This window comes from Manihot esculenta, chromosome 14, assembly GCF_001659605.2.
Source record: "Manihot esculenta cultivar AM560-2 chromosome 14, M.esculenta_v8, whole genome shotgun sequence".
NCBI classification, from domain to species: Eukaryota; Viridiplantae; Streptophyta; class Magnoliopsida; order Malpighiales; family Euphorbiaceae; genus Manihot; species Manihot esculenta.
In genome coordinates, this window is record NC_035174.2 from 5,907,559 (window position 1) to 6,177,156 (window position 269,598).

The 269,598-nt window shown below is 39.4% G+C and overlaps 22 protein-coding genes, 2 long non-coding RNA genes and 2 pseudogenes across 35 annotated transcripts; 13 read left to right on the forward strand and 13 right to left on the reverse strand.

Annotated features, from left to right (window-relative positions):
- Window positions 1-14,015: 14,015 nt before the first annotated feature.
- LOC122721670 lies at window positions 14,016-14,687 on the reverse strand. The gene is made up of 2 exons (XR_006348370.1): window positions 14,319-14,687; window positions 14,016-14,225 (listed from the first exon to the last, which is right to left on the reverse strand). It is a non-coding gene; the product is annotated as an uncharacterized LOC122721670 (long non-coding RNA).
- A 5,486-nt stretch (window positions 14,688-20,173) lies between these two features.
- On the forward strand, window positions 20,174-21,565 carry LOC110630893 (two-component response regulator ARR6). The gene is made up of 5 exons (XM_021778532.2): window positions 20,174-20,624; window positions 20,712-20,788; window positions 20,889-20,966; window positions 21,061-21,131; window positions 21,222-21,565. Exons 1-5 carry the CDS (start codon window positions 20,462-20,464, stop codon window positions 21,487-21,489), a joined length of 657 nt encoding a protein of 218 aa, XP_021634224.1. The 5' UTR covers window positions 20,174-20,461; the 3' UTR covers window positions 21,490-21,565.
- Window positions 21,566-24,324: 2,759 nt separating this feature from the next.
- Window positions 24,325-27,171, forward strand: LOC110630889 (formin-like protein 8). Its single transcript, XM_021778527.2, has 2 exons — window positions 24,325-25,598; window positions 25,723-27,171. The coding sequence occupies exons 1-2, from the start codon at window positions 24,598-24,600 to the stop codon at window positions 27,008-27,010; spliced, it is 2,289 nt and encodes a 762-aa protein (XP_021634219.2). The 5' UTR covers window positions 24,325-24,597; the 3' UTR covers window positions 27,011-27,171.
- Window positions 27,172-28,016: 845 nt separating this feature from the next.
- LOC110630891 (protein EDS1) lies at window positions 28,017-30,557 on the forward strand. Its single transcript, XM_021778529.2, has 3 exons — window positions 28,017-28,620; window positions 28,804-29,574; window positions 29,734-30,557. Exons 1-3 carry the CDS (start codon window positions 28,291-28,293, stop codon window positions 30,397-30,399), a joined length of 1,767 nt encoding a protein of 588 aa, XP_021634221.1. The 5' UTR covers window positions 28,017-28,290; the 3' UTR covers window positions 30,400-30,557.
- Window positions 30,558-32,511: 1,954 nt separating this feature from the next.
- On the reverse strand, window positions 32,512-34,328 carry LOC110630892. The gene is made up of 3 exons (XM_021778530.2): window positions 34,068-34,328; window positions 33,863-33,929; window positions 32,512-33,740 (listed from the first exon to the last, which is right to left on the reverse strand). Exons 1-3 carry the CDS (start codon window positions 34,131-34,133, stop codon window positions 32,812-32,814), a joined length of 1,062 nt encoding a protein of 353 aa, XP_021634222.1. The 5' UTR covers window positions 34,134-34,328; the 3' UTR covers window positions 32,512-32,811.
- Window positions 34,329-55,810: 21,482 nt separating this feature from the next.
- LOC110630966 (TORTIFOLIA1-like protein 3) lies at window positions 55,811-60,396 on the forward strand. The gene is made up of 5 exons (XM_043950580.1): window positions 55,811-56,869; window positions 56,959-57,067; window positions 57,448-57,995; window positions 58,680-59,090; window positions 59,885-60,396. The coding sequence occupies exons 1-4, from the start codon at window positions 56,144-56,146 to the stop codon at window positions 59,073-59,075; spliced, it is 1,779 nt and encodes a 592-aa protein (XP_043806515.1). The 5' UTR covers window positions 55,811-56,143; the 3' UTR covers window positions 59,076-59,090; window positions 59,885-60,396.
- Window positions 60,397-61,661: 1,265 nt separating this feature from the next.
- LOC110631096 lies at window positions 61,662-64,182 on the reverse strand. Its single transcript, XR_002490458.2, has 2 exons — window positions 63,598-64,182; window positions 61,662-61,916 (listed from the first exon to the last, which is right to left on the reverse strand). It is a non-coding gene; the product is annotated as an uncharacterized LOC110631096 (long non-coding RNA).
- A 15,993-nt stretch (window positions 64,183-80,175) lies between these two features.
- On the forward strand, window positions 80,176-82,351 carry LOC110600211 (transcription factor MYB1R1). Its single transcript, XM_021737005.2, has 3 exons — window positions 80,176-80,657; window positions 80,924-81,132; window positions 81,681-82,351. The coding sequence occupies exons 1-3, from the start codon at window positions 80,345-80,347 to the stop codon at window positions 82,122-82,124; spliced, it is 966 nt and encodes a 321-aa protein (XP_021592697.1). The 5' UTR covers window positions 80,176-80,344; the 3' UTR covers window positions 82,125-82,351.
- Window positions 82,352-90,478: 8,127 nt separating this feature from the next.
- LOC110600134 (polynucleotide 5'-hydroxyl-kinase NOL9) lies at window positions 90,479-95,037 on the forward strand. The gene is made up of 9 exons (XM_021736887.2): window positions 90,479-90,966; window positions 91,462-91,559; window positions 91,696-91,729; window positions 92,093-92,262; window positions 92,401-92,584; window positions 93,008-93,188; window positions 93,414-93,513; window positions 94,224-94,351; window positions 94,804-95,037. The coding sequence occupies exons 1-9, from the start codon at window positions 90,779-90,781 to the stop codon at window positions 94,855-94,857; spliced, it is 1,137 nt and encodes a 378-aa protein (XP_021592579.1). The 5' UTR covers window positions 90,479-90,778; the 3' UTR covers window positions 94,858-95,037.
- A 2,830-nt stretch (window positions 95,038-97,867) lies between these two features.
- Window positions 97,868-101,952, forward strand: LOC110600133 (probable myosin-binding protein 5). The gene is made up of 6 exons (XM_043950500.1): window positions 97,868-98,958; window positions 99,037-99,038; window positions 99,437-100,372; window positions 100,718-100,940; window positions 101,243-101,354; window positions 101,549-101,952. The coding sequence occupies exons 1-4, from the start codon at window positions 98,219-98,221 to the stop codon at window positions 100,906-100,908; spliced, it is 1,869 nt and encodes a 622-aa protein (XP_043806435.1). The 5' UTR covers window positions 97,868-98,218; the 3' UTR covers window positions 100,909-100,940; window positions 101,243-101,354; window positions 101,549-101,952.
- Window positions 101,953-102,325: 373 nt separating this feature from the next.
- LOC110631242 (serine/threonine-protein phosphatase PP2A-2 catalytic subunit) lies at window positions 102,326-106,225 on the reverse strand. The gene is made up of 6 exons (XM_021778996.2): window positions 105,794-106,225; window positions 104,950-105,064; window positions 103,880-103,988; window positions 103,707-103,784; window positions 102,876-103,067; window positions 102,326-102,784 (listed from the first exon to the last, which is right to left on the reverse strand). Exons 1-6 carry the CDS (start codon window positions 106,044-106,046, stop codon window positions 102,611-102,613), a joined length of 921 nt encoding a protein of 306 aa, XP_021634688.1. The 5' UTR covers window positions 106,047-106,225; the 3' UTR covers window positions 102,326-102,610.
- A 357-nt stretch (window positions 106,226-106,582) lies between these two features.
- On the forward strand, window positions 106,583-109,331 carry LOC110631243 (5-formyltetrahydrofolate cyclo-ligase, mitochondrial-like). 3 transcript variants are annotated; one of them, XM_021778998.2, is made up of 7 exons: window positions 106,583-106,870; window positions 106,947-107,088; window positions 107,164-107,261; window positions 108,126-108,171; window positions 108,640-108,688; window positions 108,814-108,929; window positions 109,024-109,331. In XM_021778998.2, exons 3-7 carry the CDS (start codon window positions 107,240-107,242, stop codon window positions 109,040-109,042), a joined length of 252 nt encoding a protein of 83 aa, XP_021634690.1. In that variant the 5' UTR covers window positions 106,583-106,870; window positions 106,947-107,088; window positions 107,164-107,239; the 3' UTR covers window positions 109,043-109,331. The 3 variants fall into 3 exon arrangements, with proteins under 3 accessions (XP_021634690.1, XP_043806434.1, XP_021634689.1); XM_043950499.1 differs by having other exon boundaries at window positions 106,585-106,870; window positions 106,947-107,261; XM_021778997.2 differs by lacking the exons at window positions 106,583-106,870; window positions 106,947-107,088; window positions 107,164-107,261 and having other exon boundaries at window positions 107,268-108,171.
- A 2,099-nt stretch (window positions 109,332-111,430) lies between these two features.
- LOC110600435 (germin-like protein subfamily T member 2) lies at window positions 111,431-112,523 on the forward strand. The gene has a single exon (XM_021737298.2). It carries the CDS (start codon window positions 111,642-111,644, stop codon window positions 112,308-112,310), a length of 669 nt encoding a protein of 222 aa, XP_021592990.1. The 5' UTR covers window positions 111,431-111,641; the 3' UTR covers window positions 112,311-112,523.
- A 57-nt stretch (window positions 112,524-112,580) lies between these two features.
- On the reverse strand, window positions 112,581-115,552 carry LOC110600434 (transcription factor bHLH79). Of its 2 annotated transcripts, none has more exons than XM_021737296.2 (6): window positions 114,869-115,552; window positions 114,221-114,421; window positions 113,940-114,005; window positions 113,656-113,724; window positions 113,477-113,554; window positions 112,581-112,937 (listed from the first exon to the last, which is right to left on the reverse strand). In XM_021737296.2, exons 1-6 carry the CDS (start codon window positions 115,166-115,168, stop codon window positions 112,806-112,808), a joined length of 846 nt encoding a protein of 281 aa, XP_021592988.1. In that variant the 5' UTR covers window positions 115,169-115,552; the 3' UTR covers window positions 112,581-112,805. The 2 variants fall into 2 exon arrangements, with proteins under 2 accessions (XP_021592988.1, XP_021592987.1); XM_021737295.2 differs by having other exon boundaries at window positions 114,221-114,424; window positions 114,869-115,543.
- A 3,315-nt stretch (window positions 115,553-118,867) lies between these two features.
- LOC110630648 lies at window positions 118,868-122,151 on the reverse strand. 2 transcript variants are annotated; one of them, XM_021778160.2, is made up of 5 exons: window positions 121,822-122,151; window positions 121,567-121,779; window positions 121,030-121,140; window positions 120,600-120,887; window positions 118,868-119,287 (listed from the first exon to the last, which is right to left on the reverse strand). In XM_021778160.2, exons 1-5 carry the CDS (start codon window positions 122,059-122,061, stop codon window positions 119,087-119,089), a joined length of 1,053 nt encoding a protein of 350 aa, XP_021633852.1. In that variant the 5' UTR covers window positions 122,062-122,151; the 3' UTR covers window positions 118,868-119,086. The 2 variants fall into 2 exon arrangements, with proteins under 2 accessions (XP_021633852.1, XP_021633851.1); XM_021778159.2 differs by having other exon boundaries at window positions 121,567-122,151.
- A 951-nt stretch (window positions 122,152-123,102) lies between these two features.
- On the reverse strand, window positions 123,103-124,947 carry LOC110630771 (transcription factor MYB35). The gene is made up of 3 exons (XM_021778344.2): window positions 124,809-124,947; window positions 124,205-124,334; window positions 123,103-124,081 (listed from the first exon to the last, which is right to left on the reverse strand). The coding sequence occupies exons 1-3, from the start codon at window positions 124,939-124,941 to the stop codon at window positions 123,223-123,225; spliced, it is 1,122 nt and encodes a 373-aa protein (XP_021634036.1). The 5' UTR covers window positions 124,942-124,947; the 3' UTR covers window positions 123,103-123,222.
- Window positions 124,948-132,167: 7,220 nt separating this feature from the next.
- On the forward strand, window positions 132,168-136,683 carry LOC110599720 (hydroxyproline O-galactosyltransferase GALT6). Its single transcript, XM_021736273.2, has 7 exons — window positions 132,168-133,399; window positions 134,426-134,658; window positions 134,747-135,037; window positions 135,126-135,254; window positions 135,335-135,508; window positions 136,023-136,130; window positions 136,220-136,683. Exons 1-7 carry the CDS (start codon window positions 132,538-132,540, stop codon window positions 136,427-136,429), a joined length of 2,007 nt encoding a protein of 668 aa, XP_021591965.1. The 5' UTR covers window positions 132,168-132,537; the 3' UTR covers window positions 136,430-136,683.
- A 1,838-nt stretch (window positions 136,684-138,521) lies between these two features.
- Window positions 138,522-140,838, forward strand: LOC110600652 (annotated as a pseudogene).
- A 1,925-nt stretch (window positions 140,839-142,763) lies between these two features.
- LOC110599970 lies at window positions 142,764-145,555 on the forward strand (annotated as a pseudogene).
- A 275-nt stretch (window positions 145,556-145,830) lies between these two features.
- On the reverse strand, window positions 145,831-154,389 carry LOC110599969 (DDT domain-containing protein DDR4). 2 transcript variants are annotated; one of them, XM_021736622.2, is made up of 13 exons: window positions 153,615-154,389; window positions 153,399-153,509; window positions 151,727-151,813; window positions 151,588-151,625; window positions 151,288-151,369; window positions 149,533-149,639; window positions 149,194-149,350; window positions 147,866-147,958; window positions 147,576-147,699; window positions 147,388-147,430; window positions 147,061-147,249; window positions 146,214-146,986; window positions 145,831-145,893 (listed from the first exon to the last, which is right to left on the reverse strand). In XM_021736622.2, exons 1-12 carry the CDS (start codon window positions 154,026-154,028, stop codon window positions 146,239-146,241), a joined length of 2,193 nt encoding a protein of 730 aa, XP_021592314.1. In that variant the 5' UTR covers window positions 154,029-154,389; the 3' UTR covers window positions 145,831-145,893; window positions 146,214-146,238. The 2 variants fall into 2 exon arrangements, with proteins under 2 accessions (XP_021592314.1, XP_021592313.1); XM_021736621.2 differs by having other exon boundaries at window positions 145,888-146,986; window positions 153,615-154,387.
- A 1,089-nt stretch (window positions 154,390-155,478) lies between these two features.
- LOC110599935 (HIPL1 protein) lies at window positions 155,479-162,055 on the reverse strand. Of its 3 annotated transcripts, XM_021736569.2 has the most exons (8): window positions 162,037-162,055; window positions 161,826-161,950; window positions 160,618-160,775; window positions 158,354-159,151; window positions 158,048-158,273; window positions 157,716-157,894; window positions 156,304-156,545; window positions 155,479-156,116 (listed from the first exon to the last, which is right to left on the reverse strand). In XM_021736569.2, the coding sequence occupies exons 3-8, from the start codon at window positions 160,669-160,671 to the stop codon at window positions 155,714-155,716; spliced, it is 1,902 nt and encodes a 633-aa protein (XP_021592261.1). In that variant the 5' UTR covers window positions 160,672-160,775; window positions 161,826-161,950; window positions 162,037-162,055; the 3' UTR covers window positions 155,479-155,713. The 3 variants fall into 3 exon arrangements, with proteins under 3 accessions (XP_021592261.1, XP_021592260.1, XP_021592259.1); XM_021736568.2 differs by lacking the exon at window positions 162,037-162,055 and having other exon boundaries at window positions 161,826-162,030; XM_021736567.2 differs by lacking the exons at window positions 161,826-161,950; window positions 162,037-162,055 and adding an exon at window positions 160,899-161,530.
- Window positions 162,056-169,671: 7,616 nt separating this feature from the next.
- Window positions 169,672-174,931, reverse strand: LOC110600037 (protein EARLY FLOWERING 5). 3 transcript variants are annotated; one of them, XM_021736724.2, is made up of 9 exons: window positions 174,626-174,931; window positions 174,043-174,136; window positions 172,962-173,047; window positions 172,479-172,528; window positions 172,307-172,376; window positions 172,145-172,226; window positions 171,653-172,050; window positions 170,841-171,383; window positions 169,672-170,168 (listed from the first exon to the last, which is right to left on the reverse strand). In XM_021736724.2, exons 1-9 carry the CDS (start codon window positions 174,704-174,706, stop codon window positions 169,947-169,949), a joined length of 1,626 nt encoding a protein of 541 aa, XP_021592416.1. In that variant the 5' UTR covers window positions 174,707-174,931; the 3' UTR covers window positions 169,672-169,946. The 3 variants fall into 3 exon arrangements, with proteins under 3 accessions (XP_021592416.1, XP_021592417.1, XP_043806558.1); XM_021736725.2 differs by lacking the exon at window positions 174,043-174,136 and having other exon boundaries at window positions 174,626-174,926; XM_043950623.1 differs by lacking the exons at window positions 172,962-173,047; window positions 174,043-174,136; window positions 174,626-174,931 and adding an exon at window positions 172,771-172,955.
- On the forward strand, window positions 174,803-181,171 carry LOC122721750 (dynactin subunit 1-like). Its single transcript, XM_043950411.1, has 7 exons — window positions 174,803-174,893; window positions 178,890-178,897; window positions 179,021-179,354; window positions 179,457-179,650; window positions 179,784-180,312; window positions 180,907-181,001; window positions 181,139-181,171. Exons 1-7 carry the CDS (start codon window positions 174,803-174,805, stop codon window positions 181,169-181,171), a joined length of 1,284 nt encoding a protein of 427 aa, XP_043806346.1.
- Window positions 181,172-191,777: 10,606 nt separating this feature from the next.
- Window positions 191,778-193,875, reverse strand: LOC110630754 (protein NUCLEAR FUSION DEFECTIVE 4). The gene is made up of 3 exons (XM_021778320.2): window positions 193,381-193,875; window positions 192,072-193,245; window positions 191,778-191,999 (listed from the first exon to the last, which is right to left on the reverse strand). The coding sequence occupies exons 1-2, from the start codon at window positions 193,855-193,857 to the stop codon at window positions 192,094-192,096; spliced, it is 1,629 nt and encodes a 542-aa protein (XP_021634012.1). The 5' UTR covers window positions 193,858-193,875; the 3' UTR covers window positions 191,778-191,999; window positions 192,072-192,093.
- Window positions 193,876-194,098: 223 nt separating this feature from the next.
- LOC110630963 (LOB domain-containing protein 27) lies at window positions 194,099-197,273 on the reverse strand. Its single transcript, XM_021778629.2, has 2 exons — window positions 195,408-197,273; window positions 194,099-195,284 (listed from the first exon to the last, which is right to left on the reverse strand). Exons 1-2 carry the CDS (start codon window positions 196,175-196,177, stop codon window positions 195,182-195,184), a joined length of 873 nt encoding a protein of 290 aa, XP_021634321.1. The 5' UTR covers window positions 196,178-197,273; the 3' UTR covers window positions 194,099-195,181.
- Window positions 197,274-197,411: 138 nt separating this feature from the next.
- Window positions 197,412-207,022, reverse strand: LOC110600623. 3 transcript variants are annotated; one of them, XM_021737494.2, is made up of 15 exons: window positions 204,111-207,021; window positions 203,895-204,023; window positions 203,618-203,809; window positions 203,445-203,497; window positions 203,010-203,307; window positions 202,694-202,832; window positions 202,458-202,610; window positions 201,745-201,843; window positions 200,244-200,401; window positions 199,872-200,087; window positions 199,491-199,772; window positions 199,247-199,394; window positions 199,020-199,153; window positions 198,358-198,444; window positions 197,412-198,276 (listed from the first exon to the last, which is right to left on the reverse strand). In XM_021737494.2, the coding sequence occupies exons 1-15, from the start codon at window positions 206,733-206,735 to the stop codon at window positions 198,190-198,192; spliced, it is 4,800 nt and encodes a 1,599-aa protein (XP_021593186.1). In that variant the 5' UTR covers window positions 206,736-207,021; the 3' UTR covers window positions 197,412-198,189. The 3 variants fall into 3 exon arrangements, 2 of the variants coding, with proteins under 2 accessions (XP_021593186.1, XP_021593185.1); XM_021737493.2 differs by having other exon boundaries at window positions 200,205-200,401; XR_002485704.2 differs by lacking the exons at window positions 197,412-198,276; window positions 198,358-198,444; window positions 199,020-199,153; window positions 199,247-199,394 and having other exon boundaries at window positions 200,240-200,401; window positions 204,111-207,022.
- Between the last annotated feature and the right edge of the window lie 62,576 nt (window positions 207,023-269,598).

Here is a 269,598-nt window from a genome sequence, read left to right on the forward strand (position 1 = left end):
GCATTAGATTTTGTGCATAAAAATTAAGTTTAGTTCTACTCACCTCTGGCCGACGCTGACTGACTCGGCAACAGCTAGCACTACTGGCCTCCTCGGTCTCTCGGGTCCGATCCTACACAGGTGGACTCGAATGAGGTGCCAAACATACTCTAAACAACTCATAAACATACCCCCAAAAACCCCTCTAAACATCACTAAAACATGCATAGGAAACACCCAAGAAACGGCTGGACAGGGCACTTTCGGCGGCACCTTCGGCGGCCGAAAGTCCCTTCCAGAGACGAAACTCGGGTAAGTTCGGCGGCAGGTTCGGCGGCCGAAACCCTAGGACAGAAACGAAAGTCCCTCCTTCGGGGGCACATTCGGCAGCCTAAAGACTGCCTCCCATGCAGGTTCGGCGGCCGAAACTCCTTTCGGCGGCCGAACCTGGTCCCCTCTGGACGACAGGTCCGATTCTGCCAAGCCAAAAACCAAACTCAAAACACCCCCAAATCCTTACATACTCTCTCCCAAACATGCATACTCACTCCCATAAGCATAAAGGAGCATAAACTAACATAAACTCCTCAACACAAACATCACATAACATACATTGGGTATAAAACCCACATAAACCTAAACATGCATATCTACCCATACTCAACCATCAAAAACTTCATAAAACTTCATGAAAACACTAGGGAAGCAAGGATCTACACTTACCTCTTGAAGATCGAGGGTGGTGTGACCCCTAACTCGGAGGTGTGGAGAATCCAAGCTCCAAAAGCTCCAAGCTCCCAAAACTCCTTTTAAGCTTTAAATCTTCAAACACAAGGGTAGAAATCATGAAAAACTTGAGAGATGGGTAGAGAAAACACGAAAACAACCAAAGGAAGGCATAAACTCACCTGAGCTCAAGAATGGGGAGAAAACTCTCCCATTTCCGATCTGAGGGCCCTTTATAGGTGGCCTGGTCACAGACCTTCGGCAGCCTAACGTGCCCCCTAAACTCATGCATGTTCGGCGGCCGAACTTGACTTTCGGCGGCCGAACCTTGGCTCGTTTAAACAAGACTTTCGGAGGCCAAAGGCGCTCCCGAAGCCTTTCCATGTTCGGCGGCCGAACTTACTCATGCATGAAAACATAACATAAGAACATATCATCGTACACACACATCAAGCAAGCAATCAAGCAAGCAAGACCTCTAAACTTTCTCCTAAAAGAGACACGGCATTGCCGGAGTCAAAACTCCCGGTTCTCCTAAGAACACTCCTCAAACTGGGGTGATTCTACAGGACCTCTCCATCTGAATCTCCTTGTTCCAAAACTAACTAACTGATGTGTCCATGATCCACAATAGCCGCTCAACTCAGGTGAGATCCCTTGGGACCTCCACCTCTGGTTCCTCAAGAACCCTACTTGGATCTGACACGAACTTCATAAAGTGGAACGTGGAAATCCGAATGGATTCTCTCCCTTATGAATCGCCCTTCTCAAAGGAGACACCTCAAGCAATACCTCAACCTCCTCCTGAAACTCCTCCTGCTTTCACTGCGCTACTCTGATCTTCTCTATCTTCCTCCTTCTCTACACTTACTCTTCTCTTCTCATCTTTACTAACTGGCTTCTTCTCACTACTAACCCAAAACTAACTCTAACTCTCACAGGTAGTACCCGAATTTCAGATCTATCTTGGAAAAGCAAACAGCTTCTGACAGCTGTCCCAATAGATCATCCATCCTACATGGGAGTACCTGCCCTTGGTAGTGACCTTGTTTAACCGCTTACAGTCGTTACAAAGTCTCAAGGATTCATCCTTCGTTTCCCACAACCATACTGGAGCAATCCAGAGTGAGGTACTAGGTCGGACAAAACCCCTTGTCTACCAAGTCTCGCCTCTACTCTACTGCTACCTCTCTCCATGCAGGCGCCATCCTATAGGGAAGGGTAGAAATGGTTCTGCGTCCAGACACCACTCCTATTCCAAGCTCTAACTCCCTAACAGATGGTAAACCTGACAGCTCGCCTAGGCAGACATCTAAGAACTCTCTAACTACTGCTGGCACTGAGGCTGGTTCCCGACCCAACTACTAACTCTCCAGCAAGAACTAGAACCCTCTGACAACCCCTCCTACGCACCCTATGAGCCTGACAGGCTGACATCAAACTGCTAGGCAACCTACACCGTCCCCTCAAAAGACTACCTCTGACCCATCCTGTCCTCTGAACCTGGCCACCTAGTCTCTACGGACCAAGGTAGCACCACAAGTAGAAACCCAATCCATTCCGAGAGTGACGTCTGAACATTCAAGTTCAAGACCTCAAAAGCGGGTGGATGGATTCTACCCTCAGTTGACACCTGAACTGAACCGGCAGACTGACTCTGCCTCAGATGGATCACACTTGGGTCCACTGACCCTGAGAGAACACTCTAGCCTAGAAGTTATCAACCCAACCCCTCGACGACTCTTTAGAGTAACTAAGGAAAGAGAAACACCAGGGTTCACAAAAGCATGCACATCAGAACATCAAAGTGAGCGTACCTGACACCACCGTGTTCGATGTGTCTGCCTCCTGCTGAGCCTGGACGAAGATCCGAGCCGGAGCTGATGGACCTCCTCTAAGGGAACCTGCTGAAGAAGAGGCTGCCCCTCTCCCTCTGCCTCGACCATTAGCCTGAAACATGGTTTGAGCTGCTGGCTGAGTCGCTCCACCTGAAGCTGCCCGTTGAGACTGAGCCGACCGGAGCGCATTAGGACACTCACGTGCCATGTGCCCCTCCTGTCTGCATCTAAAACACACTGTCGTCCCAGCCAGACAAACTCCCTGGTGTGTCTTACCACACCTCCTGCAACGAGTTGCACCCGAACCAGAGCTCGAACCACCAAAACCCAGACTGGCCTTCAAATTCTGCCAAAACTTCTTCTGCGACTTCCTGAGACCTCTCTTCCATTTCTTACCTCTCGTGGCAGCTGTACTCAGAGTGGAGGGATTAATCCCTCCTGAACCCGAGATCCTGGAATCCTGGGTCTGAGCATCTTCCTGGGACTCTCCCATGCCTTCCTCTGGCACTCTGATTCCCAAACTAATATCCCTTCTCTGAACCTCCATCTCAACTTCCCTCATACTAGCTGACATCCTTCTTGGAGCCATTGCTTCTCTGCTTACATCAAAAGACCGTCCAGGGTCCCTTGATGTTCCCCATCTGCTAACTCCCCACGACTGCGCTCTAGGCAGAGCAGGGGGAAAGGTATCCATACCTTCCCTCTCAGATGGAACTCCAGTCGATTCCACAGATCGACGAGCACCTCGCATTCTGGCTCCTCTGAAGAACAACACACAAGCAATCAATCAATCATTAGCATCATACGGTTCATATGAAAACACATGAACCTGCATCATACATACATAGCATACATAACATGTCATACATCGTAGCAGTTATGCACATGCATGAAATCATGGCATATCACATCATCATAGCAAGACAGGACTCAACATCCTATCCTAGTGGACATGATCTTACTCTGAATCTTTCTTATTGTGCTTGCCCTTCTATGGCCTCTAAACTAACCTCTTTCCGATGTGGGATATCTCTAATCCTTGAGCATCTTTGCTCAACACACCGTACTCTTGAGGCCCTATGCTCTGATACCATTCTGTAACAGCCCGGAAACCGATACCCCGCTGTAACGGCCCGAACCATCACCGGCGCTAGGATCCAGATCGGCTTAAGGCCGCCGGGACCCGTAGCAAGCCAAACATACATACTATTACCTGGTAAAAGTCCCATGCATGATCAAAACTTTAACATAAAAACTTAAACATAAAACCTGTAATCTGAACATACACCAAGCTTGATCCGTATGCTACAACATAATTGTGAACATAAACTTCCCCATGCTAGAGCCCTCATCAAATGCTCTAGCTGGGTCAACAATACATACAACAAGCCTGGTTCTCAACTCAACATAAAAACATTTCATAATCATGCTTCAACAGGGATTAACCAGTCTATAGGGCCAAGCACACTCTAATCCATAAACATAAACTCTACTATCAGTTACATACATTATCTCAAATTACATTACATCAACTTATATTACATGTCCACTTCTAAAACTACTAAACTGATACATAAACATAAACTATTACATAAAACACACGTCTCTTAATCTTTACCCTGCTGACTTCTGAGCTCTGACTTAAACCTGTAACACTGGGGTTAGGGGAGAGGGGTGAGCTAAAAAGCCCAGTGAGTAGAAACAGAGAAAACAGTTCATTAATTATGATTTCATTTTACTAAAAACATTTGCTTTAATTCCTCCATTTTTAGGTATATTATTATTCATTTAACTTCTTCTTTCTTTTTCTTACTCATGCTCTCATGAAATGCGTCATAACACAGAGAAATCACATAATCTTGTCCGTCTCAGGGCTTATGCAAGATGTATTCCCCACGGACCCTGGTTTCTGAGAGTCTGACTTTTGCATGCATCTTTCCTCTCAGAGGATGGACATGACATCAAAAATCCCTCTGTCGGTGCCCGGCTCCCCCATAGGAGCTCACAAAGGCCTGTAACATACATGACATGGTGTCTGGTCCACAGAGAGCTCACATGGACTTTCCTACATGTACTTGTCCGGCTCTCAAAGGACTAAGACAAGACTCGTGACAGATATGGGCTATTGAAGTCGCCTCGGTCCACCCTACCTCAGCATCAACATGAAATAATGCAATGCAACATATTCGTGAACTAGTGCAATCAACCTACTATACATAATCATGATGCATGAACATGCTTTAGGCATTAGATTTTGTGCATAAAAATTAAGTTTAGTTCTACTCACCTCTGGCCGACGCTGACTGACTCGGCAACAGCTAGCACTACTGGCCTCCTCGGTCTCTCGGGTCCGATCCTACACAGGTGGACTCGAAGGAGGTGCCAAACAAACTCTAAACAACGCATAAACATACCCCCAAAAACCCCTCTAAACATCACTAAAACATGCATAGGAAACACCCAAGAAACGGCTGGACAGGGCACTTTCGGCGGCACCTTCGGCGGCCGAAAGTCCCTTCCAGAGACGAAACTCGGGTAAGTTCGGCGGCAGGTTCGGCGGCCGAAACCCTAGGACAGAAACGAAAGTCCCTCCTTCGGGGGCACATTCGGCAGCCTAAAGACTGCCTCCCATGCAGGTTCGGCGGCCGAAACTCCTTTCGGCGGCCGAACCTGGTCCCCTCTGGACGACAGGTCCGATTCTGCCAAGCCAAAAACCAAACTCAAAACACCCCCAAATCCTTACATACTCTCTCCCAAACATGCATACTCACTCCCATAAGCATAAAGGAGCATAAACTAACATAAACTCCTCAACACAAACATCACATAACATACATTGGGTATAAAACCCACATAAACCTAAACATGCATATCTACCCATACTCAACCATCAAAAACTTCATAAAACTTCATGAAAACACTAGGGAAGCAAGGATCTACACTTACCTCTTGAAGATCGAGGGTGGTGTGACCCCTAACTCGGAGGTGTGGAGAATCCAAGCTCCAAAAGCTCCAAGCTCCCAAAACTCCTTTTAAGCTTTAAATCTTCAAACACAAGGGTAGAAATCATGAAAAACTTGAGAGATGGGTAGAGAAAACACGAAAACAACCAAAGGAAGGCATAAACTCACCTGAGCTCAAGAATGGGGAGAAAACTCTCCCATTTCCGATCTGAGGGCCCTTTATAGGTGGCCTGGTCACAGACCTTCGGCAGCCTAACGTGCCCCCTAAACTCATGCATGTTCGGCGGCCGAACTTGACTTTCGGCGGCCGAACCTTGGCTCGTTTAAACAAGACTTTCGGAGGCCAAAGGCGCTCCCGAAGCCTTTCCATGTTCGGCGGCCGAACTTCACTTTCGGCGGCCGAACCTGGCACTTGCCTCCTTGGTCTTTTTCCTTTCAAAACTAAATTCATTTTCATTTAAAACCATGAAATCAGTAAAGACATTTGAGAAAACACATTTTACCCCTTCTAGAGAGATCCAACACCCTAGATTCCGCCGGAAGGCAGGAATTCCGATGCCGGATTCTAGCCGGGTATTACAGAGTCAGTCTGCCAGTACAGCCCAGTTTTCATAGAGGGAAGATGCCTATCCGCCGACCTAGTGGTTCTAGACTTGACAGATTTTGACGTCATTCTAGGGATGGATTGGCTATCTACCCATGGTGCTACCTTGGATTGCAGAGACAAGGTAGTTAAGTTCAGATGTCAGGATGGGTCAGAGGTTGTCTTTAGAGGAGACAGGGGGAGTACACCTAGAGGTTTGATATCAGCCCTACAGGCTCGTAGGCTGCTCAGGAGGGGTTGTCAGGGTTATCTAGCTCATGTGAGAGAGCTAGACAGAGATGTCAGAGAGCCCGCCTCGGTGCCTGTGGTTAGAGAGTTCTTAGATGTTTTCCCAGACGAGCTGCCAGGTTTACCGCCTCCTAGGGAGATAGAGTTCGAAATAGAATTGATGCCAGGAACCAGACCGATCTCTATCCCTCCCTACAGGATGGCGCCAGCAGAACTGAAAGAGCTTAAAGAACAGTTGCAAGAGCTGGTAGACAAGGGTTTCATCCGACCGAGTGCCTCACCTTGGGGTGCTCCAGTGTTGTTCGTGAAAAAGAAGGATGGATCCCTTAGACTTTGTATCGACTATAGACAGTTGAACAAGGTTACTACCAAGAACAAGTACCCGTTGCCTAGGATCGATGATCTATTCGACCAGCTAGCAGGAGCAGGTTGTTTCTCCAAAATAGATCTGAGATCTGGGTATCATCAGCTGAGGATCAGAGATGAAGATGTGCCAAAGACAGCATTCAGGACCAGATACGGGCATTTTGAGTTCCTAGTGATGCCGTTCGGGTTAACAAACGCCCCTGCAGCATTCATGGATCTCATGAACAGAGTATTTAGCCAATACCTGGATCACTTCGTTATTGTCTTCATAGATGATATCTTAGTGTATTCCAGGAATGCAGAAGAGCATGCCCATCATCTGCGGTTGGTCTTGCAGACTTTGAGGGAACATGGCTTGTATGCCAAGTTCTCTAAATGTGAGTTCTGGCTAAGGAGCATTTCGTTCTTGGGGCATGTAGTGTCAGAGAATGGGATAGAGGTAGACCCCAAGAAGACAGAAACTGTGGCTAACTGGCCTAGACCCACTTCAGTGACAGAGATTAGAAGTTTCTTGGGTTTGGCAGGTTACTACAGGAGGTTCGTTCAGGACTTCTCAAAGATAGCAGCTCCTCTGACCAGACTAACCAGGAAGAATCAGAAATTTCTGTGGACCGACCAGTGCGAAGAGAGTTTTGAAGAGCTTAAGAAGAGGTTGACTTCAGCACCAGTGTTAGCACTGCCATCTAGTGGAGAGGACTTTACAGTCTTTTGTGATGCGTCCCGTGTGGGACTGGGTTGTGTACTGATGCAGAATGAGAGGATGATTGCTTATGCTTCTAGGCAGCTGAAGAAGCATGAGTTGAATTACCCCACACACGACCTGGAGATGGCAGCAGTAATCTTTGCACTCAAGATGTGGAGGCACTACCTCTATGGGGTAAAATGTGAGATCTTTACAGATCATAAGAGCCTGCAGTACATCCTGAGTCAAAGAGATTTGAATTTGAGACAGAGAAGATGGGTAGAACTGCTAAGTGACTATGATTGCAAGATCCAGTATCATCCGGGTAAGGCTAATGTTGTAGCTGATGCCTTAAGCCGGAAATCACTCGGCAGTCTATCCCACATCACAGCAGAACGAAGACCAGTAGTAAAGGAGTTCTACAAGCTCATCGAAGAAGGGCTTCAGTTAGAGTTGTCGGGTACAGGTGCCTTGTTGGCTCAGATGAAAGTGACACCCGTGTTCCTTGAGCAAGTCGCTCAAAAACAGCATGAGGACCCCGAGTTAGCGAAGATTGCCAGGACCGTGCAGTCAGGCAAGAATGATGAGTTCAGATTTGACAACAAGGGGATCCTCCGCTATGGGAGTCGATTATGTGTACCAGATGACATAGGGCTAAAAGGAGACATTATGAGAGAGGCTCATAATGCAAGATACAGCATTCACCCCGGAGCCACCAAGATGTATCAAGATTTGAAGAAAGTTTATTGGTGGCTAGCGATGAAGAAAGAAGTGGCACAGTTCGTGTCAGCCTGCGAAGTGTGTCAGAGGGTGAAGCTGGAACATCAGAAGCCAGCTGGAATGCTTAACCCGCTACCGATTCCAGAATGGAAATGGGAAAACATAGCTATGGACTTCGTAGTAGGGTTACCGGCGACGTCCAACAGAGTGGACTCCATATGGGTGATTGTGGACAGACTCACCAAATCTGCTCACTTCATTCTTGTCAGGAGTGGCTACTCTGTGGACAAGTTGGCGCAGGTGTATGTGGATGAGATTGTCAGGCTGCATGGGGTTCCTGTTTCTATAGTGTCAGATAGAGGGCCCCAGTTCACTTCCAGGTTTTGGCGGAGTCTGCAGAGTGCTATGGGTACCAGGTTAGACTTCAGTACTGCCTTCCATCCCCAGACTGATGGGCAGTCAGAGAGGACCATCCAGACAATAGAAGATATGCTCAGAATGTGTGTGCTAGATTTTGGCGGTTCTTGGAGGCAACATCTACCCTTAGTAGAGTTCGCCTACAATAACAGCTATCATGCTAGCATCGGGATGGCTCCATATGAAGCTTTGTACGGAAGGAAGTGCAGGTCACCTGTTTGTTGGGAAGAAGTTGGAGAAAAGGCCTTGGCAGAGCCTGAGCTAGTAGAGATCACCAGCAGAGTGGTACCATTAATCAGAGAAAGAATCAAGACTGCTGCAAGCAGATAGAAGAGTTATGCAGACATCCGCAGAAGACTAGTAGAGTTTCAGGAGGGGGATCTGGTATTGCTTAAGGTGTCTCCAATGAAAGGAGTGGTTAGGTTCGGGAAGAAAGGTAAGCTAGCCCCACGATACATCGGACCCTTTGAAATCTTGCAAAAGATTGGGAATGTGTCGTACAAGCTGGACTTACCTGCTTCAATGACAAGAATCCATCCGGTTTTCCATGTTTCCATGTTGAGGAAGTTTGTGTCAGATCCGAGCAAGGTTCTTAGTGAGCCTGATGTGGAGATCCAAGAGGATCTCACCTATGTTGAGCAGCCAGTGCGGATCATAGACACCCAGATCAGAAAGCTAAGAAACAAGGAAATCCCGGTGGTGAAAGTCCTTTGGAACCACCACAATATAGAAGAATGTACATGGGAGACACGGGAGTCCATGCTCCAACAGTATCCCCATCTCTTTTAGAGGTTAGTATCTATGTGTTCTATGTATGTTATGTTTTATGTTATGCATGTACTAGTTGAGGAACATTCGGGGACGAATGTTCTTAAGGGGGGGAGAATGTAATACCCGGCTAGACTCCGGTATCGGAATTCCTACCGTCCGGTGGAATTTCGGATGTCGGGAACTTCTAGAAGGGTAAAGACATGTTTTATAAAATGTTTTCATGATTTTAATGGTTTTAAAGTATGAAACTAAATGAGTTTTGCATGAAAATAGCATTGGAGGAAAACCCAGGTTCGGCCGCCGAAAGTCAAGTTCGGCCGCCGAACATGCATGCGTTTTGGAGGCACGTTAGGCCCCCGAAAGCATGAGTTAGGGAAGTTCAGGTTCGGCCGCCGAAAGTCAAGTTCGGCCGCCGAACATTTGCATGGATGCGGAGGCACATTTGGCCCCCGAACGTGGCCTGGCCAGCCACCTATAAAAGAGTCCCTTAGCCGAAAATGGGCGAGCTTTTTCTCCCCATTTCGGCCAAGGTGAGCATTCCGCCATCCTTCCCCAATCTTGAGTTTTTCCTTCCTTTTTCCATGATCTTTACAAGTTTATAACTTTGGTTTTGAAGATCTTTGAGCTTAGAACGAGTTTTGGAGCTTGGAGACCAAAAGTTGAAACTTCTCCCATCTCTAAGTTTAGATCTCCTCAACCCTCGATCTTCAAGAGGTAAGAGCCGATCTTAAGCTCCTCATGTGTTTTAAGTAAGTTTTAAGTGATTTTATGGGGTAGAATGGCATGTATAGGGTTGTATGAGTTTTTAAGCAAATGTTAGGTTTTAAGTGATTTATGAACAATGTATGATGTTTGAGTATGCTTGAAGTGTTGTAGTTGGGGTATTTGATGTTTTGAGGCCCCTAGGAACTTGTATGCATGATTTGGGTGAAGTATATGCATGATGTGAGAGTTGGGAGGCAAATGTGCATTGAGGAGCCAAAGTTTCTGCCCTTTGGCAGAAACCAGGTTCGGCAGCCGAAGGCACTTTCGGCCGTCGAACATGGCTTGAGAGGCAGCTTTAGGCTGCCGAAGCTTGCCCCCGAAAGTTGGAGTTTCGGCTCTGTCCGAGACTTTCGGCCGCCGAAGGTGCCGCCGAACATGCATGAGTTTCGTCTCTGTCTGGGAGTTTCGGCCGCCGAAGGTGCCGCCGAACCTGCCTGACTTTCGTCTCTGGAGGGACTTTCGGCCGCCGAAGGCGCCGCCGAAAGTGCCCTGTCCAGCCTTTTCTTGCATGCTTCCTAGGAGTGTTTTGAGGTGTTTTTAGGAGGTTTTTGGGGGTATGTTTAGAGTTATGTTCTTGTTGTTTGGTGCCTCATTTGAGTCCACCTGTGTAGGTTCGGACCCGAGGAACCGAGACCCCCGGTTGTGAGATAGTCGTTCCGAGTTCGTTGTTACAGCTTCAGTCACCAGGTGAGTGGAACAACTCCTTAAGTTTTAAAGTAAATGAATAAATGAATGAATCATAAAGCATTGCCCATGCATCATTATGCCATGCAATATTTCAGGATGTTTGCATTAGACTTCACGAATATGTTGCATTGCATAAATTGATGTTGATGTGGATGGTTGTTGGGTGATCCATAGTCCTCTGAAGTTATGTTATGATGATATGTTATGGAAGACCAGCGAGGCCCATTCTACGCCCCTGGCACTATGTAAGAGAAAGACCAGCGAGGCCCATTCTACGCCCCTGGCACTTTGGAATGTTATGCTATGTAAGAGAAAGACCAGTGAGGCCCATTCTACGCCCCTGGCATTTGGTGATGTTGAGGACTAATGGTGACAATACCATCCTTTATGTGATTAGCTGTGATGTGTTGCATTCCATGAAAGCATGAATAAGAAAAAAAAAGTTATATAATAATGTACCTAAAAATGGAGGAATCATAATAATAATAAAATGAATAATAATATACCTAAAAAGGGTGGAATTAAAGCAAATATTTTTAGTTTCCGCTCATTGGGCTTTATAGCTCACCCCCTCTCCCCTAACCCCAGTCTTGCAGGTGCAGAGTAGCTAGAGGAGTCAACAGAGTAAGAGAAGTTTATGTAATAGCTTAGCTGTGGACATGGTTTGTAGCAATGTAAAAGTATGAGATGTAATGTAATGTAAGATTGATAATGTGCTTGACTAGAGTCTATTGTATTCCCTATACACATGGTCTTGTATGAGATATAATGTTTTTATGATGCCTATGTAATCCAAGCCTATGTTATGTTATGTTACCCCATTGGAGTATTTGATGAGGACTCCAATGAGGGGTTTATGTTATGTTTGTGCATGCACAGGCTAGGCTTGGCAAAGAAATGTTTGAATGAAAGAAAAGTTTTAAATTTTTATGTATGTTGTTGACCATGTATGGGATTAAACAGGTTCACAGGATGTATGTTTGGCTTGCTACGGGTTCTGGCGGCCTTAAGCCGACCTGAATCCTAGCGCCGGTAGCGGTCCGGTTTCCGGGTCGTTACACTAGTATATGCACAAAGGGGTCCAAAACTACCTAAAACCCCAACAAACAACACATATAACATATATAAACATGCTTGCACCCATAAACCATCAAAAACACACTTTTAAACCTAATCATGCAACTCTACCCAAAAACTCCATAAAACCTCTATAAATCATCAAAAGAAGTTCAGGATCTTCACTTACCTCTTGAAATCAAGAAGATGAACGATCTGAACGAAGAGATATGGAGCAACTCTCCTTCAAACTCTCCAAACCTCAAAACTTCTCTTTTTAGCTTAAAACCTTCAAAACAACATGAAAACCAATCAAACCTTTGCAAGATTTGATAAAACCATGAAAAATACCCATGGAGGACATGATCTTACCTTTGGAAGTGAAAAGACAAGCTATACTTATCCATTTCACCGACTGGAGGCGTTTTATAGGTGGCTGACCGACTCAGCTTCGGCAGCCTAACCGCATGCAAAACCATGTAACGTTCGGCGGTCGAACTTGGAGTTTCAGAAGCCGAATCTAAAGCACTTTCGGCGGCCGAACATTACCTTCGGCGGCCGAACCTGCATTTTACCTGCTGGGTCTTTTCTCTTCAAAACTCTCAATCCTATCTCATTTTAAACCTTTAAAAACTTAAAAACATTTAAGAAAACCTTTCTCTTACCCTTCTAGAAACCTCTGACATCCTCGAATTCCATCGGACGGTAGGAATTCTGATGCCTGATCTAGCCGGGTATTACATGCCTCCACTTACTTCTATCCACTCCAAAATATCTTGGTTGTTGCTTCAAAAAGTCTCCAGAAAATGATCCATCTAGAACCTTCGAGGAGAATCAGGAAACTCTAGGGTTTAGCACGCCTCACTCCGCATGCTCCAATTTGATTCTGCCTAGCAAGGTCTGCACTTCCGAGCTACACAATCAGCCTTGGGCATCTAGGCTCCTCTAGCCCTGCGAGCCTTCCCAACATTCGGGCTACTCTAGTCCTGCGAGTCTTCCAAGCTTCTGAGCTCTCTTGACTTTGGCGAGTCTTTGAGCCTCCAAGCTGTCCTTCCTACCTTTCCAACTTTCAAGCTTCTAGGCATCTTGAGCTTTCGTGTACTCCGAACTTTTGGACAACTCTGCTCCCTTATGATCATCTAGACTCCACCAGCCTTGCGAGTATCTTGGGCACACCAACCCTTTTTGAGCTCCTAGATATTCTTGGCCCCTCCAAACTCCAGACACTTCTCTGCACTCTTACCCACTCCAAGCTCTTGGACTTGTCTCAGCTTCACATCCAACTTGATGCTAACCACCTCAGCAGCTCATCCCACCATTAGCTCCTTCCACCTACAGATCTGCCTATTACACAGCTCGTCTCGCCTATCTTAACAGGTCTTACGCCTACAGCTCTTCAACAAGTTCTCGCCTACTTACTTCAGTCAGCTCGTCCGCCAAATTCCAAATTTTGGCTCGCTTATAAAATTGGCCAAACTTCTTAGTTCTTGCCCATTCTCAACCAAACACTTCGGCTTCCCTCCAATCTGCGGTAGCTCAAAATTAGAGGCGTCACACATGTCTTTGACTACTATTGCATCAGCTTCTATAGCCTGAGCTGCACTCTTTTTTTTTTTTAAATGATGCAGCTGCCCATTTATAAGGTCAGGATATACTATTAACCATACTTTTCACACAAAAAATTTGGTCGCTGCCCATATTATTTAATGTTACAAGTTGCGGTTCCCATATTTTCAGTCAATTTAATTACAGGTATATCTTCTATCATATTTAAATATTAATTTTTTAATAATATAATATAATTTTTTAAAATATTATCTTTACTTTAATTAGAAATCATATAATAAATGGTTAATATTACTGGTAATTAAAATAGTTATTTATTATAAAAATAATCTAATAAAATCTTTATTTATAGCTTGTTTGGTTTAGGAAAAATGAGGGAGAAATCAAAATAACCATGAAAAATAACAAAGAAAAAGATATTCTCCTTTTAGATACAAAAGAGTAAAATAGCAAGGGAAAAAGAAAGATACCAAAGGTAAATTTATAAATTTATAAACTATTTTTCTTTCCTCTATGTCCAAATAAAGATAATAATTTTATTTTTTTCTTTTCATTCACTTATATTGTCTAGGAGAAAATAACAAAAGGAATTTTTTTTTATTTTCCATTTCCATTTTATTTCCTCCTGTAATTGCTTTTCTTTTTTGTCCAACAAGAAATTTCTCAAACTAAGTATAATTAGAGCATAATTTAGGTTTTATTCTTTGAAAGACGAAAGCCCTGCGATCTACCAGTCCCGGATTCACTCGCTGAAATGAAAGGACGAAGCGAAAGAAAATCTATGCTTGATTTCCCATCTGATTCCATTTGGATTCCGACCACAAGGCGAATCGAGCCTTTCTTCGAACGAGGCCTGTCTGTCCATGCAACAAAATCAGAAATCAAGATGAAAAAAAGCATAAAATATCAAACCCCTTCACACACACACACAGACGGATTAGAGCTCTCACTTCAAAGCAAATCCCAAGCAGATTGTGCTCTCCTTCCTCCTTCCGTTTCTTTCTCCTTTAATTACCTGGCAAAGTGGATGTTTCTGATTCATTTGATTTTTGTTTAAAAGATCCGATCTGAAAGCACGCAAAGGGAGAAGATCAACAGACAAAGAGAGATACGTGGGTCCACCAATCCATTATAGTATCACATCTAAGATTTTGTGACCGTACCTAACAAATATTTATATTTATAGGGAGTTGACACAAAGGCACAACAACCACTTGCGCGGCAGCCCAAGCGGCGGCTTTCTAATTTTAACGCCGCCGATCCTGACATAGCTCCTTCTCAACTACTGGCCACCAGGTCAGCTCCATATCCAAATATGAAATATTTGACGCGATGGAGGAGTTGACTTGTAGTCAAAGGGACTTCCTTTTCTGTAAGTTTGGGTCAGACCAAAGCCTGCCCCTTCTTGGAAACTTGGCCACCGTCCCAGTCGTCTCTTTACGTGTTGAGTTCGTTTTCACTCTGGCGAGTTTTTATTTTGGAAATTTATTATTAAAAATATATAACCTGCATCGATATTGAAGACCGCTAGGCTTTTTTTGTAACGATCCGAAAATCGGACCGCTACCGGCGCTAGGATCCGAATCGGCTTAAGGCCGCCAAAATCCGTAGCAAGCCTGACTTGCAACCTGAAAACCTGTTTCTTTCATACATTCAACAACCTGAACATGCATTGCACAAAACCATAATCATAATCACGATCTCTCTGTGGGATCTCATCAATGCCCCAATGAGCAATACATCATAAGATGAGTTGGCTTTCATGACAAAATAAAACATTTTTGATCATGTAATAAAAGGGATACCTTACACATAGGTCAAGCACAACCTCTAATCCTCAATATCATTACATTACATAACTATTCATAACTTTACAATTTATCATGTCCACATTCTATCTATTACATATAAATGACTTCAATACTCTTGCTGACCTCCTGGTCTACCCTGTACCTGCAAACCTGGGGAATTTGGGAGAGGGGTGAGCTACTAGAGCCCAGTGAGCAGAATAATAAAAACATTTAAATCATATGGATCATAGAATGCATCACATCACAGCTAATCACATCAAGGATGAACTTGTCACCAATAGCCCTCTACATAGTCCAACTGTGCCAGAACGTAGAATGGGTCCTGGTCTTTCCCTTACATAGTGCCAGCGAACGTAGAATGGGTCCCACTGGTCTTACATTTTGTACCGTACATATCACATCGTCATATCATAGATCGAGGGCTATGGATCATCCAACATTCATCCACATCAACATAAAAATATGCAATGCAACATATTCGTGAATTATAATGCAAGCAACCTAATTCATCACATGGCATTCGTGATACGTGAAACATGCTGAAAAGTTCATTCTTTGCTTTAAAACATAATAAGTTATTCCACTCATCTCTGGATAGCTCTGACCAGACACTGGGGCAACAGACTCACTGCTGGGGTCCTCGGTTCCTCGGGTCCGAACCTACACAGGTGGACTCAAATGAGGGACCAAACAAACATGAACATAACTCTAAACTACTCCCCAAAAACCCCCTAAAACATCATGGAATAATCATAGAAAAACATGCAAGAAATGGCTGAACAGGGCACTTTCGGCGGCAGGTTCGGCGGCCGAAAGTCCCTCCAGAGCCGAAAGTCAGGCAGGTTCGGCGGCACCTTCGGCGGCCGAAACTCCCAGACAGAGGCGAAACTCATGCATGTTCGGCGGCACCTTCGGCGGCCGAAACTCCCAGACAGAGGCAAAACTCATGCATGTTTGGCGGCACCTTCGGCGGCCGAAAGTCCCAGACAGAGACGAAAGTCTCCTTTCGGGGGCAAACTTCGGCAGCCGAAGGCTGCTTCCACAAGCATGTTCGGGGCCGAAAGTTCCTTCGGCTGCCGAACCTGGTTTCGCCCAGAATGGCAGAAACTCAGCTCCCCTATGCATTTATGCCTCCAATCTCATCCAAACATGCATAAACCTATTCTACAACACTCATACACAAGCATACAAGTTCCTAGGGGCATCAACTAACTAAAACCCCATCTATAACACATCCAACATACATTTGCAAGCCACATTGTTCAAAATCACCTCAAAAACCCATAAGCTCAACACAAGCTACACATGCATTTTCTACCCCATGAACTTGCATAAAACTTGCTTAAAACATAAAGTAAGCTAGAGATCGACTCTTACCTCTTGAAGATCGAGGGTAGAGGCGATCTAACTTGGAGTTGGAAGATATTTGAGTTCTTGAACCTCAAAGCTCCAAAACTTGCTCAAAACTTGGAAATCTTCAAAACAAGATGAAAACTAGTGAAAAACTCGAAAGATCTGAAGGAAAAGACTCAAGATCGGTGAGGGGTGGCGGAGAACTCACCTTGGCCGGAAATGGGGAAAAAGCTCGCCCGTTTTCGGCTAAGGGACCCTTTTATAGTGGCTGGCCAGGCCACGTTCGGGGGCCGAACGTGCCTCCGCATGCATGCCATGTTTGGCGGCCGAACTTGAGGTTCGGCGGCCGAACCTGGACTTTCCTCACTTATGCTTTCGGGGGCCTAAAGGCGCTCCCGAAGGCATGCATGTTCGGCGGCCGAACTTGAGGTTCGGCGGCCGAACCTGAGTTTTCCTCCAAGGTTGTTTTAATGCAAAAACTCATTTCCATTTTACTTAAAACCATGAAATACCTTAAAACATTTTATGAAAACATGATTCTACCCTACTAGAGGCTTCCGACATCCGAGATTCCACCGGACGGTAGGAATTCCGATACCGGAGTCTAGCCGGGTATTACATTTTTCATCCCTGTCTAATCGACAATAGCAGCCCACGACTCGGAAGCTTCTAAGTCCTCGAATAAGCCGGACCCAATCCGTTCCTCCTCCAAGCTGAATCTCTATTTAAGTCATTTGATCAGATCGGTCCAGTCCAATTTAGCCTTAAAGCCAGACCTTTCTGAATTTCAATCCTTTTTCTTCAAATCCGGGCACAGAAAGAAATGATTGCGATACTAGTCATTTCGTAGCCCTGTCCACTCACGTGCCGAAAGGAATTAAATGCTAACCTAACACAGGAATGGTCCTGAGGTCACCTATACGTACGAACCTGCAATAAGAGGTAGGTGGTCCTATAACGGGATGGCCATCCCCCGTGGGAAGAGAAAAGAGTATAAAAGGGAGAAAATACCCTCCTCTTGGGCCAAGTTTTTTCTAAATTCAAAAATTCATTATAAAACTCTATTTTCTGAATATCAGATTATCAAATATGAAAAATAATGCATCGTCTACTATTATAATTTTATATATTTTATTTTTTTACATGTATTACAAAATTATATTCATTTTAATTAGAAGATAATTTTTTAATTATATTTATATATAATATAAAACTAATAATATTATATTAAATACTATTAAAATAATAATATTATCATTAATAATATATGAATAATATAGTTTTTTATCTCTACTTTTATTATAATTTAGAAAAATTATTTTTCTCTTTATTGATGTGTAAAAATTTAGAAAATCGGGGGAATACAATAATGTTTATTTTTTAAAAGGAGAATATAAAATTTATTTTTAATTTTAATGCGTCGTGTACTTTATTATTAAATATATTGTGTAATAATATTTTGTATATAAAAAATATTAGATGAATAGTTGAGTACCTATCTTTAATACTTCAGGTTAATAATTCAGATTCTAGTAATCATTTCTTTTAAAAGTTATTTGGATATATATATTTTTTTAAAAAAAGCATATATTTGGATGACGAACACGTGATTTTGTTGGAAAAAAAAAAAAAGCAATAATAATAGTAATAAAAGATTACAAAGATGATGTAGAGTTCTTTACTTTTGCCTTTTGTGTTTAAATCAAATATTGAAAAATTATTTATTCAATTTTAGTAAAATTAATAATTACAACTTAACTCATTTTTAATTAGTTATTAATTAAAGTATTGTTTTATTTTACTTGTTATCAAACCAACTTCACCTACAAAACTTAACAAGTTTAAATCCTAAAATCTCTTATTCAATTAATCTCATATACTTTCGTAATTAATAAAAAAATATTTATTTATTTAACTTTATTTTAAGTAAAATAAAAATTTCAGTATTATAATAATATCTTGATTTTATGTTATTTAATGTTTTGAGATTTAAAATTACAGTATGAGTGTAAGATAAAAACGTTTCTCCTCTTTTATTCCTTTCCTTTTATTTGTTAATGACGTCTAACGGTTTCTCTGTTATAGCGTCATCTCATATATACTAACGTGTCAAAGTTTCTCTCTACGCCAGACAACCATTTAATTCTTTCCGATGCGCATGCAGATAGAACTGTAAAGTGACTGGATCTACTGTCATTGCTCACGTCACATCACTGAATTGAACTTTTTTCCGCCGAATATGGGCTTGCAACCGACCCAGTCCGCCTAGTGTGTCTGAACCAAAACTTGATACATTGGACCGATCAATGAGTCGAAGGCTTGGGTCTCATTCAGAATAGATGAGATCCCGTGATTATCATTATCTATTATTATATTATGAAATTTTGTAGATTCTTGTTAAGTTATAATTTGAATAAGAAGTATTTTTTATGCATAAAATAGAATATAAAATAAAAGTAGAAAATAATATAATTTTTTTAAATTTAAATGGTAAATAAAATAAAATAAAATCTAAGTGTGGTAAAGCTCAATCAAGCAAGTGTAATCGAATCTTATAATAATATGAGGAATAGCAAAAAGGCAATCTCAAATACCAAAACTGATCTACATAAATCAAATCCAACAATCCCAATTTTTAAACTTTAATAGCTTTTGTAAAGCATATTCACATGCCAAATAAAAAACCATGATAGAAGACTTCAAGTTTGCATGTGCTCAAGTGCTATATGACCAAAGAATCAAGGCAAATTGAAAAATATTTTAAATAAATTTATATGAAATTTTAAAATGATAATAAAAATTATTTTATTAATATAATAAAATTTTAAAAATTAAATTATTGATTAGAAAAAATTACTTTTTAGTCCCTGAGGTTTAACGTAATTAACATTTCTGTCCCTCTATTTTGGCGACCCAACACTTAAGTCCCTCACTTTATTTTCTGTCCAAATTCGTAGTCCTTCTGTCTAAAATAGCCGTTTGGGACACGTGAATTGACAAAATTAATCCTCACTAAACCCAAACCCAAATGCCTCTCCTTCTTCTTCTCCTTTTTCTTCTTCTCCTTATTCTTCTTACCCCTTTCTGCAACTTCTTCTTCTTCTTCTTTTTCCTTATTCTTCTTCTTCTTCTTCTTCTTCCTACCCTTTTTGCAACTTCTTCTTTTTTTTTTTTCTTCTTTCTTCTTCTTTCTTCTTTTTCTTCTTTCTTCATCTTTCTTCTTTTTCTTCCTACCCTTTATGCAACTTCTTCTTCTTCTTCTTCTTCTGGAGAAAACATGAAAGAGAAAAAAAATAGGAATTTCACATTAAGAGAAGGGTATTTCTGAAAGAAATTATCACCTTACTTTTGACTCTTTGACCAAACGGTTTAAATGGACGGAAGGACTACGAATTTGGAAGGAAAAGAAAGTGAGGGACTTAAGCGTTGGGTCGCCAAAATAGAGGGACAGAAGTGTTAATTACGTTAAACCTCAGGGACTAAGAAGTAATTTTCTCTATTGATTATAAATGGTAAGGTAAAATAAAAAAAAATGAAATTTTTTTAAAAATTCAGAAACTATGTTATAAGTTACCTTTTAAAATTTGTGGTAAAAATGTTGAGTGGAGTCAAGTTGTTCGGCAATTAATGGAACCGAAAAATAGAAACGCAAGACGCGTTTTGTCTTTTGTAGGAAATCTTCAAATCCTGCCCTGGAATTTGCCTGAAAGATTTGCAAAGATATCAATAATATTAGATCCTCAGAATCTCGACTTTATCCTCCCCTTATTTAATAACGAATACCAAATCTTTCGCTTTCTCATTTCTATCCTTTGCTTGTATTTAAGCCACATTTCCCCGTTTCTGCTCGGATCCATCAAAGTTTGTATCTCTTCCTCTCTGCTGATACCGCCCGCGAAGCAAGAAAAATTACTCTGTTCTCCGGTTTCATGGCGACTGCCGGTGAGGTTTTGAGGCGGAGTTTGCCGGAGGAGGTTGGAGTTTCTAATGGGTCATCTTCGGTTTCTGATGAACTTCATGTTCTTGCTGTGGATGATAGCCATGTCGATCGGAAGGTTATTGAGCGGTTGCTTAAAATTTCATCCTGTAAAGGTACCGTCTTTTTCTTTTTCTTTTCTCGCGTTCAAGTGGTGATTTTTGTTTGGGTTATGAGAGCTTATTGGAATTGGGTTTATGCAGTTACGACTGTTGATAGTGGGACTAGAGCCCTGCAGTATCTTGGATTGGATGGAGAGAAGAAATCTGTTGGGTTCAATGTAAGTTTCTTTTATTAGGTTTCTGTTTGTTTCCCGGGAAATTATTTTAGCTAATATTCAGTGTTCTAATTATATGATGTGGTGTTGGGTTTGATTATAGGACTTGAAAGTGAATCTTATAATGACGGATTACTCCATGCCGGGAATGACAGGATATGAACTGCTCAAAAAGATCAAGGTGAGAATCTCCTCGTGTATAATTCGTTTCTTGCCATGATTTTGTCTGAAAAATTGTAAAGCTAAATGTGTTTGTAATTTGAATTTATGAGCAGGAATCATCAGCTTTCAGAGAGATCCCTGTAGTGATCATGTCATCTGAGAACATTTTAGCTCGAATTGACCGGTACCCTTCTGTCCTATTCTGGTTTATTATGGTCTGAGATAAAAATCAATCAGATTCTTCAGTTTATCTAATGGCAAACTTGATTTACAGGTGTTTGGAAGAAGGAGCAGAGGAATTCATAGTAAAACCAGTAAAACTATCAGATGTGAAACGGCTGAAAGATTTCATAATGAGAGGAGAGGGAGAGGAAAAGGGAAAGACAAAGATTCAGAAGAGAAAGATGGAAGACGATGATATCTTCTCATTTTCTTCTCAGTTGCCTTCTTCCGATTCAGAAGTGTCATCGGAACAACAGTCATCGACACAAACATCCACCTTGTACATGTCTAAAAGACTTAAATTTCTGAAGACAGACTAATTTGTCGTCATTCCTTGACAATTTTTGTTCATTTTTTTGTGAATACCAATGGATGGAGAAACAATTTTTGCCATTACTACTGGCTGACTTAACCGGCGTGAAGAAGAATAAAATAAAAGAGAGGACAAGACTAGACGAAATATGCTAAAGATCGAGAAGAACCTGTAAAATATTGTTGAGATGAGATAGGAGATTAGATTTGATGGTTTAGGGAGGATAAATCTCGTTGATTTTATAGATTTTGTTGTCTAATTACTAATTAAAGATCCATTGAGGGTGTGCATAATAAAGAATGAGAATCAAAATTAAATCTTTTAAAATATTATGTGAGAATTAAATCTATATCGATTGGCTGCCTTAAGACATCTTTAAAAAGGACTGCCACTTGTAATGGAATTCATTCTAAATTATATTGGCTCATTGTGAATTTAAGAAAATTATCAATAAAATAAATGATTTTCTTTCATTTTTCTTTTCAAAGATGTTGATTAACGATGAGGAGAAAACAGAAGCCCAGCAACTTTTTAAAATTCTAAACACTAGAGCCAATAATTCTCCTGTTATCGGGCTGTTTTACCGATTTAGGTGCGGAAGGTTTTAAATTTATAAATTAGGGGTTTGATAAAAAATATTTGTGAATTTATGGTTGAGAGTTTTTAAATTTATAAATTAGGAGTTTGAAAAAAAATACTTGTGAATTTAGAGTTAAAATATCAGATGATAGTTAAAAAATATATTTGACGTCTGTTTAATCGGTGCCCAGGACATATTCCATGGTGCGCAATGATTTAATTTTTTTATTTTTGTTAATTATTAATATATTATAATAAAATATTTATATTATATTAATTTAAAAATATTATTTATATTATATTTTTTATAATAATAAATATTTTTTATAATTTTAATATAATAATATTTAATAGATTTTATTATTAATATTTAAAAAAAAATTACTAATATTATATAATTTTAAAATTATAAAATTGATATTATGTTTCGATTAGATATATAAAAATAATTTAATTATATCGTATATATTTATCTAGTGATAAAATTTTTTATTAATTTAATAAATTAATACAGTAATTCTGCAATTAAATAATATCAGTATTTGTTTGTACACATTGAATGTTATTATATAACTTTATAAAATATTAAAATTAATTATAAATAATTGTTATATTTTATAAAAATATTTTTAATATATAAGAATATTATAAAAATTAATAGTAAAGCAACTGCACTAAAAAATATTTAGAATTATAATATTATTTTGTTATTAAAACTATACAAGATTTTCACTGAATTAATTACTTAATTTAATTATTTTTCCTTTTTAATAAATTATAATCGATTCATATAAAATATTTAAAATTATTATATTATCTTACTATTACATGTTATATGAAATCATTGAGTTGTTTATAACTTATTAAAAAGAAATAAATTAATTAATTAATCTAATCACAGAATAAATTAATAAAATCTATTATTTTTGATAAATTATAAACAATTAGGTAATTGTATACAACATTTAATCACAATATAATTTTATTCAATAATTTTAAATGGTAGTTTAATAAAAATAAATTTAATTTTTATAATTTTAAATATTTATATTAATTAATTTATTTATTTTTTATTAATTATTTAAATCACATCATAATTATATTTTATAATTCTAAATAGCAATTCAATAAAAATAAATTTAATTTTTATAATTTTAAATATTCATATTTATTTATTTATTTATTATTAATTATTTAAATCACAACATAATTTAATTTTAAATATTCATATTAATTAATCAACTTATTTATCTATTTTTTTATTAATTATTTAATTTAATACTCTTATACATATATTAATAATAATAAATAAATTTATAACTAATATTATTTAATTATAATATTATTATAATAATATATTATATTAATATAATATAAATATTTTATTACAATATATTAATAATTAAAAAAATAAAAAAAATTAAATTATTGCCTAACGCCACTTTAAGTGGGGCCAAACTAAAAATTTTTTTTAACACTAGGCACTCTGGCGTCAATTAAACAGACGTCAAACACATTTTTGAACTGTCATCCGGCACTCTAACCCCAAATTCATAAATATCTTTCTCCCGACCTCTAATTTATAAATTAAAAACCTTCCATCCCTAAATTGATAAAAAACCCCTAATTACCAGTAGAATATTGAGTGCAACCGGCTCAAGTGTGAAGGAGACCAAATAAGATAATTTACAGATTCTATCCATGTTCCATGTCCATCTCTAGAAGAGTAGAACCAAAACACCAAGGGTCCATTATCTTGAGCTATGAGGGAGGTCTACTCAATAAAACAACAGGCAGCTTGGTAGGCTGAGCGATGAGTAATATTGACCTACTTCAATATCTAATGAGTTGTCAAATTTTGATCTCTAGTTATGGCATGCCAACATCAACTCCCACAACTAACATAATTGATTGTGATTTAAGGGCAGTAGGAGAGTGGTTATGTTGGGTGTGATTTAGTCAGAGGAGGGTCACCCATGTTCTGCTGCACAACAGTTTCCTCAACAACGAGAACAACAAAACAAGACATTGTGAATAATTTGATTAAAGCTTTGTTGTCTGTTCCCGAACCATTGTCACCACACGGCAACCTGCAAGTGAGGCCATGGATTATTATAATCTTACAATGTTGCCAAGGAGCTCCAACAGGCAAACTTCAACTGTCAGGAGAAAAAGTCCACATTATACATTGTAAAGAATAAACATTGGAACATAAGGAAATCATCGTGGATTACAATGGGATTGAGGCAGGACGGCTAAACTATCAAAATCCACCATCTTCCGATCCATTTGCCGAAAATGTATAGCATTTGCTGTTTCATAACAAGGGTAGTTGTGCAATTTCGTGATTAAATTCGAAAGTAAAAAGCTCAGAATGAATAAAATAAACCTACCAGCAACAACCGACTGCATTGAAACTGTCAGCAAACACAAACAATGACATGAAATTTGAACATGGTATGGTTATAACAACAAAGAAAACTATAACAAAAGAGTTCCCTTCACTTCCCTTTTTGCTGCAGTTAGTATTGGCAAGATGATTCAGCCATGGCCATGCCGATCTCTTCTCTTGTCGCTGTTCTTTTTCTCCTCTGTTCTATCCCTTTCTTCTGTCAAGCAATACCCATCACAGAACTCTGCAATTTCTACTGAAACGCTCTCTTCCATTCAAAATCTTGCGACGCCAGTGCCTCCACCGCCACCACCACCACTTCCTCCATCGCCATCGAATCGAAAATTTGTGATAGCTGTAGTTGCCACAGCTACAATCACTCTTATCATTGCAGCTATCATATTCTTTTTCTGCTGTAAGTACTGTAGATGCCAGCAGAAAAATAAAATTGACACAAGATTCCAACGAGATGACATTGTGACTTCTGAAGACTTCAGAGAATTTGGTAAAAAAGTGAAGGGATTGGTTGTTGATGAAAATGGAAGAGAGGTTGTTTATGTCAAAGATGCAGGACACAGAAAACTTAAATCTAAGTTCTCAAAGATTTTGTTCAATCCTAGCTATGAAGAAGAAGAAGAAGAAGAAATGAGGGGAGATGCGACAGTAAAGAGAACAAGAAAATATAAGCCTCCAGAAGTGAAAGATAGTCATGGGAAGGACGAGATAGAATCAGTTCCACCAAAGCCACCATCTCCGGCAATAGTTCCTTCTATTATAAGTTCAGCACTACCATCACCACTAGCAGCAGTACTGCCGCCGCCGCCGCCGCCGCCACCCCCACCTCCTCCTCTTCCACAACCCCCACCCCCACCCCCACCTCCTCCTCTACTACCACCACCAATAAAGAAACATTCAATACCACCACCTCCCCCACCTAGGGTTGTTGGTTTGGTTTCATCACTGAGACCGCCACCGGCACCAAGAGGGACTCTAAACAACAAAAATGCAGCACAGGCTTCCACAAAAGGATGCTCAAAAGCGACTAGCACTGACCAAATGAAGCTAAAGCCATTACACTGGGATAAAGTTGTAGCTAATGCTGATCATTCAATGGTTTGGAATGAGATCATCGATGGCTCTCTCAGGTATTCTGATTTTAAAGTTTAATCCATTTGAATGTTTTCCTTGACAATTTTTCACGCCCAAAAACATTTCCCTTGGTAGGCATTCCTTAGTGCATAGTTGTTCCTTTTTTTGTTTCTTTGTCAGATTTGATGATGAGCAAATAGAAACTCTTTTTGGATACACAACTTCCAACCGCCAAACCCCTAGAGAAAATGAGGTCTCATCGAAGATAAGCAGTTCAAGCCCTGCCCCCACAGCTCAAATTTTCATCCTTGAGCCCCGGAAGTCCCAGAACAAGGCAATTGTACTCAAATCATTAGCAATTTCTCGCAAAGAAATCCTAGATGCGCTTCTGGAGGGCCATGGTCTTACCACTGATATCCTTGAAAAGCTTGCCAGAATTGCTCCAACCCACGAAGAAGAACTCAAAATCCTCCAGTTCAGAGGCAACCCGACTAAACTTGCAGATGCTGAATCATTCCTTTACTATATCCTGGAAGCTGTCCCCTCAGCATTCCTCAGGATCAACTCAATGCTATTCAGGTCAAATTATGATGCAGAGATTCTTCATCTCAAGGAATCCTTACAAACGCTTGAATTGGGATGCAAGGCCCTTCGAACTCGAGGCCTCTTCTTAAAACTTCTTGAAGCCATTCTCAAGGCTGGCAATAGGATGAATGCTGGGACAGCCAGAGGGAATGCTCAAGGTTTCAACCTTACTGCTCTTAGAAAGCTGTCTGATATTAAAAGCACCGATGGGAAGACTACTTTGCTTCATTTTGTGGTGGAACAAGTAGTTCGATCAGAAGGTAAACGACAAGTGCTCAATCGAAACAGAAGCGATTTAGACACAGATACCAGGGCGGCAGCAGCAGAAAGAGAGAAAGAGTGTGTGCTGCTAGGATTACAAGCAATGGAGGAGCTGAGAATTGAATTCTCCAATGTAAAGAAAGCTGCCACCATAGAATATAATAGTTTTATCAACACATGTTCCTCTCTTACATCTCGTGTCACAGAAATTAGGCTGCTGATTACACGCTGCAGCAATGGTGAGGATGGTGGTTTTGTGAAAGAAATGAAAGGATTTTTAGAGGATTGCGAAGAGGAGCTTCAGGTGGTGACAGAGGAACAAACAAGAATTTTGGAGCTTGTGAAGAGAACAACAGAGTACTACCAAGCAGGAGATTCCAAGCACGACAGAATAGACCTTCAACTATTTGTCATAGTGAAAGATTTTCTTGACATGGTTGATCAAGTCTGTGTGGACATTTCTCAAAAGACACAGAAGAAGAATTTGGCAGCAAATTCTGGTTCAGCATCACCACCACTACTACCAGTGAGGACTCCTCTGAAATTCCCAGACTTCCGTTTGCATTTAATATCAGATTCATCAAGGTCTCCATCTTCTAGTGAATCAGATGATGATTTCTGAAGACAAAGGGATAAGGCTGTCTGGAAATTTGAATTAGCATAGAAAATAAATTGCTGGTTTTGACTTCATGGAAATGGAAATATAGAAGTTATGATCTTAGTAGCTCAAAGACAAGATGTAGTAAGCTGTTCTTAATTCAATAAAGAATTCTATATAAATATCCTTGATTTTTCAGAAGAAACATAGTAAAAATTAGCTTCATACTACACAAAAAGACCAATTAATTCAGTTAAACTGTGACTCTTTAGTAGTAATCATTTAATTTTACCAACAGAAATGCTTCATGTTAGTTGTAAATAGAAATACTTCATTCATCTATAAAGGGTAAGTTAGTTTTTTCTTTTTTTCTTTTTTGAAATGGAGTTTGTTTTTTCTTGTCATTCCTCTCAAATGATAAATTACTTTTCTCATTATTTAGCTTTTCTAATATAAATTTTTTATAGAGAAAGGAGACATTAACAAAAATTACACCATATTTTTTCAATAAAATAATTTATTTTTTATTATTTAATTTTAATTTAAAAATAAAATATATTAATAAATTTATAAATAAAGGTGTTCAAAAAATTCACAAAAAATAAAAAATGACTTTTTTTTGAAAATAGAAAAAGGAACTCATTTTTATTAAATTAATTTTATTTTTTTTACTAATAAATATTTTCTGGTAAAAGCTATTTAGAAATCTACTCATCAAATATTTTTAATTTAATATTTGAAATCATAATTTTAAATGCTAACTATCTTTTATAAAAAAAGAAAATCTAACAAATATTAAAAGCTCAACCGACATAACTAAGGCTCCATACGGGTTTATGATTAAAATGTCAAAATCAATTTAAATATTTTTTAAAAAAATACATAACATCAAAACAATAATTTTAAAAGTATATATTTTACCAGTTAAAAAAAAAGTATATATTTTACTATTTTAAAATTCTTAAGATTAAAATATATCAATTAAAATAAATAAATTCTCATATGAATTGAAACACTAATATCTGGTAGCCGTACCTAAGGCCTGCTTCAACGCTACCTCAAACAATTCAAAGAATCTTAAACTTGTTTATTGGTGGGTAAGAAACTCCTTTTTCCAAAGCTCGAAGGCTTCCCAGAACCTACGGGCTTGACCAATCGAGTCAATGGCAACCACGCTCGTCATCTGTACCTTTATCCAGCCCCTTCAATCTACCTCTCAAAGTAGAAGAAGCTGCAGCAGTATAGAAGAAGGAAGCCAAGTTTCTTGCATCTGAAGCTGCAGATTCTAACAAGAACAAGAAGAGATGGCTAGTGTTAGTCTTGTAGAGAGCCTCGGGATCAGAGAAGAGGTAATCAAGAAAGTATGCTCAATAAGCATGAAGACCCACAAATACGCAGGGAAGCATTTATATGTTTCTGAAAAGATTCGCAACTCACATGAACTTGTTTTTAGCTTCCCTGGATCATGGTCTGCAAGTGATTTGCTCATCAGAAGTCCCTTTGGAGAAGTGGAGGTGGATCTTGCGCTGTTCCCTTGCCTCCAATATATAGGTCTCAAACAAACTGCAACTGTTAATGAAGCTTTTCTGAACAGATTCAAGGCTGTTCTCGCTAATGCACACTTCAAGAAGGAGGTATGCGAGTTCATTATTCATTCAATCATTTCAATTTAATTTCCTCGCTGTTTCGTGTAAATATTGTGGAAGAAACGGTCTGAAATTGGAAATTTTGTATGAGAACACTTAGAAAACATTGAAAAACGGTGATTGCATAATCAAGTTGATTTCGGTGTGATTTGGGTTTTCGATTTTTATCAGGTGGGAGCAGCTGTGGCAGATGGGAAGCAAGTTGTGTTTACTGGGCATTCTCTTGGGGGGCCAATTGCTGTGCTCGCAAGTATCTGGTTCTTGGAAGAGTACGTGAGACGGGAACCCAAGAAAATGACACCTCTATGTGTGACTTTTGGATCTCCTCTTGTTGGAGATCGCCTTATGGGCCATGCGCTTAGGCGTGAAAACTGGTCTCGCTACTTCATAAATTTTGTCATGAGATATGACATTGTCCCAAGGATGTCACTCACCCCTCTCTCATCTGTGGAGCAGCAACTGCAGCGAGCTCTTAATTTCTTGAACCCAAAATCCACATTGCAAGAAAATGCTGTTGAAGCCCCGGGTTTCTTTGTAACTGTGATGAGTAATGCATTATCTGTTGTGAGCCATGCTGCCAGTAAGATGATGATGGGGAGTACAAATCTCTTGATGGAGACTTTATCAAACTTTGTTGAGCTGAGTCCTTATAGACCTCTAGGTACCTATGTCTTCTGCACAGGAGATGGGAAACTTGTGGTCATAAGGAACCCAGATGCTATTCTGCAGCTACTGTTTTATACCTCTCAGTTGAACTCTGAAGAAGATCTTCCAGCAGTTGCCCACAGAAGCCTAAAAGATCATTTGAGCTACAAAGATGAACTGCAAGAATGCTTACAAATGCAAAGTGTAATCTTTTTAGATGATCATCATCTTGAAGCACTTCCATTATCAGATGATGTAATAGGGGAGAGTAACATGGCATTGAATGACCTAGGCCTGGTACGTTTACCTTCTTGCACTTGCTGCTGAATTCACTATTCAATTTTTTGCACATTTATCTAATTTACAATTATTTTAGTTGATGAATTGCTAGTGTTAGAATGCTAAAAAATTGAACAAATATAGCAGATGCTTGATGTGTTGTGTTTGGAATTCCAGAGCGCTAGAGCTAGATTGTGTCTCCGAGCTGCAGGAGAGTTGGAGAAGCAGAAAAGGAATAACCAGAAAACAATGGATGAAAAAATGGAAAATATAGAGAAAGGACTAGAAAAACTACGAGATTACAAAAATAAATGTCAACTTAAAGTGGGCTACTATGATGCCTTCAAGATTTCAGAAAACAAGGAAGATTTTGATGCTAATGTGAAGAGGCTGGAGCTGGCAGGTATATGGGATGAGATAATCGAAATGCTGAAACGAAATGAACTTCCGGATGAATTTGAGAGGCGGGAGGAATGGGTTGAGATGGGAACCAGGTACCGCCGCATTGTTGAGCCCCTAGATGTTGCCAATTACTATAGACACCTGAAGAATGAAGATACAGGTCCTTATATGGAAAGGGGCAGACCTAAGCGGTATAAATGCACCCAGAGATGGCGAGAGCATGCTGAGAATATGTCAACTGAATCCTTGGAATCATGTTTTTGGGCTGAGGTAGAGGACCTCTGCTTTAAATCTGGAAATCCAAGCGTCAGAGACAGAGTTTTGCAGCTGAAAAGAAGAGTTGAAGAATGGATAAAAAATGGGGTTCTAGATGATGATGTGTTCTTGATGGGTTCCACCTTTGACAAATTGTTGAAAGAGCACTCTTTAACAAATTCATAGCATACGTAATATTTCAGGGATCATGGAGCTGATTATCAAGATACAATAATTATTAATATGTTTAGGCCTTTCCCCGTAAGAACTTCTGCTGTACTGTATGTGCTCGGTTCCTGATCTAATGCAACGCATTATAATATCGATTTGGTGGAAAGCCGTAACAACCTTCTACTTGAACCTTTTTGCTATGCTATTAACCATTTGATTCTGCAGCAGACTAATTTCACTATAGAGGAGGGGCAAATTGACCCAAAATGGTCCTTCACTCTCAATATGCCTTACTATTATTTTGCTTGTATCGCGTCGAGCAGAAGTCAGTTCAAAGCAATTTCAATCCGACAGTATCGAAAAGCACAGATCCTTGTTCTGGTGAGGACTATAAACGGATTTGTTCTTCGGAAACTGTCAACACAGTTGCATGTATCTAACGCCATAAGCCGCATGATCAGCTCACCGTAGTAGGTAGAGATCTCCCTTAGCTTGTAAATTAAAAGCTACAAACAATTACTACTGGTAAAGATGACCATTATCACAAGGCATATTATCAACTCTGCATGACTCTAGTAAAATTGAAACTTGCCGTTTCCTCTCCAAGGAAACTCCCTAGTCCAACTGATGCAACAATGCGCTCAACATCTTTTGAAGATACTATTACACAATTATTGCTCCATCCCTAACTTCACTTGATCAACTGCCAGAGTGGCTTTATCAAAAAAGTAAAAGAAAAAAACTGCCAGAGTGGCAGTTAATAAATTCGGTGCCAATGCTATTCCATCAAACTCAAATTAAGTTGTCATCAACCACACATGCCCACCAGAAGTGTAACACAACAAAGGAAATAATCGCAATATTTAACTAACAAATCCTCGAAAACAACAAATGCTCACCATCCTTATTTGAAATATGAAAGTTTGCACCATTAGAGCATGTGACTTAGCAGTGCAAATGCAAGGTTACAGACGTAAGACTACCATTTCACAAAGAGCATTTTGGTCCCATGCGCAACAGGAAGTTGAGATAAAAGCTCATGTACTCATGCTGTTGAAACTATGTTCTATTAAAGATGTAATAATGTTTGTCAGTTTGTTAACTTCATGCAATCAATCAGTCCGCTCATTCATATTTAGGAGGAAACAACCAGGAAAAAAAGGTCTTACCACAAGAATGGGACTACAAAAAAGAAAAGAAAAAATAAATAAAATTGCCTTTAAATATAACTTGTTTACCACAACTTTCTCAGAGCAAAGGTAGAAACCAACAAATTACCGCAATAACGATACAGAACAGTAATAGAATAATTAATTAATGGTGTAAAATGAATAACGATCTCAATCATTTGGAAGGATTATCAAATGGAAGGATTTTGGGAAGCGAACATGTAAAATACCCCTTTATAGGAGAACCATTAGTTCAAATTGTAATGAAGACCAAGTATTTCAAGTGTACTTGAAATAGCACTTCTTGCAGAGTATTCAAGTTCATCGCCATCCATGAATTTAACCAACATGATGAAAACCCACATGATTGATAATACAAAAGTACGTATTATTTCAGACATCTTGTCTTTCTTCATCTGAATATACCCCTTAACTAGATGTCTAAGTTGAAGCATCAAAAATATCTAATGATATAAAATACACAGAAAAAATGCCTGAAGATGAATGCATACGAAAGACATTAAATATGACTTTCAGCCTTTGCAGACACATTTTCTCTCCTCCATGCACAGTGGCCAAACAAACGTCAAACTTACAGGGGATACTTTAAATGACCAATAAAATGCAACATCAAGAAATGAAGTTCAGACTTGTCAAATCAGTGCCCCAAGATAAATACCCCAACAAAGACTTTAAGCACAGAGATTCCCCTTTTCACTTATGAAAGGCATCATACACCACTAGCAGAGTTATGGCGTCAAACAACATAAACGTTTTCAGGTATCAATATTCAAAGAGTTCAAGACATGCACTGTGATAAAAGCAATTAACTAGAGATCAACATATCCATAAACCTTTTAAGATAATGCATATCCTCTAAAAATCAATCACCGAAGAACATGGTCAAATCAATTGAAAATAACAAGGATAAGTAATCTAATAAAGCATTAAAACAAAATAGAAAAAAATATATTCTAATTTTTTTTATTTTTTATTTTATCATGTATTTCTATACCGCCTTGTCTATTCACAGACCAAAACACGAGTTCCCTACATTAACATATGCACCAAACAGATAAGAACAAAGCTCATAGGAGAAGCAGACCAAATCCGGGTGCCAAAAGACACAAACCAGCTATACCCCGACAACTAGAAGATCTACCGAACTGAATCTAAGACTAAAACAAAACACGAAAGACAAGCCAAAGGAGAGAGATAGACCAACATATATATTTCAGCAAGCCAGAGACTCATCGTCCTAGGTCCTAGCAACCATGCTATAAGAACGAGACAGCCAGAATGTCAGGCTACCTCCATTCACGCTCAGCTCTGCCTCCTCAGCATTGCCCTCATAGTTCTTCCTACAACCTGGACAGCGTCCATCCTCCACGTGTAATATTCTATTGTAACAGAAGAGGCAAAGCCGATATCCGCACATGCAGGGTAAGAAACTCGTATCTGTAACATCCAATTCCTCGCAACATATGGGACAGGAAGAAGGCACGTTAACAACTTTTGAGAAGTGCCACGGAAGTCCACCCTGTCCACGATGCCCCTCTGCACTCGGAAAGCTCCGCTGCTTCGACAAATTAGGAAGACTCTGTGGTCGAAATGCATCATCCGGCCTCCACGCCCGGCTATGCCCAGAAGACAGTCTAGGTGATGCCGTTCTTGGCCCCTCTTGCTTCAAATCCTCACGACTGTAACCCAAATTATTTGAATTAGAATCTGATCGAACACCTGGATCAATTTGTGGGGAGGACTCCGTTACCAGTCGCGGACACGAATTGTCATTTTGATTTTCTTGCTTGTTATCATCATTTGCAGCTAGAGCATCAGCCATAGCCTCCCAATCGTCCAAGCAATCATCATCAGCTTCCTCTTCTTCCTCCTCCGTAATGCTGCCAGAGCAACAGCCACCACTGCTGCTACTGCTGCTGCTGCTGGAGGAGCCCGTGAAATTGGTGCCAGCATTGGTGCCGCTAAGAACCCGGCTGCCCGGGGGACTGTGCGAACGGGAATCTGAATCGAAATCGTGATAGATCGTACCGTTTTCCTTCTCATCTTCATCTCTTCTTCCTCTTCGATTCGTCTCTAAATTCTCTATGGCATTCCTCTTCTCGTTGTCAAACAGGGATACTTGCTGGCCGTTCGTTTCCTGCTTGCTTACTTTGTTCTTAACTGCAACTGATTGAATCCCACCACAATCATATAAATCAGTATGTAAATCCATAGGAACATGGAAAAACAACAAGACATAAAAATTAACAAACATTCATTAAAATGACAGAAAAATAAAGAGATCAAACCTTGAGAAAGCCATTGCTCGCGACGCGCATCAAGCTTGCACTGCTTCAGTTTGGCAGAACGGTTCGCCTAAAATCCGAAAAGGAATTGAAAAATCATCAATCAACAAAGACCAATGAGAAAAAAATACATTCTGTACGAAAATTGCAAAGATAAATTAAAAAATAAAAACCCCAATTGAAGAGGATATAAATTAGATTGACGGACCTTTTTCTTCTTGGCGAAATCCTTAGGAGCATATGGAATGGAAGCGTTGATCGAATCGGAAACCATGGCTGCAAAACACAAGGGTTCGAATTCGAACAAGAGAGATTGGCAAAAAATCCCTAATTTAATTGATTTGGAAAGGTTAAAAGATTATCAGAGAATTTCTAGAGAAAGATGAGAGACAGCTGTTGATACAGAGAGAAAGATAATGGATAACGGAAACTCCTCTGCTCCTCTCGCCCTTATTTCATACTCGCCAAATAGAGGCACCAGTTCAATTTATAGAGCGCCCTAGTTACCAAAATACCCCTTGTTTTCACTTAATTTGCAAAAGCAATACTATCATTTGGTGTGAAATTTTATTCAATTATGTAGGAAAAGTACTTGTTACTGAGGTTAGCTTTGAAAAATATTAAAAGGCTGATATAGAGCAACGACGCCGAGTAAGGAGTCATTATACCTGAACGGCAGCGTTTTAAATAATATATAAAAGTTTATTGAATTGGTGAAAAAATATTTAGTCCTCGTTTTTTTCTCATGGTGCACAATTTTTTATCCAGTAAATCAATATTAAATTAAAAATCAGTAAGAAGAAACCGCCCAAAATATAAAAGGTGTGAAGAAGAAAAAGAGGAAGAATCTGGAAAGTTTGAACTCCGACGGAAGTCTCATGGGTTTCAGGATTTAGGAAGAGTTGTGCTAAGCCCTGGGCTTTAGTCCAATTTCTGTTTTTTTATTGTTCAAGCCCAACTCACAGAAGCAATAACATCCCCCCAAATCCAACTGAGTTGCTGGATTTGATTTTTCTTCAGAATCGAATGAATTTAAATGCGGCCATCACATTTAGTTCAGCAATCGGTTTCTGTCCGTCCCAACCGAAATTTCTGTACCCTCATCCTACAACTGCGTACTCACCCACCCTACGCAGATCGTCTTGCCTTCTTCAATTCATCATCAAATTAATTTCTTATGAACTTATTTACTAGAACTTTGTTTAATGGATACTCACTCCATTTAATTTTTTTTTCTATCTATGTTGTTTTGGAAATTAGATAAAAAAATAAATGGGTGAAATCATAGTAATTTTGTTATAATTTATGTTATTTTTTAATTATAATTTTTTTTTCTTAAATTGCAAGTCACAAGGAAGTCTTTTGAGGAGCTCGTGAGGCATCCTTTAAGCCGGTGAATGGGATAGAAAGGAAAATAAGCAACTCAAATCACTCCCTAAAGCAAGCTTGTAATTTCACGATTTTCTTTTAAAATAATTTTAATAATAAATTTTTAAATCATTATTTTATATTATATAAAATTTTGCGAATATTATAAATGATTATTTAATTGAATAATTAAAACTTAATTGTTGACTTTTAAATTTTCAATTATTAACTTAAAATATTTATTATTTTTCAAAATTAACCGTTAATCATTTAAAATGATAATTATATTAGTTATAAATTAATATAAAATAGTTATTTAGAGCTTATAAATTAATATAAAATAGTTATTTAGAGCCCCAAAGCATAATTTAAATATGAGATATTCACTATTTAATTTTTAGGTATTATTATTATTAATAAATTAATTTTTTAATTTAAAAAAATTTATTAAAATTTATTAACTTTTTTTATTAATAAAATAATTCTTTCATTTATTTTTCAATTAAAAATATAATAAAAAATCAAATTATTCTTTCAGTTAAAAATCTAATAAAAGATTAAATTATTATTTTTTTTAAAGAGAAAAATTGATTATCAATTAGTAGAAAAAATTAGTTGACGGATAAAAAAAAAGAATATTTTAATAAATTTTAAAAATTTAAATATTAACTTATTAATAATTATAATATTGAGACAAGGGATTTAGAGCAAAATTAAATTTTAAAATTTTTCTCCCTTTTAACGAAAGAAAAAATAAAAAACGTTTCAATAAATTTTAAAAAATATAAAGAATAATTTATTAATAATAATAATATTTGGAGATTAAATAGTAAAATTTTTTTAAATATTAGTGAAGTTAATATATTTATTTTGAAAAAAAATATAATATGTGAAAAATATTTTTTAAAATTTAATTTATTTTTTTAATTTAATTGTAATATTCAAAATAAAGTTCATTAATAAGATTTTTATACATAAAGTTGAGATATTTTGTTAGTTAATTTTTAAAATGTTTTAAATATTGGAAAATATGAAAAATTACTTTTCTTAAAAACAAATGCTTGAAGATAAAACAAAAGGAATGAACATGTGTTTAGCCTCGAGACAGTTTTCAGTTTTCACATGGAAACATGCAGCCTTTGTGAGAATGTCTTCTAATTAAATTAAGGATTACTTATCCAATTTGTAGTGAGAGATATATGTATTTTGTTTGCTAGTTATGTTACATATTACAAAGCGCATCCCGACTAATTGAGTTAACTTGTAGTATATATCAGCCATTTAAAAGTATCGAGTTCGATTTTTCTCTTATCTCTACTTATATTTTGGTAGATTTTATATTTATAATTCATTATTTTTTACAAAAACTTACTATGCGATTCGCATATTTGGTCTTGAATACTTAAGCCGTGACTGAATCCACATTGGAAGGACAGGTCATAACTCCATCAAAATCCAATACACAGGTCTATCTTTTAGTATGCAGTCTAGATCTCGCTCAAACAAGTCGGATGGGGCAGAGCTCATATCCAAGTGAAGGAGGTCTAGTCTAATCGACTTATGGGTCCGTAGAGTAATAAACTCCTAGACATCCGGGATCGTGTCCACGTGGCATCGGAGGGAATTAAATAGCTGTCTGACGATGGAAAAGGACACAACATGTCTATACGTACGGCTCCGCGTGACAATGATAAGATGTATAGACGCAAGATGACAGTTATATATCACTAGAGAACATGACATGATGTACAAACACAGGACGACGATTACATATCACTAGAGGATAAAAGAGAAGAATAAAAGAAGGAAAGTATGAGTCAATCAGACTAAACTTACTAAAATACACATTGAGCCTACCCTTTATTGGATCTCAAGACATCAATTGGCGCCAACACCACAGAACCAGTTGAGGAGTTGAAGACCCCAGTGAGGTGGGTGACCAGTCTCGGAATAAGACCGTTGGCACCACAAAACCGATTGGGGAGACGAAGCCCTCAATGAGGTAGGTGATTGGTCTCGGAAATAAGACCGTCGGCACCACAAAACCGGTTGAGGAGTTGAAGACCCCAATGAGGTGGGTGACCGATCTCGAAATAAGACCGTCGGTACCACAAAACCAGTTGAGAAGACGAAACCCTCAATGAGGTAGGTAACCGGTCTCGAAAATAAGACCGCCGGTTCCATAAAACTGGTTGAGGAGTTGAAGACCCCAATGAAGTGGGTGATTGGTCTCTGAATAAGACCGCCAGCACCACAAAACTGGTTGGGAAAACAAAGTCCTCAATGAGGTTGGTGACCGGTCTCGGAGATATGACCGCCGGCACCAGAAAACCAATTGAAAAAATGAAGACCCAAATAAGGTGTGTAATACCCGGTTAGACTCCGGTATCGGAATTCCTACCGTCCGGTGGAATCTCGGATGTCGAAAACCTCTAGAAGGGCAAAGTCATGTTTTTATAAAATGTTTTCATGTGTTATATGGTTTTAAGTAAGAAAGAAACTGAATTTTGAATGAAAAAGACCATGGAGGCATTTCCAGGTTCGGCCGCCGAACATGGGATAGTTTAGGAGGGCAAGTTAGGCTTCCGAAAGTTGCCCAGGTTCGGCCGCCGAACTTGCATGAGTTTTGGAGGCACTTTAGGCTTCCGAAGGTGGTCTGGCCAGCCCCTATAAAAGGCCCCATGGCCGAAAACGGGCGAGCTTTCTCCCCTATTTTCGGCCAACGGTGAGTCCATGCTCTCCCATGGTTGGTTTTGATGATTTTCCTCAAATCTTTCAAGTTTTAACGAGTTCTAACTTGGTTTTGAAGAGTTTTGGAGCTAAGATCAAGTTTTGGAGCTTGGAGACCCAATGAGTTAGATTCCTCCCATCTCTAAGTTTAGATCGCCTCCCATCTCGATCTTCAAGAGGTAAGAGTAGATCCTTAGCTCATTTCATGTTTTAAACAAGTTTTATGAAAGTTTATGGGGTGGAAATGCATGTGTGAGTTAGTTGTTTATTGTTAGGGTAAATGTTGAGTTTTTGGGTAATGTATGTTGTTTGAGTTGCTTTATGTGTTTGTGTTGGGGTTTAGGATAGTTTGAGACCCCTAAATGCTTATTTGCTTGTGTATGCATGTTGTAGAATAGCTAAATGCATGTTTGAATGGTTTGGGAGGCAAAATGTGCATGAAGAGGCTGAGTTCTACCATTTGAAAGAACTCAGGTTCGGCAGCCGAAAGACTTTCTGTAACGCCCCGAAAATCGGACCGCTACCGGCGCTAGGATCCGGGTCGACTTAAGGCCGCCGGGACCCGTAGCAAGCCTGACATAAAACCTGTAAACCTGTATAATCCCATACATGATCAACAACATGCATAAAAATTAAAAACTTTTCTTCATACATACTGTCATCAACTAACTCAACCTGAGCATACTCTGAACATATACATAACATAGTCCCTCTGTGGGATCTCATCAAGCCTTAAAGGCAAAACAACCTGTGTTGAGTTAGTTTACATAAACATCATAACATAAGATCATGTATATACAAAAGGGATTAACAATATATTATGGTCAAGCACAACTCTATCCTCAATAACCTCATTACATAACATCCTGAATATTTTTACATTTCATCATAATACAACTGTCATGTCCACAAACTAACTATTACATACATATGACTTTTTCTCTTCTTGCCTTCTCTATCTATCCCGTACCTGCAAACCTGGGGGTTAGGGGAGAGGGGTGAGCTAGATGCCCAGTGAGTAGAACTATAAAAAGAATATTTAAAACATGCTATCATGAAATGCGTCACTGCACAAACAAATCACACCACGGATGGACTGATTCAAAAATCCCTCAACTCCATGCCCGGCCCTATTATGGGCACCACAGGACTTCGTACTCGGAGTTATTGCCCGGCCCTATTATGGGCACCACAGGACTTCGTATTGCCCGGCCCTATTATGGGCACCACAGGTCTTCGTATATAGAAGGCTAATGAATCATCCTAATGTCCATCCACTATCATCTATCACAACAATACAATGCGGCATAGTCGTGAATTCTAATGCAAACAACCTATAATATGATCATGATGCATGAAGCATGATAAAAGCATTTCATTTCTTAATTTAAAAGGTTAAGTTTAGTTCCACTCACCTCTGGCTGACTCTGACAAACTCTGTAGCAGCTGGCTCACTGCTGGGGTCCTTGGTTCCTCGGGTCCGAACCTACACGGGTGGACTCCAATGAGGGACCAAACACACAAAAACATAACTCTAATATATTCCCCAAAAACCCCCTAAAACATCCTGAAAATATCACATAGAGATATGCATGAAGTGGCTGAACAGGGCACTTTCGGCGGCACCTTCGGCGGCCGAAAGTCCTGGACAGAGACGAAACTCAGGTAGGTTCGGCGGCACCTTCGGCGGCCGAAAGTGCTAGACAGAGACGAAAGTCTCTTTTCGGGGGCAACTTCGGCAGCCGAAAGGCCTGCCTCCCCAGCCATGTTCGGCGGCCGAAAGTACCTTCGACTGCCGAACCTGGTTTCTGCCAAAGGGCAGAAACTTGGCTCCCTTTGCACATTTCGCCTCCAAACCTTCCAAACATGCATATTTTTCAACCAAAGCATGCATACAAGTTCCTAGGGGCCTCAAACATCAAATACCCCAACTACAACACTTCAAACATACTCAAACATGCCACATTGTTCAAAATCACAACATATACCCATAAACCTAACCATGAACTAAACATGCATTTCTACCCATAGATCTTGCATAAAACTTACTTAAAACACAACAAGAGTTCAAGATCGACCCTTACCTCTTGAAGATCGAGAGTAGAGGCGACCTAACTTGGAGTTGGGAGAGATTTAGCTCCTTGGGTCTCCAAGCTCAAAACTTGCTCAAAACTCACAAATCTTCAAAACCAAAGTTATAAACTTGTAAAAATCATGGAAAGGGGAAGGAAAACCTCAAGATTGGAGAAAGATGGCGGAATGCTCACCTTGGCCGAAATGGGGAGAAAAAGCTCGCCCGATTTTCGGCTAAGGGACCCTTTTATAGTGGCTGGCCAGGCCACGTTCGGGGGCCGAATGTGCCTCCGCATCCATGCAATGTTCGGCGGCCGAACCTGACTTTCGGCTGCCGAAACTGGACTTCCCTAACTCATGCTTTCGGGGGCCTAACGTGCCTCCAAAACGCATGCATGTTCGGCGGCCGAACTTGGCTTTCGGCGGCCGAACCTGGGTTTTCCTCCAAGGACTTTTCATGTAAAACTCATTTAGTTTCATACTTTAAAACCATTAAAAACATGAAAACATTTTACAAAAACATGGTTCTACCCTTCTAGAGGTCTCCGACATCCGAGATTCCACCGGACGGTAGGAATTCCGATACCGGAGTCTAGCCGGGTATTACATTCTCCCCCCCTTAAGAACATTCGTCCCCGAATGTTCCTCAACTAGCACACATAGCATGGCAAAGAACATAACACACATACAAGGCACATAAACGCATAGGGATCTAACCTTAAAAGAGATGAGGGTACTGCTGGAGCATAGACTCCCGTGTCTCCCAAGTGCATTCTTCCAAGTTGTGGTGGTTCCACAGGACTTTCACCATCGGGATTTCCTTATTTCTTAACTTTCTGATCTGGGTGTCTATGATCCGTACTGGCTGTTCAACATAGGTGAGATCCTCTTGGACCTCCACATCAGGCTCACTAAGAACCTTGCTCGGATCTGACACAAACTTCCTCAACATTGAAACATGGAAAACCGGATGGATTCTTTCCATCGAAGCAGGTAAATCCAGCTTGTACGACACATTCCCAATCTTTTGCAAGATTTCAAAGGGTCCGATGTATCGTGGGGCTAGTTTACCTTTCTTCCCGAAGCGAACCACTCCCTTCATTGGAGACACCTTGAGCAATACCAGATCCCCCTCCTGAAACTCTAACTGTCTTCTGCGGACGTCTGCATAGCTCTTCTGTCTGCTTGCAGCAGTCTTGATTCTTTCTCTGATTATGGGTACCACCCTGCTGGTGATCTCTACTAACTCAGGCCCTGCCAAGGCCTTTTCTCCAACTTCCTCCCAGCAAACAGGTGATCTGCACTTCCTTCCGTACAAAGCTTCATATGGAGCCATCCCAATGCTAGCATGATGGCTGTTGTTGTAGGCAAACTCCACCAAAGGTAGATGCTGCCTCCAAGAACCGCCAAAGTGTAGCACACACATTCTGAGCATATCATCGATAGTCTGGATGGTCCTTTCTGACTGTCCATCAGTCTGGGGGTGGAAGGCAGTACTGAAATCCAACCTAGTACCCATGGCATTCTGCAGACTCCGCCAAAACCTGGAGGTGAACTGGGGCCCTCTATCTGACACTATAGAAACAGGAACCCCATGCAGTCTGACGATCTCGTCTACATACACCTGCGCCAACTTGTCCACAGAATAACCACTCCTGACAGGGATGAAGTGAGCAGATTTGGTGAGTCTGTCCACAATCACCCATATGGAGTCCAATCTGTTGGACGTCGCCGGTAACCCCACTACGAAGTCCATAGCTGTATTTTCCCATTTCCACTTTGGAATAGGTAGCGGGTTAAGCATTCCAGCCGGCTTCTGATGTTCCAGCTTCACCCTCTGACACACTTCGCAGGCTGACACGAACTGTGCCACTTCTTTCTTCATCGCTGGCCACCAATAAACCTTCTTCAAATCTTGATACATCTTGGTGGCTCCGGGGTGAATGCTGTATCTTGCATTATGAGCCTCTCTCATAATGTCTCCTTTTTGCCCAATGTCATCTGGTACACATAGTCTGCTCCCATAGCGGAGGATCCCCTTACTGTCGAATCTGAATTCACTGTCCTTGCCTGACTGAACAGTCCTGGCAATCTTCACTAACTCCGGGTCCTCATGCTGTTTCTGAGCCACTTGCTCCAGAAACACGGGTGCTACTCTCATCTGGGCCACCAAGGCACCTGTACCAGACAACTCCATCTGTAGACCTTCCTCAATAAGCTTGTAAAACTCCTTCACCACTGGTCTCCTCTCTGCCGATATGTGGGATAAACTGCCTAGTGACTTCCGGCTTAGGGCGTCTGCCACGACATTCGCCTTACCCGGATGATACTGAATCTTGCAATCATAGTCACTCAGCAACTCTACCCATCTCCTCTGTCTCAAATTCAAATCTCTTTGACTCAGGATGTACTGTAGGCTCTTATGATCTGTAAAGATCTCACATTTTACCCCATAGAGGTAGTGCCTCCACATCTTGAGTGCAAAGATTACTGCTGCCATCTCAAGGTCATGTGTGGGGTAATTCAACTCATGCTTCTTTAGCTGCCTAGAAGTATAAGCGATCACCCTCTCCTTCTGCATTAGTACACAACCCAGTCCCACACGGGATGCATCACAAAAGACCGTAAAGTCCTCATCACTAGATGGCAGAGCTAAAACTGGTGCTGAAGTCAACCTCTTCTTAAGCTCTTCAAAACTCTCTTCGCATTGGTCGGTCCACAGAAATTTCTGATTCTTCCTGGTTAATCTGGTAAGAGGAGCTGCTATCTTTGAGAAGTCCTGAACGAACCTCCTGTAGTAACCTGCCAAACCCAAGAAACTTCTAATCTCTGTCACTGAAGTGGGTCTAGGCCAGTTAGCCACAGTTTCTGTCTTCTTGGGATCTACCTCAATACCATTCTCTGACACTACATGCCCCAAGAACGAAATGCTCCTCAGCCAGAACTCACATTTAGAGAACTTGGCATACAAGCCATGTTCCCTCAAAGTCTGCAAGACCAACCGCAGATGATGGGCATGCTCCTCTGCATTTCTGGAATACACTAAGATATCATCTATGAAGACAATAACAAAGTGATCCAGGTATTGGCTAAACACTCTGTTCATGAGATCCATGAATGCTGCAGGGGCGTTAGTTAACCCGAACGGCATCACAAGGAACTCAAAATGCCCATATCTGGTCCTGAAAGCCGTCTTTGGCACATCCTCTTCCCTTATCCTTAGCTGATGGTACCCCGATCTTAGATCTATTTTGGAGAAACAACCCGCTCCTGCTAGCTGGTCGAATAGATCATCGATCCTTGGCAGAGGTTACCTATTCTTGGTAGTGACTTTGTTCAACTGCCTGTAGTCGATACAAAGTCTAAGGGATCCATCCTTCTTTCTCACAAACAAGACCGGAGCACCCCAAGGTGAGGTACTCTGTCGGATGAAACCCTTTTCTACCAGCTCTTGCAACTGTTCCTTCAACTCCTTTAACTCGGCTGGGGCCATCCTGTAGGGAGGGATAGAGATCGGTCTAGTTCCAGGCACCAACTCTATCTCGAACTCTATCTCCCTAGCAGGTGGTAAACCTGGAAGCTCATCAGGAAAGACATCCTGAAACTCTCTGACAACTGGCACCGAGGCCGGCTCCCTGACCTGACTGTCTAGCTCTCTCACATGAGCTAAGTACCCCTGACATCCCTTCCTAAGCAACCTACGAGCCTGAAGAGCTGATATCAGACCTCTAGGTGTGCCCCTATTGTCTCCTCTGAAGACGACCTCTGACCCGTTCTGATCTCTGAACCTGACTACCTTGTCCCTGCAGTCCAAGGTAGCACCATGGGTAGATAGCCAATCCATCCCTAGAATGACGTCAAAGTCTGTCAAATCTAGAACCACAAGGTCGGCGGAGAGGCATCTTCCCTCAATAAAAACTGGACTGTAATGGCAGACTGACACTGCCACTGACGGGTCACACTTGGGTCCACTGACCCATAGGGGACACTCTAACCCAGAGACTATCAGACCCAACCTCTCAACGGCTCTCGGAGCAATAAAAGAATGAGATGCACCCGGGTCCATTAATGCATACACATCAGAACACCCAATGACGAGATTACCTGACACCACGGTGTTGGATGTGTTAGCCTCCTGCTGTGTCATGGTGAAGATCCTGGCTGGAGCTGATGGACCTTCACCTCGGGAACCAGAAGAAGAGGCTGCCCCTCTCCCTCTACCTCTGCCACTGCCCTGAGTTGTGGCTGGAACTGCTGGCTGTGCCACACTACCAGAAGCTGTCTGCTGGGGCTGGCCCATAAAAGGCGCTCTAGGACAATCCCGAGCTATGTGTCCCTCCTGTCCACATCTGAAACATGCATTAGTCCCAGCTCGACACACTCCCCTGTGTGGTCTTCCACATCTCTGGCATTCTGTACCATCTGAGCCTGAGCTCGAGCCACCGCCAAATCCCAGACCGGATTTCAACTTGTTCCAAAACTTATTCTTCTTCGGCTTCCTGGTGGTGCTATCCCACCTCTTCTTACCTGAGCTCTGAGAAGAGAACCCTGGTCCTCCTCTGCTTGGGGTCTTAACCCCTGAAGATTGGGTCACTGACTGCTTCACTGACCCCTCAACTATAGCACTTGCCTCCATTCTTCGAGCCATATCCACCACAGTGTGGAAACTTTCTCTCTCAGCTGACTGAACCAACGAGGAGTACCTGGAATGCAGCTTCATAACATATTTCTTGGCTTTCTTCGTATCTGAATCTAGAGCTTGCCCTGAAAAAGGCAATAGCTCCAAGAATTTATCCGTGAACTCCTCTACACTCATGTGCTCTGACTGCCTCAGTTGCTCAAACTCAATCATTTTCAGTTCTCTAGAACTGTCTGGAAAAGCCCATCCAGCGAACTCATTCGCGAATTCTTCCCATGTCATACCGTCTAATCTCGGGTCCACATAACACTTGAACCATTCCCGTGCCTTCTTGCACTTTAAAGTGAACCCTGCCATCTGAATGGCCCTACTGTCACTTGCCCCTAGCTCATCAGTTATTGTCTTCACTACTCTCAGATACTCAAAGGGGTCATCCCCTGACTTGTATTTGGGAGCATCTAGCTTGAGGTAATCTGTCATCTTTACCTTGCTCCCATCAACTGAGCTAGGTCTAGGAGGTTGAGTAACTGGGGCTGCTGGTTCTGTAGGTGGTGGAGGTGGAGGTGCAGCATTCCCCGAGGTGGGGTTTGCCGGGTTTGGATAGAAGGGTGAGGGTGGATAAGCTGGGTACTGTGGGTAAGGTGGATAGAAAGGTGGATAAGGCATGTAGGTAGGGTAGGGATTAAAGTTGGAGTAATCCGATGTGCCTCCCATCGGATACCCTGAACCCTGTGGGAAGGGTGGATAATGGGGCGGAAAACCATACCCCGAGGCCTGAACGCCTCCCTGTGACTCCCCTGTCCCTTCTTCCTGCATGCTCACATCCAAGTTCCCATCCCTCCTCTGATCCTCTTCCATAACCTCCCTCACATCTGAAGAACTTCCTCCTCTATCAGTCCCCCTTCTGCTAGCATCAAAAGACCTTCTAGGGTCCCTTGACACTCTCTCTCTGTTGGCTCTACAAGACATTGCCCTAGGCAATGTAGGAGGACGGGCGCTCGTGCCCTCATCCTCAGGTGGCACTCCAGTCAATCGTGCAGATCGACGAGTTCCTCTCATCCTATTCTCTGAAAAACAGCTCATAACAAGCAAACATTAGCATCATATGGTTCATGTGGGCACACATGAACCCTCATCACATACATCACATAGCATAGCATATCATCAATGCACATGTACAAAATCATGGCATTTCACATCATCATACAAGACAGGACTCAACATCCTATCCTAGGCAATGTAGGAGGACGGGCGCTCGTGCCCTCATCCTCAGGTGGCACTCCAGTCAATCGTGCAGATCGACGAGTTCCTCTCATCCTATTCTCTGAAAAACAGCTCATAACAAGCAAACATTAGCATCATATGGTTCATGTGGGCACACATGAACCCTCATCACATACATCACATAGCATAGCATATCATCAATGCACATGTACAAAATCATGGCATTTCACATCATCATACAAGACAGGACTCAACATCCTATCCTAGTGGACATGACCTTCCTATTGTGCTTGACCTTCTATAACATCTATGAGCCCGACACTCTAGGTCCGACCATATGAACCTAGGGCTCTGATACCACTCTGTAACGCCCCGAAAATCGGACCGCTACCGGCGCTAGGATCCAGGTCGACTTAAGGCCGCCGGGACCCGTAGCAAGCCTGACATAAAACCTGTAAACCTGTATAATCCCATACATGATCAACAACATGCATAAAAATTAAAAACTTTTTTTCATACATACTGTCATCAACTAACTCAACCTGTGCATACTCTGAACATATACATAACATAGTCCCTCTGTGGGATCTCATCAAGCCTTAAAGGCAAAACAACCTGTGTTGAGTTAGTTTACATAAACATCATAACATAAGATCATGTATATACAAAAGGGATTAACAATATATTATGGTCAAGCACAACTCTATCCTCAATAACCTCATTACATAACATCCTGAATATTTTTACATTTCATCATAATACAACTGTCATGTCCACAAACTAACTATTACATACATATGACTTTTTCTCTTCTTGCCTTCTCTATCTATCCCGTACCTGCAAACCTGGGGGTTAGGGGAGAGGGGTGAGCTAGATGCCCAGTGAGTAGAACTATAAAAAGAATATTTAAAACATGCTATCATGAAATGCGTCACTGCACAAACAAATCACACCACGGATGGACTGATTCAAAAATCCCTCAACTCCATGCCCGGCCCTATTATGGGCACCACAGGACTTCGTATTGCCCGGCCCTATTATGGGCACCACAGGACTTCGTACTCGGAGTTATTGCCCGGCCCTATTATGGGCACCACAGGACTTCGTATTGCCCGGCCCTGTTATGGGCACCACAGGTCTTCGTATATAGAAGGCTAATGAATCATCCTAATGTCCATCCACTATCATCTATCACAACAATACAATGCGGCATAGTCGTGAATTCTAATGCAAACAACCTATAATATGATCATGATGCATGAAGCATGATAAAAGCATTTCATTTCTTAATTTAAAAGGTTAAGTTTAGTTCCACTCACCTCTGGCTGACTCTGACAAACTCTGTAGCAGCTGGCTCACTGCTGGGGTCCTTGGTTCCTCGGGTCCGAACCTACACGGGTGGACTCCAATGAGGGACCAAACACACAAAAACATAACTCTAATATATTCCCCAAAAACCCCCCTAAAACATCCTGAAAATATCACATAGAGATATGCATGAAGTGGCTGAACAGGGCACTTTCGGCGGCACCTTCGGCGGCCGAAAGTCCTGGACAGAGACGAAACTCAGGTAGGTTCGGCGGCACCTTCGGCGGCCGAAAGTGCCAGACAGAGACGAAAGTCTCTTTTCGGGGGCAACTTCGGCAGCCGAAAGGCCTGCCTCCCCAGCCATGTTCGGCGGCCGAAAGTACCTTCGGCTGCCGAACCTGGTTTCTGCCAAAGGGCAGAAACTTGGCTCCCTTTGCACATTTCGCCTCCAAACCTTCCAAACATGCATATTTTTCAACCAAAGCATGCATACAAGTTCCTAGGGGCCTCAAACATCAAATACCCCAACTACAACACTTCAAACATACTCAAACATGCCACATTGTTCAAAATCACAACATATACCCATAAACCTAACCATGAACTAAACATGCATTTCTACCCATAGATCTTGCATAAAACTTACTTAAAACACAACAAGAGTTCAAGATCGACCCTTACCTCTTGAAGATCGAGAGTAGAGGCGACCTAACTTGGAGTTGGGAGAGATTTAGCTCCTTGGGTCTCCAAGCTCAAAACTTGCTCAAAACTCACAAATCTTCAAAACCAAAGTTATAAACTTGTAAAAATCATGGAAAGGGGAAGGAAAACCTCAAGATTGGAGAAAGATGGCGGAATGCTCACCTTGGCCGAAATGGGGAGAAAAAGCTCGATTTTCGGCTAAGGGACCCTTTTATAGTGGCTGGCCAGGCCACGTTCGGGGGCCGAATGTGCCTCCGCATCCATGCAATGTTCGGCGGCCGAACCTGACTTTCGGCTGCCGAAACTGGACTTCCCTAACTCATGCTTTCGGGGGCCTAACGTGCCTCCAAAACGCATGCATGTTCGGCGGCCGAACTTGGCTTTCGGCGGCCGAACCTGGGTTTTCCTCCAAGGACTTTTCATGTAAAACTCATTTAGTTTCATACTTTAAAACCATTAAAAACATGAAAATATTTTACAAAAACATGGTTCTACCCTTCTAGAGGTCTCCGACATCCGAGATTCCACCGGACGGTAGGAATTCCGATACCGGAGTCTAGCCGGGTATTACACTTTCGGCCGCCGAACCTGCCTGTGGAGGCAAGCGTTCGGCTACCGAACCCTGCTCCCGAAAGTCGGACTTTCGGCTCTGGAAGGGGGTTTCAACTGCCAATGTGCTGCCGAACATGCATGAGTTTCAGCTCTGGAACCACTTTCGACCGCCGAAGGTGCCGCCGAAAGTGGCTGAGTTTCAGCTCTGGAGGGACTTTCGGCCGCCGAACCTGCCGCCGAAAGTGCCCTATTCAGCCTTTCTTTACATGTTTTCTATGATTATTTTAAGGTGTTTTAGGGGGGTTTTTGGGGAATAGTTTAGAGTCATGTTCATGTATGTTTGGTCCCCTCATTTGAGTCCATCTGTGTAGGTTCGGACCCGAGGAACCGAGGACCCCAGCAGTGAGATAGCTGCTTCAGTGTCTTGTCGAAGCTAGCCTGAGGTGAGTAGAATGACTCTTTATGTTTCAAAGCAAATAATGAAAGTTTTAGCATGATTCACGCATCATAAATGCCATGAGATATATTAGGTTGTTTGCATTAGAATTCACGAATATGTTGCATTGCATATTATGTTGTTGATGTGGATGAACATTGAGTGATCCATTAGCCCTCGTATGGTATGATATGATATGATGATGATACGGTATGGAAGTCCAGGAAGACCCATTCTACGTCCCTGGCACTATGTAAGAGAAAGTCCAAGAAGACCCATTCTATGTCCCTGGCACCTTGGAATGTTATGATATGTTATGTAAGAGAAAGACCAGGACCCATTCTACGTTCTGGCACTAATGGAAATGTAGAGGGCTATTGGTGACAAGTTCATCCTTAAGGTGATTTGTCTGTGATGTGATGCATTCCATGAAAGCATGAATCTTTAATATAATGTTTTACTATTCTGCTCACTGGGCTCTAGTAGCTCACCCCATTCCCTTAATCCCCCAGGTTTGCAGGTACGGGATAGATCAGGAAGTCAACAAGAGTAAAGTTATATTGTATGTAATAGTTAGCTGTGGACATGAGAAAGACATTGTATGTAAAGTATAGTATGGTAATGTAATGATGTTTATTGAGGTTTAGAGTTGTGCTTGACCCTAGTATGTTGGTTAATCCCTTTTTGCACATGATCTGTAAAATGATTTATTGATGTTTATGTAAACCAAGCTTAATGTATGATATGTTGCCCCATTGGAGCATTTGATGAGGGCTCCAGTGTGGGGTTTTATGTTTATGAGTTTGTGCATGCACAGGTTAAGCTTGGTAAATGAAATGAAAAAGTTGAATGTTTTATGTAGATGTTTGATCATGTATGGGATTTAACAGGTATACAGAATGTATGTTTGGCTTGCTACGGGTCCCGACGGCCTTAAGTCGATCTGGATCCTAGCGCCGGTAGAGGTCCGGTTTTCGGGTCGTTACAAGGTGAGTGACCAATTTCGAAATAAGACCGTCGGCACCACAAAATCGATTGGGGAATAAAGGCCAATGATGAAGGCCCACCTTCAGCAAGGTGATAAGCTCACAGAAAAGCAAACTGAGAAATATGGTGCCGACATCAAGAAAGGACATCGGCACACATAAGACTCAAGAAACAAAGCAAGAAACTGGTTTCGACCTCATAAAAAGAGCTCGGATCACACAGGAATACAAGCAAAAATCCTATTCTGACCTCATTAAAAGAGCTCGGATCATGTAGGAATACAAGCAAAAACTTGGTTTTGGCATCACCAAAGGGCACATATCATAGGAACACCAACAAGAAATCTGGCTCCAACCTCACCAAAGGGCTCGGATCATTGAAAAATAAGACTTCAACTCCAGGAAAGAGCCCGGTTCATAAAGAAACTAGCCTAAAGCATGATGACTGACTTCATAATAGAGCTCAACATATAGAAAAATTAACCTAAGGCATTTCGATGCCAACTTCACGAAAGAGTATTGCTTACTGAAAAACTAATCTAAGGCTTGCAAAACCTAAGGCATAACACCGACCTCAAAAAAGAGATCTGTGCTCCAAAAGCCCAAAGGAAAGCAAAGCCAAGGCAAAATCAAAATAAAAGTGAGACTTATCACTAAACTCTAGGAATAAGCACACAATTGATAGAAACAAGTAGAGAAAAAATATGTAAAGTAAAAGGGCAATACGAGCTGAGATAAAGGGTCGTGTGAAAATTAAATAACTCAGCCAACTAAAAGACAAAATAAAAGGTTGTGTGAAAATTAAGTAACTCAGCCAGCTAAAAGGCAATACGAGCTGAGATAAAGGGCTGAAAGAAAAGTAAACCTAGCCAGCTAAAGGTTTCAAGAGAACATAAGGCAAAAAAAATACTAAAACATTCAATAGGCTTAAATAACTCAGCCAACTAAAAGGCAATACGAGCTAAGATAAAGGGCTGAAAGAAAAGTAAACCCAGCCAGCTAAATGCTTCAAGAGAATATAAGGCAAAAAAAAATACTAAGACATTCAATAGGCAAAAAACATAATATAACAATTAAAATGCTTCACAAGTAAAATAAGCCATCGAGCTATCAGCCCAGTACAGTTCACAGGCAATACACATAAAAACAGCCTAAGTATGAAAATACAAGTAGAATTTAATAAATAAGAAAAATAAAAGGTAGATAGAGGGAAAATAACAAAAACTCAAAATTTTATTAACTATTGGAATGAGTTACAGAGGCAGCAGGGAAAGAGGAGCAGAACTGACTAAATCGTTTACAGGATTATCTACAGTATTTTCCCCCTACGATCCAGAAGGCAAGTGAGGAGTGTTCTTGGGCAAAGAGTTATCATCCTCTCCGTAGCACACCTCCTCGCCATCAAAGTCTACTTCAGTGGCTCGCAGGTTTACTAACGGAGTGAAGGGGGCATCTCTAGCCGCTTTAAGACTTTGGTTGAAGCCTGAAGTGAACATACGAAAGGCCTCTTTATACACTTTTTCTTTCAGCTTCGTAGAGGCCTTGTACTCCTCTAGTTGCACTTCGCAGGCCTGTTGGATCTTATCTTTCAGCTCTGCAGAGTCCTTGTACTCTTGCAGGTACTCCTCATAAGCCTACTGGACCCTTTCCTCTGTAGCTCGGGCATCCCTCAGTAAGGCAGTACACTTCTCTTCCAGAGCAGAGACCTATTGGCGAAATTGTTGTTGCTGAAGGTGAGACTCCTCCGCCGCCGAAGCCATGCCTTTCAGGTCCTCGATGTGTTTATTAAACTTCTGTTGGAGGACAACAACATGAGCTAAGGTTTCATCACACTGGGCTCTAGACTCATCACGTTGGCGACAGGACTCCTCTAGAGAGGACAGTTGTGCTAAGGCCTTATCTCGCTGAGACTCAGCTGCAGAAGCTCATTGGGAAGCCTGGGCAACCTCTTCCCTCATCTCTTCCAATTGCTTAGTGAGGTCCTCGATCCGTCCTTAGAACTCAATGATATGTTTGTAGGCCTCACTAATGGTAATGATATTTTCATCCCGACGCTCCTCAGCAATGCGCTACTCCACCGAGCTCTAGAAGGATAGGTTTTAGACATCAATCTCCATGAATACCTCGAAGGCCTGCCACAGAAAAACAAAAGCAAGGTTAAAAAAGTTAAAGAAATAAAAAATATCCTTGAGAGAGCATATGACTTACCATGAGGAACATCTTCCTCAAGCTATCCTCGAGGTCATCCAAAGAGCGAGAGATTTGTTGCTTGGTAAAGCATGCAAGGTGGCTGATGAGGGCCAAGAAACGAGGATCAAAGACATCCGAGATCCCCCCAAACATCTTCTCATATAGCATCTTGGTTGCCGAGGTCGGTGTGGACTCAGAGGTCACCTTGGCAGCATTTAAGAGTTCATTATCTGAGGCAAACGATAGCTGCTCCACCGCTTTCTTCCCCTTATTGGATGAGGGGAGGGATTGTCCTTGCAAGCTCTATAGTGCGAGCCCGTTTGGCAGCCCTGATCTCGGTGGCAGGTTTCGAGGTCCGAGCCCGCTTGTCAATCCTGCCTCCAATCACAACAACCCCCACGGCCTAGATAGGTGGGACATCCAGAGGGCCAACCCCGGTGCCCTCCTCGGAGCTGCTCTCGGCTGACTCGCTGAGTGTGATGGGCTTTTTAGGAGTCTACTTGGAAATGGAAGGAGTCTTAGCAGGAGCCGATGCCTTAGTCGAAACAGATGTCTTCAAAGCCGTAGAGCGAGAACCCCCTGCCACAGGCACCAAAGCTAAAGAAGACATAGGGGCAAGGGCAGTGCGATGGGATGCAGTTACAGGATCCACTGCCTAAAAGACCTCTCGGATTACGTCAGCTACCATCTTATTGGCCTTAAAGGCTACCAGAGTCACCTTCATGCTTTCCCGAGATAGGGTGAATTCCTTTGAAAGCTTGATGGTGTCCATGGATACGATAGAAGCTGAAAAAAAATACCAATATGGTTAAAACTCAAAGCAACAAGAGGAAAATACAAGGAAGAAAAACAGAAAAATAATAATACCAGCATCACGGCGATCCCGAAGGCTGGGCATAAACATTCACTTCTCAACGTCATACTTTTTTTTTACAGAGATCAGTCGAAGAAGGCAGATTTGGTCTAATAGGGTTAACCCAAGAAAGTCGTCGCAGCTCTGAGGAACTTCCTCCCAAGAGGGTTCAACATCCCAATTGATTCCCGAGCTCTCTTTTAACTCAACTACCACAAAGGCCTTAGCCCAGCCTTTTATTGAGTCTTTGTACCCAACAAAGATGGACAACCCTATTCGGGGACCAAAATAGTAGAACCCGTGGGTGGATCTAACGAGCTAGAAGAAGATACAGAACAACGCAATAGAGGGGGACGAAACCTCAGCACAAATAAACGGACTCAAAGCAACACATGAATAGTATGGAATTGGGAGACAACATATGAAGACTATGAAAAGGTCACCTTAAAGTGGCAGAAGACTTCAATGAAAAAGGAGGTAAAAGGAAATGTCAGCCTGAAATCGCGTTGTTTGACAAAGAAAAACTAGGTTGCGCCTCTGCTGGGCGTCTATTAGGCCTGCCGGAGAAGGGTTGGGAAGGACAATCCTCTCATTAGGAAGGGGAGCACTAATCCTATAAATGGTGGTGTCAGCGTAGTCGTTTGGAGATGTAATTAGAAAGGAAAGTGGTGATAGAAAATATCCGACCCACAACATTGAGAATTCTAACCGAAGCCATGAGAAGGGTAAGACATACCTCAAATTGAAAAAGCAGGAATTACAGAAAAGAAGGAGAGAAAAATAGCAGAAGCAATGTAAAAGGCAGAACAGCGAGTGAAATCAAAAGTATAAATTTAAAATGGGTAAAGGCGAAGAGAAGACGTTTTGACAAAAACACTCCTAGAGCTGCATAGTAATAATTAGAGTTTCAAAATTTACCACCTCGTTAATCATGGAATAATTAATGAGCAGGTAAAGGAATACTTGATAACAACTAGGCCTTGGATACTCAGGCTATGGCTGAGCCCACATTGGAAGACCAGACCATAACCTCATCAAAACCCAATACACAGGTTTGTCCTCTAGTATGTAGTCCAGGCCTCGCTCAGACAGGCCGGACGGGGCAGGGTTTAGACCAAAGTGAAGGAGGTCTAGCCCAATCGTCTTGATGGATCTGCAGGACAAGAGACCCCTAAACATCTAGGATCATGCCCAATGGCGTCAGAGAAAATTAAATGACCACTTGAAAAGAGACACAACATGTCTGCACGTATGGCCACACGTGACAATGACAGGATATACAAGTATAGGACGGCGTTTACACGTCACTAGAGAATAAAAGGGGAAAGAATAAAAGAAGTAAGACATGAGCCAACCAGACGAAAATTACTAAAATATACCTTGAGTTTGCTCTCTATTGGATAGATGCAAAAACAAAATTACAAGTGTCCTCTTAGGGTACAGCTCATCCAATGGTCATGGATGAAGATGAACATTAACCTTATTTGAAAATTCAGAGCATGCACCAAATATAAGTCAAGCTTTAGATCAATGGCATTATGATTGATGAAGGGACAAAACTGTACGAGGTGGATTCAATTTGACAAAACTGTACGAGGTGGATTCAATTTTACGTCTACTTAGAGGGCGGCACCACCACCACCCCCTTTCTTTCTACTCTATCTTCTAAAGAGAAAGTTGACCCCATTTCATTGGCTTTTTGCATTTCTTCATTTTCTGATTAACATCTGTTTTGAATCTGGCAGACATGAACCCCCCTTTAACAACCTATCACCCATCCACCCCCTCAATTGCAATTGGGTACACTAAACCAAAAAAGATTCTTAATTATGATGTTTAATTTTAGTCACTGAAATACCATTTTCTATAAATGCCTCATTTTTCTCTTTTCAATGTGTTTGCCATAACCATTTTTTTCTTATTGCTGCTTTTCATTGTTACTCTACTCAACTAATCCTCAGCAACTTTTCACCAACTGGGGGGTCTCTTATCAATTAACAAGAACAAGAATGGGAAACTTCTTTTCAAATTAGATTATTGAGACCCACATATTCATTGAGTAGGTGTCTACCAATTTATGAACATAAACCCAATACAACCATCACTTTGTACCTTAATTCATTTCTACTTAATTACATTTTGATTCTTCTTCTGTTTAGGTTTACCAAATGATTATAAAATTTTTCATTTCTCATCATGTTCCGTAGGCATGCATGGAAGGAAAGCTTAGGTCATAGCAATCAATGATGGTACCCACCACCATTCCTAGATTACACTTTTGGGTTGAACTTCTTTAATTTACAAGGAAGCTTAGTTAAGTTTCATCAGCAGTGGATGATAGAGCAATTCATCTTCAACCACTACTTAAATTGTAAATTACAATTGAGTCCCTATAATTTGTAAAATCAACATATTAGTTATTACTGAATTACAGAGTGTAAATTGTAGTTACCCGCAATCAAATGTGGGTCCTGAAAGCCTCCACTTTTGACAACCAAACCCTTTTTGAAACTTGATTACCAAACACAGCTCATTAATCGCACAGTAATATGCCCTGCCACTCTCACGTGCCTCCTTAATTTTGGCGCTAATTTTACCTGTTTTAACTGCCTCCCAGTCTTCCACTCCCCTAATTTCTCCGCATGCCTTCTTCAGGTGTACCATATCCCCGAACGACCGACTGTGTCGTGGCCGCTTTTCATTGAATCTCCCGTATGTCGGTGCACAGGGTCCATCAAACAGGAGGATCCAATCACCCAAGCGTATCACAAGCGTAAGCTGGACCAATGGACAGCCCATACGTCATGACATGGATGGACTTGACCTCATATAGTCACCAGCTTTAATTAGTTAAGCATTAGATTAACTGCAATGATTAGGAGCTCCAGATCTGCCTTTGAGTGAAGTGAAAAATTAGAAACCCGCCGTATCCGCCTTTTTCCACAGTATTAAGGAGTAATTACTACTTAAACATCACCGTTTGGTGTCTAATCCATGTTAAACAGCGTCGTTTATTACCTTTTTATCTATAATCACCTTCTTCCTTGATCCACTCCCCGTCACCATCTCATACTTTAAAAAGCTGACACTCACAGACGCCGCTTCACGCCCAACCAAAATTTCACCGGCAATGTCGCTACTAATTCCTCCAGCGCCACCTTCTCCTGCTAACAACCGTTAACTCCTCCGCGTCTCTTAAAAAAAAAAAAAAAAAAAAAGGAAAATGGCCCAAAGCCTGAAGCTGAAGGTACTAACCTTGATCACTAAACTATCAGACCGGGACACCTACAACCTTGCCGCCACCGAGCTAGAGTCCATTGCCGGAACGCTGGATAATACGACTCTTTCAACCTTTATTTCGTGTTTACTATCCACTGACTCCAGCGATAAGCCTCTGGTCCGTAAGCAGTGCCTTCACCTCCTCTCCGTCCTCTCTGTCCTTCATTGCAATTCCCTCTCTTCTTTCCTCCCGAGAATACTTTCCTACGTCGCACGCCGCCTCCGCGACGCGGACTCTTCTATCCGCTCGCAATGCGTCGCCACTGTGTCTTCGCTCGCTTCGAAAATCACGGAACAGGAATTGAATTCGCAGATTGGATCCGCTTTGTGTTTGGCCGCTGCAATAGATGCGGCGCCGGATCCAGAGCCGGGGAGGTTGGGGAAGGCGCTCGTGCCAAAGCTGGAGAGACTGTTGAAAAGTGACGGCTATAAGGCGAAAAGTGCAGGATTGGTTGTAATGGGAAGTGTGATTGGGGTAGGAGGAGTAAGGGGATATGCGGGGATGGGCGGTTTGGTGAAGTCTTTAGTCGGTTTTTTGAGCAGCGAGGACTGGGCAGCAAGGAAGACAGCAGCGGAGGCGCTCGGGAGGTTGGCGCTTGTGGAGAGAGATGCCATGGTGGAATTCAAGAGTGGATGCTTAAAAGTTTTCGAGAATAGGAAATTCGACAAGGTTGGAGTTTCAATTATCTTATGATCAGCTGTGCTAGTGTAGCGTTCAATATTAGCTTTTAATGGTGTTGGAATCATTGCCCTGTGCAGGTCAAGGCTGCAAGGGAGGTTATGAATAAGATGCTAGAGGCATGGAAGCAGGTTCCAGATGCTTCTGAGGATGTGTCGCCACCACCGCGATCTCGGGCTTCTTCAAAAGGTAAAAGGGGTTGGTGTTGCATTTTTGGGTTTGATAGGATAATCTATGGAAGATGGTTGTTTCCGAGCCACTTGATTTGTTATGGTAAAAGGATGTATTTGCATTGGAAATTTCCAGCTGATTGAAACCTTTTATGTGAATTTCTGGCTTTTGGATTCTTGTTCATAATTATTGGATTTATAGTGCTTTATACTGTTATGGATCAGTTGTTATGTTTTGGAATTTGTATTCAATTTTAGACTTGAGTTTTAGTCATCTACTTGGGTAACTGTGATCATTGTATGGCAAGATTACTCAAAAAGTCATGACAACTTTTATGCTATTTTTTCGATATTCATGTAATAGTATAGTTTTCTGAATTTTGTTCTCTGTGAAAACAGAGGATGCAAGTGATGGGCGATACCCACTTGGTTCCAAAAATTCTTTTGCTGCTGGTTCTGAAGTCCCTCAAGTGAGGAAAAAAGACAGTTTAGCGAGCAGGACTACTCCACCTGATCATTCATCAGTGACTATGGCTAGGAGAAGAAATTCTCTAAAGAGTGATGAAAAGAAAACAGGTCCATCATTGTTCAGAAAAGTGGACTGCAAGAGGACCTTGGATTGGAAAGTTGAAGTTGCAATTCCTATTAGCACTTCATCTGGGATTGGTGATAATGATAATGCCCAAGAAAGAAAGTTGACAAAGCCAGAAACAAAACGGACCCTTCTGAGTAAGAATTCTGATAACAAGACACTTAAATTTGGTGGGCTGAAGTCTGGATCTCGTGTGGCTCCTTGCCATGAGGAGAGTCCAATTTCAACTGTTGTAGCCTCTAATGTTATTGAGAATCACCACGCTAACCACAAAGAGTGTGAGGATTTATCTTTGATCCGCAACCAACTTGTTCAGATTGAAAGGCAGCAATCTAGCCTACTAGATCTCCTGCAGGTTTGTTCAACTTCTTGAAAATTGTGTTTTCTTGTCGTTTCCTTTTCATAATAGTAATAACACGTATGTCCTTGATTCCTCTTTTATTAGAGTGCATGCTTAATGAACCAATGATCTCATCTTTTTATTCTACCTAGTTAGGATGTCAAATTGTGTTGTATAGAAGTTAATTCAGGAAAATTATCACCAAGATAGATGTCATTCTCTCTAAACTCTTCATTTGGGACTTCCATAATTTTTTATTTTTTTTATTTATTTATTTTTTTTTTTGGGGGGGGGGGGGGGGAGGGGTGGGTGGTGGGGGTTGGAATCTGGCCTGTGAGAAATGCATTGTCATTTCCTTTTCCTACTGAGGGTTTTTTTTTGCACAACCCAATTCCAGTTCCCTACTTCTATTTTGCCATAATAGTTATAAAATCTAGGGACATTAGGTTATGAATGGATTCATCATGTCTGCGTTAATTGAACTATGTACATGTTTAAAATAAACTTATGACCAGAGCAGAAATTCAGGACATAAAGTGTACTGACAAGTGACAACAAATGATAAATTTTTTAGCCAACTTTATTCTTTATTCAACAATCTAATAAAAATTGTTCATGAATTGCAATTCGTTATAATGCCCAAGTGCATTTTAAATAAGCCTTCTGCTCACCTTAATACCCTTATTTTCTTACATTTAGAGATTCATGGGGACTTCACAAAATGGATTGCGTTCTCTGGAGACACGAGTTCATGGCTTAGAGCTGGCACTGGATGATATCTCATATGACTTGGCTATATCACGTGGAAGGATGATGGATTCCCGCAGAACCACATGTTGCATGCTACCCGGTGCTGATTTTTGGAGCTCCAAGTTATGGAGGAAAACAGAAAGCCGCTATTCAACCTCAAGGTTCTCTTCTAATGGCACTCCATCATTGGTTGCTAAGCGCCATAGAGCTGATAAACATCGCAATCCTGAAACACATAACCTGGAGAGTCACAGGTCACAGTTTCAGGGTGGTGGTGGACTCATAGTGAATCCCTTGGCAGAGATGCACGAATCAATGGGGATCTCAGAGGGCCCACAACGCTAGCCAAGGAATCAGCAGGTTTTGACATTGAATTCCGATTTTAGCCTTCCAAGCATCCTTCAATTTTTTATATTTCATAAGCTTGAAACATGTGTGCGCTAATGTGAATTGGTAGAATGGGTATTCTTCAACGATTCTTTTAAATACTAGTTTGATAAGCATGCAATAGCACTTATTTAATAAATGCTGTGTGTTCTGCGCATGTAGAAGGAACTAGCTTGTGAACTTCCAAATGCCTTTTGTCCCGCCTTTTGAAACTTGGGATAATCTGGCAGGACAGCAAATGGTGGGTGCTGTTCAAACTTGAGCCTTCTGAACCTTCATGTTCTGTTAAATAGTCCAGAAGCTGATTATAAATATTTTCGTTGCGATGCTTTCATCAAAGAAATAGAACTTCCGCTGCCAAAAACTTCTTATGTTATCCATCCTGCTTCTTCAACAAGCCCTTTATCATTTTCTTCATATCCAAGGATGTTTTTGCATGTTTAATCTTTGAGGTTATGGTAACTTGTGTTGGAACGGACTACGGACTGGGGTTTAATTCGCCGTATGTGCTAGATTGTCATGTATATCTCTCATACTAAAATTTATAAAGCTACTAGGCCATAGGGTGCCCAACATTATCTTTTTTTTTATGATGACAATTAGAGAGTGGATTTGCCTTTTATCTGTTTCAATATGGAAAATGAAAGTTGGTGATTAGATTCTGTTGTCCTCTTAACAATCCAATTATTCCCCCTTATTTTGCATATATATGTGCTTTATAAAGGGTATAATTTGATTGGAAACTTGATGCTTTGCTGTATTATTAGGAAAACCATGGTATGGTCAAGCCATCTAGAGGAGGTGAAGACTATTATATGCGGGATGCTTCCAGCCAGTTTGAAGTTGACTAATGCAAATTATGACAGATACAAATCAGCATAGCTTACCGGAAGAAGTAATCGCACATCATTCTCTTTTGGAGTAAGAAAGAGATGCTGATTCATTAAGTCTTCAATTTAGTCTAGAATTCTTGATTCCCTTTTTTTTTAACATGTATTCTGAGGACTGGGAAAAAAGTTATACAGAGTGTTAAGCGTGTATAGAGAGTACTAATTTTTTCGCCTGGGTTTGTGTTTTTTCCTTCGTTCTTCATTATTACATGATTTTCAATGATAATGGCGGTGTGACTGTGGCAGTACCTATCATAATTGGATGTATTCAAGCACATCAATTGGCTCTTGACCTTGACAAAATGTGAGTTGACTTCTAGAACTTTTCATTATTAATATTTGATGTCTAACTTGTATAGAAGCGCAAGTATTTAATTTTTCATGTGCATACATGCTTTGACTTCTTTAACTATTAAGTAGTTATAATTTATGAAGTTCAAACGTTCGATAAAATAGTATATATTTAAGAATTAAAATAGTGTATTTTTAAGAATTAAATAATTATAATTTATAAAATTAAATATTTAATGAATACTCTTCATAAAATTTGAGAGTTGAATAGTTTTATATTTATAAAGACTTAGATGTTAAATATTAATAGAATGGCCGGTGTTTGACTGAATCATTATGTGAAAATCAGAGAACCAAATGATGTTGCCTATCCTAATTTGAGCTTCAAATATATGCTGAGAACCATTCACTCATATCCATCCATGCCCTAAATTTGGACCCTGGTAGATTTGGTTATTAAAAAGAAATGGGCAATGGACGGAACTGCAAAAAGATTGCATTACAAAACCTTCTCTCTTTTCTCAGTGTTGTCCCGTTTGGGTTGGCCCCATTGTCACAGCTAGTCAATTCCAAAATTTTGTCTAGCTTACTTCCGTGACTTGTACCAAAGCTCATGCCTCTTCTGAAGAAGTAAAAGCCTCCGACCATAGCTGAGGTGCAACAACTGACAATGGCCATTGCATCTCCAGCTTCTCCTTTAATTTCTGCCAACGGTTGCTCTCCAAGCTCTTCTTTCTACGTTCATTACAATAATGCTAAATGTCCCCTTCCCAGCAACGGTAGGAAATATTGAGAAAATAGTTGTCCAGTCTTTCAAGTGACGCTCCTGATTCCCCAAAAATCCAGTCACCGCAGGCGTGATTTGTGCCCAGCCCACCATTCATGGGATGCACCATCGAAGTACACGTAGAAGTCAGTCACTTCAACAGTTTATCAACAGATTATTGCGGCGTTCATGCGAAATTCTTCCCAGAGTTGAATATAACACAACAGAACGAAGAGCCCTATGATTACTGCCCATTCAGAAATTTCTCTACCCATGTTTTCATCAGAAACAAATTGCCAGTATCATTTATTCAATTCACTCAACATGCTACACTCTAATCAGCAAGAAACTACTCCTGCTCTAATCAGATCAGTCTTAAAATTTTCAAATCGTCCGGAGTCTCCTAAAAGTTCAGCCTCTCCATCCATAAAACATGAACAAACAAATCTGTGCAGGGTAATTCGACAGTTGGTCAATGACACTAGATCACACGTTTCCTTGATCAATATGATTAAAAACACTTCTAAAAAATTGCATTGAAAAGTGAAGTCCACTCATTATCAACTTATCAAAGCAGCATTATTTTTGCTCAGAAAGTAAGACTTGTAAATGCCAGGTAAACCAACTCATATTTGCTGCAAAATCAAACTACAGGATGGTACATCCATGTAATGCATCTAGTTAAAACATATTTGAGACACATTGGCCTCGAATTCAACTTGCTACCCTGCTAGAAAACAATGAAGTCGAGATGAAAGTTTACATGGTAATTTCACGGCCCTGAAAAAATATATGACAGCTGAAAAACTCAAGTCATGAAGATTGTTCGCTAGTGCTTTGCTTCTCAGCTTTCTGCATGAAAAGGGTAAAACTATCAGAGAGCTCTTCAACAAGAATGACTTTGTTGTAAGATAAAAATTATGCACGTAGTTAAAGCACCAGCCAACACACGTACATTAAAATTGAGAGAAAAAATATGCAAATTGCTTAAACTAATTCATAAAAAGGCAATTGTGAGACCCACTACAAAGGGTTCTAAAAATTTCTAACATAAGCTTAACTCACCTAATCCAGCAACATCATGCATATAACATGAAACATTCCAAACTCACATGATTGATGAATTTATAAAGCTCGGCACTAGAAACCCTAGCTCGTGTGCCGCAGGATAGAATAAGCCAATATAGAAGTGCAAAAAAGAAAAATACTGCCGAATGTTTTAGGTAGTCCCTCTAGTAGATGGCATGAAACAACAGAAAAAAAATGCTGCTACGTCTAATAAACAACAAAGGAAGGCATGAGCAAAGAAATTCTGAACGGATATAATAGAATATGTTGAGAATTGATCAAGGGAACAACTCTATTATCGGCATGAGGGAACAGAAAAATAATAAGGCCTAAAAATATGTTCCCTTCGTCCTATAAAGATGGGCTTTTTATCCTAAATTATATGTCACGTCCTTCTTGGAGATGGATTATTTACTAATATACCCCTATTTACTATATGTTGAAAAAATAAAATTTAATAATTTTAGTAACACGAGTTATTTAAATTTTAGTAAAGTAATATGAATAGATGGTATATTAGCAAAATATATATAAACATTCAGGAAAATACTATAAAAAATATACCTATATACTGCTTTTAGCTATATTAACTACATTTTCTAAAACTATATGAACATAAAAGTAAGTTTATCTCCGTTGGACGGAGAAAGTATATAGTATGTGATAACAATTTTCCTAATAAATGCTATATTACACTTGTTACTGTTCATTAAATCCGATTATTTATTACTAATGTTGCATTGGGAATGGGAATTATTAATATTATAGAAAAACATGTAACATTATGAAAACAAGAATTCCTTATATTATTGATGCAAACTCCATAAGCCCATTAGATAAGACTACAAGGCTTAGCACTGTCTTTCACCTTGCTCTCTGGCCTTGCATGCTTCAGTTGAAAGAACTTCACATACGCAACTCTCATTGACCTAGGTACCGCCAGGATAATTGTTCCTATATAGCGATGGCTAAGCAAACAAAGTCCTATCTTTTGACATGAATACAGTTCCCAAATCTTTCACAATGCTCTCCAGATAAAGAGAACCGAGATATAGCTACGCAAATTCTAAGTCATTCTGGATCACATGTCGGTCTTCCCAAACTCTCCTTCATTCTTCACATAAGCGCTTTTTTTTTGTTGGGTTATAGGACTTTCAAATCAATACAACTATCGATAACTAGAACAACGCACATAGATTTAGCTCATACAATAATCAATACTAATTGCAGGACCGATATATTTGCAGTTTACAGAACAGCCAGAAATAGGAAATACGATATGGTCCATATTGGAATCTTCACGAATTGTTAAAAAGGTAATTGAGGATCAGAAATGAAGAGTAGAAATAGAAGTAGAGATCAGCTGATTGATACATAAGACCAAATGGATGAGTCATAAGTGAAAAGAGAAGCCCTAGATCAGAGCGAGAAGGGAGAAAAGGGGGAATAAGAAGTAAGAATGTACCGATTGAGCGTTGTGCCAAGAGAGGCCTCTATAGACGTTGACGGAGAAAGTGGCGGTTAGATAAATGGTGGCGACGCCCAGACTAGCGGTGAACGCCTTGAAAGCCCAATCTCCTACTCTGCTTGACAGTCCCATATCTCTCTTCCTTTCTCCCTTGGAAGCCGGTGCTCGCGCTAACCCTTGCCTCAACTGTCTGCTCTTTGGGTTTTGAGTGAAATTAAATGTATCACTCCCCTAATAAGGGGTTTTCGACTTTTCACATTTTGGAATTTGGGTTTGGGATACAATTTTCCTTTTTCTATTATTTATTTACTAACAACAATTTTTTAAAAAAAAAAAAAAACTCAAAGGCTTTTCTATTATTTTATAGAATGATATTGAAGTAAACACTAAGTTAGGAGCAAATGCAGATTTTTTGGCATTCTTTCTTTCTTTTTGGGGAGAATTTTAGGGAAAACTTCATAAAAGGAATTCAATTAAGCCTTATGAGGCCATGTGCAAGAGGTTACCTGTTAATTTTGGCTAAAATGGTTCTCTTTTTTACCTTCTCCACACAAAGCAGCTAACCTAGGTTCCAAAGGAACAATGCATCCAAAGTGAATATTTCCAATTAATGCCCAGTAACATCAACCCCCATTAGCATTAGGACCCAGTTTAACAATAATTTTGAAGCAGCGTTCGGTGGTGATAAAAAGTTAATTCTTTCAACTATTAGTTAAGCATTACTAAAATAGCTAATAATACCAAATTAGTTCTCTATTCAAGCCGGACCCAACTAAAATCCTGTCTGCAATAAAAAATTTATGAAGCTTGATGCCCAATTCAATAGCCCCTACCAAAGAAAGACAAGTTAAAATGGTATCAGTACATAATCAGTAAATAATTTTCCAATGTTTTAACCCACTAATCAAAATCTTGACAACTTCAGTACCATATAGAGATTAAATAAATATGACAATGCAGAGACTAGCTGCATATAACAAGGCCCAACTATTAAATAAGCTAAAGAAACTGTTTCTCTTTCTTGAAACTGTATATTGGACCGACTCCATGAAACCCCATCTCTGAAACGACATTGCAGATGACAAGATTTGGTGGTGTTGTACAAATTCAAAATTGGTATTCCTTTTCAGTTTCTGATAAAGATATAATCTGGACGAGAGAAAAATCTAAAAGAAATCGACTACACATACATGATGATGATGATGATGGACGGGTCATGAGCATCCGATATGGCTGAGCCATGCTAGGAAAATCGGGCTTTAGACCTTACTTTGACGAGCTGAATTGCGTTCAAGTCTACATGCGGGAGGTTTGACTCAATTAACCTTCTTGATCCGTAGAGCAACAAATCTCATAACATTTGATATCGTGTCCACATAGTGTCGGATAGAATAAATAAGTATGTACTTGACTTACTTGCAGAAACTGAAAAGATGAGAGTTAAACTATATAACATACCAATAATTTCTAATATATGTTTTAAAAAAAAATGATCCAGAGAAATACAATAGTTTAGTTGGAAAACTGAATTACCTTATGATGATAACTCGGTTTAATATTGTTTTTGTAGTAACCGTTGTAAGTCAGTTTATATCTACACCTATGGTGAAACATTATACTGCTCTAGAACAAATTCTATGTTATCTAAAAGAGACTCCTAGATTCGGTATACTCTACAGTGGTTATGGATGTATTGCAAAAGTGAAAGGTCGACTACAGGCTACTGTGTATTTGTTAGAGGAAATCTAGTATCTTAAAAAAGTAAAAAAGCAAAATGTAGTATACAGATCCGGTGCCAAGTCAGAATATTTGTTAGAGTAAATCTAATATCTTGAAAAAGTAAAAAGCAAAATGTAGTATACAGATCCGGTGCCAAGTCAGAATACAATGTCATGACTCAATCCACTCGTAAGATTATGTGGATAAATCATTGGTATGAATATTGCGTTACCCGCAAAATTTTAGTGTGACAATCAAGCTGCTCTTCATATTACTTCCAATCCAGTATACTACGAATAGACTAAGTATATTGGAGTTTATTGGCATTTCATCCGTGAAAAAATTCAAAAAAATTTAATCTACACCGTGTATGTCAACACAGAAGAGAAGAGCAACTGGAGTGATCTACTCACCAAAACTTTAAATGGATCTCGAATAGAATATTTTTTTTAACAAATTGGACATGATAAATATCTATAACCCAATTTAATGAGAGTGTTAGAATGTGAACATAATCTGTACATAATTATAGGAGATTAACTAATTGATTGATAGAAGATTATTAAAAGTTGTCTTAACAAAACCTTATAATCCATTTATATACGCATTTATTTCAATGGAGAAATATACTGAAATTGTCCGATTATTTTTTATCTTATTACACTTGTGATTAGAAGACAAAAAACAAAAATAATAAAAAAATAGCAGAGGAGAAAAATGGAGCAAACTTATCAAAATGCATTTTGAGTCTACCCGTCACGGGATCTCATGCATCACATGAAATAACTGCAAAGACCGTTTACCAACTGGGGTGCTAGTTTCCACAGCAATGAATAATATAAAGCTGCTAAAGCAACAGTATCTGTGTAGCATGTGCTTTAATCTCATTACACAGGTTTCTCCAAGAGTCTCGCATGCATGCTTTGAATACGAGGATGCAACATGGTTCCAAATGAAAAAAAATCATAATCTTACTTTCCCAACTCCTATCCTCTTCTCTCTTCTTCAACTTTTGTTTGTGAAAGCTTACTCCCAAAGCACAATCAGTTTTCATCACAACTTTGGCAGTCACATCAGGAAACATCATGAGCAAGGGGGTTTACGGACTGGCAATGCATCATCAGCACAAAAGAGGCAGGCAGGTTGACAGTCACATGGGTGCTAAGGCCTCTAAATTAACATTTTCCACTAGATATTTACCAGAAAAAGAGGAAAGAACTGTACCGGAATGATCACAAGTATAAGTGTATATGTTGCCATTAGTCACCAAAATTTGGCCTAAATTTCAAGTTGGTCACCAAAAGCCAAATTACTCAAATTTGTATGAACTTCTATTTGTTTACAATTTAGTCATTGTTACACAAACATTCAAGTGAACTATACCTCAGCCTTTCCAAGATGGATTAATATTTTCTCAGGTGTCATTAACAACTCGAGTACTATGTTCAATTGCCAGTGAAATTTGGCAAATTATGGCCAAACTGCAGATGAAATAGATGTTCTATGATGGAATTGAAACGAATTGACTTTTTGCAGGTCAACATAGAACATTCATTGCCAAATGGTGCAACTGACCACAAAAAATGAGGAACAGTTACCATAAAAGAGAGATTCTGTACAATTCTAATTGGCTAATTTCAAATACAAAATCTAGCAAAATTGGGGTCTCTTAACACTAGGGAACTAACTCAAGTGATCAGATGATTGACCTCTTCCTCCTTCTGCACTTGCGTACTATTGTATTTGCTGGTTGACTTGTGTATAATTCTTTTTTATTTAAATAGAGTTGACAGCAAGAAAGATATTTGGAAGGACAAATTAAGTGAGCATGAAATTTTCTCTTTGATGGCAGTTTCCCAGGACGCAACACGGAGCTGTGCTCTCTTGCTGAGTAAAGTTGATTTCGGTTCAGTCTGTTGCTATTTTTAGTTGGTTTGATTTTTAGATTGAGCTGGATTACTTTGTGGGTCTTGTTTTTTTTTTACTTATAATACTGTCCTTAGTGCTAGTGCTAATAGGGTATTTAGCCGTTAATGGGGGCTGACCTGTTTTTGTGAAGGAGGTATATATGGTGGCTGACATGACTTTTGAGAACTGAATAAGTTAGAGAAGGGTGAGTGAATTTCTCAAAAGAAATGGAATGCAGGGCCATTTAGCTGATATTACTGCTAGAGGGCATATGGAACATTAATTAAGGATACAATGTGGGTTTAGGCATGTAACGACCCGAAAATCGAACCGCTACCGGCGCTAGGATCCAGGTCGATTTAAGGTCGCCGGGACCCGTAGCAAGCCTGATATACTCTCTATGCACCTGTAAAATCTCATACATGATCATACATTTTCTGTAAAAACATAAAACTGATGCTCTGAACCAAGACTCAACCTGTGCATGCACTATCTCTGTACTATAAAACCCCTTACTAGAGCTTGCTCTAGACGGGTTAAACTCATACTCTGTTAAGCCTGGTTTTTCACATACTGATAAAAACAGTCACAGCACATAAATAGATCATATATACAAGGACGTACAACATGGGTTAAGCACAATACTTCCCTCTGACTCTGATCCTGCAAGACTGGGGTTAAAGGAGAGGGATGAGCTATAGTAGCCCAGTGAGTAGAACACTAAAAACATATTAACAAAACATGCTCATATGAAATGCATTACATCACAAGTAAATCACCCATCTCAGACGGACAGATTCAAAATTCCCTCTGTTCTGTGCCCGGCCCGCGAAGGAGCTACTCAGGACTTCTCTACGCACCCTATGGTGCTCTGTGCCCGGCCCTCTCAGGGCTCCTCAGGACTTTACTCGGAGGGCTAGTGAATCCAAAACTATGTCCGATCCATACAAGTATAGATAATGCAATGCGTCACATTAGTGTATTCTAGTGCACTCAACCTATTACATATCATGATGCATAGAACATGCTCAAAGCATTTAATTTCTGAATTTAAAACATGACGTTTAGTTCCACTCACCTTTGGCTGACTTTGAGCTGACTCTGAATACTCTGAAGCAGTGCTCACTGCTGCTCTCTTCGGTTCCTCTGGTCCGTTCCTACACAGGTGGACGCAAATGAGGGACCAAACTAGCTCAAGAACAACTCTAGAATACTCCCCAAAACCCCCCCTAAAACATCCTAAAAGAATCAAGAAAAACATGCAAAAGAAGGCTGGACAGGGCACTTTCGGCGGCAGGTTCGGCGGCCGAAAGTCCCTTCCAGAGCCGAACCTCAAGCACTTTCGGCGGCACTTCGGCTGCCGAAAGTCCTCTCCAGAGACGAAAGTCCCTAACCTTCGGCGGCACCTTCGGCGGCCGAAACTCTCCTCCAGAGCCGAAAGTCCAAACTTTCGGGGGCAAGCTTGGGCAAGCTTAGGCAGCCGAAACCACCTCCTTAGCATGTTCGGCGGCCGAACCTTCTTTCGGCGGCCGAAACTGGATTCTCCAGTAAGGTAGAAACTTATTCTGCTTCATGTAAACGTACCCAAACTCCACTCAAACAAGCAAACCACAATTCCACAACCTGCATATACTCAAGTATAGGCACAAAGGGGTCCAAAACTAACTTAAAACTCCAACAAACAACACAACTAAACACATAAGCATGCTTTGACCACAAATCAACCAAAACCTCAACTTACCCTAAACATGCATCTCTACCCATAAACTTCATAAAACCTTCATAAAACATGAAAAGAAGTTCAGGATCTTCACTTACCTCTTACAAACAAGAAGATAAACGATCCCAACGTGGAGATATGGAGAAACTCTCCCTCAAAGTCTCCAACTTCAAAACTTTTGGTTAATTTGCTCAAAAGCTTCAAAACAACATAAACCTCATCAAAACTTTGCAAGATTTGAAGAAAACATGAAAATCACCCAAGGAAGATCATGGTCTCACCTCTGTCTGTGAATGGAAAGAAAATCTTATCCATTCACCGACCTAGGGCCTTTTATAGGTGGCTGGCCAGACCACCTTCGGCGGCCTAACGTGAAACCAAAACTCATGCATGTTCGGCGGCCGAACTTCACCTTCGGCGACCGAACCTTGCATTTCTTCCTTGGCTCTTTTCTTTCAAACACTCATTTCCTTTTGGACTTAAAACATTAAAACATACTAAAATCCTTTACAAAAACATAAAGCGTACCTTTCTAGAGGATTTCGACATCCGAGATTCCACCGGAAAGTAGAATTCTGATGCCGGACTCTAGCTAGGTATTACATTCTCCCCCCCCTTAAGAACATTCGTCCCCGAATGTTCCACAAACAATGAAACCCATAAAAAGGAGGAAACTAACCTTAAAACAGATATGGATATTGCTGGAGTATAGACTCCCATGTCTCCTAGGTGCACTCTTCTAGATTGTGGTGGTTCCATAGGATTTTCACCATTGGAATTTTCTTGTTCCTCAGCTTTCTGATCTGCGTGTCTAGGATCTGTACTGGCTGCTCTATATAAGTAAGATCTCTAAGGATCTCTACATCATGCTCACTAAGAACCTTACTCGGATCTCTTCTATGGTCTGGATGGTCCTCTCTGACTGTCTATCAGTCTGTGGATGGAAAGCAGTGCTGAAATCCAACCTTGTGCCCATCACACTCTGCAGACTCCGCCAAAATCTGGAGGTGAACTGAGGTCCTCTGTCTGACACTATAGACACTGGGACTCCATGTAACCTTACTATCTCCTCCAAATAAACTTGTGCTAACTTGTCCACAGAATAAGTACTCCTCACAAGGATGAAATGAGCAGATATCGTGAGTCTGTCCACAATCACCCATATGGAGTCTATCCTGTTGGACGCTGCCGGTAAGCCCACCACAAAATCCATAGCTATGTTCTCCCATTTCCACTCTAGAATCGGTAGTGGGTTAAGCATTCCAGCCGGCTTCTGATGTTCCAGTTTCACCCTCTGGCAAACTTCACAGGCAGACACAAACTGTGCCACTTCTTTTTTCATAGCTGGCCACCAATACACTTTTTTCAAATCCTGATACATCTTGGTGGCTCCAGGGTGAACACTGTACCTTGTATTATGAGCTTCTCTCATAATGTCTCCTTTCAAACTCATGTCTCATAATGTCTCCTTTCAAACTCATGTCATCTGGTACACATAGTCGATTCCCATAGCGGAGGATCCCTTGGCTGTCAAATCTAAATTCTGCACTGTTGCCTGACTGAACAGTCCTGGCAATTTTCACTAACTCAGGGTCCTCATGCTGTTTCTGAGCCACCTGCTCCAGAAACACAGGTGTCACTCTCATCTGTGCTATCAACGCACCCGTACCAGACAACTCTAGCTGTAGCCCTTCGTCGATGAGCTTGTAAAACTCCATCACCACTGGTCTTCTCTCTGCTGCTATATGGGACAAACTGCCAAGTGATTTCCGGCTTAGGGTGTCTGCCACAACATTCGCCTTACCCGGATGATACTGGATCCTGCAATCATAGTCACTGAGCAGTTCTACCCACCTTCTCTGCCTCAAATTCAGCTCTTTCTGACTCAAGATGTACTGTAAACTCTTGTGATCTGTGAAGATCTCGCATTTAACCCCATAAAGGTAATGCCTCCACATCTTGAGTGCAAAGATAACTGCTGCCATTTCTAGGTCATGGGTGGGGTAATTCAACTCGTGCTTCTTCAGCTGTCTAGAAGCATAAGCAATCACCCTGTCATTCTGCATCAAAACACAACCCAATCCCACTCTGGACGCATCACAGAACACTGTGAAGTCCTCATTACTGACAGGCAGAGCTAACACCGGTGCTGATGTTAATCTTCTCTTTAACTCGTTAAAGCTCTCTTCACATTGGTCCGACCACACGAACCTCTGGTTTTTCTATGTCAATTTGGTCATAAGAGCAGCTATCTTTGAGAAGTTCTGTATGAACCTCCTGTAGTAACCTGCCAAACCCAGAAAGCTTTTAATCTCTGTCACTGAGGTGGGTCTAGGCCAGTTAGCTACAGCTTCTATCTTCTTGGGGTCTACCTCAATACCTTCTGCTGATACAACATGCCCCAAGAAGGAAATGCTCCTCAACCAAAACTCACTCTTAGAGAACTTGGCATACAAGCCATGCTCTCTCAGAGTCTGCAGTACTGTCCTCAGATGCTGGGCATACTCCTCTGCATCTCTGGAGTACACTAAGATATCATCAATAAAGACAATAACAAAGTGATCCAGATACTCACTGAAAACTCTGTTCATGAGATCCATGAATGCTGCAGGGGCATTAGTCAACCCGAACGGCATTACTAAGAACTCATAATGCCCATATCTGGTCCTGAAAGCTGTCTTTGGCACATTTGCTTCTCTGACTCTCAACTGATGATACCCGGACCTCAGATCTATTTTAGAGAAACAACCTGCTCCAGCTAGCTGGTCAAATAGATCATCGATCCTCGGTAGAGGATACTTATTTTTAGTAGTGACCTTGTTCAACTGTCTGTAGTCGATACAAAGTCTGAGGGATCCATCCTTCTTTCTGACAAACAGCACTGGAGCACCCCAAGATGAGGTACTAGGGCGGATGAAACCCTTATCTACTAAGTCCTGCAACTGCTCTTTCAGCTCTTTTAACTCTGCTGGCGCCATTCTGTAGGGAGGAATAGAGATAGGTCTGGTATCAGGCAGCAATTCGATTGCAAACTCTATCTCCCTATCAGGTGGTAGTCCTGGAAGCTCGTCTGGGAAGACGTCTGGAAACTCTCGGACTACTGGAACTGAGGCTGGTTCCCTAACCTGTCTATCTAGCTCTCTCACATGAGCTAGAAACCCCTGACAATCCCTCCTAAGCAAACGACGAGCCTGAAGGGCTGAGATCAAACCTCTAGGAGTACCCCTCCTGTCTCCACTGAAGACACACTCTGACCCATCCTGGTCTCTGAGACTAACTACCTTGTCTCTGCAGTCCAAGGTAGCTCCATATGTAGATAGCCAATCCATCCCTAGAATGACATCAAAATCCGTCAAATCTAGAACCACTAGGTTAGCTGGAAGGCATCTACCCTCTATGAACACTGGACTAAAGCGACAGACTGACACTGCCACTGATGGGTCACATTTGGGTCCACTGACCCAGAGAGGACACTCTAACTCAGAGATCATCAGACCCACTCTCTCCCCGGCTCTCGAAGCAATAAAAGAGTGAGAAGCACCGGGGTCCATCAAACCATACACATCAGAACACCCAATAAAGAGGTTACCTGACACCACTGTGTTCGACGTGTTTGCCTCCTCTTGTGTCATAGTGAAGATCTGTGCTGGGGCTACCAGACCTTCACCTCGGGAACCTGCCGCTGAAGAAGAGGCTGACCCTCTCCCTCTGCCTCTGCCACTACTCTGAGGCATGGCTGGAGCTGCTGGCTGTGCTACACTGCCTAAACTCATCTGTTGGGATGGTGCGATAAAGGTCACCTGAGGACATTCCCGTGAAAAATGTCCCTCCTGCCCACACTTATAACAGGCGGAAGATCCCAACCGACAAACTCCTCTGTGCGGTCTCCCACATCTCATGCAGACTGTACTGCCTGTGCCAGAGCTTGAGCCACTACCCATTCCCATACTAGACTTAATCTTATTCCAGAACTTGCCCTTCCTCGCTTTAAACTTTTCTCCTTTCTTGCTGCCCGAAGCTGCTGCACTGGGGGTCTTAGAACCCGAAGACTGTACCATTTGCTGCTTAACTGTTCCCTGAATAATGGCACTTGCCTCCATCTTCCTGGCGGCATCCATGATAGAGTGGAAACTCTCTTTCTCTGCTGTAAGAATCAAGGAGGAATACCTGGGATGAAGTCTCATCGTATATCTCCTTGCCTTCTTCTGGTCAGTGTCATAAGCCTGACCCACATACTGTAACAGATCCAGGAACTTATCTGTGTATTCATCTACACTCATCTCTTCAGTCTGCCTCAGCTGCTCAAATTTGATCATTTTCATCTCCTTGGAACTGTCAGGAAAAGCCCACCCTGCAAACTCATTGGCGAACTCTCCCCATGACATGCCGTCCAACCTAGGGTCCACATAATTCTTGAACCACTCTCGAGCTTTCTTACATTTCAATGTGAACCCTGCCATCTCAATGGCTCTGCTATCATCAGCTCCTAACTCATCGGTTATCATCTTAACCGTTCTGAGGTACTCAAAGGGATCATCTCCCGTATTGAATTTGGGAGCATCCAACTTTAAGTACCCCTGAGGAAAGGGTGGATAATGGGGTGGATAACCAAACCCCGAGGCCTGAGTGCCTCCCTGAGATTCTTCCATATCCTCTTCAAACCTGCCCATACCCATACTTTCCTCTCTTGGCTGCTGATCCACATCCATAGCCTCCCTCACTTCCTCTGACCTTCCTCCTCTATCTGTTCCTCTTCTGCTCTCGTCAAAAGACCTTCTAGGGTCCCTTGACGTACCCTCTCTGCTTGATCTCTGAGATCTCGCCCTTGGCAACGCAGGAGGACGAAGACTCAACATCCTATCCTAGTGGACATGATTTCCTATTGTGCTTGACCTACTCTACCCTCTATGAGCCCGACACTCTTTCTATAGGTCCGACCATATGAACCTAGGGTTCTGATACCAATCTGTAACGACCCAAAAATTGGACCGCTACCGGCGCTAGGATCCAGGTCGACTTAAGGTCGCTGGGACCCGTAGCAAGCCTGCTATACTCTCTGTGCACCTGTAAAATCCCATACATGATCATACATTTTCTGTAAAAATATAAAACTGATGCTCTGAACCAAGGCTCAACCTGTGCATGCACTATCTCTGTACTATAAAACCCCTTACTAGAACGGGTTAAACTCATACTCTGTTAAGCCTGGTTTTTCACATACTGATAAAAACAGTCACAGCACATAAATAGATCATGTATACAAGGATGTACAACATGGGTCAAGCACAATACTCTACACTATACAGTACTAAACCATTTCTTTACAATATTACATGTCCACACTATGCTATTACAAAAGTCTTTACTCTTCCTATACCCTGCTGACTTTCCTCTGACTCTGATCCTGCAAGACTGGGGTTAAAGGAGAGGGATGAGCTATACTAGCCCAGTGAGTAGAACACTAAAAACATGTTAACAAAACATGCTCATATGGAATGCATCACATCACAAGTAAATCACCCATCTCAGACGGACAGAATCAAAATTCCCTCTGTTCTGTGCCCGGCCCACGAAGGAGCTACTCAGGACTTCTCTACGCACCCTATGGTGCTCTGTGCCCGGCCCTCTCAGGGCTCCTCAGGACTTTACTCGAAAGGCTAGTGAATCCAAAACTATGTCCGATCCGTACAAGCATAGATAATGCAATGCGTCACATTAGTGTATTCTAGTGCACTCAACCTATTACATATCATGATGCATGGAACATGCTCAAAGCATTTAATTTCTCAATTTAAAACATGACGTTTAGTTCCACTCACCTTTGGCTGACTTTGAGCTGACTCTGAATACTCTGAAGCAGTGCTCACTGCTGCTCTCTTCAGTTCCTCTGGTCCGTTCCTACACAGGTGGACGCAAATGAGGGACCAAACTAGCTCAAGAACAACTCTAGAATACTCCCCAAAACCCCCCTAAAACATCCTAAAAGAATCAAGAAAAACATGCAAAAGAAGGTTGGACAGGGCACTTTCGGCAGCAGGTTCGGCGGCCGAAAGTAGGGGTGAGCATTCGGTCGGTTCGGTTCAAAACCGAACCGAACCGAATAAACCGAAAACCGAAATTTTAGATTTTATGAAAACCGAACCGAACCGATTTTGGTCAGAAACCGAATCGAACCGAACCGGTCTGATTCGGTTCGATTCGGTTCGGTTTGATCGGTTTCGATTTTTAATATTTTTTTAATTTTTTACACTTTATTTTTAGTATTTTAAAATTTAATTAAAATATTTTAATTTTAATATAATTTAATTTCTCTATATTATTGAAAAAACATATTATTATTCCTAATCGGTTCGGTTCGGTTTTTTCGGTTTTTTTCTGATCAAAACCGAACCGAACCGAAATAACCAAAATTTCTGAAATTTAAAACCGAACCGAACCGAAATGTATAAAAAACCGAACCAAATTTTCAAATCGGTTCGGTTCGGTCGGTTTTTTCGGTTCGAACCGGATTCTGCTCACCCCTAGCCGAAAGTCCCTTCCAGAGCCGAAGCTCTAGCACTTTCGGCGGCACTTCGGCTGCCGAAAGTCCTCTCCAGAGACGAAAGTCCCTAACCTTCGGCGGCACCTTCGGCGGCCGAAACCCTCCTCTAGAGCCGAAAGTCCAAACTTTCGAGGGCAAGCTTGGGCAAGCTTAGGCAGCTGAAACCACCTCCTTAGCATGTTCGGCGGCCGAACCTTCTTTCGGCGGCCGAAACTGAATTCTCCAGTAAGGCAGAAACTTGTTCTGCTTCATGTAAACGTACCCAAACTCCACTCAAACAAGCAAACCACAATTCCACAACCTGCATATACTCAAGTATAGGCACAAAGGGGTCCAAAACTAACTTAAAACCCCAACAAACAACACAACTAAACACATAAGCATGCTTTGACCACAAATCAACCAAAATCTCAACTTACCCTAAACATGTATCTCTACCCATAAACTTCATAAAACCTTCATAAAACATGAAAAGAAGTTCAGGATCTTCACTTACCTCTTACAAACAAGAAGATAAACGATCCCAACGTGGAGATATGGAGAAACTCTCCCTCAAAGTCTCCAACTTCAAAACTTTTGGTTAATTTGCTCAAAAGCTTCAAAACAACATAAACCTCATCAAAACTTTGCAAGATTTGAAGAAAACATGAAAATCACCCAAGGAAGATCATGGTCTCACCTCTGTCTGTGAATGGAAAGAAAATCTTATCCATTCACCGACCTAGGGCCTTTTATAGGTGGCTGGCCAGACCACCTTCGGCGGTCTAACGTGAAACCAAAACTCATGCATGTTCGGCGGCCGAACTTCACCTTCAGCGGCCGAACCTTGCATTTCTTCCTTGGCTCTTTTCTTTCAAACACTCATTTCCTTTTGGACTTAAAACATTAAAATATACTAAAATCCTTTACAAAAAATAAAACTTACCCTTCTAGAGGATTTCGACATCCGAGATTCCACCGAAAAGTAGAATTTCGATACCGGACTCTAGCCGGGTATTACAAGGCAAATGCAAGAGATGGCTAATGGAGATGCCTGCATGAAGATGAGGGTTAAATTAAAAGATGCTAAGAACTAAGAACATTTTGCCCCATATGGATGAAGGAGACAGTGCCAAGTTCAAATGCATATATATACTGTGTTATTGAAGCTCATGGACAGGTTGCTTTATACGAGGAGGCTCTTGTTATGTTTAATGTGATGAGTGAAAAAGGAAGTAAGCCAACTGTTGAGTCATATAATTAGTTAAATTTATATGTTTGCATGAGGCGGACTTTACAATGAATCTGAAGCAATTTTGTTGACATGAGAGTTCCCATTGCATGAGAAAGAGTTTGATTTTCTGTTTATCTAAGAGATATACTCGTCAATTGGATTCTTGCAAGCCTAGTTCTGATCCAACAACAACTGTGCAGCTATAATGTTTCAAGATATTGATGTCCAGTCAAATGACTATTTGTATGCATAGTCAGGTACAGCTGCAGAGTGGTACCCCAAGAATCTCTCCAAAGTGGAAGAATAAGAACTTGTCTGTCCGTTGTCTATTTACAGTGAGAATTCTCAATTTCTCAATGATCCAAAGCTTTTTGACAAAGATCCAAACCTTGTTCAATCTAAAGGGAGATTAGTAATCCTGCTACAAGAAAAAATAACAATAAATATATAGACAAATCATGGAGCACTAACATTAATCAAACAGTAATGCAATTATAGAAAAAGCTGTTGTGAAAAAATTTAAAAAAAAAAGGGTTCCCATACTGAAGAATCTTTGAAAAAATGTATATATTTATCTAATAACCATAGGCTGCTTTGCCCACTTTACAGCCTTTCAATTTTCATCCTTATTATTTCACAAACATGATGAGAAAGAAGAAAAGCAAAGGAAAGGTCTCCATAGCAATCCTGCACGGTGAAATGTTGGTTGAGGAATCATTGCTATTCTTTTTATATATTTTCCTGTCATGTCAAAGCTATCACCATCTTTGTTTCTTACTTTTTTTTTTTAGAGTAATTATGCCACCTTTTGTTAAATTTAAATGTACATTTTATTTAATTTGACTTTACTATTGTTCTTCTAATTGGCCTTTTTAGTCTGAGAATCAAAATCCTTTTTATGCTGTTTCAACTTTTTATATAACAGTCATTTTTCCACTGAATTTATGTTATTTGCATACAAGATGAGCTAATGCTTGCTTCCTTTGACACTAAGAAAACCCTTTGGGGATAAAGATTCAACTTTTTTTCTTTTTGATATTAGATTAGATCATATATATTTTATAATTCATAAAGGATTACTTTTTTGGAATTCATGACTGTTCCTTTCAACAATATGTCCTCTCTGATTATTAAACCTGAAACCTTTCTTTGAAAATGCAATAGACATTGCCCTCACATCACCATTGATATGTAATTTTTTTTCAATTTAATGCTAAATGTGAGATGTGAACGGCATCTGGACGTTTTATTTTGTCTATCATGTGCTTGTTAATTTGTTGAAGTCAAAACGGAGAGGGAGCGATGGAAACATCGAAGTGATACTGATGATACATATGCCAAGCCAAATGGTGGAACCCCACAACCTTATCTTTGCTTATCCTTGCAGTTTCAGACACAACCCACCATTGATGGTGTGCATATTAAAAATAAAAAAGAAACATGTTAATAGTAAACAAAAATATCCTCATCATCTTCTTTTCTCAATGTCCATCACATCATATCATGATCCGCACCTCATAGTTTGTGCCCAATAGAAGCATCCAAAACGACATTATTGTGGCTCATTTTTCATGGTCCCGAGCATCGAAACAAAGAAAGAAACGCAAAGAAGGATTTATGGCTTTAAAGCTCTACATCCACGCTGCCTACGACAGTGTCAGCTGAAAATTTCCATTCATGAGAAAGTTGGGATTCTGCGGGAAATGGGTCTACTGGATAAGGCAATGTGTAATAAACAATAGTGGAATACTCTCTGGTAGACTGGTAAGCAATGGAACTCCAATCTGACTTCCCTTTTCCATCGAGGGCACTAGATTAGATCATCCCATTTTCCCCGATCTTTTCTTTTTTGATCTTTGATTTGTGATTTAGACTTCTCAAGCAAAGCTAAAGATAGACATGATATTGGAGAATACAGGGTTAATCGTAATTGTCCACGACTGACACACCAGCTTTTCGCAGATGACACCTTTCTATTTGTAAATGCAAGTATGGAGGAGGGAGCTTAAATTAGAAGTATCCTTGTATTTAACATCAAGGAATATAGATGATTGGGTAGACCAAAATACTTGTACTATTTAATTTATACTAAAAGAATATTTAAACTGATTTAATTTAGATAGAATCATCTCTCATAGTCATAATAAAATTTAATATACTGAATTTTTTTAAATGTAATTCAAAATTTTATTATTTTATTTTTATTTCTTTAATTTTCATTTTCTGAGAATAGAAATAATTAATTAAATTATTGAGATTTAAAATGGAGATAATTAATTAAAATATTAAAATGTATTTTTCGGTAGTCAAATTTTTTTATTACAAGATTAATAAATAAATATATAAAACATAGTCTCTCTTAAATAAAATAAAGTAAAATAAAAATAGATAGTCTTACAAATATAAGGATATATTTTGTTACTATTTTCCAGAATCAATTCAAATAAAAAACTAGGGTTAGAATATAGAGTTTAAGAGGGAAATCAAATCATGGGCTAGGCTGGCGGAAGATTGCTTGCCTGCTCGGCATGAAATGGGAAGAGTGGATGTGATGTGGAATATATAGAGAGGGAGAGAGACAGGTGGATGGAGGAAACATTTAAAAGCTAAGGTAACAGGTTACGAGAAAGAAGATAGGTGGTGCTGCTGCTGCGGTTGACTAAATTCATTCATCTCTCACTTACACAAAACCGAAAGGGATTGGATAAGATATTGTTTTCTTGATATTCCTCCCACCACCTTCACTCATGTGCTTTTGTCCTTTTTATTCTCTACCGTGATTACCACGTGAACTTACTTGGCCACCCTTTTATTTTAATTCCCACTTTTATCTTCTTTTATTTATTTACTATTTGCTCCTCAACTTGATAAAGAAAGTGTAACACACCTTTTGCTTAATCTTTAATTTATTAATTTAATTTTTATAACAAATCCAGTAATCCACTGTATTTAAAATTTTGATATTTAAATTCAAATATCACATTAATTATTGTTTATGGTTTACATTTTTCTAAAATTATAATTACGTAAATTAGCTAGTTATATTCAACCGAACAAAGATTTAAATATTAAAATAAATTTTTAAAAAGTTAAGTTTATTAAAAATTAAAATCATAAAATATTTAATTTATTTAATTTTATTTAGATATTTATAGAGTATAACTTATACTTTAAAATTATAATAAATGATAATTACTTTTAGCCAATCAAATTTTGTTTTCGTATATTTATATTAACCATATTATTTGTAAGCAGACTTATCATTTTGATAATCAAGATATCATGATCATCATCTGCGTAAAAAGTGAGAAGTAGCGGAACAAAACTGCACCGTTGAGAAAGGAGAGATTATGACAACTAAGGAGATAAACGAACAGGAAGATGCCACGTATCATCAGAGAACCACATCCTCCAGCCACATCGTGCATCCTAGCCTATCTTTTTCCTCTTTATATGCTACTCCCACACGCAGCATCGCTTTCCAACTCCATCAATTTTTCCTTTTAATTTTATTTCCTTTATTATTTTTCCTCATCATTCTTTACAATTGTACGGCCACTTGCAGATTCCTCCGCGTTCATCCATCTCAAAAACCGACGATCATCCATCGAAGGAATCACGAGTCTTCGTTAATTTTTGAGATATGGCAGGCACGTGCACCACTGGCGGCGGCGCTGCTGGTGGAGGAGCCGGAGAGATCATGCTGTTTGGCGTCAGAGTGGTGGTTGATTCCATGAGGAAAAGCGTCAGTTTGAACAACTTGTCGCAGTATGAGCAGCCTCAAGAGCTGAACAAATCCAACAGTAATAAAGATGGAAGCAATAATAATAACAATAACAGCAGCAGCAGCAAGGAGGATGTGGCTGCTGCTGCTGCAGCTGCAGCAGCCGCTGGTTATGCGTCTGCAGACGACGCCGTGCCTCACTCATCTAGTAGTCGTGGCGAGCGCAAGCGAGGTGCGATTCTGATCTCTAGTCTTGCGTTCGAAAATGAATGAGAAAAAACTTTAAAAACTTTGATTTGCTTTCTAGACTCATGGATTTATTTAATATGTGCTTTTGTTTTGCTTTATGATTATTCAAATCTACAGATCGTTGATTTCCATGCACCGACTCGTTGCTTTGTTTTTTGTTTGATTATGAATCTTTCTGTATAGAAGTTTTTTTTATTAGATGTGTATATGAGTGAAAATTTTGTGCCTAATGATATGGATGGTGAGCAGGGGTTCCATGGACAGAGGAGGAGCACAAGTTGTTCCTTTTAGGATTGCAGAAAGTAGGGAAAGGAGATTGGAGGGGAATCTCTCGCAATTTTGTTAAGACTCGAACTCCAACGCAGGTCGCAAGCCACGCTCAGAAGTATTTTCTTCGCCGAAGCAATCTCAATCGTCGCCGACGCCGATCTAGCCTCTTTGATATCACTACTGATACGGTATCTATCTTATATCTGTCATATTTTCATGTTTTCTTAAAATCATATATCTCTATCGAAAAAAAAAAATCATATCTCTGTATTGGCTGCGGAGAAAGAAAATTATAAAAGATAAGGCTTCTTGTTATACTTTGTGTTGGTTTCTTAAATGGGGAGGTCGAGTGAAATCAAGGTTGATGGTTGAATATGGATCGGCTGATTGAAGGTTTTAGTCTTCCTGCGTTATAGACAAATGTAAATTTAGAAGTTTAACGTGGATTTTGAATATTATTTATGTCATAAAATTGTTAATTTCATAGGATCCTATTCTTGATCGTTGAGATAAATAGAAAAGCCAAAATCACACGCAAGTGATGATTTATTGGAAGTGAAATGTTTTGAGTTGAGCATGTTAAGGGTGTAGCAAATTTATTTATATTATGTTATTGTCTTCTTTTCTGATTTTTAAACAATGAGTACTGGATTTAACATCTAGTATTTTGTTGGTTTCTCATTATTTCTCTAATAAGAAGTTGAGCATTTAGCGTTGACCTTCTGTTCTTAATCAGTTCTCGGCATTTCCAATGGAGGAAGATCAAGCTCATTGCCAAGACAACAAGAACAAGGCACCTGAATTGCATCCATTGCCGCCCCCGCTACCTGAAATCAACAATATTAGCAATTTCCATATGATGCCGGCGTTCCCTATGGCCGTCAATCCTGTTGTATTGCCTGTCCCAATTGAGTCTCCGGTGGAAAACTTGTCGTGGGGACATGGCAATCCGGCCACTAACCCCTCGGTAGATATTATCCGACCAATACCCGTCCTCCTAACCCCTCATGCTTCTGGAACATCTGATTTTAACTTAAATTTGGAGTCATCTTTGGACCTGCCTCCATTGTCACTCAAGCTGTCTTTGCCCTCTGGTCAGAAGGAATCGTCACCAAAGCATTCAGCGTTGCAGGTGATGTCGAGCTTCAACAATGGAGATAGCATCATCAGCGTTGCTTGACGTAATATGGTCGGAAAGGCGGAGGCGGGTGCATAATTAGATGGTATGAATTAGAGCAGATAAAAGTAAATTAGATGAGTGGAAAATTAATCCTTTCTTTCATGTACAGACCAGAGACGATATTGTCATGTCATTTCTTGTTGGTTTATGCTATTAAGTTAGGTTTTGTTCGTTTGTTTGTAATTTGATACGACTGAAAGAAATAAGCCCAAGTACTCTGTTCATTACTGCTGGCTTTTTTTTTTTTACTTGGAATTGTTTTCGTCACATTTCTAGGGAGAAAAAATCTGTTCGGTGTTTTGTGGCAGACAAACATTTTCATTTTATGAATAGACAAAAATCCACAGGGATTAATTGAAATAGATGAGAATAGGTATTTTAATGGCATTGGTATGGACCACACGTAATCATGTGATGGTGATTTTATATCAAAGAGACTAGTCATTGGAGACTAGTCATTGGAGTGGTAGATTAACATCGTAGTAGCTTTGGGTAGGTGTTAAATTAGTCAAAATAGGGTTGCTGTTATGTTACTTTAGGATATTGATTTTGTAAGTTTGTTTGCCTGGCAAGTGGGAATTATAATGGTGGTTTGTGTTGGGAAAGCTTTTCTTGGCAGGGCTTCCTTTTATCTTCCTCCCCCCAGTCCACATGATTTTTTATTGGGAGTGGATTGAAAAAGAGTTTTAAGAGAAAATAGTCACAATCACATCACTGATGAGGTTGTTTCAAGCCATTGATGGTCATAAGCGATGAGCATGAGCTGACGGTTTCAAAATTTGAATAAACTAAAATCTAAAAATAATTATTTTCTATGAAAAAAATTACAAATACATTATAACTTAATCTGGTTTAATAAAGCTTACACACTAATGAACTAACTAATAAGCTTTATAATTTAAACAATTAACCATTAGATTTTTTTTATTCCATTATAATTTAGTCTTTATAATTTAATATGTACAAATATAATAAATTAGTTCTTGAAAAATAATATAGTAAATATGATTTAATTATATTTTTTAATGGCAGGATTAATTTTTTAGTTTTTAAAAACTACAAGCACTAAATAATTGATTTTTTTCACAAATATAGAAATTAATATGTTGATTTTTATTAAACTATAAAAACTAAATTATAGTATTTAAAAAAAATCTATACAAACTAATTCTTTGGTTTGCATTTTATTTCATATAATTTCATGACATAAAACAAAATCTAAGTTACTAGTTCAATTATAAAGAGAGATCAGTTTAGAGGTTAACTAGAAGAGGATATAATTCATTATATTCCTAATTTTTTTCTATAATTACCGCTCGACTTCACCATCCTATATTTGTTTTTGGAGGCATCTTTAATACTTTAACTAAATTAAAAGCTCGGCTAATACTACTCAGAAAATTTTTTTCCTCAACCACAATTCATGAGTGACAAATTGAAAGGGAAATAACTTCAATTAAATTATTGTATTTTTACTGAAAAATTTAAATAAGTCCATTTAATTTTTTTTGTCATTAAATCTTTATACTTTTTTTCTTAAAATAAAATAAAATATTATTTAATTCTCGATAAGTATTTACTCGTTAATCTCTCAAACTTAAAAAAAAAAATGATAAATTACGTATTTCTAACACTCGTTAATAAACTCTTATATTTTTATTAAAAGCTAAATAAATTATAATTTAATATAACAGTATATGAATTAAATTTATTTAATTTTTAATTAAAAATATAAGAATTTAATTTAACTTATTTACAATGAAAAGTGTGAATGTGATTTATGCTACCATTTTCTTAACAAATTCATCAAATTTAAAACAATTTATATTTTATTTTAATTTATATCAATATAAATTGATTCAGATTTAATTGATAATAATTTTAATTATTTATATAATTTAAATCAGAATGGTTCGTATAAGTCATTTCAACTAATTCGATTTTAACTAAAATGATTAGAAAATTAAATTAATAAAATAATATTAACATTAAATTACTCAAATCCTATTAATATGTACTATATTTTATGTAGTGATTCAATAAACAATTTATACTGTAAAATAATTAACTCAAATTTACATAAAAACCTTGAAATATAAAATATTTTATAATTTAAAATAATTTAAATCGACTAAAAACGAAATTCAGCTAAACTCAAACATCCGTTCAAATTGAGAAATCAAACTAAATCGATCGTTTTTATTTAACAGTTCAGTTAGTTAAAATATTTAATTTAATTTCATTAATATTTTTTTATATTATTTAATTTTTAATTCGGTTCAATTTAAATATTCTAAATAACCAATTAATTAAATTAATCGATTTTACTATATATTGTACTAATTCTTACCCAACTCAACCCATGGTTTAAATCCAACCTCTTTCTTTCTCCCTTATCCAATCCAATCAGTAGGCTAAAGCCAAACGTATTAAATTTATAAATTTCAATTTTGATATAATCGAATCAATTGATTTTTATCGGTTTGGTTTGATTTAATTATATTTTAATAATCGTTTTAGTTTAATTTTTAATATTTTTAAAATTTAATTTTTAATTTTTTTTTTTGGTTGGATTCAAAACCGAATCCACCAATTGCAAGTGTTTATCTCAAAATATTATATGTTATATCAATTAGTCCATGTAGAATAATTTAAATAAATTGACAAATTAATAAGGAATATAATTATGAGATTTTGTTATTAAGGAATAATAATTACAATTAAATAGGTGGTTTATTTCTTATTAACTTGTTTTTTCATTTAATATATTTATATAAAGTCACTGTTATACCTAATAATTTCTCATTGGCCACCACTTTCAAAGATTCAAAAGAAGAGGTGACAAGTTATTAAAATTAGAAGAGAAGAGAAGAGAACCTCCTTTATCAAAGCATTTTCTTTTCTTTTCTTTATTGTTCATTAGCTTTCCCTTTCCATTCCATCATTTCAAGCAAAAAGTATATACAATTATTCCATTGGTACCCAAGACAAGATTTTCATTTAATCTTTTTTATAGTGTTATTAATTTCATGAATTGCAAAAATCACTATACTTTTAGTTATAAATTTAATTTTTTTATTTGTATTTTTACAACTCGCTTTATATTGTATTATTGATGATTAATAACTCATACAAGTGAAAATTTATTATAAAATAAAATAGATTTAATTAATTTTTAAATCGAACTTAGGCTATTTTCATTTTTCAATTTTTTTTAAAGCAATTTTCATTTTTCAATTTAAATGATTATTTGAGTTTAATACGATAAATGAGTTGTTACTCTTAGTTTTTTAGTTTATTTGTAGAGTACTAATATTTACCTTTGAAAAAATCTTAGGCAAACTCAATTTATCATGCATTTGTATAATAAACTATACGTTATTTATATTCATTTATAAATAAGTAATACTAAAAAGATAATTAACAACTAAATCAGTTAATTTATCTGTATTTATATTATTAAAATCATTTTATTAATTTAATTTACAGTGACATGATATACGCATACTTTAAAAAAAAAAAATTTCTTTGCATTTCTATCACAAACTCCAACTATTTTGGTATTTCTGGAATCTCATGGAATAAAAGTAATCAACTAGTCCAAGCAAGCAAAATAGATACTCTTATTTAGACGTTTAATTAAAGCAGATAAAAGATAAATATTGAAATATAGGTACAGTTCAAGAGGGCTACTTCACTGCTCGTGATGGAGGAGTAGGCCTGTATGCAGAAAGATTTGAAATCTCATGAAAATGTGCATCATAGCTGTTCTTCTCATGGAACTTCCTGATATAGTCAGAAGCCATTCCATCTATAACACTGTTCTCTTCATGAATAGTATATGCAGAACTATTCCCTTCATCAGGCTGCATTACAAATGAAAATGGCTTTGATCTGCTTCTTACCTGTTGTGACTTGTGACTTCGAGGAATTTGAGGCAGTAATGGTCCATTAGCATCCATGACAGAGCCTGTCACAGGTGCCAGTTTTTTGGTAACAACTGCAGGCTCAGTTGCACCAAGACTCATCTTAGCAATAGAAAAAGAAGACAGTTTAATGATGCTTACCACCATCTTCATCGACTTCTCACATAGGGAATCGTTGCTCCTGACCTTCCGGCTCATGGCTGCTCTAAGAAATTTCAAGTTTCAACTTCTCATAGATTAGACAGTAGAATTAACCCACAAAGGGGGCAGATAATGCAACTTCTATTTAGGTTGTTTTCAGTTTGTGCAAAATCTCAAGTAAGCTCTCCCATATAAATATCCACTTTCTTTGGTTTGTGGAGATTCCTTTCTCAATCCTTTAGGCAATCTCCTTTCTTAAAGGATAATAAATTAATTAGAGAGACTCTCAAGAATCAAAAAAATATTCCCCACTAACCTATGTATGATAAGTGTGCATCTAGTGAAATATCCTACTGATAAGAGTCACATGGCTGATTATCAAATCAATCATAATCTCCCAGCAAAGTTTTATTTACAACATGGGTTAATGCAATTTCCCCACAGCTCCAAAAAGGTATAATAGTGCTTTCATGCAACCCATTAAAAATGCAATTTTTTTTTTGAATAAACCATCCGGTATCTGAAGCATATTGTCTCGACTAATCCGGATTCCCGCTGGACAAACCCATTAAGGGGACAAAATGCTACCTAGACTCGAACTCAATTAAAAGAGAAGGGACCCATGTCATCCTATCTTCTCATGGGAGTCTAAATGTATTTAAAATAGGATTAACTGATGCTTTCACATATGCTGCTGAAACTAAATATACCTTGAGATTTCTAAATTGAAGCTTTTCTTAAGGGTATCGATGTGGTGCTTGTCCGCAAGTCAAGTGAGGAACAAGATTCTTCTGCACTGCTTTCTTCTTTGTACTTTGTGAAAGCTTCTCTTAATCATACACCCCACTATCACTTCACCTTCATGAAGAAGTTTTACAAAGAATCTCAGCTCCCCCTCTCTCTCAATAATTTTTAGACACGCAGCTATAAGGTATTCCAGTGCTCTAGATTGGATATTCTAAGATGCTTTCAATTAAAAACCACAACAAAATGTATTGACTTGTATCTGATGTACTGGGATCTATCTTTCTGTAAAAAAGAAAATAACGAAAAAAAAACTGCAACTTCTACTTACTCATGCCGATACTAGATAGATGGTTTTGAAGAATAAGCTTGAACCAACAAATGAACAGCTGAACCAAAATGTAAGGAACAGCTCAACCTATTTGCAGCCCTCGTGATGACTTGCCAAAACCTTATCCTGCAAAAACTAACAAGATATGAAAATGTCGAGAAGCTCTTCTCAGAAAAAATAATAAAAGAAAGCAATGTGTATAATGTTTGTAATTCTCCTTTTCTTTTTTCACTATTGCACGCCAAAATTACATCTACTGAAATTTTTACCCCAAAAATTGAAGCCAGTGCCCTTCAAACCACTCCCCATCCCACATCCCATCAATAAAGATACTACAATCACCTCTCTCCCAACCAATAGAAACGATTCTCCTGAAAAAAATTGGAGAAAGGCACAAATAATACACAAAGAAAAATAAATGCAACAGCTAAATATACCTCTCGAGTAAACATGTGACTCATGACTAACAGATGAACCCTGAGCAAGAAAGCACATTTGTATTTTTCTCTGATATGTTACAGTAGCCAAATTCAAAGCATGTGTTCTCAAAGCCCCCTGTATCTCTTGGACTGTTCGATTTCGCCTACAAACATCAGAAAGCTCTTCAACAGGAACCATCAGTGCATTGACATCAATCCCAGATGTCGCATCTGACAATGCTTGAAAAAATCTAGCGCGCTCCAAGTCCGTCACAGCTGTCAATGGAATTAGCCAAACACTCTATTTTGCCCACTCCACTGCACACACTCCATATGCACGAGTTAGGGCTAGTAAAGCATAAATGTACTGGGAAAAGAAGGAATATGGAGCTTCCTTGAATTTCCTAACTTCAGATTACTGTAATTCAGCATACAACAAGTTGAGTGCAAGAGCTATCGTATCTAATCGAGAGCTAGGAAGCAGTCCAACTAATGATGCAACCAAAATTCTGGTAATGCTGACACCTCGGGAATAATAACACCATCTCTGGTGGATAAGTACTGTTTCCCCACATTAGACTTTGCAATATCAAAGATGTCAGACAAGTAGGTCAATATGGAATTGGAAGCCACTCTGTGGAATTGAACAACAAAGTCAGAACAAAACTATTACATGGTCATGGAATAGCTATATCACGTTCTTATCCTGTACCCTTCCATGAACTAAATAAAGCATATATGTGAATAAGCGTGGATGTTTCAAATGCTACTTGCATATCCATACTTTGCTTTTACTACATAAGAGCCATTTGTTTGGTATCATCCATATGTTTCTCAAAATAAATATTCTACGATATGCTTAGATGCATTTACGAGTTACCAAAGATCTCCTAATGGACATAAATTTTGGCTATTCTCAAATAAATTTGTAATCTCATTTTCGGTTCCCAATCTCAAACCCAAGGAACAAAAGTTTTGAGCAGATGAAATACTAATATCTACGGTGTCTGTCAAGGAATATAAAAACTGGGTTGCTGATGTTTCTAAATTCTAATGGCAGTGAAGTCCTGCATATGACAAACTGCAATTGAATGTCATGACAAGTGACAGAAATCCAACAATAAAACATAATGCATTGCTTGTAGAAATGAGACCCTGATATTGGTGAGAAGACATTGTGTACCTTTGAGAAGGGCTTCAATAATTTTCAAGTAGCATGCACAGGAAGGGTCAGAACCAAATATCTGTAGCCCCAAGAAAAGCAACACCTCAGTTAGAAATACAAAAGTTGTTCATATCAAGGAGGCAAGACATACCTTTATAACTTCACTAGAAAGATAAAGGAAGCAAGGCTGATATGCTGTTGATGTTGGGTTTGGATCTCTTCTAGCATTGCTCCAGTTGTGATTCTCATGAATCTTCCAGACGTTCTCACCCAAAGAAATTTCAAGTGCAGGAGGAAAATCACCGGTGTCACCTTCATTCGTAGGGTTCAACGGAGAATTTCCCCACTCAGATTCCTTTGTTGCATGCCATCAGGTCTTTTTCTTTTTTTCTTCTTCATTTTCCGGGTCGAGATGTTGGGTCTCCGGGTTGAGTTTTCGGGTCAAGTCATATTTAAACATAGGAAAAATTACAGAAAATTTACAATTTAATTCCTAAGTATTGCCATTATTAATAAGTCAGTCTCTATATTTTTAAAAATTTATTAAAATGTCCTTATCTTTTCTCTCGGTCAACGAAATGGTTCATCCGTCTATTTTTACCATTAAAAAATAATTAAAAATCTATTAAAACATTTTTATTTTTTCTCTCCGTCAACAAAACACTCATTCCGTCTATTTTACCGTTAAAAAATAATAAAAAATCAAATTACCTCCATTTTTTTCCTCTTCTTCCTCCTCCTTTTTCTTCTTCATTAATTCTTCCTCATTCTTCTGCTTTTTTTTCTTCTTCTTCTTCTCCTCCTTCTCCTTCTTATTTTGTTCTTTTTCTTCTCCACCTTCTCTTCTCCTCCTTCTCTTCTCCTTCTTCTTCTTCTCCTCCTTCTTCTCCTTCTTCTTTTTCTTTTTTTTCATTATCATTTTCTTCTTCTTTTTAGAGGAGGAGGAGATTTTAATAGATTTCTGAAGATAGGGACTATTTCGTTGAAGAGATTTTAATAGATTTCTGAAGATAGAGATTATTTCGTTGAAAAAAAAAACGATAAGGACGTTTTAATAGATATAAGAAAGATAAAAACGTTTTAATAGATTTCTGAAAATATAGAGAGTGACGATTTCATTGACGAAAAGAAATGATAACGAGAGACTATTTCGTTGACGGAAAGAAACGATAAGAACGTTTTAATAGATATGAGAAAAGATAGGAACTATTTCATTGACGGAAAGAAACAATAATGACGTTTTAATAGATATAAAAAAGATAAAAATATTTTAATAAATTTTTGAAAACGTAAAAACTGACTTGTTAATAATTAATAATAGTAATATCCAAGAATTAAATAAAAAGTTTTATTTGAAATTAAAATTAGATTTAAAATTTTTTTTCTCTCCTTTTTCTTTATTTAATTTTAACAGAAAAGAAAATAAAAAAATTATTTCGTTGATAAAAAAAAAGATAAGGACGTTTTAATAGATTTTTAAAAATAAAGGAACTAAGATTTTTAAAAATAAAGGAACTAACTTATTAATAATGAAAATATTAAAGAATTAAATTGTAAATTTACGAAAGATTTTTTAAAAATATGAAATTACAAATTTAAACGTGGGCCAAATTTCAATAAAAGAAAAATCCAAAGCCAGAGTGAAAACCGAACGTGGGCCAACAAGCCGAATAGCTCCGAATTCCAATTACATAATCCGACCCCGGTCCGCCATCGACGCCGAATATCCGCAGCTCTGGGTAGCAGCAGGGCAGGTCATTGGTGGTGTTGGTGTTAGCCCTTAGCTCCGTCGTCGCAGTTTGGTATATTCGCCTTCTTCAGGCACGCCACTGCCGACGCTAAAATACGCATATCGTCCGAGTCTACATTAACGCATATTAAAAACTACAGGCATCCCAAGTGTACAGCAAAAGAGAAAAGATACTTCTATGGCTTCCGTATCAGAGACGGAAGACCCATCACCGACCATATACATACCAGATGAATGGTCAGAGGCTGCAGACGCCATAGCATACAATTCCCCCACTTCAACCGCTCCTATTGTCTTAATCTGTGGCGCCAAGAACTGTGGCAAAACTACTTTCTCTCGTTACCTCCTCAACATTCTTCTCCGGAGGTTAACCCCTTTTTATCCTTCCCCCCTTGCGTTTTTATTTTCTGGGCAATTTGTTAGATATGTGTAAATAAATTGTTGTGTCTGTAGAATTGGGTTTTCTGTTGGAAGCTCGTATAATTGACTTTGGGTTATTTAATTTGCTGTTTGCTTTGTTGGGTTGATATTTATACAACAGCGCTTTGTATCTGGTTGCTTTTACTGTTTGGAGTGTCCGCTGTGCAAGGAAGAAGTTTTTAAATACTCTTGAAGATATATCATGGGTGTAAATATAATGAGTTATTTTATAACGCTAAGTACTCTTCTTTCTGGTATTGAATTGAATATGGTGCGTCTAGGACCGAAGTAATGTGGTTACTATATTTCTGTTTGCATAATTCTCAAAGTATGCGCTCGCTACTCTATGTTTTTTTGCTTTTAATTAATACATTATAATGACAGGACTTTTTTCTCCATCTGTGAATGATTTTGAAGTTCTTGTAATTGCATAATTTGCAGATACAGAAAGGTAGGCTATTTGGATACTGATGTTGGGCAGCCTGAGTTTACCACTCCTGGATTTGTATCCTTCACTGTGGTTGACAAAATAAAGCCTGGTATTTTCTTTATGGATCTTTACTTCTTGCAATTAATTGAATATTTTACAAAGTCTCTGTGCCAAGATGAGTTTTTTGTGTTTAAACTATTATCGCTACTTGAGGATTTCCCATTGATTTCTGTTTCTAAAATCAGATTTGACAACTCCATGCCTGAAGACACCTGAAAGGTATGAGCTGTTAACTCATCCTGCAATTTGTCTCTCTCCGCGTGTGTACGTCTTTTTTTTTTATTTGTTTGTGGTGTATGAAGAACTGGAATGTTGCTTTTAGAATCTATAGTACTTCTCAATCTCATTGATCAATCATTGTTGTTAGAAATCTTTCTGAATTGGAATTTCTCTAACTTCTAAAAGTTTCTAAAAGTTGGGAGTAGCATATTTTTTGTGTTAAATGGTCCATGCAATCAACTATAGAATCTCCCCCTAGTGAAACTTGAATAGGGGTGTTTTTATACCTGAACGGCTGAACCTGGTTTGTTGATGAAACATATTGCATATTGTCACTGTTTGGTCCTTTGTTTCTTCCTCTAGATGCTTTTTCTTTGGTGATATTTCTTCAAAAAGATATCCAGCAGCATACCTGAAGTACATATCGACTCTGTATTATTACTATCAGAAGGAGTACTGCATGATTAACAATAGTGAAAGCCCTACAAAGACTGAGTTGCCTATTGTGGTTAATACACCAGGCTGGGTAAAAGGTATGCTTTTGTACATAATTATTTCGTTTTTCTCTCTTAATATCTGTTTCCTGCTGCTTGTGTGGCTATGATATGTGGACATGAATGCTGTTTAATTCATTATAAGGTCAGTATGATTTTGGCATTTCCTTATTCCAGGTGTTGGCTATGATATATTGGTGGATATTGTGAGATGTATTGCTCCTACACATGTAGTTAAAATAAACATATATTCCGAGAGAAAGAATCTACCAGCTGGAGCATTCTGGCTAGGTAATGATTTCCATGGGGATGTTAATCTGATTGAGATCAATTCTGCTTGTCAAGACTCCTTTAACAGATCGTAAGTTCAAGCAGAAACTGTTTGATTTGGATGAACTCTCTCTCTAGCTTGTATAGGTACATGATTGCTTTTGCTTGCATTAGAATTTTCTTTAGCAAGTGCTGCTTAATCTTATTGGCCTTCAGCGTTATTTGGATGATGGAGTTTCCATATGATATCCAGGAATAGATTTTGAGAAAGTCTCAAAGTTTTTTGCTGGCAAGTTACAATGAAATTTACTGAATGTTTGGCTACTTGAAGCAGGCTGCCTAATTAACTTGGGTTGTTTCTTTGATCTGTAATGTTTGAATAAAAATAGAAAAATCATATATGAATCTTATATTAATAAAATCAGTTTAATACTGCTGCTAATGTTGCCATTCATTAATTATGTTACTTTAAAATGTTTTCTTTATTTACCATTTTGTTAAAATTGTATGTCAGGATGCCAGTGCAAAAAGATGCACACCTTCTGAGAGATTTGCGCATAATGGCTTATTTCAGGCAGTGCTTTTTAAGTAGCTTGAATATCACAACAATCAAGGAACTTGCAAATGCTCTAGCCTCTCATGTACCCTATCAAGTTCCAATATCAAGCATCAAGATCAGACATCTCCATTGCCAGGTTGGTCCAGGGCATTATAAATGCTGTATTGTTTTGCCGATACATTTGCTAGCGATTTATCATATCTTTTCCAACCTTGTATCATGAGAATACTAGAAGGCAGATGTCAATACCTATAGGTTGCATTTGAATTTTTTTCTGCAATGTTAGTAATTTACTTTCACTCTTTCTATCAGTATTCAGTGATCTGGACTTCTTTTCTAACAGTTTAAATGTTTATGTCAGGTCCCTTGCACTGAAGTCTTCTACAGTTTGAATGCGAGCATTGTTGGCTTGGCAGTTAGTTCTGAACAGTTAGAAGATTTACCTTTGTGTGTTGGTCTAGGTGGGGTTCTTTTCCTTTGCCAAGCTTTCTTACAACATTCTTGTGGAGTATACTTTACATTTTTCATTTCCCGGCTAATGAAACCTAGTAGTTTCTAGGCTTTGAACAATCAGAGTTGCTTCTTATTGATATTTCTAGAAAATTATTTGGTGCTTAACGGTTAGAATAAACATTATTTATTGACATATATAACCCATATCTGATCTGAGCATATTCTTTTACTCTATGCATTGTCCACCCATATTTGATACCATGAACATTGAGAATCACTTCTGAACATTAATCAGAGGAAATTACAGATTATTGGTCCCAACTCCATGTTATGGGCTGTAGGGTTAATGATAGGGTTGCCCAACAACAGTAAACCTCATGCAAAAAGTGAATATCTTCTTCATTCATAGTCTGATTATGAATGGAGATATCTGGTGAAAATAGACTAGGCTGCACACACTGGAGCTTGTATTGCTGTTTTGAAAATACTCACTTTTTCAATTTTTATAGCTTTTTTAATGACGAAAATTGCTGCATTAAATCTTTTTATATTGTTCACGATATGCTCAAGTATGCACATATTGGTAAGTTTTTTTCATGATGCTAATATATTCATCTGTGATTTCTCTATGGAGGCTGATGGGTTGTGAGTTACTCATAGTCTCATAGTTGAAATTCTTATCATGTTCTCATCTTGCTTGCTGCCTCCAATGAACTAGGAATTGTAAGAGGAATTGACACTTCCAAAGGTTTGCTCTACATGGTCACACCTGTTCCACCAAACATTCTGGAAAAGGTTGATCTACTTTTGCAGGGGTTTATCCAAATCCCTACTTGCCTGTTGCAGGTAACTAATCCTTTTACGGTATCTTCTTGAAACCATGCTGATTTTACTCTTTGACTTGTCCACATTGTCAATCCCCATTTATCATAATCTTGTGCTGAATGGTTTTTATATGTATGCAATTTCATGAGAGGTACCATAAGCAAGGGATAGAAGAAAAAATAAGTCTTCTTCATTTTTCGTTGCTGCTTTGTGTTAAATTGGCATGCCTTGCCTTTGCTACGAAGCTGCTTTGTATTGGCTGTGACTTGCTTTACCCTTGGCCTTGATTTTTTTTTTGACCATGATATTTTTATTCTAAAATGGCTTGCATAGAATTATGGTATACTGCCATCTCAACCATATCAATTCAGACCTCATTCAATAGGACGAGCAGTTTGTATGGTGATATTTTGTTTTGCTTCAAGGATTGGTAGTCTGACACATTCTGATGTAAAGAATGGAACTCTTTTCAGGTCCAAGGATGCATGTCACCTTATATGTCTACAAATGTTTTGCCCACAAGCTAGATGATACAACATATGCCGCAAGTTTCTTCATATGCATACTCCTTCACAGATAAATTAGACAAGGACACTGAAGTTTTGTTTGTTTTTCTTATTTGAGTTTCTCAAACAGTGCATTGTATCAAATGCACCTTTTGTTTGTCCTTCAAGTTCAGAAATCTTAGACACAACTAATTGGATTTATTGCTTCCATGTTCTGGAAATGATGCCTGCCAGTACACCTGGTCTGGGCCGGTTCCAACCAGGAACTGGTCAAAACTCAGAAGTTGGCTCGAACAGTGATTGAATTGAACTGGAAACCGGAACGGAATCAGCTGGTTTGGTTAAATGCCTAGAAAAAGGTTTCATTAAAAAATCTAGGCCATTGGATTGGATAAAACCGATCTAGAAAGAGACCAAACCAGAATTTGAATTGGAACTTTGGGGTTTATACGGGCCAGTTCAGGTTTAACCTTCCAATGAACTAGAATTGACGGTTTCAAACAAACACCGTACCAAAATCAGCCCATTGTTAGCTATACCTGCTAGAACTCCTTGTTTTGTCCCCTCAATTAATCAACGGCGGTTCAAGTTTCTTCAAGCATAATAACGTGTGATATCAGCAATTTGTAACTTCAACAAGCTCAAATTAGCAGAAATCGATTTGTAAACATTCAATTCAAACAACGTATAGTGAATCTATGATTTCCCCTAATTATATATATATAAAGGTGAAGTTTAAAATAGATTATGGATACGTTCAAGTTCATGCATTTATGTCAATTAGCATATTTAAATTTAGGCAGTATATTTGGCGGTTAAGTGGCACCCTTAATATATTTTATTTTTGTTTTTATTTTTAAATTATATTATCATATTTAATAATATTATTAATTAATATGTTTATAATAAATATAATTTATTGTTTTTATTATTATAATTTGTATATGACTTTTAAATTTTTTTTATTAGTACGTGATTTTTTAATTTTTTAATTTATAATTAAAAAATTTAAAACTAAAAACTAACTTTATTTTTAAAATAATCAATAAAAAATTAATACATATTTATTTTTTTAACTATAAAATATGAGAAATGATATATTTAAATTTGTAATACGTTTTTTATTATATTTTTATTATTAATAAATAATAAATTTATAGTTAGAAATATATATATATATTTATAAGTTTCATTATTAAACATATATATGAGAGATTAACAAGTAATATAATTAATTTTACAATATGTGGTGTAAATATATTTATAATTTTATTTTTATATAAAATAATAATTAATGTATATGTAATAAATATAATTTATTATTTTTAATCACTAAAATTTTTTAATTTTTTTATTATTTTTTAATATAATAAATATAAATTTTATTATATTCCAATAAATATAATTTTTTATTTTTTTAATATAATAAATATAATTTTTATTATATTTACTGTCATTATTATATAATCTTTTGATATTTTATTACTTTTTGATATATTATTTTATTAATATTTTAATAAAATTTTATCGTCTAGAATATTGAAAATATATTTGCAAAAATTAAGTAAACACCATATAAAAAGATGCAATTTTTTTTTCTATAGTAATAATTTTATAAAAAAAGACAGTACTGTTGTTTATTTATTTAATAATTTTATAAAATTATAACTAATATAATTAATTATAAATACTCTATATATCATATATGAATAATTATATAAAATAAATATATATAATCGATTAAAATTATTATAAAAAATATTAATTATGATAAAAATATAAAATAATTAAAAAATTAATAGAATTAATTATATAAAATATTATTAAACTAAAATTTTATTTAATTTAAATAATTATAAAAAATTAATAAATATAAATAATTAAAGTATAATAAAAAGTCAAATTGTGATTTTAATACTCTAAATTAATAGTTATAAATATTAAATAATTAACTTATTAAATTTAAATTATTATAATTTATTATATTAATAATTATAATAATTTTAATTTTTTTACCTTTTACGAAAATATAACCGTTATTATTTATTTTATGTAAAATTTATTAGTATATAACCGTTATTATTTATTTTATATATTTTTTCACATAGTTCTCTGTGTTCCATTTTTAAATGACTCTTTAAATTTATTTTTTATTATTATTTTCTTAACATTTAATATGAAATGCATAATTATACTTTCTCCAACCGTCCATTTCATACTAAATTGAAATTGAATGATAAATTATCTAAATATTTTAAAGAGATTATATTATTTTTTTTAATAATAAAATATATTTATACCATTATTATTATGAAATTATTCATATTATTATAATATAATATTAATATAATATAATTAATATATTAAATTTTACTGCTCAAGAAATTCACATACTTAAACCACCACTGTTATCGTTACCGTTCCATTGTGGTTGGAATTTAGGAAATTTTATGTTTTTTAAGAATATTATTTTTTAGATAAAATTTTAACGAGTTAAAACATACCCACAAGCCGTGTCATTTTCTAACAGGTGGATCAGGTGCTTCTTCGGACAAGTACCTGAATCTATGAAACATTTTATTTTCTCCTGGAGCCGATGTTTCAGCAATATCATCAACAATACTCTTGTTCTCTGCGTCTATTCTCTAAATAATTCCCGATATGTATTATTATCAAGTGTGGTTGGCGCAATCGTTGAGAACTGTGTTTCATTTCTCCTGTTCATGAAGTGATTATAGTGCAGCATAAAGTCCGTTTGGAATTAAAAATACATAAGAATTTAATTCAATTCATCTTTTCTATCAATTTTATATTTCGAATGAAAGAATTTTTTTTAGTTTAAAAAAAAATTATATAATTATTTTCTTGTAAATAATTTCTTACTAACGAGAAATATCGTTAACCATACACTTGTATTAGAGCTGTGACTGATTAGATTCATGTTGGCATCATCCATTGTTTTGATATGGTTTGATTCAGTTTGCTGAATAGTGCTTGATAGACCGTTAATTCAGGTACAAGGTCTGCATGAAATCCTCGATTCTCCCACAAACTTGTCCTCCATTTATAGCCAAAAGAAAAATGACCACCCAAAATTTGAAATCTAAAACTGCAAATAACCTCTCAGTTTCTCTCCCCTCCTCCTCCTCCTCTCGCTCTTACACAGGTACACAGGGCAAGGTCATGATCTGGCTTCGGTTCATTCCAAAATCTGGGTCATGATCTTCTATGTTGTTGTCAGCCCTTTGAGCCTTTTTACCTTGCTAGATCCTTTCTTTATCGTTTAACAGTCAGCTGAGTATAGGCAATAAAGAAACATATAATTACATGGTTACTATCTTCAATACCCATTTTCAATTGTTGTTTGTGGGTTGAAACTACTATGGCTAAAAGATCATTTAAGCATTTTGTGGAAGAAGAACTGGGAAAGTTCCCATTGTTCCTCATCTATGCTGTACTCGAATGGTTGTTGATAATTGTGCTTTTTATTGATGGGTTTCTTGCATTTTTTGCTAACGAATTTGCTAGATTCTTTGAGTTGGAAATCCCTTGTTTGCTTTGTACAAGGATTGATCATGTTTTGGTTCGTAGAACTTCTGACTTTTATTACAATGATTCTATATGCGAATCTCACAAGAAGGAGGTTTCATGTTTGGCTTATTGTCACAACCACAAGAAGCTTTCTGATATAAGAAGAATGTGTGATACTTGTCTTCTTTCATTTGCTACGGCGAAGGAAGCTCATGGCCATACGTACAAGTCTCTTGTTGGGATTTTGAACAAGGACATTGCAACGATTGTTGATAACGATCCAGATCAGCATTTCACTCTGCCTACTGGAAGAAAAGATGATTCAATGCAGGCTGAGGATATTTTTCTCCATCGATGTCCATGCTGTGGCGGGCCGTTGAAGGCCAAATCCTATTTTAAAGGAAAAGGATCCAGCATGACTTCACAAGCTCCCACTCCTTCCCCAAGAGCTCCGTTTGCAAATTGGAGAAATGAGGAGCATCGAAACTTGGAAATATATACCATGCGATACACAGAACTCAAGTTTCCAGACGATGAATCTGAGCTACATGAAGATGAGGATGGCCAGAATACACCACGTCTTGGTAAGCAGTGGGAGCTTCAATTTAAATTTTCCCTTATCTTTTTTCAGTTGTATAGTCTTGATTTGAATTCTTCAAACTCTTGAAGATGTCTTGCACTTATACATAATCTTTATACCTATTAAATGCAATCATTTTGGCTTTGTTTGGAACAATTTCAATTTCTTTTCAAATGAATTTTTTTAAGTTTGAAACAATTAAATTCTTTAATTTCAAACATGAGAATTGATAAAAGAATATCAAAATTGAATTGAATTTTTGCAAAATTCTTTATTGCAAACAAGAAGTTTGAGTTGTTTGCACACAGGCAATGCAAATTCTTGAAATCTATTGCTAAGCGGTGCTCGTATTTTCCTTTTGTTTCTAAATTTTGCAATGCAACTCCATAAAAATTTTGACATGCTAAATGTATCAAGCCTCCTTTTTTGCCCCTCTACTTCTTTAACTAACTATTTATTGTTTTTTGGTGGATGCATTTTGTGTATCAGCTAAAGAAGATGCAAAAGCTCCTACAGGGCTGACAGAAGCTGAGTATATGAATGAGGATAGAACTCCTATTTTTTGCAGAGGAAACAGGTATTTTGGAATTCCACTAACAGATTCAGCTAATGTCAGCCCTAGGTGGAGTAATAGGGTCCCAAGAAAATCACCACTTGAAAAAACAGAATTTGCTTCAGAGTACACGGAAGGCAGTGCACCAAGTGAAGCAGATGGTGACTTGATTTTGCACCAAATGAAGGGACAGGCTCGCTTAGATCGCAAGTCATTGATGGCTTTGTATATGGAACTGGATGAAGAAAGAAGTGCTTCTGCTGTTGCAGCTAATAATGCAATGGCCATGATCACTAGGTTGCAGGCAGAGAAGGCAGCAGTTCAGATGGAGGCCTTACAGTATCAAAGAATGATGGAGGAGGAGGCAGAATATGATCAAGAAGCCCTGCAAGCAACATATGATTTACTTGCCAAGAGAGAGGAAGAGATTAAGGTTTTGGAGGCTGAACTTGACGAGTATAGAGAAAAATATGGCCCCTTAAGAGAAGACAGTTTTGAGGGATCTGAAGTTGAGGGTTACCAGAACATGAACTCACAAACTCTCAAAAGATCTGTAGATGCGGGTTCCCAGGACAATAACTCACAAACTCTTAAGAGATCTGAAGATGAGGGTTCCCTGGACAAGAACTCACAACCTATCTCATCCAATGCTGAAAAATCTGAACATATCAGCCCAGCCTGTAGTTCCACTGATGGACGTATTAATGATGAAAATCAGCATAGTAACAAGCAGTCTTCATCTTTGTCGAATGAGAATGAAGGGAAGGTCCCAGAAAAATTACGCAAACCGGGCAGAGCCTGCCCTCTTGGTCGGTTGAAACACATAGAAAAGAGGGGTTACATATCAGACGGCCGCATGAATGAAGCGACAGGTAACATGCATGAGTTTATCCTATGTTACTGTTATAGTTCCGTAAGTGTATCATGTGGCCAAGAAACTTCTCCTTTTTAATTACTATTTAGTCTTATAAGTATTCTTATTATTATTACTAGTCAGTCGATCTATTTAGATAACTTATTCAGTCCCTCTAATTTAATTTCATTAGATCAAATGATTATTCCCTCTACATTAATGGCTGCATATATCCCCCCATCTAATTTATTTTAAATTAATTTTTACTACTCTTTAATCAAGTAACTACTTTCACAATAATAGTTGCAGTAACAATGCTAAAAATTCTCAATATCTTATAATCAACTGTTGTTTGATATGTCAGGACAAGAGGGCAAATTAATGAAAGAACTATTGCATTTTCATGAGTGGGTGAAGGCTCTTGAAGTAGATGATAAGTCCTCAAAGCACGCTGGTCAGACAATTCAGAATGATAGTGAAAAGTTATTAATAGAGATATCTGACAATCTTCAGAAGCTTCGTCACTTCATCTCAGTGTCCTCTGGGGACAACTAAGTTGCCTAATTCTCTTGATAGTCATTTTAATGGTAATTCCTCTGCACATTCATCGACTTTATAGTGTTGTAGATAACACATTGAAAAGAAACTTTAGTTTACATAAGGTATGTGATGCCCACTCGGCAAGTGTTTTGAGCTGCTACACTCTTTGATTACTTCATGACAATTCAGTCTTCCGTTTATGAAAACATAGGACCTGATTAACGATTAACAATTTCTTCAATTTATTCACTGTTCTAATCATTAAATTCCCTTTTTTTCCCCCTTCTGTCATAGTTATTTTACATTATGTTCATTTTTTAAATGCTTTCTTTCTTCTTCTTTTTGGCAGTTTTCCCTTTGCTTGTTAGGATGTATATACAATGCAAAACGCTGGAAGAAACTGAATTTCTGGCTTTGGAGCTTAGTGGACATCTTAGTTATTACTGCCTTGGATGGTTGTGGTAAGATCTTCTTCTTCTTCTTCTTCTTCTTCTTTTGAGTTTTGTGATGGGTAATTTGTCAATCAAGTAAGACACAAAATGGTTTGCTGTTACAATTTCAAGGACTTTACTCAGATTCTCAAATAAACATGGAAAAAAATGATCCAGAAAGGTTGATACAGAATAATGATTTAGTTTGCGTACTTGGTGGGCAGTTTACAAAGCAAAAGAGCAACTGAAAGATGTCTCCAGCTGTTGCAGCCAATAAAATCTAGTGCAAGATAGAGCAAAGAGTGAGAGGAGAGTGCTCTGCAGGCTATCATGTAACTCAGTTTTGAATACCAGCTCTTTCACGGCCTTCTCAATCGACAATCATGAGGTGCTAAGATATAATTGGTGATGTCAGGGGAAGGTAGAGAAGGAGAAGGAGAAGCAAGAGTCTTCATAGTTGATGAGCAAACTCCAAGAATATTGTATAGCTTCAACTGTAATTATACTATTCACCCAAATTATTGTTATCTAGTTTTTCTTCCTTAATCTAATTAATTCAAAAAAAATTCTCAAAATAGCACATATTTGTGCATGATTTTATGCATGCCACTACTGTGCTTGTAGTTAGTAGAAAGGGTAAAGAGAAAACTGAAGTGGTAGTTGAAATGAACCAAGCTATTAAATCAGGGATTTAAACGAGGATAATCATTATTTAGTTTTTGTGTACTAGTGAAACTAATTGCTTGAACCTTCATTTTTAAAACCATATGAGTTCGTTCTGTCTTTTCAAACAATTTAGAAGTTAATCCATTTATTTATATAGTCATTCTCAATGTGTAAAATAACAAAGATGCAACTATCCTCCACGTAATGCATGGAAAGACCTAAATTAGTTAGCGGTTTAAAATGCATAATAACTAATATACTGTTAATTTGGCTAAATCCGAGAGATTAAATAATAAATTTTTCAATAAAGTCAGAACTCCAGAAGCATATGAAGATGGATGAACTCAGAGAGAGACAGCACCAACATTGACTTGAAAAGGTGAAGAATAGCTTGTTATTTCTGTTTCCTTCACTTTCTACAGTAGAAAACAAAAACCACCTACAGGTAAACCTATAAACTCATATAAATGCAGAAGCAGTAGAACAATTGCAACCAAAAGAATGAGGGTAACAATGTTTCTTTTGTCCCTTTATATCAAGTAAACTCCAAAAATCCCCTACTCTGTAAGACACCTCTACAAAACCATGACAGAATTAGAAAAATTGCCATGCTATGATGGTTACAAAAAATAGTCAGGAGTTCTGCGTGTCGTATCAGGTTCAATCTGACGAGGAGCTGGATCAAATTGAAGGAAATTCTGCTCCATATTTTCCCCAACCTCAAGTATTGCAGCCATATTCCCACACCGATAGCAGTAGTTTGGTGCACTGAAAACAGTAACCACATTCTTGTCCTGCAGAGATTTGAAGTAGGTAATATCAAAGATAAATCTATATGAGCTTTATTCTTCAAAAGTAATTCCATTAGTCTTAAAATCCACAAACCTGGGACCAACTGTATCCTTCCATGACAAGCTGGTGAGCTCTAGAAATCAGACTAAGCCCATTAGTGTGGTTGAACTGTTGAGAGATATCTTGTCCAAAAGTGTATCCAGCTCCTCGTGGAGAAATTCCCCACCCACATCGATCATCTGGATCGGACCATAAGAGATCACACATTGGACCTTCATGGGGAACCTAGTCATCCATGAAATCAGAAGCAGCAATTAGACAGGTATTATTGGAAAAGTAACAAAAAAAGAAACCATAACCATTTAGGCATTCTAGCACACTGCAAAGACAGTTCCAAATCAGTTAAACAAAGGCGGTTTATATATATAGAGAGAGAGAGAGGTAGCTCTAGTTATATCATTCGCTAAGAAGTACCACTGGCATTCACCTCAGTCCCATCTTTAGTTATTAGTTCTCCCCATTTAAGCAACACTTCACGTGACATAACTTCGTTTTGTATTATCTCCAGCAGCAATAAATGATGCACAACATAACCAAAAATTCAAATATGGAAAGGAGGAATGAAACAATTTGTAGTTAAATCAGCATTAGCTGGTTTTACTTCTGACAGGAAGAATAAGGTTATGGGCCCCTCAAACCAGATAAAATGATCCGGATGTTTATGTAAAATGACTATCAGCAGAAATTGTAGTAAGTGCAAATCATTTGGGCTTGTAAACTTCTCATGGTTACCAAACCCCGTAAATCAGTTTTATCAACATGTAAAAACAAAAATTACGAGTAGAATAATAAATTTTATAACAATTAATAGTGGCTCAAGAAAATGTTTAAGTGCCAAACTGCAAAAGTACATTGTAACTGTACCTCTTGTATACGGTCCAAGGAGCGGATATTATCCAATGTATCTAACGATGGGGAAAGCCCACCATGCAAGCAAAAGATCTACAGGGTAATAATAGATAATTTAAGATAAAATCACAAAGATAATTAGTAGTTAAGATCATGGACTAATCAAGGGAGCATTCTAGAATTCATACCTGACTCTCAATTAGGGCTGTAAGTGGCAGATAATCAAAGAGGTCAGTGAAATATTTCCAAACACTGGCATTTCCATATTTCCTTAAGCATTCATCATAAAAGCCATACCTGGAAAGATAGAAAAAAAAGGTAATAGATACAGATAGAAATTGTGGATTTTATAATGCACCATTTACAAGTCCAAAGAACTAAAACACCATGGTTCCTTCTTGCACTGTTTTATGCACGAGAATTTAATAGAATGGTTCGTATTGTAAATAAAGTAAAGAGAATAAGCTATTCGTACTATCTGTCCTATTTAACTCTCTGTGTAACAGCCAACTAAAACTAGCCTAAATAAATTTTGGACTCATTTTCAACTTGTCCTAAAATGATTAACCCAAATTATTTAGCATTTATGAGCTAGCTATTATACAATTATATCAATTTAGTAATCTATCCATGTTGGATAGGAATCTCACATTCTCCCCCACTCAATTTTTACGATGTCCCCGTCGCAATCTTAATGTGTGATGCTATGCTGAATAGGGTACAAATGCTAAACTAGGAGCGGCCATAAGGTATTGCGTTTGCTGGTGCCTCGGGTAGTCCCTGGGTAGCCCTTTCCTCGCAGACCCAATAGTCCCGTATAATTTTTCTGGAGTCCTCGCAGATCCAATAGTCACGTATAATTTTTCTAATAATTATACTAATTCAGGGTGGCTCTGATATCAATTGTATCGGCCCGACTAAAATTGGCTTAGATAACTTTTGAACCAATTTTCCACTTGACGCAAAATATTTAATCCAACTTATTTAGTAGTTCTGAGCTAGTTATTATATATAACTATATCAATTTTAGTAGTCTATCAATGCGGGATAGGGATCCCACTGAATCTAAAAGAAAGGAAATTTTGACAACATATAAAGGAAATTTACACAGTGAAGCATTTGTAACCCAATAAACTTAAAACCAGGAAGCATGTTAGGAAGCAATTTTAGGCCGAAAACTCCTAGTTGTTTATTCACTAGCAAAATACTAATAGTGCAACTATGAATAAGTGAACATTTAAACTGAATAGACTCTTACACTTGAGTTATTTGACGACTCTCATGATTTCCTCTTAGAATCGTAATCCTATCTCTGTATCGAACTTTCAGTGCCACTAAAAGAGTCACAGTTTCCACCGAATAATATCCTCGATCTGCAGAATGGCAAAAGAAGAAACCAAAAAAAGGGGTAAATACAGTGACAATTTTTCTCATGCAAAATGTGAAAAGACATGATTACAGAGGCAGACAAGTTTAGCTTCAATGGCTAAAAGGAATATACAAATATTCTAACTGTGCATGCTCATATTAGAAAATAAAGTAGTCAGAAGAGAAAGGAACTTGAAGACTTCTGAGGCGTACATGGGCAAAGAACATTACAAGTTTACTCCTGGAGTACTTGGGCGATGACCCCTTTTAAGGTTAATGTAATCCTTAGTTTTATTTATCATAAAATGCGGTACAATACTTCAATACATATATGCACAGTGCTTACACTAATCCTGAATCGAATTAACAACTTTCCAGTAGAATGAAGGTATACTTCTAAGTTAGCTACGCCACCTTAATCATATTCTCATTTGTTGAATTAAACAACTCACATCAACTGCCATAACAATGGGCAACCATAATCTAACATCCCCAGTCAATCATGTTTCAGAAATTTACCTAAACCTTCTACGGTATGGGCGTTAATACCCAATAGCAAAGACTGGATACGAAGCTTGAAAGCATATAACTTGACAAATCCTAAACGTTTGAAATCTATACTCTCTTCAATAAGCTTGCTCACTCTTTTGTTCTTTAAATAAATAAATAAATAAATTCCGGAGACATTGAAGCTCACTCCAACTCAAAATAATAGAAAATAGTAAGAGACTTACCAACGTAGTCGCCCATGAAAAGATAGTTAGTGTCGGGGGCGTTTCCACCGATGCGAAAGAGCTCGACAAGATCGTGGAACTGGCCATGAATATCACCACAGACAGTGACGGGGCATTTAACCGGCTGCACGTTCCATTCCTCCACCAGGATCGCTCTTGCTTGCTCGCACAGTGCCTTCACTTCACTTTCCGTCAGTGGCTTACACTGCATTAGGTACTCGATCTGCCGGTCCAGATCACCATGAGACAGCATCGTCTTCTGCCTTTAATTCTAATTTTTTGATTCGATCCGTAATGGAGCTTAGAGATATTGGGCTCTGAGCTCAGGTCATGGCATGGAGATTTGGGGTAAGGGTTAAGCTTCTTGGTAGAGAGAGAGAGAGTGAGAGAGAGGAGTGTTTGGATGTGGCGCTCTGGTAATTTTCGTTGCAGATTAGCATTATTTGGAGATTTTATAATACTGGTCCCTGGCTTTTTCCGTATTTATATTTATTTACTTTTTATTTTGTAATAGTTGCTATATGCCCACCCTAAAAATGACACATTGATCATTCGACTTATCAAAAATTTTAATCAAACGAACTTAGTAATCTTATCCATTATATAATAATTTTTTTAAAGATTTTGTTGACTTTTCTAATATAAATAAATTTTATGAGTGTTTGATTGAGATTGTTGCAAATAATATTTTAAAAATAGAAAATAAAGTTGCAAAAAATTTTTGCCGGTGAAATTTATCGGCCTTTGCCTGCCAAAAATTAAAATCGTTGGTGTATAAGCATAAATTGGAAAATAAAAGGGCTAAAAGTGCAATAATGATTAATGTGGAAAAGATGGGCTACCTCTTCACAGCGCTAGGGTCAACTGTCAAGCCGTGATCATGATTCAACCAGCTCCGCGACTCCTCCCGTCCCGCCCGGCCTGACTCCGCCGACCCATCGCCTTTCTCCGCCCCAACGCCATCATGATTCATGAGCATCGAGCATGATCAAACCACCCGTCTCTACAAATATTCAAGCAAGAACGGATTCTCCGAACTGATCAAGTCCATGGATCCCTCCCTCCGATCGCAAGAAGGTAACTTCAAAACTCTATCATTAACTCATTGTTTAGATACCTATTAATCAACTGTGATTCGGGTTTTGTTTGCTAGACAATGCAATCCAAAGAATATAGAAGCTCCATGGTACAAAGTCTAGCCGGTGATTATGCGCTTATATAAGTTGCAGACCTCTAGGGGAGTTTGACACGTCAAAATTGCTGTTGAAAATTCTGGGAATTCGGCGAAAGTTTAGGTATTTAAATTCTGTACTTGTAAAATTGCGGAGGTCTCACTTCTCTATCCTATGTATTTTTTTGTTAAACTGTAGATGGCTGTGCTCAGCCTGCAAAGAAGCTTTATTTACTGTGGGTAGAGGAATATTTTAGAACCTGCTTCAGTAGACCATGTTGGAAGTGCGGGAAGATGGTAAGTATAGCAGACTCTTTCCTTATTAGTATTTTGATGTTCCTAAAATGAATAATGAACTCATGTGATGCTAGAAGGTTCATGATAGTTGTTTTTCTCTTCTTTTGATTGATGTAAGAAACGAGAAAGAATGGCTATAGAAATCTCACATGTAGCTATTTCATTGTGATTGGCTAATTCTCTTCTTAAATTAAATTCTGGGATAGAGAATTTGGTTGTGAAATGTAGCTCCTCCTCGATCCTCCTTGTTTTGAGAAACTCTGTAATAGCCTTATGTTTATGGTGTAATGTTTTGTACCAGCCAACTTGCTTGCCTCTTAATCAATGAGTTTAAGTGGTTGAAAGGAATGGCTGGCTGTTTCTCTGAGTCCTGTCAGAGATGACAAAAGCAAGTAACTTATCAATGTGTTTTAGGATTTCCCCTTTCCTGGTTCTAATTGACATAGTCATATGCAAAAGCTGGTCCATTTTAAGAAATTCATTTCCAGCTTCCCAAAACCCGAATAGCAACATTTTTCATCCCTTTGCCTAAAAATTACTTCAGATATGTGTATCACATCTCTGTATGCGCAAGCATTTTGAACACATTTCAATGCCAGTTTAAATAGGCATCATCTCGAAATTAGAGTGCTAGTACTTTACCAATTTGTTTATTTATCTTCTCTCTCTTATAAGACCAATAGATATTAAAGATCTGTAGTGGTGCAGTAATGCAGCCCAGTTGATCTGTTCCTTCTGTCTGGTAAATTTTTATTTTTATGCCTTGCTTCATGTGTGTTGCTGAACTCCATAGAATGACTTTCATGTTTGGAAACACGAAAGCCAAACTTTAACAGTTTATGCATTCTTGGTGTCTGTTCCCAGGACTTGCATTTGACAGATGCAGAAGAAGCCTGGGCCATGGAGGAAGGTGACTTCAAGCAGCTTAGCCCAAGTTTATATTTATTCCCTTCAGTGACCTGAACCTTTGACAGGTCTTTCTTACATATTTACACCAGGCAGATGTACTAGCTCCCACACTTTGTAGTTCTGTAGTTCTAGTCCTTGGACAAGAGATCAGGTTCCTTCCAATCCATATAACCTAGAAACAGAAATTGATTATGACACGTTTGCACGGCCAGGGGAGATTGTGCCTGAAATACTTGAGAGAATCCATTGTCATAAGGAGTAATCATTACTGCTTATAATCGATTTGCATATCTAGGCTTGTGTTGCTCTTGTTTTCATGGCCTTCTAGTTTTCTAATGTTCTGATTTTCTATTGTGCCGCTTACATTTTTTCATAACTTCATTTTTTTCACTCAATTGTTTTATTTTGAATTTGTGTTCTCTTCTTGACATATGTGATGCAAAATAGTTAGTATGATGCCTTCTTTCAGGAAGTATCAAGAGCTAGCAAGGGAGAGAATTGGAAGGAGCCTCTCTTTGGTATATTTTTCTCTTAATCTCTTTCTATTATGGACACTGATTTGCAAGAGATACTCTAGTCATTTATAATCAGGTCAAGTTATTTTATTATTTTCTGTTTAAGATAACTTGCTTTGGTTTTGCAGTTGCACTATCCTACTCTCATGGATGGAGTTATACCAGTAACTCTGCATCATGTATTGGTGGATGCTCTTGCAACTCCATCTGGCATGATTCCCATTAGCTCATCTGCCTTAGCAAGGTTTTGCTAACCAACTATCTTTTATTTTTTTAATAGGTAAAAGTTTTATTACTTCCCCTGGTTGCATGCTTACGTTTACGTTTGTAAAATACAGATCTGATGTTGGATGTTGAAGCCACACTTGAATGCTTTCTTTGATGGAATTCTAAAAATTTTGGCTTACTAACTGACAAAGAGGATTATATGTTCGCAAGTGCTAGGTTGGTGCCGATGCCATAAAAAGGATTCTTGAGTGACATTGCTGGAAGTCCATAACTAATTCCAGCTAGCATGAACTTTATAGAAACAGAGTTTAATGTGAAATGGGTTTGGGTGATTGTAGTTACTGTGTAACCATCGAACTTGATATGTTGTACATAATAAAATATGGATTAGTATAAAGGATTTTTGTTCAAAGTTCAATTATTTTGAGTTTTCTGAGGTTGTTGGCATACTTGCATTATAGAATGGAACTAATTGCAACTTTGAGTTATTTTATCTGCTAAGTTTGACTGGCACTAGCAGTAATAATTGTCCAATAGTCAAATTAACCCTTAACTTATTTTTGTTCATTTTACTCCCTCAACTTTTTAAAATGGTTTAAAAGACCCCAAAATTAACAGAAGATAAACAACGTTTGGAGAATGGGGCCACATATTAAGAATGGGCTTCAACATAACACTAATATTCAAATACAACACAAACGTGGCAGCTTCTCTTTGTGCTAGCTTCAATCAAAAACTGCTCCACCTACCTCACGCAGAAACACAACTGACAGCAGTGCTTCTTGAAGCTTTGATATTGGATAGTAAATATGGCAGCATGAGCAATATATTCTATTTCTTGCTTCAGTATCTTGGAACATATGCCCGTTTCCTGCAATTTTGGTGTATCTGTGGAGCTATTCACTTTTCATTTTTATTATGAGCTTTGTAAGTGCATGGCATCTCTACTTATTTTATGCATTAAATAAACTAGCTATAAAGATTAAATTATCATGACAACAAAATTAAGAAATTGGTATATGAAGATAAATTTCTTGAATGACTCCAAAATGTGTCACCTCAAAATGTTAAATTTACCAGAGGATCTCGGGCTCCACCAGTTCGATTGGATAGCCATTGATCTTAATTAGGCCTCTCCCATGCTTGCAATAAGTGACGACGATGGTGGTCTTCTTCATTGAATGGACTCAATTCATCCTGCTGGCACTCTGATTGCTAGGACTCAGAAGAAGAAGAGGAAATCGTGTGATTCGTCCTGCATGCCATCTTTGCTATGTTTCATACATTTATTTCTTTTTATTTTTCACTTTCTTTTAATGAAGAATTCATTACCTCATTTATACTTTATGGAATATTTTCAGTTTCTACTACTTATTTCAGTTGAGGTACTCCGCTGGATCATTATACTTGCTACTAGGATCGATTCAACATGTTTTTGTCTACCTCAAAGTCTTCTGAAGAGGGGAATGACCTTCAATGGTGGTGTTTGTAGCATTTTTTATGCAATTTATCAAGCTTGGTTCTTTTTCTGAGCCTCTTACCCTTACCATAGGTATTTGCAACTTCAAAACACTAACATGAGGATTTTTCCTTTGAAAGTAGAGAACTTACGTGCTTTGTTAATAATAATTTCTCTAAAGAAACCGATTCAGGGGAATGAAGAAATTTAGTAAACGTGTCTTAATGAGGGGGGCATTATTATTGTTGCTATTGGAGTTGTTGGAATATGTTGGATCATAGCATTTGGCAGAGAAAGTATGAAAATAACTATATGGATGCTGAAGTCATTTGTCTTAATGGGTAACTTGACTATTGAACAATAGTTTAAGGGTTAAAATAAGCTTTTTGCAATTTTCTTTTCCTTTTTCTCCAAGGGTCAATTGCCCTTTTAAACCCTTGTAGGTTGCAATCATTTTATGACGTCAACAGTGATAGTTTGTGAGATGCTGCTAGCCCAACCACTAGGTTTGTGCTTTCGTCTGCAGAATGCAGACCGACATACGCTTGGTTTCTGAAGACTTGTATGCAGCTACTTCTGAAATACCTTTATGGACCCTAAATGGGTTCAAATCATGTCAATAGTTGGGCAGAATTGGTGATTTTTACAAGTTATTGTGGACGGTGACTGCTATGTCAAATTCTACAAGTAGCAGTGTGAAACCTTGAAAGAGTATACGCCCCTGACATCGTAGCTCTGGCTTGAGATTTCCCATGGTAGGAAGAAGACAGCCAAAGTTATTTAAGCAACTACTCCAATGTTTAACTTCCCAGTAAGCTACTGATTAATTTAAAGTTCAAGGACTAAATCGCAACAACTCCCCAATTCCCATACTGCATTGGCTTTAATGGGTCATAGACACCTTATGTTCAAACCTTTAGCCATAAGAGATTATTTTTCCTCCTTTTTGTATTGAGATTAGGTAGGAAGTCCCTATTAGTATAAGCTATTGAATTGTCATTGACCATTTCCACTCTATGGGAAATAGTAAAATAGCCCCTGCTTATAATCATATGCCCAAAAGTAAAAGAAGATGAAGTTGCAGTTGCAATTTTCCTTGGAACGTTATTTTCATCCTGACCTCCACCAGGACGACTAGGTCATCGACTTACTATTCCAATCAAATAGTTTTGTTGGAGGTTTGATATATATTAGAGGCAAAAACAATGCCATTATTTCTATCTGCAAGCACAATCTCCATATTCAACACTTTCTTTTGGCCACGAGTTCATGTCCGCCATGACCTGTTTCTCCCCCATTCGCCTTCTGGGTTGCCTGATAGTGTTGCTGCTACTTCCAACGCGTATCAACTCAGCTGACCCAGATCCACTGCAGGATTTCTGTGTTGCTGACTTGAAAGCCTCCCCATCGTTAAATGGCTTCCCTTGCAAACCTGCAGAAGAAGTTACTTCAGATGATTTTTTCTCTGATGCTTTGAGCAAAGAGAGTAACACAACAAACATCTTTGGTTGGTCTGTGACTCCAGCTAATGTTCTTACATTTCCTGGCCTTAATACTCTAGGGATTTCGATGAATCGAGTTGAAATTGCTCCCGGAGGGCTGAACCCTCCTCATTCCCATCCTCGAGCATCCGAAACTGGGGTGGTCATAGAAGGGAAGCTCCTTGTAGGATTTGTTACAACTAGCAATGTGTTTCACTCCAAAGTTTTGAGTGCTGGGCAGATGTTTGTTATTCCTCGTGGTCTTGTTCACTTTCAGCTTAACGTTGGAGAAGAAAAAGCCCTTCTTTTCACTTCTTTCAATAGTCATTTACCTGGTGTTGTGATCGCTCCAACTAGTCTTTTTGCTTCTTCGCCCCCAATTCCCAATCAAGTGCTAACAAAGGCCTTCCGAGTAGGGGAAGATACAATCGAAACCATAAAATCCAAGTTTGGATGATGATCATTCTTGAAGATCCTTCAAATTGTGCCAAATACCACTTGTTTTTCCTGTTTTACAAGTCATTCATCTGATTATGATTCAATGTGTTTGTTTCAATGTATGCTCGTCGTGGTTTGATTCCTACCCTATCCTTATGGATGTAATAATAAACGATCTAACATTTGTATTTATATAAATATAATAAAGTCGAGCTCTAAAATAAGTTACATAAAAGTAGTATTGTCTTAAATTTTTCTATTTATAAATCTTTTGGAGATGACCAAATCATTGCAATCACTTTTAATTTCATAGCACACAAAAGTATCTTCAATACAACATCTTCTACCTAGGAGTTGAGGCTCATCTGATGACACAGGTAAGTATTAGATGCATTTTCTAGTAATGATACAGGCTTCAATAACAATTATGCTTATGGGTTCCACAGTTATGCAGAACCTAGTAATGAATTTCCCTGCTAGTAAAGATAACAGAAGAATGATTCTTGTTGATCGATTATGTTGTCCTTTGAAAATTTCCACCAATCTGCATATGCAGCCATTCAGATTTTGATGCTTGAGCATAATCTCTTGCTGCTTGAAGGCCAAAGCTCATTGCAGCAGGAGCTTCAAATGGCTGTCCACCAACCTACAAGAAGAAATTGACTTTCAGAAAAATCACAACAGTAGTTTGACCCTCAAAAGCATACTAATTATAGCAGGTTGGTCTGTGCTTTTGTAATCGAACAAAAGTTAAACCATAGTGAACAGAATATTTGTAAATAAGAATTTTCAAATTCACTTGCATCATGATGCAAATAGTGATGAAATCATTTGTGAACTGATAAACAAACGATATAAATAAAAATTTTGAATAATTGAATAAATATCAATAAGATGCAGAAAATACTAGTTAGGAGGTCAGATTGTTATTTCAAAGATATGCAATTAAGACAAACATCAATTGGCGCCTTATACTGGTTCCAGTCATGAAGGAGAGGCTATCTAAAAGTGAACAGTAAGGTGCAAATCCATATCAACATCAATTATGAATTCCTCAATTTCTCAGAAGCCATCATTGGGGAACTAAAGATGCCAATGTGTTGGAAACTAACTCTGGATTCTAACATCGCCATATGGGTAATAACTTCCAGGGTGATGAGTAACCAACCAGTATAATCTACTTACATCTTTTTGATGGAAGCTTTCAATTGTGGGGTTCATGTTCATTCTTGAATTAACTGCTTCTAGCTTCATTGACAAGAACTACAGCAACAGCAATATAGAAACCAGGTTCAGATTGTGCAGAAGAGAAAATCTGAATTGTCATATAAAGTGACAATCAAATTGGAAAATGGAGATACTACCTCAACTTGGCACTGTAATGATTGAATGTAATTAATTATCTCATCAAGAACAAGTGCTTTACCTATAACCTGGTTATACAAGGAAATAATTACAAGTCAAAAGAGACAGAATTAGGAACTCAAGTGAACCATCTAGATGTTAACAAACGTCTATTATAGAAAAATCTCAATATTGGCTTATGAAACATGAAATATAGTGGACATAAGGTGGATTAATGGTGGAGTTTTTACGTGGGCAGTATAGAAACTTGACTAAAATTAACCATGTAAACAAGAATAAGCACCTTATTACACCCAGGAACCAAGTCTTGGAGTATCTTCATCCTCTCACTTATCTTTTCTCTCCTGGCCTGCAAAAGCAGTGTTCAGTAAGTAAAATTCATAATTCAGAAGGTTTAGCATGCAACACATCTCAACAGTGAATTATTATGCTGCTTTTGACATAAGTTGATGCAATTCTGCGTCACCGTAAACCGAATCAAGATTTATTAAATACATAAGTCCTTTCTTTTAGACAATGAGAAATGAGTAATAATTGCAAGTTAAGATGGTTCAAGTGAATTACTCTTTCAGCCAAACTGTGACTATCAGTTGCCTGACCCCTTCTTGCTCTCACATGAATATAGTCTTGCTTAGGTGGCTCAGAGAGTTTACTGTTGTTCTCCGACGCCTTCTTATTGGCAGCAGAATTTGGTTCTACTTCAGCTTTTGAATTGCTACACTCATTCTTTGATACTGATGTTTTCATCCGCTTACCATTTGAATTCTTCTGTTATAAACTTAAAGTATAAGACGGATCATTGTAGGAAAATTATAAAGAAAAAGAAAGAAGAAAAATTGTAAAAAAAACTAATAACATACTTCAGATTCCAATTAGAAACTACTCCATTTCTAACCTCTCAAGATCTAATTCTTAAAAGCTGGAATTATCACACCATAAAACAGTAACAGTAAGAAACTATTTTCAAATTGAAAAAAAAAAAAGAAAGAAAAAAAAAAGTAAAGAAAATTTGTACACAGAAAATGAGTTTCAAGAAATTCTACAAATCAAAGGTTACACAAAGAGGAAACGGCTCAAAAACTCATAGACAACCTAATACTTAGTTAAATTGCCTATATAACGTTTCCTCTTCTTCTCTCTCTCTCTCTTTTTTTCTTCCATTTTCTCAGCAACTATATAGGAGTAGGAAAACAAATTTTGTAAAGAACCAACCAATTCGTTGCCACTGCTGGAAGTAGAAACCATCTTAGAGGACTCGTCTTCTGAGCTGAAATCCCTCCTCTTCCTTACAATCCCACCGCCTCCACCAACGCTCTGCTCCGTCACGGTGGATTCCTCCAATGACCCATCTCGTTCCCCAAATCCCCCAGCCAAATTCCCCATTCGGAGACCCAACCCACCACTCCCATCCGCCTGTCCATTAACTGCAGGAAAAGGCCAAATCTCGGTCAAAGTGTAGGAAGATGGATTAGCTGCAGAGAAGGAGGTCTCATTTATCAAAGGAGGATCCATAATCCTGTCAGGGATTGTGGTTCATTAGAGTAGGACAGTGCGTGAAGTTGGAATTCGAATTGGGGGTGCTGGGAATTAAAGAGACAAGGCGTGTTCCTAGCTAGCTTCTCTGGGTATCGAGAGCTTCCGATGAGCAAATGACACGGGGCTCAGTGAGCTAATGCCTGATGGGTTATTATTTAACAGAGACAGAGAGAAGGGAAACAGAAAGAGAGTGATGTTTTCACTTTTCTTGAGAGGTTGGGGATGGTATGCGTACTACGGCTACGACACCATTTATCCTGACAACGGCTTCCATTGGTCCCTACTCTTTCACTCGCTGTAGTCCATTTCTTGTTCCAAAGAGGCAAAGATCTCGCCTTTTTTCTTCCCTCCCAACTTCTTTTCTAAAATTTCCTAAAATTAAGGCTTGGTTAGATGTAAAAATTCGCTTTAACTCGATCTCATTAGAAATGCTTTTAGAATTTAAAGACCTCAAATTTAAATTTATTGAAGTTGAATTGTAAAAAAATAATATTAAATTCAATAAAATTGTTTCATTGGAAATATTAAGATTAAAATGTAATGAAAATTTGTAATTTTGAGTAGTAATTAATCAAAGTGTTTATCATTAAAAGAAAAAAAGAAAGAAACTTGGTAGGCAAATTGTATGGCTTTAAGATTAAAGACCAAAGCTTTGTTTTTTGCTTTGACTAAGAAGTGAAATTAGGTTGGAAAAAGCAAGCATAAGTGAGAGGATTAAACACAGCTTAGTCATGAGTTTAACTTAATGGTGATTACATCAAAATTGAATCAGAAAGGTCATGTATTCAATCCTTCTAAAGTGAAAAAAAAAAAAAAAAAAAAAGCATAAGCAATGTGAAAGCAAGTACAATCAATGAGGTTGTGTTGCTAGCTATCTTTATCAATTATCTACAGAGGTGGAGGAGCAGAGCATCACCACTGCCTAACCCTTGTGCCCTCTTCCCATCTTCTTATCTTATCATTAATTGGTAGGTAATGAGATTTGAAGTCACTCATTATCTTGGCTGCCTAACTTGCATGGCAGAAAATTGCATACTGAGCTAAGCAAATGAATTAATCAGTAGAAAGCCTCTTTTTTCCATGCCTAGCTGGGATTTCTTTGATGGGTATAAATTGTTTTGAGCACTAAATCCTTCTTTTATCTTTTTCCAAATTGGGTTTTAAACACGTGCTTGAAAAATCACTTGGGTTTTTGGAAATTGATTAATTTGCCTTTTCATTTGTGTATGCATCATCTTCACATTTCCCCACCCTCTTTGCAATATATTGCACAAAAATGCAAAACCCACAAGGGATGTCTGCCTTATTGCTTTCACTGTTACATCAATATAATATGTATGTTCTTGTGCCTGGACAAATCATATATATATATACTTAAATTAAGAGTTGTGTAAGAATTTACTTTTAATTTTCATGTTTAAAATAAAAAAATTTACTATTTTTTAATTTCAAATTAAAAAATGAAATCATGCATATTGTATATAAAAATTGATTTAATTACATTTTTATAAATAAATATTTTTAAAAGATATTTATCCAATAATATAAGAATGTGTGTAAATTTAAATTCTTGTACTCATTATACATATTTTTATTAATTTTGCATAACTTTTTCAATATAATTGTAACAGTTGTAAAACTTATTCTAACACAAAATAAATTTTATGTTAAATGTTTTCTAAATTTAGAAATGACTATTTAAAAAAAAAAAAAAAGTAAAATGCATGCTTCATAGTCTAGGAATATCAATGACGCTTTTATGTCATTGCAACTATAGAAAAGCGAATGATAGAGGTAGGGCCATAAGCTTCTCATGGATGGATGAATGAAAGGTGATTTTTTTTATAAAAGTAGAGACCATAACCAAAAATTGAAAGTGGGGTTTACTCATAAGGAAGAAGTTCCTTTCACTGGGTGCAGTTTTTCGGTATAAATTGAAAATTTGAATCCAATTCATCAATTTATTCGATTTTTCAATTTAAACGGTTTTAATTTAATTAATATTATTATAAATTTTAATTAATCAATTTGATTTTGAGTATTTTTATAAAAATTCAAAAAAATTTAAAAATTAATTTGATTTGATTTTTCATTTAATATCAATTTAATTTAAATTTTAAGTGAATCGATTTTTTAATTTTTCAAATTCAGTTCGAAATCAAATCTTATAATATTTTTCTTTATTTTAATTAAATCAAGGTATTTAAAATTAGAAAATTTATAAAATTTCAATTCAATTTATTTATTTTTTTCAGTCATTATATTTAAAATTAAAGAAATTTTTTTTAATTAAAAAAGTAATTTTAAAGTGATGCATGATTATACATATAAGAATACATTTGAAATGTGATCTTAGAAATTATTTATTTCAAATGAAGCAACAGTGATGCCAAGAAAGATGTCTCAGCACACGGCTGAAGCTTCTTCATGACAAGCCGCTTGCAACGCCAAGCCAAACGGAGTCGGACACTTTCATATAAAAAGAACAGTCATAAAAATTGGTTGCTGGTTCATATAGACTCCTCTCAGCTCTCACCATTAAGACCTGTTCTAGTCCTATGTGACTATGGCCTTGAGCCTTGAGCACCTCCACCTCAGTGCAATTAATATTTAATAGAGCCGCCCCTTGAAAGAATGGAACCACATAAAGCCCCCCCATTTCTGCAGGGCAGCACGTAGAACTGGCAAAAAGTGTTTGATGATGGTTCTTTGAGAAACCGTCAATAATGCAGACATCGGAATGGAGTTTTTAGAAAATGAGTGTCTATATCCTTTTCCGAATGCCACTTTTTGACCTCAACAAGCATTCCCATCTTACAGCAAAGGAAAGAAAAGCAAATCTGGACTATTTTCATGTACATGCTTGCTTCCAACTCTTACGTTTCTTCATGAATTAGATTTGGATCTTGGAGTTTTGTTTTAGGCATCATCCCTTGTACAAATTACTCAAACTTAGAAGTGAAACATGACAAATGATGGCCAGGCGACAAGAGAGAATGACGCTCTCTAGTCAAGTGAAGAATCCTGATTCTGGTCCCAACCAGTGCATGCGGCAGTCCATGCTCCAACAGGCAACAACCAGTCCACGCCTTCATTCCTCTAATGCATGATTGCGAGTTAATTTCAAAATCAGGTGATCCCAAATGAGCAAGGAAATATGGCGACTCTCTGTGGGCAGGCTGGCCAATGGGGCTCTCTATTCTCAGGACCCCAATTCAATGATTAATGTCTGAAAATTGAGGTCCTTTAACAAGATATACAAGGTGAATTTGTTTGCATCAAGATACCCAAGCCAATATAAATAGAGCAATAATTTTTTTATTTTTTTTTGCCAAACTAACCTTTATTCTACAAATTGTACACTGATTACTTGTGAAAACGTCCAAAGAATGGTCTCTTTCTGCTCTTATGCCACTGCCTGATCAAATTGTTACCCTCCTAGTATCAAGCACAAGGAACTGTCATGCATATTAATTCCATGCGCCATTGATGAAGCTCCGTAGGCTATTATCAGATGTTGAGAATCTAGAGGTGATATTAATTCCACGAGCCAGTGTTTCGCATATTTCTTTTTTTTTTTTTTAACTAAATAATCGTGCAACTGCAGTGCTTGATTCAGCTCCTATATTTCAGTTTCTTTTTTCTAAAAAAGAAAAAAAAAAAAAAACAATTCTGCAGCTCAAATTTGCAATGCCGGTCAGTGTTTGAATCTGAGACTTTGCAAAGAACACAACTAGTAATGAATGGACGGTGCTACATTTACAATGAATTGGCCATAGGGATAAAACACAGTGACAACGAGGATATACCCATGTATGCTAAATATGGCTACCGATCAATAAGTAAAAGTTGCATAAACAGAGCCAAATATCTAATCATGTTAGTTCATAGCTTCTAATTCCATGGACTCGGCTGCCGAGCATCTCTAAATGCTGAGGTGCCACCAGATGCAGCAGGGGAAGGAGAGGATGCAATGTAATTTGTTCCTGATACAGATACCATTGGTACAATCGCAGCAGGAACTTGATGTCCTGTTGGAGCAAAGCGCGATGGACTACTAGTGGTCCCTAAACTCGGTCGAGAGGGATATGGAACCTGCAAAGAATTGCAGCAACAAAATATAAACACCTTGAATCAATATAAAGTAGCTAAATGAAAGATGGGCAAGATCCAAATGTGGCCGCTACTCACCCCCCAATTCTTTTGTAACACAATAATTTCCTATTATCATTTATCTAGATGCAACTCATAGATGACGAGGAACATGCAAGTATATTAGTGTATAATTAATTTAAAGGGGCCTGATTTTTTTTTAGGTCAAAGAAAGGGCCCTGATTGACATGTGCCATATAGCTTAACTCTAAATTTTGCACTTCTAACCTCCATATTTTGGACAACATATTTTATGAAGCCATTATCCTCAATCTAATATTGTAAATTGCCAATCTCACATGTTTTTACTTCTTTTGAGCAGCCTACATATTTTATCGGACTGCAGCTTCTTGGCAAATAAAATTTGATGATACTTTTCTGCTGCCTATTCTTCCAAAACCCCTGTAAAATCACCTAACAGTGGAGGAACCAATATTGAATTGCTACAAATGAACCCTTCATTCTACCTAGCTTGGTAGCCTACAAATCCCTTGCACAAGTAATCCAATCAAGAATGGCACATTTTAGACATCTTACTGGACAGGTTTCAATGACTAAGATCATGTAAATTATAAGGTGGCCGAGAAGCACAGTTATCCATGAGGCACCAACCTTGTGGGTTCAACAAGTGGAAACTACATATATTCCTAATAATCTCCCTCGGAGAATGTCTATTAAAAAGGGGTGTGTTAAGACATTATAATTAATTCAGACACTCAACTTGAAGCATCAATTGATTAATCGTTGATAGGTGCCAATAATAATACTATAGCATTCTGCTAGATTTAGAACTAGTTCCAACCAGATGACAGAAATTTATAGTCATTCATATTACAGTAGACGGTGCACACCGTTATCTGTTTATATACTTTATACAAATTACAAACACAAATGCTCAACTCAATTAAGTATAATCCTAAACTAGAAGTGTCAGACATTGAATTTTTTTTTTCCCACTATTCTTCTTCCCTCTTTGACGAGCAGCTTATGGCCATGAAAATGCACCACATATATCTACTTTTTGCAGGGCAGATGTTCTCATTATTTTATTGTATTAGACCTATATATCTCAACTCTAAATTAATAAAAACAAAACGTTGATTTTTCTTGCTTGGTGCTGTCATTTCCAATATTCAATTGGGCATACTTGGCAACCCAACTTGGATTAGGGTATGAGATCAGGGTGAATAGAAAAAAGTGTTGATAATCTATCAAACATCTAGTTCAGGAAGGCCCTTAATATAAGGAGGCTTACCACATTGTGCTGAATATAAGGAGGCTTTCTTAGTGGAGACTCTGATGATGGAGATGTACTGCTCATTCGATGTATTTGACGAGAATGATTACTAGGATTTGAAACATCTTCAGTTTCTCCCCCATCCATGTCACCACCAAGATTTCCCTCTGAACCCATCCTAGGAGTATTATGCCTACTCATCGACCCAGAATCATTAGCAACATCCACTTGAAAAGGGACGGATGGACGAATTCCCATTCCTTGCATGCTATTTCGTCTCTTTAATTCCTCCTCCACATTCAAGATCTGTAAAGCACCACCAAACATGTCCAATTCTTCATTTCTTCCAGAAAGGGAGTTGGAGCCAAGAATAGCTTACAGCAACTATTTACATTCAAATAAAAATAATTCTATAGCGACAAAAGAGGAGGGTAAGATAAAAGCTTACCTGCTTTAGCACTTGTACAAGATTATGCTTCTTGGCATTCAAAACTAGTAACTTATCCTCAACTTCCTTTTTCCTTTTCTCTTTATCATTTACAACATCAGCTTTGCACATCTGACAATGCCGAACCACAGATATATGATGTGAGAAAAGTCATTAGATATGGACATTAACAATCACAAAGATTAACTTTGAACACAAGAAAGCATTTAAGACACAATATAGAATTTTTGCCTTTCATGAGGATGCACACAAGTATAGGAACATTAGCAATTTATCAAATAAATGTTCACTGGTTTGTTCAATGTTTTGCAGTGTGTTTGAATGGATTAAATGGAGGTCATATAAAGTAAAAATAAAGTAAGCTCATAGCAGGTAAGGTATAAAAACCACATCAATCCACCAATTTGGTAAGGTCTATCGACGAAAAATCAAATTGAACAAGAAAAAATGAAACGCGATGCAGCAAAATGTAACTAGTGAAATTTTTTTTAGAAAAAAAAAAAAAAAAAAAGAAAGAAATTGTCCGTTGAAATATACCTCCGTATCAGGATTAGCACACAAATCCATCTTTTCAGGCTGAAAATTCCCATCGGCATTAACCGCCTCATCCTCGGCTTTCTCAGGAAGCGACAACTCCGACAAGCCCTTTGTTTTGGCCGAGCAGTCACCACAATCCAATGTTTTCTGATCCTTGACCTCCTTAGAAGCTGAACCTTTGGAGGTCCCCTCCTCTTCACGATTAGTCCCCTCCTCTTCACGATTAGTCCCCTCCTCTTCACGATTAGTCCTCTCGGCGGCTTCCAACTTAAGCGCAGCTGGACTCGCGTTCTCCTGTTTATCAGCGTTAGGGTTATGATTTGAAGTGGTGGCGATGCCGTTAGTGGAGGAACGGAGGCGGGTGAGGGCCTGGGAGCGGCGGTGTAAGAGGGATTTGAAGTCTTTGAGAGAGATTTTACGGGTTGGCATCAGCCATCGACGAGGTACGTCCGGGACTCTGTGAAGGTTCCCCCTGTACAGCGAAATCGCCACCATTTTCCCCCCTCTTGGTACGGTTCTATAAGATTCTGTGTGCCTGTGTTTAGATCATAGCAGAGGCTGCCATTTGCTGCCGCTGATTTTCTTTCTTCTGTCAATCACAACCATTTATCTCAATCCACTTGTCGTTCCCAACTAAAAAAATAGTTATTAATGAAGCAAACGACATGTCGTTGCTCGGTTAACGGTACAATGTTCAGGCCGCTAGTGGGCTTGGGCTTTATTTTTCTGATGCAGCCTTAACAGTTACGTACTGGACTGTTTTTGGCTGGTCTATGAAAAATTGTCCAGATTTCTATAAAATGTTATAAAAAAAATTGTATATATACAATTCAAACTTAAGATGCAATAGACTTTAAACTATTATTATCCAACACTTAAATCTCTCTATTTTCATTTCGTTTAACTATAAAGTTTTTTCATTCATTTTTTCATTAATTCAAAATTAAATAATTAGTCAAATCTCTCTAAAAATCCAAATTCTTGTTTGTTCTTTCTCATTCTACAGTTTTTATGTATTAAAACAGATCAGTCTCTAAATTTAAAATCTACAGTTTGTTTAAAATTTTTATCATTTTTAATTTTTTTTATATCAAATCAAACTAAATATATAATATTAATTTTTTTAATATATAAAAACTAAAGAATGAGAAAGTAACGAGGACAATGTAAAGATTTTTTTTATATTGTACGGTGCAATAAGAATATTAAGAGAAAAAAAATAATTTTTAGAGAGTTGATAATTATTTAATTTTGAACTAAGAGATAAATGAATGGAACTACTGTACATTTGGACGGAATGAAAATAAAAAAGTTTAAGTGTATAATTTCTAAAATATAAAAACTGAAAATTATTATCTCATTACATTATTATTTTTATTTTTATTTGGCAATCAAACATAGTAATGATAATTAGCATTATTATTTATTACATTATATGATTCCATATATTGCAATGAACGTAGAGTAAGCGATTTTAGTGAAGGAATAAAATTAACTTGTTAATAAACAGAATGATAGCAATAGATCTTAGCCCTCTGTAATGTCCACTGGAAATTGAAACAAGAACCCATTAAAATGCCCTGTCATCTCATGAAAAAAAAAAATCTATAGCTTATTACGAGGTCTGCTTTACTTGTTGACTTGGAAGTAATAAACTTAGTAGGAGAATGGTTCCTCTACTAGGTTGGGGAAATCCAAGAAATTCTTGTTTCCTTGATGTAACATGGCTTCCACGAATGAAGCACTAGAGGAAGATGGGATTTGGAAGCTACTGCTGGGAATTGCCAATTCTGTTCGTTCAACTCCAACATTGTCTCTTTCAGACACAGTGACCTCGCAACCAATTTGGCCTTGCGGTATCACATTTTGTGCTTGGTTAGTTAAGTCCTTGGATGAAAGCTCCATCGCATTCTCTTGTTCTTGTGGATGATCACTCGGAAGAAATGCATCTTCGAGAAGAAAATCACGCCAACTAAAGTTTACTGCTGATTTTTCTTGGTTTGCAGTTGAGCAAGTGGAAGAAGAAGAAGACGATGATGATGATAATGATGACAATGAGCCTTCTTTAAAGAAATGATCTGAGATGGTCTCACAGTTGGAGCAACTCGAGACTTCTGTCACCAGTTTTATAGCTTGAAGTTGATCAAGAAGATCCAACGAATGGTTGCTATTAGCATCAGTGCTGATAGTGTTTTTACTGTTGAAGAAACATTCATGGATTGGTTCCAATTTAGGGGGCACCAAATGGTTGCTGATGTTTGTAATAATTCCTTCTGTTGGCTCCGCAGGTTTGGAGATGAAAGCATTCTTAAGGTCTCTAGTGAGAGACCCAATTCTGGTTCCATATTTTGGGAGGCAACCAATATTTCCATAGTCAGCTAGAATTTGAGAGAATGGCTTATGAGTAACGGGGTCTATCCCCATTTCAGAGAGCTTCTTTCTCAGCTTCGTGTTCCAGTAGTTCTTCACGTCATTATCTGTTCTCCCTGGAAGCTGTAGAGCTATAATGGACCACCTGGTAACAAAAAAAAAAAGGGATAGACAGAGGCACTAATTCTTGTAAAAAAGGAGTATTTTCACAGGCTAAAAGGCAAATAAAAATGTAAGATGATCAAACAAAAGATTGTAGACAACCCACCTGCTGCCTATTGCTGCATGAAGCCTGACAATGAGCTCCTCTTCTTGGGGTGTGAAGCTGTCATGCTTCAGATCAGGCCTCAAGTAATTAGTCCACCTAAGCCTACAACTCTTTCCACATCTCCTAAGTCCTGTACAAATGTCCACGCTCATGTATGTGCAATTGTTTTCGGATTAAAAATGACCCAGATTAACTTTAATCTCATAACTCTAAAAATAAGTAACTGCTAAAACACTGCTACATTTTAGGGTTTAGAAAATGGTATAGGTTATGAAATTACAATACTTCAAGTTATGAAATTATTACTTTAATATTATTAAGATAATAATTAATTTAAAATTATTATAAATTATAATTATAAATATTATCATTACGAAAAAATAGATAAATTACTCTCTGTATCAGCAAAGCAACGAAAATTTATTAGCGATTTTCAAAATCCATGACTACAATTAAAGTATAAGATAATAATTTATGTTCGCTACCTAATTAGACGCATATTTATAGCGGTGAAACTTTAATTTGCTTACTTCGTTTCTTCAGAAGAAAAGGTAGCAGTGATTCCTTATCCTACTGATAATATTAACAACAATATTGTAAAGACCTGCTTTCTTGGGAAGCGCAGTCCAGTTTCCAGTTCCATGCTTGGATACATAAGCAAGGATCTTTGCATCTTCCTCTGCTGTCCAAAGCCCTCTTTTCACATTCAGCTTGTCACAGCAAGGAGGTCTCCCCATGATTTTACCTACAGATTATGCAGAGTTATATAAAATCAACATATATAGAATAAAAAAATGGAGGAAAAAAGGAAGAAGAAGAAGAAATGTTATCTGTTGAATGCTGATGATATAAGAGAGGTATATAGAACTTCAAAACTCAAAAGCCAGACTTATTACCAAATACACTTAAGAGAGAGGTAGAGATCAAGGAGAGGAGGAAGAATGTGAGTTTAAAGGTAATAACAAGTGTGGAGGTAAGAAAAGCATGAAGCCTGCTCACATTTAACTAAATATGCATGATGTGTAGAGATCATTCCTTTCTCTCTCTCTGTCTCTCTCTTTTTTTAAATTCACCATAAATAAATATATATTATAGCAGAATGCTTGGTTCCAAGAGCATTTCAATATCAGCTGGTTTGAATTGGGTGAAGTTTTTGGTTCAGCTTAGTGTTAATCTAAGTAAAAACTATTCATTAACAAGATTAATTAGTTGCTTATGTGAAAAGGAAATGAGTTGTGTGCTTCCAATTTCTAATAATCACAAGTTTGATAAGAGTAACTTATTTATACAGAAGAATCCAACTAATCTAAGAAATCATATGTATAGCTAGGGCACCCAGTTGAGTGCATGCATGCACGTACTAAATGTGATCTCCCATCACAAAATTAGCATGATTAATATCATATGTATAAAGAAAATTCTGAATTTGGTCCACTATAAACCAAGAGACACATTGGTGAATCCATGTAATTTTTTCATGATTAAACCAGCTAGATATTCTAATTCTGGATTTTGTTCTTTTAACAGACTGACACAACCATGTGGCACAGCTAATCTAAGTTGTGTACTCATATTTTTAAATTTGTTCACTTTTCAGGCTATGAGGGTTTTCCTGCCTAACCCTTACTTCCTTTCCTTAATTAATTGGTGTGAATGATAAAATTAAAATTTTTGCAATTTTAAAAAGTTTATATAGTGAAGTCCACTTGGTGACAAAATGCACTAAGTTCCCACTTTTGCTAAGGTGATAAAGTAATGTGAGCATCACCTTTCAACTAAAGCAATGTATGCATTGATTTCATATTAAAAATTGTTGGATTTTGGAGGTAATGCCAATGTGAATGGTAAACTTTAGCAGGAGGTGTGTCACCATCCATTTCATGTATATTGCAGGAAAATAATACTTTAATTACTCATCAACCACATCCTTAGTTGATGTTCTTAGTTAATTATTAATTTTCCTTCATTAATTAGCATACTAATCACACAATTTTACTTTATAAAATTCCTACATTTATGGAATCAAAACCTATGAGAGTTCATAATGGTATAAATTTAGTTGAATGTTTACGCTTTAATAAAAAAAATCTTAGAAATAATTGCAGTATCAATAAATTAAAATCTAATTAACAATGATAAAGTTAGAATTATTTAGAATTTTATTTTTAGCTTAATATTTTAGTGATAAACTATTTATGTCGTATTGTAGAATATCAAACTTTAGATTTTGATAGTATCATTTTTTATACAATTTGAAAAATTAATACCAATAGAAATGGGCTAATTATAGTACTTAGGAAATTTTTATATTATTGAAATCCTATTGAGATCGGCTTATCAAGGCATCTAAAAGTGGATAATCAATAATGTTGTTAGTTGGTTTAGCACTAATTACCTTAATAATAGTTGGACTAAATTCTAATTAGCTACTTTTCATTTGACATAAAATATTTTTCATAATGTTAGGATTTGATGCTATATAGATATATTATGAGCTGTTATCATAAAGTAAGTCAACGTGTCAAGAATCTAATAAATGGATAACATGGTTTTACCCGTAGAAAGGAAGATTCGGACACCTTAACACCTGATTCGTCATTAAGGCTCGATTTTCTCTGGATAGGGCGAGTCTTGGCACAAAGTTGTCGTTATTAGGTACAATTCAGTATATTCCCATTACGCCTATAATCACTGAATCACCTATCTATTAATTGGCAATATCCTTTGTCAAGTACTGGCTACATCGTCGCTAAATTATCAAAAAAATATTATATTTATCTCCATCTTCTAAAAGTATAAAAGGAGAATGATCATAGAGGCAAAAATACATTGTTCTCTCACATAACTACTTTTGAATTCTAAAAATTATACTCGTCTTTTTTCATCTTACTAACTTGAGTATCAGAGTGACCTCGTGGGCACCCATCACCTCACATTCTCTTTCTCGCAGGTTTAGCCAATCACAGCCCAGCTCCATTTTGGCCACATCATCAATTTGATTTTAGCAATATCATTTGTTTTCGGTGCCATAAAATCTATTGAATTCTCTCTATTCATTTGGATTAAAACCAGTTTCTTATCTCTTCTCTCTTAAAAAAATATCTCTTTTACCTCTCGAAATGGCCGATAATTCGCAAGCTGCTGCTAAGGTTGCTAGCTATGAGGAGGCTATCATTCCGTTCACTCCTGGCAGTGGACAAAATACACCTCTTATGGTCAACAAAGTCAATAATGTGAGTATTGAGCAAATACTCCAATACGTCCGAAGGTTGCAGGATATTTTTGAGTAATACAAAGCTCGGGAAGAGGCGTCACTTATGACTCCTAGGGGAAGGGAGGAAGTCCCCGTAGATACCTCAAGGACTCGGACAGGGGCAATCTAGACGCAATTCAAAGGGAAGTACAAGTCCAGAGAAGAGGAATTGTTAAATGATATTCCGAATGATGCTAGCTGAAAGCGGGTATAGGTCGTTCGCTGGGAAAGATGGGAAGAAGATAAAAACCTTGTTTTTTCACCACTTCAACGAGGAGGGTATCCGGTCGAACATCATCTAGCACTTGCGTTCGCTAAAAAATCAGAACTCCTCATTTTTGTGGGTACCCAATTGGTACAGTTGGAAGAAGAAAGCTACACTCAGTTCGATGTGGTTATTGAGACAAACGAATTAGAAAGCCACCAAAATTCTTTAGCTACTAGAATGCAGCTGAGCGACCGAAAGCTTGTGGAATCAAATGACATCAACAAAAAATAGGTCTATGAGGAACCGAAGACCCATCTTCAGCTGCTCCTTGGAGACCATAATAGTATTCTCTAAAAGAATTAAGTCGTTCACACAAATTCGAGGGGAAGAGACAAAGACATGAAAAGTCTCTCGAGAAATTTGGTAGGTATCATAAAGGCGGTCTACATCTTGCTCCAATAAGATGGATAAGATGTCACTAATCGAGCTACCTTCATTTTCTAAATCTCTCTCGATGGAATGATAGGGGTCGGGGCACAAATGGGGCCATCGAAGGAGAAGCTTGAGGTAGAATCTCCACTAGGGATAAGAGAAGAGGAGGTATTCTTATTCACCCTAAGAGGAAAAAGAAAACAGAAATTACCATAAAAGTAAGGGAGTGTAATCGAAAAAGAAGAATCGACCAAATCTTTCTGAAAGCAAAGGTCATAGTTGAGAGTAGAAGTAATATCTGGGGACGAAGAAGGATTCTTATGAGACGGTTTTGATGGCAGACCTTAAATGCGTCTCAAGAAACGGGGCATCCATTATGAAAAAGCTGGACAGGCAAAGCGACGTGTGCCAAGAAGAAACCAATATTCGTAAGCCATGTATCCCTGATCGTGAGAACAGCTGTCACCTTCAAATATAAAGAATCGAAGGCCAGTGAAGAGACCTTTAATGCTACATAACAATCGCTCAAGGTAAGCCATGAGCTGTCACTACAGAATAGGTCCACATGGCAAGGATTTGATAAATGAGTAATATAGTTCCACCCATAGAAAGAAAGGCACGGACACCTTAATACCCGATTCATCATCAAGACTTGTCCTCCCCTAAATAGGGCGAGTCTCGACACAAAGTTGTCGTTATCAGACACAGCCCAACGTATTCCCATTACGCTTGTAATCGCGGGATCACCTACTTGTTGGTTGGTAATATCTCTTATCAAGCAACCAGTCACATTATCCCCAAATTATTAGGAAATACTATATTTATCTTCACTTTCTTACAGTATAAAATGAGAAGAATCATAAAAACAAAGGTGCGATATTCTCGCATACCACTACTCTTGAATTCTAAAAATTATACTCATCGTTCTTCACCTTACTGATTTAAGTGTCGGAGTGGTTGATTACTTTACATTCTTTTTATTGCAAATTTAATCAATTACAGTTCACCTTCATTTTGATAAATCATCCATTTGATTTCTACAATATTAAATACTAAAAAAATTAATTAAATATATTTTTATAATTAAATTATTTTTTAAAAAATAATTTTTTAATGAAACGTTATTTTTAAAATTTTGAGAATTGTATTGATGCCATAAATTTTATGCTTATACATTTATTAAACTTCTTTTATTTTTGTTATAATCAAACAATTAAAACATATTTTTATAAAAAAATATTTATATATAAATTATTTTATGTAAAATAAATAGCCAATAGTGAAATTCGTGCAAGCATAGCGAGGAGGAAAAGTCAGAATAGAATTTGGGAAACCTGTTTGCAATAAAACATTAATTATTCCAAGAAAATTTTTAGATAAATTTGATATATTATAAATTTAAAAAATATTAAAATGCGTTTATTTTTTAAAAAAATTCATTAATTTATATTTTAATTTATGATTTATATTTTTTTATTATTATATATCCGACCAAAGAAACACTAGCGATATTTATTTAAAGAGGGCTTAAAAAAAGATAATTATCTAATATTTTTTTATTTTATTGATTGAAATGTATAATAATTCATTATTAGTTAATAAAAAATATAATAAATATATTTTAATAAATAAAATAAAGAGTGTTAAATAGTCATGTACAAATGACTGTTGCTAGAGAAATAAAAAATACTCGGTGTTAACATTATTAATTTAAGGCCCAAAAGAAATTAATTTTGTGAATATTAAAATTAATTTAAAATAATAAATTCTGGGGTTTAAAATTTAAAGTTAAATGAATAGTAAATGATTAATTTAAAATTAATAATTCATTTATTTTTTCAAAAATAGTATAAATAAAAAACCAAGCTCATCCATGGTGAAAGATGTCTGGCACGTGACACGTCCGCATCAAGAGTAGGCAATTAATGTTGTGTGTTCTGAAAATAGCGTAAGCAACTAATTATGTGGAATCGTGAAGACTGCTCAATTTTGAATTTTCTTATCGTTTGATTCCCTTTAAAAAAAAATTAAAATTTATTTATATTTTAATTAATGGAAATCTTCCAGAGCATTTAATAATTAAAAATTATCTCATTCGAATGTATAAAATTACACAGCCTTTAGATTTTAAATAGGATTATTAGAATAAAAAAATCTAAACTTTTATATTAATTTATAAAAAAGAGAGAATGGTATTCACAATCAATTCATTGTTTCAACATCAATGTATTGATTAATTACTGTGGATAACCTCAATTATTGCTAATTGTCACTTCAATTATCATAATTAAGATTTTGGATTCTTCTATCTTGGGGTTTAATTTTTCTTTTCAGTGCTGAATTTTGACCACAGCCGACTTCTTTGAACTTTTGTTTTATGGTTTTCTTCTTTTTTTTTTTTTTTAATTCCAAAATCCTTCAATTATGAATTTTATTTTGTTTTACTCGTTCCAAACATGTAGGAACTATTCCCCTCAAAAAAGGCACGTATCTTTATAATAAGAAATACTTGACCTAATTTTATAATAAAAAATTAAAAAGAAAATAATACTTTTTCTATTTTTTATTTTTTATTATTTTAAAATTATTATTTACTCTATTTTTAGATTATAATAATATATAAATTATTATAATTCTACTTTTTATTTTATTTTAATAATTTTTAAAAATATCTCTTAAATATTTAATTATAAAATAACTATAATTAAATAATTAGCAAAACAAATTATATTTTAATTGAATGATTTAAAATTAAAAAATAATTAATTAATTTTATTAAAATAATAATTTATTAATAATTAACTTTTAATTACATAATTAACATTTTTATACAAGTAATTAATAATTTTAACCTATTAAGTTATTTTTTTAGAATTTTATTTAAAACAATATTAAAATAGAATTTCAGTAAAAAGTATTTTAGATCTATATAAACACTATAATATTTTAAATAGAAAAATTATAATAACTTAATTGTAAATATAATCCATTAAATTTAATCTTACATAATAATAATAAAAAAATAAAAATATTATGAATAATTTTGTAAATCTTATTATTTACTTCCTTTTTTACTTTTATATTTATTATATATATATATATATAAAAGAGAAAATTAGGGAACCACATAAAAGAAAGGAAAGACAAGTGTAACAGCGAATGGTATGAAAAAAGCAGGTGTCCGTTAAGTGTAGCTGACGTGGCACCTCAGCGTCTGCGTTCCTTTTAAACACAGGTAGACTTTTCAAAACAAAGATTCCTCCCTCATTCATTTTCATGCCTCCCCTCCCCTCCCCTCCCATTTTGTTCACCCACTCGCAACGCTGTCTTTGGTAAGCTACGCGCTCGTCTTTTCATTTTCCCCTCTTTTCATTTTTAATCAGTATAACTTAAATTAATTGATCCTCAATAGTTTGATATCAAAATTAATAGTCTCCTTTGCATAATTCTTCCTATATATTTAATAAATTAATTTAATATTCCTCCCGATTTAATCGATCTAAAATTTTTAATTAAATTTATTTGACATTCGAATAAAAATATAGAGATTTAATTTAATTTATATTCGTTATTAATATAATAATTGTTATTTTTTTTATAAAAGTAATTTCATAATTTATTTTTAAATGTTGTTGGTGAGAATGACCTAATTTGTAGTTTTATATTACTGCAATGCATTAAAGTAATATGAGTAGTTTTATATAGAATAGTAAGTGAATATTAATAAATGATTGAATTAATTAAAAAAACCATTTAATATATTAAATTAAATTAAAATTTGTGGAAAAATAATTAGGGTATAAATCTAATAATTATTAAATTTATTAATTTGAATTTTCTAGAGCCTTGTGCAATAAATTGTAGCGGATGATATTTAAGTAACACGCTAATGAAGAACGAGTAAAGAATGACCCCACAAAGCACAAGTAAAAGTAATCAAATAAAAGCTTAATTAATGGAAAAAATATTATATATTTTATAATTAATTTATATGAAAAATTCTAACAGCTATTTTAAAAAAATTTTGATTAATTAAAATTTGTAATTTCTCCTTCTGGTTTCTGTTAATCCATGATTGAAAAATTCCTTCGTCCTTCATTTTCTCTCTCTCACGTTCTCCTTCACATTCGCATTCCTGGAAATAAAAGCTTGAGATGACCGACTTTGCTCAATTGCCCCCCCCTTAATTAAATAAGGGAGAGAGCCATTTCTTTCGCCCGTTTCGTTTCGTTTTAAATCTTCTCTCTCTCTCGTCTACGCGTTTCTTCTTCTTCTTCTTCTTCTTGATCACCTAATTCGTTCCTTCTGTTTTTTTTTTTTCTATCTGCTTCTGGACCCTCTATAATACCTCTTCCTCTATTTCCCCAACTCCCAGATTCTGTTTTCGCTGTTTCTTTCAGAAATTAGGTTTCTGTTTTTGTTTTGATATTTGTTTGCAATATGAAAAGGGGCAAATCGGAGACCAGATTGGATAAATTCGACATGTTTGTGTCTTTAAGCAGGCAAAGATCGATTCAAATCCTGACTGGCGTTGGTTTTTTGTATATAGTCCTTGTAACTCTAGAAATCCCTTTTGTGTTCAACACTGGTTTCAGTGTTGTCTCTCAAGAAACCCTCACTTACCCTTCTATGCTTAAAAGCCAAGAGGATTTGCAGGGTAGAGATGCTCCAACTCGACCCCTTAACTGGGTTTCTCATAACGCAGCCCAACCAACCCAGTCCCAAACTACCAACCGACATTTCAAAATGTTGTCAAGTTTGAATTTTGACCCCAAAACGTTTGATCCTACTAAAAAAGATGGATCCGTGGAGCTTCACAGGGCTGCTAAGACTGCTTGGGAGATGGGAAGGAAGCTTTGGGACGGGATAGAATCGGGTAAAGTTCAGCTTTTGGAAGTTAAAAAGACTCAGAACCTATCGGAATCCTGCCCGCATTCGGTTTATCTATCTGGGTTGGATTTTCTTAAGCGAGGGAAGGTGGTGGAGTTGCCATGTGGGCTGACTTTGGGGTCGTACGTAACGGTGGTGGGGAAGCCAAGAGCGGCCCATGCTGAGAACGACCCAAAGATATCGCTGGCGAAAGATGATGGCGAGCCGGTGATGGTGTCGCAGTTTCAAATGGAGTTGCAGGGATTGAAGATTGTGGAAGGCGAGGACCCGCCAAGGATTCTGCATTTCAATCCGAGGCTGAAGGGGGATTGGAGTGGGAAGCCGGTGATTGAGCAGAATACTTGTTATAGGATGCAGTGGGGGACTTCTTTGCGATGTGAAGGTTGGAAGTCCAGGGCTGATGAGGAGACAGGTGAGTTAGTGGCTACTTTATTGTTTGCTTGCTGATCGTGTTTGATAAATATTTGATTTTGCTGATTTATTAAGGCCTGTACTAGAGTTTGAAAGTAGTGTTATTGTATATGCTAGTAAATTCTTAGTCCACAATGGATATTGAGATGCTTATTGCGGGTTTTTGTATTATGCTTTTTGTGGTTGATCATAGAAATGATTAGTTATTGTTTAAATTTAATAACTGGTAAACATGGCTTTTGGTTAGTTAGAATTAGGATGCTTTAATGCTGTGAAGTGGATCAGATCGGGATATTTAACATAAAATGTACTTGTGAAGAGCTTGTTCATTTAGTATGTATTGCTTCCTCAGAATTAGGATGATGGTTTATAATCTTCCTTTTTTTCTGAAAGTGAGAGTTTGAAATGATTGTCTTTGTTATTACACTGACTACTGAGGAGAAGAATATTTAGCTCATGTTTTGGGGGGCAGGGAATTTTAGCTCATCTTGATGTAATTGGATCCTACTATCCTAGTTTGTAATTTACACATTCATCTGATAATGCTTGATAGATAAGAGGTCTTGTTCTTTTGGAGGACCTTTCTTGATGAGATAATATGTTTGAAAGGCCTCCTAAATGGAAGGCACGATCTGGTTGCTTTTATGGTCCTGTATTACTATGCTTTTATTCCTTCCCTCCTCCCAAGCGGAGCTTTACATTTAAATTTCAGCTCCCCTCCCTCCCTCTCCCATCACAAAAGAAAAAAGACAAATATAAAGTTAATAGTATCCTCCTTCAACAGTTCTCAGCAACTGAATAGAACATCCGCATTATGAATGTATTTTTTTTTTCCAGGGATTTTAGCTTGTTCTTCTAGTTTATAGTAGTCTTCTGAAACAGAATTTACTAAAAATATTCTCTCTATTTGCACCATTTAATAATTTCCTTGTACAATTTATCTATTCTGCTTCTTCTAATTCTTTTTTAAAAGATTTTTGAAGTCTCCAGTTCCACCAGAGTGACAAACTGTTTACAATGGATGCAGTTGATGATCAAGTGAAGTGTGAGAAGTGGATCCGAGATGATGATGATCACTCAGAGGAGTCAAAGGCAACTTGGTGGTTAAGCCGGCTAATAGGCCGAACTAAAAAGGTGTCTGTTGACTGGCCATTTCCATTTGTAGAGGACAAACTGTTTGTTCTAACTCTTAGTGCTGGGTTGGAAGGTTATCATGTCAATGTTGATGGGAGGCATGTCACATCGTTTCCTTATCGTACTGTGAGTGATAGCCTATGGTTGTTCTAGTATCATGGATGATATTTGGTAGATGTGGACATTTTGTAATATTGTTTGGTAATGCTGACAGGGTTACACTCTTGAGGATGCCACAGGGCTATCTGTCAATGGCGATATTGACGTTCACTCTATATTTGCTGCTTCATTGCCCACAGCACACCCAAGTTTTGCTCCTCAGAGGCATTTAGAGATGACAGACAGATGGAGAGCACCACCTCTTCCTCAGGGGTCTGCAGAACTTTTTATTGGCATTCTTTCTGCAGGCAACCACTTTGCTGAGAGGATGGCTGTGAGGAAGTCTTGGATGCAGCACAGGCTCATTAAATCTTCAAATGTGGTAGCTCGTTTCTTTGTGGCACTGGTATGTGAAGAATACATTAGCAACTACATTTTTCATCATTTATTCTTACCATAATTGATGGTACATTTCTGGATTTATGTTTGGACAGCATTCCCGGAAAGAAGTGAATTTCGAGTTAAAGAAAGAGGCAGAATTTTTTGGCGACATTGTTATTGTGCCTTACATGGATAACTATGATCTTGTCGTATTAAAAACTGTTGCGATCTGTGAATATGGGGTAAGGGTATACTTCTAAAATTACTAAAATGTTTAGTCTTCTGATTGTATTCTGAATAAAATAGCTAGCAATATTCACAGGTCCGCACTGTGCATGCAAAGTATATTATGAAGTGTGATGATGACACATTTGTTAGAGTGGACGCAGTCATCAATGAAGCGAGAAAAGTTCCTGAGGATAGGAGCTTGTACATTGGGAACGTAAATTACTACCATAAGCCTCTTAGATATGGCAAATGGGCAGTGACATATGAGGTATGGGTAACACAATTAATGGCTTCATCCTCTAATATTATCTGATAGCTCATTTGACATGGTGCATTGAACTTCATGTGAGGTCACTGATACAAATTGTTGGTTGCATTGTAGTCAATCTTAAAGTCTAGAAATTATGTAAAACCAAGCCCCCTGGTTGTGATGGATTTGTAGCATCACGATGCTGATATATTGGGATCGAGTCCAAAGGAATATATCTATGGGCTTATCTTTTCAAGAAAAAGAGCACATGCAATGCTGTACTCTGGATTTAAGTGATTCTTGTCTTGATCAAGTTGTATTCATTGTGATAATTCTGAATTTGAAAAGCTACTCCTTGTTCACTTTTCTATGCTTATTAATTGCTTGTTCCTCAATAGTAAGAAAAGAAAATGATGGCAATGGCGTTTCATCTGTCTTTAAATTGTTGTTAAACTGCGGTCTTCCTTTATTTATTGCTTATGATTCTTTTTTGACATTAGTGCTCTTGCATTTATTCTTTGTGCGGTTTCAGGAGTGGCCAGAGGAAGATTATCCTCCTTATGCAAATGGGCCAGGCTACATTTTGTCTTCTGACATTGCCCAGTTCATTGTTTCTGAATTTGAGAAGCATAAATTAAGGGTAAGTTAATCCCCCACGTAAAAGCACACACCCAGAAAGAAAAAGCATAAAGAGAATCGAAGCTGATGTGCGTCGTGTTGGTTATGCAGTTGTTCAAGATGGAAGATGTGAGCATGGGAATGTGGGTGGAGCAATTTAACAGCTCGAAACCAGTGGAGTATGTACACAGCTTGAAGTACTGCCAGTTTGGATGCTTTGAAGGCTATTTCACAGCACATTATCAGTCCCCAAGGCAGATGATCTGCCTTTGGAATAAGTTACATACTCTGGGAAGGCCCCTGTGCTGCAATATGAGATGACAAATCCCTAATACCTGTCGAGGAAACTTCAGAGTGCTGGTCGAACAGGGGTCGATGGTCACGATTTTTGGTGACACTAAGCCAGTGGAATGCTACAACGATTACAACATTTGGTTGATTGAATGAAGAAGTTGAGATTGGTTACAGAGACGAGTTTTGGTCGTAGCATCAAAATTTGTATATTCTGTGAAAGTTGGCTTAGTTGTTCCTAAGCCAAACAATTTCCTGTTCAAATTCATTCATTGGTTTTCCCATTCCCCTCTGTTCAAATATATTATTATCTATATAAATATATGTAAATAAGATTATACTATGAATATATATATCTCTTAATTATGGACTATATATAACCTAATATTATCTTCTACTTAACTATTTTTAAAGATAATTGAAAACAATTAAGGTATAATATTTTATAGGAAAATTTATTTTTTATTTTTATTTTTGAGGTATAATGTAATTGAAGGATTTGTCTCGTTTTAATTTTTAAAGTTTAATTTTAGTGGTCTATTCGTAAAAAATAGAAATGATTAAACTATTTTTTTTAAATTTCCTTTTGCTGGAGGACTTTCTTGTTGCGCTTACGCTGGTCACTGTCGTTCTGCCGGTTATATCACCCGTCGATCGTAGTCAATTACCGTTGCGTGCGACTTGCATTGCCAGTAGATTGAATTGTTGTTTATTGTCCGTGTCTCTCGCCATTGCATTTCCAAATCACTGTCTCACTTTTTACCATTGCATTCCCAAATCACTTCTCCCTATCAATCACTTCTCCCTATCGCACTCGTCGTCGTCCGTGAATCGTTGTTTATCGTTCATATCTCTCGCGTTTCACTATCACATTTGCCATCGCTTCTCAAATCACTTCTCGCCATTACACGTTGTTGCCCGTCGATTGTTATTGTTTACCGCTCGCATTTCTTGCTTCTTGCCCTCGCTCGTCACTTCTCACCATCGCATTCGTCATCGCTTTTGCTATTGCATTCCTGAATCGCTTCACGCCATTGCACTTATCGTCCCTTGTTGATCGTTGCTGTCTGCTCGTGTCTCTCACTTCTCGCCGTTGTATTCCCAAATCACTTCTCCCTATCGCACTCGTCGTCGTCCGTGGATCATTGTTTATCGTTCATATCTCTCGCATTTCACTATCGCATTTGCCATCGCTTCTCAAATCACCTCTCGCCATTGCACTCATCGTTACTCGTCGATTTACCGCTCGCGTTTCTCGCTTCTTGCCATCGCCCGTCACTTCTCACCATCGCATTCGTCATCGCTTCTGCTATTGCATTCTTGAATCACTTCTCGCCATTGCACTTATCGTCGCTCGTTGATCATTGCTGTCTGCTGCTCGTGTCTCTCACTTCTCGCCATCGCCCATCGCTTTTCGCCATCATTCTCATTATCACTCGTCAACCTCACACTGCTCGCTACCTACCGTTTATCTTTGCTCCTCCATCTCCTTTATCCGATCAAGTAATTTTTATAATTTATAAAAATATTTTTAAAATTATATTTTAATTTCTTTCGTTTGAATAGAGTTAAATCATTAATTTAATCGAATTATTAGATGAAAATATTTTAAATTTTGATGTAATTAAATTTTAAAATATTAACACGTTGAATTTAAAAAATAAAAAAAATTTATTAATTATACTATATTTAAAAAAATATATATTTTTTTATTTTATATAATAATCTGTATATTAGCTAAATATATTTTAGCATTTTAATATTTCACAAACTGAAATTTAAAGTTTTTATATATAACATCTAAAAATAATAATATTAATATATATTTTTACACTGATAAATATATCTAAATAAATTTGAAAATTATCAAATTTGCTGTGACCATCTTAAATGAAAAACAGAAACGCACACTTTCTTGTTTTTCAAATCAATAAAATATAATTTGAGCCACTAAATATAATCTGGAATGAGATTACCAAAACACCCTAGGTTTGTTGATCAAAACACAAGAAAAGCCAGAGCCCTGAGCTGGCATTTAATTATAGAAGTTTATAAAAACGAACGTTGGACCAAACAAAATATAAAATTGTCTGAGCATACTGTACTCTGCCTTACGCAGAACATGGAGGACTCCTACTGCTCCGACTGTAAGCGACTCATTGAGAGGTCTTCGATCACGCCGCCGGCGACCCCATCTGCTCCGAATGTGGTTTGATCCTCGAAGCTCACTCTGTTGACGAGACCTCCGAGTGGCGCCAACGAATCTTCCGATCACGATCCTAACCGTGTTCCCCTTAACCCTCTCCTTGGTGATGGTGGCCTTACTACAGTTATCTCCAAAACTAATGGCTCCTCCAATGAGCTTCGCTCTGGTTCTCTTGGGAAATGGCAGAGCCGTGGCACCAATCCTGACCGTGGTTTGATTCAGGCTTTCAATTCCATTGCTGCCATGGCTGATAGGTGCGTGCCATCGTCACTTCCGTCTCATTGCTTATCAATTTTGTTCTATCTCTGGTAATTGCTATATAAAGGGATTGTTTTTTTTGTCATTCTTTGAAAGCATAATCAGCATTTGCATGGATTATTGGTTTCCTTTCCATTGAACACTGATAATAGACTCTGCGAATTTTCAGTAACTAAAACTGACAGCAGAAAAAGAAAAAGGAATCAAAGCACTTTAGTGCTTCTGGTGGGATGGCTGTTGAACAAACTTAAAGGAAAAAAAAAAAAAAAATCTTAATTCAACTTTTATTTTTCTTCCTAGTGATTGGTGTACGGCTCTTTCCCTGAAAATTTGAAGAATTTTACAGAACATATGGGATATTGAGAGAGATTAAATGATTTTTCGTCGGTTTGATCAACGGATATGACAGTAAGAAAAATGGTAGCTTTATCAAAATCAACTTATTTTATTTTGGTAGTTGAAATTGATATATGTTACTGTATTGGATTGAATTTCCAGACATCGCATGCAGAAACTTGTTTGATTTATAATAATGTGTTTAAATAACATGTAATGCGAGATTATGGGCTTGTCATTTGCGATCTTCAATTTATACCTGCAAAATATTCGGCTTTCTAATATGGACATCCTGAAGCTGTCAGCTACTTTTCAGAAATGCTCTTGAATTTGGCATTTGTTTTATTGAAAAAAATTTACCTCACTCTTTCTAAACGTTTCGAATTTTTATGCAATTATGAAACTAGTAATTAATGAACAATGCCTGTTTCAGGTTGGGCCGGTTACTTAAAGTTGTCTCCATTTCCATTTGGTTTTTATCTTTCTTCTCAATCGCTCTTTCGAAATCTTTATTTTTATTGTTTTTGCACATGATCGTGCAAGTTTAAATGCATATGACCTATGAAGTAAGATCTGGAAGCTGATTCCTCTTTTGAAGTTTAGTGCATTTCCCTTTTTCTTCATTGTATTTTATGATTTGATGATTTATTAAACCTTTTGTATAATTCATTTTTGGTTGAGAGTAGATATCTTCTTTGGGTTTCTAACCTTTTTTTGTTTTAATCATAAAGATTGAGCTAATGAAATATATAAGAAGGTAGAGGCACTGAAACCTTTAAAAGGGCGGAATCAAGATGCAATTTTAGCTCCTTGTCTTTATATTGCTTGTCGACAAGAGAACAAGCCACGGACTGTAAAACGTATACAAATTCTTTTGGCAATTACTTGAGTTATTTCCCTCTGTGCATGTGAGAGTTCCTCAGTTTGTGCATGGCTTCTAGAAATTTGTTCTGTTGTCAATGGGGCTGGAAAGAAAGAAATTGGGCGAGCAAAAGAATTTATTGTGAAACATCTGGAGGTAGAGATGGGGCATTCTCTTGAAATGGGAACTATACATGCCGCAGACTATCTGGTGAGGTTGTTCTTTTCTTCACATCTCTTGCTTGCTTTCCTGTACTGTACTTAATGCAGATCAACTTCAACTTCATTTTGCAGAGACGATTTTGCTCCAACCTTGGAATGATCGATCAAGCAGTTAAGGCTGCCCAAGAAACTGTACAGAAAGCTGAAGAGCTTGATATAAGGTTAGTTCTGGTTTGCTTGTGAGGAATTGAGAAGTTATTGTAATTCAGACTGCTTTATGTTTTGCACTGCCTTTTCTGAACATCAAAGGTCAGACTGGATATTTGATTTGGACTTTGAAGAAACAAATTTCTATTCTTATGCAGGAGGAGTCCAATATCAGTGGCTACCAAAGCCACATGAGTGAGATGAGCATAACTGGACCATTTGTGATCTTTTCACAGATGAAACTGACCGAGTCAGATCAGCTAGTTCTTGTAAGCTATGCAGTGGCCACGAAATTGCTGATGTTGACCCTTCGGCTCAGCTGTGGCTCTGTGGAAGCTACTCTGTTTCTGTGGATAAATTTCAAAAACGTAACATTTTTAATAATTTTATTTTATATGTTTTCTTTATTCTAAATATATTATTTATCATTTTAAATTATATATCAAATAATTTTTAAAATATTATTATAAATCCTATACAGAATTGATTATTGAATGTTAATCATGAGACTTTAAAAGGGCATTATAATTATAATTGATGATATTATTGCACTCGCATGTTAAGTAACGTTCGGTGGTAAAGTGTATCTAAATAAATCTAAGAGATCTCAAGTTCTACTCTCTCAATCTCTAGTCTCCTATTTAAAAAGAAAAAAAAATGATGATATTATTATTTAATCAATAATTCAAAACATTAACAATTGTTTATACTCTTTTGAGAGATGGATATACGGACGCCTGAATTAAGGACATGCTTGTATTGTATTGTTGTTAAAATTATAATAATTTTGATAAAATTTTTATTTTATTTAAATTTTATATACACTTTACGATTATATAAAATTTTGAAAAATATCATTATTTTTACTCTAAACTGAATTTTTTAAAATATATATATATATATATAGTTGTAGGTAGTACCCTTACTGTTCATGAAATGACAAAATGGCTGTACAAAGTAAACTGAGCTATTATCAAATCTTTTCTGATATGAGAAAGAACTCTGAATAAAATCTTTGTGTTATCAGCATAGACAGTCTCTCTATATAAAAATGAGGATAACAATATGTATATTAATTTTATTTATAAATATAAAAAAAAATTAATATTTTGGTATTAAAGCTAATTTCTTAAGAGTTGTGAGATATAAAATGAGACGAAAGTAAAAATAGAGTGAGAAGATGGAAGATAAGAAAAAACAAATTATGGTAGAAAACAAAAAAAAACTTTTCCATGTCAAAATAAATCTGTGAACCAACAAATTTATACCACAATAAATTCATGCCACAACAAACACGAGAAAAAGAACTCTAAAAAAATACAATATCAAAATCATATTAAAAAGATAAAATTCATATTATTTATAATTGTTTTATATTGAATTAGTAGACATAGCTGTTAAGTTATATATTCTATTTTTTTTTTAAGTCAAGAAAATAAATATTATTATCTTGAATTATAATGTTCAAACAAACACTCAGACATATTAACCCAGAGTTTAAAACGATCAAAATGAATAGACTGTCTTGCTAACAGATGAGCAGTCTTATTCGCACTACGTCTAATCCAGTATAACGAAATAAGTGGACAAAGAAACAGAATATCTTTACAATCCGAAACAATTACGCCAAACTCAAAAAAGTCCTCTAATTAGAGAGGATGGCAAAAAATAACAGTTTATATTATATATATATATATAGCAGTTTGTATTTTTAAAATTTTAATAATTTATAATAATTTAATCCTTATGATTTTAATATTTATAATAATTTAATTTCTTTAATTTAAATTGATTTTTTTTAATTTACGAGTTGATTAATTATAAATTAAAAAAAAACTATTTTATTAATAAAATAAAAATTCAGAAACTAAATTATTTACTATTAAAAAAAAGTAAGAACTAAGTAAATGAATTTTCTTAAATCTTAGGGATTATATTGTAAATTATTAAAATAAAAAAACCACCACCGATCTCTCCATGCATCATCCAAGAAGCATGAGCCACGTCCAATATGTGCCAAATTCAAAGTACCGTTAGAAAAGTGTAATGTTGTGTAGTGTATACTAGTGTTATGGCTATTGGCTAGCTGCACTATATACTCGACGACCAATAATGACTGTAAGAGCCAGGCTTGCTGGGTCTTGACTCTCCTTGCATGCCTGTACTTGTGGCTTTTTACGACCACCGTCCAAACTATCCCACTAATCAAAATATGATTTTGACCCAAAAGTGTCCCATAAAGATTCTCGCATTTTCCTAGGAAAAAAAACAAGAACTATTGCTGCATTAAGCCTAGTGGAATAGGGAATTCAAAGGAATACAAGGGAGGGTAGAAAAACCAGAGGAGAAAAAGAAGACATCTTATCAATTGCTCCTCAAACGATGACTCAGATGTGGGCAACAATGGGTTCAACAATTGCCAGTTTTATGTTTCTTTGGGCTATCTTTCGCCAATATTGCCCATACGAGGTTCGCCGTTTCTTGGAAAAATATAGTCAAAGAATCATGAGCTTCTTCTACCCTTATATTAAGATTTCAATCCACGAGTACACTGGGGATCATCTCAAGAGAAGTTGTCAACTCTTCTAAGTGTGCTAAAAGGCTCAAAGCTGAGGTGGGTAAAGGTTGCAGTAACTTAGTATTTAGCGTGGATGAGTATGAGAGAGTCGCTGATGAATTTCGAGGGGTTAAAGTTTGGTGGGTTTCTAGCAAGTTGGTGTCACCTAGCCAGGCTACGTATTCTCAGCTAGAAAGGAGGTACTACAAGCTCACCTTTCACAAGAGCAACAGGGATATGATCACTCAGGCTTACTTGCAGCATGTGGTGAGGGAAGGGAAAGAGATCAGGGTGAGAAATAGGCAGAGGAAGCTTTACACTTAGGGATGTAAATGGATAGGGTACCTGCAAAATTGAGAGTATCCAAATTCGAATCCGATTATATATACAATTACCAAACTCGTTTAATATTTTAATTTTATTATCCGAACCCGTTCCAAATCCGTTTAACAATACCCGCACAATACCCGAACCGATTTTTTAAATTCAATAAACTAACAAATAAACTTCTTAACATTTGCACAACCCAGCAGTGAAAGGAGAAATGTTCAATGACAAGAACTAGCAACTCAGCAACAACCCAGCAAATAATAATTTATAACCATTAATTGTTCATAAATTCTAAAAATCAACAGTATTACATTAATCAAATATAATCAATTTAATGACAAAAATTACCAAATAAACTATCTAACAATAGAAAGAAAAATGTTCAATGACAAGAAACAGCAAACCCAGCAAACCCAGCAACCCAGCAGTAGAAGGAGTAGAAGGAGAGGGAAGAGTTGTCTCCCACTTACCAGTCGGAGATGCCGCCGCTGGAGAGATAGTAGAGATATCGCTGACCGGGGAGAGAGAAGATTTATCGTCGACTGGGAAGAGAAAGGAGACGTCGCCGGTGCCGACTGCCGGCACTCGTCAGTGAAGTGGGGGGAGAGGCCTTGACTGGGAAGTGGGAGATGTCGCCGACGGGAGAGAGAGAAGGAGATATCGCACTGTGGAGAGAGAAGATTTATCGGAGAGAGAAAGGAGACGTAGCCAGTGCCGACTGGGCTGCCGGCAGTCGTCAGTGAAGTGGGGGAGAGGCATCGACGAAGAGAGGAAAAGGACACGAGGGAGAGAGGCGCGAGAGGAAAGGAATGCGAGAGGCGTCGAAGAAGAGAGGAAAGGGACGCAAGGGAGAGAGGCGCCGACGGAGAGAGGAAAGAGTAAAATGAAAAAGGAAATTAGGGTTAGTTTGTTAATATAGGTAATCGGGTTCGGGTAACGGGTATCCGATTACCTAATTCCGAACCCTACCCGAATCCGAAACGGATAAAATTTTTTAAATCCGAATCCGCTCAAATCCATTTTGTAAAAATCCAAATCCGTCCTAATAGGGTTTGGGCGGATCGGGTACCCGTAAAAACCCGCCCGCCTGACATCCCTATTTACACTAACAGTTCTTGCTACAAATTGCCGAGCTATACGCAAAACATGTGGAGCCATATAGTGTTTGAGCATCCTGCCACGTTTGAGACAATGGCCTTAGATCCTGAGAAGAAGCAGGAGATTATTGAAGATCTTGTTACTTTTAGCAACAGCAAGAATTTCTATGCCAGAATTGGTAAGGCATGGAAAAGAGGGTATCTCCTTTATGGTCCTCCAGGGACTGGCAAGTCTACTATGATTGCTGCAATGGCTAACTTGTTGAACTATGATGTTTATGATCTGGAGCTTACGGCGGTGAAGGATAATGCAGAGCTAAGGAAGCTTTTGATAGGAACTACCAGTAAATCGATCATAGTGATTGAAGATATAGACTGCTCTCTTGATCTTACTGGTCAGAGGAAGACGAAAGCAGAGAAATCATTAGATGGTGAGAAGTCGGAGACTCGTAAAGAGCTTAAAGAAGAGGCAAGCAGCAAGGTTACACTTTCAGGGTTGTTGAATTTCATTGATGGGTTATGGTCAACTTGTGCAGGTGAGAGACTAATTGTCTTCACTACCAATTATGTGGAGAAGCTCGATCCTGCTCTGATAAGAAGGGGGAGAATGGATAAACACATTGAACTTTCTTATTGCAGTTTTGAAGCATTCAAGGTGCTTGCATGGAATTACTTGAAACTCGAACAACATCCTACGTTCAAGACAATTCAAGGGCTAATGAAGGAAACCAAGATCACACCTGCTGATGTTGCAGAGAACCTTATGCCCAAGTCCCCACTTGAAAATGCAGAGAATTGCCTATCAAACTTGATTCAAGCTCTCGAGGACATAAAGGCAGCAGCAGCTGACGAGAAAGCAGAGAAAGAAGCAATTAGAAGAAAAGCAAAGGATGAAGCAACAGCTAATAAGATAGCAGATTACCCTGTCAGCGCAGAAGTTGCTCGGCCACGGGAAAATGGAGAAGCAGAAAGACCATAGAGAACCAGCATTACCATTAAATTCTTGTATTAAATTAAATAGCCCACAAAAATTTTCTGGAACAAGGGTGAAGTAATTATTATCACGTACAAGTTCCAAAAAAATATCTGTTAGCAACAAGTCCATTTAGGACAACCATTGAATGGATCTCTTCTGTCTCAAACAAGTCCATTAGAACTCAAACTAACACGAGCGCACGCATCATATTACATACAATTGGAAAACACAAACAGCATAACAAGTTGCACACGCTCATCTTCAGCTTAACAAGAGTGCTAAGCTCGCATCATAGTCTCAGCATTACAAAACCAGAGAATGGTTGCAATAGAATATAGGAAGAATGGTCAACTTACGAATGAAACATGAGTCACCATTTGAGGGAGGACGATCCATTACATAAACATTTCATGTCCGGTCAATTTATCCGCAGCCAGCCAATGCCAAATGATCATGGGGCAGATTGTTGTTATCATGAAGGAATAAACTACGGGGCTTGAACATCTAAAAGCCAAGTTTTCAGTTACAATATCAGTTAAGGTTATTGTACATTGATAGGATAAGATAACAAAATCCCAATGAATTCTAATTCACCCCTTGTAGGTTTCTATGAATGTAGGCATACTAAAAAATGACTACCTAATCTACATACTCTCGGCATCAAGCTGCTCCCTGCAGCAAATCCTGAATGATTGGATCAGGCTGTTTAACTTACACCATGGAAGAACTTTGACTGTAGTTTCTTCCACAGGCTTATCACAAAATTTATATATATCTTTTTTCCTACTATCGTACATCAAGCTTCCCCAGAGAAAATGGCAAACCATGTTTTCCAGCAGAGAGGTTAACTTAAAAATTCTCTCTATCTTCATCTTTCATTATTGTGTTTGGACCATCATCAAAACCAGAGCCTGGAGCAAGTTCATTTAGATCAAGGAAACGCCTGTTTCTTACACCCTCAACTTCATCTGGGCTAGGGCTATTTGATTTCTCTGGTGGTTGATTTTGCTCTTTCCCATGTGCCTCGGTGTAACCTTTAACAGGCTGATCAACTTTCATATCTTGTTCTTCATCCTCATTGTTATCAGAATCTTGACTTCCAGCTGAATACTCAGCATTCTCACTAGCATCCAAATATTCATCGGATGGATTTGATTTTTCAGGTTTCCTTGATTCTGTATCTGATTCTGACAGCTCATATTGCCGGTAATTAACCCGGTTTCGAGTAGCCCTCTTACTGCGTCTCAAACCTGATTGGAGCTCGTCAACAGACCTTAATTTAGTTTCCCTCCGTGTTCGGCCTGGCAGTCTCTTAAATTTTTGGGGCTCATCACTGTCCTCGCTGATACTTGATGAATCCTCTTCTTCTTCCTCCTCTTCCTCTTCTTCACCATTTTCTTCATCATATCGATACTCCTCATCCCCTTCCGAGCTACTTGACAGCTTCCTCCTCTGTTTACGTTTCCTCAAGTATTCTTCATCATATACGGCTTCTCCAACTATGTCATCATCACTGTCAAAGTCTGCTTCATTATCAGAAACTGCTTCAACAAACTCTTTTGCTGAATACCGTTGAGGCCGCTGCCTTCGCCTATTGCTGCAAGCAATTATGCAACAGTAAGCTCAAGTGCAATTTCAAGGCAATGCAAGCAGCTATGGAACAAATCCTACCTTCGGTCCAACAATTCAGGTTTATGATCTTCATCAATATCATCATAACTGGGGGAATTCGGGTTTGTCAAACTGAAGGTGCCATGTTCAGGTACGTGTGAAGGACCACTCCATTTACCATTTGTTGAAGCTTCAGGTTTCATAATATCTTCTCTTCTGTGAATATGCTCTGGGGATGGCGGTTTTTGCCTTTCAAAATGGTTAATAATGCAAAGGATTTAATAAAATAATGATGCAAGTTGGTCCAAATGTAAACATAAGTTCCTCTCAGAGGGAAAAAGGGAGTATACGACAAGCAATTTGAGGAAAACAAAATAAAATTCATACTTGGTTATTTTAATAGCCTCATTGATTGACCGGTCATAATCATCTGCAAAAACATTTGGCATCCATGTTCAGAGTTCATTTATATATCAATTTATTGAATAGTTTATCATCAGTATAAAATTTTGTTGCTCTTTGAAAATAAAGCTCAACTCTTGCTTCTGTATTCAGTAATATTGATTTTATCTTACCAAAAGTATAAGTAACAGGCTTTCTGTCACGAAGTGATCGTCCTAGTGAGAGTCCATCCACACTCAAGAAGTTATCAAGAAGTAGAGCCTGTCTATGTTGCTTTTTCAGCAACCTTTCTTTCCTCTGAGTAGTCATGGAAAAGCAAACAAGATGACTCATTACAGGAAAGCAAAGATTGAAGTCAGATATAATTAAAAAATATAACTCAAGTCGAGAAAGGGACATCTTTCTCTTTCTTGGTCAACATTCAATCAAGTAAAAATTTCAGTAAAAAATGCAATTTTAATACCTTGTGAACCTTCTCAATCTCAGGAAGCATGTCATTCTTTAGCTTCTTCCCTAACGAAGCCTCTGTCCTATTTTTACTTGTAAAAAGCTTCTCCTGCAGCATCAGATGGACAAGGCCAAATGAGTAAATGCATCAACTAAACAGCAACAGATGAAGAATATTGAAATATCATGCCAGCAGGCAGCAGCAACATCTTTGCCAACATGCAGAGAAAAATGTCCTAAACACACTCATGTGCAGCATAACTAGTTGGCAAAAATAAAACGGTATAAAATTTTTCAGCGCATTCCATCAACACTAGTGCTATTGCACAAGCAGAAAGACAGAATCAATGCTAGTGCATATATATTTTCCGTCAACTGTACACATTATAGAATTAACACCTAAAAAAAGCCTTTATTCAGCACAATGGAATACAAAGAACCCAGGGCAATAGAAAACTATAAATAACATGGAACAAAAAACTAGCATGCATATAAAACCAAAACTTATTCAGTAGAGAAAGAAATTATTAGGGAGAAAAGAAAATCTAGCTTAAGATCAAAGTCCCAGTGGATAATAGGATAACCTTATCTCAAGTAGACATTTATTCACAAAATTATTCCAGACGTCTTAATATGAGTCTCTAATCCAGGTTGCACCTGCAAACCCTAACAATTAACTTGCCATATTCTGTTCTACATATCACAAATGTCTATTCCCACTTAAATATTTATGTGTACATCTACATCCAAGTATGCTGCATCTACATGAAACCTTTTCTATCTCAAATTATTTCCTCCTGAAAACTCGATAGCAGTTGATTAAATCTTCCAGGAAAAAAGAACACTTGGCATATGTTTCCTAAGCTGCCTAGAATTATAAAACCCAACACAAACTAATCTCACATAACACATTAAGTATCCATCATTTTTTTTTTCAATAGTAATCCCTTCTCCATCAAATCAGTATCTCACAATATTATATCCAGAATTTGATTTGCCCCTTTTTCAGAGATGAAAGGGACAGTTGACATGGAAGGTAATGTACCCACCAAGATTAATGCAAAATCACAAAGGTTTTTATACATCTAGGCACATCAAAACCTTGCAAATTGCCATCTAGGAACACAAAAACAAGCTTCGTTTCAAATGAAATGACGGATATAGTCTCAGAGTCACATTCGTTCTACAATATAAAATAACAAAACATGGAAGGAGATCTTCAAGGCAAAAAAATTTAAAACCAACATCTAGTTTTGATGTATAAAAAGGAACCAAAAAAAAAAAAGGAATGCATGGGAATTCAAAGATAGAAGGTGTACATAGAAGGTCATCTAAGTAACTTACAGAAACATCTTGAAATTCATCAAAATTAGTGGCAACTGTTTCCCACTGGTATGTTGCATTGGGAAGGACCTGGGAACCTTTTGCCTTTGCCTTCTTCACCTCAACTTTTCTTATTTCCCGGTATAATCGATGACCAATTATTGGATCGTCCTCATACCTACACCAAAAAATATATATATATATATTGCAGAATTTCATATCCATACTATATGACATTGAAAACTCTATACTAAACCAAGATCTCAAGTCTTGCATATACAAAGTTGATCTTTTACATCATTAGATAGCATAATAAGAACTGAGACTGTAAATTTTATGCTTTTGAAGAATCTACATTACCAGTAATTAATTCCTTGTGAATCACCCCCGACACGTTCTTTACGAAATACAGAAAGTTGAATACCATGTTTAATGGAGTTGTCAATATAATTCCGAATATCTTCTTGCTGCAAATATCACTCAGATTCAATTCCTTTGCTAATATATCAATAAAATGAGGTATAAGAAAAGGTTTTCATGAAGTTGCCTATATTAGAATTAGATTCAAAATTATTGACTGAGAAGATATTCAGAATATCGGTTTGAGCTAAATCAAAACTGTATAGGGGAGACATTACTACAAACTAGAGAAAATATCCAATTGTAATTGAAATTGTGGAACGCCCTAGATGCAAAAGGAAATGCAGAGTTACTAATACGACAAATAACAATTAAACTTTAATCCCAAACTAGTTGGGTTTAGTTATTCGCCATTCAGCTCTAATTGAGACCAGTGCAAGTCTACAACTAGAAGAATTCAAATTAGTTGTACTAGGAGTAAAATAGTAAATCAGGAAATAATTGCTATAACAAACCAAAAATGACTGCTGGGTAGTCACAATAATCAAGAAAGAAAAAGTAGAAGGTGTTGCATAAACAAAAACAGCCAGCTGCTTCTACAACTAGTGCCCTGTTTGGGAAATTATTTAGAAGGAAAGGAAAATAAAGAGTAGAAGATAAAAAATATATACATATTTCTCCCTCTTTTTTTTAATCTTTAAACTGTTTGGATAGAAGGAAAATAAATGAGATAGAAACGAAAATAAAGTTATTTTCCATGTTTGGAGAGGGAAGAAAGTAAAGAGAGGAAAGAAAATTATGGTTTACAATTTTACCCTAAACATTTTTAAAGAAGAAATGACTTTAAAGGTATTTTTCTACTTGCCATTCCAAAATTTGTTATTCTCTCCCTAAATTGGAAAGAAGAAAATAATATTTATTTCCATCCCTTTATTTTCGCTCCCTTTCCAAACAGGGGAAAATTCTAATCCTCCTTTAATTTCCTCAAGTTATTTTTCCTTTCCCTCCATTTTACACACATCCAAACAAAGGTTAGAAGAATGGAAATTAGTCGAACTAGGAGAAAATTAGGAAATAATTGCTAGAAGCCAGAAAAGACTGCTGCCATGTCATAAAACTAAGAATAAAAAGTTGAAGAAGATGTTGCTCAAACAATAAACAGCCAGCCAGCTGCTTCTACAATGTGCATGTAAGCATAACCATACAAAAACATTCAAGAACTGATAGGATATCTCGTAAATTGAATGCTTGTGCCAAGACTACAAGGTCATATGTGCCCCAAAAATGAGAAATTATATATTGGAACATTGAAATGGACCAGTCCTTTAAATATAAGAGTGGCACAACTGAGTGAAGCAATTACAAATAAATACACCAGTTAAGACCTGTTTGACTTAATTTGAAGGGACAAGAAAACAAGATATACCAATGCACTTAGGGTTTGTGTGCTGCGAAACCATAAGATCAATAACTGAAGGAAAACATCTTAGATACAATCAAATCTTACAAGGAGATTCATTTATCAGCACAGCTAATTTGGAACCAAGCTCCAATTAGGTTAACTTCTTCTAAATATACCAACTCCATTATGGACAGTGCAATATTTGGTCCATGAATCATTACATAATGCTCGTTTACACTTTGATAACATTCACTAGGCAGTTCAATATAAAAAGACTAAAAAAAGAAAAAGAAAAATGAGGGCAACAAGCAATTATTTCAAACAAGAAACATTAGAACATCCAACAACGATACCTCAACACGAATGTCGCATAGCGCTTTCAAGATCACCACACGGATGCCCGGATCAAGAGTTTTATACACTTCAATCTCAACCCTGAGAATATAAAGTTACATGAAAATTCAGGAACATAGAACGTCTGAAATTGCTGTTGAGAAAAATCTCATCTCTTATATGTTAACTAGGGGTCATTAAAATTTGTTTTTAAGATAACTTTTCAAAATACTGTTTGTAGTGAGGTCTGAAGAGTGCTTTTTTTGGGAAAGAGAAGGGACAAAAAGAAGAGGATTGTTCTAAGATGCAAAACTGCTCACCCATGTGAAGCAACTATGGGAAGTTCCCCATCTGCAACCTGCAACGATATGCCAAACTCATCTTAGAAGTTACAAGCTGTAAGAGGTAGGTATCACTATTGGTAAACATCAGTTAAAATAAGTATAGTGATTGGGTTACCCAGTGCCACCAGTCTCTTAATTTTCTGCACAAAACAGTTATCCAAGTATCTCGTGTTAGGGCAATTCGGGTAATAGGAGGAATTGCCTGTAAAAAGGATAGACCAAAAGCAATAAGTATGGTAGTTACATTAGGATAAAGTATTTCTATTGATCATGAATTAACCATCAAGCAGAAAATGCATGAATGTGCAGGTTGCACTCGATAACTATATTTACAAAAAAAAAAAAAAAAAAAAAGAGAGAATAATTTATCTGATTAGCTGCTAATTTTCAGCATAACAATCAAGACTCAACTCAAACTACAGATGCAAAGTAGATCTTTTTTAGCAACATGAAAAGTCCATCCTAAGTCACAAAGAAGGAAATCCAAGAAAGTTAAAACAAAAAAAAGCATTAGCAAGTATAAAAAGAAAGTTTATAAATCATCTTCCATGTGCAGTTTCTTCCAGGTTTCTTACCCATCTCGAGACCAAATTATATCAATCTAATTTTCAAACAACTCAAATTAAACAACTATTTTCTGGTGTGTATATTCTACAAATGGCATAGGATTTAACATTGCATGTGAAGTTATTAACAACAAACAGACCTAATCTAACAGCCTATGCACCAGTGAAGAATAGCCTACATCAGATAACGAAATCTAGATGTTCATCTATACCCAGCACTTCAATCATAGTCTGCAATATTGGCTCATAAAGTCTTATCCAAATGCAGCAAGCTGTCAAAGACTGACCATTCTTCAGCATATATCTAGGCATGCAACCACCAGCATATCAAATTTTGCAACTAGGAGTGGGCCAATAAAACAGGTAGCAGAACTCTGATACCTACCTCAAATGAAACACATATTATTCAACAAAACTGACTACTTCATGACATAATATCACATCACAATGCTCTGATACTAAATATAAGGAGATCCTAAACAGTGGTGCAGCCACCAATGCCAGTTGCATCTCAGTGATCAGTTGTACAGGCACCAAGCTCCCTCCCTGAATCAACTACTTCCGTATCAGCCTGTCCTAAGATTTCGTCTTATGTATATGACACAAACAACCTCAAGCAGTAGTGTCTAATTTCTCTCTCTCTCTCTCTCTCTCTCTCTCTATATATATATATATATATATTCAACATGCAACTGCCTGTAGTTTGAAGTGTGGCAAGATTCAAAAACAAAGTACTTGAGCATTTCATACCAAATTTGACGTGCAAAAAAATTTAATTGTTTTGATATATAATTTCCACAATAATCCTCTTCTTTGCATTTTTTTTCCTTCATGACCTTCAATGCTGCCAACCAAGCAGCATTAGGTAAAATCGTTTACATGCATGAAGGTTACCCAAATAAAATCAATAACTCCAGCATCAGTCATGTAAAGAGTGATAAACTCTAGCAATAGTAGGAGATAAAAAGGGCATGTTCATAACTGCATCCCCCAAAACACTTTACATGACAATGATACTACCATCAGCCAGTTCACTAATATAAACCATAATCCCAATTCCCAAGTCGGTGCATATGATAATCAACTCACTTCCTTTGCACCCAAAAGAAGTATTAAGCTTCTCAGCAGTGTACATTGCTGAAATGCCAACTGAACAAATTGCAAACGAGACACAAGAAGTTCGATTAAGTAAAAATAAACTAAAAAAATCAAAGCGCCAACCTTTAGTAAGGGTATATGAATATCTCCCAAAGTGTCATTTGGTGTAATCAAAGCTGTCTCAAACTCCTCGGCTGAAAACTCAACCTGTATATTCAACAGATGCCTAAATACCTGCAGCATGAAAAGAAATATAAAAACACAGTTCCCCAAGACACAAAAAAGGTAGCTTTAGAACCAACAAAGTTCACAACTTTCAGAAGCATTAGAAAAGCTCACATGCAAGAAATTAAGTATGGAAGCTAATTCCCACATGGAGCGGAGGCTCCACCTCAGCAACTGTGCTGGCTCGGGTGGCCCAACCAGCGGGGTAATGATCTTACTGCTGGCGCTGCATTGCTCTTTCTGCTGCAGAGACTCATCGCATCGCTGCTGTTGCTGCTGGTCCTTCTTGGGTTTCTGCTTCCGCTCGATCGCAGCCTGCTGCTGGGCAGCCTGAAGCCTCTCGGCGGCGCGAATAGTGCAAGCGCGGGACGGTCGATTGCTCCTGTTGATAGGTGGCGCCGGGGCCGGAGACGGCACCGGTGGTGGAGTTCCCTCGTCATGAGGGGCGGAGGAGTGGTTTGAAGCAGTGGCGGAGTGCGGGGTGTCGTTTAGGGGGATCGGAGATGAGGAAAGCTGTTCAAGGGACATGGTTGGAGAGATCGAGAGGGTTTATGGAAGCTAATGTGGGATTACATGTAGAGGATTAAGGGTTGCATTGGAGAGAGGGATCAAAGGAAAAACAATTTTTGGAGCGAGAAAGAGAAAGGAGAAGAAGATTTAGGACCAAAAGTCCAATACATAATTTTTATTCACATACACATACAAAATAATTTGCATATATGTTGTGTTTGGTTGAGTGGAAAATACGAGACAAGGGGGGGCAAATTGAAGGGAAAAGAATGATAAGCAAGTGAAAGGAGAGAAGAGAGACTGCCTGGGATTTTGTGCAGGACTTGGATTTTTATTACTTTTTAACCATTTGGGTCTATTGGGTTTTCATCAATTTTACTAGTTTCTTCTTCTCCTATTTAGTTTGTTCTTGGAAATAGCTGTTCTTAGTGTTGACGGATAATGACTAGTTTGCTTTCCTTTTTGCGGATTTTTCATTCTTGATAACGGGGCATTAGCAATTAATATGATGGTTTCTTTGCAATTTTCATTACTTAGTTCTTTTTCCTTTCCGGTGGAATTTATTAGTTTTTATGATAAAGCATGAAATACACTATTAAGCCCCAGTGAATTTCCAATGAAAATAAGTAAATAATTACTTTCATGTCATCAGAGGGACAGCCTTACCAGCACATACTTTTATTCATTGATGGGTAAATAAGAAATTCCATCAATAAGAGTCATTGATCAAAAGAATTTTTAATGAGCTTTAATGTAATAATTAATTATGAAAGGAATTTTTTATCTGTAAATTTAAATCTAAAAGTTATTTAGCTAAAATATCAGTTATTCAAATGCGTACACAAAGAGTTCTAAGGAAGGAAAAAAGCCAGAAGTCGAACTCGGGATTATTCGAGTGACTACTATGCCGAGCCACAATACTAAAGAGAATTAGTCGAGCTCCACCACTGGTTTAATCCAATCGAGGCAAATATCCACATGGTGGATTTTTATTTTAGTCCAAAGTGAAAGAGCCCAGGAAACTTGCTTCGCTAATGTTTTGGGCCTCATGGACCCGTTGTTTGTTAACTTCCGCAAACGGTGCCGCATCTGGGGACTGCCGAGAATAGACAGGGTAAAGGAAACATTTCCCTTTGATTCACATACAAAGGAAATGGCAAGAAAGTTTTTCCTGTGCTCATGAAAGACAAGAAAAGTAGGAAACTTGAACTTTCCATCGTTTCAACATGAAATCTCTTGATTTACCATGAAATCAAATTTCATAAACGATTAGTACATTGCTCATAAGATAAACTGTACATAGTCTTCTTTTTGAGAATCCACTGATATGCACCTAAAAAAGATTAACGACAACATTGATGAAAACAGGGGAAACTTTTCCCTTGTCTCCAAAAATTGTTTTCATGCGTGGATTCTCCTAATTTGCAGAGGAATCAACATTTCATAAACCATTTGAGAAATTTCCCAAAGATAAAATCATATGAAAATATTTAGGATCCACTGCACGATACCAAGTATTTCTCAGATGAAAATGGAAGATCAATATGCGTAATTGCAGATGTGCACGGCTCTCAATTGAATGCTACGGGTCCCAACTCACAAAGGGACAACTGAAAGAGCCAATTCTATTAGTCTGGGGTTGATGACACTTCTATTGAAAGGAATACAGAGGCCTTTATAATGCATAAATCTGCTGTTATATGCTACATAACACCCAATAAAAGCAGCAACAAAGAGGAGAATAAGACCAAAACCCTGCTATATTGGCAATGAGACTGCCCTGCATTCGAAGGGGGTGATGTGCTAGGACTTGGGCTTGCAACGTTTGTGACATTTTCCTTTGAACAGGTGTAACTGCAGCGACTTGGACGAACAACTCTATAAACACCACTGCTGGCTAGGACAAAAATATCCTTGCGGTTGTCCTCCCCAAACGAGAAAATGTAACCCAAGGATGGAAAGTTACTTCCTGGTACTGTTATGCACTGGATGGGAGAGTCCTTTGCACAACTGAAGGGAATTTTGCTGGTGGTAAAGTTACCACTATCTTCAGGGGTTTCAGTGCCCGCCCACACAGCATTCGCATACAAATCTGCATACAAATACCTGAACATTTACAACAGATTAGCTAGATACACATAACACTGTGAAGGTGGTGGTAGTCTATAAAAGTATTCGCCCCTTGTAACAAATTGATTTTTGAGTGTACTTGAGAACATAGTCACCTTTTAAGAGCCACGTAAACGAATGGCTCAGTAAGAACATTTGAGCAAAATGTTAATAGCTTACATACCTCCCATACATGCATGGATCAGTCTTTGAGCGATAGAAATAACCCCCAGTGATTGATGCTGACCCTTCATTCTTGTTTACTTCAGAGTGGTTGTATCCCATAACTGGGAAAATTGGACTTATGGAGTTCGGGGATGTATTTCCACCAGGGGATGATGGAGGATTATAAGGATAAGGGCCCTCATAAATACGCCAGCCATAGTTTCCGCCCTTCGATATGATATCCACCTCTTCATATACATCCTGCAGGACAAAAATAAATAGAAGTGTCAAACATTTCTAACTTCAGAAATTAATTGAACAGAACTGGATTGTCCAACTTAGGTATCTCAAGAATATTTTGAATGACTTGAATAGAATTAATACAACAGATATAAGCATAACCATTACAACAGAGTGTCAATAATGACATCCATTGTCATTCTGAAAAGTCCTTGTTTCCAACACTTCTCTTCCCCCTAATACTCGGTGAACTAAATTAGTTCCTATATGATGATGAAAAATCTAAGCAAAAAGGAAAATAACAAACTTATGAAATGGGCATAGATTCTCTGACCCAATGGCATGGCAATTACTTCCACAGTGGCTATGTAAACTAGTTGTTTAGATATCTTCTGCAGGCATTAGAAATGGCACTCAGCCATGGGTGAGTTTTTTCATTACGAAAGAGCACCAAACATTTAGCAAAATCAATAAAACTTCTTCCCACTTGCAGTTCCAGAAAGGGGCAAATCTTGAAAAACAGCCCACAAAAATTACTAAATAATACTGGAAAAGTCTCTGCAAGGAAAAGGGAGCAAATTTTCAGCAATGGGACAAGTAAGTTTTTAGCTAATTGGATATCCAATATTCCTTTAAAGTATAATAATGTGTCAACAAAATTTAAGGACTTTTCCAACGTAAAAACAAAATCTCCCCGACTCTGCCACTTCATATATTTTTGCCGGAATGGTTAATTATACTCTTATAGAATGGTGCTCAATTATCCAGGTCCACCAAAATTCACTTAAAAGCTCCCAAAGGACAACCTCAAATATTCCTTTTCTTTACAGGAAAAGTAACATGACATAAGCCAGGAATGAGTGATCAGTGATGTCATGAAAGAAGCATCATCTTGATGGTAATAACATCTGCTAATCTTGGTGTAGACCTACTACCCATTCCAAGTTCCAACTACCTCACCCTTTTGCTACTTGGCCAGTGCCCAGAAGCATAATTTTCAAGTCAATACCAACACAAGGATGGAAAGGCCCACTACCTCTTCTTCCAAATACCCCAACCTTTTGCTACTCAGCCAATGCCCAAAAGCATAATTTTCAAGTCAAAGCCAACATAAGGACTAGAGAAAAATTGAAGTGCAAACTTTGCACTAAAAACTTGTCAAGATTGTGAGAAACAAAACATGTCACGAACCTGCCCAACATCTGCACAGATAAAGTAGGATGGCCTTTCTGAATCAAAACTGCAGCGCCAAGGATTTCGTAAGCCTAAAGCCCAGATTTCTGGCAACAATTCACTGTCTTCACTAGATGGATTGTCTTTAGGGATAGAGTAGTTTCCCCATAGACCAAGGTCATTAATTTCTTTAGCACCTGCAGAAGTGGCCATTATGAGCTGTGCAACAAGGCTACCCAACCCGTTGCTTTGCTAAGGTTGGGGAAAAGAAAATAGAAGCTGCGCCACAGTCATTGTTCACATAAACCAATTAAAACTACTTATAGAAACAATTGCGTGCTGACACTCACTTGGTATATTATCAACATCCAGTCGCATGATCTTTCCAAGCAATGATTTCTTGTTTTGAGAAAAATTGTAAGGATCCCCTGCGTTACCTGGCCCACCACCATCTCCCATCATGAAGTATAAATACCCATCTGTAGGTCCAAAAAGAATCTGTCCTGCATGATGCGATGTGAATGGAAGGCCCATTGTAAGTATCCTTCTAACTTCCAATGGTTTGGCAGTTGTTGCCTGGAAAAAATATCAAAAGTCAGAATAATTGAATTTAACAAAAAAAAGATCACAAAATTGAGGTGTATAGAGATTTGTACCAAGGAAGCCTCAACTGCTGAACTGTTTGCACTATATTCTGCAATAACACTGTGATATTGGCATGGCTGTGCACCATTATCAGAAGGCAGCTTTGAAGGATCACAGTTCACATCTGAATTACATGAACATCTTCCAACACATCCCGGCCACCTGACCTTGTCACAATTAAATGAAGCAAAGAACCGACCATTTTGTGCAAAGTTTGGATGAAATGCCATACCCATCATCCCAAATGCACTGCTAAAATAAACCTCATCTGTTAGATCAATAAAAGGACTGGACTCATCAATTTCCAAGGTTCCTCCGGATCCCTCTTCAGGAATAGTTGCCAACCAAATCTTACCTGGTTGGCTGGAGAAGAATGCACGGTTGGAGCCATCAGGATGAGCAACCATATTGAGGTAGGATCCATTTCCAATTTTCTCAAGGCACAAACCAGCTGGGGGACTAGGTGATCCTGTGTTATTGATGGTAACAGGTTCACCATTGAAACATACTGATCCATCAGTAGATTCTCCACCAAATGCTTTGCAGAAATCACTTTTTGATTGCCAGAGATCAGTCAATTTGGTGACACTAGAATTGACAGGTAATCCAGCTTGGCCTTCTAGCGAAGGGGCAAAAGGTGAATTCAGTATAGATACGTTTTCACACGCATTCCATACTTTAGAGCAGAAATCATTTGCTAGTTGGCTAGATTGAGATGAATTTATTGAAACAGTGGAATTACAGAGAACAGGAACTGGCCGGTGCACAGAATTGATTGTAAACAGCTCAGATGAAAAGGGATCACATCTCTGTGAAATATGTTAACAAAAGTATGAACAGTGAGAAAATTCTTTAAAATGATGTGGTTGTTGAGGATCATTTGATTTGTTCAATCCTCACTAGCTTTAAATGCACATAAGTTACTCCGGACTTTACAAAAGCCTCAAACTAGACTATCAGTAAACATTTACTAACTATATGATACTTAGAATGGAGAATGATTGACATCTCACCATGAATAAGCAATGTCTATGAAGAGTACAACATGAGAAAAAAGGACCTAGACCCAATTGCTACACACATAAGATATTAGGATGACTTGTGCAATATCAATGACAAAGAAAAAGTTTATTGTAATAGATTGAGTTGCTTATTTTTGTTACTTTGAAAAGATAAGGTGTTTAATTCTCAAATCCAGAAGTGAAATAACAAAAACAGATTCAGCCATATGTAGAATTCTCTTTTAGAGATTAATTAGTTTAGTTTCTTTTTACACAAGCTTGCAGTGATTTTAAGCCTTTGTTTAGCTCCACATGAAGAGAACCCTCCCTCTTTTCAGCAACCAAAATGAGTAGAACTTTTATTCACTCAGAAATGAATCACTGACATGACTGTTTATCCAACAATTGACAAATAAAATCATCAGTAGGACAAAACGGACAGAGCAAACTATCCTTTAACCTTTAATTTGAAAGTAAAAGAATCAACAAGTAATCAAAAAGGCATAACGACTCAAAAAGGCATAACGACTCAAAAACACATGTACCATGTTTAGCCAATAGACATTTATAGTAAAATATTGGCATCGTTATTTTTGTTTCTCTTAACACAGAATTTGTTCTGGTCTTGTAGTTACAAGTCTAAACTCTAAAACACGATATCACATTTGAAAAATATAATGGTCATCAATAAGAACAGCCTATGGTTATCTGCAGAAAATGTTGAATAGACATCTGGAAGTATCAGCAACTATTGGTACCAGATTGAGCCTAATACACTAGGGATAGTCCATGCTTCCTAGATTGTGTTTATGACAGATTACTGTTGGGCTATTAAATGCACTGGCTGTTAAAAGACGAAGTAAAGAATATTGTAGTGATTAACTAAGAAAAACCATAAATATTAAAGATGCTAAACTTCATGGTCAAATATTTTTACGCAACCTATCTGTGTCTGGCTATGAAAGTAATTATGTGGATTAGTTTCTGAATTCATGAAAAATGGCACCCAGCATTTTAATTGAATATTGAATACTTGAACAGGTCTTGGTCTTTAGATTTTGCTATACCACTTGAAGTGCTGCTGCAGACATTGAATGCAAACAGAAAGACAACAGCAAAAAATGAAAATAGAAGATAACTCGTGCAAGACCTACAACAGCTCATGATTTTCCAAACAACAAACAAACAATACTTATACTGTTGCAGTTGTGCAATTGAATTTGAAAATTCAATATAGGTTATTTTTAGTTTACAAAAGGGAACAGAAGTCTTACAGCACAAAGGATAGATTTCAGAAGAGAAGCACAGCCAGGATCGGAGATATTCATTGTCTGAAATTGCTTCTGCAATTGTATATCTGCGGTAGAATTGCAGCAGGTGCTCCCATTGTAGGGACAAAAACTCAGCGTGGTGTTCAAGGTAAAAGGTGCTCCTAACAACAAATTCAGAAGGAGAAAGAAAATTAATTTCTAATAAATAATCACGCCAAGTAAAGAACTCAACAAAATCTAAACAATAACAGTATAGGCACTAGAGCTACAGGTTTGAAACCTACTCGAATCAGTGCATAATGGATGAGATAAAGAATGATCAGGAAGTGAGAATATGTTAATTAACAGAAAGAGAATAGCAAGAACCGCCCCCATCACAGCAAACCGACAGAGAAACGAAGATGCTCTACTACAAGGGCCTCCTTTTTGCCTATGCCAGAATCATCTTAAACAGCAAAACTCTTTGCTTGAAATGGATCAGAAAATAACCACTGTTATTTAGAGGAGAAAACCTGTATGTGGTTTGAACATTCTTATCTCTACCAACTGCTCTATTTTTTTAAGTACCTTCCATCTCTCTATACTCTCTTAAAGTCAGCTTCCAGAAAGGAAATCCCTTTTAAATATCTTTCGCTCAGTGTATAGACGTCAATCTTTATTTAATTGCCACAATGATGTTCTAAATCTCTCTCTTCCAAAATCTTTTCTCTCTGTCTCAAGTTTTTTATCAAGGATTGAGACATTAATTGGGCAGCTTTACATAGTTGACTCTACATGAATGGTTAAACAAAAATGAGGTAGTTAAGAAAGAATCCACTTGCTTTTCCCCCTATTCCCTTTTGGTTAGATCTCGGTTGGTTTAATGTGTTTTGTGAACAAATCGGCAAGTGGCCCATGAGTCCTTTTAAACCCATAAGCCATAAGACAAGCCAAAAAAACAGAGTCATGTTCACATTCAGATACATTTCACATTCAAACATGAATAAAAGTATAGAATCCACTAGAGTTTACCATTTAAAGAACTAAAGAAAAGCATTCGACAGCAATGACATCAAAATGAGAATAAACAGACAAAATATATATAAATATATATATAGAGAGAGAGAGAGAGAGAGAGTTTGCAATTTCTAAATAAACAAAAGAGATCAATCACATGCTCGCATTATCTGCTATGAAATAATTGAATAATAAATGAGTCAAGGTCAACTCACATTGATTCATCCAAAAAGAGTAGCTGGAATCGTTTCTGGTACCCTAGACAAAGGAGACAAGTACAGCACAGAGGAGCTTCCTGACGTGATTGGCTCGTGAAATTTTGAAATTGCTCCATTGAGATCTATCAAATGAAGGCAACCAAATAACTTGAGATCTAAAACAACAGAAAGGAGAAGAAGAAGAGAGAGGGCGAGAGAGAAGAATTACCCGGTGAGCATCGCAAAATGGCTGGTCGTTTAAGAGAAGGGTTTTTTTTGTTATTACCCCAAAAATTAATTTTTAAATTGATTTTAATATTCTCTTATTAATAATATATTTTTCTCAATACAAATTAAAAGCACAATGAACCATATTTTAGAAATTATCACTAATAATTTTATCTTTTTTTATAATCTTTACAGTGTTGTATCGAGGGTTATCAGTATTCGGTTCAAATCAAAAAAATTAATCGAATTTAATCGATTTAAATATTTGGTTTTTTATATATTTCAGTTCGATTTGATTTTTAATTTCAAAAATTTCAATTATTTCGGTTCGGTTCGGTTTTGATCAGAAAAAAACTAAAAAAAACTAAAAAAACTGAACCGAACCGATTAGTGATAATAATATTTTTTATATAGAAAAATTAAATCATATTAAAATTAAAATATTTTAATTAAATTTTAAAATATTAAAAATGATGTGTAAAAAATAAAAAAATTATTAAAAATCGAAACCGATCAAACCGAACCGAACCGAATCAGACCGGTTCGATTCGATTCGGTTTCTGACCAAAATCAATTCGGTTCGGTTCGGTTTTTATAAACACTAAAATTTCAATTTTTGATTTTTTCAGTTCAATTCGATTTTGAACCGAACCGACCGAATGATCACGTTGTATTTAGCCCTTTGAATTAAGTTATAAGTTTTTGAATCAGTGAGCGATTTAGCAATTACATTATGATCACCAATAATAATATATTGAATTTAATTTTTATATTAAGGTGGACAACTACTCCAATTATAGATTGCATGCGACAACGTGCTTGTATGTACAGCCTACAGGTCTTTAGAATTAATATATATAATTTCAATGACCAGTTTTTTTTTAAAAAATAAAAATTTAACAGATTAATTCCTCATTCCCTCCACCATTGTTATCAGAAAATAAGAAAATAATCACTTCTTGTGAAATCTTCTCTCATTAGTACAAAGCAAACAACGATAAGGCCACAATGGTTTTTTTTTCTTTTCTTTTCTCCAAATCATATTTAATATTATTTAAAACTTATATTATATATATCATATTAAATAAGAGAGGATCGAATCCAAAAAAAAAATAGAATCAAACATAAAACATGTATGATAATTCTTAAGTATTGAATATTTCCTCCACAACAAAAAGGCCTTGTCTGACTCCAATGATCGTTCAAACGCGTCGGTTCAAGGCCCACTTTAGAAGGTCTGACCAGATAGGTTTTGAGTTCAACAGAAAAATAGTTCATCAGATAGCAAATCTCCATATTCAAGATCCTGTCAGGAAAAAAACAGAAGAAAAAAAATTAAATGGCCGTCTAATACTAGAGAAAGAGATTATGCGTCCGTACATACGGTTTTGCATGATAACAGTAAGGTATTATAATAAAGTAACGATTACACATCGCAAAACGAAAAGAGAGAAAAGAATAAAAGGACACGCAGAAAAAAATGAAAAACAAGCTCATTCATATACCAAAACCTTTTATTCTGAATCTCAACTCATCAATGCCAACCATAACTTTCACCTCTAATAACTTTATCAACCTCTTCATGTCAAAGCTCCAAAGCAACTAAATAATGCTTTTCAAACCAGCATTTGCATAATAAGCTTATAATATTAGTATGTTTGCATAAATATAATGCTGTCCCAATTCTATAAAGATAAATCTATAGTTAACTTTATATAATTAAATAAATATAGTTAATATAGTCATGATTATGATATTTTGAAATAACGGAACTATAAAATATGAGATATTTGTATCAAAGCTATAGACCTTAATAGGTCGTTTATCTCATGAGTTTGGTCGAAATTAGCAAAACTCTTGATTCGTATTTAATGGATGTGATATATGTGTCTAAATTTCTAAAGGACTTATATTTTATATATTATTATATAGTTTAAACAATAAAATTTATATTATTTTTCTTAATATACCTTATTCATTTATTCATGGAAAGAATTAGGAAAGAAGGGCTATGAGAAATGAATAGAAAAATCAAAAAATTTTGCTCGATCATTAAATTATTATTGAAATTTAAATTATAAATTAAGGAATTAATAAATAAATATATCTAAAAAATTACTTGTAATTTAAGGGATAAAAAAGAAAAAAAAAGTTTATATTTGTGGAATAGAATTAGTATAAATGAAGAAACGATTCAATTGGATTAAAGCACCATGCGGAGGAATGCACCAAAATTCGAAGCAAAATCCTTGCTTTCACAAGCAATCGTTCTCCCTTTGCTTGTTTCCCTTTATTTCTCCTATTTCTATTTGGGTTGCCTTCATTCTTTGAAATTTGCCAATGAAAGACAATCTCATCCCCATTGTTTAGAATTAATAATTATTTTGTATACTTAATATTGGCAATTTCAATTCCTGTGCCACTACCAATGAGAAATTCAGAATTGACCAATCATAAATACTCTTATTAATCTTTTATGTATTTTTAAAGAATAAAAAATAGTAAAATTTTGAGTTTGAATAGCTTCTAAAATTATCTCCCGTTGTATAGCCTATTTGATTTATCATATCTTTATATCTTTTTAGTATAAAAAAAAATATTTAAAATTGGGTGGACTGTTTAATAATATAAAACTGTAAAATTTTCTTTCATGGCCTGTTTTTGCAATTTTTCTGTTCTACTGTCTTGCAACTCCTTTCCACTCCTCAATGTGATGGCACTAGCATTTTGCCTTGGATTTATCTCAGTTTGGGAGGGTAGCTTCCCTTGAGACTCAAATTTGCTTATTGAAGTGGCCATTTGGCTCACTTGTTTCTCTAGATTTTGCACAGTACTACACCAGCAGAAGTCTCCATCACCGCACCTACTACTGCTGTATTTGCACCAGAAACTGAATTTCTGATTATGGCAGAAAATCCAGCAATAGCAGAACCACCTGCTGCACGTGAAGAAGTTGAAAACCAAGCTGGAAACTTGCTTATCCAAGCACCACAGCCACGGGAGAGAACTCTCGGAGAGCTAGCTGAACCAGCAGGAGACCAACCACCCTTATGCATTGCATATCCCCCATTGACAGCACCTTTTGAATTAAAGACAGGCCTGATCCATCTCCTTCCCAAATTTAGAGGCCTAGAAAATGAAGATCCTTACAAGCACTTGAAGGAATTCCACATTGTGTGCTCCACCATGAGACCTCAAGGCATTACTGAAGAACATGTCAAGCTTAGAGCCTTCCCTTTTTCCCTTGATGACTATGCCAAAGAATGGCTATTTTACCTACCACCCGGATCCATCACATCATGGGCTGGTATGGTGAGAGCATTATTGAGAAAATTATTTCCTACCTCAAAAGCCATAGGCATCCGTCGAGAAATAAGTGGCATAAAGCAAAAGCACTCTGAAGGCTTGTATGAGTACTGGGAAAGGTTCAAACAGTTGTGCACAAGCTGCCCTAAGCATGATATTTCTGACCAATCTCTCATTGAGTACTTCTATGGAGGTCTGCTACCCTCAGAAAGAAAATTTATTGATGCAGCTTGCGGAGGATCAATTGAAAGAAAATCACCTCGAGAGATGAGGGAATTAATTTCCACCATGGCTGCAGCTTCTCAGCAATTTGGAGACCAAGAGCTGCAACCAAGGAGTGTAAATGAGGTGAGTACATCCATTTTGCATCCCAAATTTCTGATCTCACCAATGCTGTCCGTAGCCTTGTTGTGGGTCAAACCCAACAAGTCCAGCAGATTCAGCAACCCAAGCCATATGGAATATGTGCCAACAACCACCCAACTGATGTATGTCCTTCCCTTCAAGAAGAGGAACAGCAAGTCAATGCTGTTGGAGGCTTTAATGGGCAAAGAAGGTATGATCCCTATGCAAGTACTTATAATCCAGGTTGGAGGGACCATCCAAATTTTAGTTATACAAGGGGAAATCAATATCCAAGCTACTAGCAAAGGAATCAAGCTCAAACTGCACCTCAGAACTCCAATGCACCTCTTGAAGAGATTGTAAAGAGTGTCTTTACGGCCAGACCTGGTCATAAAGGGAAAATACGTTAGTTTAAATCAATTTCCCGGCAACGACGCCAATTTTTGATAAGCGGTTGTCGAAGCCGTCAAAAATAAACCTATTAAACAATCAACAATTAACTTGCAGATAGTGGCAATAGAGTCGAACCACAGGGAATTGACACCAAAGATTTTCCTAATAATGACTAGGCGAATAAATGACAAATAAATAAAAGAGGGGGTTTTGTTTTGATGAATTAATTCTAGAAAGCAAGAGAAAGTAACAATTTAAGTAAACGAGAATTTCAATGGGAAAGAGATTCTAGTTGAAATATGAGTTTAATTCAGCTTGTTCAGAATTGATCATTGACTATTTAAGACTCCTATTTTATTTTAATAAATTAGTTTTGGTTGTGGAAAATGCTTCTCACAACCAAATTCCTCCTTAGTTCTAGTTTGATTAGGAAACGTTCGTCAATCAAACACTAATCAATAAGTTGCCAAGGAACGTCCTTGGGGCATTTAGCATCGAACAACTGTTGACTGCATTAAGACTTAGAGAAACCCAATTCTATCCTTGCCAACCGCGTGGTCAAGTCTAGATTATGCAACGGATTATATTTGAGTTCAAACAATATAAGCAATTACGGACTTAGATCATTCAAACAATTTATTACTCAAGCAATTTAAAAGCAATGGATTGATTCTAAAAGCAAAGTAACAATTACAGAAAAGATCAAGTTGCATAAATATTGAAAGCAAATAAGAGTTTAACAATGGAGTTTTAAATCTCCCAATTCATCACAAATCTGAATTTCCTCAACTTCAACTAGAAAAGGAAGTGTTTAGCCACTCATGGTGGACAAAAATACACAAAAGAAAGAAGGAAGAAAATCTGCTGTGTTGCTGGAGAATTTCCGAAGCTGAGACGATGCTGAGATGATGTGGGCTGCCTCCTTTTATAGGTGAGGAATCCCAATCCAATTAGGTTTTGGAATCCTAAATTGGATTGGTCTTTGTCTTTGATCTCTTCTTTAATTGTGAATAAATCTTCTTCTTGAGGAGGTCTATCTTGAGAGTGACTCTTTGAGATGCCCTAAGACTGATCTTGAAGTGTTTGAGAGGGGTTAGGACTTCTTTATTTTAAATCTTGAATTTCTGCACTTTTCCGCTTCTGCTGTATTTTCTGCTGTCAATGTGATTGGGGCGGTGATTTAGGCAGATCACTGCCCCAATCGCTTTCTGTGAGTCAGTCCAGTTTTTAGCTTTCTATCTCTGTTTCCTCCGCTTGATTTGGGCAATGATTTGGGCAAATCGTCATGCCCAAATCATTTCTGCGTGTTGCCTCCGGGTTTCTGTTCCTGCGGGTGACTTGGCCAATTCATTGACCCAATCAGTCTCCTGTGAGATAGTTTAGGTTTCTGCTTTAGCTTGATCTGGGCAGTGATTTAGCCAAGTTACTGACCCAATCACTTTTCTGTCATTTTATGCACTTTTTCTCCAGTTTTCCAATTTCTTCCTTTTTCTACAAAAACATAATAAAAACATAAATTAAGCTAGAAAAATGTGTAATTAAACAGTAATAAATATACTAAAAATGTGGCTAAATTATGCTTGATCAATCTTTGAAGTATTTTCTCCAAGTTGGCTAGGCATTCATTGAATGAGTTGCCATACACCGTGAAATCGTCCATGAAGACTTCAATAATTTTCTCCACATAGTCAGAAAAAATGCTCATCATACACCTTTGAAAAGTGGCTAGTGCATTGCATAGACCGAAGGGCATCCTTCTAAATGCGAAGGTGCCAAATAGGCATGTGAAAGTGGTCTTCTCTTGATCTTCAGGTGCAACAGGGATTTGATAAAATCCCGAATATCCATCTAGGAGGCAGTAATGGCTCTTTCCAGCAAGTCTCTCAAGCATTTGATCCATGAAGAGAAAGGGAAAGTGATCCTTCCTTGTGACTGTGTTGAGCTTCCTGTAATCCATGCAAACTCTCCACCCATTTTGCACACGAGTGGGTACTAGCTCTCCTTCAGAATTAGGGACAATGGTAATCCCAGTCTTCTTTGGTACTACATGGATGAGACTCACCCATTTGTTGTCAGAGATGGGGTAGATGACTCCAGTGTCTAAGAGTTTCACAATTTCTTTCTTTATAACCTCCATCATTGGTGGGTTCAGCCTTCTTTGTGCCTCACGAACAGGTTTGCACTCATCCTCCATAAGTATCCGATGCATGCATGTTGAGGGTGATATGCCTTTGATGTCCTCCAAGGTCCACCCAATTGCCTTCTTGTGTTTTCTCAATACCTCAAGGAGCTTTTCTTCTTCTTGTGGGCTGAGCTGGTTGGAAATTATAACTGGAAGTGTATTTCCAGCTCCCAAGAAGGCATATTTGAGGTGTTCTGGTAAGGGCTTCAGATCTGGTGCATTTGCTGTCTTAACTGCAGATTTTTGCTGGTTTACTGATTTGGGCAGATTGCCTGCTGTCTGTCTGGGTGGTCTGGCCAAATCACCTTCTGTTATGTCTGTCTGTCGCAGTGATTTAGGCAGGTCATCTGTTATTGATTCTGGTGATGTGGTCAAATTTAGCCTGGCCTTGTCTGTCTGCTCCAGTGATTTGGGCAAATCAGATTCTGCTTGTCTAGGTGATTTGGGCAGATCATTTGCCACCAACAATGTACAGCAGTCTGCTGTCTTCACTGCTTCCGTCATGGCACAACTGCTGTCCACTTCTCCTTTCCTGTAAAGACCATCATAGAGTAAGTTTTCTTAATCAAAATCAAAAATTTATTGGCTTAAATCATCAATAATATCAAGGCCATAAACAAGAGAAACATCATTGGGGAATTTCATGGTATCATAAACCTTAAACTTGATAACTTCCCCTTCAAACTCTATGGTTAATGTACCATCATGCACATCAATTTTTGTTCTGACTGTGCTCAAGAATGGTCATTCTTAGTTAGTTTTATATAAAAAAATTTTGTAGAAAATTATTTGTGTAATTCTTGACATATGAAACAGCTAGAAAATTAATTATTAAAAAAACATTTTCTAATTAAAAAAAGAATAAGTTATTTTTTAAAAGAAAAATAGCTATCTCTTTCAAAAGATTAAATTATTTTTTAAAATTTAAAAATATTATTAACACCAATAAATTTTTATATATAAATTTATTGATAACTTCTATTTATAATACTACTATCACACAATAAAAAATATATTAAGTTCTTGAAAAACTGCAAACAGATTGTCAATTTTAACACAAAATATGACTGTATTTTAATATAAATTTTGGAGAATCCGTTGGGATCTAACCCCACATGCAACATAAAGTGAATCCTGACTATAGTAACCCAAAATTGAACATTTACAAGTTTGTTTCTACACAGGAAATATTAAATGGGTATTAAATCCTAGGCCAGTTAAAAATAATCAGAATAGTAGCACTCATAGACTATCCGATAGTAAAATCTATCCGGTAGTAAAATATATCTGAATAAATCTGAGAGATTTCAAGTTTTACTCTCTCAATTTCCAGTCCTCCTTTTAAAAAAAAAAAAAAAAAATCAGAATAGTAATACATAAAATCAAGTTGCGAGTTGTGAATGATAAAAATTTGAGAATGGAAACTACTGAATATTGAATTTCAATTAAAGTACAGTTACAGTTAATATCTCCGATCGGCCCGTCACCCCCACTTTAACAATTAAGGTGTTCTAGCAACAGAAAAATGTAATGACGATTTAATGTAGATTCCTAAACCCAACAATTAGAAACGGAACTAAGGCCACCGGCAACAATATATTTTCTGGCCGAGCCTCTTGATTCAGCACATTTTCAACCTGTACACTTCGTTGCCTTGCATTCCTTTTTCTCTGTCCCTCCAGAGATCAAGCATCAAGGGCGCCGAGTGCTTTCATGTCCTCCAAAAAGGCCATATATGAGTCATCAATACTCGGAGTCTTCGAAGCTGATGGCAAGTTTGTGGATTCTGGTTTCATGATGATAGGAGCTGCTGGTCTGGTAGCTACTGCTGCTGCAGTAGAAACTGTTGACTTGGGTTTTGATTTTGGGACAGCAGTCTCTCTTCGTACTCGAACTGAAGCAGGAACCTGAACACACAATAAACTTGATGGTCAAGCACAGAAAAACCATGCTAGTAACAAGAGTTTAGCATAAATGGCGTTTCTCCCCTCCCAGTGCACATGAAACTTCTAAGAGCTATTTTGCAATGTAAAGAAATGGATGGTCAGATGGAAACTTCTAAGCCAAACCTAGCTGGGTGCCACATTATCATAGAAGCAAGGTTCTTAAATCACATCGACCATTTTATAACAATGCCAGACAGAATCTGATAATTCCGTGCACTATACTATAATCCCATTTTTCAGTGACAATTTGCTTCTCTTCATATGTAAATTGATTGGCTCCAATGAATTCTGGGAAGTGAGTTCAGATTTCTATTTTCTAATTATAAACATTTGCAATCACCAATCAATTCTTCCATTTCACAAAATGTCTTGAAACTAATTGCTTGAAAACCTTCAGGCAATTCGCCTTTAGGTTGACTGAGCACAAGCATTTTCTTCTTCTTCAGGCAATTTGCCTCAGGGTTGAACACAATAGAATGGTCTAATTAAGCATTAGTAGCCTTTCTTTTCCTTCATTCAATATCCCAAGGAGAATTTTTTGACCTTTACATCATGTGTATAACAAAACTTTTAAAGGGAGAGAGATCTTATATAAGATGGCTTCATAATAACTAATCAGAGAAATGAACATACCATAGCTGTAAGTTCCGGAGTGTGTTGTGCTAGCGGCCTCTTAACAACAGTAGATGCAGCAGATTTGACATAAGATGGCTTCTGAGGAGCAGTTGGCCGCATAGCAGCATCTTCTTGTTGTAAGGCAGGAGGAGGACCGGGTGGAAGAGGTGGTCTCATCATTGGGGGTGGTCCAGGGGGAGGACCATATGGTGGTCTTGGCATTAGAGGGACCATTACTCCTGGAGGAGCAACTTGACCTGGAAGTCCAGGAGCAACTTGAGCCACTGGTGCCCGCATGCCTGGTGGAGGTGGAGGGGGCGGGGGCAAATGTGATAATCCTGGAGGTAACACATCAGGTTGTATTGTAGGTATCATAGTTGGTCCAGGTACAGGAGGTGGTTGCCGTGGAGGAGGTGGTGGTGGGGGAACCATTTTAACGTTATCCTTGGTTGTTGTCGGATTGTTACCATCAACTTCAGATGACACACCTTCAGACTGATTGCTGGCTGACTTCAGCACCATACCAGGAAGAGGCGGTGGTGGAGAGAGTAGAGTAGGCAACTGAATAGAGAATTGGAGACATTAGCTTTTTACCAAAAAGTGCAAAAGGAGTTTTATATTTCAGTTTACCAACTGTCTGAGTTTGTAAATACCTGCTAAAATCCTTTAGGTTTTGACATATGGACCAAGTGCAGATTAATAATATCAATATTATTATTAATAATAAATTATTATTATTATTTTAATCCAGATTCTGGTGTTATGTGTTCTTCAAATTTAGGTTGCCTCTATGACAAAGCAGTTGCAGAGAAGGTGAAAGATAAGCTCACCTGAACTGTTCCTTTGGAGGTCGGTTCATCTGACAAGGTAGATGAGTTTCTCCCCAATTCAGTTTCACTGGTGCCAGGTGGAGGTGGCTGAGCAGATTGTTGGAGTGGTGGAGGTGGTGGAAGTAAGGTGTGACTTGCAACTTGGTCATTTGGTGGAGGGCCTGGAGGAGGTGGAGGCAGTGAGACACCCAAGCCTGGTGCAGGAGGCTTTGGTGGCATTGGGGGAGGGGGAGGTAGGGGCAAAGAAGTAGGTAGGACAGAGTTATCTCCTGAGGCCAAGGTAGAGCTCTCTGGCAAAGGAGGAGGTGGGGGAGGTGGCGGGGGAGGCACTGCTAAGGCAGCATCTTCTGACTCTGTATTTGAGGATGATGCACCAGCAGATAAGGGAATCCGGGGCCCTGCATGTCAAAATCAAATCAAAGTTAAAACACACCGACACATACAGAGCACATAATAACATATTCAAGCAGTAAAATGAGAGATAAAAAGGACCTATGGATGACTTGTACATGGGAGGCTTTCCCGGTGGTGGAGCCCCAGTAGGATTCAGTGTAGGGTGATAGTAGACAGAGTCCTGCAACCAAAAATTTGGTAAATGTAAGACCATAGGAGAGCAAAATAGGACTTATATATTATTGAGGTGAGTCCACATACTTCAGGTTTAGGATGCTTAACTCTCTCTTCCTCTTCTGCAGATGTTCTCCTCCGAGGTGGCCCCAAATGGCTGTAATAGCATACACACTTCAGTTCATCAATAAAACAAAAGATGTTAAAATTAAATTTGCTGCCACAGAAATAAAAGAATAAGAAAATAGGGACAATTTACCTGAACATGACTGGGGTCTCGCCCTTCTCCTTCATCTTCTCTTCATACTCCTTTTCAAGGTATTAAAGGAAACTTGTTATTATATTTATAACCAGCATTTGATCTTCTTATTCCTTATCTACTTTTTTTTCTATTTAATTCCATCTATAAAACATCATGAGCTGAGTAATTATAGAACCATACTAATTCTTAAAATTATGGGTCCATTAAAACTTCTTCAGAAAATGTTATTATTAATATTTTTGCTTGCTGCATTTCAAGTATATAACACAATGCTAAAGAACTTATTCACCTTTCCTATTGATGAATGTTAGTAATCCCATAAAAGCAGTCAACTGTCAACCATTCATCAACTGTATGCCGTTTCTGCTATAATTAAATGTCTTTGTCTTGATCCAGATATATACCACCTTGTAATTTTTTTTGTTTGAAACGATATGAAAATAAAATGAGGAGCAGAAAACATAGCATCTTAGCAATTACCTTTCTCTTTTTCAAAACCATGTTAAGTGTATCCTCAAGTTGTCTTTTTTTGTGTTTTCTTGCTTTATCCAAAGCACCATCAGCCTCTGCACCAATTATTGGGACACAAAGGTAAGCTTGAATAGGAAAAGGCTAGCATAGCAAATTTCATATCCAAGTCACATGCAAAAAAGCATAGTCCAGATGAGCACAACAGTAAGAGAAGTCATAGAAAAGTGGGATAAATATCAAATAAAAATTAATATAGCATGAAAAAGTGCCCAAAGAATGGATCTTGTAGGAAGGTTTTTTCCCCTTCTTTTTTTTTTCCCTGGTAAAGTGCATTTTACTAACTATAAGCTTCAATAGTTACAGAATAACCCAATAGCAGTATTTTTTGTGAACAATAAAATCAATACCCATAGCAGCTACTCAAAAAGCATCCCACCAAATCAATAACCATAGCAGCTACTCAAAAAGCATCCCACCAAACCAAACATACAGGCTCTTGTACACATGCCCAGGTACAGACATCCATAGATGGATAATGGATTAAATCAATCCCTACTTGCTTCCTCAGTTATTTTAGTAAATTAAAATACTAGACGTTTGGTTGGATACATGCAATATCAAGACCTATTGGCAATCATCAGATTTGAACTTGTTAGTTCTATGATCTTCCATGAACTGAAAATTCAACTTTCACACACTTAAATTTCTCAAGATAAAAGTAAATCTGGTGCCTCATAGCAAAGAAAGCTTATTCATACTTGAATTAATGTTTATGAGAACTGTCACTAAATTATGATTTGTTACACACAATACCAGGAAGAAGTCACTTGGATGGAAAATCCACTGCCACGTGTTATATAGAATATAAAATTGGTTTAGAATAGTCATGCTTCTGAGGGAATTGAACATCTACTATCAGAGCATAATATTCTATCCATGCTTTGATCTCTACTTCCATAACCTTAAAAACAGCTATTAATGACTGCTGATTATGATTACAAGCATTGAAATATAACACTCTTTATTCAAAATGTTGAGCAAAATATCTTTCAGTTGAAAAAAAGAAATGCTCAAGTGGCTTACGACTTACTCATCATTTCTAGCTTTTCTATTTGCTCCCTAAGCACCTCAGGATCCTTCTTCAAAATACCCACCTCCCTTACCTTCTTTCTTTCTTTTTTGTTCTGTTACATTCAATACAAAACTTCAGAAGTTTGACAATTTGTAGAACAATGCATCGGATTTTCAATAATCCAAATCCAACAACATTACTTGGAGCAACAAAACACGTAGGCATGCATGTGTCATGAAATCACAAAAGCAATAATTAAAATAACAATTATGAAGAAACTCCAGAATCAGAGTAAAAGTAGGCGTTCTTCCACTACGCTCCTTCTGGTGCTCATGAAATTCTGGACTATTTGGGCAACGTTTGAAAAGGCACGTAAATTTCTAAAAACCACCCAATTTCCAAATTTCTCCAGAGCAATTGGAGTAAAATATCAATTACTGATTGCACAAACAAAAATTCAAATTTCTTCGTTACTGCTATCTTTTCTCTGTACTTAGCGATTCAGCTCCAAAATCCAGTTAAAGAAAAAAAAATCGATGATAAAATTAACCACAACCAACTTCCGGCATTTAAGAAAAGTGGAAAATAAATATGAAATTACCCGCTTTAATTCCTTCTTGCGGAGCTCCTTGCGATAGGCATCAGTGGGGTTCATAACTTTACCTCCTTTCGTCGTCTTCATCTTGCAAATAGAAAAACTGAAGAACTCTCTTCTTCTCTATATATATATGTCTCCTCAAAGAAAAGCAAAAAAAAAATTCTAAAATTAGCGACAATAATGATACAGAAACGAGTTTGTGATTGTTCAATGTGGATTTTGGGAAATCAATCAAAGCGAAGATTGTTGCAGAAACCCTTCCTAGCTGCCTGTTCTGTGGCTTAATATCTAAATTAATAGGACGTAGCTTAACATCTAAAGTGATCAAAATTCTATATCAGATCGGGTTCGAGTCGGGACTATGCTAATAAGCCCATCTTGCAATGTTCCGGCCTTACGGGCCGGAGCTATCAATTTCTTTTCCTTTAAAAACATAAATCCGCTATTATTTAAAGGAATTTAAAAAAATAATTTTTTGAAAATTCTCATATTTAATAAAATTAATTATTTAAAATTTTAATTCTTTTAAATTTTTATGAAAATTAATTTTAAATTAAAAGTAAATTTTATCAAAATTATTACAATTTTATAAAAAATAATTTTTATTTAAAGTTAATTACATCAAAATTATTTAATTCATTTTTAATTTTTTTTAAAATTTTTTTATTCTTATTATTTTTTTTAATTAATAATTACTATTTATAAAAATTATTTTAATTTAATAGTGATTATTAATACGTAATATATTTATAATTAATATTAAAATTTTATTATATTATTTTATTAATTAAAAAAATAATTTTATATTTTTAATTTTTAAAAATGATATAAAATTTAAAATTTAAATATTAAAAAATATTAATGATGATCTGAGATCCAATAGAATAGGGTTTTACCAGGGTTTTGTGTTACAGAATAAGACTTAAAACTTTCTGAGGAGGGGACTCCTCTTTTATACATTGTCTTGCTTGCTGGTGACGTGTAAAGGTCTCTCCAGGATTGGGCCACGCGTCTCTGCCATACAGATTCGGGTGTACTAGGGTATCAGCTGCCTGCTACATGCGTAACGGCCTCTGATTCTCCTCATGCGTACGTTCGAGCGGATCTGCCAGGCTGTCTGGTGAGTACTGTTCTGGACCCCGGGCTGGGCCGAGAGTTGGGCTGGACGCTGGGCCTGAGAGGGGTCTGCTGGTCAGGGATCAGGCTGGACTGAGTAAGGAAGCTTGATCGAGCCCGGCCCGGAAGCTGGAATGAGCCAGGCTTGTTGGGGGGTATCAAGTACGTGGGCCTCTGTGTCATGGGCCTTTGGCTGTGGTCAAGCCCCTGTTCTGGGGTGAAGAAATCCAGCGGTCATCAATTGCCCCTTCACCTTCTCGGGAGTTATTGCTCCAACTGCCGAGGGGGTGAATATCAAGTACCATCATGGCCGCGCCTGTTCGTGTCCAGGTGTCTTTATAATACTCTTTCATTTTTTTATCTTTGCGCAGTTTCTGAATCCTATCTGCTCTTTCCTCTTTCGGACTTTTCTTTATTCTCCGCGTTCTCGATTATTTTTGCTTTCCTGTCATTGTTATCTGGACATGTCTTTTCTTTCCTTTCTCATGAACATCTTTTAAGGATTCTGACAGCATTAATTGAGAATTCGGCTCTGCCTTGTCCTGCAAAACATAAACTTTTGGATATATATATTAACCTCACCTCTTTACCATTCCCAGGCACTTTGTTGGAACAGAGAGATTTTCTTGTTTTATCTGTGAAGGATCCATTTGGTGCCTTCTTCAAGCGGGCGAAGGCGAGCTTGATATTACATTGCTGTGTTGCCCCAGGAATTTGTTTTAATCTTACTTTTATCATCTCGACGGAAAATTGTACTAACTTATCTCTGTTTTGGGACTCTTTCGTAGTACCTGAGACGAAGATGAGTCAATTCAAAATTTCAGAGGAGTGGATGTTACCTCTAAGGAGTTTGAATATTGCTTTGGGGATCCGTCTGGTAGGGCGGTCGATGGGTGGGACCATTCGGCGAGTTGCTGAAATTATTTTGCCCAGATCTTCTGGCCGACCTCCCCGTTGCTGCCTTCTTTGGATATAAATGGAAGGGGCTCAAGTGCTCGGCTTGTTGTTTTCCTTGATGTGAAGCACCAGTATTATTAGTCTCTTTGATGTGAAGTACCAGTATTATGCGAGACTGAGACCTGCTACACTCAGTCAAGCTTCTGCTGGTACCTTCACACGTTAGCCCAGCGATCCTCCTGAGGTCGTAATCTGAAGCCCGTGTTTTTTTATGCGTGATATACACACAGCATATGACATGTGAGTTTGTCACGCGTATCACACTTGGGCAACCGAATGCCGACCTACAGAGGATCCATGGGAAACGCTTATGAGGATTAACTTCTTGGCTTTCTGCAGCTCTTTCTGCCAAACTCACATATCGAGCTGCGAGAGTTTCTCCGAACCGAAGACCGAAGTAGTAGGATAGGTGATAACGATGTAATTGTTGATGATGATGTATATGGTTATGTAAATCCTTTAAGGATAGTCTTTCGTCCCGTAGTGTAGGCCTTTGTAACGTGCTGTAATGTGCTTTTCTTTTAATGAAGTTCTCGTTTTCGTTCATACTTGAGTTGTTCTTTCTCTACCATGGATGGAGTACTGAAACTGCTTTTCTTCGTAGCTTTAACTGAAATTTGTTTTTTCCGAGCTGAACTAACTGTATTCGTGAGCCGGACTTCGGATCCATTTAGCCAACTGGGCTTTCATATTTCCAAACTGGGTTGTCCGACCGATCTATGAGCTTGGTCTCTACTTAGATGAATTGAGCTTTGAGTCTCCTTCATCCGGGCTCTCAGGTGCGTTGTCCGAGCTAGACTAGCCGACCTGAGAGCTCTGTCTTTCGCTTAGTAAAATGAGCTCTGGGTTTCCTTTAGCTGGCCGGGCTCTCAGGTCATGTTGTCCGAGCTGGACTGTTCCGACCTATGAGCTCGGCTTCTGATGAGTTGAACTCTAAGCTCTCAGCTCAGTATAGATCCGAGGTACCCTTGTTTTAACAAGTCAAATCTTATATATTCTATGTGATGAGTAGGTCTAACCTTGGTGAAGTGATGAATCTTGTGGGTTAAGTTGTCTTGGCTGGAGATCAGGTCTGAACAAGTTGGGCTTGCCTGGGCCTTTAAGTGATGGGCTATCATTGTGGACCTGGCCCTTGGTAGATGTAGACAAGCCCAATCGATCATCCTTTTGCCCCTTTACCTTCTCTCCGGTTATTACTTAACCGTTGAGAGGGTAAACTTCGAGAGCAATTAATGATCGCGCCGCTCCAAGACAAAACTGTTCAGATCAACGTTCCGTCTCATCATTGCCTTTCATTTCGAATTCCTTCTGTCTTCCGAAGAAATTAGCGCTCTTCTGCTCTCTGTCTTCCTGCGACTCCCTTTGCGTTTTTCACCTTATTGTGTTCTCAGGTACGCTCCCTTGTTCTTCAATGGCAAGTTCAAAGCTTCCTGATGTTGTTAACCTTGAGTCGCGTATTACGTCTTCCAATATAACTGATTACATCTCCCGGAGGCTTCTAGATACTCCGTTGTATTTTATTCGAGCACCTCGTCCAAATGAGAGGATAGTTCTTCCCTACCCTCCCCCTCCTGGTTTAGTGGATCCCCAAGAGGGTCGTAGCATAGTGTTTTTCCTAAAGCAGAGAGAATTTGGTCTACCATTTCCTTTTTCCCCTTTCTTTGTTGAGGTCTTTGAATACTTTGGGGTAACTCCTCGAATGTTATCCCCAAATTCCATTTTATTCATGTCCTGTTTCGAGTCTATCTGTCTGTGTTGGGGTTTCACACCTACGGCCTGTCTGTTTGTTACTTTTTTCCGCCTGGTTAGGGCGAAGCAAAACTTCTATTACTTTTCCCCCCGCAATGGGCTATCTCTTCTTATGGGCTACAAGGATTCTATAAAGGGGTGGATAGAGAATTTCCTTGTGGCAGAGCTGAAACTAGGGTCCTGCCGATCGTGGGATGTGGGCCTAAGTTGGGGGGAGATCTTTCCGGGCTGTAATGATCTGCCCGAATTGAGTCTTATTGAGCAGGTTGGGCTGCTTCGACTGACTTCCGTTGAGAGGAAGTATGATGTCGAGAAGTGTATGTTTGCGGCCAACCTTAGGGATATCCAGGACACGGGTATAGTGCTTTGTCCGGCTATTCTGTTTCTTCGTTGTTAAGAATATCAGGTAATATGCTGATTCTGTATAACTTCTTATTTTTTGCAGCTTCTGAGGTTAAAATGGACGGCATCAAATTCCCCAAGAACCTTGACCTGTCTCGGGAGAACATGCACGCAATTTTTGACGCCTTCGGGGATGGGCGTTCTGTAACTGAGATTGCTATAGAGCTAGCTCAGGTCGCTTCCTCCGAGAAGGTCAGCCGGCCTTCTGGTAAAGCTTCTTCTCGAGCTTCCAAGCCGAGCTCTCACAGCACTAAATCAGCTCAGCCATCTAGCCATGGTGGGTTGAGCTCAAAGTCTACTGAACAAGTGGGACAGGGTGCTGCCCATTCTACTGAGGAGGTGTCAAGGGGAAAGTTTAAGTCCCCTGCTGAAGACAAGGAGACCTCTGGGACGGGGATGGAGATCATCCTCCTAGGGGATCAAAGTCCAGAGGTTTCTGGTGAAAGTGCCCCTGCCCCTGTGAGGACTGAACCTGAGGGTTCTGAGGGCATTCCAGCAAAGATCGGAGGCAAGCGCCCAGCCTCTTCTGGAAAATCTGCCTCTTCTCCTGTCCGGAAGAAGTCCAGGGTTGCAACAGGATCTTCTCCAGCTCTTCCTCCCATTGGGAAAGGGAAAGGTGTTGCTGCTGACCCGTCATTGCCTTCTCCTGGCAATTCTCTAAAGACGTCGGGTATTACATCCGAGTCTCCGGCCAGTGCTGTTGCCGACCTTCTTAGGGAGCAAATGTTTGGTGGAGCCACAGAGGCCTCGGATCCACGCCTTCTTGCTCTGACCGGCCTTTTAGCCAGCTTTACCAAGGAGCAAGCATCCTTCCAGTCTCGCTCTCGTGAGGAGCTCGGATCGTCCATTAGGGAGATGCTTCTAATGGTAAGTCATTTTTCCCCCTCCTTTCAGTTTGCTTTGTTTCTTTTTCTTGATGGTTGCGTTTTCATGTTAGGTGACGGGCCTCTTTATGGAGGTGGATGTCCGTGATCGCTCCCTCCGAGAGTCCGTAGATCGCCGAATTGAAGAGGCACGTCTGGAGGAGAATATATCTGCCACCAGTGATGCGAGGGGCAATTTGGTAGCTGCTCGGGAGCAAATCCAGTCCCTCCAGGTGGAATTGCATTCTGCGTTGGAGGCCCTCAGAAAGGCTGAAGAGAAAACAGCCGAGACAGCAAAGCATACCTCGTCCTTAGAAGATGAGTTGTCTCGGACTCGCAATGTTCTCCAGGAGGCTGATGAGAGGGCAGCTACCTTGGAGGTTCGCTGTAGAGGAGTGCTAGAGCAGCTGTCCTCTATGACAGAGGCTCTCAAGGAGAGAGATGAGGCCGTTAGCCAGAAAGCTGAAGTCCAGCGCCAATTTGATGCCTTAAAGGCTGATCTCGAAGGACTTCAGACTCATCTGGAGGAAGTAAAGGCTCAGAGAGAGACGGCTTTAGCTCGGGTGCAGGTCCTTGAGCAAGAGTTGAGCACAAGCTCTGACCGTATCAGAGACTTGACTTCCTCGGCTGAAGAGTTCGACCTTCGCCAACAACAGCTGAAAAATGAAGTCAGAGTTTTGGAATGTAAATGTTTAGCCCTGCTTGAGGTGGTAAAGTATGCCGAAGGGAAGGCTCAGCTGAAGCGCGATCAGTACATAGCGGAGTATCAGGAGTCTGATGAGCTAAAGGGTAAAATTGAGCAGGCCTGTGAAGCTCATCTTCAGGACTAGAAAGATTCTTCTGAGTTTGAGGAATTTGTAGCCGAGGCTTGTGAAGAACATCTTGATGAGTATAAAGCTTCTAGTGAAATGAAACAGGCTATCTTTGATAAGGCCTACCGCATGTATGTAACTGGCTACAATCGCGGTTTAAGAGAAGCTAGACAGGCTCCTGATATTCCTTTGGCCAAGCTTCGTAGGCGCGAAGTGGACTCAGATGGCGAGTCAGTGCTATATGGGGAGGATGATTTCCCTTTGCCCCGAGAAGATTGCCGGAGGGACCGAGATCGGCCAGCTGAGTCTTCTTCAGAGGGATCCGAGCTAGGGTCGGAGGAAGACGACCCTGATTCTGTGAAAGAAAGCCTTCACCCTGGGTCAGATGTTGCCCCTGCCATTGAGAGCTCTGGTCCAAAGGACACCGAGCTTCCTTCAGGGGTGGCTGTAAATAGAAATAGTGAGGGTGTTCTTATAGATGTAAGTCCTTTAAGGACTATTCATCCTCCTTCCTCACCGGAGAAATAAATTGTAATAGTTATTAATGGAATATTAGTTTCCTTTTTGTTTTTCATATTCTTTGACATTTATCTTTACTCTTCGTATGTGTAATGTAGACTTCATATGTTTATTCAGAAGCTCTAAATTAATCTTAAGTTGTGAGTTCAGCTCTTAGCTGTCGTCTGAGAGATCAAATCTCGTACCCATTTGATGGCAACTGTCATGCTAGTTTTTGACTTCTAGTCCTTCTTTCTTCGTTGTGACTTTGTATATTTATTTTAAATAAACTGATTTAGGCTTTTGATTATAGCCTTAGTATCCTCCTAAGGATTTATGAGTTCTTCTATGGAGGGAGCTCGGCCTTTGTTTTTGGCTTTCGTATCTTGATCTTTTGAAGAAATGAATCTATCCGAGCTAGGAGCTCGGTCTTGGGCTTATCGGTCCGAGCTGGGAGCTCGACCTCTCTCTCTTTTTTTTTTTTTTTTTTTTTTTTTTTTTTTTTCGGCAGCGCCGGACCTCTCTATGTTTGTGAGGTCGGAAATATAGTTTTGTAAGTTGTTCCTGCATAAAGTTATGGGAAATTTTCATTTTTTTGGGGGGCCCTGAAGTCCTTCACCAACTATTCTTACCTTCAGGAGGTCTTACGAGATCCTGGCTGTGCCGGGGTGACCTTGGGGCCTCACCGGCTATCCTTTATTTTGTTCTTCCGGGAGTTCTACGGGATCCCGGTCTTCTTCTTTACTGAGGTCTCTATGTCTTAGGGAGGTTTTCTTTTGCCAGGAGATCTTGGGAATCCTGGTCTTGTAATTCCGGGACGACCTATCCTGGTCTTGTAATTCCGGGACGACCTTGGGGATCCCGGTCTTCTACCTCCAGGAGGTCTCTATGTCTCAAGGAGGTCTTCTTAGTGCCAGGAGATCTTGGGGATCCTGGTCTTGCATCTGGGAGATCTTGGGGATCCCGGTCTTCTACCTCCAGGAGGTCTCTATGTCTCAAGGAGGTTTTCTAGTGCCAGGAGATCTTGGGGATCCTGGTCTTCTGCCTCACCGAGGTCTCTATGTCTCAGTAAGGTTTTCTAGTGCCAGGAGATCTTGGGGATCCTGGTCTTCTGTCCGGGAGATCTTGGGGATCCCAGTCTTCTACCTCCAGGAGGTCTCTAGTGCCAGGAGATCTTGGGGATCCTGGTCTTGTATCCGGGAGATCTTGGGGATCCCGGTCTTCTACCTCTAGGAGGTCTCTATGTCTCAAGGAGGTCTTCTTTCGCCAGGAGATGTTGGGGATCCTAGTCTTCTACCTCCAGGAGGTCTCTAGTGCCAGGAGATCTTGGGGATCCTGGTCTTGTATCCGGGAGATCTTGGGGATCCCGGTCTTCTACCTCCAGGAGGTCTCTATGTCTCAAGGAGGTCTTCTTTCGCCAGGAGATCTTGGGGATCCTGGTCTTGTGTCCGGGAGATCTTGGGGATCCCGGTCTTCTACCTCCAGGAGGTCTCTATGTCTCAAGGAGGTTTTCTTTCGCCAGGAGATCTTGGAGATCCTGGTCTTGTATCCGGGAGATCTTGGGGATCCCGGTCTTCTACCTCCAGGAGGTCTCTATGTCTCAAGGAGGTTTTCTAGTGCCAGGAGATCTTGGGGATCCTGGTCTTCTGCCTCACCGAGGTCTCTATGTCTCAAGGAGGTCTTCTTAGTGCCAGGAGATCTTGGGGATCCTGGTCTTGCATCCGGGAGATCTTGGGGATCCCGGTCTTCTACCTCCAGGAGGTCTCTATGTCTCAAGGAGGTTTTCTAGTGCCAGGAGATCTTGGGGATCCTGGTCTTCTGCCTCACCGAGGTCTCTATGTCTCAGTAAGGTTTTCTAGTGCCAGGAGATCTTGGGAATCCTGGTCTTCTGTCCGGGAGATCTTGGGGATCCCAGTCTTCTACCTCCAGGAGGTCTCTAGTGCCAGGAGATCTTGGGGATCCTGGTCTTGTATCCGGGAGATCTTGGGGATCCCGGTCTTCTACCTCCAGGAGGTCTCTATGTCTCAAGGAGGTCTTCTTTCGCCAGGAGATCTTGGGGATCCTGGTCTTGTGTCCGGGAGATCTTGGGGATCCCGGTCTTCTACCTCTAGGAGGTCTCTATGTCTCAAGGAGGTCTTCTTTCGCCAGGAGATCTTGGGGATCCTGGTCTTGCATCCGGGAGATCTTGGGGATCCCGGTCTTCTACCTCCAGGAGGTCTCTATGTCTCAAGGAGGTTTTCTTTCGCCAGGAGATCTTGGGGATCCTGGTCTTGCATCCGGGAGATCTTGGGGATCCCGGTCTTCTACCTCCAGGAGGTCTCTATGTCTCAAGGAGGTTTTCTAGTGCCAGGAGATCTTGGGGATCCTGGTCTTCTGCCTCACCGAGGTCTCTATGTCTCAAGGAGGTCTTCTTAGTGCCAGGAGATCTTGGGGATCCTGGTCTTGCATCCGGGAGATCTTGGGGATCCCGGTCTTCTACCTCCAGGAGGTCTCTATGTCTCAAGGAGGTTTTCTAGTGCCAGGAGATCTTGGGGATCCTGGTCTTCTGCCTCACCGAGGTCTCTATGTCTCAGTAAGGTTTTCTAGTGCCAGGAGATCTTGGGGATCCTGGTCTTCTGTCCGGGAGATCTTGGGGATCCCAGTCTTCTACCTCCAGGAGGTCTCTAGTGCCAGGAGATCTTGGGGATCCTGGTCTTGTATCCGGGAGATCTTGGGGATCCCGGTCTTCTACCTCCAGGAGGTCTCTATGTCTCAAGGAGGTCTTCTTTCGCCAGGAGATCTTGGGGATCCTGGTCTTGTGTCCGGGAGATCTTGGGGATCCCGGTCTTCTACCTCCAGGAGGTCTCTATGTCTCAAGGAGGTCTTCTTTCGCCAGGAGATCTTGGGGATCCTGGTCTTGCATCCGGGAGATCTTGGGGATCCCGGTCTTCTACCTCCAGGAGGTCTCTATGTCTCAAGGAGGTTTTCTTTCGCCAGGAGATCTTGGGGATCCTGGTCTTGCATCCGGGAGATCTTGGGGATCCCGGTCTTCTACCTCCAGGAGGTCTCTATGTCTCAAGGAGGTTTTCTAGTGCCAGGAGATCTTGGGGATCCTGGTCTTCTGCCTCACCGAGGTCTCTATGTCTCAGTAAGGTTTTCTAGTGCCAGGAGATCTTGGGGATCCTGGTCTTCTGTCCGGGAGATCTTGGGGATCCCAGTCTTCTACCTCCAGGAGGTCTCTATGTCTCAAGGAGGTCTTCTTTCGCCAGGAGATCTTGGGGATCCTGGTCTTGTGTCCGGGAGATCTTGGGGATCCCGGTCTTCTACCTCCAGGAGGTCTCTTTGTCTCAAGGAGGTCTTCTTTCGCCAGGAGATCTTGGGGATCCTGGTCTTGTGTCCGGGAGATCTTGGGGATCCCGGTCTTCTACCTCCAGGAGGTCTCTATGTCTCAAGGAGGTCTTCTTTCGCCAGGAGATCTTGGGGATCCTGGTCTTGCATCCGGGAGATCTTGGGGATCCCGGTCTTCTAGTTTTGTTCTTTCTTTTTCAAAGAGAAGTAACATTCTTAATGGAGATAACATCAATGCGTAAAGAATGGCGTTATTTTATTTATTTGTGCCTTTCAGAGTACACTATTTTTCTTTACATATATTTCAAGGGAAGTACCTTTTTAAGTGCTGGATGTTCCAGGCGTGGGGCTCGGGGTTTCCTTGCATATCTTCAATTCGGTATACCCCGGGCTTAACCACTTTTGTCACCTTGAATGGACCTTCCCAGGTCGGTGCTAGCTTGCCTGCGGCTGCTCTTTTTCCTGTAGCTTCCAAGTTTCTTAAAGTCAGGTCTCCCACCTTTAAGCTTCTTTCTCTGACCTTTTGATTATAATATCTTGCCGCTCGTTGTTGATAAGCAGCAGTTCGGACTTGTGCTTCTTCCCTAACTTCTTCAAGAGCATCCAGGTTGCTTCTTAACTTGTCCCCATTAGTGTCCTCGCTGAGAAATTGAACTCGATGAGTGGGGATCTGTAATTCAACTGGAACTACGGCCTCTGTACCGTAAGCGAGTGCGAACGGTGTTTCCTTAGTGGGTGCTCTGGGAGTAGTTCGGAGTGCCCATAGGATACTATTGAGTTCTTCTGCCCAGTTTTCCTTTGCACCATCCAGCCGCTTTTTTAATCCTTGGAGGATTGCTCTGTTAGTGACTTTCGTTTGACCATTGGTCTGAGGATGGGCCACGGAGGAGAACTTATGCCATATGCCCACGTTCGTCGTGAAGGTTTTGAAAGTGTTGCAGTCAAATTGTCTGCCGTTGTCTGAGATAAGCACTCTGGGTATGCCAAATCTGCAGATGATATGCCCCCATACGAAATCTATCATCTTTCTGGCTGTGATTGTTGCTATTGCTTCTGCCTCTGGCCATTTCGAGAAGTATTCCACAGCTACCACTACAAATTTTCTTTGCCCCGTAGTCTTGGGGAAAGGGCCCAGGATGTCAATTCCCCATTGCGAGAAAGGCCATGGACTGGATATGCTTGCTTGAGGAGTGGCAGGGGTCCTGATGGCATTAGCAAATCTCTGACATACGTCGCACCTTCGGACAAACTCTTCTGCTTCTTTCTTAACAGTGGGCCAGTAGTATCCTTGCCTGAATATTTTGTTAGCTAATGTCTCTGCTCCCTCGTGAGCCCCACATAGGCCTCTATGTATTTCCTCCATTACCTTTGCAGCTTCTTCCGGACTTACACATCGGAGCCATGGGCTGGACTTCCCCTTTCTGTACAAAGTTCCCCTTATTACTTGGTAGTTGGCAGCTCGAGCTGCTATCTTTCTGGCTTCGTCTTTGTTTTCAGGGAGTTCGCCCTTCTCCAAATATTTCAGATAGGGGCTCATCCAAGTTGGGCTCTGGTCCACCTGCAGTACCGTGTTTGTCTTCTTGAAAGCAGGTGTGCGGATATGCTGTATGTATACTTCGTCAGGGAGCTGCTCTAATTCTTCTTTGGTCAATCGACTAAGCAGGTCTGCCTCCTCATTTTCATCCCGAGGTATTCTTTGAAATCTGACAATAACTCCCCGTTCTGCGAGCTCGGCTTCTATGGCTTTTACTTTATCAAGATAGTTCTGCATGATGGGGTCTCTGGCTTGATATACCCCCGTTACCTGGTTGATCACCAGTTGAGAGTCACTATTTACTTCGAGGTCGGTTACCCCTACTTCCGAGGCTACCAACATCCTATTCACCAAGGCCTTGTACTCGGCCATATTGTTAGAAGCCTTGAATTCTAACCGTAAAGCATAACACACTTTGAAGCCCTCCGGCCCCTTAAGCATTATCCCTGCGCCGCTGCCCTCAGATCCTGATGCTCCATCCACATATAGCTTCCAGCTAAATTCTTGGGAAAGCTCTCGCTCTCCTTCCTTTCTAGGCATCTCCGAGGATGATTCTTCCTTCTCCTCGTTGAATGAGCATTCTGCTATGAAGTCAGCCAGCGCTTGAGATTTTATTGCTGTCCGAGGTCGGTATTCCAGACAGTAGGGGCTGATTTCCACGGACCATGCTAACATCCGTCCTGAAGTTTCCGGCCTACGTAGGATCTTCTTTAAGGGTTGGTTCGTCATCACAACTCCTTGGTGGCCTTCCAGATAAACTTTGAATTTCCGGACTGCTAACAACAAGGCATAAGCCAATTTTTCAATGTTCGAGTACCTGACCTCAGTGTCTCTAAGTACCTTGCTGATGTAGAAAACAGGTTTCTGCTCTCCTCCTTCTACCCTTACTAGTACCGCGCTGATTGCCTGTTCTGAGGCTGCCAAATATATCAGAAGCTCTTCCCCTTTTATGGGACTGCTGAGCACGTGAGGCGAGCTAAGATATTTCTTAAGTTCCGCGAAAGCTTTTTGGCAGTCTTCCGTCCATTCGAAGTTTGGTACCTTTCTCAACTTTTTGAAGAATGGTAAACACTTTTCTGCTGACTTCGACATAAATCGGTTAAGCGCCACCACTCTCCCGGTTAATCTCTGGACGTCCCTTACGCAGGTCGGCTCTGGCATATTTAATATGGCTTCTACTTTCTCCGAATTGGGCTCAATGCCTCTTCCACTCACCATGTATCCCAAGAACTTTCCTCCCCTGATGAAAAAAGCACATTTTGTTGGGTTTAACTTCATTCTGTATTGATCTAACACCCCAAATATCTCCCTCAGATCTGCTATGTGTTGTTGAAAAGTTGAACTTTTAACCACCATGTCATCCACATACACTTCTACGTTCCTGCCAATCTGGTTCTTAAAGATTTTATTCATTAATCGTTGGTAAGTTGCCCCGGCGTTTCTTAATCCGAAAGGCATAGCTTTGTAGCAGTAAGTCCCGTCTTCAGTTATAAATGAGGTTTTCTCCTCATCCGACTTCTCCATTGGGATTTGGTGATAACCAGACATAGCATCCAAAGAAGACATATAATCAAATCCGGCCGTTGAATCGACCATTTTATTAATATCGGGGAGGGGGTAACAATCTTTGTGGCAGGCTTTATTTAGGTCGGTAAAATCTATGCACATCCTGTATTTGCCATTGGCTTTTTTGACTAACACAGGATTTGCCAACCATTGTGGGTACATTACTTCCCTAATAAAGCCTGCTTCTTCTAACTTCTGCACTTCCTCCCGGGTGGCTTGCTGTTTTTCTCTTCCTACTACTCTCTTCTTTTGCTTCACTGGTCTGGCCTCGGGGAGGACATTCAATCGGTGTGTCATCACTTTGGGGTCAATTCCTGGCATGTCTGAGGGCTTCCATGCGAAGGTCGACGCGTGACCTCGGATCAGAGTCATGACTTCACCTTTTTGTTCTTTGGTGAGGTTGGCATTAAGACTGAAAACCTTGCTTGCATCTGCTTCTGATAAGGGGAAGGTCTCCAATTCTCCGACTGGCTCTGTCCGGGCTTCTTTTGTTTCATCTCTGACCTCCAGAACTTCCGAGTCGAGTGCTTCTCCAGTTGAGCTCGGTTCTGTTACTGTGGCCAAGTATACCGCCCTTGCTTCTTCCTGGCTGCCCCGAACCATTCCCACTCCTTCTTCCGTTGGAAACTTGAGTGCTAAATACCTGATGCTGGTGACAGCTTCAAAGCTAAACAACGCCGGCCTCCCTAAAATCGCGTTGTAACTCAGTGGGAGTTTAACCACCAAAAACACCTCATGATGGGTGCGAGCTCTGGGTGCTTCTCCCAAGGTAAGGGCCAGCTTCACCTTCCCTTCTACAAATACCGGTGCTCCTCCGATCCCTTTGATGGGTGACTGGTCCCGAACCAGCTGTTCCTCCGGGATTCCCATCTGCTGGAAAACCCGATATGGCAATAAATTGACCTTACTCCCATCATCCACCAAAACCTTCTTCACCCGAAAATTATGAATGACTGCTTCAATAACAAGCGCGTCATCATGGGGCATCTGAATGCCCTGTGCATCTTCTGAAGAGAAAACGATGGCCATGGGTGAGTGTTCAACGATCTGTATGACCTCGCCATTGCTGATCTCTCCTTCCCGGTTTCTCTTCTTTCCTCGACGGCTCATCCGTCCTCCAGTTCCTCCAACAATCATATTAATAGTCCCACTAGACCCATCATTCACTGGTCCAGCTCCGGTTCTCCTGAGCATCTGGGCTGCCGGACTGGGCGGAGGCCTCTGCCCCTCCGGTTTCTTCACAAAATTTTTGAGATGCCCCCTTTTTATCAATCTTTCAATCTCCGCGATTAACTGAAAACAGTTATTTGTATCGTGGCCATGTGTCCGGTGGTACTGACAATACTTGTCAGGATTCCTCTGATCTGCTTCCGACCTCATGGGTTTAGGCCACTGGAGGAACTCCTTATCCTGGACTGCCATGAGCACTTCGGCTCTGGAAGCGTTGAGGGGAGTAGGCTTCTCAGGAACCCAAGGGGGGAGCACTCGTGGTTCATGAGCCCTGGGAGGAGGGGGGGCCTTTGATCCCTTCTTTCCCAGGCCTGCTTATATGGCTCAGGCCTCTTCCCACGCTTCTTCTCGTGTTTCTCCAGCCTTCCTTCCTCCGGGGCTTTCTCTTTTCCTGCCACCCCTTTGGCAAATCTACTCGTTACTAAGGCGTCATCCTGCCTTATGTACTTTTCCGCCCTCTTCATCAACTCGGCCAGTGAGGTCGGAGGTTTCCTGCTCAAAGAACCAAAGAACTCGGCAGAGGTTGTTCCCTTTTGCATGGCCTCTACCGCCCTTCCTTCGTCGAGCTCGGGAATCTGCAGGGCCTCCGTATTGAAACGGGCGACATACTCTCTGAGAGATTCACCAGCTTTTTGCCTAACTGTTTCCAGATAGCTTGTCTTCCTATCTGCTGGCACCCCGGCTACGAACCGGCTGATGAAGCGGAGGGTAAGGTCTCCAAAACTTTTAATGCTTCCGGCCTCCAGGCTGTTGAACCATGCCCTCGCTGGTCCCGAGAGCGTTGTTGGGAACACCTTGCACATCAGAGCATCTAACAGAGTTTGCAACTCCATGAAGGTCTTATAGTTCATGACATGTTCTCTCGGGTTTCCAGCCCCATTATAGGCCGCCATCGGCGGCATCATAAACTTTTTGGGAACGGTCTCCTGCTGCATTACCTTTGAGAAGGGAGAAGAAGTAGGCAAGGAGGTTTGACTCTGATCTTTCTTACCTAGCTCGGCTAGGAGCTGCTCCTTCAACCTTTTCAGTTTTTGGTTCATTTTCTCGTCTTCTGGGTTGGATCTTTTGCCCAAACTACATTCTTCCTCCTCTGTTTCAGTTCCCGTTTCCCTGGTTGTTTCAGCAGAATAGTCGTCCACTTCTTCATTTTCTATCAACTCTCTTGCCCTTCTCCCATGAATTCGGGCCTCCGGTTCTTCCTCTTCTCCGGTATCGTGGTTGTTAGTTCGGAGGCGGGCAGAGGTAGGTTGAGGTTCATCGGTTCTGGGTTCCTCCACTACTGGGAGTGCGTTTGCTGGGGTGCTAAGTCCCCTTTGTTGCATTATCTGGCCCAACCAGTGAGCAGTGGTTTGTAGCTGGAGAGCCATGGTTTGAATGTCTTGGTTAGACAGGGTCATGGTGGGAGTATTCCCTGCCAGGTTTGGCGAGGGATTAAGAGAAATAGGTGTTTGGTTATTCACCATTGCAGGACTAGAAAAGGAGAACTGCTGCCCATCTTGGGCAGAGCTCTGGTCATTTGGAATATTAAGGTTAATGTCTTGGTGGTTTGCCATCGTGGATCTCAGTGGGTTTTGAAAGTGAAAACTCCGGTGATGAAAAGATCTCCTTCGTTTTCCCACAGACGGCGCCAATTGATGATCTGAGATCCAATAGAATAGGGTTTTACCAGGGTTTTGTGTTACAGAATAAGGCTTAAAACTTTCTGAGGAGGGGACTCCTCTTTTATACATTGTCTTGCTTGCTGGTGACGTGTAAAGGTCTCTCCAGGATTGGGCCACGCGTCTCTGCCATACAGATTCGGGTGTACTAGGGTATCAGCTGCCTGCTACATGCGTAACGGCCTCTGATTCTCCTCATGCGTACGTTCGAGCGGATCTGCCAGGCTGTCTGGTGAGTACTGTTCTGGACCCCGGGCTGGGCCGAGAGTTGGGCTGGACGCTGGGCCTGAGAGGGGTCTGCTGGTCAGGGATCAGGCTGGACTGAGTAAGGAAGCTTGATCGAGCCCGGCCCGGAAGCTGGAATGAGCCAGGCTTGTTGGGGGGTATCAAGTACATGGGCCTCTGTGTCATGGGCCTTTGGCTGTGGTCAAGCCCCTGTTCTGGGGTGAAGAAATCCAGCGGTCATCAATTAATAATGTCTTTTCAATGAATACAATAATAATTGTTATTTATAAAAATAAATGTTTATATTTAGTTTATCATTATCTATAAAAATAAATGTTTATATTTAGTTTATCATTATCTATAAAAATAAATATTTATATTTAGTTTAAAAATAATAAGAATAATGAATAAATTAAATTAATTTAAATTTTATTATTAATTTATCTAATATAAAAAAATTCAATTCAATTATATTATATTTAAATTGATTCTAAATAAATGAATTGAATTCTATGGATAAGATTTACTTATTTTCTTAAAAAAATTACATGTCAAACAAAGACAAAAAGAAAATGTTTTTTGAATTTAAATATTTTATTATTTATTTTATTCTATTATTTATTTTGAAATTCATTACTTTGTGATAAATAAGAGAAAAGTGATTAAAAACTACATTTTAAAAAAATAATTTATCATAAAATATTTTATATGTCTTATAATGCTTGATGTATTCAGAAAAATCAGTAAATAAAAAATATTTTTTAAAATTTATTTTTAAAAAATGATTTCTTATTTTTGAAAAATGAATTTATTTAGAATTTGAGAATGTCTTAATACCTTTCAATATTTTATTAACATTTTCTTAAACAATATAACAAACAATAAAAATTAACTTTTTCTTAAAAAATTCTTGAAAATACATTGCGGATATAAATTATTCTTCTTGAAATAAACTCTCTTAAATGCCAATTATATATAAAAAATTAAATTAAATTTCTAAAATAATTTATCTTAATAATTATACAAATTAATAAATTTTAATATAATTATAAAAATAAAATAAATACAAAATTTTTTTAATGTATGACTATTTCATTTACCACTATTTATAAATAAAAATTTTTACTCTTTCCTTCTCAATCTCAGGGGAACTCTCTCTTTTTCATGGCATGTTCTGGATCTCAGCTCATCACTTATTAAGCAAGTAGAAAAACTATATCAAAAATAAACTTGTATGCTGCATAAACTGTATCAAATGGGTAATTGGAAACAAAGAGCAATAAGGGCTATGTGCAGATCAAAGATATTTACATTTATTACAGACAAAACGGGACACCACTGTTTTTGCATTGAAGCATCTTCGCAAAAGAAACCTTTTTTTTTTTCTCCCTCCTACAGCTATAGCATCAAGCATGTTGCTTTTTAATTTCATCTTCCATCCTGCAATGGATGTGGAAAGGAATCAAATCCAGAATAAACAGTAAATGAAACAGACAAATACCTGTCTCTTACCATCTTTAATTCTCATTACATGTTATGGTCTTCCTGTCATGGAATGTTGTAAACTTACGAGCACGATCCGATTATAAAAACCTTTTGTCCGCAAGAACAAGCCCAAGGCAGCAAGAGCCCCCAGAAATGTAGCCGATGCCATTATCAGAAATGATAACATGATACAATGAGTTCCAGTGCATGTGATCCCTTCCCCTGATGATTCCCTGTCATATATATAACCAACCACTCTCACAGAAAATATGTAGGATCCAACAGGACTAGCAATGGTGATGGTATTGAATATGGTGCCCATATGTCCCACCCCAAATATCTCTGAAGCAATTGTGGGCATCAGTGACCACTGAGAACCATAACAAACACCCACCAAAACTGACCCAGCATAGAGAGCACCAGGTAAACCAGAAGCAATCACCAAATGACCAATGGTCATACCTGCAAGAGTGATGACCATGAACAATGGCCTTGACCAGCCTCTAGAGCGTAAGAACTGATCAGATATATATCCAGCTCCAAATCGGCCAAGAAAGTTCCAAATGCTCCACAAAGAAACTAAGGTATTAGTTTCAAAACTTGCATAACCAAGAGATCCTCCTACCTGGCTCAAATTATTGACTGTGGCAAGTCCTGAGCCCATACCACAAGCCATGGCAAGAAACAAAATCCAGAAATCCACCGTACAGGCAGCTTGCAATAGATTCAGATCTTGGTCATTTTGCAAACAACTGCTACCTTCAGGGTCATCAGGCAAACTTCGATACCCACTAGGACCATGCCTTGCAAGCATCTTAGATTCATCCACTAATTGATTCCTCTCAGAAATAATATCAGAATTCTTTTCCCTGGTTTTGATTGCAACGAAAATAGGCGACACAAGCAACAACATGAGCAGGATAAACGCAACCACACGCATTGAAAATTGGAAACTAAAGACATGTTCCAATATTATAATGATCATAAGGTAAGCAGCCAGAACCAATGAAACCACTGAGAAACTGTCAAGGTACTTCTTCTCGTCTCCTTCACTCACACTGTGAATTCTGACGAACCACATTTGTATCATCGGATTGATGCTGGGCAAAAGTGCCAACATCAGGAGATACGAGGTGGGTCTGTTGTTGAATAGCGTTTGATATACTTGTACTAATATCGCTCCACTTAAACCAAGAAATCCCTAGCAAGTGAAACAAAAAAAATTTCACAAGAATCAAACAAATTCTCATTAATCCACTCAATTGATTTCAAATTGGATTGCTAAAATTTTTCTTCCATATAGATAAGACAAAAAATTGGGGAAAAAAAGAGATACCTTCATGATGCCAACAGCAGTGCCACTATAGCTGGGGAAATTCCGCACGGACGTGACGACGTTAGCGGTATTAAAGAAACTTTGGGCATGCGCCGCCACAAACATGAACAAACACATTACCACAACCGGCGGTGGCCGAATTAATCCGCTGACAGCAGCCCACATGAGGAAATACCCGGCGAAGCACTGTATGGCGCCAACCAGGAGGACCACCCATGGCCCACTAGAAATTGTCGAAGTGCGTTGGTGGTGGTGATGGCTGGTGGCTTTGGTGTAAAGAACACCAGAGAGGACGCCGCAGTTGGCGCCGATGTCCTTGAAAACAGAGACAGTATCGAGCGTTGATTGATCATAGCTTTGGGTAGACTTAAGAGTAGGAGAATAGATGGAGAAGGTGTAGAGAGAGCCACTGGTGCACTGGATCCATATGCTGGCAACCGTAGAGAACCATTTGGTGTTAAGGTTCAGTCTCTCCATTTTATCATGTCTCCCTCCGCAATTGTTCTAGCGAAGATACGAGTTCTTCGCGGCATTAACGTTGATTTCTGTCCAACTTAGCGCAAAAGTGTCCAGTAGAACCATAATTTTCACATGGTCAAGTCGAGTTTTGTAATTTGATTTGTAATAAAAAAGATTTATTATTTTTTTTATTAAATTATATTATTTTATATATATAAATTAATAAAGTAAATAAATAAATTTTATTTTTTATGCCTTAACACTATATTCATAATATAATTTGTTTTTTATATAAATAAATTTATAGTTTACATTAATAAAATAAAAAAAAAAAAAAGAAATGTTTACAATAAACCTGCCTCGCCCGCTCCAGGAAGGGCACTGCTCGCCCCGGCCCGAGTCTCTGTGCAGCATATAGTCGTGCTTGTCTTCTCCTACCCTATCCTATCCCCGTTCCATTTATGTAGTATTTGATAATATTGAGATAATATGTACATAGAAAATTACTCTAATTTTTAAAAAATTTTGTTAATTCCTAAAAACTTAAGTTTCTGAGTTTAATAATAATATTTCTGCCCATATAAATTCGAGGTGAATCGGGTTGCAGAAAATTAATCGGGTTCAAAACAAGATTGAGTTGAGTCTCTATGGAAAAGTTTTGTTTGACTTTCTGCTTTTGCTCATACATAATCGCATTCTATGAACAAAAGTTACAAAAAATGAGCATTTTGTGATGTGATTGTCCTCAAACAACTTACCTTTTAAATAAATAGCATTCTTCTCTTATATAGATTTATGCGAATATAAATTAATTGAATGATATATAAAAAAAATTTAAATTTAAATACCCACAAATTAATTCATACTTCAAAAACACAATATATCTTATATAAATAAGAAAAATGTGTTAGATAAAAAGCAGTTTGAAGAGTAAAAAAAGCTTACTTGAAATTGTTTTGTTGAAAAAGCTCTACTTTTAAAGGTAAAAGAAATGGTTTATTTTTGAAACAATGTAAAACTTCAACTAAAATCAAGATTTAGCACTTTTCAATTTTTCTTTCAATTCTAACTAATTAATAAAACCAAAACAAAGCATAATAGGTTGGTGTTTTACCTCCAAGTGTGTATCACTCCACAAATTTTTATCAAACATCTGGGCATCCAAAAATGATTACAGTTATTGGAAAGGATAATTGATTATTCTAAAATCAATTATAGAAACTCAAAATTATGAAAAAAAAGTGTTAAGGATTGAAAAAAAAAAGGGAAGTGAGAGTTCAAAATTGTAGGATTTACTCTATGCTGAAGGAAAAAAAAAAATTGAAATTCTCTTGCTCACTGTTCAATTGACACTGGTAAGACTGAAACATGCAGCAGCACTCTTCAATTCATTCTCAGCAACATGCTCAATGGACTGTGTTGTGTCCTTCAATGATTCTTCAGAGCTGTAATATAAATTTACACCATCAACTTTAAAACCAATGAAAAATATAAATTTTTATATATCCTTTTTCATAATTTGGATTTGTTTTAGGTATTCTATAATTTCATAGAGGAATGAACTGTACCTTGACTCATATGCCTCTTTAGAATCAATATATGATTGTCTGTCATCAATTGTATCGAAAAATGGATGGATTTCATCGTAATCTTGAACAACTTCTTGTTGTATAGCCAGTGGCTGTGATGAAACAAAGTGAGATTGAATTGCCATAGGATTGATATTATTATTATTATTATTATTATTGGTGGACGCATACGGCTGTTGAGCCCACAAAGAATTGCCTAAATGTTCTTTGGAATCTAAGTAACCAGAACTATAACCAGCATTACTGCTATTAGAGTAGGAATGCTGTTGTGAAAGAGGCAAAGAATTGTAAGGCTGAGGGGCATTGTGACCGAAAAGCGAAAGGGCATTACTAGGAGGAGCCATCCCTAATTGTAATTGTGAAGGGACATCATCAGTTAAGGATGAAATCTGATGATGTTGATGTTGCCTGTACATTTCGAGTTGTGCATGAACAGCGTGGAGCTCTTCTTCAGCTTGCCTAATTTGGTAATGAAGCTGACAGATGATGCCCCAGCATCCATGAACAGGGAATCTATCGCGAACATTGGCTTGATAAATAACGGAACGCATTGCCTCTTCCCGTTGAGAGGCTTCAAGATTTTCGAGTAATTTGGTAATCTTTTTTACACCAAATAATTTATGGGCATTCTGAAACAGCTGAGGTTGGTCAGGAGGGAAGTAAGGAGCTAAAGGACACTCAGAGGAGCACTTTCTCCTTTGGTATTTGCACGCAGCACAGGCCTGGCTGGTGCCACCCTTAAGGGTCATATTTCCGGCATCAAAATCTTGGGAAACAAACAATGCGAGTTTGAAATCTACAGTGCCAAACCAACAAGAAAACTAAGATAATGGCGTTGATGGTGATGATATAGCTCGGGAAGAGATGGGGAGAAAAATGGCAGAGAGAGAAAGAGAGAGATGCTGAACAGGTCTGATATGTGCGGATTTGCTGGATGTGAAGAGACTGATTAAAATGGAAGATTGAATATTGAAGAGAGAGAGAGCGAATCTGGTGGGGGAGGGTTGCTGTTTCTTTAAACTTTTTTCAACGATTATATTATGACCGTTAGGACAAATGTCGATACTGTAGCAGACTCCTAATTTCTGGGGCTATCTATGGTCGATCAAATCTGTTTGACACTTAACCTTATCTTTGTTACTTGAAAACGTGGCTTCCACAGGTTAACTCGTGCTATATATTATATTATCTTTATATTCTTTAATTTTAATTACGCACATTTACATAACAAGAGAAACATAGAGACAGCAGAATGTTGTTAAAGGGCTGTTTATCAATTTCCTTGTTCTAATCAAAGATGAGACCAAGAAATCATCTTTTTAATGACTAAAAGGAACCCAGAAGGCAGAATATTGAATTAAGTCATTAAAAATATTGTTCCAAAGATTGCTATACCCCTCAAATTTTTCAAGGTAATCAATTGGAAAGAATAAATAAATTTTGGTAAAAGGATAAATAATCTGATCAGCACAAATGTATTCAAAAATTAAACCTGTAATTGCTTTTGGCAGTCAGCTGCTTAAAATATAACTCAACATGATAAGAAAAGGATCCCAGATTTATTTACAAAATACTATCAACAGAAGTACTGCCTATTTTAAATATGAAACTGGATAGTTGCTTCAGGCAAATACAAAGAGATTTGTTAATTTTTATATTTCAGATATTAGACATATCGTTAACAACTCTACGAATCTGATAATTTAGATGAGAACTTTCTCTAATACATTATAGTGTAGCATTAGAGCTTCATCACCTTTTAACTTTTTCTTTTTTTGCCAGATAGAAATTTAGCACTCAATTCAACGCACCAGGGGATTCGCACTTCGAGTGTATATGTTCAAATCTTACGTAAATAATACATGCAGAAAACACTTTGTTTCGAAAACATAGAAGATTTTATCTACGTCACTCTGCTGATGTACAAACTCCCTCACTATATATGTACGGAAGATAATAGATGGTAGCGGAGAGCAATGCAACTAAACAAGAAAAATGAGCAACAAATTTACTATTAATAACCCATCCTCAATAAATGATGATCGTATGCCACAACAATAAGTTGCCTGTGAAAAGTTGAAAACCCAAGTGGCAGTGATTGTGATGTGATCTATACAGAACCTCTTCTAGGAGGGGCAAAATTCTGAAAATTTGGTCATCTAAAGAAAATTCAGTGTCTAATGTTAACTAAATTCCCCACTTACAATTGCTATTAGTATATGCTCCTGCTAACAACCGATCATTATTTGCCACCTTACAGAAAGCATCATAAGTTCTCTCAACGCATTCACAGGCTGGTAACCAGGAAATTGCTGCTTTTTTTTCTCAACCACCCACCTTATTTGAAACATCAACGAAAGAAACTGAAAAATCCATGGACAAATCTTTGATCACCCCGAAGAGATTTTGATTCACGAGTAATTTACACTCCAGCCTCCTTATGTTACTGATTTCTTCAAGCCAAAAGATTGAAGAAGAAAATTCCCTCGATTGTTATTCTTCCCTGACAAGATCAGGTTTCCAACAAAACCTCCCGTCTATACGACAAAACTTTCGATTTTTATATCACAATTCTCATTTTGTATCAAAACTTTAGAAGTCCTTCAAAACCAAGCTGTATATTTCACCACATTAACTGCGTCAGGGTAGAGCTACAATGCATCACTATAAACATCTCACCAAAGACAGCAATCAAATATCGAGCCATGCTGAACTCAGTGCTCTCCTGTGCAGAGAATAATTTACCAAATTCCACTAACAACTAGTTTACAGCTTCAAAGAAAAGAACCTGAGGTTGCAAGTGCCCTCTTTCACACATGGAAAGAACATCTGCCCAGCTACCAATTACCTAGAAACAAATGCAACCTTTTAACAACAAAGAGATGCACACAAAATAAAATCATGATGCTACAGTAGACGATGAATCTACCTTGACAGTTTTGTCATCATACATTATCCATCGTTCATGGTCCTGACTATAGGCAAAGCAATGATAATGTTGCCCATAATAGCAAACCTAAAAGAAACATCAATAAAATAGTTCAGGACACAAGCATATAAATAAGAGAAAGCCAGTGCCAGTTTAAATATGAAAACAATTGTATAAAAGTTGCTGCCTTTATTATACCTATTGTCAACACCAACTCACAACCTGCCCCCAACCCAACAGAACGAAAAGAAAAAATTTTAAAAATACTGCAGACTCAAGTTTCTCAAAAACTTTCTTCAGTTAAGGCTTCTGGAGCAGTCCGAGCAGAAGAATTTTAAATTTGATTCTCACCCTCAAACAGCAATCAAGAAGTTAAGTAAAAAAAAAAGCTCATACATGTTCCTGTCTTCCTGAATTTTAAGCACCAAATCCTCAAGTTTTACATTCTGCTTCATGTATTTGAATTTGAAATCTTCTGGACTTGGTCTTTTGTAAAGCTACTGCTTTTCAATTAAACATTTCCTTTGATTTGTTTTGCTCTTCAAATAATTTTCTTTATCTTTATCCCTCAGAAAACTCATATTTCATTATAGGATTACCAAATCTAATAAGCTATTTATCAATTAAAATAGTGTCATGGATGATCATTAAACTATACGCACCACTGAAACCAAGCTATGCATGTTTTTTGGATCCAGACCGCGGTACAGCGCACTGATATCTATCTCAGTACTAAGAGCTGCCAATGTTGCTGCTATATCCTCAACACTTTCACATGTATTTTGCCATCCCAGAACTGCAGCCCAAACATATATATGACTTTAAGTTTCCACAGGAAAGCACTGCCAATCAAACAAGGAAAAAAACAACTTCTTGCCAACAAAATCACCTGTTGTAAAAACATGTGGTGCAGTCGACAGAATGTGATGGATATAGTTAAACTTCCCACAACCACCAACCTCGGGATCACAAGCCAGTTGATGATTCATCTCCACTAGATTTAATAGCTCATCAAAAGAGTTTTCAGAACACATGACCTGAATAGTAAGGAAAAGTAAACATTTCCCATTTTACAAAACTAAAAACTCCAGTGACAAGAATTGCAATAAAACAAATTGACCAGCAACACAAACCTTCATCGTTCGAAGGGCACTAGCATTTATATTATGAAAGAAAGAAGTGTACTTCAGATGTCTGGACTCTAAACCACAGCTATAGCAATTCATACGTTCAAAAATATCCATTCCAAAAAGAGAATGCACTAAACAAGCATTGTTTGTACAATCCCAAAATCCCGTGCCACTGCTTTCCACTGAGTCAGAATCGGAACCACTACCAGTTGAACCAGAAGTAAATGCCCGATGAAGACAATCAAATATTACTGCCAATACTTCAGAAGCATCATTCATCTGAGCCTGTTTATGTGAACTCTTAGGTTATGAGAAAATAACAGAATAACAATAAGGACAACCAACACTAGGCAAGGGGTAGGAAACAGGGTTCTGGAGAAGTACCTCCTGGAAAAAATTACTATCTGGATACAAATTGCTCAGAGCTATTCTCAGAGATGTAGGAGCAACAGCTTCTCTTAGCATGTCTGTAGAAGCAGTGGTCAGGGCAGTGAAAATATCATATAATGCACAGACAACACATGGTTCCCCCACATGAACATGCTCTGATGCTGATCTCTGCAAGAACTCCTCTCGAAACCGCCTTAAATGCCATAAGGACTGAGCTCAATGAAGAAAAGACAAACAAAAAGGGGTAGAAAATGAATCAGAAAAGCATACATGAAATGAACAATGCAAAATGATAAAGAAGTAGTTTCATTATTATATGGACCATGCCTGTATAATAACATTCAGAAAACAATTGTATTCACCAACATCATTCTGCAGGCCTGCGCCAACTACATCAGTTTCATTAACACTTTTAATTGCAACTTCATTTGGTGAAACACCAGCACTGTTAACTTCCAGAGGTAAATTTTGTGGCCTCCTCGAGCTTGAAATCAAGGGTGCTTGCTGATGCGCTTGAAATGCGTCTGGACCAACAGAAATATATGGTTAAGTGTTGCAGATATTTCTATTTCAAAAATCAGCAAAAGGAAAATAGAATGTTTAAGATTCTGATCAATGCATTCAGATGTATAAGTTGTATGCAACCTCCAAAAAGGCATTCACCAAAGCTCAAGCTATTGGATTAAAAGTCGGGTCAGGCTCCATGAAATACTAGATATTAGGCCACACAACTATAATAAAAAATACATGTTTCACGCACTGATAAAATGAATCTAACAAGAGATGCTTTACTTAAGATGCAAATTTGAGTTCAACTTTCACACGTCTATCTTGTCATACAAAAAATGGACATTGTTGTTTCCAAGTCTCATATAGTGCCAAATCAATACATACAAAAATAAACTTCGCCAATAATTCATAATACAAATTTTAAAACAATACAAGCAGTATTCTAGAATCCCTCTTCAAGTTCATCTCCAAAATATTAATTTTGCAACCTTAAATTTTTTCTTTATTAAGTCATAGATTGGTAAGACAAGTTAACCAATTATGTAAGCTAGGTTTGGCTTGTAAAGGTCCCCAAGACAAAATGCTGTTGGAGTCGCATACTTTATCACAACTAAATCACTTTCTCCAAGTTCTACTGCAACCAAATGTGCATGCATATCAAATATTTGTGAAACAAGATTCACTCAGCAAAGCACAATAGCACACTTGTTGGCAGCTTGCTGCTTAAAGTAAAACAAAGGTGACAACAGGCCTACATGATAATCCCATTAGATGCACATCAAAGTTCTTATCTGTAGCAAAATAGTTAAATATATAACTCAATGAGCATCATAAGGATTCATAGAAAAGAGAGTGAATTAATCGCCCATATTGCTCAAAATTCCCAACAAACTTGGTTTAGAACAATGTGATCCTAAAAGGCTTTCCTATCCTAACAAAACGTATGACAACCTCAATATAATGGAGCTTCACAATATGCAATTTGCCAAATATAATAATAGTGAAAACCAAAATGAAGTATGGATATTCATAATATCAGTAGGATCAAAATTTACATCTAGGTACAAAAATTCCCTCAAGGATTCTGTGCCATAAAATTACCCATACTGTAAAATCAAAGGCTACAAGCTCCAAAAGGATAGAAAAGAACAACAGCAACACTGAAGAAAAGACCTAAGGGCAAAAAGGCATCGATCTAAAGTAAACTCTTAAGATAATTTTCTAGTTCCGACAACAATCTAAACTCTCAATATAATTATCTAGTTCCCTCATAGTCCATCTAGATGGTGCCTAGTCATCACCATATACACTGATAGAATGTAATAACAACAAATAAATGGTGAAAGAATTTCCTTACCAAGGCTTTGGCGTACAGCCTTTTTTAGGTCAGCTTGGAACCTTTCTTCATCATCTTCCTCTGCCTGTAATTGTCTCAGTGTCTTAGTTCCATTGTCCCCTGTACAAGGATTAATTGGTTTCACATACACAAACCATGATATAATCAGTTTCAACTTGTTGTGATTGAGCATAGAATGCTTTATGTTATGATGGCAGAATAATACTTGCAGATTCTTTGTAGCAGTTGTATAGTGCAACAAGAACAGGGGACAGTAGAAATGAACAAAAGACCATAGAAGTAATATTAGACAAATATAATTAAAATGTCCAGCTCATATATGAAGGTTAAATGAGAACATTTGTTAACATTACTATCAACATTCCCAAGAAAACTTCAGGAACAAGGTTCAAGCAAGCAATAAGAACTCAAAGAACTAAGATCCCAATCATGTGAGCAGAAGACAAGGAGTTACGCAGAGCAATGAAGGAATGTAGTAGTACAACATCAACGAAAGAGCAACTCTTGTAGATGGCACAGCAAACTAATCTTGATATGATTTCATAGCACAACCAAGCCATTTGAAACTCAAATAACTGTGGTTCATTAAATCACTTCAAAACAATTAATTCTTGACTCATATGAATTCTTTTTATTAGTCATGAAGTCTGTAAAAAAAGTAGCAATTAGCAAATACCAAAAAATAATAGTAATCATAGAGCAGAAAAACATACCATTTCCAACTTCACCATTGTTCTTTTCTGCTGAAACTGGTTGATATTTTCCATCAAAAGATCTAGTGGCACTCTTCTGCCGCCTACCTCTCCTTCCTGTCCGGCGGTCAGAAGGCAAAATACTATCATCAGAAGTTCCTTCGCTAGATGGTCCTGCAAAATAGAGAGAATGAAAATGTTTCCAAGAACAACAACCATTCCTAACCTCAGCCAGAAAATTTATTCTATGATGTAACCTTGATTTGCTTTTGTGTTATGAGTACCACTGGTCATTTGCGCATTAGATATCCAAGGTTTGACCGGCACTGCAGCACCACTTACCATGGGCATTACTTCTATATCATTGGGAAACCCATTCTTATATGTCAAATGTTCCTGTAAGTGAAAGTTTGTAAGATTCCCTTTAACATTCAAAAGGCACTCTCATAACATAGAAGTAGTCTAGGTATAGTCTCTATCATTCAATTTAACTATGCAATTTCCAAGGAAATGGAACTAGGGGACCAATAGCACCAATTTCTAGGAGAGGAGAGCCTCAAAACTAATGCTCACCAATGGCTCATGTACAGCATCAGAATCACATTCCAAATTACTATCATGCTGTCCGCCAGCCACCTTTTCTGGAAAGGTTCTATTGGATTTCTTATATTGTTGTTCAGCAAGGTGCTTCATTTTAGCCTCATTCTCAATTCGTCTTTGATATTCGAGAGTTTCTTCTAGTTTTCTTTCCTCTGCTTCAAGTTCAATTTTACGTCTAAACTCTTCCTCTTGTTGTTTTAAGTCATCACCATTCATTGAAAGAAGAGTCTCAGAATCTGGGTGATCACCATCAGATGCAACTAGAAAGGAACTGCAGAAGGAAATAAATTAAACACAACAGGCTGTACTCACCATTTGATTCATGACATACAGGTGCAAATAAAATGGCAGCATTCAAAGCAGAAAGTGAACATAAAAGTGCAAAGTGAGATCAAGATGAAGACATACCTTTGCTCTGCAGTCTCATCATGAAGCAAGTGCTGCTCATTGCCAAAAGTAGCCTGAAATGTATGAAGACATTAGAGTGAATTACTAATTATGAATTATATTTATCAATCCTACAGTAAAAAAAGTATATAAAACAAAAACACAAATAAATCCAAAATAATGAAATTTTAAACCTTTGAATCTTTGGTTTTCCTGTAATCTCTGTTTTTTCTCTTATCCTTTGATTTGTCCTGTATATTTCTCAAATTATCGCTTCCTCCTCGAGCACTCTTCTTAGAATCAAGTGCCAGTTCTGCTAAAAATGCTTCCCTTGCAGCATCAGACTTCTCTGTGGCATCCTTCTCGGCTAAATCCTCCAAATGTGCCTGCAAAGAGAGGTTGTCAAAACAAATAAATAGAGGAACCTGTATTCAGAGATGTTGAGGAGCTCCCAAAAAGTTCTGTACAAACCCTCATGTACGACTTCACTAAAGGTAACAATATCAATCGATAATCATGGGCAGAAACAGGCTCAAGTTTGAGTTCCAACTGCTGCATCCCAGTTACATTTCGCATGATTCGAGCATCTATTTTGCTGAGCTGCATGACCAAACAACCAAATTAAAGTTGTAAGAATTATTATCAATATTTGTAATATACAAGAGCTTCAAGAGCAAACACACTGACCTCTATGGATAACTGGTGTTTCTGTCTCTGAATCACAACTTGTATGCAAGTGTCCATTTGATGTGCATCGTCCTTGGTTTTCCAATCATTGTTTTCACCAGTTTCCAAGTCACATAACTGAGAATTTATACCATTGTAACTGTCCTCGTATCCAAATTGATTGCCATTCAGATCTTCTGCTTCTTTTAATATATTTGCTATGACATCTAGCTCAATCCTACCGCTAATGAACAGAGCATCATGTTCATTCTCAACAAGATCATCCCTCCGCTTTCTAAGTGCATATTCATAGCAGCTATGATCATGTATGTTTACCTCCCTCTTCTTAGTTTCTTCGAGACAGAGATCCTCCACAGCCTGCAATGCTTCCATGTAGCTTAAATGCTCACATTTTCTCTCGCAAAGGCTCTGAAGGTGGTAAAACTCCTTCTCAAGTGTTTCCAGAATTTCCATTCCTTGGTGCACTTTCTTATCTTTTGTACGCACCCATGATTGCAATTGCTCCCCACTCGAGGGGCCTGCAAATATCCATGAGAGCAAAGCAGCAGCATCAGGTAGAACGCTATTTCCATTGCCAACGTTAGTAGAAGTTGCTGTGACCATATTATCATGAAGACATGTACCAGGAGCACATTCAGATGGCAATAGACATTCATCCAGGTAAAGACATGAGGCATCACTATTAAGAACAATTTTCTCTTTTATCTCAGGACCTTGAGCAGCACTTAAATCATCAACAGTACTACTTTTCTCAGAATATCTTCCCAAACCACAAGAATGAGATATTTCCTGCAAAAACTTGAGGACCTTTCTAAGTTGTGATGCTCCCAAAAAGCAAATGCACAAGGGTGTCTGGTCTATGCCATGGTTTAGAAGCTGAGAACCAGAAGCAAGAGTCTGTAGCTCGTCCATAGTAAGTTGTATCACCTTATTCAGATGGCTTGCTGCAAGATACTTATGTTTAATGAATGCCTCAAATAAAGCATGAATTTTCTCAAGGAGCTTTCCTCTCTCAGAGTCCTCTGACAAAGGCCAACTATCAATAGAGTACGCCATTGGACCCTGGTTTCCATCGCATTCTTTACACTCAATACTGGAAACCTTATCTGGATCATTGCTCTCCATAGTAAAATCATTATAGCAGTCCCTCAAATTTTCCTTCTTTGGAGAAGAATCCCACGCATCTTTAAAGCAATCATCACACTCCTCATTACGAGCCCCTGAGTAAAAATCCTCAACAACGTCTGCATCCTGGTCTTTCCCACGACTTCCAAGCATCTTCGCTGCAGAGGAAATATCAAGAGGCTTCCAAGAACAATTAAGAATCATCTCAATCCATTCATTGTCAACACTCTGAGGTAAAACTGCCTGCATTTTAGGCATAAGATTTCCCATGTGCTCTTGCACAACATGATGTATATGACTCTCGGAATCTGCAAACTTCTCAAAGCATCTACAACACATCCAAAATCCCCATGTCTTATTCTCCTCAGCAAATGCCAATGCCTCATTTAAGACCTCACTAGCCAAACCATCCTTGAACGATCCAAAATAACCCATCAAATCACTGACCCGAATTTTTAACAAATCACTCTTCATTTCCATGCTCATTGAGTTCCAATATGACTGCACCCAATCCTTCCTCTCCTTGTTAGTACCGTTCTTCCTCGCATTAATCCCATACTTCCTCCTCTCTCCTCTCCTATCACTCCCTGACGGCGCTTCCACTCCCTTGTCACTCCGCTCGCCCCCATTATGTCCCAAGCTGCTCTCTGATTTCTGCTGCAATAGCCTAGCAGCAGCGACCCTAACTTCAATCTCTTTCCGTCTCTCTTCAGGCGTCTTTGTCGCCTTCTTAATCTCATTGGGCCGCCTAGTTTGCACTAACTTAACCTCCATAGGATCCTCAGTGGCTCTCCTTATGGGTATCAATCTAATTTCTTCACCAGTCCCTAAATTCTTCATCCAAGTCGAAATTGACGCAATACTCGATTTCTGCTTCAAGCTCCTCAGCTCACTCTGCACGTGAGCAATCCTCGCTTCCGCAGTCGTTATCCTCTGCTGGCTCTCGTCTTGCAAGCTTTCCTTGGCGGGATCAATTGGGTTCAAGATATCCAACGCGCGGTCACACTCTTTCATAACATCCTCGTACTCTTTCCCATCATTTGCAGCCTCATAGAGCAAATTAGCGTAGAAATGCGCAAATTCTATAGAGTTCGGCGACAATTCAGCGGCTCTACGGGCGGAGTCGATCGCGTTCTTCAAATGCCGCTGTTTGGCGTTGGGGTCATCGATTATCGAGGCAACCTTTACACAAACCGTACCTTGCACGCGGTGGATTAAGGCAGCATGCGGCGAGTTATCGCCGTGCCGGGTACACGACTCCTTCATGAGGCGGAGGGCTTTGGTGTGATTGCCTCGGCGAAGAGCCGTCAAAGCCCGCTCACATTCACTTTTGATTGCCGAGTAAGAAGAGACGTCTGGTTCAGGAAAAATAGGCTGTTCGATCTTAACGAGGGAAAGATTATTCGAATTCTCGGCTTCATCGGCGGCAGCAACTGCCGCCGGCGTAGACGGCGGAGCTAGTTTGGACCGAGTAGTGGGGTTGCGCTTCTTATGCCCCATCAATTGTAGTGTTTGTTACAACAATCTGATCAAGATGCATATAACCGCCTCTGTCTGCGTTTAGAAAAAATGTGTATTGGTTACAAAGAGAGAGCAAAAGAGAATGAGAGGGGGGGAAATGTGGGGGAGGAGTGGGGATATGAGAAGAGTTGGCGGCGACGGCGATGGCGATGGTGATGGTGAACGTAGGAGACGCGGCAGGCGATGAAACCTACGGGGAGAGTGGAAGATAAGTGACAGACGGGGAAACGGAAGAAGAGAGGCGAGGTTTGATGGGGGGAAATAGTAATAATCAGGTTTTATTTATATGATCGCCTGGGATTACTGATTAGTGACCCAATTTTTTTATTAATCAATATTAATGTTTATAATTAATTCCATAACATTATATTTATTTATTTATTATAAAAATGTCCAGTAATTATATTTATTGCTGAATAAGGTTATAGAAAAAAACAGCCTCAAGAAGCTCAGAGCATAAAGCCCATTTTGAGCCCAATAACAAACCCATGCTAACAACGCCACTTAAAAGCAGAAGCTGAATGTTCATGGAGACCACGGAAATCACCTAACTATAGATATAGATTACAACACCAAACAAACTTCAATTTCAAACACAAGTTCATCCCTTCGACAACTTAGATCAGAGTCGTAGCACACATGCAGAGGAGTTGGAGGCCATGAAAACTAAGGAGAGCGACAATGAAGGGGTGGAAGAGCTCAATTGAAATAAATAAAATCGTATTTTTTTAATTATTAATTATTAATTACAATTATACGCCTTTTTAAGAAATTTTGAAAAATCATTATTAATATTTAATGATATTTAAAATATTATTATTATAATTAAAGTATTTAGTCAAGCGTATGACTTAAATTAATAATTTAAAACCTAACTGATGATCTGAGATCCAATAGAATAGGGTTTTACAAGGGTTTTGTATTACTGAATAAGGCTTAAGCTTTCTGAGGAGGGGACTCCTCTTTTATACATTGTCTTGCTTGCTGGTGACGTGTAAAGGTCTCTCCAGGATTGGGTCACGCGTCTCTGCCATGCGGATTCGGAGGTACTAGGGTATCAGCCGCCTGCTCCATGCGTAACGGCCTCTGATTCTCCTCGTGCGTACGTTCGAGCGGATCTGCCAGGCTGTCTGGTGAATATTTTTCTGGATCCTGGGCTGGGCCGAGAGTTGGTCCGGACGCTAAGCCTGAGTGGAGAGGGCTTGCTTCGTGTGGGCCGGGCCAGCTTGAGTGAAGAAGATGGGTCGAGCCCGGCCTTGAGGGTTGGATGAGCCAGGCTTGTTATGTATATCAGGTGTATGAGCCTCTACGTCATGGGCCTTGGGCTGTGGTCAAGCCCCTGGCCCGGGGTGAAGGAATCCAGCGGTCATCAATTGCCCCTTCACCTTCTCGGCAGTTATTGCTCCAACTGCCGAGGGGGTGAATACCAAGAACTAGTATGATCGCGTCTGTTCGGCTTCAGGTGCCTTAATAACATCCTTTCATCTTTCAGTCGTTGCGCAGCTTCTGAATTCTATCTGCTCTTTTCTCTTTCTGTCTTTTTTCTATTCTTCTTGTCCTCTGCCGCCTTTGCTTTTTTTTGTCATCATTATTTGGACATCTCCTTTCTTTCCTTTCCCGTGAATATCTTTTAAGAATCTGACATCACTGGCTTAGAGTCTAGTGTAGCTCTGCCCCGTGCTAAGTCCTCAGGCTCCGAGTATATATCAGCGCCAGCTTTTCTTCATTCTTGAGCCTTCTGTTGAAATGAGAAATTCTTGTTTTATCTGTGGCAGGTCTATTCGACGCCTTCTTCAAACAGATTGTCTTGTGCCCCAGAGGTTTGCTTTGATTTTGCTCTTATCATCTTAAGGGAGAACTGTTTCTGACTTGTCTCTGTTTTGAAACTTTTTGCAGTTCCTGAAATAAAAATGGGTCAGTTCAAAATTCTTGAGAATTTGATGTTACCTCTAAGGCGTCTGGATGGTGCATTGAAGATCCTTCTGGTATGGCAGTCGAAGGGTGGGACCATTCGGCAAGCTGCTGAAACTGCTTTACCCAGGTCGTCTGGCCGGCCTCCTCCTCTGCTTGTTGTCCGGGCTCCAAAGAAGTTCTGGGCTATTGAGGGGTTCGCTCTAACTTCACCTTTTTCCGCAGAGAAAAAGGGAATTTCCTCGATGCCCCTGTTGTCCTCTTTTGATATAAATGGGAGTGGCGCCGGCGCTCAGCTTGTTGTTCTTTTTGATGTGAAGTACCAGTATTATTATTCCCTTTGGTGTGAAGTACCAGTATTACGTGAGACTGGGATCTGCTGCACTCAGTCAGGTCTCCAGCGATTTCTTCGAATGTGTACTTCGCGATCTCTTCGGGGCCATAGCCCGAAGACTTATGTTTTTCATGTGTGGTGCACGGCCGGCATACAATATCTGAGCTTGTTCGAATGTACCGTGCATCACATTCGGGTAACCGAACGTTTGCCCAGGGGGACAGTGAGAAATGCTTATGGGAATCAACTTGTTCAGTTCCCCTATAATAGCGGGACAGATCTTGGCCTTTTCTGAAAAACTCACATTCCGAGCTGCGAGAAGTCCTCCGAACTGAAGACTAGAATAGTTGGGTAGGTGATAATCGTAGATGATGAAGTATCTGGATATGTAAATCCTTTAAGGATAGTCTTTCATCCCGTAGTGTAGGCCTTTGTAACGTGCTGTAATGTACTTTTCTTTTAATGAAGTTCTTGTTCTGCTCTCATGCTCAAGCTGTTCTTCCTTTATCATGTGTGAAATACTTTAGATTGCTCGCCTTATAATTTTAACCAACTGAGCTCTGTCCTGCTTTTTTCCGAGCTGATCTAACCATATCTGCGAGCTCTGATGAGTTGAACTCCGGATCCACTTAGCCAACTGGGCTTTCAAGTTTCCGAACTGGACTGTCTGACCGACCTGTGAGCTCGGTCTTTACTTCGATGAATTGAGCTTTGAGTCTCCTTCATCCGGCCGGGCTCTCAGGTCATGTTGTCCGAGCTAGGCTAACCGACCCGAGAGTTCTGTCTTTGCTTAGTGAAATGAGCTCTGAGTTTCCTTTAGCTGGCCGAGCTCTCAAGTCATGCTGTCCGAGCTGGACTAATCTGACCTCTGAGCTCGGCTTCTGATGAGTTGAACTCTAAGCTCTCAGCTTTGTATGATCCCGAGGTGCTCTTGGCGCCTCTTTCCGATCTCACATCCTTTGTTTAATAACGATAAATCAAATCTTATAACTTTTTAAGTGATGAGCAAGTCTGACCTTTATCATGCTCCCATTTGCTTGCCCCTCTGTTTCCTCGGCATTTACCATAGGGATGGTAAAGTAGTAGGCTAAGTTGCTCTGACTGATGAGTTGGGCTTGTATTATGTGGATGGCGAATGGGCTTTTAAATGATGGGCTGTCATCGTGTACTTGGCCCTTGATAGATGTAGATAAGCCCAGCGATCATCCTTTTGCCCCTTTACCGTCTTGCCGGTTATTACCTAACCGTTGAGAGGGTAAACTTCGAGAACAATTAATGATCGCGCCGCTCCAAGACAAAACTGTTCAGATCAACGCCCTGCCTCATAATTGCCTTTCTTTTCGAATTCCTTCTGTCTTTTGAAGAACTAGCTTTTGTCTGCTCTCTGTCTTCCTGCAACTCCTTGTACGGTTTTTCATCCCATCGTGTTCTCAGGTACGCTTCCTTGTTCTTCCATGGCAAGTTCAAAGCTTCCTGATGTTTTTGACCTTGAGTCGCATATTACACCTTCCAACATAACTAATCACATTTCCCGGAGGCTTTTAGATACTCCGTTGTATCTTATTCGAGCACCTCTTCCAAATGAGAGGATAGTTCTTCCTTACCCTCCCCCTCCTGGTTTGGTGGATCCCCAAGAGGTTCGTAGCATAGTGTTTTTCCTGAAGCAGAGAGAATTTGGTCTACCGTTTCCTTTTACCCCTTTCTTTGTTGAGGTCTTTGAATACTTTGGGGTAACTCCTCGAATGTTATCCCCAAATTCCATTTTATTCATGTCCTGTTTCGAGTCTATCTGTCTGGGTTGGGGTTTCGCACCTACGGCCTGTCTGTTTGTCACTTTTTTCCGCCTGGTTAGGGCGAAGCAAAACTTCTATTACTTTTCCCCCCGTAATGGGCTATCTCTTCTTACGGGCTACAAGGATTCTATAAAGGGATGGGTAGAGAATTTCCTTGTGGCGGAGCTAAAACTAGGGTCCTGCCGATCGTGGGATGTGGACCTAAGGTGGGGGGAGATCTTTCCGGGCTGTAACGATCTGCCCGAATTGAGTCTTATTGAGCAGGTCGGGCTGCTTCGACTGACTTCCGTTGAGAGGAAGTATGATGTCGAGAAGTGTATGTTTGCGTCCAACCTTAGGGATATCCGGGATACGGGTATAGTGCTTTGTCCGGCTATTCTGTTTCTTCTTTGCTCATAATATCAGGAAGTATGCTGACTCTTTATAACTTCTTGTTTCTTGCAGCTTCTGAGATTAGAATGGATGGCATCAAATTCCCCAAGAATTTTGACCTGTCTCGGGAGAACATGCATGCAATTTTTGACGCCTTTGGGGATGGGCGTTCTGTAACTGAGATTGCTGCAGAGCTGGCTCAGGCCGCTTCCTCCAAGAAGGTCAGCCGACCTCCTGTCAAAGCTTCTTCTCGAACTTCCAAGCCGAGCTCTCGCAGCATCAAATCAGCTCGGCCATCTAGCCATGGTGGGTCGAGCTCAACCTTGACGCCTGCTGAAGGGTCTAGATCCATTCCAGCCTCCTCAGAGGTCGTGAGGGAAACTTCCCTAGCTATTGTGGAGCAGACCCAAGCTACTGAACAAGTGGGGCAGGGTGCCGCCCATTCTACTGAGGGGGTGTTAGGGGGGAAATTTAAGTCCCCTGTTGAAGACAAGGAGACCTCTGGGACAGGGATGGAGATCATCCTCCTAGAGGATCAAAGACCAGAGGTTTCTGGTGAAGGTGCCCCTGCCCCTGTGAGGACTGAGCCTGAGGGATCTGAGGGTGTCCCCTCAAAGACTGGGGGCAAGCGTCCGACCCCTTCTGGAACGCCTGTCCCATCTCCTGCTCGGAAGAAATCCAGGACTGCTGCGGGTCCTTCCCCACCTCTTTCTCCCATTGGGAAGGGGAAGGGTGTTTCTGCTGTTCCTTCGTCGTCCCCTACTGACAACATTCTGGACCTGTCAAGCATTTCCTCTGAGTCTCCGGCCTCTGCTGTTGCCGCACTTCTCCGGGAGCGGATGTTCGGCGGGATAACAGAGGCTTCGGATCCTCGTCTTCTGGCCCTGACTGGTCACTTGGCCAGTTCTACCAAGGAGCAGGTGTCCTTCCAATCTCGCTCTCGTGAGGAGCTCGGATCTACGATTGGAGAAATGCTTCTGATGGTAGGTTATTTTTTCACTTCTCTCCGGGAGTCCGTGGACCGCCGGATCGAGGAAGCGCGTCGCGATGAAAACCTGACTGCCACCAGCGACGCGAGGGGCCACCTGGCAGCCGCCCGGGAGCAGATCCAGTCTCTCCGAGTGGAGTTGCATTCTGCGCTGGAGGCCTCTAAAAGAGCTGAGGACAGAGCGGCTGAGGCGGCAGAACATAGCAAATCCCTGGAGTCAGAGCTGTCTCGTACTCGCGGGGTTCTCCAGGAGTCCGATGAGAGGGCAGCTGAGGTGGAAGCTCGTTGTGTAGAGGTTGTAAAGCAGCTGTCCTCTATGACAGCGGCCCTTCAGGAGAGGGATGAGGCTGTAAGCCAAAAAGCTGAGGTCCAGCGCCAATATGAGGCCTTAAAGGCCGATTTTGAAGGGCTTCAAGCTCACCTGAATGAGGTGAAGGTTCAGAGGGAAAGTGCCCTAGCCCGGGTGGAGGTCCTTGAGCAGGAATTGGGCATAAGTTCTGAACGTATCAAAGATCTGTCTTCATCGGCTGAAGAATTCAACCTTCGCCAACAACAGCTAAAAAATGAAGTCAGGGCTTTGGAAAGTAAATGTTTAGCCCTGCTCGAGGTGGTAAAGTGTGCCGAAGGGAAGGCTCAGCTAAAGCGTGAACAGTATATAGCGGAGTATCAGGAGTCTGATGAGCTGAAGGTTAAAATTGAACAGGCCTGTGAAGCTCATCTTCAGGATTACAAAGACTCTTCTGAATTTAAGGAATTTGTAGCTGAGGCGTGTGAAGAACATCTTGATGAGTATAAAGCTTCTGGTGAAATGAAACAGGCTATCATTGATAAGGCCTACCGCATGTATGTAACTGGCTACAATCGCGGTTTAAGAGAAGCTAGACAGGCTCCTGATATTCCTTTGGCCAAGCTTCGTAGGCGCGAAGTGGACTCAGATGGCGAGTCAGTGCTATACGGGGAGGATGATTTCCCTTTGCCCCGAGGAGATTCTCGGAGGAACATAGACCGGCCAGCTGAGTCTTCGTCAGGGGAATCCGAGATAGGGTCGGAGGAGGATGATCCTGATTCTGAGAAAGACGGCCTCCACCTTGGGTCAGAAGTTGCCCCTACTATTAATGTTGAGAGCTCTGGCCCAAGGGACACCGAGCTTCCTTCGGAGGTGGCTGTAAATAGAGATAATGCAGGCGAGGGTGTTCTTACTGATGTAAGTCCTTTAAGGACTATTTATCCTCCTGCCTCGCCGGAGGGATAAATTGTAATAGTTATTAATGAAATATTAGTTTCCTTCTTGTTTTTCATATTTCTTGACATTTATCTCTACTCTTCGTATTTGTGATGTAAACTACATATTTTCATTCATAAGCTCTGAATTAATCTTAAGTTGTGAGCTCAGCTCTCAGCTGATAGTCTGAGAGATCAAATCTCGTACCTTTTTAATGGCAACTATCATGTCAGTTTTTGGCTTTTAGTCCTTCTTTCTTGGTTGTGACTTCGTATATTTGTTTCAGATAAACTGATTTAGGCTTTGATTATAGCCTTTTTATCCTCCTAAGGATTTCTTCATTTATGAGTCCTTCTATGGAGGGAGCTCGGCCTTTCTCTTTGGCCTTCGTATCTTGATCCTTTAAGGATATGAGTCTATCCGAGCTGAGAGCTCGGTCTTGGGCCTTTGTGAATATCGGTCCGAGCTGGGAGCTCGACCTTGAGTTTTGTAAGAATATAAGTCTATCCGAGCTGGGAGCTCGGCCCTTTTTTTTTTTTTTTTTTTTTAACAGCTGTGGGCTCTTCTCTTTCCGAGGTCGGAATTGGATTTTATAAGTTGTCCCTGTGGTGTGGGGAAATTTTTCATTTCGGGAGGCTCTTAAGTCCTTCACCGACCTATTTTTGATTCTAGGAGATCTTACGGGATCCTGGTTTTTTTTTAATTTCCGGGACGACCTCGGGGCCTCGCCGGTTGTTTTTTGTTTCCAGGAGATCTTACGGGATCCTGTTTTTCTTTGAATTTCCGGGACGACCTCGGGGCCTCGCCGGTTGTTTTTGACTTCAGGAGATCTTACGGGATCCTGTTTTTCTTTGAATTTCCGGGACGACCTCGGGGCCTCGCCGGTTGTTTTTTGACTCCAGGAGATCTTACGGGATCCTGTTTTTCTTTGAATTTTCGGGACGACCTCGGGGCCTCGCCGGTTGTTTTTGACTCCAGGAGATCTTACGGGATCCTGTTTTTCTTTGAATTTCCGGGATGACCTCGGGGCCTCGCCGGTTGTTTTTTGTTTCCAGGAGATCTTACGGGATCCTGGTTTTCTTTGAATTTTCGGGACGACCTCGGGGCCTCGCCGGTTGTTTTTGACTCCAGGAGATCTTACGGGATCCTGGTTTTCTTTGAATTTCCGGGACGACCTCGGGGCCTCGCCGGTTGTTTTTTGTTTCCAGGAGATCTTACGGGATCCTGGTTTTCTTTGAATTTCCGGGACGACCTCGGGGCCTCGCCGGTTGTCTTTGGTACTTACTTTGGGGTTTTGTACAAGATTCAGACTCATTGGCCTTACTGTCGCTTCGTCATCTCAGCTGGTTTTTGTGCCTAACTGAGGTCTTGTTTTCAAGGGATCTTTCTAAGCCCTGTTCTTTCTTTTTCATGGAAAAATGTTTTTCACAAAGATAATCACATTGTATAAACAATTTTCATTTATTCATTTTTGTCAAAATACAATGTTTTTCTTCACAAATATTTCAAGGGAAATACCTTTTTAAGTGCTGGATGTTCCAAGCGTGGGGCTCGGGGTTTCCTTGCATATCTTCAATTCGGTATACCCCGGGCTTAACCACTTTTGTCACCTTGAATGGACCTTCCCAGGTCGGTGCTAGCTTGCCTGCGGCTGCTCTTTTTCCTGTAGCTTCCAGGTTTCTTAAAGTCAGGTCTCCCACCTTCAAGCTTCTTTCTCTGACCTTTTGATTGTAATATCTTGCCGCTCGTTGTTGATAAGCAGCAGTTCGGACTTGGGCTTCTTCCCTAACTTCTTCAAGAGCATCTAGGTTGCTCCTTAATTTGTCCCCATTAGCATTCTCACTAACGAATTGAACTCGATGAGTGGGGATCTGCAACTCAACTGGGACTACAGCCTCTGTGCCATAAGCAAGTGCAAACGGAGTTTCTTGAGTGGGCGCTCTGGGAGTGGTTCGGAGTGCCCATAGAGTGCTATTGAGTTCTTCTGCCCAATTCTCCTTTGCGCCATCCAGCCGTTTCTTTAATCCTTGAAGGATAGCTCTATTAGTGACTTCCGTTTGGCCATTAGTCTGAGGATGAGCCACGGAGGAGAACTTATGCCATATGCCCATGTTCGTCGTGAAGGCTCTGAAAGTGCTGCAGTCAAATTGTCTGCCGTTGTCTGAGATAAGTACTCTTGGTATGCCAAATCTGCAGATGATATGTCCCCATATGAAATCTATCATCTTGCGAGCTGTGATTGTGGCTATTGCTTCTGCCTCTGGCCATTTCGAGAAATATTCCACAGCCACCACTACGAATTTCCTTTGCCCCGTAGTCTTGGGGAAAGGTCCCAGGATGTCAATTCCCCATTGTGAGAAAGGCCATGGACTGGATATGCTTGCTTGAGGAGTGGCAGGGGTCCTGATGGCATTAGCAAATCTCTGACATACGTCACACCTCCGGACAAACTCTTCTGCTTCTTTTTTAACAGTGGGCCAGTAGTATCCTTGCCTGAATATTTTGTTAGCTAATGTCCCTGCTCCCTCGTGAGCCCCATATAGGCCTCTATGTATTTCCTCCATTACCTTTGCAGCTTCTTCCGGACTCACACACCGGAGCCATGGGCTGGACTTCCCTTTTATGTATAAAGTTTCCCTTATTACTTGGTAATTGGCAGCTCGAGCTGCTATCTTTTTGGCTTCAACTTTATCTTCGGGGAGTTCGCCCTTTTCCAAGTATCTCAGGTATGGAGTCATCCAAGTTGGGCTCTGCTCCACCTGCAGTACTGTGTTTGTCTTCTTGAAAGCAGGTGTGCTGACATGCTGTATGTATACTTCATCAGGGAGCTGCTCTAACTCTTCTTTGGTCAGTCGACTAAGCAGGTCTGCCTCCTCATTTTCATCTCGAGGTATCCTCTGAAATCTGGTAATAACTCCTCGGCTCGTGAGGTCGGCTTCCACAGTTTTTACTTTATCGAGATAACTCTGCATGATGGGATCTCTGGCCTGATATACTTCCGTCACCTGGTTGATCACCAGCTGAGAGTCACTATTCACCTCGAGGTCGATTACCCCTATTTCCAAAGCTACCAACATTCCGTTCACCAAGGCTTCATATTCGGCCACATTATTAGAAGCTTTGAATTCTAGCCGTAAGGCATAACATACTTTAAAGCCCTCCGGCCCCTTAAGTATTATCCCAGCGCCACTGCCCTCAGAGCCTGATGCTCCGTCAACATATAGCTTCCAGCTGGACTCTTGGGAAAGCTCTCCCTCTCCTTCTTTTCTTGGTATCTCCGAGGATGATCCTTCCTTCTCCTCGTTGAATGAGCATTCTGCTATGAAGTCAGCCAGCGCTTGAGATTTTATAGCTGTCCGAGGTCGGTACTCCAGACAGTAAGGGCTGATTTCCACGGACCATGCTAACATCCGTCCTGAAGTTTCCGGCCTACGTAGGATCTTCTTTAAGGGTTGGTCCGTCATCACAACTCCTTGGTGGCCTTCCAGATAAACTTTGAATTTCCGGACTGCTAACAACAAGGCATACGCCAATTTTTCAATGTTTGAGTATCTGACCTCAGTGTCTCTGAGTACCTTGCTGACGTAGAAAACAGGTTTCTGCTCCCCTTCTTCCACTCTTACTAATACTGCGCTGACTGCTTGCTCTGAGGCTGCCAAGTATATCAGGAGTTCTTCCCCTTTTATGGGGCTGCTGAGCACGTGAGGTGAGCTGAGGTATTCCTTAAGCTCTGTGAAGGCTTTTTGGCAGTCTTCTGTCCATTCAAAATTCGGAACCTTCCTCAATTTTTTGAAGAATGGCAAACACTTCTCTGCCGACCTTGACATAAATCGGTGAAGCGCCACTACTCTCCCGGTTAATCTCTGGACGTCCCTTACACAGGTCGGCTCTAGCATATTCAATATGGCTTCCACCTTCTCCGGATTGGGCTCAATGCCTTTTCCACTCACCATGTATCCCAAGAACTTTCCTCCCCTGATGAAGAAAGCACACTTTGCTGGATTCAATTTCATCCTGTATTGATCTAACACCCCAAATATCTCCCTTAAATCCGTTATGTGTTGTTGAAAAGTTGAACTTTTAACCACCATATCATCCACATACACTTCTACATTCCTGCCGATCTGGTTCTTAAAGATTTTATTCATTAATCGTTGGTAAGTTGCCCCGGCGTTTCTTAATCCGAAGGGCATAGCTCTGTAGCAGTAAGTCCCATCTTCAGTTATAAATGAGGTCTTCTCCTCATCCGTCTTTTCCATTGGGATTTGGTGGTAACCAGACATAGCATCCAAAGAAGACATATAATCAAAACCGGCCGTTGAGTCGACCATCTTATTAATATCGGGGAGGGGGTAACAATCTTTAGGGCAGGCCTTATTCAGGTCGGTAAAATCTATACACATCCTGTATTTGCCATTGGCTTTTTTGACTAACACAGGATTTGCCAACCACTGTGGGTACATAACCTCCCTAATAAAGCCTGCCTCTTCTAGCTTCTGCACTTCTTCCTGGGTAGCCTGCTGCTTCTCTCTTCCCACTACTCTCTTCTTTTGCTTTACTGGTCTGGCCTCAGGGAGGACATTCAATCGGTGTGTCATCACTTTGGGGTCAATTCCCGGCATGTCTGAGGGCTTCCATGCGAAGGTCGGCGAGTGACTTCGGATCAGGGCCATGGCTTCACCTTTTTGTTCTTTGGTGAGGCCGGCATTGAGACTGAAGACCTTACTCGCTTCTTCTTCTGATAGGGAGAAGGTCTCCAGCTCTCCAACGGGCTCTGTCCGGGCTTCCTTTGTCTCATCCCTGACCTCCAAAACTTCCGAGTCAAGCGCTTCTCCGGTTGAGTTCGGTTCCGTCACTGTGGCCAAGTATACTGCCCTTGCTTCTTCCTGGCTGCCCCGGACCATTCCCACTCCTTCTTCCGTTGGGAACTTGAGTGCCAGATACCTGATGCTAGTGACAGCTTCAAAGTTGAACAACGCCGGCCTCCCCAAAATCGCATTGTAGCTCAGTGGGAGTTTGACCACCAAAAACACCTCATGATGGATGCGAGCTCTGGGTGCTTCTCCCAAGGTAAGGGCCAGCTTCACCTTCCCTTCTACAAGTACCGGTGCTCCTCCGATCCCTTTGATGGGTGACTGGTCCCGAACCAGCTGTTCCTCTGGGATTCCCATCTGCTGGAAAACCCGATATAGCAATAAATTGACCTTACTCCCATCATCCACCAGAACCTTCTTCACCCGAAAATTATGAATGACTGCTTCAATGACAAGCGCGTCATCATGGGGCATCTGAATGCCCTGTGCATCCTCCGAAGAGAAAGCGATGGTCATGGGAGAGTGTTCAACGATCTGCATAACCTCGCCATTGCTGGTCTCCCCTTCCCGGTTTCTCTTCTTTCCTCGACGGTTCATCCGTCCTCCAGTTCCTCCAACAATCATATTAATAGTCCCACTGGACCCATCATTCACTGGTCCAGCTCCAGTTCTCCTGGGCATCTGGGCTGCCGGACCGGGTTGAGGCCTCTGCCCCTCCGGTTTCTTCACAAAATTTTTGAGATGCCCCCTTTTTATCAATCTTTCAATCTCCGCGATTAACTGAAAACAGTTATTTGTATCGTGGCCATGCGTCCGGTGGTACTGACAATACTTGTCAGGATTCCTCTGATCTGCTTCCGACTTCAAAGGTTTGGGCCACTGGAGAAACTCCTTATCCTGGACAGCCATGAGCACCTCGGCTCTGGACGCATTTAATGGAGTCGGTTTCTCCGGGACCCAAGGAGGGAGCACTCTTGGTTCATGAGCCCTGGGAGGAGGGGGAGGCCTTTGATCCCTTCTTTCCCAGGCCTGCTTGCACGGCTCAGGCCTCTTTCCACGCTTCTTCTCGTGTTTCTCCGGCCTCCCCTCCTCCGGGGCTTTCTCTTTTCCTGCCACCCCTTTGACAAATCTACTCGTTACTAAGGCGTCATCCTGCCTTATATACTTTTCCGCCCTCTTCATCAACTCGGCCAGTGAGGTCGGAGGTTTCCTGCTCAGAGAACCAAAGAACTCGGCAGAGGTTGTTCCCTTTTGCATGGCCTCTACCGCCCTTCCTTCGTCAAGCTCGGGAATCTGCAGGGCCTCCGTATTGAAACGGGCGACATACTCTCTGAGGGATTCACCAGCTTTTTGTCTCACTGTTTCCAGATAGCTCGTCTTCCTATCTGCTGGCACCCCGGCTACGAACCGGCTAATGAAGCGGGTGGCAAGATCTCCGAAACTTTTAATGCTTCCGGCCTCCAGGCTGTTGAACCATGCCCCCGCTGGTCCCGAGAGCGTTGTTGGGAACACCTTGCACATCAGAGCATCTGACAGAGTTTGCAACTCCATGAAGGTCTTATAGTTCATGACATGCTCTCTTGGGTTACCAGCCCCATTATAGGCCGCCATCGGCGGCATCATAAACTTTTTGGGAACGGTCTCCTGCTGTATTAACTTTGAGAAGGGAGAAGAAGTAGGCAAGGAGGTTTGACTCTGATCTTTCTTACCTAGCTCGGCTAGGAGCTGCTCCTTCAACCTTTTCAGCTTTTGGTTCATTTTCTCGTCTTCCGGGCTGGATCTTTTGCCCAAACTACATTCTTCCTCCTCTGTTTCAGTTCCCATTTCCCTGGTTGTTTCAGCAGAATAGTCGTCCACCTCTTCATTTTCTATCAACTCTCTTGCCCTTCTCCCATGGATTCGGGCCTCCGGTTCTTCCTCTTCTCCGGCATCGTGGTTGTTAGTTTGGAGGCGGGCAGAGGTAGGTTGGGGTTCATCGGTTCTGGGTTCCTCCACTACTGGGAGTGCGTTTACTGGGGTGCTAAGTCCCCTTTGTTGCATTATCTGCCCCAACCAGTGAGCAGTAGTTTGTAGCTGGAGAGCCATGGTTTGAATGTCTTGGTTAGACAGGGTCATGGTGGGAGTATTCCCTGCCAAGCTTGGCGAGGGATTAAGAGAAATAGGTGTTTGGTTATTCAACGTTGTAGGGCTAGAAAAGGAGAACTGTTGCCCCTCTTGGGCAGAGCTCAGGTCATTTGGAATATTAAGGTTACTTTCTTGGTGGTTTGCTATTGTGGATCTCAGTGGGTTTTGAAAGTGAAAACTCCGGTGATGAAAAGATCTCCTTCGTTTCCCACAGACGGCTCCAATTGATGATCTGAGATCCAATAGAATAGGGTTTTACAAGGGTTTTGTATTACTGAATAAGGCTTAAGCTTTCTGAGGAGGGGACTCCTCTTTTATACATTGTCTTGCTTGCTGGTGACGTGTAAAGGTCTCTCCAGGATTGGGCCACGCGTCTCTGCCATGCGGATTCGGAGGTACTAGGGTATCAGCCGCCTGCTCCATGCGTAACGGCCTCTGATTCTCCTCGTGCGTACGTTCGAGCGGATCTGCCAGGCTGTCTGGTGAATATTTTTCTGGATCCTGGGCTGGGCCGAGAGTTGGTCCGGACGCTAAGCCTGAGTGGAGAGGGCCTGCTTCGTGTGGGCCGGGCCAGCTTGAGTGAAGAAGATGGGTCGAGCCCGGCCTTGAGGGTTGGATGAGTCAGGCTTGTTATGTATATCAGGTGTATGGGCCTCTACGTCATGGGCCTTGGGCTGTGGTCAAGCCCCTGGCCCGGGGTGAAGGAATCCAGCGTTCATCACTAACCATAATTAAAATTAATATTATTATATACTGTAATATTGATTACTCCAAATCTAATAGTTTAAATTACCGTTCAATCTAAATTTTATCTTCTTTTTAAAATTAAAATTTTATTTATTTTTATTATTTAATTGTGATTAAAAAAATTGTACTAATATTATTTGATGATATTAATAAAAATTTCATTTTTTTAAAAATAAGAGAAGGTCATTTTATTTTAAAATAAATAAATTTCTGTTTTGAATGAAAAAATATTTTAATTAATTTTTTTTTTTTTTACTCAAACGGAACTTTAATAACTAAAACAAATTCAACCAACTGGACCATTTGTTTGGTCCTCATTCATTATTGCCCAACATATCAAACATGAGTTGGGTATATACATATTAAAATTTTGAAACTTTTAATATGCCAAATTTGAAAATTTTAGGTAATTATGCCAATTTAGGAAATTTTATCAAAACCAGAAAGAACTGGGCCGACCATTAGTTCAGCTACATTTATTTCAACGATCAGAGTTCTCATATTCGTCCTTTCAGTGGTATTGGTTAACAAAAGTTATAAAATGCAATTTTTTCGATCGGTTTGATGTACTCTGGTAATTCCTTGCCTTGGCTTTTGCAAAGCAATCATGATTGTTTGCAATATTTTTCTGTGTTTCAAGCTTTTAGAAGCCATGGATCTGTGTTTGGTAACAGGCCTCTTCCTGGTGTTCGGCCTCATATCGTATGCGTGGCTCCTAGGGTTGAAAAGGCATCGCTGGTTTTCTAATGCGCCGAGTGTAAAGCCCACTTCTTATTTCAAATGGCATGGTGGTATTCGGGCCTCTATGGTCTTAATTGACGGATCCTTTTTCTTTCAGCCGGAAACAAGGAAAGAGGAGCAAGGATTGGATCCTGTTATGTTATCTAGGCCTTGGGCCTCTAGCCTGCAATTTGTCCATTTTAGGCTTAACTTGACCTTTTTTTTTTATTTGAGCAAGGATTGGTTAGATAAAAAATAATCTCCCTATTTGTTCATTTATTTATTTATATAGGAGTCAAATGAAGCATGCAGAAACGTTAATCTATAAAAAAGACAAGGACAATTAGATAAGCTACTTGGGTTTTTGACTGGTTCATAGTTCTAGAAGAGCATGAGGTTAGACGGTGATAGGCAATAGGCAAGTGAATTTGTAGAGAAAAGGACACCTGTGGGAAATGGTCCATGGCCTTTACAGCATTCTACATGTCTGTAGTTGCCAATTTCAACATCACATAATGAATAAATAACAAATCACATAAACTCAAAAGCTTCCCATTTTCTATTTCCATGGGATTAACATGCTAACAATTTCTACTAAGGAATTAGAACGAATCCTAAGAAGAAGCCCATGAAAAAAGATAGGGGATTTAATAAAAACAGACCCAGCCGCACTGCACATTATACTTGATGAATTTCCACTTTTGAAATCAAAAAGGGGATTTCAGAAAGTGAAAAGCTTCAAATCCTGCTTTATGCAGTTGGCGTGGGGAGGTATAGCACATGCTTTTGAGTTTTGGTTTGCAACCCATCATCCAACATCATCATGGTGGTCATGTATACTCCAATTTTTCTTTTTTCTTCTTTATTTTTTTCCTCTAAAAACGATTTTAATAGCAATTAAAATCACTTGATTTTCTTATTAAATTTTAAGATGAAACTTTGTTGATTGGACTACTGCCCTTGCCAGGTTATAAAGTTCCCTCCCATTAAGGAGCCCTTCAATCATTGCTTAAGGGTTTGATTTGAACCCAAATTGGACCCTCTTTTAAACTTCATATCCCTTGCATGAGGAGGTGTGATCTTTCTTTTTTGCCCTGTTATTATATAAGCTTTGCCCCTAAAATAAACTTCCCTTTATTATTATTATTATTATTATTTTAAAACCCATCAAAATAGAAAAAGGTTTGCTTGACATCATTCCTTATTATTATAACTTAAAATAAAAAATTCCATCATCCAAAACCCATCTTAATGATCAATGCCAAAAACACCAAATCCCTTTTTATATTTTTTTTTAAATGAAAATTAAAAATTAAAATAGCAGAATATGAAATTTACGAGATTTATTCAAATGCACTTATCACCAGATTAAACCTGTAAGTGTATATTCTTTTATATTTAATAATTCAAAACTCAGTTTTATTTATATTAAGTCTAAGTAATTAGCCATTAATTCAATCAATTCTAGAATATATGTATTCTTAGTTAAATTGGCATTATTTGCATAGTAAGTAATGGGTATTTTAAAAAATTTAAGATTTTGATAATTATATTTTATAAAATTTAGATGTTAAATAGTTAAATCTTTATTATTATTATAGAGTAGTAACAGACCAATTATACAAATTATATAATTGCACAAGTGAGTTTGAATGTCATGCAAAGCAATTCAATAGACAAGAGGCCAAAATGCACATGAAGGATGGAATGTGCCCGTAGTGTAACAAGTCCTTTCCATGTGCTGTACAAAATTATTTTGTTAACCATTTTAGACATAATTACTTAAGTAAACCTTTTTAATATATATAAAAGAAACCCAATTCTTTAAATAATTTGTTAATATTTTTAGACCTAATTGTTTAGTCATTTGAGTTAGAGTTTTATGTAAATAATATGCAGAGTACTTATAAGAGATAAAAAGTAAAATCAATTAAGATACCAACAAACCATAATACGTAGGAGTCGGATTTTAATTAGCAATCAACCATAGTAATGTTAGCCTAAATTACCAATAGAGTATAAAATCCTCTTCTATAATAATGTTTGATCGGCTTTGATAATGGAAGAAAATCAATTTTAATAAGAATCGAGTAGAACGAACATAACCCAATTTAATTAGGGAATAAATATAAATTTTAATACAATAATCAAAGCCATAAATTATCACAAAAAAACGTATTGTGAATTAGATCAATGTGATGTGATGAGAAATAAATGGATAGAATATAAACTGTGATGTGATGCAAATAAATTGACAGAATATGAATTAATCGGTTTCGCATTTATTAGTCGATTGTCTACTAAACTGCTTAATACACTTAATAAAAAATATCTATGTCCAATTTGATGAGACGTAAATGCAAAACTTGTTAAGACGACTAAAATATATATACTTCTAAATCAACTCGCATTTTACATTTCTAATTTTTTAGAAAATTAACTATTTTCTAAAATTTTAATCTATTTAAACTAAAATTTTCGAGTCTATTAACTCTCCAACAGCTAATTTCAATCTATTAATTTTTGTGTCCGATCAAACTCTATCCAAATGTTCACACATGAATTTGAGTTCTATCACATATTAAATTTAAGCAAATGAAATTGTGATGTCTTTGAAAATACATGATTAAAATGGATTAACAATTAGACGTGAAAATTCCCTTATTTAAATGAACTGGGTAACATGTTATATAAAATATGTGCTTTTAATACATTTAAGATATTCCATAGTTTATAATAAATTATTATTATTATTATTTTCTGTGTATTACCGATTTGACTTCTCTAATGGACCGAAGTCTATTTTAGGCTGATAGCAGTGCCGTTGAGTGACTGGAATTGGAACCTAGAAGACAAGCTTGTGTATTAAATTTTTTATTTTTTTATATTTTCAAGTCTAATTTGAATTTAATAATGTTTTTCTCTTTTTTTTCGTTGGACTTCAATGGTACACATGTATCTTTCAAACTAATAACAGTAGCGGCTGATTTTTTTTTTTTTTTTTAAAAAAATCACATGAATTAAAATATATAAATCCTAACCATATTTAATTAAAAAAAACCCTAATCATATATTTATAAGAATATCTTTAAAATCGTGATATTTATATTATAAACATATATTTAATATAAATTACATTAGAGTTTATATTTTAAGATTTCTATTTGTTTTCTAATAAATATTTTTTGCAGAAATATTTTTTATATTTTTTAGCGTTTGAAACACTTAAAAATGTGATCAACAAAAAATATTATTCTAATTAAAAAAAAAAATAAATCAGTTTAAGAAAAATAATTTTTTTTAAAAAAAAATACTTTTTGCCCTTTAATATTTTTATTAAAATCTCTCTATATATAAATATTTTAATAAATTTTTAAATTAAAATTGAGCAATAAAATAAGTTATCTTATTAAAAAAATATTATTCACAAAAAATTATTTAAAAAAAATATTTTATACAGAAAATATATTTTAAATACGGATTGTTTTTTCGTCAAACAAACGGATTCTAAATATATTGACCTTAAAATCGAAGAATCAAAATGCTCATTGTATTGTCCACACATAAACATATGAATGCAAAGAGCCATGAGTTTTGGCTTACTTTGGTAAAACTTTATGCATGTGGCCATAGCAAAAGAATGTATTCTTTCACATACAACTTTTAATTTAAATGAGTTTTTACAAAATCGTATGATTAAAAATTTTTAAATTAAAACAATTAAATTTTTTATTTTAAATAAGATAATTATAAAAAAAATTAATTAAATTGAATTCTTATAAATTCTTGAATTCTTATAAAATTCTTGATTTCAAACCAACAGTTAATAATATTGATATTATTGATATTAGATTGATGCCGTGGTTAGAATGGGACTAAGCTGTGATTGACTAGAATCTGCAAGGCATAAAATGTGAGGTGGCAGCGGGTGTCACAGCAGTCACCCTAACGCTCAAGTCAGTATTGTGACGAGTAGGGAAAATGTAACAAATTGCTTAGAGTTTTAGTGTTAGAGAATAGTGTACCTTGACTTCTATGATTGTTTCCCTTTTATACTGTAAGAAAATAGAGATAAATATAATATTTCCTAGAAATCATGCGATGATGTGGCTGGCTGCTTGGTAATGGATATCGCCAGCTAATGAATTGATAATACCGCAATCATAGGCGAAGCGGGAAAATATCTAGTAACAATAACCTGTATCAAGACTTTACCTATCAATGAAGGGTGAGTCTTGATGATAGTTCAAGTATTAAAGTATCCGGGTCTCCCTTTCTGTAGCGGGACCGCATCTTCCACTTATCAGATCCCTGCCACATGGCCCTAGTTTTGTGGTGACAACTCATATCTTACTTTAGGTGGATATTATGTAACACTAGAGGTCCCCCGCTGGTCTTTTCACTCTTTAGATTCGAAGGTGACTGTTTGCTTTTTCAGTTAAGGACATGTGGCGTAATCTCGATTGTGAGCATCGTTTCACTTGCCTATTGATCACCTTATCTTCTGTGCCGCATTCAAAGTTTTGTCGGGTATTTCGCTATATAAGAACTCTTCTTTCTTCTTTTTAGTTCACCATAATTTCTCATGGGAGAGAGGAGTGGAGGTTTCTTCTTCTTCTGTTTTTGGGGGTAACCAAATTGATGTGAAGGATATTATCATGTTCTACCAAATCTATATGGGAATATCATCATAGTCTACTAAATCTGTATGGGGGATATCATCATGGTCTTCGAAGAGCAACTAAATGCAGGTCTTCTTGAAGGTGCAAGCACACTGCTTAGCTTTGTGCATTGGTTGATGTAATACCCGGCTAGACTCCGGTATCGGAATTCCTACCGTCCGGTGGAATCTCGGATGTCGGAGACCTCTAGAAGGGTAAAATCATGTTTTCATAAAATGTTTTAATATGTTTTATGTTTTAATCAAGAAAGAAAATGAGTTTTTGCATGAAATAGCCTTGGAGGAAAAACTCAGGTTCGGCCGCCGAAGCTCAAGTTCGACCGCCGAACATGCATGCACTTCGGGAGTGCTTTAGGCCCCCGAAAGCATAAGTGAGGAAAGTCCAGGTTCGGCCGCCGAACATGGCATGCATGCGGAGGCACATTCGGCCCCCGAACGTGGCCTGGCCAGCCACCTATAAAAGGGTCCCTTAGCCGAAATGGGCGAGCTTTTCTCCCCATTGTCAGCTGAGGTGAGCTCTCCGCCATCCCTCACCGATTTTAAGTTTCTTCCTTCGGATCTTTCAAGATTTTCATGAGTTTTCACTTTGTTTTGAAGATTTTGAGCATTTGAGCAAGTTTTGAAGCTTGGAAGGCACAGGAGCTCCTTTCCTTTGGTTTCCAAGTTTAGGTCGTCTTTCTCTCGATCTTCAAGAGGTAAGAGCCGATCTTGAGCTGCTTGCATGTTTTAAGTAAGTTTTAAGTAACATCTATGGGGTAGAAATGCATGTTTAGGTTTTTGTTAGGTTTATGGGTTTATGTATGTTTATGAACAATGTGAGTTATTTGATGTGTTGTAGTTGGGGTTTTTGATGGTTGAAGCCCCTAGGAGCTTGTATGCTTGAGTATGCATGTTGTAGAATAGGAAAATGCATGTTTGGAAGGTTTGGGAGGCATTTGAGGTAGAGGAGCCAAAGTTTCTGCCCTTTGACAGAAACCAGGTTCGGCAGCCGAAGGACTTTCGGCCGCCGAACCTGCCTGGGAGGCCAGCCTTTCGGCTGCCGAAGACTGCCCCCGAAAGAGGACTTTCGTCTCTGGAAGGCAGTTTCGGCCGCCGAAAGTGCCGCCGAACATGCATGAGTTTCGTCTCTGTCTGGGAGTTTCGGCCGCCGAAGGTGCCGCCGAACCTGCCTGACTTTCGGCTCTGGAGGGACTTTCGGCCGCCGAACCTGCCGCCAAAAGTGCCCTGTTCAGCCTTCCTTTGCATGTTTTCCATGGATGTTTTGAGGTGTTTTAGGTGGGTTTTTGGGGAGTATTTTTAGAGTTATGTTCTAGTATATTTGGTCCCTCATTTGAGTCCACCTGTGTAGGTTCGGACCCGAGGAACCGAGGACCCCAGCAGTGAGTCAGCTGCTTCAGTCTTTGTCAGAGCTAGCTGAGGTGAGTAGAATAAACTCTTATGTTTAAATAAATGAAAGTTTTAACATGAATCATGCACCACAAATGCCATGTTATATCCTAGGTTGCTTGCATTAGAATTCAGAATATGTTGCATTGCATAATATGTTGTTGATGTGGATGAATATTGAATAATCCTTTAGCCGCACTACGTTATGATATGATGTGGAAAGACCAGATGTGGCCTGCACTACGCCCCTGGCACTATGTAAGAGAAAGACCGGAAGTGGCCTGCACTACGCCCCCGGCATGATTGGATATGTTATGATATGTTATGTATAAGAGAAAGACCAGATGTGGCCTGCACTATGCCCCTGGCACTATTGGATTCAGTAGTGGGCTATTGGTGACAAGTTCATCCTTGATGTGAATTGTTTGTGATATGTTGCATTTCATGAAAGCATGAAAAATAAATTGAATGTTATATTATTCTGCTCACTAGGCTCTTGTAGCTCACCCCTTTCCCCTTATCCCCCAGGTTTGCAGGTACAGGGTAGACCAGGAGGTCGGCAGGAGTAAAGTCTGATTTCATGTAATAGTTAAAAGTTGTGGACATGATGAAATTGTAATGTAATGTCTTTTGTAGTCATGATATGTAATAATTGTAATACCCGGCTAGACTCCGGTATCGGAATTCCTACCGTCCGGTGGAATCTCGGATGTCGGAAACCTCTAGAAGGGTAAAAGCATGTTTTCATGAAATGTTTTCATGTTTTGATGATTTTAAATATGATTTTAAAAGAGTTGTTGCATGAAAAGTCTTTGGAGGAAAACCCAGGTTCGGCCGCCGAACATGCATGCGTTTTGGAGGCACGTTAGGCCCCCGAAAGCATGAGTGAGGAAAGTGCAGGTTCGGCCGCCGAACCTCATGTTCGGCCGCCGAACATTGCATGGATGCGGAGGCACATTCGGCCCCCGAACGTGGCCTGGCCAACCACCTATAAAAGGGGCCCTTAGCCGAAAATGGGCGAGTTTTTTCTCCCCATTTCGGCCAAGGTGAGCATTCCGCCATCCTTCCCCCAATCTTGAGTTTTCCTTCCTTTCTCCATGATTTTTACAAGTTTATAACTTTGGTTTTGAAGATCTTTGAGCTTAGAACGAATTTTGGAGCTTGGAGACCAAAAGTTGGAACTTCTCCCATCTCCAAGTTTAGATCTCCTCAACCCTCGATCTTCAAGAGGTAAGAGCCGATCTTAAGCTCAATGCATGATTTAAACAAGTTTTATGAAGTTTTAAGGGGTAGAATGCATGTTAGGGTATATGTTGAACCTATGGGTTTTTGATGACTTTTTGAACAATGTAGCTTGATTGTGTGTGATTGAAGTGTTGTAGATGGGGTATATGCATGTTTAAGGCCCCTAGGAACTTGAATGCATGATTTGGTTGAAGTATATGCTTGATTTGTGGATTTGGGAGGCAGGAGGTTCATGTGAACCAAGTTTCTGCCCGTTTGGCAGAAACCAGGTTCGGCAGCCGAAGGGAGTTTCGGCCGCCGAACCCCCCCTTATGGAGGCAGCTTTCGGCTGTCGAAGTTGCTCCCGAAAAGAGACTTTCGTCTCTGTCTGGGACTTTCGGCCGCCGAAGGTGCCGCCGAACCTGCCTGACTTTCGGATCTGTCCAGGACTTTCGGCCGCCGAAGGTGCCGCCGAAAGTGCCCTGTTCAGCCATTTCATGCATATTTTTATGTGATGTTTTCATGATGTTCTAGGGGGTTTTTGGGGAGTATATTAGAGTTATGTTTAAGTATGTTTGGTCCCTCATTTGAGTCCACCTGTGTAGGTTCGGACCCGAGGAACCGAGACCCCCGGTTGTGAGATAGTCGTTCCGAGTTCGTTGTTAAAGCTTCAGTCACCAGGTGAGTGGAACAACCCCTTAAGTTTTAAAGTAAAATAAATGAATAAATGAATGAATCATAAAGCATTGCCCATGCATCATTATGCCATGCAATATTTCAGGATGTTTGCATTAGAATTCACGAATATGCTGCATTGCATAAATTGATGTTGATGTGGATGGTTATTGGGTGATCCATAGTCCTCTGATGTTATGCTATGATGATATGTTATGGGAGACCAGCGAGGCCCATTCTACGCCCCTGGCATTATGTAAGAGAAAGACCAGCGAGGCCCATTCTACGCCCCTGGCACTTTAGAATGTTATGTTATGTAAGAGAAAGACCAGTGAGGCCCATTCTACGCCCCTGGCATTTGGAGATGTTGAGGACTAATGGTGACAATACCATCCTTTATGTGATTAGCTGTGATGTGTTGCATTTCATGAAAGCATGAATAAGAAAAAGAAAGAAAAAGTTGAATACTATGATAAAATAAAATAATAAAAATAATAATAATAATAATAAAATGAATAATAATATACTTAAAAATGGAGGAATTAAAGCAAATGTTTTTAGTTTCTGCTCATTGGGCTTTATAGCTCACCCCCTCTCCCTTAACCCCAGTCTTGCAGGTGCAGAGTAGATAGAGAAGTCATCAGAGTAAGAGAAGTTTATGTAATAGCTTAGCTGTGGACATGGTTTGTGGGTAATGTAAAAGTATGAGATGTAATGTAATGTAAGTTTAATAATGTGCTTGACTAGAGTCTGTTGTATTCCCTGTACACATGGTCTTGTATGTTGTTGACCATGTATGGGATTAAACAGGTTCACAGGATGTATGTTTGGCTTGCTACGGGTTCTGGCGGCCTTAAGCCGACCTGAATCCTAGCGCCGGTAGCGGTCCGGTTTCCGGGTCGTTACAGAGTGGTATCAGAGCCCTAGGTTCATATGGTCGGACCTAGAGTGTCGGGCTCATAGATGTGATAGAAAGTCAAGCACAATAGGAAATCATGTCCACTAGGATAGGATGTAGAGTCCTGTCTAGAATGAAAGTATGATATGCCATGAGATATGCTATGTATATGATGTGGGTTCATGTGTTTCCACGTGAACCATTGGATGCTAATGTTTTGTTATTTGCGCTGTTTTCAGTAAACAGAATGCGAGGAACTCGTCGATCAGCTAGATTGACCAGAGTACCACCGGAGGATGAGGGCACGAGCGCCCGTCCTCCAGCATTGCCAAGGGCAATGTCAAGTAGGTCCAACAGGGACAGAGCAGTGGGAGACCCTAGAAGATCTCTGGATCTGGGTAGAAACAGATCAGTAAGAGGAACGGTTCAAGGAGGCAGGTCAGTGGATGTGGGAGAAGAGATGGATGTGGACCAGAGGAGGGATGGTAGTCTTGGTGTGAGCATGCCAGAAGAGGGCATGGGTGAGTCTCAGGGAGGCACTCAGGCCTCGGGGTTTGTTCCACCACCCCAGTACCCACCTTTTTCACCATACCCCGGGTATTCGATGGGAGGTACATCGGATTACCCCAGTTTTAATCCTTACCCTTCTCACATGCCATACCCACCTTTCTACCCACAGTATCCACAGTACCCTATGTACCCACCTCCATCCTTCCATCCAGGCGCAGCAAACCCTATCCCAGGGGATGCCGCACCTCCACCACCAGCAGAAACCGCAGTTACAGAAACCCAAAGACCTCAACCTACCTCATCTGGAGGGAGCAAGGCCAAGATGACCGACTATAAGAAGTTGGGTGCTCCCCAGTTTGATACCGGTGATGATCCGTTTGTGTACCTGGAGAAGGTCAAAACAATTACAGATGAGATAGGGGCTGATGACAGTAGAGCCATTCAGATGGCTGGTTTCACTCTGAAATGCAAGAAGGCACGAGAGTGGTTCAAGAACTATGTGAAACCAAAGGTGGACAGTTTGTCATGGGAGGAGTTTGCGAATGAGTTCGCAGGATGGGCTTTCCCTGACAGTTCCAGGGAGCTGAAGGTGATTGAGTTTGAACAGCTGAAGCAGACAGATGAGATGGGTGTCGATGAGTACACCGATAGATTCTTAGAGTTGTTGCCGTTCGCTGGGCAACATCTGGACACAGATCCGAAGAAGTCGAGGAGGTATATCATGAGGCTCAATTCCAGGTATTCCTCTTTGATTCAGTCAGCTGATAGAGAAAGTTTCCATGCCATTATAGACATGGCCAGGAGAATGGAGGCTAGTGCCGTAATAGAGGGAAAAGTCAAGCAGTCAGTGGCACAGCCTTCTGGTTCTAAGACCCCAGGTGGGGGAAGGATAGGCCCTTCATCCTTGAGTTCAGCTAGTAAGAAGTGGGGCAGTACCACTAAGAAACCAAAGAAGAATAAGTTCTGGAGCAAGATCAAATCAGGTCTGGGATTAGGAGGTGGCTCAAGCTCTGGTGCTGATAATGCAGTGTGTGCAAGGTGTGGTAAGCTACACAGGGGAGTATGCCGGTTTGGGACGACAGCCTGCTACAGGTGTGGGCAAGAGGGACACATGTCTTGGGAGTGTCCGAGGGCAGTTCCTACGGCACAGCCCCAGCAGACAACTTCGGGTAGCGTAGCACAGCCAGCAGCTTCAGCCGCAACACAGGCTAGTGGCAGAGGCCGAGGGAGAGGGTCAGCCTCTTCTTCATCAGTTTACAGAGGGGAAGGTCCGTCAGCTCCAGCACGGATCTTCACAATGACGCAGCAGGAGGCAAACGCATCCAACACCGTGGTGTCAGGTAATATCATCATTGGTTGTTCAGATGTTTATGCCTTAATGGACCCGGGTGCATCCCATTCTTTTGTTTCTCCGAGAGCAGTCGAGAGGTTGGGCTTGATGGTCTCTGGGTTAGAGTATCCCCTATGGGTCAGCGGACCCAAATGTGACCCGTCAGTGGCAGAGTCAGTCTGCCAGTACAGTCCAGTTTTCATAGAGGAAAGATGCCTATCCGCCGACCTAGTGGTTCTAGACTTGACAGATTTTGACGTCATTCTAGGGATGGATTGGCTATCTACCCATGGTGCTACCTTGGATTGCAGAGACAAGATAGTTAAGTTCAGATGTCAGGATGGGTCAGAGGTTGTCTTTAGAGGAGACAGGGGGAGTACACCTAGAGGTTTGATATCAGCCCTACAGGCTCGTAGGCTGCTCAGGAGGGGTTGTCAGGGTTATCTAGCTCATGTGAGAGAGCTAGACAGAGATGTCAGAGAGCCCGCCTCGGTGCCTGTGGTTAGAGAGTTCTTAGATGTTTTCCCAGACGAGCTGCCAGGTTTACCGCCTCCTAGGGAGATAGAGTTCGAAATAGAATTGATGCCAGAAACCAGACCGATCTCTATCCCTCCCTACAGGATGGCGCCAGCAGAGCTGAAAGAGCTTAAAGAACAGTTGCAAGAGCTGGTAGACAAGGGTTTCATCCGACCGAGTGCCTCACCTTGGGGTGCTCCAGTGTTGTTCGTGAAAAAGAAGGATGGATCCCTCAGACTTTGTATCGACTATAGACAGTTGAACAAGGTCACTACCAAGAACAAGTACCCGTTGCCTAGGATCGATGATCTATTCGACCAGCTAGCAGGAGCAGGTTGTTTCTCCAAAATAGATCTGAGATCTGGGTATCATCAGCTGAGGATCAGAGATGAAGATGTGCCAAAGACAGCATTGAGGACCAGATATGGGCATTTTGAGTTCCTAGTGATGCCGTTCGGGTTAACAAACGCCCCTGCAGCATTCATGGATCTCATGAACAGAGTATTTAGCCAATACCTGGATCACTTCGTTATTGTCTTCATAGATGATATCTTAGTGTATTCCAGGAATGCAGAAGAGCATGCCCATCATCTGCGGTTGGTCTTGCAGACTTTGAGGGAACATGGCTTGTATGCCAAGTTCTCTAAATGTGAATTCTGGCTGAGGAGCATTTCGTTCTTGGGGCATGTAGTGTCAGAGAATGGTATTGAGGTGGACCCCAAGAAGACAGAAACTGTGGCTAACTGGCCTAGACCCACTTCAGTGACAGAGATTAGAAGTTTCTTGGGTTTGGCAGGTTACTACAGGAGGTTCGTTCAGGACTTCTCAAAGATAGCAGCTCCTCTGACCAGGTTAACCAAGAAGAATCAGAAGTTTCTGTGGACCGACCAGTGCGAAGAGAGCTTTGAAGAGCTTAAGAAGAGGTTGACTTCAGCACCAGTTTTAGCTCTGCCATCTGGTGATGAGGACTTTACAGTCTTTTGTGATGCGTCCCGTGTGGGACTGGGTTGTGTACTGATGCAGAATGAGAGGGTGATTGCTTATGCTTCTAGGCAGCTGAAGAAGCATGAGTTGAATTACCCCACACCCGACCTGGAGATGGCAGCAGTAATCTTTGCACTCAAGATGTGGAGGCACTACCTCTATGGGGTAAAATGTGAGATCTTTACAGATCATAAGAGCCTGCAGTACATCCTGAGTCAAAGAGATTTGAATTTGAGACAGAGAAGATGGGTAGAACTGCTCAGTGACTACGATTGCAAAATCCAGTATCATCCGGGTAAGGCTAATGTTGTAGCTGATGCCTTAAGCCGGAAATCACTCGGCAGTCTATCCCATATCACAGCAGAACGAAGACCAGTGATAAAGGAGTTCTACAAGCTCATCGAAGGAGGGCTACAGTTAGAGTTGTCGGGTACAGGTACCTTGTTGGCTCAGATGAAAGTGACACCCGTGTTCCTTGAGCAAGTCGCTCAGAAACAGCATGAGGACCCCGAGTTAGTGAAGATTGCCAGGACTGTTCAGTCAGGCAAGAATAATGAGTTCAGATTTGACAACAAGGGGATCCTCCGCTATGGGAGTCGATTATGTGTACCAGATGACATAGGGCTAAAAGGAGACATTATGAGAGAGGCTCATAATGCAAGATACAACATTCCCCCTGGAGCCACCAAGATGTATCAAGATTTGAAGAAAGTTTATTGGTGGCCAGCGATGAAGAAAGAAGTGGCACAGTTCGTGTCAGCCTGCGAAGTGTGTCAGAGGGTGAAGCTGGAACATCAGAAGCCAGCTGGAATGCTTAACCCGCTACCGATTCCAGAATGGAAATGGGAAAACATAGCTATGGACTTTGTAGTAGGGTTACCGGCGACGTCCAACAGAGTGGACTCCATATGGGTGATTGTGGACAGACTCACCAAATCTGCTCACTTCATCCCTGTCAGGAGTGGCTACTCTGTGGACAAGTTGGCACAGGTGTATGTGGATGAGATTGTCAGGCTGCATGGGGTTCCTGTTTCGATAGTGTCAGATAGAGGGCCCCAGTTCACCTCCAGGTTTTGGCGGAGTCTGCAGAATGCCATGGGTACTAGGTTGGATTTCAGTACTGCCTTCCACCCCCAGACTGATGGACAGTCAGAAAGGACCATCCAGACTATAGAGGATATGCTTAGGATGTGTGTGCTGGACTTTGGCGGTTCTTGGAGGCAGCATCTACCTCTGGTAGAGTTTGCCTACAACAACAGCCATCATGCTAGCATCGGGATGGCTCCATATGAAGCTTTGTACGGAAGGAAGTGCAGATCACCTGTTTGCTGGGAGGAAGTTGGAGAGAAGGCCTTGGCAGGGCCTGAGCTAGTAGAGATTACCAGCAGGGTGGTACCCATAATCAGAGAGAGAATCAAGACTGCTGCAAGCAGACAGAAGAGTTATGCAGACATCCGCAGAAGGCAGTTAGAGTTTCAGGAGGGGGACCTGGTATTGCTCAAGGTGTCTCCAATGAAGGGAGTGGTTCGCTTCGGGAAGAAAGGTAAACTAGCCCCACGATACATCGGACCCTTTGAAATCTTGCAAAAGATTGGGAATGTGTCGTACAAGCTGGATTTGCCTGCTTCAATGGAAAGGATCCATCCGGTTTTCCATGTTTCCATGTTGAGGAAGTTTGTGTCAGATCCGAGCAAGGTTCTTAGTGAGCCTGATGTGGGGGTCCAAGAGGATCTCACCTATGTTGAACAGCCAGTACAGATCATAGACACCCAGATTAGAAAGTTAAGAAACAAGGAAATCCCGATGGTGAAAGTCCTATGGAACCACCACAACTTGGAAGAATGCACTTAGGAGACACGAGAGTCTATGCTCCAGCAGTACCCTCATCTCTTTTAAGGTGAGACCCCTATGTGTTGATGTGCTATATATGTATATTATATGTTTGCCATGTTATGTGTTGTTTGGTGAACATTCGGGGACGAATGTTCTTAAGGGGGGGAGAATGTAATACCCGGCTAGACTCCGGTATCGGAATTCCTACCGTCCGGTGGAATCTCGGATGTCGGAAACCTCTAGAAGGGTAAAAGCATGTTTTCATGAAATGTTTTCATGTTTTGATGATTTTAAATATGATTTTAAAAGAGTTGTTGCATGAAAAGTCTTTGGAGGAAAACCCAGGTTCGGCCGCCGAAAGTCAAGTTCGGCCGCCGAACATGCATGCGTTTTGGAGGCACGTTAGGCCCCCGAAAGCATGAGTGAGGAAAGTGCAGGTTCGGCCGCCGAACCTCATGTTCGGCCGCCGAACCTCATGTTCGGCCGCCGAACATTGCATGGATGCGGAGGCACATTCGGCCCCCGAACGTGGCCTGGCCAACCACCTATAAAAGGGGCCCTTAGCCGAAAATGGGCGAGTTTTTTCTCCCCATTTCGGCCAAGGTGAGCATTCCGCCATCCTTCCCCCAATCTTGAGTTTTCCTTCCTTTCTCCATGATTTTTACAAGTTTATAACTTTGGTTTTGAAGATCTTTGAGCTTAGAACGAATTTTGGAGCTTGGAGACCAAAAGTTGGAACTTCTCCCATCTCCAAGTTTAGATCTCCTCAACCCTCGATCTTCAAGAGGTAAGAGCCGATCTTAAGCTCAATGCATGATTTAAACAAGTTTTATGAAGTTTTAAGGGGTAGAATGCATGTTAGGGTATATGTTGAACCTATGGGTTTTTGATGACTTTTTGAACAATGTAGCTTGATTGTGTGTGATTGAAGTGTTGTAGATGGGGTATATGCATGTTTAAGGCCCCTAGGAACTTGAATGCATGATTTGGTTGAAGTATATGCTTGATTTGTGGATTTGGGAGGCAGGAGGTTCATGTGAACCAAGTTTCTGCCCGTTTGGCAGAAACCAGGTTCGGCAGCCGAAGGGAGTTTCGGCCGCCGAACCCCCCCTTATGGAGGCAGCTTTCGGCTGCCGAAGTTGCTCCCGAAAAGAGACTTTCGTCTCTGTCTGGGACTTTCGGCCGCCGAAGGTGCCGCCGAACCTGCCTGACTTTCGGATCTGTCCAGGACTTTCGGCCGCCGAAGGTGCCGCCGAAAGTGCCCTGTTCAGCCATTTCATGCATATTTTTATGTGATGTTTTCATGATGTTCTAGGGGGTTTTTGGGGAGTATATTAGAGTTATGTTTAAGTATGTTTGGTCCCTCATTTGAGTCCACCTGTGTAGGTTCGGACCCGAGGAACCGAGACCCCCGGTTGTGAGATAGTCGTTCCGAGTTCGTTGTTAAAGCTTCAGTCACCAGGTGAGTGGAACAACCCCTTAAGTTTTAAAGTAAAATAAATGAATAAATGAATGAATCATAAAGCATTGCCCATGCATCATTATGCCATGCAATATTTCAGGATGTTTGCATTAGAATTCACGAATATGCTGCATTGCATAAATTGATGTTGATGTGGATGGTTGTTGGGTGATCCATAGTCCTCTGATGTTATGCTATGATGATATGTTATGGGAGACCAGCGAGGCCCATTCTACGCCCCTGGCATTATGTAAGAGAAAGACCAGCGAGGCCCATTCTACGCCCCTGGCACTTTAGAATGTTATGTTATGTAAGAGAAAGACCAGTGAGGCCCATTCTACGCCCCTGGCATTTGGAGATGTTGAGGACTAATGGTGACAATACCATCCTTTATGTGATTAGCTGTGATGTGTTGCATTTCATGAAAGAATGAATAAGAAAAAGAAAGAAAAAGTTGAATACTATGATAAAATAAAATAATAAAAATAATAATAATAATAATAATAAAATGAATAATAATATACTTAAAAATGGAGGAATTAAAGCAAATGTTTTTAGTTTCTGCTCATTGGGCTTTATAGCTCACCCCCTCTCCCTTAACCCCAGTCTTGCAGGTGCAGAGTAGATAGAGAAGTCATCAGAGTAAGAGAAGTTTATGTAATAGCTTAGCTGTGGACATGGTTTGTGGGTAATGTAAAAGTATGAGATGTAATGTAATGTAAGTTTAATAATGTGCTTGACTAGAGTCTGTTGTATTCCCTGTACACATGGTCTTGTATGTTGTTGACCATGTATGGGATTAAACAGGTTCACAGGATGTATGTTTGGCTTGCTACGGGTTCTGGCGGCCTTAAGCCGACCTGAATCCTAGCGCCGGTAGTGGTCCGGTTTCCGGGTCGTTACAATAATGATAATGAGGATTAGAGGTTGTGTTTGACCCTCTGTATATGGTTATCCCTTTGATACATGATCTAGAGAATGTTTTTGTGATGTTTATGTTCAACTAAGCTTAATGTATGCATGTTGGATTACCCCCATTGGAGCATTTGATGAGAGCTCCAGTGTGTGGGTTATGTTATGTTATGTATATATTCAGGTTGAGCTTGGTTTATGGAAAGAAAAAGTTTACAGGTTTTTGAGTATGTATGATCATGAATGGGTTTTGATAGGTTCTCAGGTTATATGTCAGGCTTGCTACGGGTCCCGGCGGCCTTAAGCCGATCTGGATCCTAGCGCCGGTAGCGGTCCGGTTTCCGGGTCGTTACAGAGTGGTATCAGAGCCCTAGGTTCATATGGTCGGACCTAGAGTGTCGGGCTTATAGATGTTATAGAAGGTCAAGCACAATAGGAAAGATCATGTCCACTAGGATAGGATGTGGAGTCCTACCTCGTATAATGATGTGAAATGCCATGATAATATGCATGTGCATTAATGTTATGATTGTTTTGTGATGTATGTGATGCGGGTTCATGTGTTGACACATGAACCATTTGATGCTAATGTTTGTGTGATTTGTGCTGTTTTTCAGAAAACAGGATGAGAGGAACTCGTCGATCTGCACGATTGACTGGAGTGCCACCTGAGGATGAGGGCATGAGCGCCCGTCCTCCTACATTGCCTAGGGCAATGTCTAGTAGGGCTAGCAGAGAAAGAGCAGTAAGGGACCCTAGAAGGTCTCTGGATCTGGGTAGAAGCAGAACAGTGAGGGGAACTGTTCAGGGAGGAATGTCAGAGGACATGGGGGATGATATGGATGTAGAGCAGAGGAGAGATGGCAGTCTGGGAGTCAGCATGTCAGAAGAGGGAATGGGAGAGTCCCAAGGAGGCACTCAGGCCTCGGGATTTGTTCAGCCACCCCACTACCCACACTTCTCACAAAATCTCGGGTATTCGATGGGAGGTACATCGGATTACCCTAGCTTTACCCCTTATCCCACACACATGCCATACCCACCCTACTACCCACCATACCCACAGTACCCAATGTATCCACCCCCACCCTACTATCCAAATCCAGCTAACCCTACCTCAGAAAATGTTGCACCTCCTCCACCATCAGCAGAACCCACAGTTCCAGCAACCCATATACCTAAGCCTAGCTCATCTGGTGGGAGCAAGGTCAAGATGACCGACTACATGAAGCTGGGTGCTCCCCAGTTTGAAACTGGTGATGACCCATTTGTGTACCTTGAGAGGGTCAAAACAATTACAGATGAGATAGGAGCTGATGACAGCAGAGCCATTCAGATGGCTGGGTTCACACTTAAATGCAAAAAGGCCCGTGAGTGGTTTAAGAACTATGTGAGCCCGAGGTTGGACAGCCTATCATGGGAAGAGTTTGCAAATGAATTTGCAGGATGGGCTTTTCCTGACAGTTCAAGAGAATTGAAGATAATTGAGTTTGAACAGTTAAGGCAGACAGAGGAAATGAGTGTAGATGAGTACACCGACAGATTCTTGGAGCTGTTGCCGTTTGCAAGGCAAACTCTTGACACAGACCAGAAGAGGTCAATGAGGTATATCATGAAACTTCACTCCAGGTATTCCTCCTTGATCTAGTCCGCAGATAGGGAGAGCTTCCATGCCATAGTGGATATGGCTAGGAGGATGGAGGCTAATGCTATCATCGAGGGGAAAGTCAAGCAGTCAGTGGCACAACCTTCTGGTTCTAAGACCCCAGGCTCTTCTTCAATGAATGCAGTAGCTTCAGGTAGTAAAAAGTGGGACAGAGGCCCCATGAAGTCTAAGAAGAACAAGTTCTGGAACAAGGTTAAGTCCAGTCTGGGATTTGGAGGTGGCTCAAGCTCTAATGCGGATAATGCAGCTTGTGCAAGGTGTGGTAAGCCACACAAGGGAGTATGTCAGTTTGGGACGACAGCCTGTTACAGATGTGGTCAGGAGGGGCATATGTCTCGAGAATGTCCAAGAGCAGTCCCGATGGCACAGTCCCAGCAGACAGCTTCTGGTAGTGTAGCGCAGCCAGCAGCTCCAGCCACGACTCAGGCTAGTGGCAGAGGTAGAAGGAGAGGGGCAGCCTCTTCGTCAGCGGGCTTCAGAGGTGAAGGTCCATCAGCTCCAGCACGGATCTTCACAATGACACAGCAGGAGGCAGATGCATCTAACATCGTGGTGGCAGGTAACTTAGTCATCGGTTGTTCAGATGTGTATGCCTTGATGGACCCTGGTGCATCTCATTCTTTTTTTGCACCGAGAGCCGTTGAGAGGTTGGGGTTGATGATCTCTGGGTTAGAGTGTCCTCTCTGGGTCAGTGGACCCAAGTGTGATCCATCAGTGGCAGAGTCAGTCTGCCAGTATAGTCCTGTGTTTGTTGAGGGAAGATGCTTGTCCGCTGACCTGGTGGTTCTAGATTTGACAGATTTTGACGTCATTCTAGGGATGGATTGGTTATCTACCCATGGTGCTACCTTGGACTGCAGGGAAAAGGTAGTCAGGTTCAGAGGTCAGGATGGGTCAGAGGTCGTCTTCAGGAGAGACAGGAGGGGTACACCTAGAGGTCTGATATCAGCTCTTCAGGCTCGTAGGTTGCTTAGGAGGGGATGTCAGGGGTATTTGGCTCATGTGAGAGAGCTTAGCAGTCAGGTTAGAGAGCCTGCCTCGGTGCCGGTGGTCAGAGAGTTTTTGGATGTGTTCCCAGACGAGCTGCCAGGTTTACCACCTGCTAGGGAGATAGAGTTCGAGATAGAACTGATGCCTGGAACCCGACCGATCTCTATCCCTCCTTACAGGATGGCACCAGTAGAACTGAAAGAGTTGAAGGAGCAGTTACAGGAGCTGGTAGACAAGGGCTTCATCCGACCGAATACCTCACCCTGGGGTGCTCCAGTTTTGTTTGTGAGAAAGAAGGATGGATCCCTCAGACTTTGTATCGACTACAGGCAGTTGAACAAAGTCACTACCAAGAATAGGTACCCTTTGCCAAGGATCGATGATCTATTCGACCAGCTAGCAGGAGCGGGTTGTTTCTCCAAAATAGATCTGAGGTCCGGGTACCATCAGCTGAGGATAAGAGAGGAAGATGTACCAAAGACGGCTTTCAGGACCAGATATGGGCATTTTGAGTTCCTTGTTATGCCGTTCGGGTTAACCAACGCCCCTGCAGCATTCATGGATCTCATGAACAGAGTATTTAGCCAATACCTGGATCACTTCGTTATTGTCTTCATAGATGATATCTTGGTGTATTTCAGGAATGCAGAGGAGCATGCCCATCATCTGAGGTTGGTTCTACAGACCTTGAGGGAGCATGGCTTGTATGCCAAGTTCTCCAAGTGTAAGTTCTGGCTAAGGGGCATTTCATTCTTGGGGCATGTTGTGTCAGAAAATGGAATAGAGGTGGACCACAAGAAGGTAGAAGCTGTGGCTAACTGGCCTAGACCCACTTCAGTGTCAGAGATCAGAAGTTTCTTAGGTTTGGCATGTTACTACAGGAGGTTCGTTCAGGACTTCTCAAAAATTGCAGCTCCTCTGACCAGGTTAACCAGGAAGAATCAAAAGTTTGTGTGGACCGACCAGTGCGAAGAGAGTTTTGAAGAGCTCAAGAAGAGTTTAACGTCAGCACCAGTGTTAGCCTTGCCAGCTAGCAGTGAGAACTTCACAGTGTTCTGTGATGCATCCCGAGTGGGTTTGGGTTGTGTGCTAATGCAGAATGAAAGGGTGATTGCTTATGCTTCTAGGCAGCTAAAGAAGCATGAGTTGAATTACCCCACACATGACCTGGAAATGGCAACAGTAATCTTTGCACTCAAGATGTGGAGGCACTACCTCTATGGGGTTAAATGTGAGATCTTCACGGATCATAAAAGCCTACAGTACATCCTGAGTCAAAGAGATTTGAACTTGAGACAGAGAAGATGGGTAGAACTGTTGAGTGATTATGATTGCAAGATTCAGTATCATCCGGGTAAGGCGAATGTTGTGGTAGACGCCCTAAGCCGGAAATCACTAGGCAGTCTATCCCACATCACGGCAGAGAGGAGACCAGTGGTGGAGTTTTACGAGCTCATCGATGAAGGTCTACAGTTGGAGTTGTCTGGTACAGGTGCTTTAGTTGCCCAGATGAGAGTGGCACCCGTGTTTCTGGAGTAGGTGGCTCAGAAACAGCATGAGGACCCAGAGTTAGTGAAGATTGCCAGGACTGTTCAGTCATGCAAAGATAGTGAGTTCAGATTCGACAACAAGGGGATCCTCCGCTATGGGAGTCGTTTGTGTGTACCAGATGACATAGGGCTAAAGGGAGATATTATGAGAGAGGCTCATAATGCAAGATACAGCGTTCACCCTGGAGCCACCAAAATGTACCAAGATTTGAAGAAAGTTTATTGGTGGCCAGCTATGAAGAGAGAAGTGGCACAGTTTGTGTCAGCCTGCGAAGTGTGTCAGAGGGTGAAGCTGGAACATCAGAAGCCGGCCGGAATGCTTAACCCGCTACCTATTCCAGAGTGGAAATGGGAGAACATAGCTATAGACTTCGTGGTGGGGTTACCGGCGACGTCCAACAGATTGGACTCTATATGGGTGATTGTGGACAGACTCACCAAATCTGCTCACTTCATCCCTGTCAGGAGTGGCTATTCTGTGGACAAGTTGGCGCAGGTGTATGTTGATGAGATCGTCAGGCTGCATGGGGTTCCTGTTTCAATAGTGTCCGATAGAGGACCCCAGTTCACCTCCAGTTTTTGGCGGAGTCTGCAGAATGCCATGGGTACCAGGTTGGATTTCAGCACTGCTTTCCATCCGCAGACGGACGGACAATTAGAAAGGACCATCCAGACAATAGAGGATATGCTCAGAATGTGTGTGCTGGACTTTGGCGGTTCTTGGAGGCAGCATCTACCTTTGGTGGAGTTTGCCTACAATAACAACCATCATGCTAGCATCGGGATGGCTCCATATGAAGCTTGGGATGGCTCCATATGAAGCTTTGTATGGAAGGAAGTGCAAATCACCTGTTTGCTGGGAAGAAGTTGGGGAAAAGGCCTTGGCAGGGCCTGAACTAGTAGAGATTACCAGCAGGGTGGTACCTATAATCAGAGAAAGAATCAAGACTACTGCAAGCAGACAGAAGAGTTATGCAGATATCCGCAGAAGACAAGTAGAGTTTCAGGAGGGGGATTTGGTATTGCTCAAGGTGTCTCCAATGAAAGGGGTGATTCGGTTCGGGAAGAAAGGTAAGCTAGCTCCGCAGTACATCGGACCCTTTGAAATCTTGCAAAAGATTGGGAATGTATCGTACAAGTTAGACTTACCCTCTTCAATGGAGAGAATCCATCCGGTTTTCCATGTTTCTATGTTGAGAAAATTCGTGTCAGATCCGGGCAAGGTTCTTAGTGAGCCTGATGTGGAGATCCAAGAGGATCTCACCTATGTTGAGCAGCCGGTACGGATCCTAGACACCCAGATCAGAAAGCTAAGGAACAAGGAAATTCCGATGGTGAAAGTCTTTTGGAATCACCACAATATTGAGGAGTGTACCTGGGAGACACGGGAGTCCATGCTCCAGCAATATCCCCATCTTTTCTAAAGTAAGTTTTATATGCTTTGTATGTATATTATGTGTATGACATGTTGTATGCTTTACATGTGCTAGTTGAGGAACATTCGGGGACGAATGTTCTTAAGGAGGGGAGAATGTAATACCCGGCTAGACTCCGGTATCGGAATTCCTACCGTTCGGTGGAATCTCGGATGTCGGAGACCTCTAGAAGGGTAAAATCATGTTTTCATAAAATGTTTTAATATGTTTTATGTTTTAATCAAGAAAGAAAATGAGTTTTTGCATGAAATAGCCTTGGAGGAAAAACTCAGGTTCGGCTGCCGAAGCTCAAGTTCGGCCGCCGAATATGCATGCACTTCGGAAGTGCTTTAGGCCCCCGAAAGCATAAGTGAGGGAAGTCCAGGTTCGGCCGCCGAACCTTATGTTCGGCCGCCGAACCTTATGTTCGGCCGCCGAACATGGCATGCATGCGGAGGCACGTTCGGCCCCCGAACATGGCCTGGCCAGCCACCTATAAAAGGGTCCCTTAGCCGAAATGGGCGAGCTTTTCTCCCCATTGTCGGCCAAGGTGAGCTCTCCGCCATCCCTCACCGACTTTAAGTTTCTTCCTTCAGATCTTTCAAGATTTTCATGAGTTTTCACTTTGTTTTGAAGATTTTGAACATTTGAGCAAGTTTTGAAGCTTGGAAGGCACATGAGCTCCTTTCCTTTGGTTTCCAAGTTTAGGTCGTCTTTCTCTCGATCTTCAAGAGGTAAGAGCCGATCTTGAGCTGATTGCATGTTTTAAGTAAGTTTTAAGTAACATCTATGGGGTAGAAATGCATGTTTAGGTTTTTGTTAAGTTTATGGGTTTATGTATGTTTATGAACAATGTGAGTTATTTGATGTGTTGTAATTGGGGTTTTTGATGGTTGAAGCCCCTAGGAGCTTGTATGCTTGAGTATGCATGTTGTAGAATAGGAAAATGCATGTTTGGAAGGTTTGGGAGGCATTTGAGGTAGAGGAGCCGAAGTTTCTGCCCTTTGACAGAAACCAGGTTCGGCAGCCGAAGGACTTTCGGCCGCCGAACTTGCCTGGGAGGCTAGCCTTTCGGCTGCCGAAGCCTGCCCCCGAAAGAGGACTTTCGTCTCTGGAAGGCAGTTTCGACCGCCGAAAGTACCGCCGAACATGCATGAGTTTCGTCTCTGTCTGGGAGTTTCGGCCGCCGAACCTGCCTGAGTTTCGGCTCTGGAGGGACTTTCGACCGCCGAACCTACCGCCGAAAGTGCCCTGTTCAGCCTTCCTTTGCATGTTTTCCATGGATATTTTGAGGTGTTTTAGGGGGGTTTTTGGGGAGTATTTTTAGAGTTATGTTCTAGTATATTTGGTCCCTCATTTGAGTCCACCTGTGTAGGTTCGGACCCGAGGAACCGAGGACCCCAGCAGTGAGTCAGCTGCTTCAGTCTTTGTCAGTGTAACAGCCCGGAAACCGAACTGCCACCGGCACTAGGATCCAGATCGACTTAAGGTCGCCGGGACCCGTAGTAAGCCTGCTATCCTGTCTGTATACCTGTGAAATCCCATACATGATCATACATTTGTTGTAAAAACATAAAAGTTTTCTTCATTCCAAAGCTTAACCTGTACATGCACTCTCTCTGTGCTCTACTAATCCCGACTAGAGCTCCTCATGGCTCTAGGCGGATCAAACTCATAATGTTAAGCCTGGTTTTGCTCATAAACATACAACAATAAAGAAACATACATAAACTGATCATGTGACTCCACAAAGGGATTACAAGTCGTATAAGTCAAGCACCATTCTATACACTGTACATACACTGTACATATACACTATCTCTATACATTTACATTTACATTTACATGTCCACACTAGCTATTACACTACTCTGTACTCTTCCTGTACCCTGCTGAAGTCTCTCTGACCTCTGAACCTGCACAACTGGAATTAGGGGAGAGGGATGAGCTACGATAGCCCAGTGCGTAGAATAGTAATAAAATACCAGGTGATAAAACATGCTCTCATGGAATGCAACACATAATCACATCACCTCGGCCGGACGGATCAAAACTCCCTCTATCTCATCTGGGGTACCTAAGTACCATGTGCCTGGTCCCCGTAGGGCTGTTCCAGGTCTTTGTGTGCCTGGTCCCCGTAGGGCTGTTCCAGGTCTTTCCTCTGAGGGCTAATGAATCCTCACGAAGTCCGTGCCGTCTCACATAAGCAATGTACAAGGAGCAATGCCAAGTACAAGGATAAATGCAATGCATCATCTTTGTGTACACTAATGCACTCACCCTATAGCATATTCATGATGCATGAAGCATGATAAAAGATTCAGTTCTCATATTAAAACAGTAAGTTAAATTCCACTCACCTCTGGCTCTGAACTGACTCTGCAGGTTCTGACACTGGACTCACTGCTGATTTCCCTGATTCCTCTGGTCCGTACCTACACAGGTGGACTCAAATGAGGGACCAAACTCACTCAAGCACATCTCTAAGAAACTCCCCAAAACCCCTCTAAACGATCCTAAAACCAACACATAAAACATGCAAAAGAAAGCTGGACAGGGCACTTTCGGCGGCAGGTTCGGCGGCCGAAACCCTACTCCAGAGACGAAACTCATGCATGTTCGGCGGCACCTTCGGCGGCCGAAGGTCTCGTCCAGAGACGAAACTCACACACTTTCGGCGGCCGAACTTCCTCTTTCGGCGGCCGAAAGTCTCTGTCTAAACCGAAAGCCTAGCGTTCGGGGGCAACCTTTGGCAGCCGAAACTGCCTCCACAAGGGGTTCGGCGGCCGAACCTTCCTTCGGCGGCCGAACCTGGTTTTGCCCGAAGGACAGAACCCTGCTCTGTTTCATGCACACTTTGCCCAAAAACCTACAAACATGCATAGCTACTACTCCCAACTCGCATATACACATATATATGCACAAAGGGGTCTAAAACTACCCTAAAACCCCAAACAAACATAGCACATAACACTTCAACATGTTTGAACACCACAAATCACCAAAAACCTCACCTAAACCTAAACATGCCTACTACCCATACAAACTTCATAAAACCTTTCAAAATCATCAAAGAAGCTCAGGATCTTCCCTTACCTCTTACACAACTTGAGGATGAAGGATCCTAACGTGGAGATATGAAGAAAAGCTCTTCCAAAGCTCCAAGCTTCAAAACTTGGTTCTTTTGCTCAACACCTTCATAAGTCACCAAAACTCTTAAAACTCTTGAAAGATTTGATGAAAATCATGGAAAACATGAAAGTCAACGTAGGAGAGGCTGAAACTCACCTCTGGCTGCAAGTGGAGGAGAAATAACCTCCTTCCACCGACCCTTGGCCCTTTTATAGGTGGCTGGCCAGACCACCTTCGGCAGCCGAACGTGAAGCCGCAACCATGCAATGTTCGGCGGCCGAAAGTGACCTTCGGCGGCCGAACCTTTGCATTTCTCCCTTGTTGCTTTTCTTTCAAAACTCAAGTCTTTTAACACTTCAAAACATGAAAACAAGTGAAAAGACTTTGGAAAACATATGCATTACCCTTCTCGAGGGTTCCGACACCCGAGATTCCACCGGACTACAGGAATTCCGATGCCGGACTCGAGCTGGGTATTACATTCTCCCCCCCTTAAGAACATTCGTCCCCGAATGTCCCTAACACAACATAAACACATAGAAAAGGAGAAAAACTAACCTTAAAACAGATATGGGTATTGCTGGAGCATGGACTCCCGAGTCTCCCAAGTGCACTCTTCTAGGTTGTGGTGGTTCCACAGCACTTTCACCATTGGTATCTCCTTGTTTCTTAGCTTTCTGATCTGGGTGTCAAGGATCCGCACTGGCTGCTCTACATAGGTGAGATCACTTAAGATTTCCACCTCAGGGTCACTAAGAACCTTCTCTGGATCTGACACAAACTTCCTCAACATAGAAACATGGAATACCGGGTGAATTCTTTCCATAGAAGCCGGTAAATCTAGCTTATACGACACAGGCCCGATCTTCTGCAAGATCTCAAAGGGACCAATGTACCGTGGGGCCAGTTTACCCTTCTTTCCAAACCGAACCACTCCCTTCATCGGAGACACCTTAAGCAATACCATATCCCCCTCCTGGAACTCTATCTGCTTCCTACGGATGTCTGCATAGCTTTTCTGTCTGCTTACAGCTGTTCTGATCCTCTCTCTGATGATAGGCACTAACTTGCTGGTTGATAGAGCCAAATTTAGACCCATTTTCCATATTAATATTTATGTTAATTTACACATTTTCTACCTAATTTTGTGGTTTTAACCTTATTTTGCAGAAAATGGAGTAAAATGGTAATTTGGCAAAAATGGCCTGAAATCTGCCCAAAAGAGAGCAAAATTGCACAAGCATGGTTTGCCCAAATTGTTTGCCCAAACAGACTGGGCAAACAGATTAGCAGGGCAGAAGCAGAGCACAAAAATTAGACTGTTTGCCCAAACAGACTGGGCAAACAGGCCAGCAGTGCGCAGGCAACAGGGAAAACCGACTGTTTGCCCGAGCTGTTTGCCCAAACAACGCGGGCAAACAGCACCAGCAACCAGCAGACAGTAAATTGCGAGAAAATCAAAATTCAAATGCTCAAGAAGTGTTTTCCCTCTCAAACACGTGTGGACAGCTCAGCAAACCCTAAAGACACCTCAGCACTCAATCCCACATATTTAGGAAGGCAAATCTCATCAAAATACAATTACCTTCCAAGAATTCAACTCCAATTGGGAAAAGGAGTCCCATCTCAACAAGGAAACCTAGGGCAGCCTCTTCAGCTATAAAAGGGCATGCAAACCAGCAGATCAAGTATCCTTGAATCATCTTTGGATCATCCTGGGATCAAGAATACCTGCGACAGAAGCACCACAGCAGCTGCGCCCTTGTGCCAGCCCTTCTTCTTCCTTTTTCTTGTTTTCTTTCTTTTATTTTTGTGTTAGTTTCAGCCATGAGTGGCTGAAACCCTTTTTCTAGTTGAAGAATAAGGTGAAACTTTGGTTGTTTATGGATTGGGAGATCTGAACCTTTATGTTATTCTTTTATTAATCAATATTTATGCAATTTTGTGCTTAATTCATTGTTGCTTTGTTGTTTTGATCAAATTGGCCACTTGATTCTTGATTGCAAAGTAATTCTTTGTTAGTTTGGATAATTTTTAGTCCGTAATTGCTGGAATTATTCAAACACAAGTAACCCTTGGTGTAAAAACCTAGGAAATTGCATAATCTAGCAATATCACCATACGTTTGGGTAGCTAGAATTAGGTCTCTCTTTTTCTTAATGCAATTAACAGTTGTTAGATGCCAAAGGCCCAAGGACGTTCCTTGGCAACTTGTTAATTAGTGATTAATTAGAGGACGTTCCCTAAATAATCTATGCTTAAGGAGGGATATGGTTGGTGAGAAGCGTCTTCCACCTCCATAACTAATTTATTGAGTTAAATAAGAGAATATAAGTTTCAATGATCAATCCCAACAACTAAAGTGGATCCAACTCTTCAACTAGACCTTGCTCATTATTGAATTTCTCTACTTTAATTATTTGCTTTTCTCTATTGCTTTCAATATTAGTTTAGTTTATCAAACTTCAAAACCCCCATTTTACTTTTATTGTTTGTTTCTTTACTTGGTCTTGACTAGGAAAATAAGTAAGTATCAATTCCCTGTGGATTCGACCCTATTGCCACTATCTGCAAATTTATTTGTTGATTGATAATAGGTTTATTTTTGACGGTTTCGACAACCGCTTATCAAAAATTGGCGCCGTTGCCGGGGAGTTGATCTAACTTATTTGTTTTTATTTCAGTACCAAATTAAAAAAAAAAAAAAAAAAAAAAAGAAGAAGAGAGCACTCTGCGCAGAACCATCTTCTGAAACATCTCAATTGCACATCTGAATCATGGATAAGGTAACTAGATCTGATCTTTCTTTTCTAACATCTTTATTGAAAGATTTAACCATAGACCAAGACGAGGTAAGTACACCTTTTCGCCTTGCGGAACTTTATGAACAAATCGCTGCTATGAGAAGTTTTGTTATAGACCAAGCTGAACAAGCTTTTGAAGAACAACAACTCCAACAAGTACATGCATGTGAAAGATTCTATGGACAGCCGAGATATGCAATACCTGAAGATACCAGAACTAATCTTTATAAGATGTTGGAGACTTTGCAAAATGTCCAACAAGACGTGGATCGAATAGCCGCCAAATGGAGAGCAGACATGGTAAGAAAAGAGGAAGAGCTCCAAGATGGTGAGACAGATGATGAAAGTTGGCAAGTGCAAGAACGAGTTATTGAAGAAACCCAACCAGAATACTATTTGTCCAAACAAACGGATCAAACAGAAATTGTTGATAATTCAAATATCATTGATTGTTTGAGAAAAGATATTGTTGATACAAAGGATGATATTCTAACCAATGATTCATGCAGGGAAGCTAGCCAAGAAGATAAAAGAAGCCATGGAGAGCTGAAACGGACAGCAATGGGCTGCTGCATTCAGAAAACAGACTGCTATTTGCCCAAACAGCCAGCAAGGGCAGAACAGGCAAGCCTCTGTTTGCCCAAATAGGTTCAGCAGCCAACTAAGACAGAATGCAGACTGCCCAAGTCAATCCAGTAAGAAGAACTGAGTTTGCCCACACCAGTTGCCCAAACAGCTTCGACAGAATACTGTTCACCTGAACAACCAGTAGAGAAGGAACAAGTAGATTGTTGTTTGCCCAAACAGCATGAAAGGGCAGAATCCAGCACAACCAGATTGCTGGCACAGGTAAGTTGCTGTTTGCCCAAACCACCAGCAGAGGAAAAGAAGGCAGAAGCTTGTTTGCCCAAACAAGCTATGCAGATTGTACCAACAGATTGCTGTTTGCCCAAACAGCAAGAGGAGGCAGAAATTTGTTTGGCTAAACAGATTGGACAGACATATTCGGTTCAGAAGATAGAATACTGTTTACCCAAACAGATTATACAGGTAACACAACCAGAAAGCTGTTTGCCCAATCAGACAGCAGAGGGAAAACAGCCAGATAGTAGTTTGCCCAAACTAGTTCAGCAAACAGCCCAAACAGAATGCCTACCCAAACCTCCGGATAAGGTAGAATTTGTTTTGCCTGAATTCAGTACCAAATTGCAGCTACCTATGGAGAAATACGCATTGGAGTTCAAAGTGCTGCCCAATCATCTCAAAAATGCATACATAAGGGCTAGAGGCACGCTTCATCTGAAAGAGGAAAAGCTAATCATGTTACTTTATGAGTACATGAAAGAAATAGGATGGGTTGTGACCAAATCAAAAGGCGCGCTACACTTTTTACTTAATGCAGTTGGAACCCTTTTTCCTCCTCCAATTACTTGAGCCTTGATCAAGTCAAGAAAGTCTAGCCCGCGACTTTAAACTAAGGCGCTACTGGGAGGCAACCCAGCGGAAACATGCCCAATCAAAGAAGATTTTCCAGAAAAAAAAAAAAAAAAAAAAAAAAAAAAAAAAAAAAAACACAGAGATATGTGACTGTTTGCCCAAACAGCATGGGCAAACAACCAGAGATGCAAGAACCAGATGATGTAACCTAAGTCCAGGTTTTAACTGTTTTGCAGGTAGGGAGCTGTATGACCAAACTATTTGCCCAAACACACTGGGCAAACAGCAGAGAAGACTACCAGGGCACACTGTTTGCCCACGCAAGCTGGGCAAACAACCACAGCAGTCCACCATATCAGCAGACCACACCCCAGATCACTGTTCGACCAGCTTGTTTGCCCGCGCAACTGGGCAAACAACAGGCCAGTACAAGAGAAGACTTCCAGACAGCACCACAAAATCACTGTTCGACCAAGTTGTTTGCCCAAACAGACTGGGCAAACAACCAAGGCAGCAGAAGCGACAAAGAAGAAAACTTAAACAGGGCAGTACCTTCTTCCTCTATATTCAATATTCTATTATGCCCTTTCAATGACAAATCTTCTTCTTCTCAAAACTTCTTGCTGCTGCACAAAATGGGCAGCACCTTTTGCATTTTTCTGCTGTCCCACTGCATGACAGCATGTTTGGGCATCACACAAACAGCACCAGCGGGCCAATCAGCAGCATACTAAGTTGTTTGCCCACGCAAGCTGGGCAAACAACTGCAGCAGATCAGCGGGCAGCCTATATCAGCAGGCCTACCAGCAGATAAGACCAGCAGGCCTACCAGCCAGCAGGCCAACCACCAGTGCAGCAATCAGTACCAGCACCAGCACACATCTGCACACAGAAATACCTGACGCATCCAGCTGTTTGCCCAAACAGAACTGGGCAAACAACCACACCAGGGAAGTATCAGTTTTTCACTTGAACTTTAATTTTTCCATACATTGAGGACAATGCATGAGTTAGGTGTGGGGGTGCATATCTCTAAATTTTGATGCTTCATGCATACTTTTTTGATTCCTCTTAATTTCTTTTAAGCTTTAATTTTCAATTAGCACACATTAGGTTAAATTTTTTTTTTCATTTTTAGTTATTTTTCCTTCAACTCACACACATTCACATAGCCACAGTTTTTCTGTTTTGACATGCTTTACTCAAACACATAGGCTATGGTGAATGAGTTTTCTTCTCATGACCCCATTGATGTGATAACCCTTTAAACTTAATTTGAATCAATTGCAGTAAGTTGTATTCATTTTTGGAAATTTCCTTTTGAATTGAATCTTTGAGCTTGCCATGGTGAAAAATATATTGATGACCCTCATTAGAGAGAATAAATTGAAAGTTGTATGAATGAACTAAATATGACTTGTTTTGGCAATTGGTGTTGATTTGCCCCAATCATTGAGAAAAAGAAAAAGAAAAAGAAAATTCAGTAAAGGCAAAGACCTCAAAAGCACAAAGTAAAAACTGTTCCAATGGTCAAAGACTATGAACAGAGCTAGTAGCCACTTGGACAAGTGACCAACTGAGTAACTGGGGGTGGGTATCACAAATATGTACCTTCACGTCAAAAGGTTGGTGACTTTTTCAAGCAAGAATAAAAGTGCAAAAGCTGAATAAAAGAGCAAAAGCTGAATAAAAGAGTAAAGTGCTTCAAGAAAAGGGCAAATCACTCTGAAAGCTAGAAAGAGTCTAAAAATAAACAAATATGTGCATGATATTTCTCTTGAGGAAAATAAATACTAACCATGGTAGGTAAAGGGAGACAAGGAAAAGAGGAAAGTAACCTTGGTGCATACACTCTTCACTACAATACTTCAAAGTAGGAGTCTAGGGTATAAGCTTAAGTGGAAATAAGGATCAAGTAGTAAAGAAAGCTTGTTTCACTAGGTCTATTTGCTTGAGGACAAGCAAAGGGTTAGGTGTGGGGGTATTTGATAGAGCCAAATTTAGACCCATTTTCCATATTAATATTTATGTTAATTTACACATTTTCTACCTAATTTTGTGGTTTTAACCTTATTTTGCAGAAAATGGAGTAAAATGGTAATTTGGCAAAAATGGCCTGAAATCTGCCCAAAAGAGAGCAAAATTGCACAAGCATGGTTTGCCCAAATTGTTTGCCCAAACAGACTGGGCAAACAGATTAGCAGGGCAGAAGCAGAGCACAAAAATTAGACTGTTTGCCCAAACAGACTGGGCAAACAGGCCAGCAGTGCGCAGGCAACAGGGAAAACCGACTGTTTGCCCGAGCTGTTTGCCCAAACAACGCGGGCAAACAGCACCAGCAACCAGCAGACAGTAAATTGCGAGAAAATCAAAATTCAAATGCTCAAGAAGTGTTTTCCCTCTCAAACACGTGTGGACAGCTCAGCAAACCCTAAAGACACCTCAGCACTCAATCCCACATATTTAGGAAGGCAAATCTCATCAAAATACAATTACCTTCCAAGAATTCAACTCCAATTGGGAAAAGGAGTCCCATCTCAACAAGGAAACCTAGGGCAGCCTCTTCAGCTATAAAAGGGCATGCAAACCAGCAGATCAAGTATCCTTGAATCATCTTTGGATCATCCTGGGATCAAGAATACCTGCGACAGAAGCACCACAGCAGCTGCGCCCTTGTGCCAGCCCTTCTTCTTCCTTTTTCTTGTTTTCTTTCTTTTATTTTTGTGTTAGTTTCAGCCATGAGTGGCTGAAACCCTTTTTCTAGTTGAAGAATAAGGTGAAACTTTGGTTGTTTATGGATTGGGAGATCTGAACCTTTATGTTATTCTTTTATTAATCAATATTTATGCAATTTTGTGCTTAATTCATTGTTGCTTTGTTGTTTTGATCAAATTGGCCACTTGATTCTTGATTGCAAAGTAATTCTTTGTTAGTTTGGATAATTTTTAGTCCGTAATTGCTGGAATTATTCAAACACAAGTAACCCTTGGTGTAAAAACCTAGGAAATTGCATAATCTAGCAATATCACCATACGTTTGGGTAGCTAGAATTAGGTCTCTCTTTTTCTTAATGCAATTAACAGTTGTTAGATGCCAAAGGCCCAAGGACGTTCCTTGGCAACTTGTTAATTAGTGATTAATTAGAGGACGTTCCCTAAATAATCTATGCTTAAGGAGGGATATGGTTGGTGAGAAGCGTCTTCCACCTCCATAACTAATTTATTGAGTTAAATAAGAGAATATAAGTTTCAATGATCAATCCCAACAACTAAAGTGGATCCAACTCTTCAACTAGACCTTGCTCATTATTGAATTTCTCTACTTTAATTATTTGCTTTTCTCTATTGCTTTCAATATTAGTTTAGTTTATCAAACTTCAAAACCCCCATTTTACTTTTATTGTTTGTTTCTTTACTTGGTCTTGACTAGGAAAATAAGTAAGTATCAATTCCCTGTGGATTCGACCCTATTGCCACTATCTGCAAATTTATTTGTTGATTGATAATAGGTTTATTTTTGACGGCTTCGACAACCGCTTATCACTGGTTATCTCAACTAACTCTGGTCCGGCAAGAGTTTTCTCTCCTACCTCTTCCCAGCAAACAGGTGTTCGGCACTTCCTCCCATACAGAGCTTCATAAGGGGCCATCCCTATGCTAGCATGATGGCTGTTGTTGTAGGCAAACTCCACCAGAGGTAGATGCTGCCTCCAAGAACCGCCAAAGTCTAACACACACATTCTCAGCATATCTTCAATGGTCTGGATGGTCCTCTCTGACTGATCGTCTGTCTGTGGATGGCAAGCAGTGCTGAAATCCAACCTTGTGCCCATTTCATTCTGCAGACTCCGCCAAAACCTGGAGGTGAACTGAGGTCCTCGATCTGATACTATCGACACTGGAACTCCATGCAACCTTACTATCTCGTCTACATACACCTGCGCCAACTTGTCCCCAGAGTAGTTACTCCTGACTGGAATGAAGTGAGCAGATTTAGTGAGTCTATCCACAATCACCCATATGGAGTCTAATCTGTTAGACGTCGCCGGTAACCCCACTACAAAATCCATAGCTATGTTCTCCCATTTCCATTCTGGAATCGGCAATGGGTTAAGCATTCCAGCCGGCTTCTGGTGCTCTAGCTTCACCCTTTGACATGTCTCGCAGGCTGACACGAACTGTGCCACTTCTCTCTTCATTGCTGGCCACCAATACACTCTTCTTAGATCTTGATACATCTTGGTGGCTCCCGGGTGAATGCTATACCGCGCATTATGAGCTTCCCTCATAATGTCTGCCTTCAAACTGCTATCATCTGGTACACATAACCTCTTACCGTGCCGAAGAATCCCCTCACCGTCAAATCTGAACTCTGAACTGGTGCCAGACTGAACAGTCCTGGCAATCTTCACTAACTCGGGATCTTCGTGCTGTTTCAGAGCCACTTGCTCTAGAAACACTGGTGTCACTCTCATCTGTGCGATCAAAGCACCCGTACCAGATAACTGCAACTGTAACCCTTCTTCCACGAGCTTGTAGAAATCCTTCACCACCGGTCTTCTCTCTACTGCAATGTGGGATAAACTGCCAAGTGACTTTCGGCTTAAGGCATCAGCTACCACATTAGCCTTGCCCGGATGATACTGGATCTTACAATCATAATCACTGAGCAATTCTACCCACCGTCTCTGCCTCAAGTTTAACTCTCTCTGACTTAAGATGTGCTGTAGGCTCTTATGATCCGTATAGATCTCACACTTTACCCCATAGAGGTAATGCCTCCACATCTTAAGTGCAAAGATAACAGCTGCCATCTCTAGATCGTGTGTCGGATAGTTCAGCTCGTGCTTCTTCAGCTGTCTAGAAGCATAAGCTATCATTCTGTCATTTTGCATCAACACACAACCTAATCCCACTCGGGATGCATCACAGAACACTGTGAAATCTTCATCACTGATCGGCAGCGCTAACACCGGTGCTGAAGTCAACCGTCTCTTCAACTCTGCAAAACTCTCCTCACATTCCTCTGACCATACAAATTTCTGATTCTTTCTGGTCAGTCTGGTCATAGGAGCAGCTATCTTCGAGAAGTCCTGAACAAACCTCCGATAGTAGCCTGCCAAACCCAGAAAACTCTTAATCTCTGTCACTGACGTGGGTGTAGGCCAGTTGGCTACTGCCTCTACCTTCTTGGGATCTACTGCTATACCTTCCTCTGATACGACATGTCCCAAAAAAGAAATGCTCCTTAGCCAGAACTCGCACTTGGAGAACTTGGCATACAAGCCATTCTCTCTCAAGGTTTGAAGCACTAGACGCAGATGCTGGGCATGCTCCTCTGCATTTCTGGAGTACACCAATATATCATCAATAAAGACAATCACAAAACGATCCAAGTACTCCCTGAAAACCCTGTTCATGAGATCCATGAATGCTGCAGGGGCGTTAGTCAACCCGAACGGCATCACAAGGAACTCATAATGCCCATATCTGGTTCTGAAAGCAGTCTTGGATACATCTCCTTCCCTGATCTTCAACTGATGGTATCCGGATCTCAGATCTATTTTAGAAAAACAACCTGCTCCTGCCAGCTGGTCGAATAGATCATCGATCCTGGGTAATGGATACTTGTTTTTGATAGTGACTTTGTTCAACTGTCTGTAGTCGACACAAAGTCTAAGAGGTCCATCCTTCTTTCTGACAAATAATACTGGAGCACCCCAGGGTGAGGTACTCGGGCGGATGAAACCCTTAGCTACCAAATCCTGTAACTGCTCTTTCAACTCTCGCAACTCTGCTGGTGCCATCCTGTAGGGAGGAATAGAGATCGGTCTGGCATTGGGCATCAACTCAATCTCGAACTCTATTTCCCTATCAGGTGGTAGTCCTGGAAGCTCTTCAGGAAACAAATCTGGGAAGTCGCTAACAACTGGTACTGAGGATGGTTCCCTAACCTGACTGTCTAGCTCTCTCACATAAGCTAGGAACCCCTGACACCCCTTCCTTAACATCCTACGAGCCTGGAGGGCTGATATCAAACCCCTAGGTGTCCCTCTCCTGTCTCCTCTGAAGACACACTCTGACCCATCCTGGTCTCTGACACTGACTACTTTGTCTCTACAGTTCAGGGTAGCATCATACGTAGATAACCAGTCCATCCCTAGAATGACAGCAAAATCTGTCAACTCTAGAACCACCAGGTCAGCTGGAAGGTATCTACCCTCTATGCACACTGGACTGAACCGACAGACTGACTCTGCTAAAGATGGATCACATTTGGGTCCACTGACCCATAGAGGACACTCTAACTCAGACACCATCAGACCCAACCTCTCTGCAGCTCTAGAAGAAATGAAAAAGTGAGAAGCACCGGGGTCCATTAAAGCATACACCTCGGAACACCCAATGATGAGATTACCTGACACCACCGTGTTCGACGTGTCTGCCTCCTGCTGAGTCAGGGTGAAAATCCGTGCTGGGGCTGACGGACCTGCACCTCGGGAACCCATCCCTGATGAAGAGGCTGCCCCTCTTCCTCTTCCTCTACCACTGCTTGGTGGTATGGCTGAAGCTACTGGTTATACTACACTGCCCGTACTCATCTGCTGGGATGGTGCAACTAACGTCGCCTGAGGACATTCTCGTGCATAATGTCCCTCCTGCCCACATCTATAGCAGGCTGTGGATCCCAACTGACAAGCTCCTCTATGCTGTTTGCCACACCTCTTACAAACTGGAAAATCTGTGCCAGAACTGGAGCCACTACTCATTCCCAGACCCGACTTCAGCCTGTTCCAGAACTTGCCTCTCTTTCCTCTGAATTTCTCCCATCTCTTCTTACTCGCACTTGCTGTACTCTGTGAGGAGGAACCTGGTTTAACACCAGAAGACTGTGCCTTAACTATCCCTTGACTTATAGCACTGGCCTCCATCTTTCTCGCAGCATCCACAATAGAGTGGAAACTTTCCTTCTCCGCATGAAGAATCAAAGAGAAATACCTGGGATGAAGCCTTGTGGCATATCTCTTTGCCTTCTTCTGATCTGTATCATATGCCTGCCCGACATATGGCAACAATTCCAGGAACTTATCTGTATATTCATCAACGCTCATCTCCTCCGTCTGTCGCAACTGCTCAAACTCCACAACCTTTAGTTCCCTGGAACTGTCAGGAAAAGCCCATCCAGCAAATTCGTTGGCGAACTCTTCCCATGTCATACTCTCCAATCTCGGGTCCACATAGTTCTTGAACCATTCTCTAGCTTTCTTGCACTTTAACGTGAACCCTGCCATCTCAATCGCTCTACCATCATCTGCTCCCAACTCACTTGTTATCATTCTGACTGCACTGAGATACTCAAAGGGATCATCTCCTGTATTGAATTTAGGAGCATCCAACTTTAAGTACTCGGTCATCTTCACCTTACTTCCCCCTGAAGAACTGGGTTGCTGTGCTTCCACAACAGTGGCTACTGGTTCAGGAGGTGGTGGTGGTGGAACTGGTTCCCTCACTTCAGGCTGTCCTGGACTTGGATGAACAGGTGGGGGTGGATACATATGATAGGGTGGATAGAAGGCAGGATAGGGCATATATGGCATGTAGGGTGGATATGGAGCAAAGCTGGAGTAATCCGACGTGCCTCCCATCGGATACTCTGGGCCCTGAGGAAAGGGTGGATAGCCAAACCCCGAGGCCTGAACGCCTCCCTGGGACTCCCCCATACCTTCTTCTGACCTTCCTACACCCATGCTTACATCTCTACTCTGATCCTCTTCCATCACACCTCTTTCTGCTACTGACCTTCCCCCTCTGCTTACTCCTCTCCTGCTCTCGTCAGAAGACCTTCTAGGGTCTCGTGACGTTCCTTCCCTGCTTGACCTGTGAGATCTTGCCCTTGGCAAGGCAGGTGGACGAGCAGCTGTACCCTCACTTACAGGTGGGACTCCAGTCAATCTCGCGGATCGACGAGTTCCTCGCATCTTCACTCTCTGGAAAACAACAAAACACATAACACATAAGCAACACATCAAAACATGCACATGCAGAAATCATGGCATTGCACATCAGCCTATAAACAGGACTAACATCCTATCCTCGTGGACATGTTTTCCTATGATGCTTGACCCGCTAAACCTCTCTATGAGCCCAACTCTAGCTCTATAGGTCCGACCATATGAACCTAGGGCTCTGATACCAATCTGTAACAGCCCGGAAACCGAACTGCCACCGGCACTAGGATCCAGATCGACTTAAGGTCGCCGGGACCCGTAGTAAGCCTGCTATCCTGTCTGTATACCTGTGAAATCCCATACATGATCATACATTTGTTGTAAAAACATAAAAGTTTTCTTCATTCCAAAGCTTAACCTGTACATGCACTCTCTCTGTGCTCTACTAATCCCGACTAGAGCTCCTCATGGCTCTAGGCGGATCAAACTCATAATGTTAAGCCTGGTTTTGCTCATAAACATACAACAATAAAGAAACATACATAAACTAATCATGTGACTCCACAAAGGGATTACAAGTCGTATAAGTCAAGCACCATTCTATACACTGTACATACACTGTACATATACACTATCTCTATACATTTACATTTACATTTACATGTCCACACTAGCTATTACACTACTCTGTACTCTTCCTGTACCCTGCTGAAGTCTCTCTGACCTCTGAACCTGCACAACTGGAATTAGGGGAGAGGGATGAGCTACGATAGCCCAGTGCGTAGAATAGTAATAAAATACCAGGTGATAAAACATGCTCTCATGGAATGCAACACATAATCACATCACCTCGGCCGGACGGATCAAAACTCCCTCTATCTCATCTGGGGTACCTAAGTACCATGTGCCTGGTCCCCGTAGGGCTGTTCCAGGTCTTTGTGTGCCTGGTCCCCGTAGGGCTGTTCCAGGTCTTTCCTCTGAGGGCTAATGAATCCTCACGAAGTCCGTGCCGTCTCACATAAGCAATGTACAAGGAGCAATGCCAAGTACAAGGATAAATGCAATGCATCATCTTTGTGTACACTAATGCACTCACCCTATAGCATATTCATGATGCATGAAGCATGATAAAAGATTCAGTTCTCATATTAAAACAGTAAGTTAAATTCCACTCACCTCTGGCTCTGAACTGACTCTGCAGGTTCTGACACTGGACTCACTGCTGATTTCCCTGATTCCTCTGGTCCGTACCTACACAGGTGGACTCAAATGAGGGACCAAACTCACTCAAGCACATCTCTAAGAAACTCCCCAAAACCCCTCTAAACGATCCTAAAACCAACACATAAAACATGCAAAAGAAAGCTGGACAGGGCACTTTCGGCGGCAGGTTCGGCGGCCGAAACCCTACTCCAGAGACGAAACTCATGCATGTTCGGCGGCACCTTCGGCGGCCGAAGGTCTCGTCCAGAGACGAAACTCACACACTTTCGGCGGCCGAACTTCCTCTTTCGGCGGCCGAAAGTCTCTGTCTAAACCGAAAGCCTAGCGTTCGGGGGCAACCTTTGGCAGCCGAAACTGCCTCCACAAGGGGTTCGGCGGCCGAACCTTCCTTCGGCGGCCGAACCTGGTTTTGCCCGAAGGACAGAACCCTGCTCTGTTTCATGCACACTTTGCCCAAAAACCTACAAACATGCATAGCTACTACTCCCAACTCGCATATACACATATATATGCACAAAGGGGTCTAAAACTACCCTAAAACCCCAAACAAACATAGCACATAACACTTCAACATGTTTGAACACCACAAATCACCAAAAACCTCACCTAAACCTAAACATGCCTACTACCCATACAAACTTCATAAAACCTTTCAAAATCATCAAAGAAGCTCAGGATCTTCCCTTACCTCTTACACAACTTGAGGATGAAGGATCCTAACGTGGAGATATGAAGAAAAGCTCTTCCAAAGCTCCAAGCTTCAAAACTTGGTTCTTTTGCTCAACACCTTCATAAGTCACCAAAACTCTTAAAACTCTTGAAAGATTTGATGAAAATCATGGAAAACATGAAAGTCAACGTAGGAGAGGCTGAAACTCACCTCTGGCTGCAAGTGGAGGAGAAATAACCTCCTTCCACCGACCCTTGGCCCTTTTATAGGTGGCTGGCCAGACCACCTTCGGCAGCCGAACGTGAAGCCGCAACCATGCAATGTTCGGCGGCCGAAAGTGACCTTCGGCGGCCGAACCTTTGCATTTCTCCCTTGTTGCTTTTCTTTCAAAACTCAAGTCTTTTAACACTTCAAAACATGAAAACAAGTGAAAAGACTTTGGAAAACATATGCATTACCCTTCTCGAGGGTTCCGACACCCGAGATTCCACCGGACTACAGGAATTCCGATGCCAGACTCGAGCCGGGTATTACAGTCAGAGCTAGCTGAGGTGAGTAGAATAAACTCTTATGTTTAAATAAATGAAAGTTTTAACATGAATCATGCACCACAAATGCCATGTTATATCCTAGGTTGCTTGCATTAGAATTCACGAATATGTTGGATTGCATAATATGTTGTTGATGTGGATGAATATTGAATGATCCTTTAGCCGCACTACGTTATGATATGATGTGGAAAGACTAGATGTGGCCTGCACTACGCCCATGGCACTATGTAAGAGAAAGACCGGAAGTGGCCTGCACTACGCTCCCGGCATGATTGGATATGTTATGATATGTTATGTATAAGAGAAAGACCAGATGTGGCCTGCACTACGCCCCTGGCACTATTGGATTCAGTAGTGGGCTATTGGTGACAAGTTCATCCTTGATGTGAATTGTTTGTGATATGTTGCATTTCATGAAAGCATGAAAAATAAATTGAATGTTATATTATTCTGCTCACTGGGCTCTTGTAGCTCACCCCTTTCCCCTTATCCCCCAGGTTTGCAGGTACAGGGTAGACCAGGAGGTTGGCAGGAGTAAAGTCTGATTTCATGTAATAGTTAGAAGTTGTGGACATGATGAAATTGTAATGTAATGTCTTTTGTAGTCATGATATGTAATAATGATAATGAGGATTAGAGGTTGTGCTTGACCCTATGTATATGGTTATCCCTTTGATACATGATCTAGAGAATGTTTTTGTGATGTTTATGTTCAACCAAGCTTAATGTATGCATGTTGGGTTACCCCCATTGGAGCATTTGATGAGAGCTCCAGTGTGTGGATTATGTTATGTTATGTATATATTTAGGTTGAGCTTGGTTTATGGAAAGAAAAAGTTTACAGGTTTTTGAGTATGTATGATCATGTATGGATTTTGACAGGTTCTCAGGTTATATGTCAGGCTTGCTACGAGTCCCGGCGGCCTTAAGCCGATCTGGATCCTAGCGCCGGTAGCGGTCCGGTTTCCGGGTCGTTACAGTTGAGGACTGCAACTAGCCCGACTATAATGGCTTTTCAGCATCGCGACCCCTGGGGGTTGAATTGTGCGAGATTGACTCCGAGGGCAAGGCCAGAAAGGTAGTTAGAGAGACAGCTCTTTTCACAACCTTTCAGACGGCTTCCTTTCATGGATTTTAAGGATTCTGATGTGATAGAGACTTTTGATGTAATAGAGACTTTCGATGTAATAGGGACTTTTGATATAGTGAGCCTTTATTCAAGTCCCTTTCTTGAATCCTTGTAATCTTTTGTAATGAAAATATATATTTTGTATGCTTTTGTGCGCTTCCTTTATTGTCACTATTTTTGTCGAACGAAAGGGGCTAAAGCATATCTTCTTTAATGTCCATTTAGTCATAAAATAGTTTTTGAAAAAAATAGAATTAATACCTGGGCTTGTAGCTTGGCAGACTGTCGTCCTTCCGTCGTAAAATGCCTTAGGTGGGTTTGTGGCCTGGCCTCACGAAAATTTGCCTTATGACCTTGATTCATGGGACTAACGCCCATGTGGTCTTGTGAGAGTCATCTCAGGGCTTGGCCTGGCAAAAATTGCCTTGTGGCCTTTCTTAGTGGGACCAACACCCGAATAGCCTGGCGAAAAGTGCCTTATGGCCTGGCTTGGCAAAACGTGCCTTATGGTCTTGCTTAGTGAGACCAATGCTTGAATGGCCTGGCGAAAACTGTCTTATGGCCTGACCTGGCGAAAACTGTCTTGTGGCATTACTTAATGGGACCAACGCTTGAATAGCCTGGCAAAAACTATCTTATAGCCTTGCTTAGTGGGACCAATGCCTGAATGGTCTGACGAGAACTGTCTTATGGCCTTGCTTAGTGGAACTAATGCCTAAATGACCCGGCAAAAATTGCCCTATGGCCTGACCTGGCAAAAAATATCTTGTGGCCTTACTTAGTGGGACCAATGCCCTAATGGCCTGGTTTAGTTTCTCTCCGAGGGAGGCAATCCCATCGTTTCTTATTGTTGAAGAACATATATGTGAAAATATATTATTCTTTTGTTATTGATAAAACCTTCTCAGGTTACAGATGTTCTAGGAATGGATAATGGCTTGACCATTTAATTTGGTAAGCTTATATGACCCTAGCGAATAACCTTTGAGACCTTGAACGGTCATTTCCAATTCTCGTCCAACTTACTAGACTCGGCATTATCGCCCTTCATATCTATGCTTTTAAGGACTAGATCCCCTATATTGAAAGTGCGTGGCCTAACCTTACTATTGAACATTCAGAACATTATGTTTCTCTAAACCGCCATTCTGATTGCGATCTCTTTCTGCAGGAATTCTGCTTGGTCTAGATTGAAATGCATTTCTTCAAAATTTTCTGATATCTCAAGGTATTGTGTCCCGAAGGTGCCTACTTAGATTTCTATGGGAATGACTACCTCGACCCCGTATACAAGAGAAATTTGTGTTTCTCCTGTAGTTGTCCTGGGGGTGGTTCTATATGCACATAGTATGTGGGATAACTCTTCAGGCCAGTTGCCCTTGACTTAGTCAAGTCTTTTCTTTAGACCCTATAGGATGGTCTTATTAGTCACCTCAGTCATACCATTGGTCTAGAGGTGATAGATTGAACTGAATCTTAAGTCAAATTCCCATTTCTTGCATAAGTCTTTAAACCCGGAGCTTGCAAACTGAGTTCTATTATCGGTAATTATTATCTTTGGTATTCGAAATCTAGTGAACATGTTTTTGCTAACGAAGGAAATCACTTGTCCAGTGGTGATGGATTGCACTGCCTCAACCTCTGCCCACTTGCTGAAATGATTTACTATCACGATTACGAACTTTCTTGACCCAGTTACTTTAAAAAACGGGCCAAGGATGTCTATCCCCCACTGAAAGAAAGCCAGGGACTTCCAATGGCCACTTGTATTTTTTCGAGGTCCTTGTGATGGTTGCATGTACTTGGCATCTTTGACACTTCTAGACAAGCTGCTTCGCGTCTTCTATTATCATCGGTCAGTAATATCCTTGTCTAAATACTTTTCGAATGATTATTTAGGCTCCTTTGTGGCTTCCACAATTACCTTCATGGATATCCCTTAAGATTTCTTGGCCTTCCTCTTTAGTTACACACTACAGTTATGGGTGTGTCGAGAACTTTATGTACAAGCAACCATCAATTAGTGCATACTTAGAGACTTTCTTATTACCTGTTTGGCTGATACTTCATCATCTAAAAGGTCATTTTGTATCAAGAATTTATATACTGGCGTCATCCATATTTTCTCTTCTTCGATGGGGAAGGACTCTTCCACTGCCATCGCTAGAGTGTGCAATTTCTCGAATTGAAACGATTGGGTCAAGTGTTGTTCCTTCGCCGATGCCATCTTAGCTAGAAGATTCGCCTCTTTGTTGTTGCTTTTGGCTACCTGGCAAAGTTCATAGCTGCCCCTCCTATCTTTGATCCTGTTCATCAGGGATCGAACCTTCTCCTCGTATTTGATAAGGTTTGGTTCGCAGACTCTGAATTGTCCCTAACATTAATTAACAATCAATTACAAGTCACTAAAAATAATAAATTTTTGTATACCTAATTCCTTAATATTTTTAGGGCCATTATTATAGCCTCATATTCGGCTACATTGTTAGTGGCATTGAAGGTGAGTCTCGCTGCATATCGAAGCTTTATCTCTGTCTGAGATTGTAACAGGATTTCGATTCCTGAACCTCTATTCTACAAGCTTCGTCTGCCTAGACCTTCCATTCCTCTGTGCTCTGTTCCAAGGATTCTGAAGGTTCTAATGGCGGAGTCATGTCTGCAACAAAGTCGGCTAGCACCTGGGTTTTCATGGCCTTCCTTGAGACGTACCTGATATTGTAGGATGACAATATTATCGCCTAGATGGATAATCGCCTTGATAATTCTGGCCTGTGTAGAACCTTCTGCAAAGGGTAATCTGTTCTGACTTCTATGGTATGTGACTCGAAGTGCAGTCGTAGCTTTATGGCTGACATTAAAAGAAGGTTTTTAGCAGTGGAAGGGATGATAAGGAGGTTTTTAGACTTTCAAATGCCTCTACATACTCTTCTCCCCATTCAAACTTGCCTTTACCTTTCAAAGCCTGGAAGAACGGGAGGCACTTTCTGACCGAGCATGATATGAAACGACCCAGGACAGTGACCTGCCTATTCAACCTCTGTAACTCATTAATGGTTTTGGGTGCTTCCATATTTTTTATGATGTTGAACTTTAAATGGTTTGCCTCCGTACCCCTTTTCGAGATTATATATCCGAGGAACTTCCCAGCTTTTACTCCGAAAGTACATTTTTCAGGGTTCAACTCCATACTTGCCTTGTCCAGGATGTCAAAAACTTTTTAGATATTTTTTGGATGGTCCTCCAAGGATCGACTCTTCACCACCATGTTATCTACATACAGCTCCACTGTTGATCCCAACATTTCTTTAAAGATTTCTGATACTAGCCTTTGGTATATTGCCCCTGCGTTTTTCAATCTGAAAGGCATTACTTTGTAATAGTAAACTCCTTCATCTGTTATGAACGCGGTATTTTCTACATTCTCGATATCCATTATGATTTGGTGGTATCCTGAAATGGCATCAAGGAAGGAGACCACTGCATGTCTTGAGGTCGAGTCCACTAATTTGTCAATGGACGATAACGAGTAGTGATCTTTCAGACATACATTATTTAAGTCAGTGAAGTCCACGCACATCCTCCAATTTTCATTAGCCTTGTTTACTAGGACCGCATTGGCTAGCCATATGGGATACTTGACTTCCTTTATTAATCTTGTACTTAGAATCTTATCCACCTCTTCTTTGATCACTTATTGCCTCTCTGGTGTGAACTTCCTTTTCTTTTCTTGAACTGGTTTGACGGTTTTATCAATGGGTAACTTATGGGTAATGAGAGCCAAGTCTACACTTGTTACATATTTTAGTGACCACACGAAAGTAGTTAATCAGTTTTTCAGCAACTCTATCAACTGAACCTTCATTTCCCCGGTTAGTGCAGTGCCAAACCGCACCTTTTGCTCTTTTCCTATCTGGACCTCTATCAGATCGGCGGGTTCTGGCTTTATTTGAGATTTTGATTTTTTCAGCAAATCGATAGGCATGGTTGCCTTTCTGAGACTTTTTACAGGGTGTTCGTAATTTTCTCTGGCTGATCTCGGATTGTCTCGAACCACTGCTATTCCTCCGATGGTTGGAAGCTTATGACACATAGCACCCATGTTAATAATGATATCGTGGCAGTTGAGAATTGGACGGTCGAGTATCACGTAATAGGCAAATGGGATGTCTACTACCGCAAAATCTGCATACAGTTCTTGCCTGTACTTTTCATCCTCGAGTACTAGGGGAAGGTTGATGGTACTCAGTACTGCCACGATCTTATCTCTTAATCCTACCAAGAGGTAGGAGACTCTGACAAGGCTGCTCTTATACAAACCTAACTTGTTGAAAATATTTAAAATGAGAAGGTTAATAGAACTACCTGTATCTACTAGTACCCTCCTTACCTCACATCGATTTAGGAGGATTTTAACGATCAGCGGGTCGTTTTAAAAGAACTCGATCGCCTTGTCTGCGGGGTCGAATCTTACCTCTTACTTGGTCCATAGTTCTTGATGGACAGATAGGATATCTTCTACTACCCACTTATTTTTTCTCTTCCCCTTGTCAGGTCCTTCGGTGAGGACATGTACACTTCTAGCCATTTCTAAGAACGGTGGAGAAAAGTTCTTTTTTAGAGAGAAAAAAGGAACAAGAGCCTGGCGTAAACCCAAATGAATAGAGAGAATCCAATCGGTTTTTCGGTAACAGAACTAAATGATGTTGCTGAGATTATATTTATAACGTGGCCAGAATAGGACTAGGCTGTGATTGGCTAGAACTTGCAAGGGAGAAAATGTGAGGTGGTTGTAGGTATCCACGACAGCCACTTCGATGCTCAAGTCAGTATCGTGATGAGTAGGGAGAATTCAACAAATTGCTTAGAGTTTTAGTGTTAGAGAATAGCGTACCTTGGTCTCTAGGATCGTTTCTCTTTTATACTGTAAGAAAATGGAGACAAATATAGTGTTTTCTGGAAATCCGACGATGATATAGCTGGTTGTTTGATAACAGATATCACCAGCTAATAGGTTGATGATCCTATGATCATAGGCGAAGCGAGAAAGTATCTAATAATGGTAATCCTATGCCAAGACTCGGCCTATCAAGGAAGGGCGAGTCTTGACGATAGTCCAAATATTAAAGTGTCCTAGTCTCCATTTCTGTCACGAGACCGCGTCTCCTACTTGTCAGGTCCCTATCATGTGACTTTGATTTATGGTGACAACTTATAATATATTTTGAGCGAATGTTATGTAACATCAAATATACAATTGCAACTAATCTCAAGAGTTGCCCCAGTATGGAATGAGAGAAGCTTTAGCCCCTCCTTCCAAAATTTTCTTTAATTTGCCTGCTTTCCATGCAATTAGACAGTATGTATATGAAAAAAGAAAAATGCATATGCATAAAATCCTTATGGTTATTCTCCTCGTAACTTTTGTGCCAAAAAAAAAATTAGAACATTCTTAATGAGGGTGCTCCTCATTGGCAAAGAGTTAGATAAACATCAAATATTTATTATGTGCTTTCTCTACTATTAGTAATTTTTTTTTTTTCAAATTGCATCCATGAATTATATTAAATTATCAATAAATACTTTTGATTTATTAATTTGATTTAAAAATAAATCTAACTTTTTCTAGAGTAAATTAAGCTATTAATTAAAGCACACAAGAAATAATCATTGGGGCTGAATATATGTATACTGGTAGTTGAAAGCATCTATCTAATTATGACAGTTGCATCAATTGCAATGCCATGGAAATTGAAACTTGAAGATGAAACTATATATAAAACTACGTCGTATTATAGTATTTTTTGTATATGTCTTGAATTATAAAGTATTTTTTATTTCAAAAGAATGATTTGTTTATTAGCTTACTAATATATTCATATTTACTATATATTACAAATATAAAAATTTTTAGTTTAAAAATAATTTAATGACATGAATTATTTAATTATTATAATATAATATGAATAGATGGCATATTAAGAAAATCATAAACAAATTTTATTATGTTAATTTTATTAATTATATATTTTTTTAGATTGTATGAAAACAAAAATAAGAATATTCCAAATTTTTGTTACCCATCAACGTCTTTTATCCAATAAGAATGAAGAGAAACGGATTTAATATGATTCTAATAATTAACATTGCTTTCTTTTTTCTTTTCTTTTTTTTGCTAATAGTAAAAATAGAATATTTAAGTTTTTAAAGTAAAAGCAAAAGAGCAATATTAATGGCTTTAAGGATGGAGATTGTTTCTTTGGGGTCAAGGGAGAAGGGAGGTGGCGGTGGGGTTTTTTGAGGGAAGGGAAAGACTTAGGTTTTTTTTTTTTTTTTTAAATTGATTTGAATTAAATTAAAGCAATTAGTGGGATATTAAATTAAAGTTTAATGATGGGTAGGTTTTTTTAGGAAAGCAGGGTCATCATTTATGTTGACTTTTGGAGATGGGAATCTTTAAAATTTTTCCATGGAAACGGCAGCTGTGTTGCTGCTTTAAGACTTTTATGAGTTGCTTCTTATTGACCCAGTCTCCTCTTGCTGTTCCCTATCACTGTCCCAATCTCAACTCTTTTTTTTTTTTTTTCCTCATAAAGATCATTTTCATTAAAGAATTACAGAAAAATAAAAACTTATCGAAATAGAATCGTCTCGAAACAAAAACCGCACACTCTTAATATTTAATTTTAAAACAGTTATTTCATTATAAATTTTTATAATCTTTCAAATTTGATCTTATATAGATGAATTCAAATGAGAGACTAAATATGACATTACAACACTTAAAATTATCTAAAAAAATTCATATAAATATATAAAAAAATGTAAAAAACAAGATGAAAAAGACTGGACAAGAGACTGTCAGCGGCAGGTTCGACAGCTTAAAGTCTATT

Bases quoted from the DNA above. Each gene is read 5' to 3' on its own strand.
- LOC110599720 (XM_021736273.2), top strand. From the start codon at position 132,538: ATGAAAAGGGGCAAATCGGAGACCAGATTGGATAAATTCGACATGTTT. The intron at 135,038-135,125 runs GTATGTGAAGAA...ATGTTTGGACAG, and splicing joins CTCGTTTCTTTGTGGCACTG to CATTCCCGGAAAGAAGTGAA. The intron at 135,255-135,334 runs GTAAGGGTATAC...CAATATTCACAG, and splicing joins TTGCGATCTGTGAATATGGG to GTCCGCACTGTGCATGCAAA.
- LOC110631242 (XM_021778996.2), bottom strand. From the start codon at position 106,046: ATGCTGTCTCATGGTGATCTGGACCGGCAGATCGAGTACCTAATGCAG. The intron at 103,989-104,949 runs GTAAGAGTCTAT...CTATCTTTCCAG, and splicing joins AGTCGTCAAATAACTCAAGT to GTATGGCTTTTATGATGAAT. The intron at 102,785-102,875 runs GTTTGTGGATTT...AAATCTCTGCAG, and splicing joins AAGGATACAGTTGGTCCCAG to GACAAGAATGTGGTTACTGT.
- LOC110600134 (XM_021736887.2), top strand. From the start codon at position 90,779: ATGGCTTCCGTATCAGAGACGGAAGACCCATCACCGACCATATACATA. The intron at 90,967-91,461 runs GTTAACCCCTTT...CATAATTTGCAG, and splicing joins CTCAACATTCTTCTCCGGAG to ATACAGAAAGGTAGGCTATT. The intron at 91,560-91,695 runs GTATTTTCTTTA...TTCTAAAATCAG, and splicing joins GGTTGACAAAATAAAGCCTG to ATTTGACAACTCCATGCCTG.
- LOC110630648 (XM_021778159.2), bottom strand. From the start codon at position 122,061: ATGGTGGCGATTTCGCTGTACAGGGGGAACCTTCACAGAGTCCCGGAC. The intron at 121,141-121,566 runs GTATATTTCAAC...CGGCATTGTCAG, and splicing joins GTGCTAATCCTGATACGGAG to ATGTGCAAAGCTGATGTTGT. The intron at 120,888-121,029 runs GTAAGCTTTTAT...GGTGCTTTACAG, and splicing joins TTGTACAAGTGCTAAAGCAG to ATCTTGAATGTGGAGGAGGA.
- LOC110600133 (XM_043950500.1), top strand. From the start codon at position 98,219: ATGGCTAAAAGATCATTTAAGCATTTTGTGGAAGAAGAACTGGGAAAG. The intron at 100,373-100,717 runs GTAACATGCATG...TTGATATGTCAG, and splicing joins CCGCATGAATGAAGCGACAG to GACAAGAGGGCAAATTAATG.
- LOC110630754 (XM_021778320.2), bottom strand. From the start codon at position 193,857: ATGGAGAGACTGAACCTTAACACCAAATGGTTCTCTACGGTTGCCAGC. The intron at 193,246-193,380 runs GTATCTCTTTTT...TTCACTTGCTAG, and splicing joins CTGCTGTTGGCATCATGAAG to GGATTTCTTGGTTTAAGTGG.
- LOC110630771 (XM_021778344.2), bottom strand. From the start codon at position 124,941: ATGGGGAGACCTCCTTGCTGTGACAAGCTGAATGTGAAAAGAGGGCTT. The intron at 124,335-124,808 runs GTCTTTACAATA...ACATTTGTACAG, and splicing joins TGCGCTTCCCAAGAAAGCAG to GACTTAGGAGATGTGGAAAG. The intron at 124,082-124,204 runs GTGGGTTGTCTA...TTTTGTTACCAG, and splicing joins CATGCAGCAATAGGCAGCAG to GTGGTCCATTATAGCTCTAC.
- LOC110630963 (XM_021778629.2), bottom strand. From the start codon at position 196,177: ATGACCCTTAAGGGTGGCACCAGCCAGGCCTGTGCTGCGTGCAAATAC. The intron at 195,285-195,407 runs GTACAGTTCATT...TTTATATTACAG, and splicing joins AAAGAGGCATATGAGTCAAG to CTCTGAAGAATCATTGAAGG.
- LOC110600434 (XM_021737295.2), bottom strand. From the start codon at position 115,168: ATGGATCCTCCTTTGATAAATGAGACCTCCTTCTCTGCAGCTAATCCA. The intron at 114,425-114,868 runs GTTGGTTCTTTA...AGTTTATAACAG, and splicing joins CCAGCAGTGGCAACGAATTG to AAGAATTCAAATGGTAAGCG. The intron at 112,938-113,476 runs GTAAGTAGATTA...TTCTTCTTGTAG, and splicing joins AAAGCTTCCATCAAAAAGAT to GTTGGTGGACAGCCATTTGA.
- LOC110630892 (XM_021778530.2), bottom strand. From the start codon at position 34,133: ATGGTTTCCGATTCGATCAACGCTTCCATTCCATATGCTCCTAAGGAT. The intron at 33,930-34,067 runs GTCCGTCAATCT...TTCGGATTTTAG, and splicing joins ATTTCGCCAAGAAGAAAAAG to GCGAACCGTTCTGCCAAACT. The intron at 33,741-33,862 runs GTTTGATCTCTT...GGATTCAATCAG, and splicing joins CGAGCAATGGCTTTCTCAAG to TTGCAGTTAAGAACAAAGTA.
- LOC110600211 (XM_021737005.2), top strand. From the start codon at position 80,345: ATGGCAGGCACGTGCACCACTGGCGGCGGCGCTGCTGGTGGAGGAGCC. The intron at 80,658-80,923 runs GTGCGATTCTGA...GATGGTGAGCAG, and splicing joins TCGTGGCGAGCGCAAGCGAG to GGGTTCCATGGACAGAGGAG. The intron at 81,133-81,680 runs GTATCTATCTTA...GTTCTTAATCAG, and splicing joins TTGATATCACTACTGATACG to TTCTCGGCATTTCCAATGGA.
- LOC110630889 (XM_021778527.2), top strand. From the start codon at position 24,598: ATGATTCAGCCATGGCCATGCCGATCTCTTCTCTTGTCGCTGTTCTTT. The intron at 25,599-25,722 runs GTATTCTGATTT...TTTCTTTGTCAG, and splicing joins ATCATCGATGGCTCTCTCAG to ATTTGATGATGAGCAAATAG.
- LOC110600623 (XM_021737493.2), bottom strand. From the start codon at position 206,735: ATGGGGCATAAGAAGCGCAACCCCACTACTCGGTCCAAACTAGCTCCG. The intron at 203,810-203,894 runs GTTTGTACAGAA...CTCTCTTTGCAG, and splicing joins TAGTGAAGTCGTACATGAGG to GCACATTTGGAGGATTTAGC. The intron at 198,445-199,019 runs GTGCGTATAGTT...TGTTTCTTTTAG, and splicing joins TGCATAGCTTGGTTTCAGTG to GTTTGCTATTATGGGCAACA.
- LOC110600435 (XM_021737298.2), top strand. From the start codon at position 111,642: ATGTCCGCCATGACCTGTTTCTCCCCCATTCGCCTTCTGGGTTGCCTG.
- LOC122721750 (XM_043950411.1), top strand. From the start codon at position 174,803: ATGATACAGAAACGAGTTTGTGATTGTTCAATGTGGATTTTGGGAAAT. The intron at 180,313-180,906 runs GTATCAGAGACT...ACCCTGGGTCAG, and splicing joins GTTGAGCACAAGCTCTGACC to ATGTTGCCCCTGCCATTGAG. The intron at 181,002-181,138 runs GTAAGTCCTTTA...TGTGTAATGTAG, and splicing joins GTGAGGGTGTTCTTATAGAT to ACTTCATATGTTTATTCAGA.
- LOC110630966 (XM_043950580.1), top strand. From the start codon at position 56,144: ATGGCCCAAAGCCTGAAGCTGAAGGTACTAACCTTGATCACTAAACTA. The intron at 57,068-57,447 runs GTAAAAGGGGTT...CTGTGAAAACAG, and splicing joins ATCTCGGGCTTCTTCAAAAG to AGGATGCAAGTGATGGGCGA. The intron at 57,996-58,679 runs GTTTGTTCAACT...TCTTACATTTAG, and splicing joins GCCTACTAGATCTCCTGCAG to AGATTCATGGGGACTTCACA.
- LOC110631243 (XM_021778997.2), top strand. From the start codon at position 108,101: ATGCATTCTTGGTGTCTGTTCCCAGGACTTGCATTTGACAGATGCAGA. The intron at 108,172-108,639 runs GTGACTTCAAGC...GCCTTCTTTCAG, and splicing joins AGCCTGGGCCATGGAGGAAG to GAAGTATCAAGAGCTAGCAA. The intron at 108,689-108,813 runs GTATATTTTTCT...TTGGTTTTGCAG, and splicing joins TTGGAAGGAGCCTCTCTTTG to TTGCACTATCCTACTCTCAT.
- LOC110630893 (XM_021778532.2), top strand. From the start codon at position 20,462: ATGGCGACTGCCGGTGAGGTTTTGAGGCGGAGTTTGCCGGAGGAGGTT. The intron at 20,625-20,711 runs GTACCGTCTTTT...GGGTTTATGCAG, and splicing joins TAAAATTTCATCCTGTAAAG to TTACGACTGTTGATAGTGGG. The intron at 20,967-21,060 runs GTGAGAATCTCC...ATTTATGAGCAG, and splicing joins AACTGCTCAAAAAGATCAAG to GAATCATCAGCTTTCAGAGA.
- LOC110630891 (XM_021778529.2), top strand. From the start codon at position 28,291: ATGGCTAGTGTTAGTCTTGTAGAGAGCCTCGGGATCAGAGAAGAGGTA. The intron at 28,621-28,803 runs GTATGCGAGTTC...GATTTTTATCAG, and splicing joins ATGCACACTTCAAGAAGGAG to GTGGGAGCAGCTGTGGCAGA. The intron at 29,575-29,733 runs GTACGTTTACCT...TTGGAATTCCAG, and splicing joins CATTGAATGACCTAGGCCTG to AGCGCTAGAGCTAGATTGTG.
- LOC110600037 (XM_021736724.2), bottom strand. From the start codon at position 174,706: ATGAAGACGACGAAAGGAGGTAAAGTTATGAACCCCACTGATGCCTAT. The intron at 173,048-174,042 runs GTAAGTCGTAAG...TAATTGGTGCAG, and splicing joins AGAAAAGCTAGAAATGATGA to AGGCTGATGGTGCTTTGGAT. The intron at 172,227-172,306 runs GTATGTGGACTC...TTTTGGTTGCAG, and splicing joins TTAAGCATCCTAAACCTGAA to GACTCTGTCTACTATCACCC.
- LOC110599969 (XM_021736622.2), bottom strand. From the start codon at position 154,028: ATGTCCCTTGAACAGCTTTCCTCATCTCCGATCCCCCTAAACGACACC. The intron at 153,510-153,614 runs GTGAGCTTTTCT...TTCATGCTGCAG, and splicing joins CCATACTTAATTTCTTGCAT to GTATTTAGGCATCTGTTGAA. The intron at 147,431-147,575 runs GTAAGATAAAAT...ATGTTTTTGCAG, and splicing joins GCCTGTTACTTATACTTTTG to ATGATTATGACCGGTCAATC.
- LOC110599935 (XM_021736567.2), bottom strand. From the start codon at position 160,989: ATGGGGGCGGTTCTTGCTATTCTCTTTCTGTTAATTAACATATTCTCA. The intron at 158,274-158,353 runs GTACAAATCTCT...TATTTTTTCCAG, and splicing joins CAGCAGTTGAGGCTTCCTTG to GCAACAACTGCCAAACCATT. The intron at 156,117-156,303 runs GTATGTAAGCTA...GTAAATGTTCAG, and splicing joins GATCCATGCATGTATGGGAG to GTATTTGTATGCAGATTTGT.